This window comes from Elephas maximus, chromosome 17 (assembly GCF_024166365.1).
Source record: "Elephas maximus indicus isolate mEleMax1 chromosome 17, mEleMax1 primary haplotype, whole genome shotgun sequence".
Taxonomy (NCBI): domain Eukaryota; kingdom Metazoa; phylum Chordata; class Mammalia; order Proboscidea; family Elephantidae; genus Elephas; species Elephas maximus.
Genome location: NC_064835.1, coordinates 10,281,763 through 10,491,315, shown reverse-complemented (window position 1 = coordinate 10,491,315; position 209,553 = coordinate 10,281,763). Strand labels below are relative to the sequence as shown.

At 45.1% G+C, this 209,553-nt stretch overlaps 3 protein-coding genes, 1 long non-coding RNA gene and 1 pseudogene across 4 annotated transcripts; 2 read left to right on the top strand and 3 right to left on the bottom strand.

Annotated features, from left to right (window-relative positions):
- Nucleotides 1-10,923, bottom strand: part of LOC126060824 (60S ribosomal protein L5-like) — an 11,371-nt pseudogene extending 448 nt beyond the window's left edge.
- A 48,097-nt stretch (nt 10,924-59,020) lies between these two features.
- On the bottom strand, nt 59,021-61,916 carry LOC126060589 (uncharacterized). The gene is made up of 2 exons (XR_007513629.1): nt 61,658-61,916; nt 59,021-59,170 (listed from the first exon to the last, which is right to left on the bottom strand). It is a non-coding gene; the product is annotated as an uncharacterized LOC126060589 (long non-coding RNA).
- Nucleotides 61,917-64,084: 2,168 nt separating this feature from the next.
- Nucleotides 64,085-87,829, top strand: SMIM35 (small integral membrane protein 35). Its single transcript, XM_049857351.1, has 5 exons — nt 64,085-64,088; nt 64,251-64,367; nt 65,322-65,355; nt 66,095-66,228; nt 87,771-87,829. The coding sequence occupies exons 1-4, from the start codon at nt 64,085-64,087 to the stop codon at nt 66,192-66,194; spliced, it is 255 nt and encodes an 84-aa protein (XP_049713308.1). The 3' UTR covers nt 66,195-66,228; nt 87,771-87,829.
- IL10RA (interleukin 10 receptor subunit alpha) lies at nt 82,292-96,363 on the bottom strand. The gene is made up of 7 exons (XM_049856858.1): nt 96,199-96,363; nt 93,202-93,322; nt 92,391-92,575; nt 91,118-91,287; nt 90,332-90,482; nt 88,576-88,694; nt 82,292-85,029 (listed from the first exon to the last, which is right to left on the bottom strand). The coding sequence occupies exons 1-7, from the start codon at nt 96,263-96,265 to the stop codon at nt 84,094-84,096; spliced, it is 1,749 nt and encodes a 582-aa protein (XP_049712815.1). The 5' UTR covers nt 96,266-96,363; the 3' UTR covers nt 82,292-84,093.
- Nucleotides 96,341-207,011, top strand: TMPRSS13 (transmembrane serine protease 13; the record flags this gene model as incomplete). The annotated part of the gene is made up of 14 exons (XM_049857350.1): nt 96,341-96,416; nt 104,877-104,926; nt 171,648-171,897; nt 173,155-173,259; nt 184,936-185,058; nt 186,074-186,203; nt 188,217-188,309; nt 189,320-189,363; nt 191,231-191,393; nt 192,688-192,860; nt 202,605-202,703; nt 204,272-204,414; nt 204,555-204,707; nt 205,558-207,011. Coding segments are annotated over 14 exons (1,629 nt in total), but the record flags the coding sequence as incomplete, so codon positions are not given.
- Nucleotides 207,012-209,553: the final 2,542 nt, after the last annotated feature.

Sequence of the window (209,553 nt, the reverse complement as noted above, 5' to 3'; positions counted from 1 at the left end):
TTCTGGCAAGGCCTGCAACGAACTAGCTGGCGAAGGCACCAGGTTGCCCGTCAATGCTTTCCACATTGTGTTCATCTCTGGTTATCTCTACTTGGCCTTTGCAGGTCTTGTCCTACCAAAGCTACTGAGAGGCCTGTGGGCCTGCAGCAGGCCAGTGCAATATACCGCAGCATAATTTCTCAGGCCAACTTTCACACCACACTTGGGAGTTTGCGAGCATAAGCTGCGCAGACTATCGTATTGCCTTCAATAAGGGCGTAAGCAGTCTGGCAGATGACATCTCTGTTGGTTACACGAACTATCGTTCTGTGTTTGGGTGTGCTGTACTTATTTTTATCCTGGATTACCAAGCTTTCCCGAGGATAGTAATCAGTTTTACCCTCTTGTCTTCTTAGTTTAGTTTATTGTGTTTTAAGTGAAAGTTTACAGTTCGAGTTAGTTTCTCATATAAAAATTTATACACTCGCTGTTATGTGACCCTAGTTGCTCTCCCTATAATGTGACAGCACACTCCTCCTTTCTACCCTGGATTTCCCGTGTCCACTCAACCAGCTCCTGTCTCTTTTTGCCTTCTTATCTCACCTCCAGACAGTGGCTGCCAAATTAGTCTCCTGTATCTACTTGAGCTGAGAAGCGCTGTCTTCACAATATCATTTTATCTCTTACAGTCCAGTCTAATCTCTGTCTGAAGAGTTGGCTTCTGGAATGGTTTCAGTTCTGGGCTAACAGAGAGTCTGGGGAACATGTCTTCTGGGGTCTCCGCAGTCTCAGTCAGACCATTAAGTCTGGTCTTTCTACTGGAATTTGAGTTCTGCACCCCACTTTTCTCCTGCTTCACTAGGAACTCTCTGTTGTGTTCCCTGTCAGGGCGGTCATTGGTGGTAGCTGGGCACCATCTAGTTTTTCTGGTCTCAGGCTGATGGAGTCTCTGGTTGATGTGGCCCTTTCTGTCTCTTGGGCTAATATTTTCCTTGCCTCTTTAGTGTTCTTCATTCTTCTTTGCTCCAGGTGGCTTGGGACCAATTGATACATCTTAGATGGCTGCTTGCTAACTTTTAAGATCCCAAATGCCACTCACCAAAGTGGGATGCAGAACATTTTCTTAATAAACTTTGTTATGCCAGTTTACCTAGAAGTCCCCTGAAACCATGGTACCCAGGCCCCCGCCACTGCTACTCTGTCACTTGAAGTGTTTGGTTTTATTCAGGAGACTTCTTAGCTTTTGGTTTAGTTCGGTTGTGCTGACTTCCCCTGTATTGTGTGTTGTCCTTCCCTTCACCTAAGATAATTCTTGTCTATTAGTTGGAAACCCTGGTGGCGTAGTGGTTAAGTGCTGCGGCTGCTAGCCAAAAGGCCGGCAGTTCAAATGCACCAGGCGCTCCTTGGAAACTCTATGGGGTAGTTCTACCCTGTCCTATAGGTTCGCTATGAGTTGGACCCGACTCGATGGCAATGGGTTTGGTTTTTTGGTTTATTATCTAGTTAGTGAATACCCCTCTCCCTCTCTCCCTCCCCTCGAAACCATAAAAGAATGTTTTCTTCTGTGTTTAAACCTTTTCTTGAGTTCTTATAATAGTGGTCTCATATAATGTTTGTCCTTTTGTGACTAACTGATTTCACTCACCATAATGCTTTCCATATTCATTCATGTTATGAGATGTTTCACGGATTCATCTTTGTTCTTTATTGTTGTATAGTATTCCATTGTGTGAATATACCATAATTTTTTAATCCATTCGTCTGTTGATGGGCACCTAGGTTGTTGCCACCTTTTTGCTATTATGAACACTGCTGCAATGAACATGGGTGTGCATTTATCTATTCATGTGAGGGCTCTTATTTCTCTAGAATATATTCCAAGGAGTGGGGATTGCTGGTTCGTATGGCAGTTCTATTTCTAGTTTTTTAAGGAAGTGCCAAATTGACTTCCAAAGTGGTTGTACCATTTCACATTCCCACTAGCAGTGTATAAGTGCTCCAGTCTCTCCACAACCTCTCCAACATTTATTATTTTATGTTTTTTGCATTAATGCTAGCCTTGTTGGGGTGAGATTTTATCTCACTGTAGTTTTGATTTGCATTTCTCTAATGGTTAATTGTGAGCATTTCGTCATGTTAGCTGCCTGAATGCCTTCTTTCGTGAAGTGTCGTTCATATCCTTTCACCATTTTTTAATTGGGTTATTTGTCTTTTTGTTGCTGAGGTTTTGCAATATCTGGTAGCTTTTAGACATTAGATGCTGATCGGATTTGTCGTAGCCAAAATTTTTTTTCCCAGTCTGTAGGTTGTCTTTTGGTGAGCATAAGTGTTTGATTTTTAGGAGCTCCCAGTCGTCTAGTTTCTTTTCTGGTGTTTTTGCATTGTTAGTAATGTTTTGTATCCTGTTTATGCCACATATTTGGGCTCCTAGCATTGTCCCTATTTTTTCTTCCATGATCTTTAATGTTTTAGATTTTATATTTAGGACTTCGATCCATTTTGAGTTAGTTTTTGTACATGGTGTGAGGTATGGGTCTTGTTTCATTTTTTTGCAGATGGATACCCAGTTATGCCAGCACCATTTGTTAAAGAGACTTTTTCCCAATGAACGGACTTCAGGCTTTTGTCAAATATCAGCTGCTCATAGGTGGATGACTTTATGTCTGGGTTCTCAATTCTGTTCTATTGGTCTATGTATCTGTTGTTGTACCAGTACCAGGCTGTTTTGACTACCTTGGTGGTATAATACGTTCTAAAATCAGGTAGTGTGAGGCCTCCCACTTTCTTCTTGAGTAATGCTTTACTTATCCAGGGCCTCTTCCCTTTCCATATGAAGTTGGTAATTTGTTTCTCCATCTCATTAAAAAATGCCATTGGAATTTGGATAGGGGTTGCATTGTGTCTGCAGGTCGCTTTGGGTAGAATAGACATTTTCACAATTTTGAGTCTTCCTATCCATGAGCAAGGTATGGTTTTCCACTTACGTAGGTCTCTTTTGGATTTTTGCAGTTGTTGGTGTCGTTGTTAGGTGCCGTCAAGTCGGTTCCGACTCATAGCGACACTATGTACAACAGAATGAAACACTGCCTGGTCCTAAGCCATCCTCGCAATTGTTGCTATGCTTGAGCTCATTGTTGCAGCCACTGTGTCAATCCACCTTGTTGAGGGTCTTCCTCTTTTCCGCTGACCCTGTACTCTGCCAAGCATGATGTCCTTCTCCGGGGACTGATCCCTCCTGACAACATGTCCAAAGTATGTAAGACGCAGTCTCGCCATCTTTGCTTCTAAGGAGCATTCTGGTTGTACTTCTTCCAAGACGGGTTTGTTCATTCTTTTGGCAGTCCATGGTATATTCAATATTCTTCACCAACACCACAGTTCAAAGGCATCAATTCTTCTTCAGTCTTCCTTATTCGTTGTCCAGCTTTCACACGCATATCATGCGATTTAAAATACCATGGCTTGGGTCAGGCACACCTTAGTCTTCAAGGTGACATCTTTGCTCTTCAACAGTTTGAAGAGGTCCTTTGCAGCAGATTTACCCAATGCAATGCGTCTTTTGATTTCTTGACTGCTGCTTCCATGGCTGTTGATTGTGGATCCAAGTAAAATGAAATCCTTGACAACTTCAATCTTTTTTCTGTTTATCATGATGTTGCTCACTGGTCCAGTTGTAAGGATTTTTGTTTTCTTTATGTTGAGGTGCAATCCATACTGAAGGCTGTGGTCTCTGACCTTCATTAGTAAGTGCTTCAAGTCCTCTTCACTTTCAGCAAGCAAGGTTGTGTCATCTGCATAACGCAGATTGTTAACGAGTCTTCCTCCAATCCTGATGCCACATTCTTCTTCATATAGTCCAGCTTCTCGGATTATTTGCTCAGCATACAGATTGAATAGGTTATGGTGAAAGAGTACAACCCTGATGCACACCTTTCCTGACTTTCCTGACTTTAAACCCTTGTTCTGTCCAAACAACTGCCTCTTGATCTATGTAAAGGTTCCTCATGAGCACAATTAAGTGTTCTGGAATTCCCATTCTTTGCAATGTTTTCCATAATTTGTTACGATCCACACAGTCAAATGCCTTTGCATAGTCAATAAAACACAGGTAAACATCCTTCTGGTATTCTCTGCTTTCAGCCAGGATTCTTTTGACATCAGCAATGATATCCCTGGTTCCACATCCTCTTCTGAAACCGCCCTGAATTTCTGGCAGTTCCCTGTCAATATACTGCTGCAGCCATTTTTGAATGATCTTCAGCAAAATTTTGCTTGCGTATGATATCAATGATATTGTCCTATAATTTCCACATTCGGTTGGATCCCCTTTCTTGGGAATAGGAATAAATATGGATCTCTTCCAGTCAGTTGACCAGAAAGCTGTCTTCCAAATTTCTTGGCATAGACGAGTGAGTACCTCCTGTGCTGCATCTGTCTGTTGAAACATCTCAATTGATATTCCATCATTTCCTGGAGGCTTGTTTTTCGCCAATGCCTTCAAAGCAGCTTGGACTTCTTCCTTCAGTACCATCGTTTCCTGATCATCTGCCACCTCTTGAAATGGTTGAACATAGACTAATGCTTTTTGGTATAATGACTCTGTGTATTCCTTCCATCTTCTTTTGATACTTCCTGCTTTGTTTAATATTTTCCCCATAGAATCCTTCACTATTGCAACTCGAGGCTTGAATTTTTTCTTCAGTTCTTTCAGCTTGAGAAACGCCGAGCGTGTTCTTCCCTTTTGGTTTTCCATCTCCAGCTCTTTGTACATGTCATTATAATACTTTGTCTTCTCAAGACGCCCTTTGAAATCTTCTGTTCAGTTTTTTACTTCTCAATTCTTCCTTTTGCTTTAGCTGCTCGACATTCGAGAGCAAGTTTCAGAGTCTCCTCTGACATCCACCTTGGTCTTTTCTTTCTTTTCAGTGACCTCTTGCTTTCTTCATGGATGATGTCCTTGATGTCATTCCACAACTCGTCTGGTCTTCAGTCACTAGTGTTCAATGCGTCAAATCTTTTCTTGAAATGGTCTCTAAATTCAGGTGGGATGTGCTCAAGGTCATATTTTGGCTTTCGTGGACTTGCTCTGATTTTCTTCAGTTTCAGCTTGAACTTGCATATGAGAAATTGATGGTCTGTTCCACAGTCGGCTGGTAATTTTCTTTCACGGTGTCTTGTAATTTTCTTTGTATAAGTGTTTTACAACTCTGGTTAGATTTATTCTGAAGTGTTTTATCTTCTTGGGGGCTATTGTAAATGGTATTGATTTGGTGATTTCCCCTTCGAAGTTCTCTTTATTGTTATAGACAAATCCAACTGATTTTTGTACGTTTGTCTTATATTCTGATACTCTGCTGAAATATTCTATTAGTTCCAGTGGTTTTCTTATGGGTTCTTCAGGGTTTTCTCTGTATAAGATCATATCAACTGCAAATAGAGATACTTTTACTTCTTCCTTACCAATCTGGATGCTCTTTATTTCTTTTTCTAGCCTAATTGCTCTGGCTAGTACCTCCAGCACAATGTTGAATAAGAGTGGTGATAACGGGCATCCTTGTCTGGCTCCCATTCTCAAGGGGAATGCTTTCAGACTCTCTCCCTTTAGGATGATGTTGGCCCTTGGCTTTGTATAAATGTCCTTTGTTATGATGAGGAATTTCCCTTCTATTCCTATTTTGCTGAGAGTTTTTATCATGAATGGGTGTTGAACTTTGTCAATTCCTTTTCTGTGGCTATTGATAAGATCATGTGTTCTTGTCTTGTTTTATTTATGTGATTATTTTTCTAATGTTGAACCACCCTGCGTACCTGGTATGAAACCCACCTGGTCGTGGTGAATTATTTTTTTGATATGCTGTTGAATTCTATCGGCTAGAATTTTGTTGAGGATTTTTGTGTCTATGTTCGTGAACGGTATTGGTCTGTAATTTTCTTTTTTTGTGGTGTCTTTACCTGGTTTTGGTATCAGGGTTATGCTGGGCTTCATAAAATGAGTTTGGGAGTATTCCATCCTTTTCTATGCTCTGAAATACCTTTAGTAATAGTGGTATTAACTCTTCTCTGAAAGTTTGGTAGAATTCTCCATTGAAGCCACCAGTGCCAGGGCTCTTTTGTGTTGGGAGTTTTTTAAATTACCTTTTCAATCTCTTCTTTTGTTACAGATTTATTTAGTTGTTCTGCCTCTGTTTGTATTAGTTTAGGTAGGTAGCATGTTTCTAGAAATTCGTCCATTTCCTCTAGGTTTTCAAATTTGTTAGAGTATAGTTTTTCATAGTATTCTGTTATGATTCTTTTAATTTCAGTTGGATCTGTTGTGATATTGGCCATCTCATTTCTTATTTGAGTTATTTGCTTCCTCTCTTGTTGTTCTTTTTTCAGTTTGGCCAAAGGTTTGTCAATTTTGTTGATGTTTTCAAAGAACCAGGTTTTGGTCTTGTTAACTCAGTTGTTTTTCTACTTTCTATTTCATTTAATTCAGCTCTAATTTTTATTATTTGCCTTCTTCTGGTGCCCGAGGACTTCTTTTGCTGCTTTCTTTCTATTTGTTTGAGTAGTAGGGTTAATGTTTTGATTTTGGCCCTTTCTTCCTTTTGGATGTGTGCATTTATTGCTATTAATTGACCTCTGAGCACTGCTTTTGCTGTGTCCCAAAGGTTCTGCTAGAATGTGTTTTCATTCTCATTTGATTCTGTGAATTTTATTCCATCCTTAATTTCTTCTATAACCCAGTAGTTTTTGAGCAAGGTGTTGTTCACTTTCCATGTGTTTGATTTTTTTCCATTTTTTGATTTCTACTTTTATGGCTTTATTGTCAGACAAGATACTTCGTGATATTTTGATGCATTGGATTCTGTTAAGGCTTGGTTTAAGGCCTAATATGTGATCTCTTCTGGAGAATGTTCCATGTGCATTGGAAAAGAAAGCATAGTTGGCTGCTGTTGGGTGGAGTGCTCTGTACATGTCTATGAGATCAGATTGGTTGCTTGTGGCATTTAGATTGTGCATGTCTTCTTTCTGGATGTTCTGTCCTTCACCGTAACTGGTGTGTTGAAGTCTCTTGTTATCATTGCGGAGCTGTCTCTCTTTTCAATGCTGTTAGAGTTTGTTTTATGTATTTTGGAGCCCTGTCATTGCGTATGTAAATATTAACTATGGTTATGTCCTCCTGGTTTATTGACCCTTTAATCATTATATAGTGTCCTTCCTTATCCTTTGTGGTGGATTTTACTTTAAAATCGATTTTGTCAGAGATTAATATTGCCATTCCTGCTCTTTTTTTGATTATTGTTTGCTTGATATATATATATATATATATATATTCCATCCTTTGAGTTTTAGTTTTTTTTGTGTCTTTAAGGTGTATCTCTTGTAGCCAGTATATAGAGGGATCGTGTTTTTTATCCATTCTGCCACTCTCTGTCTCTTTATTGGTGCGTTTAATCCACTTACATTGAGCGTAATTATCGATAGGTATGTGTTTAGTTTTTGGTTTATGTGTTTCGTGCCGTCATTTTGATGTCTTTTTTTGTGTGTTGTTGACAGTTTCTTTGTTCCACTTAATTTTCTGTGCTGAGTCATTTTTCTTTATGTATTTTCTTTTCATCTTTTTCATTGTTGTTGATTTTGTATTTGCTGAGTCTTTATGTTTTTCTTGTACTTATTTTGATGTGTAGGATTGTTAGTTTCCTTTGTGGTTACCTCAATATTTACCACTATTTTCTAAGTTTAAACCAATCTTTTATTTCTTTATATCATCTTGATTTCCTCTTCATATGAAAGATCTATGACTGCATATTTTAGTCCCTCTTTTTTGTATTAATGTTGTCATCTTTTACATGTCGATGTCTGTATTTCCCTATTTTCAGTGCTTTAGCTTTGATTTATTTTTGTTACTTCCCTGTCTGGGTTTATATCCGGTTGCTTTGTCCTATGTTCTAGTCTTGGGTTGTTATCGGATGTTATTGACTTTGTAACTGGAGGACTCCCTTTAGTATTTCTTGTAATTTTGGTTTGGGTTTTGCAAATTCCACAAACTTCTGTTTATCTGGAAATGCCCTAATTTCACCATTATATTTGAGAGGTAGTTTTCCTGGATATATAATTCTTGGCTGGCAATTTTTTTCCTTCAAGACTTTACATATGGCAGCCCATTGCCTTCTTGCCTGCATGGTTTCTGGCGAATAGTCAGAGTTTAGTCTTATTGACTCTCCTTTGGAGATGACTTTTTGTTTATCCCTAGCTAGTCTTAAAATTCTCTATCTTTGGTTTTGGCGAGTTTGCTTATAGTATGTCTTGGTGACTTTCTTTTGGCATCTACCTTGTGTCGGGTTTGATGAGCATCTTGGATAGCTATCTTTCATCTTTTATGATATCAGGTAAGTTTTCTGCCAGGAAATGTTCAACAATTCTCTCTGTATTTTCTGTTATTCCCCCTGCCCCCATTCTGGTACTCCAGTCACTCATAGGTTATTTCTCTTGATACAGTCCCACATAATTCTTGGATTTCTTCATTTCAAAAATTCTTTTATCTGATTTTTCCTCAAATATGTTGGTGCCAAGCACTTTATCTTCAGTCTCACTAATTCTGACTTCAATTTCCTCAATTCTTCTCCTATGACTTTCTATTGAGTTTTCTAATTCTGAAATTTTATTGTTAATCTCCTGGATTTCTGTTTGCAGTCTCTCTATGGATTCTTAAGCCTGTTAAATTTGTTGTTGTGCTCTTCTATAATCTTCTTAAGTTCCTCTATTGCTTTGTCTGTGCATTCTTTGGCTTGTTCTGCATTTTGCCTGATCTTCCTGATCTCTTGAAGAGTTCTGTATATTAATCTTTTGTATTCTACCTTCAGTAATTCTGGGAAATTCTCTTCATCCAGAAGATTTCTTGATTCTTTGTTTTGGGAGCTTGCTGAAGCCATCATGGTCTGCCTCTTTATGTGATTTGATATTGACTGTTGTCTCCAAATCATCGTTAAGTTATTATATTTATTTTCTTTATGTTCGCTTACTGTGTCCTAGCTTCTTTTCTTGTTTTGATATGCCCAAATAGGCTGCTTCCGAGAGCTACTTTGATTATTGGTCACTTTGAAGCTGTACGACCTGCAATGGGTGGTTAGATTTGTTACTAGGTACATGAGCCCAGGAGTCCATTTACTTTTCTTATATGGATTCAGCTCAGGTGTCCAGATAGTTGGTCACCAAGTGTGTGGTGCAGGCTCTTACCTACCGTCCTAAACAGGCAGGGGTGATTGGAGTAGGCATGAGTATCTGGCTGAGTAGGGGGTCATATGCTGAGCAAGGTAGGGGGCTGACAGCTACCCCTGAGTGTCTGGGAGGAAAGTGTGTCCCTGTTCCCTAGAGTGTGTAGGTGGGTGGGTTTTGCAGCTGGACTATAGACACCCAGTGTCATTGGCTGTAAGGTCTGGGAGGCACCACTTAATCTTGGACTCCTGTTGCAGATGGACAGGTGGTATCAGTACAGCCATCAGTCTTCAAGTACCTGATGTGGGTAGATAAGCACCCTGCTTAATGGGCAGAACAGTGTCATACATTGGAAACCTGCCACTCCACCATATAGCCGATACAGTGAAGTTAGGCTTCAGGTATATACCCTGTTGTACTGTGCTAATGAGGGCCTACACTGTTGAAATGGGCCCACATAGGCCTATGCAGGGGTAAAAGGCATTTGTCTTAGTCATCTAATGCTGCTATAACAGAAATACCACAAGTGGATGGCTTTAACAAAGAGAAGTTTATTCTCTCACAGTTGAGTAGGCTACAGGTCCAAATTCAGGGTATCAGCTCCAGGGAAAGGCTTTCTTTCTCTGTCAGCTCTGGAGGAAGGTCCTTGTGATGCATCAGTCCTCCTCTGGGCTGGGAGCATCTCAGCACAGGAACCTCAGGACCAAAGGATGTGCTGTGCTTCTGGCACTGCTTTTTTGGTGGTACGAGGTCCCCATGTCTCTCTGTTTGCATCTCTCTTTTATATCTCAAAAGAGATTGGCTTAAGACACTATCTAATCTTGTATACCTCATCAGTATAACTGCCACTAATCCATCTTATTACACCATAGTGATAGGATTTACAATACATAGGAAAATCATATCAGAAGATAAAATGGTAGACAATCATAGTCATACAAGGGAACCGTGACCTAGCCACGTTGACAGATATTTTGAGGGGACACAATTCAATCCATGACAGCACTCAAAGTCCATGGGCCCATTATGCCTGTGCCTAGGCAAAGGAGCTGTACCTGCCCTGAGTTCCCAGCTTAGGGTTGCTGGCAGATTATTTTTTCCTGTTTGTTAATTTGTTCTCTCTCCCAGGCCAGGAGGATGGCTCAGGGTGCCTGATGAGCCCTACTTCTGGCCCAGGGAAAGGGTCAATCGGCAATCTCCGAAGCCAGCCCAGGACCCAGTGTAGCGCAGGGAAGGAGCAGGGAGAGAGGTTCTTCCCAAACAGGGTGTTTTTTGATCTGTGTGATAGGTTAGATGCATGTACTTATCTTTTGCCTATTGAGGACTGCTTCTTGCTGGTTTTAGGGGGTGGAGTGGACTCTCTGCCACTTGGTCTATCCTGATGTGAAAAATTTGTCCTGAACACCACTGCTTGTCAGCTGGTCTGGCCTGCAGAGTGTCAGTTCTGTACAGGTCAGGTCTGGCAACTCCTTGCTGCTTCTGAACCATCTCTCCATCCCACTGCCACTTGGTCCCGCTCCTCAACGTTGCCTTTGATGTTCAGGGCTCCCAGATTGTCATATACATTGAATTCAGTTGTTTTTTCACGTCTTTGCTGTAAGAGGGACTACAGGAAGCATCTGACTACTCTGCCATCTTGGCCCTGCCTCCCTGTTCTTCTCATCTTCTTCTAAATCGCACTTGGTAGCTCTTGAAGTAGGCCTTGTTTTTGACACCTCTAACAAACCCCATCCTGCAGAACAGGGACTGACATCCGTGGCTTGCCACAGACCTGCAGGTCCAGGGTCCAGCAGCTTTACCGGGGCGGGGAGGGGGTGCATTTCAACATTTTTTAACAGTTCAGCAGCGGTAATTACTTTCACCATGTTGTTTGATCATCACCACCATCTGTTTCCAAAATTTTCCATCACCCTTAACAGAAGCTCAGTGTCCCCTAAGCAATGAGTCCCTTTTTTCCTCTTTCCTCCTGCCCCTGGTAACATCTAATAAACTTTGGTCTGTGTGCTTTTGCCTATTCTAGATATTTCATATAAGTGAGATAATACAATATTTGTCCTTTTATGACTGACTTATTTCACTTAGCATGGTGTTTTCAAGGCTCATCCATGTGGTATGGTACAGACATGCTGTGGAATACTACTCAGCTATAAAAGGAGCCGCTTTTCTTTTTCATGGAACAAAATTGTAAGCCTATCTGGCATGTGGCCAAGGACCTCCCAATTCGAAGGGAGAGACTGAGTCATAGTACATCTGAATCTTGGTGATATGTGAGGCAGAGGCTCACTATAACCATCACACCCTGAGCATGGTGAATGGTGGTGTAACTTGCACACCAGCAGCCAGGCCATGGGCTGCAGAAGTGGGAACCCCCTGAGCAGTGAGAGTTGGATTTGTGAAGTCAGCTCATAATGGGTGGCGATGCACTGTCTCGAAGTCTCAGGGACAGAGGCTTAACTCTGGCTTAGTCAGCAACACTCACGCATCTAGAAAAAGGACGTGTCAGCAAAGGGGATCCCAGGTTGCTGAGGAAACAGGCTTCATAAATCAAAACCAGCATCCAGCAACCCAGGGCAGAGGACAGGACCGGGAGTGAGGACACTGGCAGGCTTCTGTGTACTGGAGAGGTAGCACCCGTGGAGGCTCAGCGATATTTTGTGGGGCTTTCCTGGAGCTCAGAGAGAATATTCCCCCACACCCTCCCACTTCCCTTGATCTGATGCTGTGCTTATCTGGTAACTAATTACTGATTTGATGTGCCTTGAACGTCAATGCCAGGAAGACAATAACCTGAGATGGGGACCTGCTGTGTACGTAAAATCAATACATCAACATACTATTAACAGGAAGTGCCCCTTACTGAGTCAGCACTTGCCACATGCCAGGCTCTGCTGAGTGCTTTATGTGCATATATCATTAAATCCTCCCAACAACCTCGTGAGTTGGCATTATTTTCTCCATTTGACAGGTAAGAAAACCCGCCCAGACCTGTTAAAAGCAAAACCTGAGGTTGAATCCTCGTCTCTTAACCAGCTCTGTCTGGGAGGGGAAGCAGTGAAGGGTGACACCTGGAGTGAGCCCAGGCCCATCTACAGCCAGGGTCCTTCCTCTCAGGACCTCCTAGGAGTGCGGGTACCATGTGTCTGTCAACTAGACTGTGGTGCAAGCAGTTCAGACTCTGGACCAGATGCTGGTCCAGCTGACTCAGCAGAAGTAGGAGCTCTGCTGGCCGGGAAGCCTCTCCATCAGCATCCCCCAAACCTACCATGAGGGCTCTGAGACTAGAGGACACAGGGCTGGAGGAGCGCACACAGGGACAGAGGACAGCATGTGCTTTCTCTATCCCTTACTCTTGGCTCAATAAGGGAAAATTAAAGGGAAGGCCAGGATGAGTGTGGGCTGGGGCCCTGGTATGGATTGAATTGTTTCCCCTAAAATGATTCCCAGTGTTGTGTGGTTATCCACCATTTTGCGATCTGAAGTGATTATCCTGTGTGTTGTAAATCCTAACCTCTACGACGTTAATGATGCAGAATTAGAGGCAGTGTTAATAAGGCAGGACTCAATCTACAGGATTAGGTTGTATCTCGAGTCAACCTCTTTTGTGATATTAAAAAAAGAATCGAGCAGAGAGGAGAGGAGCCTCATACCACCAAGAAAGAAGAGCAGGAGTAGAATGCATCCTTTGGACCTGGGGTCCCTGCGTTGAGAAGTTCCTAGACCAGGGGAAGATAGATGACAAAGATCTTCCCCCCAGAGACAATGGACAGAAAACCTTCCCCTGGAGCTAGCACCCTGAATTTGGACTTGTAGCCTCCTAAACGGTGACAGGATAACTTTCTCTTCATTAAAGCCATCCACTTGTAGTATTTCTGTTACAGCAGCACTGGATAACTAAGACAGGCCCCAAAAGATGAGGGCAGTCAAGCAGGAGGAAGCTGATACGAGGACTCGTGTCTGTCCTCAGGGCTGGCTGAAGAGAGATTTAGAAGCCAGATTGGAACCAAAATTCCAGGGGATCTGGAGCTTTCAGGGAGCTTGGAGGAAAGTAGGGGGAATGGAAATTGCTAACAGTGCAGAGAAGAGGGACACCCTGGCTCCCAGGTCTGGGGAAGGGGCTCCAGACAGCCAGTAAAAACACCAAACCAAACCAGTTGCTGCTGAGTTGGTTCTGACTCACGGAGACCTCAGTTATGACAGTGTAGAACTGTACTTCATAGGATTTTCAGTGCCTGATTTTTCAGAAGTAATTCTTTCTTCTAAGGCACCTCTAGGTGGACTCAAACCACCAATTTTTCAGTTAACAGTGAGCACATTAACTGTTTACACCACTCAGGGACTCCCAGATGGCCAGTAGTAACTGCTTCCTCCCCACTTGGGACGAAAAGGCATAGAGGATCCTAAACTTACGAGGGAAAGGAGGCCAACAGTTATCTCCCAGAAGATCAAGGCAGCCAGCTCTGGGTTTCCACCACGAATACTTCTCAGGGCTGCCTGCCCCTGGCCCTGCCTCCACTGCAGCCAGTAAGTATCTGTCGTTGGTGTTGGTAGGTACTGCCAAGTCAGTTCCAACTCATAGTGACTCTATGTACCATCCTCACAATCATTGCTGTCCTGTGCCATCCTCAGGGTCATTGCTATGTTTGAGCCCATTGTTGCATCCACTGTGTCAATCCTTCTCACTGAGGGTCTTTCTCCTTTTCTCTGGCCCTTACTTCCCTTTGCCATTGAATCAATTCTGAGTCATAGTGACCCTATAGGACAGGGTAGAACTGCCTCATAGTGTTTCCAAGGAGCAGCTGGTGGATCCAAACTGCTGACCTTTTGGTTAGCAGCTGAGCTCTTAACCACCGTGGCTCCAGGGCTCCACCCTTTACCTAGGAAAGCAAATTGATTATAACCATGCGTGAAACAAAATAGAACTGCAGCAAAACCCTGACTCATGCCTTCCCAAGCCAAACCTAGCCTAACCTGTTGCCGTCGAGTCAATTCCAACTCACAGTGGCCCTATAGGACGGAGTAGAACTGCCCCATAGCGTTTCCTTCCCAAGCCAGGAGATCCCATTTCGGTATTTTCCAGCTCTTTCATAGCACCGAGAGTTAATTGCAAGGGTCTCTGCACATACTACTACTAAGTGAACTGCAGGGAGGTGGAGAAGGCATCACACTTAGGGCAGGGAAAGGGGGCTAGAACTCCTGTTTTTGGAGGAAAACCTCAGCGTCCTTCCCCATTCTGAGACACCAGGCAGGACAGCCCTGGGGAGAGGCACGAAAGTGGCTGTGGTTTGAGAGACCCTGAGCGTGGGAACTGGGTTGGTGGATACAGGCCTAGGCTTGGGCACAGCACTGGCTCCCTCCTTAGGGCCCCACCCAGCCCCATGCCCAGGCTTTCCTCCTCCTTGTCCTATAAGGTGGGTCTGTAAGTTTGTCTGCCGAGGCAGGGCAGCCTCCACTGGCTCCCAACAGGCTCTCAAGCTTGAGGCAAGGAGATGAAATGGTAATCAATTTCTTCTAGACCTTCTCTGACTGCAGGTTCTTGTCTTGCTTCTGCACAAGTATCCTCCTTCCATTTTTCCTGATACACTTGGGTAGGACCCAAGGTTCTATACAAGTTTTTCCAGCAGGGTTTGAGAACCTCACCCCATTTCCCCAGATCTTGGGGTTCCCAATAGCACTCCAAGGTTTCAGTCTGGGACCAGAGTTAGGCAGAGCGTGGGGAGACCAGGCAGCTTTCCCAGGGGATCACATCCATCCGGAGGGTCTGCCATGACTGAGTGGTCCTGATGGGCCCAACTGCACCCGAGGCCCATTCTTTGGTCTGTCTTTGCAATGGAGCAGTCATTTCATGTTTTTGTGTTTTTAACAATGGCAGCGAATGCTTGGGTGGCACTTTCACATGATTCCTCATTTAAGCCTTAAGACAGTCTTTGAGGCGGGTCTGTAAGGCTGCTCGGTGTTGCAAATGAGAGAGGTAACCCCTAGGTAAAGGGCAGAGTCAAGATTCAAACAGGTCTACAGACTCCAGGTTTGGTGCTTTCCTGGCACTCCAGTACACGTTAGAAATGAGCAATACTGCCCTTCTCAAGGCACCCTGGTGGCACAGTGGTTAAGAGCTATGGCTTCCAATCAAAAGGTTGGCAGTTCAAATCTACCAGCTGCTCCTTAGAAACCCTACAGGGCAGTTCTACTCTGTCCTATAGGGTTGCTACAAGTCAACATCAACTCAATGGCAATGGGTTTGGTTTTTTGGTCTGGTTCTTCCCCAGGTAAGACTCACCCTTATGCGTACATGTCTGCTGCTCTGCAGGTTACAAGGCTTTCTCCCATCCTTTATCTCATCTAATCAATTCTTAGAGTCTGTTTCTCATGACGTTTATTTGTGATGAAGTTCCATACCCCTCTCAGTTCATAATACCTTTATGGCTTGGTTGGAGTCTTGTAGATGTTTTAATCCCCTACCCTGGCTCCTGCAGATACTGATGCTGGACTTAATGAGTATTTACAAGTGCCTGGTGGCTTAGGCTGAGGCCGTACCCAGGGACACCAGCCCGGGAAAAATACAAGTGTGGAGGAGCCGGGAAGCCCCACCTTCCAGCTAAGAGCTGGCCTGGTGAGAGAAGACGGGAGCCTGGGTGGGACAGAGACCTCACTCCACTTATGCCAGGGACTCTACTAACATTTTCTCTTATATTTGTAACTTGCTCCACTCTATTTTTGAACTTTCTCCTGCTTCCCTATTAAAAAACCAAAAACCAATTACTGTGGACTTGACCCTGACTCATGGTGACCCCATGTGTGTCAGAGTAGAACTGTACTCCATAGGGTTTTCATGGCTGTGACTTTTTGGAAGTAGGTCACCAGGTCTTCCTTCCCAGCACCTCTGGGTGGACTCAAATCGCCAACCTTTCAGCTAGCACCTAACCATGTGTGCCACCCAGGGACTGAGTTGGGCTAGGAGGAGAGAAATCTCAATGGAAGGAGGCAGGCCCAGTAAGAAGGGACAGGTAGCCCACCTTGGGGACAGCAGAGGAAGCCCAGTCCAAAGCCTGCTCAGGAAGGGGGCTGCCGGCCGACTTCCTCTGCTTCAGGGAACTGCTCTACTGGCTTCCAATGCTGGCCCCCAGGGTGTGGCTGCCCAACTTGTCCTAATTAGGTAGGACCAACTCCCAGATAGGTCTTAGGGTCAATAGGGGTTTAATACCCTGCCTGTGGCTACCTTATGCCTGTGACCAGATCTCAGACTATAGGCTTGGATTAACTGAAGATAAATGCAATTATTTATTTTCAAGCTGTTCAAGTTTAGTTCCACAAAAATTGCATCATAAAGCAGATATTTTGCAGGATTACTTAGAAAAGGCAAATAGGAGTGACTTTGGCCTGAATCACATTTGACTCACATTCAATAGGTTGACCCCTTTCAATGCACCATTGGTTTCAACACGTTACATCCAGGCAAACGGGTTTCTCTTCATGTAGGCTATGCCTTTAACATGTAAGTGCTTCATGTCCCTGTGTCGGGAGCAGACACCAGACAGGCATGAAGACTTAGCTCTGTACCTGACATCTTTGCTATTGTCACTCTTGTTAATCATGATCCAGACGGCAACCCCTCAGACCGATGGAGGGAAGGAGAGGGGAGGGTGGTACCAAGCAGATGAGTGTAATATGTGTTGCGTGTATGACTGTCCATGTGTGAGACTGTGTGTGTGTATGTATACTGGGGAGGAGGGGCAGGGTGGAAAGAATCAAGATTCCCTGTAACTGGGGGCCGGGGAGTGATCTGGGGTCAGTTCCCTCAACGGGTGATCCATCTGGGCCATAGCTGTTCTCCACAGAGAGACAGGGTGGCCCCAGGCCCTTGGGTCTGCTGCTCTTTATAGTTCAAGGTGTGGAGGCCTGGAACCTGACTGGTCCTGTTGCCTGTGGCTGAGACTTCCTAAGGAGGGGTACTAGAATAACATCTCACTCATGTGGAGCGGGTGTACTCTCTGGTCGACCCACACTGGCCTCTGTCCCCAGGGGCCTTGGTCTGCTCTGGATGGATCAAAGTTAGCCAGAGTCTTGGATAGTCTTCCGAGGCCTCTCATCCCTGTTGTCCAAGTTGAACTGCTAAACACAGGCAAAGTCCTGCACGCCTCTTTCTTTTCCCCGATCTTCTGTCCACACTGCTCTGAGCTTCTCATTTCCTCCCTTCTCCCCACTAGAGTATCCATCCCAGGGAAACAAAACATCTCTACATCTTCAACATTTCTCTGAAAAGGCCCTTCATCTTCTTTCCTAAACCCAGCCCTGGTGCACCCTTGGTTCCTTTTCCTCCACAGCCAGAAGCTGTTTAGTCTTCCATAGCCCACAAAGAAGAGGTATGCAGCGGGCGCGGTGGGCTTGTTGCTGTTAGCTGCCACTGAGTCAACTCCGACTCAGGGTGACCCCATGTGCTACACAACAAAATGTTGCCCAGTCCTGGGCCATCTCCACGATCGTGGGTATGCTTGAGTACACTGCTGCCCCACTGTGTCTTCTGAGTGCCTTCCAACCTGGGGCGGGGGTCGTAGTCCAGCATTATATTGAACAATATTCTGTGTGATCTGTAGGATTTCCATTGGTTAATTTTCAGAAGGAGATCACCAGGCCTTTCTTCCTATCCTGTCTCAGTATGGAACTCCACTCAAACCTGTCCCCCAAGGGTGGCTTGCTGGAATTTGAAATACCAGTGACATAGCTTCCAGCACCATAGCAACATGCAAGCCACCACAGTACAACAAACTGACACCTTGAGGGAGGAGGGGCTGGTATTCTTCCGGCTTGCTACTGTCACTGCCTAAACCTCCAAATTTACACAAAACGAAACTTTTGGGCTTGGCCTTCTGGCTGTACCATCCTTGAAACCCCTGCTCTTGGTGTCACTGCTGTCATTATCCCCTTTCCATGAAGATTTTGGCACCTGGTCCCTAATCATCCTCTCCTGTCCAAAGCCAGCCACCCTCCTAGGGTGGCTTTAGTGGGTGATGACTTAATCAACAGCTTCACCTCCATCTAGGCACCGCCCCACCCACCCCTGTGGTTACGCCCTGGCTTATGTCCTCTCGGCTTTGCCTCACTTACAAATCTCAATCTCCAGTTTGCTGTTCTCTGCTCGTGTGCCCTCGCCCTTCTGGTCTTTCTATTTCCTCACTGGCCTTACACCTGCTGTTCAGCCTCATAAAAATGTCTGCCTTCTGACCTCTTCAATTTCTCTTGATTCTTCAGCCCCTTCCTGGCTTTGTTTTCATCCCTCTCCAGCCCAGCCTGAGGGCCAATCCCTTCAACACACTGCTCTCTTGCACTCCTGCATCCTTGGCCTTCTGCCACATCTGGCCAGCAAAACTCCAACCCTGGAGCAAGTCAACCATGCACCTACTCCACCTCTGCACCGGGGATGCTGAAAAACCCCTCAGCCATGCAGATATGACCACAGCAAGGTCACTGTCTCCAACCCCCAGTGAGCTCTCCCCGCCCCAGCAGTCTCTCGTACTGCCTACAGAGGTTCTGTCCATTATTCAGGGCTCTCCTCACGCTCCCCGTCATGCCCCCCAGTATTGTCAACAAAGATCCTGACCTCCTACAGCACAGAGAAAATAGAAATCTTGAAATGGGAGTGCCCTTAGTGAATTACCTCGCCTTCCTCTCCCACCCGTGCAAACACGTTGATGTCCAAACCTTCCCTAATTTCTCTTTAGTTTCAATGGAGGATTTGTTCTTCATGTCATCAAAGACTTCTGAATTCCACTCTCTCCCTTCTTCTTAAGAAAGGGCCTATCAGTTATCAGCTTCTTCTGTGTCTTCAACATCTCACTTTCTACAGCATGTTGTTGTTAGATGCCATGACTCATGGAAGCCTATATACAATAGAGGGAGACATTGCCTGGTCCTGCTCCATCCTCATGATCGCCAGCATGTTCAAGGCCATTGTTGTGATTACCATGCCAGTCCATCTCACCGAGGGTTTCCCATGCCCTCACTGGCCCTCTTCTTCACCAAGCATGATGTTCTCCTCCAGCAATTGATCCCTTCTGATGACATGTCTGAAGCAAGCGAGTCGAATAATGTTCTGTTGTGATCCATAAGGTTTTCATTGGCTAATTTTTTTTTATTGCACCTTAGATGAAGGTTTACAGAGCAAACAAGTTTCTCATTAAACAGTTAATACACATATTGTTTTGTGACACTTGTTGCCAGCCCCACGACATGTCTATCCTCTCCCCTTCTCAACCTTGTGTTCCCCATTACCAGCTTTTCTGTCTCCTCCTGCCTCCTCGTCTTTGCCCCTGGGTTGGTGTGCCCATTTAGTCTCGTTTTGTTTTATGTGCCTGTCTGATCTTTGGCTGAAGTGTGAACCTCAGGAAGGACTTCTTTACTGAGCTATGAGGGTGTCCGGGGACCTTACTTCCAGGGTTTCTCTAGTCTCTGTTAGACCAGTAAATCTGGTCTTTTTTTTTTTTGTGAGTTAGAATTTTGTTCTACACTTTTCTCCAGCTCTGTTAGGGACCCTCTATTGTGATTCCTGTTAGGGTAGTTGATAGTGGTCGCCGGGCACTGTCTACTTGTGCTGGACTACATCTGGTGGAAGCGGTGGTAGTTGTGGTCCATTAGCCATTTGGACTAATCTTTCCCTTGTGTCTTTGGTTTTCTTCTTTCTCCCTTGCTCCAGATGGGGTAAGACCAGTATAGTATCTTAGACGGTCGTTCACAAGCTTTTAAGGCCCCAGACGCTACTTACCAAGGTAGAAAGTAGAACATTTTCTTTATAAACTATGTTATATCATTGGCTAATTTTGGAAAGTAGATTGCCAGGCCTTTCTTCCTAGACTGTCTTAGTCTGGAAGCTCCACTGAAACCTGTCCACCATGGGTGACCCTGCAAGTATGTGAATTACTGGTGATATAGCTTCCAGCATGGTAGCAACCTGCAAGCCACCATGTAATGACAAACAGCCAAACAGGTGGTGGCTACAGCGAGTAGGTATGTCCAGGTTTCCTTCTTTCAAACATATCACCCTTGACCCTACACCTTGCTCTAGCTTTACTGCCAGATTTCTTTCCTTCTATTTACTTCTCAGCTTGCAGAGAGAGTGGTCAACCCTTCCCACTTCTATTTCTTATGGAAATGTGTGACCTTTCTATTTTGCTACATTCTCTACTGCCCCTCCCCCCACCTTCCATCCCCATTCACTAGAACCCATGGTGGTCTAGGCCCTGTCTCTTCATTCCACCCGAGCTGCTTTGGACCCCACAAGCAGTGTTCCCTGATATTACTTGACTTATCCGAAGAGTTTGACTGTGCTAACTAGCTCTTCTTGAACCTGTCTCCTACCATGATAGCCCCCTTTCTTTTGGCTGGGTCTCCTCCTTCAATCTACCTTAAGTGTCAGCGTCCCATAGGGTTCTCTCTGGAGACTCCTCTTTGTCTTGCTTCTATTATCTCCATGGTGATCTCTTCCACTTCCAAGGTGGCACCTAGCCCCCGTGTGCTGATCTTTTCCACCGAGAACTCTTCTGCACTCTAACTCTATGTCTGCATTACTCAGTGGACAACTCTTCTGTGTCCGGCACCTACCTCAAATCAAACAGGGCAAAATGGAACTGCCTTCTTCTGTATCACCATTTTGGCTGGTGGAACTGCCATCCACCCTGTTGCCTACATTGACACCCTGGGAGTCATTTTGGCTCCTCTCACTTTCTAACTCACCACATACGATTGATTAATCACCAAATTCTGCTGAGTCTCCATCCTCAATATCTTTCAGATCTGCTTCTCCCCAGTGCCCCTGCCCTAGCTCAGACTCTCAGTGTCTCTTCTGGTCTGCTTACCCTAGTCTTGCTCCTTGCCAGTGCATCCCCCACGCCGTGGCTAAAATAACTCTTTGAAATAGCAGCAAGTCCCTCCACAACCTGCCCTTGGCCACTACTCACACTCAAAGTCACCCAGCGTTCAGTGCCCCTCCATCTCTCTGCCTTCATCTTAGAGGACCTTCTTCCTTCACTATCCTCCTCTGCTTGACAACTGACTACTTAAAACTTGTTGCTGTTGAGTCGATTCCGACTCATAGCTACCCTATAGGACAGAGCAGAACTGTTCTATAGGGTTTCCAAGGAGTGTCTGGTGGATTTGAACAGCTGGCTTTTTTTTTTTTTAAATTTTTATTGTGCTTTAAGTGAAAGTTTACAAATCAAGTCAGTCTCTCATACAGAAATTTATATACACCTTGCTATGTACTCCTAGTTGCTCTTCCCCTAATGAGACAGCACACTCCTTCTCTCCACCCTCTGTTTCTGTGTCCATCCAGCCAGCTTCTGTACCCCTCTGCCTTCTCATCTCCCCTCCAGACAGGAGCTGCCCACATAGTCTCATGTGTCTACTTGAGCCATGAAGCTCACTCCTTATCAGTATCATTTTCTATCCTATAGTCCAGTCCAACCCCTGTCTGAAGAGTTGGCTTTGGGAATGGTTCCTGTCTTGGGCTAACAGAAGGCCTGGGGACCATGACCTCCGGGGTCCTTCTAGTCTCAGTCAGACCATTAAGTCTGGTCTTTTTTCTAGAATTTGGGGTCTGCATCCCACTGCTCTCCTGCTCCCTTAGGGGTTCTCTGTTGTATTCCCTGTCAGGGCAGTAATCAGTTATAGCCGGGCACCATCTAGTTCTTCTGTCTCAGGCTGATATAGTCCCTGGTTTATGTGGCCCTTTCTGCCTCTTGGGCTCATAATCACCTTTTGTCTTTGGTGTTCTTCATTCTCCTTTGCTTCAGGTGGGTTGAGACCAATTGATGCACCTTAGATGGCTGCTTGCTAGCATTTAAGACCCCAGACGCCACTTTCCAAAATGGGATGCAGAAAGTTTTCTTATTAAATTTTATTATGCCAGTTAAACTAGATGTCCCCTGAAACCGTGGTCCCCAAGCTCCTGCCCCTGCTATGCTGGCCTTTGAAGCATTTGGTTTATTCAGGAATCTTCTTTGCTTTTGGTTTAGTCCCGTTGTGCTGACCTCTCCTGTATTGTGTGTTGTCTTTCCCTTCACTTAAAATAGTTCTTGTCTATTATCTAATTAATGAGTACCCCTCTCCCTCCCTCCCCACTCTCATACCATTAAAGAATATTTTCTTCTCTGTTTAAACTGTTTCTTGAGTTCTTATAATAGTGGTCTCATATTGCAACTAATTTCACTCAGCATAATGTCTTCCAGATTTCTCCATGTTATGAAATGTTTCACGTATTCATCATTGTTCTTTATTGATGTGTAGTATTCCATTATGTGATTATACCATAATTTATTTATCCATTCATCTGTTGATGGGCACCTTGGTTGCTTGCATCTTTTTGCTATTGTAAACAGTGCTGCAATGACCATATATCTGTTTGTGTAAAGGGTCTTATTTCTCTAGGATATATTCCAAGGAGTGGGATTGCTGGATTGTGTGGTAGTTCTATTTCTAGCTTTTTAAGGAAGTGCCAAATCGATTTCCAAAGTGGTTTTACCATTTTACATTCCTACCAGAACTGCTGACTTTTTGGTTAGCAGCCAAGCTGTTAACCACCGCACCGTCAGGGCTCCAGCTGACTACTTACTTATCCTTCACAACTCAATGCAGATATCCCCTATCCGGCAATCTTCCTTGACACCACCTCCCATTCTGGGTTACATGCCGGCTCCAGCGCTTTCAGAGCCCCTGCTAACCTCTCATAGCACGTAGTGCCCACCATTATACCAGCAAACCAGTTGTGGACTCAGTTCTGATTCATGGTGACCCCTGTGTGTCAGAGGAGAACTGTGCTCCCTAGGGCTGTTTTGTGTTTTGTGGTAAAAATATATACAACAAAACATTTGCCAATTCAACAATTTTTTCTTGTATGATTCAGTGACACTGATTATGTTCATCGTGCTGTATAACCATGACCACTATCCTTTTCCCAATTATTCCACCACCATTAACAGACACTCGGTACCCCCTAAACAACGACCCCCCAGCCCCCCTTCCTCCCACCCCTGGTAACAGCGAATAAAGTTTGGTCTCTGTACATTTGCCTGTTTCATTTAAGTGGGATCATACAACATTTGTCCTTTTATGACTGACTTATTTCACTCAGCATCATGTTTTCGAGGTTCATCCATGTTGTAGCATGCATCAGGTCTTCATTTCTCTTCGTGGCTGAGCAGTACGCCACTGCATGTACACACCGCGTTTTGTTCATGCCTTCACCTGTTGATGGACATTTAGGCTGTTTCCACCTTTTGACTATCGTGAATAGTGCTGCCACGAACACTGGTGTACAGGTTTGCTCCATAGGGTTTTCAATGGCTGATTTTTTGGAAGCAGATCATCAAATCTTTCTTCTGAGGCACCTCTGAGTGGACTCAAACCTTCAACCTTTAGGTTAGCAGCTGAGCACTTAACTGTTTGCACCACCCAAGAACCCCACCCAACACAGTAATAATGTCTTAACTCCTCTGCCTCCCTGTCTAGAGCTCTGGGGCCGTGTCTCTAATTTCTATATCAGTAGAAATAAAAGATACAGTGCTTGTCAAATCAGTGGTACACAATCATTGATTAAATAAGCAATCAAGGAGAACTTCCTAGAAGAGGCAATTATCAGGTGGTATTTTATTTTGTAGGCGGAAACCCTGGTGGCGTAGTGGTTAAGTGCTACGGCTGCTAACCAAAGGGTCGGCAGTTCAAATCCTCCAGGCACTCCTTGGAAACTCTGTGGGGCAGTTCTACTCTGTCCTATAGGGTTACTATGAGTCGGAATCCACTCGACAGCACTGGGTTTGGTTTTATTTTGTAGGCAGACAGTAAAAAGCTGTGACAGAGCTGTATAGAGCTGGGTTCTCTGACTCAGATTCCTTCAGGATCTGACAAGAAACGAGTTTCTGTTACTGAGTTTCTGTAATGGTGAAATAATTTGGAAAAGGGTAGTGGTGACGGTTGCACAAGATGATGAATGTAGTCAGTGTCACTGAGTTAGACATGTAAAACTGTTGAATTGGCAAGTGTTTTGTTATGTATATACTTTACCACAAAAACCAAAATGACCCTATGGAGCACAGTTCCAGCAGAGGGAATGTATCCCATTCAAATATGAACACAACATTGCATGGGCCAAAGACCTTTTTTGCTGTCCCTGATTCAAGGCTTGGGAGGAGATGTGGCAAGGCTGGGAGGTGTGATCAGAGTGAGTAAGGCTATTGGAAGAGAGTAGGTAGGGGTCCTTACAAAAGCAGGAAGTATGGTGTGACTTCGCTATGACGAGTCTCTGAAGGACTGGGTCTCTGTAGCTCAACCCGACCCTGGCACAAATTCCAGGGAGAGTCTTAGAGTCCCTAGGATTTGAGGCTGCCACTCAGAGGGTTCTAGACTGGCCTTGGCCAGAGGCCAGGATGTCATATCAGAGAAACAGGAAGCAGGGACAGAGTCCCTTTTCTTTTCTGAGACCTCTTAGGCAGGTGTGGGGACCACTATCACTGTTGGGGGAACAGGGTCCAGGGCAGGGGTCCTTGGGACAATGGGTGTGATGAGCCCTCATAGCCCCTTTCAGGCCAAGGAATTACAGAAACTGTGGGGCTTGGGCCTCCAAGTGAAAACAAAAAAAACCCAAGCCCATTGCCACTGAGTCGATTCCAACTCATAGAGACCCTATAGGACACAGTAGAACTGCCCCATGGGGCTTCCAAGACTGTAATCTTTACAGAAACAGATTGCCACGTCTTTATCCCACAGGATGGCTGGTGGGTTCAAGCTGCCTTTTGGTTAGCAAGTGAGCGCTCAACCACTGCACCACCAGGGCTCCCTCCAAGTGAGTAAAGCCCTGGTAAACCCATTGGTTGGGGTCAGGGGGCTATGCAGGACGTCCAAGGATTGTTCTTGGGGAAGGGCCAGGTGACTATCTGGCCATTAGGGGGCACACAAGCTCCAGGAATGGTTTCTCAGGCACCTGCTTCTAGGAGCAACTGAAGAGGGTAACCAGGAACAAAGAAAGCAGGAGGGACAGCAGGACTGAAATCTGACCTTTTAAATCGCTGCTATTGTCCCTAGTGCTATGGTCGTTAATTCATTCATTCAAGAAATATTTGCCCAGCACCTATTAGGGGCTCGCCCTGAGCTACTGGGCTCTGGGGATACAGATCAGATAAGCCCCTCTGGACCCTGAAGGATTACATGGCTGAGCAAGAAGACAGACCCCTAACGCTGCAGCTCCCATCTGGGTTATTTGGACTGTGACAGAGAGAAGTGTTGACTGTGGTGGGGGCACCCTGAAGGGAGAGTTTATCCTGCCCAAGACTTGGGGAAGGCTTCCCACTACTGTCAGCAGTATTTGATGTGGGTCTTGAAGGGTGAGTAGGAGTGCAACAGGCTGAAAAGTTAGGGAAAAAGCAGTCCAGACAGGGAACGTCATGTGCCAAGGCATGAAGGCACAAACCTCCTGGCCTGTTTGAGGTTGGCCAGACAGGAGGACGGCTGGGCAGCGGTCATGGCAGACAAGGCTGGATGGTGCAGGGCTCTAGTCTTGGGAGAGATGGGAACTGGAAGCCAGAGCAGATCCAGTTTTGGGGGGTCTGGGGCTCATACGGTTTTGGAGGCTTTCATAAAACAAGAACGCAAAATTATGAATGTAAAATTAGGTACAGAGCATTGGCAGGGTCCGTGCAAGGCAGAGGCCTGAAGCTGCAGCTTATTAGCCTCATGGTAAACCCTCTTCTGCGTGAGAGACACTTCTTGCACACCTCCTCCACTTCACTTCAGGCCCTGGCCTGCCCACAGCAGCTCCCAGCTGAGAGCCCACCGTTGTTCTGAGCAGCAAACCGCTTCTCCCTGTGGCTCCTTTCTCTCACCTTTCTCTGGGCTTCTGGAACCTCCAGCAGCTGTGGAGGGCTGTACTCAGGGAACCTGAATCTGGGGTCTCTTCTGGAGGAAGGAAGGCAGGCGGCAGAGTTGCACGGCTGGGGGTGGGGAGTTGGGGTCTATGCAAATGTTGCCATTGTTAGTTACCAGTCAAGTCAGCTGCCAGTTGAATCAGCCCCTAACTCACAGCCACCCTATGCACAACAGAACGAAGTACTGCCAGGTTCTGTGCCATCCCCGTGATCGGTTGTGGATCTGACCTTTGTGATCCATAGGGTTTTCACTGTGTGATTTTCAAAAGTAGATCTCCAGGCCTTTCTTTCTAGTCTCTCTTAGTCTGGAAGCTCCCCTGAAACCTGTTCAGCATCAGAGCAACATGCAAGCCTCCACTGACAGACTGGTGACTAGGCCTGGAATCAAACCCGGGTCTTCTGCATAGAAGTTGAGAATTCTACCACTGAACCGCCACTGCCCCCATGCAAATAGTGTCCCCGAGTTGTTTAGGAAGGTGCCTTTGACTCTGACGGCGACTCCTGTTAGCGCTTTAAATAGCCTGCAGGTGTCGGGTGTTTTCCCAGTTACAACCACATTCACGACCCTTGTTTCACTGTCACCACATCCCAGCGAAGCTGGCAACACCGTTCCCTCTGCAGAAGGATCGTTATTGGCACACCTGGCAAAGTTAGGACTTGAGCCACTGCCCACTTCACACCTGGGCTCTCTCTGCTCCCCTTGCTGCTGCTTGTTAACAATCCGTCCAGCAGTAGCTTCAGCTCTGCTCACAAAAAGAAACAAAAAAAGACCTGTTGCTGTGGAGTTGGTTCTGACTCATAGCAACCCTGTAGGACACAGTAGAACTGCCCTGTAGAGTTTCCAAGGAGCGGCTTGTGGATTTGAACTGCTGACTTTTTGGTTAGCAGCCCAGCTCTTAACCACTGCACCACCAGGGCTCCAGCTCAGTTCAGATATACCTAAAACAGGAGCCCATTTAAACCCAAGACAGCTCTGCCTGGACACCTGCACAGGGAAACAACTCACCCTAGGGTGAAACCACAGAGGGCGCATGGGCTGTGGTGTTCTTGCCTTCCTGCAGTGTGTTTGGATGGTACAGGTAGGGCGGGGCTGACAGCCTTAGTAACCCTGTCTGTCTGTCTGCGTGTGGTGAGAGAGCGTTCACCTTTACTCCCTGGCTGGCTAGGGAGCTCTCACCTGGGTAAAATCCTGACTGAAGGCCATCACCTGTGCAATGGACCTCTGAGATTCAGCACAGATTCGCAAAATCTTCTGAGTGGTCCAAAGCCTGTGTTCAGTTTGGGGTCTCAGCCAGGGTAGGGGAGGAAAGGGGTGGCTGCTAATTCCAGCAGCCTTTAGTCAAATAAGCCATTACTGAGCACCCTGCTGTGTTAGACATTGTGCTAGCCCCAGGAGGAGAGAGCAGAGTCAGGCATGGCCTGGTCCTCACAGCTCACTCCAGCTTCTATGGAAGCCTCCTGTGTGCCATGGATGGGGCACAGCCTGTGGGAGACAGAGAGGATGAGTGGGCGTGTTCCAGTCCACAGAAGCTCATGAGCTGTTTCAGGATGTCAGCCTTCTCTATGAGTCAAGAGAGACAGTAAAAGACAGGCAAATGTACACAGACCAAAGTTCATTAGTGGTAACTGGGAGTGGGCAGGAGGGAGGGAAAAGGAGGACTCACTGCTTAGGGGACGCTGAGCTTTGTTAAGCGTGGTGGAAAATTTTGGAAATGGATAATAGTGGTGGTTAAGCAACATGATAAATGTAATCAATGTCACTGAATTGTACATGTAAAAACATTGAAATGGCAAATGTTTGTTACGTATGTATTTACTGTGCACGGACACACAAAGGCATAGCATGGTCTATACAAGATTGGGCAGGATAGTTTCTCTGCTGTTTCTGCCACCACCTAGAATGAAAGGCAATGTCTTTGACCACTTTGAGTCTTTCTTGGCTCCGAACTCGGGCAAAGCTGACCCTGCCTCAGCCTCCCTCACGGGTCCCCACAAAGGTCTGTCGCACCATCTTTCTCTCTCCTGCTTCATAAAATCCTTCTCTCTCCTGCTTCTGACAAGAATCAGAAACGGGAGAAGCAGATGAGTGAAAGCATACTCCCTGCCCCCAGAGGAGATCATCTGCTGGGATGAGAGGAAGCAGACGTGGTGGGAATGAATTGGGGTGGTCGATGGGGCCATGTCCTCAAAGGGGTGCACAGAAATTTGGGAGCCTCTGCCCTGGAGTTCGAAGCACATCAAGGTGACTGGGTGGCAGGAGGGAGAGAGAAGACTCACCCAAGATTCAGGTGTTTCTAGCTGGCCTCAAGGCCTCTGGACTTGCATCCATACAAAGCAGCCCTGGCCTACCCTAGTTCTGCAAAGCACATGAATGAGCCGGTGCTTGTGGTAAGGAAGCAAAGGGCAGGCCCAGAGGATGGCTGGGTGAAAAGGAGGCTCTGAGGCAGGAGGATCCCTGGGGGTGCTCCAAATGAGTATCTGCCACTGTGTGCGTGACAGCTGTTTCCGTTCCCCACCCCCGTCCCGAGGTCTGGCAGAGATCAACAAGAAGAGCCGAAGAGTGAAAGCCACCATGTCTTTGTACTTCCCCAGCAGCTGCAGGAGCCTGGTGGTTGCTGTGGGTGTCTGGGGGCTGGCGTCTAGAGTTCACTTGGGCTGTGCATGGTGGGTGGCCCAGCTTTCTGGCCCCTAAGCAGAAGCCTGGCAGAGGTCTTGGCTTTGGCTCCCCTGTCTGGTACCCCCTCCTTGCAGGTCTTAGTGCTTGCATGCCTGTAGGACTAGCCCTGTGCCCAGGACACTGCCTCTGGGAAGGAATAACAGCAACTAACGTTTGAGGTGCTTTATGATCCCTCTTCCATTAGCTCACGTGAGCCTTACAACAGTGCCATGAGGCACACATCACTCACTGTGGTAGTAGTCAGCTGCTGTCAAGTTGCTCCCTGACTCGTGATGACCCCAGGCAAAATGGAATGAAATGCTGTCTGGTCCTGCACCATCCCTATAATGGGCTGGGGATTGGAGTGTTGTGATCCATACGGTTTCCATTGGCTGATTTTCAGAAGAAGATCTCCAGGCCTTTTTTCCTAGTCTGTCAGTCTGAAAGCTCCACTAAACCTATTCAGCATCATAGCAGCACGCGAGCCCCCGCTGGTAGACGGGTGGTGGCTGTGCTTGAGGTGCGTCAGCCTGGACTCAAACCTGGGTCTCCCACATGGAAGGAGAGAGTTCTACCACTGAACCACCACTACCCCCTATAGTGCTCTCTAGCCTCTTCATTTTACAGAAGAGGAAATTGAAGCTCAGGGTACTGATGAGTACTTGCCCAAGATTATATAGCCACCTGCAGTAGGGCTGGTCTGCAGCACATGTGCTCCTGACCTCAAGGCCCGTGCTCACTCCTTCCTCTGAGTAGCCCTTGCAAAGCCTCCCTATAGCGACGCCTCCCTAGTAGCCAGGCCCCATGATAACATAGGGTGGTTTGATCTCAACGGTGCAGGTCCTCTAGTCGACTGCCAAACCCTCCTCCCCCTCAGCATCTTGTAGGGGAGGGACCGTTTAAATAGAGGAAATATTGACAGCAATCAAGGTAGGCTGAGTTAGTAATAGAGACTAACAGTGGCCAAGCTTTTTTGATGATGTCTTCCTTATGGGTTGAATTATATCCTCTCCCCCAAAGATATATTCAAGTCTTAACCCCCCGTACCTATGAATGTGACTTTATTTGGAAGTAGGGTCTTCGCAGATGTGATCAAGATAAGAAGAAGTCATGCTGGTATGGGGTGGGCTCTGAATCCAATGTCATTGGTGTCCTTATAAGAGGAAACACAGACACAAACACGACAGAGGCAGAGATTGGAGTGATGTGCCAACAAGCCAAGGAATGCTGGGGATTTCTGGCCACACCGTAAGCTAAGAGAAGGGCATGGAGCAGATTCTCCTCTAGAGCCTTCAGAGAGTGTATGGCCCTGCCTTGATTTCGGACTTCTAGCTTCCAGAATTGTGAGACAATAAATTTCTGTTGGTTTAAGCTACCCGGTTTGCGATAATTTGTTACAATAGCACTAGGAAACCAATATAGCCTTTTATCAGTAAAACATTTTGAGTGCACTGATATTTATGAATTTATAAATTATATTTGAATTTATACTCTAGTATATATGTCCACTGTAAAGCACACACAAAAACATATGTTATAAATGATGAGAATGGACCAAACATGGCAGGATTACAGCTTCCTTTCAAATTACTCCTAGGTGGGTCTGGGAGTTCCCAGATGATATCTTGGGTGCACTGTTTGAACCAGCCCTCTTGGCTGTCCCTGGCAGAAGCCATCCCTCTTCCCTAGTTCAGTGTGGCATTGTCTCCTCTTGCTGCTATCACCAAGATCATGGTCACCTTGTGGGGCCTGCTCCAGGGCTCTCACCCCTCGGATGCCTGATGTCTAGAGCCTGCTGTCAGCTTCAGGGAGTCATCCCTATTGCCACTAAAGCTCATGCCTGCAATGTCCCACAGAAATTTAGTGAAATAGCACCTTTAGTTAAAATAAAGTTTTGGTTGCAAAAGTAGTATATTACGATTATTGGCATAACTGTTTTAGTTTTGACTTGCTTTTATGTGCATCTTTTCAGCCTGGGCCGTGGGCATGAGGTTGTGATGTGTGGAAGAAAATACCAGGCGCAGGCCCCTCCACCCCCATCCTGACCCGAGTCCTGTCACACGTTCCTTTCTTTAGGGCGTGCTGTCTCCCAGAAGGATTCTCTGTATCCTCTGGGATGGCCTGCTGTTCGGCTGTTAACTCATGTATTTAACCCAGAGTGGTGTTTCTCCCGCCACTTTATGACTTTAGCCACATCCCCAAACCACCTGTACCATTATTTACTTAATATTTTTCTTTAGTCTGACTCACTTTTGAAAATTAAATACCTGCTTTAACCTTGTCCTAAGCCGTAAAATCCATGAAATCTGGATTTGATGTGCTAATTATATTTCCTCTTAAACATGTTCAAAGAAATGCATAATTATGAAATCCAAAAGTGGCCCTCAGGTACCATGGATATTACCTCCTGTGTTACTTACTAGTGGATGCACCCATACCCCAGAGAGCACCGATGTGGTGGCATGGGGAGGGAGCCCTTTTCATTGGAGCCAGGAAGGCCACCTTCTAAGAGACCATAGTTAAGCCACTTGAAACACCAGAGGATTTCTGCAGCACCCTTCCCAAAATATACACCCATTAGCAAACCTTGGGCACTAAAACTGGTGTCCTGGGTGGGGTGGAGAGTCACAGTGATCCCCAGCCTACAGCAGCCGTTTTCTTGGGTTGCTGTAAAGGGGGCTTTGCCTTGATTCTCTGGAGTAGGGGTAGGGGGAACCACACCTGAGTTCACAGTCCCATTTTGGCAGTTGAAATACTATGTTTGCTTCTCCTGTCCGTGGCGGTCAGACTCTTTCAACAGAAGCAGTGCCTTCTCCATCTCTCCCAACCCTTGGTCTCTGGGGTCCTACAAGATGACTGTGGCTGGCTCTGTCTCACCACTTATACCTCCTCCTGGGTAACGTCTTGGCTGAACTGGGACACCACCAAGCCTCTGATTGGGAAGAGCCAGGGGAGGATAATCCCATTTAGGGTGTCATTTATCAGGAAGAACCTAGAATGCCAACTCAGCAGCCCTGGGGCCAGGGGTGTCTTTGTATATTGCCTCTCTCTTTCTCTGTTGTCAGACACCCATTTGGTCATTTCTTGCAAGATGCCCACGTTAGAAGTAAGGGCTACTTCTCAGCAGTCAGTTTACTTCTAAGTAATTAGAAGGGAGGCTTATTGCTAATTTTCTTAATGACTTTGTCTTGCTTAAGGAAAACTAAATGTTCTTGAGATTGGCATCTATACCGAGAAATTAAAAATGTTTATTTATCTTCAAGTCTTTTACTCAAAACAATAATTTCCAAACCTCAAAATATTTATGTCTAAACTTAAGTATATTCACTGTAATTCTCACCTTCCTCCTCTCCACAGTGACATAAACAGAACTCTTTTATTCAGGAAACTCCCTATATGGACTCTCGTATAGTCTTTGGTGACCTACCCCTCTATCCTTCAGACCCAGATGGTGTCCGTAAAGTACACGTTCCTGGGCTCCACCTCGGGAGAGTTGACTGAGTAGGTCTGGGGTGGGTCCTAGGTAGCTCCATTCTTTGAAAGATGCTCAGAGGACTATGAAGTATTTGGTAATACCTGCTCTGTACCTGCCCTGACTTGCCAGATTCAAGCTTGGGCCCTTGATACACAGGGATGTATTGAGGCCCAGGGCTGAGTAGGCAGTGAACTACATGATGTTAAGATTGCATTTCTGGCAGGTCCAGGTACCAGGCACGAGGATCTATAGTTTCTTGAGACCCCTCTTGGTTCTTTATAATAGAACCCTGTCATCAACTTAAACAGCAATGCTTATCTTCCTGTGTGCTTGGAAAGAAACCACATAATCTACAAGTGGTATCAGGCCGTTTTGGTATCACTAAAAGAGAAAGGGGTCCAGCACTGGCCTTGTTTTATGTCAGGACAATTTGTGATCGGTCAGGAGTCTGTTTCTGCCCAGCCTCATACCTGCATTAGGGCTCAAAGGCAGACTTCTGAACATCAGCAGGTGGAGATCCTGGGGGCTCAAGGGGCTTGGTGCCTAACTGGTTTCTGTCTTGGGAATCAAAGGCACTGATAAGTCAATGAAAAGCTGCCAACATTCTTATTCTGTTCTAGAATATTTCACTATAAGTGAGGAAAGTATCTTATTGAGCATCTACTATGTGCCAGGTACCATGCTGCTTTTCTGTTCACACATGTATCTCACCTCATCGTCACAATAACCATGTGAAGTTAATATTTTTATCTCCATTTCAACATAGGAGAGGATTAAAACTCAGTCTTGCCAAAAGTAACAGTATCTCACCCTCCAGATGGCCTGAGTTCAAGTCCCTTTCCATGATCTCACGCCCCTGGGTGAATATTCCAGTGGCTAAGACTTTTTAAGACTTAAGAAGATCTGCCTGAAATCTGCTGTCTTCTGGTCACTCATGACACTGAACTGAAAGACTCAGGTCTGTCCTTTACCAAGGGGAAACTGAGGTTAAAATTTGAAGGGCAAACTAGTATGTCTAGCTTTGAAAAGGAGGTACTTGTTCTTTTATTATATTACACAATTGGTTAGTTTTCTTCCGTAATATAAAAAAAAAAATTTTTTTCGGTAATATATGTACGTTGTATTACATAAATATTCCTGTTGGAAAAGAGTAAAATTAAATGAAATTGCAGATACCTGTTTTTGACTTACAAAAATGGCAATTTTACATGGTTCAGCCTAATACTAAAGCAAAATCTGGAAGTGTCTCTTTCCTCTTACCCCTACCCCAAACCAAAAAAACCCAAACCCATTTCCACTGATTCGACCCTATAGGACAGAATAGAACCGCCCCATAGGGTTTCCAAGGAGTGGGTAGTGGGTTTGAACTGCTGACCTTTTGGTGGATTTGAACTGCTGACCTTTTGGTGGATTTGAACTGCTGACCTTTTGGTGGATTTGAACTGCTGACATTTTGGTTAGCAGCTGAGCTCTTAACCGGTGTGCCACCGGGCTCCGCCCCTACCCCACTCCCACACGATTTGGTGTGTATCATTCCAGTGCCCTTTCTGTGTGTGTGTGTGTGCATGCCATAAATACAATCACATTTTATCTATTCTTCTTCAACTTGGATTGATCTTTAAAAATCAGAATTGACTACATTCTGAATTTGGCTTATACTTGAGGAGTTAATGGAAGTAAAAAAAAAAAAATTCAGGGCCTGCAGTTCAGAATGTGTTTAGTTTTGGTGGAAAAAAGACCCCCTGAAATTTCCAGCATCTGATCAAATGAGTACTAGAAGGAGGGGTTCTGGTTTCCACCTGGGGAGAAGTAGTGGTACCCTAAAACCACATGTATAGAGGAAGGAGAGGGGCCAGATCTATCAGAACTCACTGGAGATTGAAACATTCGGGTTCTCTTGCCAAAGCTGGCCTTAAGCAATGTCTTCTCCATATCTACCTTTACCATGGGTCCTCATAGTGCTTCCCACTAGGCTTTATTGTACTCAAGTTTTGAATTTGTACACCGAATCGCTTGTTAGAGTTTCCCTCTAAGTGGTCAGACTAGGATTTTTTTTTTAAAGGATTTTATTTTTATTTTCTTAAGAATAAACATTTGAATGGTAGCTAGAGGGGCACCTGTAGAGAAAGTATGATCTAGGTGGGTGGGCTGACCATTTGCTTCAAGTCAGTTCATCCAAATGGCTTAGTAAACACTGTGTTGCATAAGGGTACTGCCTGCATTTTCCTAGTCCTGGCAGATTTCCTAATGTCTAAAATTCTTTTCCTAGACCCTGAGTAGATGGGACCCTACCTATAAGAATCTTGATACATTCACCTTTTGCACAGGCTTTTAATGTTATGTGTCTGCAGGAAGCCTAGTTAATAGAAAACGCATTTCAGTGCATTTCTTCAAGTTTAAGAATTTAGGGACCTTGTGGGTCCGGATGCAAGAGGGGATAATTTAGACAGAGACAAATACAGGCTGGCTGCTTTATTCTTAAGCAAGCTTAAAGAAGCTGTTACAGAGCTCCTGGATGAAGGCAACAAAATCTTGTTTTGGCCTGATCCAGTTTCCTAATTACCTGGGTAGAAGCCTTAATGCCTTTAGCCCTCCCACCAAAGCTACCTGTTCAGATGTCTGGATGTTTGGATTACTTACGCCATGTATTCCAGAGATACTAATTACCCAAGGTCAGGTCACATTTTCTCTTGCCTCCCAACTGATCTCCCTGCCTCTATTTTTGCTCTACTCTAGTTTATTCTGGAAACCCTGGTGGCGTAGTGGTTAAGTGCTACGGCTGCTAACCAAAAGGTCTGCAGTTCGAATCCACCAGGTGCTCCTTGGAAACTCTGTGGGGCAGTTCTACTCTGTCCTATATGGTTGCTATGAGTCGGAATTGACTCGACAGCAATGGGTTTGGTTTTTGTTTTTTTCTAGTTTATTCTACATGTGGCATCCAGATTTTTAGCAAGAGCAAGTTTGGCAATGCCATTTCACTGCTTAAATGCTTGAGTGGGTTTCCCATTGTTCTTATGATGAAGCCCAAAGTCCTTAACATGGAATACGAGGCCTTGTCTATCTCTTGGGTCTCTCCTCATGCCTCCCTCTCTGTTTCCCACTCCCCATTCCATACGTCCCTCACACCACCATAGGCTCTAGTCTCATGGTAGCCTTTCAAATTTTAATGTGCACGACTCATGCATTCTCCTACTTTGGACCCTTTGCACATGCTATTCTCTTTGCCTTAAATGCTGTTTTTAACTTCTTTTCTGATTCTTATCATCTTTCAGGTCTTGCTTAAATATCACCTCCTCAGGGAAGCCTTCCCTCATCTCCCTGACTAGTTCAGGTCCGTCTGTTCTAATGGCACCCTGGCAGCCTGTACTTCCTCAAAGAACATGTTTTTGGTCAACTGATTATGAGGGTGATTATATGCTTAACATAGAACATGCGGGCCATGAAGGCAGGGCTCTTGTCTGCCTTGACTGCTCTATGCCCAGTGCCTAGGAGAGGGCCCAACACCTAGTAGGAATTCCATTAATTTTGTTGGGTGTGGGAATGAATACTTCCTGGGCACAGAATGCCAGAATTGGGAGGGATGATGGTGGTGGGGTGTTCCTGGGCTCTGCTTAGAGTTTATGTGGAACCAGAGGAAAAGTCATGTAAGTTTCAGAAGGAAGTCCTTACCATTTATATTCACAGCTATAACCCAGTCATGCTGACTGGCAGCCCAATGGACACATCATCCCAGGCAAGTTTCACTTACGGCTCCATTCTTGGGCTCATGTTGTGAGGATGCGGTTGGCTCCTTTTTCCACTTGTCTTTCTTGTGATAGAGATCCTGGTGCATATAAAAAGTAACCATGTCCCTCTTACTTTTTCTCTTAACATTGTGGTCTCTGGGCTGGTTTTTAACGCATAATTGGAATTGTGAGATTGGGAATTTAGATTGAGACAGTGGTGAATCAAAAACTTAATCAATAACAGTACTTATTGAGTGCTTTCTTTTTGGTAATGTATATTATCTCAAATAAACCTACAATAACTCCATGTGGTGAGTGATTTTATTATTTCCGTTTTACATATGGTCTCTTTTGGAGAGACTAAGTACCTTGCTCAAGGACACATTGTAAGTAAGTGGTAAAGCTGAGACTTCAACTCAACATCTGTCTGGAGCCAGCCCCAAACTCTTAACCCCTATCCTATTTTGCCAACGGACCCTAGAATTCCGTAAGTGATCTCTTGGTGTCTGAAGGTCTTTTGAAACCTTGTCTAAACTTTCATTTGAAATGCCTTTTGAAACTTTCACCTTAAAGTACCATGAAAGAGGGAGGCTTCTCTTTTCATCTCTTATCAGGAGATCATTGACAAACCCAAATTGGTTTCAACCATTCCATGTTTGAGTAAATGTCTGTCTTGCTCTAACCTTTCTTAATTTTACAAGGACATTATCAGGAAGCGAAAACAATAACAACAACAGAAAAGCCCCTTGAGGATACAAATGAATTAGCACATTAAAAAAAATATGTATATATACCTATATATTTATGGAAGAGAACACTATAAGCTTATTATCTCCACAATCTTTAAGTCTGGCAAATGCCTGTCAAAGGACTGAGAACCAAAGAGGAGGGTAGATTTTAGAATATATTCCACATGGTGAAGTTTTAGTGAAAGAAATGGTGGAGGCACAGATCTAAATCGATAAATCAGAGGCTTCTATCTTCTGCAGCATACTCTTGAGATAACTTCCTTGATGTTTGTATGTTCTAGACTCCTTGCTAATTGGTAGTCAAGACCAGTGCCTCATATAGATCTTTAAATTAAAAAAAAAAAAACAACAGGTAAAGACTTTCTGCCACCACAATTTTTCAAAACCTGACTTAATCGATGAGCTCTGATTCTTATTAACATTTCACCCTAATTATCAACAAAAAATGAATTACCATGTTTCTCTGTAATAACGCACACCCAGTGATTAAGCATTCGGCTGTTAACCAAAAGGTCAACAGTTCAAATCCATCAGCTGCTCCTTGGAAACCCTATGGGGCAATTCTACTCTGTCCTGTAGGGTCGCTACGAGTTGGAATTGACTTGATGGCAACAGGTCTGGTTTGGTTTTGTACGTTTGTTTGCCAAACACTCTTTCTGCCCTCCCCACCCCTCCCCCCCGTATTTTCATAAGTGTGCTATGCTAATTTTTTTTACAGAAATGTGAAAAAAAAAATTGGCATGGCAGCACTGATGAAAATACCACTCCCTCCTCGCTGGCAAAGAAAAGTAAAAGGCTATGTTATTTGCATAAAAATATGGTAGTTCTTTTTTGTGTGTGTGTATTCATGCAAATGTTTATTTATTATTTTTGAATTTAGAAATAAAAGAAAAAATGGCACATAATTTCATTTTCCAGAAACCTTGTGGCTTTTTTTTTTTTTTTTAAATTAAAGTAATACATATAGCTGGTAAAAAATATTCAAACTAAAATAAAAAAATAAAAGCACTTTCCCACCACCACTCAGTCTGTCTCCCAGGTTACCACATTAAAAAAAAAAAAAAATACATTAGAAAAATACTGTGTGTCCGTACTTCTTCTAAAAAGTGTAAAAACAAGACATTATACTATATCCTCTTAAACTCTATCTTTTCATTTATAATGTTGCTGTTGTTTTTAGGTGCCATCGAATAGGTTCCAATTCATAGGGGCCCAATGTACAACAGAACAAAGCACCCAATGTGATATGTCAATTGATCTCTTGACTACTTCTTCTGTGGTCATTGATTGTGGATCCAAGTAAAATGAAATCCTTGACAACTTCAATCTTTATTCCATTTATCATGGTGTTGGTTATTGGTCCAGTTGTAAGGATTTTTGTTTTCTTTGTGTTGAGATGTAATCCATACTGAAGGCTGTGGTCTTTGATCTTTATCAGTGTTTCAAGTCCTCTTTGCTTTTGGTAAGCAAGGTTGTGTCATCTGCATATCGAAGGTTGTTAATGAGTATTCCTCCAATCCTGACGCCCCATTCTTGTCTGTATAGTCCAGCTTCTTGGTTAGTTGCTCAGCAAAAAGATTGAATAAGTATGGTGAAAGGATGCACCCCTGAAGTATCCCCTTGTTCTTTTCAAACAACTGCCTCTTGGTCCATGTACTGGTTCTGTATGAGCACAATTAAGTGTTCTGGAATTCCCATTCTTCACAATGTTATCCATAATCTGTTATTATTCACACAGTTGAATGCCTTTGCATAGTCAATAAAACACAGGTAAACATCTTTCTGGTATTCTCTGCTCTCAGCCAGGATCCATCTGACATAAGCAATGATATCCCTGGTTCCATGTCCTCTTCTGAATCTAGCTTGAATTTCTGGCAGTTCCCTGTTGATGTAGTGCTGTATCCATTTTTGGATTATCCGTAGCAAAATTTTACTTGCATGTGATATTAATGATGCTTTTAATAATGTCTGCATTCTGTCGGATAACCTTTCTTTGGAATAGGCTCAAATATGGATCTCTTCTCGTTGGTTGGCCAGGTAGTTATCTTCCAAATTACTTGGCATAGACTAGTGAGCACTTCCAGTGCTGCATCCATTTGTTGAAACATCTCAATTGCTATTCTGTCATTTCCTGGAGCCTTGTGTTTTTACCAATGCCTTCAGTGCAACTTGGACTTCTTCATTCAGTACCATCAATTCTTGATCATATACTGTCTCCTAAAATTGTTAAATTAGACCAAAATTTTTTTTTTTTTTTTTTTTGTATAGTGACTCTGTGTATTCCTTCCATCTTCTTTTGATGGTTCCTGTGTCATTCAGTATTTTGCTCATAGAATCCTTCATTATTGTAACTCAAGCCTTGAATTTTTTCTTTAGTTCTTTCAGCTTGAGAAATGCTGAGGGTGTTCTTCCCTTTTGGTTTTCTAACTCCAGGTCTTTGCACATTTCATTATAATATTTTACTTTGTCTTCTCAAGCTATTCTTTGAAATTTTCCATTCAGCTCTTTTACTTCATCATTTCTTCCTTTTGCTTTAGCTACTTGTCATTCAAGAGCAAGTTCCAGAGTCTCTTCTGATATGTGGTTGGTCTTTTCTTTCTTTTTTTGTCTTTTTAATGACCTTTAGGTTTCTTCACATATGATATCCTTGATGTCATCCCACAACTTGTCTGGTCTTTGATCATTAGTGTTCAATGTTTCAAATCTATTATTGAGAAGGTCTCTAAATTCAGGTGGGATATACTCAAGGTTGTACTTTGGCTCTTATGGACTTGTATTAATTTTCTTCAGCTTCAGCTTGAACTCGTGTATGAGAAATTGCTGGTCTGTTCTACTGTTGGCCACTGGCCTTCTTCTGATTGATGATGTTGAGCTTCTCTATTGTCTCTTTCCACACATGTAGTCGATTTGATTCAGTGCATTCCATCTGGCAAGGTCCCAATGTATAGTCGTTGTTTATGTTGTTGAGAAAAGGTATTTGCAATGAATCATTGGTCTTGCAAAATTCTATTATGCAATCTCCAGTGTGGTTGCTATCACCAAGGCCATATTTTCCAACTATGGATCCTTCTTGTTTCCTGCTTTCACTTTCCAATGCATCTTGATTGCCATGTTTGATCACTTTCAGACTGCAGAAGTTGGTAAAAATCTTCAATTTCTTCATCTTCAATTGGGGGTTGGTACATAAATTTGAATGATAGTTGTATTAATTGGTCTTTCTTGTAGGTGGATGGATATTATCCTATCACTGACACCATTTTACTTACTTCAGGATAGATTTGGAAGTGTTCTTTTTGACTGTCAATTTCATCTGTCAGTTTGTCATACTGTGGTGGCTTGCGTGTTGCTGTGATGCTGGAAGCTATGCCATGGGTATTTCAAATACCAACAGGGTCATCCATTGTGGACAGATTTCAGCAGAGCTTCCAGACTAAGACAGACTGGGAAGAAGAACCTGTCAATCTACTTCTGAAAAAATCAACCATTGAAAGTCTTACGGATAGCAGCAGAACATCGTCATTTATATGATACCTTGAATATTTTGTAAACCACTAAATATAGACCAGCTGCTTTTGAAAATTATTTTTCATCTTGAAATGATTACAAACTTACAGAAAAGTTGGAACTATGTACAATTTTTTCCCCTGAATTATTTGAGAATAGGTTACTGTCCTGATACCTGCAAGCATATTTTCTATAACCAAAGACATTTTCCTACATAACCACAATACAATGATCAAAATCAGAAAATGAATATTAATACATTGCTGCCACCTAATTCTCAGATTATCCAAATTTTTCTTATTGCCCCAATGATGTTTTTATAGCAAAGGGATTCCCTTCAGAATCACGGGCTGCATTTAGCTGTTGTGTCTCTTCACTCTGCCTCAGTCTAGAACAGTCCTCACTCTGTACTTGACCTTCATCATCTTTACACTTGAAGAGTATAGGCCAGTTATTTTGTGAAAGGTCTCCCAGTTTGGGTTCGTAAGATGTCCGTCTCGATTAGACTCAGTTTGCGCATCTTTGGCAGTGAAGTCACAGAGCCAGGCTGTGTTCTCACTGCATCCTATCAGGGGAATTATCATTTCAATTTGTTCCGTTACTGAAGATGTTCATTTCGATCACTTGATAAAGATGTTTTCCAGCCTTACCTCGGTAACGCTACTCTTTTTCTTCTGTATAGTTTATAAGTGTTTTGTAAGGAGGTACTTTGAAACTATGTAAATACTCCATTATTCACTACACTTTTAACCAATCGATCAATCTTCAATCAATATCTGTGTGGACTTATGGTTTATATTTTATTCAATGGCTTGTTATTGTCATTTTTTATTTTGATGCTTTAATTATTTTTTGGGCCAGTAGAAGTTAGCTCTGGAGTCCTCTTGACATGTCCCTATTATTCTTTATTCCCTTTCTTTTTTTTTTTGGCACAAGGAGAAGCTTCATGTTCATTTTGTATTTCCCCTGCCCAGCCCTGAAATCAGCCATTTCTCCAAGGAGCCCTGGTTTCTTTGGATGGAAAATAGTATTAAGAAGCCAAGATCATGGTGGTAGGTTTGCTCACTGGTATTGGCTGGACTGCTGCTTCCAAGCCCTCTTAAAAACAAACAAACCAATTGCCATCAAGTCAGTTCTCACTCATAGCAATCCTATGGGACAGAGTAGAACTGCCCATGGAGTTTGCAAGGAGCAGCTGGCGGATTTGAACTGCCAACCTTTTGGTTAGTAGTGAAGCTCTTAGTGGACCAAAAAAACCCAAACCCACTGCTGTCTAGTCGAATCCAACTATAGTGACCCTGTAGGGTTTCCAGACTGTAAATCTCTACAGGAGCAGACTGCCACATCTTTCTCCTGCAGAGCCTCTGGCAATTTTGAACCACTGACCTTCAGTTAGCAGTCAATTCCTTTAACCACTGCTCCACCAGGGATCCTTTCTTAGTGGACAGAGCTACATATACACACATACATATTTATGTATATAGAAAACCTGAGTTCATACTAATAACTCCAATTTCAATCTAATACCACACGGGTTATTTTAGGTTTCTCCTTTTTTGTGTTCATGATTTCTTTTTTTAACAATGAGAAATCTGGCTTCCATTATTCTTAATATACTTACTTATTTGTAAATGGTTAACATGTTCAGCTGCTAACCAAAAGGTTGGAGGTTCAAGTCTACCCAGAGGCACTTCAGGAGAAAGGCCTGGCAATCTATTTCCAAGAAGTCAGCCATTGAAAACCCTACAGAGCAGTTCTACTCTGACACATATGAGACACCATGAGTTGGAACTGACTCTATGGCAACTGGAATTAGAGGGCAATGGTGGCTCAGGGGGAGAAGTTGTGCCTTCCATGGGAGACCTGGGTTTGATTCCTGGCCAATGCACCTCATATGCGGCCACCACCTGTTTGTCAGCGGAGTCTTGTGTGTTGTTATCATGCTGAACGGGTTCCAGTGGACCTTCAGACTAAGGTGGACTAGGAAGAAAGACCTGGCAGCCTACTTCTGAAAATCAGCCAGTGAAGACCCTATGGATCACAATGGGCTGGTGATGGTGTTTCTGAGGTGGAGGATAGAAGAGGGATAAGACTGGTTCTGGAAATTTGGAAAAACTGCAAACTAGATTCAACTACTTCTAGGAGAAACTGCTTGGGTGAAACAGAAGAACTGCTCGGTGATGCTGACAGTGACAGGAAACCCAAAGTAGACAACAGGAAGCAGGCAGGAAGGAGTAAGTCTCTTCTTTATCCTCCAGCCTTGTGGCCTCCCTCTGTTGCCTCCTGTTGGTGAACCTCCCCCATCCCGCAAATTAGAAAAGTGGTCTGCAGAGTCCCAGCTGCAGCATCACAAAGCCAAAGACAAAGAGTGGGCTTGAAGTTGAGAAACAATAATTTAATAACTATAACTTATCAATAACTTAATAAGCACCTTAACTAGGATATGTCTAGGTATATTGACTACTCGGAATCAAATTTTCCTAGAACCTGGCACACACTTAATCTGCAGATTCTGTTTTCCCCTCATTTTGGGGGAAATTTCAAATTAAACCTTTGAAAACCTGTTTTATTTAATTTTTTGGCTATTCTTCCTCAGGGTTACCAATTTTCCTTGTGTTATATTTGTCTTTCATAACTATTAACCTTTTCTCTAATTGCTTTAATTACTCTTGTTTTTCTTTCCCATCCTGTGCTTATCTCAAACTTTTCCCCTATGTCTGTAATTTAGTTTTTAATATTGTCTATTTTATTTTATTCCTTGCTATTTCTATTTATTCTATTCTACTTCTATTCCGTCATTCCTTAATCATCTAGTGCTGCTGTAACAGAAATACCACAAGTGGATGGCTTCAACAAACAAGTTTATTCTCTCACAGTCTAGCAGGCTAGATGTCCAAATTCAGGGCGTCATCACGTCATCTCCAGGGGAAGTCTTCCTTTCTCTGTTGGTCCTACAGGAAGATCCTTGTCATCAATCTTCCCTTAGTCTAGGAACTTCTCTGTGCAGGAAACTCAGGTCCAAAGCACACGCTCAGCTCCCCGGGTTGGTGGTATGAGTTTCCCATCTCCCTGTTTGCCTCCATTTCCTTTTATCTCTTGTAAGATAAAAAGTGACGCAGGCCACACCCCAGGGAAACTCTTTGTACATTGGATCAAGGATGTGACCTGAGCAAGGGTGTTACATTCCACCCTAATCCTCTTTAACATAATCTAATCTTGCCTCATTAACCACAGGCAGAGATTAGGATTTACAACACATAGGAAAATTACGTCAATCACAAAATGGAGGACAACTACACAAAACTGGGAATCATGGCCTCACCAAGTTGACACATATTTTTGGGGGACATGATTCAGTCTGTGACAATTCCATTTCAATTTGTTTCTTTACTCTTTCTTTTCCTGTAAACTTTCCTTGTTCTGCTTGATATATTTTTTTTCCATCCTTTGAATTTGAGTTCGTTTGTGTCTTTGTGTCTAAGGAGAGTGTCTGTTGTAGACTGCGCGTAGACAGATCATGTGTTTTAGTCCTTTCTGCCACTCTTCGGTCTCTTTACTGGTACATTTAGAACATTTACGTTCAGTGTCATTATCGACAGGTATGAGTTTACTGCTGTCACTTTGATGTGTTTTATGTGTGTGTATGACGTTGACAGTTTCTCTGTTCCACTTAATTTTCTGTGCTGAGTTCTTTTTCTTTACGTATTTTATTTTCATCTTTCTCATTATTGTTAATTTTGTGTTTGCTGAGTCTTTATTTTCTTTTGATGGGTAGGTTTGTTAGCTTCCTTTGTGGTTACCTTGAAATTTACCTTTATTTTTCTAAGTTTAAACCAGTCTTTTATTTCTTGATATTGCCTCCACTTCTTCATATGGAAGTTCTATGAGTACACTGTTTAGTCCTTCTTTTCTGTTTTGACATTGGGATCATTTACATATGGATGTCTCCAGTTTCCTATTTTCAGTCTTTTGCCTTTGATTTGTTTTTCCAGCTTCCCTATCTGGGTTGATAACCGGTTGATCTGTCCTGTGTTCTAGTCTTGGATTGTTGTCTGAAATTGCTGGTTCTCTACTTGGAGGGCTCCCTTCAACATTTCCTGTAACTTTGGTTTGGAAATTCCCTTAACTTCTGTTTATCTGGAAATGACCTAATTTTGCCATCGTATTTGAGAGACAGTTTCACTGGATATATAATTCTTGGCTGGAATTTTTTTTCCTTCAATGCTTTGTATATGTCATTCCATTGCCTTCTTGCCTGCGTGGTTTCTGCTGACTAGTCAGAGATAAGTCTTACTGGTTTTTCTTTGTAGGTGACTTTTCATTTACCTCTAGCCAATGTCAAGATTCTATCTCTGTTTTGGGCAAGTTTGATTATGATATGTCTTGGTGACTTTCTTTTGGGATCTACCCTATATGGGGTTCATTGAGCTTCTTGAATAGATATCTTCTCATCTTTCATGATATCAGGGAATTTTTCTGCCAGCAAATCCTCAACAATTCTCTCTGTGTTTTCGGTTATTCCTCTCTGTTCTGGTACTCCAGTTACTCACAGGTTTTTCCTCTTGGTAGTATCCCACAAAATTCTCAGCTTTCCTTCATTTTTTACAATTTTTTTTTCTGATTTTTCCTCAAATAAATTGGCATCAAAGGATTTATCTTCAGCCTCACTAATCCCGACTTCCATTTCCTCAATTCTGCTCCTGTGACCTTCTATTGAGTTGTCTCATTCTGAAATTTTATTGTTAATCTTTTGGATTTCTAGTTGCTGGCTCTGTGTGGATTCTATCAGCCTGCTAATCTTGTCATTTTGTTCTTCTATTGTTTTCCTGAATTCTTCTCTTGCTTTGTCTGTGTGTTCCTTGGATTGGTCTGAGTTTTGCCTGATCTCCTTCCGGATCTCTTGAAGAGCTCTGTATATTAGTCCTTTGAATTCTATCTCAGGTAGTTCCATTACTTTACCTTCTTCTGGAAAGTTTCCTGATTCTTTATTTTGGTCACTTGGTAGAGCCATCTTGACCTGCTTCTTTATGTGATTTGAAATAGACTGTTATCTCCGAGGCATCAATAAGTTATTACATTTATTTATTGTATGCTTGTTTACTGTGACCTAGCTTTTCCTTTTTATATGGCCACGTAGCCTGGGCATGTGAGCTGCTTTGGTTATTGGCATCTTTGAAGCTCCCATCTCCTGTCTCCAAATGGTCACAGGAGCTACTAGATATGTGAGCTCAGGAGCCTGTTCACTTCTCTTGTGTGGGTACAGCACAGGTATCAGGGTCATCAGTCACTGAGTGTGTGGTGCAGACTCTCATGTACAGTCCTAGATGGGCAGGGCTGCATAAGGGTGTTCAGAGCAGGTGCAAGTATCTGGCTGCTGTAGGGGACTCTGTGTGGAGCAAGGCAGGGGGCTGATGGCTGCCCCTGGGTGCCTGGGTGGAGGGCATGTCCCTGTACCCCAGAGTGGTGGCTGGAGGGACTGGGAGGCACCACTTGTTTTCAGACCCCTGATGTGGGAGGAATGGGTGGTACTGCCAGCCCTCAGGCCCCTGGTGTGGGTGGGTGAGGACCCTGTTTAAGGGTCAGAGCAGTGTCAAATGTCACAAATCTGTAGCTCCCCCTTGGCTGCTGCAGTTGAAAAGGGGCTTCAGGTGTATGCCCTGCTGCTTTATGCTAATGAAGGCATGCAGTTTTGAATTGGCCTGCACAGGTATAGGCAGGGGTGAAGGGCACTGCAAGTCTGTGGACCCGTTATACCAGTGGCTGAGCAAAGGGAAAAGTCCTCCCAACTGGTCCTGAGTTCTCAGCTTAGGGGCTGTGATGTTTGTTAAAGCCCTGAGACAGGTATGGTTGCTGCGAGTCCTAAATTCCTGGCTTAGGGGGCATGGCAGTTGTTGAATACTACCGGACAGGTGTCAGAGCAGAGCATGGTGGGGGGTGGGTGAGGGGAAGGAAGCACTTCTCCACTGCAAAACTCTGGGAAGGAGCGGGGTTATTTTGTCCCTGCATGTGGTAGGTTAGAAGCTTGCACTTAACTTTCGCAGGTCTGATGGTCGCTCCTACTTGGTTCTGCTTAGTTTGCTGCTTGGCTGCACCCAATGTGATGGGGCTTGCCTTTGGACGTTGCACTTGCCTCAGCCCTTGTGCACTGTGCAGCCTCAGCTAGCAGAGTGCTGGCAATCTCACAATCTGTACTTCTTCACTGCAATTGTCTCTCCTTCTACCTGCTGCTCAGTCCGATTCTTCAGCTTTGTCTTTGATAATTAGGGTTCCTAGGTTGTCATGTATAATCGATTCACTTGTTGTTTTTGGGTCTTTGTCCTAAGAGGTACGACAGGAAGCGTCTGCCTATTTTATCATCTTGGCCCCACATCCTCAAACTTTCCTTGTGTTAATGCATGTTTTTTATTAAGTAGTTCTAGACAGTAAGGCGATTTTAAGGAATTTTCTCCTATTCTTTGAGTAATGCTTTATTCTAGGCTGGGATGTTTGTCCCTTCTTTATATTCTGCTGTATCTATTCACTTATGCTACATTTTGCTTGTGTGGTTGCTATACCATTTATTGAGGTGGCTCAGTCCAGACATTCTATTTGTTCTGATAAGTTGTGAGTGGTGACTGACTGTATCATCCTGCATCTCGATTCAATTTTTTTAAAAGGGAAGTTACTATCACACACAAACTGTATACCCACTAACAACTCCTCCTCAATTCCCTCTTCTCTCTCCTTCTCCAGCCAACCACCTTACCTCTTTACTTTGTCCTCAGACTCTTCTTTTGCTCTTCTGCCTTCTCCTGTAAGTAAACTTTATGCCAATCTTCTTCTTCTTTACAGACTTAAGATTTGGGTTTGCTAGGGCAATATTTTACATAAGGACAAGTGCAGGGTTTGGTTTGTGCTTTTTTTTTTTTTTTCTTTAAGGGGTTTTAATGGAATTAGGATGGTATTTTGGCCAGACTCGGGGATACTGATATCTGACTGTAGACTTCACAAGATCTCTGAGAGCATATATAAAGACACAGGGGGCAAATGTGAAGGAAAAATAAAATCACATTATATCGTAGGGCATGTCCCATATCCCCACAAACCTGTCTTATAAACTTGGCTGGAGCAATAACTAAGGCTGAAGAATTTCAGGGCAGTTTTTCTCTTTTTTAGCCCAGACCCAAATCCTAAATCTCACCACCCCCTGTTCTGCAGGGGTGGGGGCTGTTGTAATGATAGTGTCTGAGCATACATGAGAGAAGAGTATGGTGTCTGGGCTGGTTCCCTTACTGTTCCAGTCATACAGAAGGAGGAAGCCGAATAGAAGGGCCATGACTATAACCATTTAACAGACATTGACCCTGCCCACTAGTAAACTTGGCCCAATCAGCATGTCTCAGGAGAAGTGGTGAAGCAGGGAGGAGATGGGGATATAAAAGGGTTGTCTTGATTGACTATCTTCTCCTAGAGCCCTATGATCCCTTGGGGGATCAGGAATAATAAAATGTTGCAGTTTTATTGACTCTTCACTAGCCATTGATTATGTGACTGCTGATTTATACATAAAATCTGCATTTTCATGGCAAGAGCAAGGGTTGGGAGAAATGGCTCCCTCTAGGCCAAAAGACTGTGAGTGGTAGAACACAGAACTCCATTTTATATTAACCTTGTTTTTAACAATCATCTTAATGATTTGAAATTGCTTTTGAAAAGTATAAATGTATCTCTATGTTGTAGATACTGAGAGTATAAGCCTTTTACAAGCTGATAGCAATGGGCTTATTGAATTAGGAGTAACTTCAGTAATCAGTTGATATTATCATCTAACTAATGACATAAAGAAGCTTCATATAAACTGTTCTAAAAGTAATATAGTTTTGGCAGATACATTCTAAAATTTATTTTATTTATGTCTAATAATTTTACAGAGCAGGTCACTTTAAGCAACAAAAGATAGTGGAAAGGGCATGGGCTTTGGAGCCAGAGATAACTGGATTCTTACTGAGGCTCTGGCATACACAGTTCTGTGAATTCAGGCCGTCATTTAACTTCTATGCGCTCCAGTTCCCTTAACTGTAAAATGGTGGCAATAATATCGAACCCTAAAAAAGTAAAACTAACTTAAGCAAAAGAAAAAAAGGGTGGTGGTGGATTATTTTTTTAAATTTTTTATCGTGCTTTAAATGAAAGTGTACAAATCAAGTCAGTCTCTCTTTTTTTTTTTTTTTTGCTATGTAGTCCTAGTTGCTCTCCTCCTAATGAGACAGCACACTCCTTCTTTCCACTCTCTATTTTCATGTCCATTTGGCCAGCTTCTGAGCCCCTCTGCCCTCTCATTTTCCCTCCAAGCAGGAGCTGCCCACATAGTCTCATGTGTCTACTTGAGCCAAGAAACTCACTCTTCACCAGTATCATTTTCTATCCCATAGTCCAGTCTAACCCCTGTCTGAAGAGTTGGCTTTGGGGATGGTTCCTGTCTTGGGCTAACAGAAGGTCTGGGGACCATGACCTCCAGGGTCCTTCTAGTCTCAGTCAGACCATCAAGTCTGGTCTTTTTATGAGAATTTGAGGTCTGCATCCCACTGTTCTCCTGCTCCTTCGGGGGTTCTCTGTTGTGTTCCCTGTCAGAGCAGTCATCAGTTGTAGCTGGGCACCATCTAGTTCTTCTGGTCTCAGGCTGATGTGGTCTATGATATATGTGGCCCTTTCTGTCTCTTGGGGTCATAATTATCTTGTGTCTTTGGTGTTCTTCATTCTCCTTTGCTTCAGGTGGGTTGAAACCAATTGATGTGTCTTAGATAGCGTTTAAGACCCCAGACGCCACTTGCGAAAGTGAGATGCAAAAGGTTTTCTTAATAGATTTTATTATGCCAATTGACCTAGATGTCCCCTGAAAACCATGGTCCCAAAACCCCTGCCCCTGCTATGCTGGCCTTTGAAGCATTCAGTTTATTCAGGAAACTTCTTTGCTTTTGGTTTAGTCCAGTTGTGCTGACCTCTCCTGTATTGTGTGTTGTCTTTCCTTTCACCTAAAATAGTTCTTGTCTACTATCTAATTGGCTAGTACCCCTCTCCCTCCCTCCCTCCTCACTCTCATAACCATCAAAGAATATTTTCTTCTCTGTTTAAACCATGTCTTGAGTTCTTATAGTAGTGGTCTCATACAGTATTTGTCCTTTCGCAACTGACTAATTTCACTCAGCATAATGCCTTCCAGATTCCTCCATGTTATGAAATGTTTCACGGATTCATTATTGTTCTTTATCGATGCACAGTATTCCATTGTGTGAATATACCATAATTTATTTATCCATTCATCCATTGATGGGCACCTTGGTTGCTTCCATCTTTTTGCTACTGTAAACAGGGCTGCAGTGAACGTGGGTGTGCATATACCTGTTCTTGTAAAGGGTCTTATTTCTCTAGGATATATTCCAAGGAGTGGGATTGCTGGATTGTATGGTAGTTCTATTTCCAGCTTTTTAAGGAAGCACCAAATTGATTTCCAAAGTAGTTGTAACATTTTACATTCCCACCCCACCACCACCAACATTCCCACCAGCAGTGTATAAATGTTCCAGTCTCTCCACAACCTCCCCAACATTTATTATTTTGTGTTTTTTGGATTAATGCCATCCTTGTTGGATTTTGTTGGCGTGAGCTGGAATTTCATTGTAGTTTTGATTTGCATTTCTCTAATGGCTAATGATCATGAGCATTTCCTCATGTATCTGTTAGTTACCTGAATGTCTTCTTTAGTGAAGTGCCTGTTAATATCTTTTGCCCATTTTTTAATTGGGTTATTTGTCTTTTTGTAGTTGAGTTTTTGCATTATCATGTATATTTTAGAGATCAGGCACTAATCGGAAATGTCATAGCTAAAAACTTTTTCCCAGTCTGTAGGTAACCTTTTCACTCTTTTGGTGAAGTCTTTGGATGAGCATAGGTGTTTGATTTTTAGGAGCTCCCAGTTATCTAGTTTCTCTTCTGGTGTTTACGCATTGTTAGTAATGTTTCGTATACTCTTTATGCCATGTATTAGGACTCCTAGCATTGTCCCTATTTTTTCTTCCATGATCTTTATCATTTAGATTTTATAGTGGTGGTAGATTTTTTGACTCACATATCTGGCAACCTATTTGAAAAACCTGAGAGAACTTTCACCTATAGCTTCATCATTGGGACCAATGTTGTTTTTATTGACCCTTCATTAGCCTTGAATTTTGTGGAGAGAAAATAGCTATTATTAAGTTTACCAGTTTACCATAACTTCTTGATTACTTAGACTTATATTAAACCAGCATTTTATTGGAATGTAACAGAGCTGGCGGGGTATTATATCCTTGTATAAAATCCCGGGAAAGGATTCTCTGTTTATGGGTTCATCTGATGTTCACATTATTTTGGCCAATAATTAGAGTAAATAAGTTCATCAAGCAAATAATTTACCCTAGTAGAATCACCAGGACTGATTTTGCTAAAACCAGATATTCCAGTGGGAGCCTCATGATAACACATGCTTGGGATGCTTTCAAAACAAAAATCATCTTTAATTATTCCTATTTTAGAGATGGAGCTCTGGCAGTGCAGTGGTCAAGAGCTATGGCTGCAAACCAAAAGGTCAGCAGTTTAGCTCTACCAGCCACTCCTTGGAAACCCTATGGGGCAGTTCTACTCTGTCCTATAGGGTTGCTATGAGTCGGAACTGATTCGATGGCACCTAACAATAACAACAATGTACTAGAGATATTCTAGAACTGTTTCTGAGACAAACTCTGTCTGTGCCAGAAGATTCAATGTTGGTTCATCTTAGCACAGGCACTGTTGAGAAACAAAATTTTTCTTAAGAAACGTACATACACATACACTCACACTCATCTGCTATTTTATTTCTAAAGTATTCGGCTTTACTCTCTGTCTCAGTTATCTAGTGCTGCTATAACAAAAATACCACAAAGTGGGTGGCTTTAGCAAACAGAAATTTATTTCTTCAAAGTTTATGAGGCTAGAAGTCCAAATTCAGGGCATTGGCTCTAAGGGAAGGCTTTTTCTGTATGTCAGTTCTGGGGGCAGGTCTTTGTCTCCCTTCAGCTTCTGTTCCTTGGCTCCTTGGTGATCTTCACGTGGCATGGCATCTATCCTTCCCTATCTCTGCTTGCTTCTCTGTGCTTAATCTACTTATTTTATATCTCAAACATGATTGGCTTAAACACACACCCTGTACTAATATGGTCTCATTAACATAACAAGGAAAACCCTATTCCCAAATGAGACTACATTCACAACTATATCAAAACCAAACCAAACCTGTTGGTCTATTCCAATTCATAACGACCCTATAGGGCAGAGTAGAACTGCCCCATAGGGTTTCCCAGGAGCAGTTGGTGTATTGAAACTGCTGACCTTTTGGTTTGCAGCCACAGCTCTTAACAACTGCACCACGAGGGCTCCTCCACAAGAATAGGGGTTAGGATTTATAACACATATTTTTTTGGCTCATAATTCAATCCATAACACCCTCTACAAGCAATGCAGAAAGCATAGACCCAAGGCACTTACCAGAGACCATAATCTTGAACTGCGTTTTTTACAACTTATACCCTAGCTGAAGAGTGATTCCTACGGAAGGCTGGTTCAAAGGAAGTGTAGTCCTTCACTTCCTAAGGACAGCCTAGGCTTTCCTTGATGTAATAAGGAAGAAAATAAATTACTATATTGACCATGGGCACCAGAATTCCTCATAGGGATGGAAATGGATTGTTTGAACAAATAGCTAGACAGGTTCTTCAAGTTTGGAAAATTTTTTGTTATTATTTCCTCAAATATTTTTTCTGTCCCTTCCTCCTTTTCTTCCTTGAGGACTCCAATTGCACATAGAATAGGCTGCCCAAAGTTGTTGTACAGATCACTGATGTTCTTTTCATTTGTTTTATTATTCTTTTTTTTTTCCATTTTGTCTAGCTTCTATTGCTATGTCTTCAAGTACACTACCGTTTTTCTTCTGTAATGTCTAATCTGCTGTTAATCCCATCCAATGTTTTTTTTTAATCTCAGACATTGTAGTTTTTATCTCTAGAAATATGATTTGGGTGTTTTTATATCTTCAATACCTTTTTGAACATATGAAATACAGTTACAATACTATTTTAATGTCATTGTTTGCTAATTCTAACATTATTGTCAGTTCTGGAGTAGATAGATTAGTTTCAATTGTCTAATCATTCTCTTCATTATGAATCACGTTTCCCTGCATTTTTGTGTGTTTGGTAATCTTTGATTGGATGCCAGGCATTGTGAATTTTATCTTGTTGAATGGTGGATATTTTTGTACTCCTACAAATAGTCTGGGAAGCAGTTAAGTTGCTTGGAAACAGTTTGATTCCTTCCAGTCTTGATTTTATGATTTGTTAGGTGAATCCAGAGTGATGCTCAGCCTAGGGCTAATTATTCCCCATTACTGAGGCAAGACCTTCCTGAGTTTTCTACCCAATATCCTATGAATCAAGAGTTTTTCCAGTCTGGCTTATTGGAACAGGTACTATTCTCAGCCCTGTGTAAATGCTGGGTACTGTTCCCCCTGAATCTTTCAGATAATTCTCTCTGGCCTCACGTAGTTTCTTTATACAAGTGCTTTGATCTGTACTCTGCTGAATGCTTGAGAAGACCCTTTGCATATCTCCGGGGTTCTCGCTATGTGCAACTATCACCTCTGTCCTGCCAACTCTAGCTGCCTTGGTCTCCCCTGCCTGTCTTTTACACATAATTTTTGACATACTGTGTTTTCAATATTATTCAGTTCTAAATATTTTCTAAATTCTCTTATCATGTCTTCTTTTATCCATGGGGTATTTAAAAATGAGTTGCTTCATTTTCAAATATTTTGAAAATTTCCAGATATCTTTTTGTTTTGATTTCTAATATAATTCCGTGGTTATGGAACCTACTCTGTATGATTTCAATCTTTTTAAAGTATATTAAAACATGTTTTATGGACTTGTATGTAGTCTATTTTAATGAATGCTCTATGCGTACTTGAAAAGAATTTGTATCCAGCAGATATTGGGTGTAGGGTTCTATAATTGCTTTCCGGGTCAAGGTGGCTGATAGTGTTGTTCATGTCTTCTATATCCTTACTGATTTCCCACCTTCTTGATTACTGTGAGAAAAGTTGACTTCCCTAGTGATAACTGTGGACTTGTTTAGTTTTCCGTTCAGTTCCCTATTTTTCCTTCTTGTATTCTGAAGTTGTGCAATTAGATGCATACACATTTAAGATTGTTATGTCCTCTTAATGAATTGGCACTTTTATTATTATGAAATGTTCTTGGTTGTCCTTGGTAATATGTCTTCTGAAACCTACTTCATCTGATATACATAAAGCCAGTACAGACTTCTTAGAATTAGCTTTTACAAGTCACATCTTTATTTATCCTTTTACTTTTAACTTACGTGTGGCCATTGTAAGTTAAAGACACATTTGTAAATCCCAAAACAATCAATAAAAAAGGAAAGAGGTATAGCAAATAATCCGAAATGAAATAATATGATGGAATATTTTTACAGAGAATTGAGAATATAAAAAAGAATTAAATAGAAATTTTAGAAACGAGAAACACAATAACTGAAATTAAGGAAACAACCCAAAGGATGGTCTTAATAGCAGATTAGAAACAGCTGAAGAAAGAATTAGTCAGCTAGAAGATAGGCCAGAAAAAAATACCCGAGACTGAAGCCCAGAGTGATGAGAGGATGAAAAATGTAAAAACAATTTTATTGTTAGTGCTGAAGTTTTAAACTGAATTTTCAGCAGGATTCACAATAATTTCAGATGTTTTAACTTCTACAGAATGAACTTCCAACAGCTTTACACTGACTTCATGAATTGGATGAAAAAATTGAGCCATTAGTGAAGTTAATTTAACGGTTACTCTCTACTTCTCCTATAAAGGGCATCTGCCATACACTGTAACTGACTTCTGTCTTAATAAAGAGTAAAGAGACAGCCAAACACTTCACCCCATGTGTTTAGAAATTAAAAAGAACTGCCAAATAACTCATAGGTTAAAGAGGAAATCTTAGTGAAAATTACAAAACATTTAGATCCAACAAAGGTAAAAATGTTACATATCAAACCTTACAAAATGAAGCTAAAATAATACTTAGAGGTAAATTTAGAGCATTAAATACATATCTATTAAAGTGCATTATACTGGAAATCCTAACCAATACAATAAGACAAAATAAATGAATAAATTTAGACATTTAAGAAAAAGGAAAGTAAAAGACCACTTGTTTTTATTTGCAGACAATATGATGTTCTACATTTCTAAGAGAGACCACAGATAAATTATTATAATAAAAAAATATTTCAGCAATGTCAATAGATTTAAAATCCATGCCCATAAACAAGCTCCCAGTCACAATAGCAGCAACACTATATGGTAGTATATTAGTTTCCTAGGGCTCCTGTAATAAAGTACCACAAATTGGGTGGCCTATAAGAACAGAAATTATTGTCTTACAGTTCTGGAGGCCATGAGTCTGAAATCAAGGTATCATCTGTGTTGATTCCTTCTGAGGGCTCTGACGGATAAATCTGTTCCATACTTCCCTCCTAGCTTCTGGTGATGACCAGTGATCCTTGGCATTCCTTGGATTGTAGAGTATTCCAATCCATGCCTCTGTCTTCACGTGGCTGTCTTCCCTTTGTGTCTGTGTCTGTGTCCCTTCTCTGTTATAAAGACACCACTCATTGGATTAGGATCTACCCTATTGTAGTATGTATCTTAGTATGAGTAATAATCATCTTAGTGTGAGTAGCAAAGACCATAGCTAGCAAATTACTTAATACAGCCCTACTAGCTATGGTCTTTGTTACTCACACTAAGATGATTGGGTGGGACTATGCAAATAAGGTTCTTGTGGCCCACCAAAAGGATTGGGCAGCCTAATAATGCAAATAAGGTACATGGAACCCTTGCAGGGGTGGAACTATACAAATAAGGTGTATGGATCCCTAATGAGGGGACTGATCAGTTTTGCCTCTCCACTAGGCTTGTTGTTGTTGTCGTTATGTGCCATCGAGTAGGTTCTGACTCATAGCAACCTTATGTACAACAGAACAAAACACTGCCTGGCCCTGCACCATCCTCACGATCATTGCTATGTTTGAGCTCATTGTTGCAGCCACTGTGTCAATCCACCTTGTTGGGGGTCTTCCTCTTTTATGCTGACCCTCTACTTTACTAAGCGTGATGTCCTTCACCAGGGACTGATCCCTCTTGATAACATGTCCAAAGTAGAGGAGACGAAATCTTGCCATCTTTGCTTCCAAGGAGCATTCTGGCTGTATTCCTTCCATGACAGGCTTGTTCATTCTTCTGGCAGTCCATGGTATACTCAATATTCTTTGCCAACACCATAATTCAAAGCCATCAGTTCTTCAGTCTTCTTTATTCATCGTCTAGCTTTCACATGCATATGAGGTGATTGAAAATATCATGGCTTGGGTCAAGCCCACCTTAGTCCTCAAAGTGACATCTTTGCTTTTTAACACTTTAAAGAGGTCTTTTGCAGCAGATTTGCCCAATGCAACATGTCATTTGATTTCTCGACTACTGTTTCCGTGGACTTTAATTGTGGCTCCAAGTAAAATGAAATCCTTGACAACTTCAATGTTTTCTCTATTATGAGGTTGCTTATTGGTCGAGTTGTGAGAATTTTTGTTTTCTTTATGTTGAGGTGTAATCCATACTGAAGGCTGTAGTCTTTGATTTTCATCAGCAAGTGTTTCAAGTCTTCTTCACTTTCACTAAGCGAGGTTGTGTCATCTGCATGCCACATGTTGCTAATGAGTCTTCCTCCAATTCTGATGCCACATTTTTCTTCATATAGTCCAGTTTCTGGATTATTTGCTCAGCATATAGATTGAATAAATATGGTGAAAGAATACAACCCTGATACACACCTTTCCTGATTTTAAATCACACAGTATCCCCTTGTTCTGTTTGAACAACTGCCTCTTGGTCTATGCACAGGTTCCACATGAGTACAATTAAGTGTTCTGGAATTCCCGTTCTTTGCAATGTTATCCATAATTTGTTATGATCCACATAGTCGGATGCCTTTGCATAGTCAATAAAACATAGTTAAGCATCTTTCTGGTATTCTCTGCTTTCAGCCAAGATTCACCTGGCATCAGCAAAGATATTCCTCATTGCACATCCTATTCTAATCTGGCTTGACTTTCTGGTAGTTCTCTGTCGATGTACTGCTGCAAGTGTTTTTGAATTATCTTCAACAAATTTTTACTTGCACATGACATTAACAATATTGTTTGATAATTTCCGCATTCTACTGGTTCACCTTTCTTTGGAATGGGCACAAATATGGATCTCTTCCATTTGGTTGACCAGGTAGTTGTTTTTTCAAATTTCTTGGCATAGATGAGTGAGCACCTCCAGCGCTGCATCGGTTCCTTAAAACATCTCAATTGGTATTCTGTCAATTCCTGAAGCTTTGTTTTTTGCCAATGCCTTCAGTGCAGCTTGGAATTCTTCCTTCAGCACCATTGGTTCTTGATCATATCTACCTCCTGAAATGGTTGAATGTTGACCAGTTCTTCTTGGTACAGTGATTCTGTGTATTCCTTCCATCTTCTTATGATGCGTCATTCAATATTTTGCCCATAGAATCCTTCAATATTGCAACTCGAGGCTTGAATTTTTTCTTTAGTTCTTTGAGCTTGAGAAATGCTGAGCATGTTCTTCCGTTTTGGTTTTCTATCTCCAGGTCTTTGCACACTTCATTATAATACTTTGCCTTCTCAAGCCACCCTTTGAAATCTTCTGTTCAGCTCTTTTACTTCATCATGTCTTCCTTTTGCTTTAGCTACTCAACAATCAAGAGCAAGTTTCAGGGTCTCTTCTGACATCCATTTTGCTCCTTTTTTCTTTCCTGTCTTTTTAATGACCTCTTGCCTTCTTCACGTATTATGTCTTTGATGTCATTCCACAACTCATCTGGTCTTCGGTCATTAGTGTCCAATGCATCAAATCTATTCTTGAGATGGTCTCTAAATTCAGGTGGGATATATTGAGGGTTGCGCTTTAGCTCCTGTGGACTTGTTTTAATTTTCTTCAGCTTCAACTGAATTCGCATATGAACAACAATGGTCTGTTCCATAATCAGCCCCTGGCCTTGTTCTCACTGATCATATTGAGTTTTTCCATCCTCTCCACAGATGTAGTGGACTTGATTCCTGTTTTTTCCATCCCATGAGGTCCACCTGTATAGTTGCTGTTTATGTTGTTAAAAAAAGGTATTTGTAATGAATAAGTCATTGGTCTTGCAAAATTCTATCATGCTTTCCCCAGCATTGTTTCTATCACCAAGGCCGTATTTTCCAACCACCAATATTTTATTTACAACTTTCGCGTTCCAATCACCAGTAACTATCAACGCACCTTGATTGCATGTTTGATCAATTTCAGACTGTGGGAAGTTGGTAAAAATCTTCAATATCCTCTTCTTTGGCATTGGTGATCGATACGTAAATTTGAATAATAGTCTTTTAACTGGTCTTCTTTGTAGGCATATGGATTATTATTCTATCACTGACAGGGTATCCACCACGTGTCTGTCAGTTATAGTGTACTGTGGCGGCTTGTGTGTTGCTGTGATGCCAGAAGCTATGCCACCAGTATTTCAAATACTAGCAGGGTCACCTATGGTGGACAGGTTCCAGCAGAGCTTCCAGACTAAGACAGACTAGGAAGAAGGACTTAGTGGTCTAGTTCTGAAAAAAAAAAAAAAAAAAAAAAATTGGCCAGTGAAAATCTACTGGGGTTAAAGGGAGCCAATCCCAGAAATGAAGAAGAAGACCTCACTACCACCGAGAAGAAGACAGGAGTGCAGCATGTCCTTTGGACTCAGGGTCCCTGCACTGAGAACCTTCTAGATTCAGGAGACAGAGAGAGCTGTAACACTGGAGATCTAGAGAATCGGTGGCAAGCACAGCAGAGTCCAACAGCAGCAGAACCACGAGACCGCCACAAGCGCAAGGTGGCTACGGTGGACATATTGACTCATAGAGTGAGAAAGCTGTGCCCCTTTGGGCAGGATGCTTGCTGGTGGAGTGGGGTGCCTCCAGGCACTTGGCAGAGGTAGGCTCGCTGATCCACTGAGTGGAGTGACAGAACTGAGTGCCTTTGGGCCCATAGCTTACTGGAGGAGTGGAGTGCCTCCAGGCACTTATTCGCAGAGTTAAAGAGGTTTGTAACATTTGTCCAAGCAGGGCAGAGGTCAGGCTGAAGGCTGAAGGCCAAGACAGGAGGCCTATCCTGAGGGGTATGGGAGGAGCCTGGACTCAGAGAGTGGAGAGTTGCTGAGAGAGCTGTCCTGCACTGAAGAAGAGAGACTTTGCCTACATGCTGCTTGATCCTGATCCCAACTTGTAACCTGATACTTCCCTAACATGAGTATGGTTTGTGAGTCTGTGTGGCCATTGCAATGAATTATCAAACCCAGAAGAGAAGTAGAGTGTGCTGTGGGAGTGATGGCTGGTGTCAGAATTGTTAGAAAATGTTGGAAGGTAGAGGTATGTTTGACCTCCACCTCCTAGGAATCAGCTCTGGGCTGATGCTGATGGTGATTCTCCCCCTCTCCCTCTGAAGTTAGAGGCAGCCCGATGTCTCTGCCATGCCATTTTTACACCTACCTTTTTTATATATTTTATAGTATATGCAAACATGAATTCCAGGTAGAATAAAGACCTAACTGCAAAAAACAAAATGTTAAAATTTTAGAAGAAAATTAAGGAGTGTGTAAGTAGCGGTGGATTTCTTAGATAAGATTTAAATTTTTTTTTTATTGTGGTGAAATATACATAACAAAACATTTGCCATTTCAGCCATTTTAAAGTGTACAATTCAGTGACATTAATTACATTCACGATGTTGTACAGCCATCACCAGTATCTGCTTCCAAGTAAATAAGACCTAAAAAAAATCACAAATATGTATAAATTTAACTAAAGTAAAAGAAAAAAATCTGCTAAAAAAAGACACCATAAACAAAGTTAAAAGACAAGCCACAGCCAAAAACTCCAGGAGGCCATACATATGCAGATCTCCGGAACTCTCTCTCTGGTGGTTTGTCTCCTAAATTCCAGTTGTCATGGCCTTCCCAAATTCCAAATTTTGTCTCCTCAACTTAGACTGCTGGGTTCTCTTTGGGATCTCACTTCCTGTACTGTGACTTGGAAACTCACTCTAGGCCGTAAACTGGGCAATCACGGAGCACACTGTATTTTAATTTCCTTCTCTCAGGGCCCACTGACCTATACCACCTAGTTTCCATTGTTCGACATATTTTGTCTGGTTTTCTAATTGTCTAAGGTGGGAGAATAAATCTGGTCAGGAAGTGGAAGTAGTCCTAGTATCATCTTTATAAAGCTTGAAAACATGCAAAAACAATGTCATATATATGTTCACACACACCCCCGCATATAATACAGCTTAAAAAAATCTACATAGGGAAGATAAATACCAATTTTTGGAGAGTAGTTATTTAGAAGGAGAGATTGGGAAAGGCTCCTTTGAAATTGAAATACTTTATAAGCAAAAGGGGTAGAACTTTAGAATTCTTTGAATATTCGTTGTAGGCACATGGATGTTCATGTTTTCTATGCACTTTTTGTATGCATGACATACTTTATAGCAAAATTTAGAAGTATAAAAAAGAAGAATACATAAACGATATTAGTTAAAGGAGCACCTTAGAAAGAAAGAGTTAAAGTAGAGTAATTAAATGTTTTATAAGACTCCTAAGCCAGGAGGCACCGTTGGGAGTGGGGAGGTGGGGACAAAACAGTAGACAAAAGAGAGATGCAGCTCCTTCCCTTGCTGGCCGCATCTCAGGAAGGCCTGGGGTTTCCCTGTTGCTGCTTCCCTCCTGGTACTTTCTGTTCCTGTGCAGACTTTTCTTTGATGCAACCCTTCAACCCTCCAGTGCTCACAAACACCACGAAAACAATTACCATCCACACCTGGGTCACTTACTGCCCTAACTCTTGAATACTTGAACCCTTGGGTCACTGTTCCCCTCCTCTGTCATCCACATAGAGCCCCCTCCTCTGACCTTGGCCTTTCAGCTCCTTGCACTACATTCCTCCAATGACCAGCTCTTGCTTGGATAATTGGAGTAAGCTCCTGACTGGTCCCCCTTCTTCATCCTCATCCCCCATTCTGTCTATTCCTAACACAGCAGCCAGTGTGATCCTTTAAAAACATGAGATAATATCACTTCTCTGCTCAAAATCCTCTAGTGACTCCTTGTGTCACTCAGAGGGAAAACCAAACCCCGTTCATTGACTTTCAAAGTACCATGTGATTTGGCTTCCTGTTACCTTTTGGCCCCCATCTCCTACTGCAGTGCCCCCACTGCTCATCATACAGGCTCCTCGTGCTCCTGGAACCTTCTAGGCATGGTCCTGTCTCAGCTATACCTGCTGCTTCCTCTGCCTAGAACCTTTGTAATCTAGGTATCTACATGGCTTGTTCTTTTTCTCACTTCTTTTCAGTCTTTGCTCCTCAGTTGTCACGTTCTTCATGAAGCCTTCCTGGCCACTTTATTTAAAACTGTACTCCCTACCCCTACAGTGCTTTCTATCCCATTCTCTGCTTTAGTTTTCTCCCTAGCATGTATCACCTTCTAATATACTATGTAATTTATTTCTCTGGTTTGTTTATTGCCTATCTCCCTCCACTGGAACATTATCTCCATGAGGACAGCAATTTTTATCTGTTTTCTTTATTGTTGTGTCACAAGTGCCTAGAACAGAGCCTGGCATAGAGAAGGTGCAGTTAAGTACTTGTGAATGAGTGGAAGCTGCTTGGGCTAGCATGAGACTATTCCATAGTTCTCCATCCCCAACCCCAGTCTCTTTGGCTACAGTGGTAACGGCTACCCCAAGGCACCTTTCAGCTTCCATGCCCACTATCTCCATGCTCCTCTCTGCCACCCTCTAAGTTGTTCTTGTGTTCTGGGCTCTGAGGACAATAGCTCACTTCTGTGCTGGACTCCAGGATTGAAGTCAGCCACAAGCCTCTCTTTCCAGAGCCTAGGACTAGGTCATCCCCTTCTTCGTTTTATCTGGATGGATAGCTGAAGAGTCCTTGGGTGGTGCAAACAGTTAATGTGCTCAGTTGCTAACCAAAAAAGTTGGAGGTTCAAGTTCACCATGAAATGTCTCAAAAGAGAGTCCTGGTGATCTACTCCCCAAAACTCAGTCACTGAAAACCCTGTGGCGTATAGTTCTCCCATGAAGTGGAGTCGACTTAACGGCAACTGGTTTACAGCCAAAGAAGATCCCAGGCAGTTAAATGATATTACTGATTGTATTGTTCAGGTAGGCTAAAGTGGTTTGCCAAACAGACCCAAGCTTATCATGGATAAAACACAGTAGACGCTTCCTTCTTGCTCACCTACAGTTCAAGCCGACGTTCACGTCTGTGGTGGCTCTCCTCCACATGGTGATTCAAGGACCCAGTCTGACAGCAGCTTTGCCATCTTCAGCATGTGGCTTCCAAAGTCACTCTGGTCATCATCATTCCAGCTGGCACCTAGGTATAAAGGGGGCTGAGGAGAATGGATTCAGGTGAACAATCATCGTCTTCATGCTCATGGTCAGAGAAGTAGCAGGCACAAATCTCAGCCCACAGACTCATGTTTGTAAGATGTTTCACTTAGTTCCTTCTACAACCTAATTTCTACTTTCAGTCTCAATCTGTCAGGGTGGCAGAATCTTAATTTTTGCTGATTTGGAGATCTAGGTTCCCCTTTTTTCCAGGGGCATTATGGAGTGGAGAATGGTGCATGGTCCCTGGTGCCATCTGCACACACTGGCATTCATGGCAATGGTCACCATCCAGACTGGCCTTTGAGGATCAGCCATGCAGGTGTTGCAGAGGGTTCCTAGTTCCCATCTGTATGGCTTCTCCAGGTCTGTGACTTGCCTGCCTCTCTTGGGGACACAGAAATCATTGGGTTGCTCCCATGCCACAACAGGGCACAGCATCTCTTCAAGGCAGTCTAAGGCACCATCTTCCAAGGAGCTCCATACTCTGATTCTTATCTTATACAACTATTCTTCTTGGGGCTCATTCTAGCTCTCCAATCCTACAGCTCTGTCTGGGAATTCTATTGACTCACCTGAGCTCAACTTTGGAGCAGAGTCCTTCTCTCTGGGACCCACTGACATCTTCATAAGCAGTGCTTTTCCTTCATTTCTCTTCTCTGTCTTCCTTCTCTGCCCCAGGCAGGAGGTTTTTTCCCCTAGTATGGAGAGAATAAGTCTCGCTCATCTCTAATCCACGATTCTTGTCCTTTTCTCTAAGGGCATAGGCTTTTGAAGCTCACAACTGTGAAGAACCAAACCAAACCTGTTGTTGTTGAGTCGATTCCAATTCATAGCAACCCTATAGGACCTAGTAGAACTGCCCCATAGGGTTTCCAAGGCTGTAAATCATTATGGAAGCAGACTGCCACATCTTTCTTCTGGGGAGTGGCTGGTAAGTTCAAACCACTAGGTTTTCTGTTAGCAGCCGAGCACTTAACCACTGTGCCACCAGGGCTCCTTCAACTGGGAAGAGACACCTCTGTTCTCTGCATTTGGCTATTGTAGTTTTGTCCCTTAATCTGGCTACCTTAAGGGGAAGATGGGCCAAGGGGTATAGGTGAGTGAAAGGCTTGGATGAGAGAATTGTGAAATAGTTTGAAAACTTAATCCCACCATTTAATAATAATAATGGCAACAACAACAGTAATGATCATGTAATTAACATCCATCGAGCACTTAATGTGTGTCAGGTCCTCTCCTGAAAGCTCTACATATGTCATCTTCATTAATCATCACAACAACTCTATGGGTAGTTACTATTAATCACATACCCCATAAGAGCATATGGAAGTTTGGTGAGGTAAAGGAACGTGCCCAGGTCTCACATTTTGCTAGTGATGGACAAACCGAAAGTTGTGCCCTAACCACTGCACTCTCCCGGCCTTTTGGCAGCACTCCTGGAGCCTCAAGACAGTAGGCCATGTAGACAGGGAGTCATTTCATTCTTCCATACTCCCTGGCATCTCACTGGCAAAGGTGGGTTGTCTCCATGGTGCTCCCACCTTCAGCCTCTTACTTAGAATCTGATGTTCCCTTTCTGCTTCCGGCCCAGTTCATCTCCCTGTAGAGTTTCTCTCTCTCTCTCTTTTTTTTTGTTTGGCTTTACAAATGAAATACAAATTTAGCTAACAGTTCATACCACAAACAGGGAAAACTGATAAATATAAGCAGCAAACAGCACCCAGCGGTTAACACCCTGACACTAGGCACATGGAGACTTTGTGGGGAGGGTACTAGAATGCTCAGGCCTCTGCTCCCTGGGGCTCCCCAAGCCACAGTTCCTGACCACCAGGCTTCAGCTGAGTCTAGACCATCTGGGCTCATCCCCAAACAGGCAACAAATAGAATGCCTTGTTGCCTTTTCCAATAAGTAGAATGCCAGTGGCTTCAGGATGGCCTCCCAGTCCCACACTGTCTCTATTATCAGAGGACTGTTACTTTGGATTGGAGTACTTGGGTCATGCAAATGGTTAATGCACTAGGCTGCCAGCCAAAATGTTGGAAGTTTGAGTTCATCCAGAGGTGCCTCAGAAGGCCTGGTGATCTACTTCTGAAAAACCAGCCATTGAAAACCCTATGGAGCACGGCTTTACTCTGACACACATGGGGTCACCATGAGTCAAAGTCGGCTTGACTGCAACTGGTTGGTGGGTTGGATTACTTTGAATTAATAAACTCCAAATACTGAATGAGCTAACACTAAAAATCAGGTATCAGACATTCAGATCTTAGGATGGGTAAGCTGAATTAGCTAGCTCAGTTCAGGACTCCTAGGAAACAGCCATTTTGATCAGCAGTGGGGAGGAAGGGGAGGAAATTTGGACCATTGTGCAGATCAGTAGGTATAGGGTATTGTGGGGAGTCTGGGAAGCCTGGTAAAGGATGCCATGTCTCTGCAGGTGAGGACTCCATCAGCACCTTGGGCCTGATCCTTGTGGTAGGGCTGTCACTGCTGCTCGTGTCCATCCTCGGCTACAGCCTGGCCAAGTGGTACCAGCGCGGGTACTGCTGGGAGGGTGAGTGAACATTGGCTGTGTTGCCAGCATCACTGCCCAGCCCCTCCACTCGCAGAGCAGTTAACAGGGCTGGGTGGGGCTGTAAACTCTCCAGCATGGCTGGATGCAAAAATATTTCCTGTGGTGGTTGCAGTGGTTGAAGACTTCAGTGGGTGGGTGAGCACTTGAGGTGGGGTAGTGGGGCCTTTAGCAAGGAAGGAGGCTCCTCCTACCTCAGCAAAGAGCTAGCTTCCTCTTCCCCAAGCCCACAAAAGTCCATTCCAGAGGATGTTGTGGGCCCAAGGCCAAGGAAAATGGGTAGACTGCCCCAGCCCCAGGTGGCCCCTGCTCTGGCTTCTTACGTGTCTGTTCTCCTGCCTGTGGGGCTTGGGCTCCAGCTTCCCTTGGTATTCCCAGCTCTGGGCACATCTGCCCCTATCAAAGAACCCTGGGTGAGCTGGGGGAGGGGGCTGCTGCAATGCTGAGAGGTAGAGAACACTTCCTGGACCTTCAACAAATCCCATGAATAATTGCTGAACACCTACTATGTGCCATACACTTTTGCCTAATATGATTTTCATTGAACTTCGACCCAAGGCAGAAGTTATCATAGCCTCCTTTTTTACAGTGAAGGACATGGGGCTTAAAGTCACAGGGCTGATAAGTGGGGGAGCCAGGATTCAAACCTAGGACTACCTCCTTTACAGAATAATTAGGGCCCTTAATGGGAGTGCTCCCTAGGGGTGTGGTCTGCCCCAAGAAAACTGGTGACTGTCTGGGAAGGTGAGGTGCACCCATGGGTGTGGGGCAGGAAGCAGACACCAAAGGGACTTGGGAGTCTCCACAGCATCTTAAAGCTCAGCCTCATCACCGAGCTCGTCCAAGACAGGTGTGAGGTAGCCCAGATGTTCCCAGAGGCAGGTGGGCAGCTCTCTGTGGAGGCGCTGACTTTCTCTCTTTTGATTGTCTTCCTAGGGCCTAATTTTGTCTTCAACTTGTACCAGATCCGGTGAGTAGATCCAGGGAAGATCTGGATGAGGGTTGGGGGGAGGGTTAGGTATAACTGAGAAAGAACCAAAGACTGAGCTAGAAGTTACCACTTCCCTGCCTTATCTCCTCCCTGTGTCCCTAAGCAAACGAGAGTAAAGGAAGGAGACAGAAAGTCCATCTAGAAAAGTCCTGTGAATAAAAACTAGAACATGGACATGATCAGGAAAGACCCTCAGGCAGGGAACATTCATTCATTCACTCATCCATCCATTCATTCATCAGTCATTTATTCAGTACAGATATATTGTAGCAGATGCTATGGTATTAGTTTTGGGGGCTACAAAGCACAACCTCTGTCTTCAAGCATTTCCACCGTCTATGGTGGAGATGGGTCTGAATACAGTGTTCTTATGGTGGAGATGGGTCTGAATACAGTTAATGTAATCTCAGGCACAATTGGGGGGGGGTCAGAAGAGAGGAGCAGGTGAGGAAAATCAGGGATTCAGGGAGTGAGCAGCATTAGAGAATCAGAAAGTCCTCTTGGGGTAGCTCATCTTGTCTACTCAGCCATGGGGCAGGGCTGCTCCTCCTCTGGCCCTGAGATGGGATAATCCCTGTTCTGGGAGATCAGTGAGTCAGTGACCTGGAGATTCCCCCACTGACAGAGAGTTCTTCCCATGCTCTAGTCTAGGGAGATGGGGTCCCAGGGAGAGGCTAGGCTCGCAGCCCCAAAAGCTTGACTTAATGATCCTTCTCAGGAACCTGAAGGAACTGGAGATGGGTCCACCCTTCACCATCAGTGGCCACATCAGCAGCCCAGATGGAGGCTACATGAAGTTCTCAGACAGTCTAGTCTGATGGGGGAGCAGCAGGCTTCTGAAACTTCAGAGAGGTGAGTGAGAAGGTTGGAGAGCTTCCTGAGTGAGTCTGATGTCCAAACAAGGCGCTAAGTGGGTCCAGGCACCCAAGCCTAGCACTGACACCTGCTCAGAACCCAGGGAGATTATTCAGTGCAGTCCTGCCTTCTGGGACATGGGTGCTATGGGAGATGGTCTCAGGGTCATGCTGCCTCCTTTTAGCACTCGGACTGTTCCTTTCCCACCTGTTCACCCAATCCATGCCCCTCTTTTCTTTTCAGGGAGGTTCTATTTCTACTTTGACTGAAGTGTCTAGAACAGAACTTTCAGATGGCTACTCCCCCCGCCCCACCCCCGCCCAAGAAGCATCACTCTAGAGCTTCAGTTTCTGAACTCTCTAAGCCCAGGAGCCTTCCCTGCTTCATGACTGGCAAATGCTTTGGTCACCCTCCCCTCCTCCCCCTTTAAGACCTCCCTTCTCCACATCGCAGTTGCTTCTCCCTGTTCAGGTATTTTCTCCCTCTAACAGTCCCTAATGGCCCTCCCAGTATCTCTCTCATTTCCTCCCTACAAAACACCATACTCAACTTCTCTGTGTTTCTCTGCCCCTTCCCTGTTGCTCAGGAGAAGTCTATACAGATGAGATGGCTTAGAGGAATCCTTTCTAAGCCTCATTCTCTTTTTCACCCTCCCTTTTCTTTTTCTGCAGGGGGAGGCTCCTAGCTCAGCACCTGACCCTCCTGGACCACCCTGGGTGCCCTCAACTACTCCTAGTCTTTGAAGCCTAGCACAGTTCCTTATTGTGGAGAATAAGGGGTCTTCTCTGGATGCACCATCAGCGTGAAGCATGAGTCCTGGGGGCATAGCCAGGCCTCTGGGGACTGGGGAAGAGGGCAGCAGAGACTTTCTCACAGAAACAAAACAGAAGACCACTCCCTGGGGAGGAAGGACTGGTTCCCAGGAGGCACCTGAGCCACAGGAGGAGCTCCAGGTATCCTGGAGAGCAAAGCCCTGCCCAGCTCAGCTCAGTGTTAGGCAGGGCCTGGAGACTCCAGAAGGGAGCTCTTCATGGGTCCCCCAGTCACTTCCACTTGCAGGGCTGACACCAGGGGCCGGGAAACCAGTAATATCTTCAATAAGGCAAAGTCATGTGTAAACAGAGGTATTCCAGACCTGGTTTTCAACCTTCCTACCAGGAGCCAGCTTCCCTCTGTGAGCTGAAGACTGAACTTGGTCCTACTCTGTCCTGTCCATTTTTGTGATTGGCTCTGGTACTTTCACCTCCTAACACACCCCTGTCTCCCACCTGGGCCTGTTTTCCTTGCTGCTGATCAGCCTCAGTGCCTTCCAAACATGGGCAGCTCCCAATTTTGATGGGCAGTGGTAAGAACAATCTAGAAATAGGTTCTTGTTCTCTAGGCTTCTGTAATGCGGTGGGAGTGGGGGGAACTCTATCTCACAATGCTCTGCATTTCCTGTGTATAGCTGCTCTGTGATGGGGAAGGTGGACTAGGCATGGTAGGAAAGGAAACCAGGGTAGGCTGACAAACCCAGAATGCACAAGGGAAAGCAAGAATCTTTAGTGGACAGCAGAAAGATTTGTCTCGTGAGTCATCACTTCTTCCTCCAGCCCATGCCCTACTGGACAAGAGGTGGTGCCACACTGGAGTGCCAGCTTGTAGAGGTTGTTGTTAGGTGCCGTCCAGTTGGTTCCAACTACAGAGTGAAACACTGCCTGGTCCTGCACCATCCTCACAATCGTTGCTATGTTTGAGCCCCTTGTTGCAGCCACTGTGTCAGTCCATCTTATTGAGGATCTTCTTCTCTTTCGTTGATCTTTTACCAAGCATGGTGTCCTTCTCTAGGGACTTGCCCCTCCTGATAAAATGTCCAAAGTATGTGAGATGAAATCTCGCCATCTTTGCTTCTAAGGAGCATTCTAGCTGTACTTCTTCCAAGACAGATTTGTTCTTTCTTCTGGTAGCCCAAGGTATATTCAATATTCTTCACCAACACCATAATTCAAAGTCATCAATTCTTCTTTAGTCTTCCTTAGTAGGCATTTAATGCAGAGTTGTTCAATCCAGAGAAATGGGCTTCCTGGGTGTCTTGTTTATCTAGTGCTGCTATAATAGAAATACCACAAGTGGATGACTTTAACCAACAGAAATTAATTTTCTCACAGTTTAGGAGGATAAGAGTTCGAAATCAGGGACTCTACGGCAAGACTTTTTCTCTCTGTCGGCTCTGGGGGAAGGTCCTTGTCTCTTCAGCTTGTTTCCTGGTTCCTTGGAGATTTCCATGTGGCTTGGCATCAATCTTCCCCCACCTCTGCTTGCTACCTTGCTTGTTTAATCTCTTTTATATCTCAAAAGAGATTGACTCAAGATACATGCTACTGTAATCCCGTTGCATTAACATAACAAAGACAACCCGTTCCCAAATAGGATTATAACCACAGGCATAGAGGCTAGGATTTACAACACATATTTTTTTTGGGGGGGGGGGCACAATTCAATTCATAACATTCTACGCTTTGGCCCCCCAAAATTCATGTCCTTGCCATATGCAAACACATTCACTCTATCACATCACCCCAAAAGTCTTAAATCAACTCCAAGTTCAAAATTTCATCCTCTGAATCCTCTAAATCAAATATGGGTGAGACTTCAGGCTCATTCCATCCTAGGGAAAACTTTCTCTTCATCTGTGAACATGTGACATCTAGAATACAAGTTATCTACTTCTAGAGTGCAATAGTAGGATAGGCACAAGGTAGACATTTCCATTATAAATGGGAGAAATTAGAGGGAAAGAAGGGATAACAGGCACCAAGCAAGGCCCAAACCCAACAGAAAAAATTACATTAGCTTTCAAGGCTTGAAAATAATCCTCTCTTCTCTGAGACCATCTGGGCAATGGCCCTGCCCTACTGACTCTGGGTGTTGGCCACATCCTCTGGATTCTGGGAGGAGGTCCTTTGGCCCTGGGCTTCAGCTTCATCTTCCAAGCCCTCTGGGATGGCAACTGTGCTCCCTCATCTTTAGGCAGCCCCATTCTCCTAGTCCATCTCAATGGCGACCCCACCCCCTCAGCCACAGTACGCCCCATCTTCTGCCCGTTGGGCATGGCAGCCCCACCCCCTCAGCTTTGGGCCATGGCCCAATCCCCTGGCACATCTTAAAGGCAGCCCCACACTCTGGAACCAAGTTGGTGAAGATGAAGATCCAATTCTTTGAAACCTAGGAGGCCGTGGGCCACCCTTTGAGATTCAGGAGACTGTGCCCCCTTCTTTTGAAATCGAGAAGGCCCTGCCTGCTTCCCGTGTTCCTTCCAACAGTTCTGATGATCTCTGAGCTGCTCAGGGATGGTCTTTTTTTTTTTTTTTTTCTTGAAGGACAGCAGATGTAGCTCCTTTACCCTGTTTTCTGCCTGTTGAATTCAAAGAAGCAGACAGTCTTTTCTTTCGTTCTTTCTATGTCCCCTTCAGTCTAAGCTGATGGGTTTTCTGCTGTGGTAGTTGGTTATATTATCCATCAGTCACAGGCTTCATCTCTTTAACAAAAGATTGTGTAGCCACGTGCTTGGTGAACGTTTTAGGACATGTGTCCTTAGTTTGTACAACAGAATTTTCCAAATCTTTAAGTACTATTTTTCTTTAGCACAGTTCATTTTTAAGTCTATTTCTTTTCTTTCACATTTTACTATAAAAGGCAATAAGAAGCCATACAGCCCCTTTAAGATCTTGCTTAGAAATCTCATCAGCCAGATACCCACGTTTATCACTTACAAATTCTACCTTCCACCAAACATTTGAACATAATTCAGACATTCTCTTTGCCACAGCGTAAAAAGCATTACCTTCTCCATGTTCTAATCCCATGTTCATCATTTTCTTTTAAAGCCTCACCAGATGCACGTTTAACGTCCACATTTCTAGCAACATTCTGTTGCTGGCGCCATATGTATTGTCTTAGACCACAGAGAATTTTCCTGTAGCTCTCCTCACTTCCTTCTGAATTCTACCAAGAGTCTCTTCAAGGCAATCCAGGCTTTTACTATTAGGCACCTTACAACTCTTCCAGCCTCTACCCGTTACCCAATTCCAAAACCACTTCCACATTTTTGGTATCTGTCAGAGCAGCACCCCACTCTTCCGGTACCAAATTTCTGTCTTAGTTATCTAGGGCTGCTAACAGAAATACCACGAGTGAATGACTTTAACCAAAGGAAATTAATTTTCTCACAGTTTAGGAGGATAGAAGTCCAATTTTTTTTTTTTTTAGAGGAAGGCTTTCTATTTCTGTCAGCTCTGGGGGAAGGTCCTTGTCTCTTTGTTTCCTGGTTCCTTGGAGATCTCCATATGGCTTCTCGTAAATCGTCCCCCAACTCTTCTTGCTAGCTTGCTTGTTTAATCTCTTTTATATCTCAAAAGAGATTGACTCAAGACATACCCTACTCTAATCCTGTCACATTGACATCAAAGACAGCCCATTCCCAAATGGAATTATAACCACAGGCATAGAGGCTAGGATTTACAACACATATTTTTGGGGGACACAAATCAATCCACAATACTGGGGTAGCTGCGGACTGATTAGTGCATGAGAAGGGAGCCCTGGAACTGCTGAAACTTGCAGTTAGACCTACCAGCCCCGGCTCTGACAGTTTCCCAGCAATGAGGCCAGCAGATGCAGGAGTCCAGGACAGTAACAGGGGAGAAAAGTTACATTACGTGCCTTCCTATCCTGCCTTTCTCGAAGCCTGATTTCTTTCTTGCTTTGAGTTCTATAGAGGGAGATTATAGAGGGAGAAGAGGGGTCTTATTCATTCCTTTCCAAGGCCTTCCACCCAGGTCTGGGGGCTATCCTCCCAGCATTGCCAGGCCCCAACTTAATAACCAAGTCTCTGGATCAGGTCTTCAACTAGGCCCCAACTTTGCCACCCCTGGGTAGATGTGGGTGGGGAAGAGCTCGAAGTGGCTTTGGATCCACTCCCTTCCTGAAGGTCTCTTGAGAGCTGTGTTGATTTTGGCTCCCTTCTTCCTTGGATTTAAATTCTGAGGGCTAGTTCCCTTTCTTGACCCAGAGGCCTCAGTAAAACTTTCTCGTACTCCCTGCTTGGATCCTGGCCTGCAGTCCACATAGAGCTGCTCAAGGTCTGTGGAAGTGCCCAGGACTCAGGGGCCTTGGAAAAACTTGAAAGGAGGATGGAGGCCCCAGGCCCAGGTGGTCTTGGCCCCAGGTGACGGGACATGGGCAGCTGCTGAGGGTTGAAAAAACAAACAAACAAACAGACAGACAGACAGACAGACAGACAAACAAACAAACCCATTGCTGTCCAGGTGATTCCAACTCATAGTGACCCTATGGGATAGAGTAGAACTGCCCCACAGGGTTTCCAAGGCTGTAAATCTTTACGGAAGCAGGCTGCCACATCTTTTTCCTGAGGTGCAGCTGGTGGGTTGAAACCACAGATCTTTAACCATTGTGCCACCAGAGCTCCTTTAAGGTCTGGGAGAATGGAGGGTATTTCCCATCCTTGGAAGCGGAACTGAGACTGGACTACTTCCTCTTTTACGGCCCTCTGACGTGCTCCCTGTCCTCTCTGCCCTCCCCTCCTTTTCCTTACTTCCGCAGTCCCACTGGCTAGCAAGCCTTCTTCATCCTCCATCCCAGGACCCACCCTAGGACTCTACATGTTTCTGGTGAGGGCTCTACAGTGGAAGATTCCAGTTCAGAAAAAATAGGGGAGGAGATGCCTAGAAACCCTGCTATAGGTCTGGTTGGGCTGGTTGCTTGTAGAGGAACCAAGACCCATGGTCGTGCCAGGGGCTCTCCAGCTCCTCCTTCCCCTCCTTTTAGCCATACTTCATTTTGCTGGCTCCAGGAGCCAGGAGGCAGCCATGAGAGCCAGGTGTTCTGTGGGCTGGGCACTCCCCAGCTGTCTGTTACCCTTGTTCCTCCTCAGTGCCTTTACCTGGAATACACTCTTCTCTCCCCTCTGCCCAGCCACATCTAGTCTTCCATGGTGTGGCTGAAATCCCATTTTTCCTGTGACTTTCCTCAGGACTCAAGACTTGATCTCACCCATTTTGCTCTTAATTGTGGATGGCCATGTTTTCTCTAACCAGGCCATGCTGTTTGCGGGCAGAGTTCTGTCCCATAGGTCTTTAACCAGACCAAACCAAACCCCTAGCCATCCAATCAATTCCAACAAATAGTGACTCTATAGGACAGAGAACTGCCCCATAGGGTTTTCAAGGAGTGGCTGGTGGATTTGAACCGCTGACCTTTTGGATAGCAGCCTAGCTCTTAACCATTAACACTGGAGCACTCATGAGGTGCTCAGTAAAGCTCACTGAGTAGAGAAGAAGCACTCGGTGTGGCCCCGGAAGCCCGCCTTGTCCCGAGAAGGAGTAGGAAATGCTCATATTTTATAGAGGGCAATGCACTTTTATGTCCCTTACTGTGTTTGAGCCTCGTGGCAACCTTGTGACACAGGGATTATTACTGACCTCATTTTACGTAAGGGGAGAATGAGGCTCAGAGAGATGGCATGCTTTGCCTAAGGCTGCACAGCCAGCCACTGGCTGCACTGTAGCCTGGACAGTCTGTAGCCTTATGGTGCAGCCTGACCTTAGGGCTCAGGGGAAGTGAGAGCTGAACGCTGTAGAGTCTGGTCCTGTCCTGCCCTGCTCTGATGTGTGACCATGTGCTAGTCATACCTCTTTTCTGGGCATCTATTTCAGCATCTAGAAACTGAGGGATTGGACAATTTTTCCAAGGCTCCTCCTTGCTCTTACCTATAGAAGAACAAAGACTTTGTCTCTTTTTAAAAATATCTCTGTATTCTCAGTACTTAGCATATGGTCCGGCACATAGTAGGTACTCAGTAAACAAAAGATGCAAGTAAAAGTGTAGTCCTAACTTCCTAATTTAGGAGGTGGCAGTTGAAAGGTGACTGCTGAAGTTCCTTTAGACCCTGCTGGTCTCGGATTCTAAGTATTACTCAGCCTTTCTTTGATCCTGGATATATCTCACCAGCATCCAAGACCTTCTTTACCTGGGAGGTAAAACACTAATGTTTGCTGAGCACATATTTATGCAGGGAAGGGGCACTATGTCCAGTCACATTTAATCCTCACACTTCACAGATGAGGGAACAGAGGCTCAGAGCCCAGTGAAATGAATGGCTCAGGCCAGGCAAGACTTTCCTTATAATCATTGTCATTCACTTCTAGCCTCTGCTTGGGCTGGCAGCCTCCCTGAGCTCCCTGGCTCCCAAAGAAGCAGGCTCTCCCCTCCGGTCTCAAATTTTTTTCCTGAGTTCCCTGGAGCAGTGAGAAGGGCTTCTCAGGAGCCCAGGCTTCCCCAGACCCTCCCCTCAGCTCTGAGCTTCTCACTGACGCACTCCTCATTCTTTTATTTTTACACTCTCTTTGACCTCCAAGGAGTCCCTGGGTGGTGCAAACAGTTAATGAGCTTACTGCTAGCCAAAGGGTTGATGGTTCAAGCCCACCCAGAGGCACCTTGGAAGAAAGCCCTGGTGTTCCGCTTCTGAAAAACCAGCCATTGAAAAGCCTACGATGCACAGTTCTACTCTGACACACATGGGGTCACCATGTGTTGGAATTGACTTGACGGCAATTGGTTGACCTCCAAACCATCAAATTCTGCCCATACTTCATGCATCTGAACCCTCACTTCTCCAGGGAGCCTTCTTCATGACCTAGGGATCTTGCTGTCTTCCGACCTTTAATTACAAATATCCTCTGGTCACCCCAACTTAACTCTTGATTATTTCCTTGTATTCATTCTTTCATCCATTCAGCTTCTACAATGTGCCAGGAAGTTTGCTAGGCACAGTGGGGGAATCCAGCATCTTTTGGGTTGAAATCCTGCTTTCTTATTTGATGAGTACTTCTTACACAAAGAATTCCAGTTTTGTACCCCCTCCGTGTCCGAGAACTGCTCAGGAAAATATGCTGAGTCATTAGCCAACCTCTTCAGGGCATCCTGGGCTTCGCTTCACCACTGGTATGACCTCAAGTTCTCTGAAAATCAAAACTTTGGATTCCTTCTCACATGCCCAACCATTCCCAACCATGTGAGCATCCTCATATACAGTTCTGAATACAGAGCACACACAGAAGGGGACCTATTCTACTCTAAGGGATGATCTAACCCCTGAAGAGGCAGAGCAGGTGAGGAAGGGCTACTTCCTGATGTAGGTTCTCTTCAACTCTTAAATTCTGTCTTAGTTTCTTATGCTACTATAACAGAAATACCACAAGTGGGTGGCTTTAACGGACAGAAATTTATTTTCTCACAGTTTAGGAGGCTTGAAGTCTAACCTCAGGGCCCTGGCTCTAGGGCAAGGCCTCCTATGTCTGATCTGGAGGAAAATCTTTGTCTCAGATTCTTTAGCTTTCTCCTTGGAGTTCCCTGGAGATCTCCACATGGCATCTATCTTTCCGCCATTCATGCTTGCTTGCTTCTGTAACTAAGCTGCTCTTTTATATCTCAAAATTGATTGGTTTAAGACACACCCTACACTGATATGGCTCATTAATATAACAAAGAGAACCCTATTCCCAAATGGGATTACATCCACAGGTTTAGGGGTTAAGATTTACAACACATATTTTTGGGGGACACTATTGAATGCATGTCAAAGGCCCTGCTCTACGCCAGTGGCAACAGAGGGGGTCAGGTGATGGGAGCCAGATAGCCAGAGTCTATGGTATCCCCTTCTCTGTCACAGGGGCCTGGGAACCTCAAAGTGGGAGTAGGTGTGAATATCATTAATATATCTTTTAAACTGCTTAGTGAGCAAAACCCATCTTAAGTGGTGGTGTTTGAGCAGATCTGGTACAAAACAGGAAGCCAGTGGCCTGGTGAATTCTCACACTTGGGGACCAGAAGTGAAAATGTTCTGCCTGCCCAGAGTACAACAGGCCAGCAAAACAACAGCTGGGGCGGCACTGGAGGCCACAGTCTTGGTGGTCTCCGTGTCTCTTGGATTTTTACCTGTAGAACCATGGGGTTATCTCCCCTCCTCAAAACCTAGAATGAGGTTTTTCACATACAAACAGGAGTCGCTGGGAGAGAGATGGGTGAAAAATGTAAGAAGCCTCATCTTGGTTCTAGTCCTAGTTTCTCCCCTTGTTAGCTGTTGGGCTCAGGCTCTTTGCCTTTGGTCTCGAAGGCTCTGAGGCCCCTTCTAGCTGTGAGGCTATTTCAGAGTATGAGTAAGGAAGGGCCTGTTCATGGTAGTGCTCAATGAATGTTTGTTGAAGGAGTGAATGACTTCACCGTTGAGTGTTTTCACGGTCCTTCACCTTCGTCTCCTGACCACATCCCCTTACTTTTTTAGGCTTTTGGCTTGGTCTGCAGCTCTGGGTGCATACTAAGTGTTGTAGAATGAGGATAGCAGGGAAGGGAATAATCACGGTATAATCTGACTAAACTAAGAAGATGACAAACCTGAAAATGAAATTTAAAATCAAATTCATGTACAGCCTGCTTTCTTTTAGGCTCAGTCTAATGTCTCTCAAGTGTATATTCAGTCTTAGGCTACCATCACCACCATTGTCATCTCATGTTTGGACGTTACACTTCTGCAATGTTTTTCACATGTTTTCCTTGTGAGGAAATCCACTTATTCACGTATTCATTTATTCATCAAATATTTATTGAGCACCTATTACTATGTATTAGGCATCGGTTGGTTGCTTAGGATATGGAGATGAATCAAAAGCAGCCCCTGTTCTCAAAGAGCTCACAGTGAAATGACTACTGAATGCAGCACATTCAGTGATAGCAATATGCCTAGGGCATTATGGGAGAAGTCAGGCTGAGGATTATTCTCTCCATTTGACAGATAGGAAGACTGAGGCCTAAAGTTGACCCAAAAAACTTGTGTCAAGAGAACAGGCAGTGACTAAGTTGGGTTAGCCGAAACCCAGATCTCCTGAGGGCCAGTCAAGTCCAGCATTCTTTCAATTTCCTGGGTCTGTTGCCTCTTGCTGTTTGATCTTGGGGTATTTCTAGAACGACAACCTTTTGGTTGACTGAACGGACTGTCAGATACTCTTTCAGTGTGAGAGTCCTTTCCACATTCCATTGCATCATACCTCGCGGTGCTTGTTCTACTACATCTGCTGTCTCTCTGCCTTGAGTTTGAATTGTGGACTCAGATCTTAAAAGGCCTGCAACAGAACCCAATTTCTGAGTCTCCCAACTTCCACTTACCACAATTAATAAATCACGTATTTCACTCCTCTCTCTCCACTCAGTTCAGTTCAACAAAACTTCATTGAGCATCCACTAGGTACCTGGAACTGTGCTAGACACAGAGGTTACAAAGGGGACAAAGGGGACTATGTCATGCTTACTCCTTTCATTCTTGTGGAAGAGACAGTCCTGGTCACTGAAATGCTATACAGTGATAGGTTCCAAATTAGATGCAAACACAGCATCTGAGTGGTGCAGAGAGACTTCATGTAGGAGGGGCCACTTGAGCTGCCTTGAAGGAGCAACGTGGGAGAAGAGCATTTGGGACAAGGAAGCAGCATGCACAGTGGCCCAGAGGCAAGGGACAGCATGGCATGTTTGTGAAGGGCAGGTGGCCCTGAGGAAAGTTGTGGGGATGCGAATGGGGAGAAATGGGACTGGAAAGGTAGGCAAGGGCAAGATCATGAAGAAACTTCTGATTTAAGCTAAGGCTTTGAACATTGTCTTACAGGCAATGCGGAACCATTAAAGACCAAAAACACAAACACTTTGCCCAACCCGTTGGTTGTTTCCTATTCATAGTGACCCTATAGGACAGAGTAGAACTGCCCCAGAGGGTTACCAAGGAGCAGCTGATGAATTTGAACTGCGAACCTTTTGGTTAGCAGCTGAGCTCTTAACCATGGTTCCACCAGGGATCCAGGGAACTATTAGGCAGTGGAATAAAATGTTTAAATTTGCATTTTAGCATACTTAACTCAGTTAGCAGGAGGGAGGATTATTTGGAGTGGGGGGAGGCTGGAGGCAGAGACTGACCAGGAGGTTGCGGCAAATGGTCCCGATGAGAGATAATGAGGACCCAAACCAGGCAGTAATGGAGGAAACAGGAGGGGATATTTAGGAGGGTTATTAAAGACATGGAACTGGTAGGCCTTGGTCGCCTATTTCATTCGAGGAAAGGTGAAGGGGAGGGAGGATCTACTGTGATTTCTGAGTTTGATGACTGTGTGGATGTGAGTAGCATTAACCAGGAAGGGCAACATTAGAGAAAATCCAAGCTGATTGTGAAGGGATAGAGGGGATGAGGTGCAGGGCAGGAAATTTCCAGAACCTTTGCCTTTTCTTCTCCAAGGAGCCCTCCCTGGAACCCCAGACTGGGCCAAATGCTCCTCTGACACGCCCCATAGACCCCTGTGCACATCTCCGTCATGATGCAAAGAGCAGATGGAATGGAGACGGGGAGGATATCTGAGATAGGGCGAACACTCAAATTTGAGCAGACACTCGAATAAAACAAGGAAGGAATTCAGGAGAAGACCTGAGAAGAGTAAGTGAAAACGACCTGAGGTGGAAATTAGCTTGGTGGGCTCAAGAAGCAGCAAGAGGTGTGGCTGAAGCAGAGTGGGCAAGGAGGAGAGTGGACATGTGTTCGGGAAGCAGAGATACCAACTCCTTTGGATTTTAAGTCTCACCAAGAGTAGATTGTAGGGCTTTCATCAGGAGAGTAATATGACCTGAGCTGTATTTCGTAAAGACCACACTGTCTACTGCATGGCAATTAGACTAAGGAAGGAAGAGTGGAAGCAGAGGGACAGTAAGAGACTCTAACTACTATTGGTCCAGGTGAGAGATGAGGATGGATTTGACCTGGTTGATAGTGGTGGGGATGGTGACAAGTGGTTGAAGTGACCATATACCATATTTTACACAAATAATGTATACCTTCTATGTTTGTTTGCTAACCACACCCTCATCCGCCAGATGTTTTTGTAAGTGCTGCTATGCCATTTTTTTTTTTTTTACACTTTGCTGTAAAAAAAATTTAGCTTTCAAAAATACCTCGTGGGTAGAAAGAACAGTTGGCAAACAAAGGTAGAATGCATGTGTTATTTGCATAAAAATATGGTGTTTGGAAGGAAGAGCTGATAGGACCTGCCTGATGGATTAGATGTAGGGAGAAGAGGAATCTTAGGGCTCTTAAGTTTGGGGCCTGAACCACTGGGTGAATGGTGGTGCCATTTACTCAGGTGGGGCCAACTGGAGGAGGAACAGGTGTGAGAAATTCAGAGCTCTGTTTTAGACCAACTGCTTTTGAGATGCATGTTAGATAAATGTTGCTGTTGAGTAGGCAGCTGAGTAGAATTGAGGGGAGGGGCCTGGTTGGACATTTGGGAGCCCTCAGCATCTAGACAGCACTTAAAGGCTTGGGCTAGGTGTCATCACCTAGCGGGCAGTGGGGAGAGAAGGGTGGATGTTAGTGGAATATGTACCAAATCATCCAGTTATTCTGTAAAGGAGAGACTCTCAAACTTGAATGTGCATTGGAATCACCTGCAACAGAACAGATGCTGGGAACTTCCCTCAGAGATTCTGGGCCGCAGTGAGAAACTTAGGGAGACAAGCGCCCCCAGGTGATTCTCATGCAGGTGATAAACAGATGCTACTTTGAGACGTTCTGCCCTAGGGGATAGGTAGATGGGTGTGCGGGGAAGTGAAGGGTATTGCCAGGGCTAGGGTGACCAGGCAGCAGGATTCTGAAAACAATTTCTGCTCTCTCCAGGGCCATCATGAGGCCTTAACCTGTATCAGCCCCTCCTGCCCTGTGAAGGTGGGGGTGGGGGTGGTGGTGGATCCAGGTGTGGCACCCACACCCAGGTCTCTGCTGATCATGCTGCAGAAAGAAGCTGGTTCACCCATCTGCTACTCCCTCCTCCCCCTACCCATGCCCACTACAGATCCTGTCAGCTCTGCTTTGTGGGTGATTTATTCAAAGAGAGCCCTCAGCTGCACTCTTGGTGATGGTCTCCCATTGTCTAAGGGACATGAAGTTGGTCAGAGTGAGCACAAGGCTTTCACTTCCAAATCCCCAGCCCTCGTGCAGTGCCAGGCCTGCCTCGCCAGCTGCTGAAGGGATTTTCTTTTGGGTGGCTCGTCACATCTAAGCCAGAACTCACCGTCCCTGCATGTCTGTGTCTCCCTCCAAGTCCACACTTCACTTTTCTCATCATCCAGGTTTGAGTATGATTAGCACCTCTGATCTCTCCTTTGTTTACTACAGCCTGCCTGTCACCTAATCTTGCCAATTCTTCTTTCAAAATGTCTCTGGAATCTGTCCTTTCCTCTCCATTCCCACTGCCCCTGTGCAGGTTCAAGCCCTTATGGTCACTTGAATGGACTATTGTATAAGCCTCCTACCCAGTTTCTCTGCCTCCTGCCTCATCCCTTGTGTGGAATACTACTTTTTTTCATGGCACTTACCACTATTTGTAATACTGTATTCGCTTGGTTTTCTCTCATAACTAGATGGCATGCTCCATGAGGCTGTGACTTTGTTCACCACCCTGAACCCACAGCTAAGCACTACGGCGGGCACACAGTAGGTGCTCAATAATATGTCTATTGAGTAAATTAAGTACTGACTACAATTAAAGCCTCTAACCAGTTCTTCCCACTTATCCCCTCTGATTCTTGGCTCATGCTTTGGCTAGGATCATCTTTTTTTGAACACTAATTTCATCCTATTCCACCCGTCCTCGTTGGAGGGTTTTTACCACCCTTTCAAATGTTTATGGGAACTAGTTGAAGTTAAGAGCAAGCCAATAGTGAGTAAAGGTGCTGTGGGTCATTAATAAAAATACATTGAATTTAAAATTGTGGGTTTGCTTCAAAAGAAACACCCAAACCCATGAGCGCTAGAGGAAACATGAGTCAAACCTCCCAGTATTTAGTGTCCTCTGGGTTGGGGCTTGATAAAATCAGCCCTCACTTCTTGAACCCGCCTCATACAGTTACCAGTATGCAAGCCCACAGCTCTCACGTGCAGGGCTCAGAGAACTTACACCCGGCAGTAGTGTGGTGTGGGTGAGAGAGGGCTCTGGGGTGTGACCCAAACTTGCTTAGGGATTGGGTGTATTCTATAATAGCGTGTTCATCGAGAGAGACTGAGAGACAGAGACTGAGAGATACGGGGACAGAGAGAAAGAGTGGGGGAGGGAAATGGAGAGATATTTGGGGAGGGCAAGGCTATTCGACACAGTGGTTAAGTAATATGGCTGCTAACCAAAAGGTCAGCAGTTCAAATCCACCAGCCACTCCTTAGAAACCCTACTCTGTCCTCTAGGGTCGCTATGCGTCGGAATCAACTCAACAGCAATGGGTTTATTTACAAACTTGGGAAAACACAGTTCAATAGAATTTCCTCTTCAACGCTGGCCCAGTTCCCCTCTCTCCTTACTAAGAGGAAGTTCCGTTAGCTCATAGAAACGTCAAATCACACATTCCTCAGCCTGGAAAAGCCGTCGAAGGAGGTTGCTCAGTTTAAGAACCTTCAGGGTCTTCTGCTGGGAACTTTAATCTAAATTCCCTAGAAGTCTGAAAGTGTCTCCTCTATCATCCCTGCTACCCCCAGCTGTTTGAAAGAACTCTCTCAGTTCCTCTGTAACCCTGGCTTTGGCGGGAGGTTAGCTTAAAGGCACAGGCAGGCCATCACATACTCCTACTGATTTTCTAGAATTGGAACTGGCTGGGCCTTCACCCAGGGCCCAGGGCCTCTGACTATCTGCCTGTCAAGTTGCGTCTCACACCGTGTCTTTTCCAACTAACTGGGCTCTAGCTCCTTTAAGGTAATTCCTCTTCTCCTGTGGATCTTTGTATTTACTCTTTGGTCAGCCTTCATCCAGTCCTGCCTCCAGGGCCCTTTCCTTGGGGCAGGAGCCATTTCCAACACCTCATTTCTAGGAGAAAGTGACCCACCCTAATCCTATTACCGATCTTGACAAAGGAGGCCTACCGGGCAAGAGTCTGAACGGGTTTGAAATGGTGTGATATTAGTCAAGTTCTGTGAAGGTGATAGGATCAGCACTTCCCCAGAATTGGGGGTTTTCTTAGAATGAAAGGGGGAGATGGGTAGTTGAAGACAATTCAGGGAAAAGGAGATGAGGTATCCCCAGTCCTTCCTCTGGGATCCAGGCTGGGACAAAGAGTAAAGCTGGGGGGTAGTGTAGGTCACCAGCCTGGGCTTGCTCCACCATCTGGGCTGAGCTTGGTGAGAGATTCAAAGCCAGTGTGGGTTTTCACGGAGGTGCCTTTAGAACTTATCAGAACCACCCCTTGGAAATACTTCTGGGTCTAGAGGAGGAGGGGGCAGGGCTCCAGGGAGGTCTTCCCTGGAAGAAGGGGCTCATAAGTTCTCCTTTCCAAGCTGTCAGGGTTTACGTTCAAGATGTTGTGCTGTGCTTTCCGTTTCCTTTTCGGTCTTCTGAGAGAACCCCTCTACGTACTTTTTATCTCTTTCATTTTCACCGTTTCCAAGAACAATGGCCCATTCCCCTTTACAGCCTTAACAGCTCTTTACAGCTATTAGGTATGGAACGGAAACCCTGGTGGCACAGTGGTTAAGAGTCTGGCTACTAACCAAAAGGTCAGCAGTTCGAATCCACCAGCTGCTCCTTGGAAACCCTAGGGGCCAGTTCTACTCTGTCCTTCAGGGTCACTATGAGTCGGAATCGACTTAATGACAATGGATTTGGGCTGGTTTATATACGGACGCCTACGTGCCAGGCACTGTGATACACCCTTTTTATATGTGGTCTCACTTAAACTCACAACGTCCCCATGAGGTGTTACTATTCCCATTTTACAGATGGGGAAACTGAAACTTTGAGAGGTCAAGTAATTTGCCCAAGGTCACAGACAATAAATGTTTGCACGCGAGGACTTGGACCTGGGTTTGTCTGAGTTCTCAGGTCTTGTTTCTTTGAAGCTGATATCCCACATCCTAGTCACTGTCATTCTCAATTATCAACAACCGAGTCCTCCTCCAGGGACTGTGTCATCAGAAATCTGGTTGGCGTCACATGACTCCTGTGGTCCTGACACTTTATTGGGGGGTGAAAACATACATCACTCACTCACAGAGCTTTGTGTTCGAGGCATAGTCGCGCCCATTTTCTCAACGGGGGCTCACATTCCTACGAGTTAGACAAGTCAGGCACAGTTTTCCAGTTTTACAGACGAGGAAACTGAGGCTCAAAGAGGAGAAATGGCTTGCCCAAGGTCACACAGCTATAAACAGTGGAGTCAGAACTAGAACTTTGCTCCTGAAGTCCCCAGAATTCTCCCACTGTACTATGCTGCCTCTTCAATAAATAAACAACGAAAAATAAATAAATAAACCTTTCAAGGGTACCCTGAGGAATCTTCCCTCTAGGATTTCGGGGGTAGTTCAGTTATCAGACTGGTACTTTAGAGCTTCATGGCAAAGTGGATGGAGCCGTGGCTGGTTTCCCTGGGCTGGAATGTCTGTCCTCAGGATGTGACAGAGAAATGCAGGACCACTCCGGGCCTGTCACCCCTCCTGGATTCCTGGCTTCTGGACTGTGAACTGGGTTTGTTTCAAGACATTCCAAGTTATGGGCCCCTGGTGACCAGTGGCTCTCCTGGCATGATATATGGGCTTCTGCTCATCTGCTAGCCCTCAGCATGAGAAAGAGGCTGGCTCTGTGCAGACACGGTCATGGAGCCCACTTCCTCCCAGCCCAGGGTCAGGCAGGGTTGGGAATATCACCCAGAGGCCAGCTTGGCTAACACCCAGCATGGCAGGGGGCCTGGAGACTGTGTCCTTACTTCACAGATGAGGAAACTGAGGCCCTCTGAGGAGCAATGGCTGGCCCAAGGTCATCCTGCTGAGTGCCCAGAGCAGGGCTCCCAGCCCAGAGCCCTGTCCTCTGGGTCTGTAGCTGGACAACAACAGCAAACACAAGGAGCAGGTCCCAGCCCTGATCTTCTGGGGCAGGCGTCAGTTGGTACCCAAGCCCAGAGGCTGCCTGAGGGACTGAGTTTTGACTGATGCAAACAACCATGGCTCCTCTGGCACTGTTCGCAAGACGGTGGGGCAGGAGGGTGGAGATGTGAGTGGCCTGGCCACTGCAAGTGCCCTGGGAGGTATCTGGAGACAGATACCAGGGACACCCCAGCAGAGGGACCGGTTTTGAACCAGAAGCCCCATTCTGGATCTCAGCTCACGTCATCCCCCTGTGGCTCCATCAGGATGTGCAGATGGACTGACTGACCCGGGCAGACACAACTTAAGATCTTGCAGTAAAAACTTCCTTGCCTTCTCTGAGTGGCCATCCCAGACTCAAACCCGGGATCTGCTGCCTCCTGTTTCCCTCTAGCAATGACTCTTGCACTAAGGTCTCGAAGCCTTCATCCTTCCACCCTTTCAGTCTGCTGGCGGCCCTGACACATGGCCGGCCCAAGGGGGACACCTGGGTTCAAGCTGATTTCAGCCTGGCGGCCTCACTACAACTCCAGAAAACCCTGTGGTTCCCTTGGCAAACAATCCTTTCCAAGGCAGGAAAGTGTCCCAAGGGGAAAGGAGATCTTGCCCTGACCTCAGTTCTGCCAGACTCTTCAAGGGCCCATTCAGTAGAACAGGCCAACATCACCCATGCCCCGTACTAGTTCAGCGAGATCACCTCCTTCTGCCTCTGGTCACCATGGCCAGCCTGGTGGGGCCTGGCTAGGGTTTGCAGAAAAGTGCCCAGCTTGGCTTTGTTTCACCTCTGATTTCCTGGGGATGTCTCCTCCTCCCCTGAGGACAATCCTTGTCCAGTATCAGCCAGGGGAGGAGCACGGATGGCTAAAATTCAGTGCATCCCCTTAGCCTGGGTCCTCATCTGTGTGCAGGCTGGAGATCAGTGGCAGGGCCACAAGGTCTGTGTCAAAGCTGCTCAGGAGACTATGTGGGGCTGCCACACAGTCCAGAGGGGCAAGATCCGGGGCAAAGCTCCAGTCAGGGATTCCCAGGTCGCTACAACTGGTCAGGCCCAGGACTGGCCATTCCTCAGCTGGTTGGTTCCATTGTCCAGCCGGGGCCCCTGAGGGCAGGACAGTCATTCCTGGAGGGTCCTGTCTCATATAGCCCTTGGCCAGGTCTGGAGGGGGCCAGCCCGCCTCGGTATCCAGGCACATCTGGAATTTGGGGCTAAGGCCATCTGTTGAGGAGGACTCCACCTCCAGGCAGCCAGCCTTGGCTGTCTTCTCTTCTGTACATCTTGTCTGCTTCAGGTAGCCCTGGAATGCCACTGCAGCTGGGTCTTCTTCCCCAGGCAGCTCAGGCCGCAGGGGGCTGACCTCGCCCAAGGCTGAGCTGCCCTGTGGGCCCCCAGGCTGCCCCGCAGAGTTCTGGACTAGGCCAATGCCACTGTCGTCCTGGTCCTGGCCATTGCTCCCCACCTGCAGCTCCCAACCAGGCCTTGTGCCGGGGATCAGGCTGGGCTCCTGCAAGCAGATTCCGCTATCTGTGCTGTTGCTGCTACCTCCGCTGCAGCTGTTTTCCAGCGCTGGGGGCTCCCCCTGCCCTGTGGTCCCACCGGCCTGGGGGTGGGGTTCAGGGAGGAAGAATTGGGGCTCTTCAGCCTGCAGGGATGGCTTGGCACTGCCAAAGCCACTGTCGGTGCTGCCATGCAGTTCCGAATTCCTTAGTTCTGGGGATACCTTCAGGACGGTCTCCTCATCAAGATGGTGGATGGTGTCTGGGGCCTCGGGGCAGGCAAGCTGGCTGATGAGGCTGAGGGGGCTGGGCTTCTTGAAGACCTGGGGAGGAAGAACAGAGTGAGAGAGGCTGTAGGCACCTGTCGGCAGCCAGCCCAGTGCTGCTAGCGAGGCCATGGTCCGGAGCTGCTTCAACAGAGAGGGGTGGCAGAGGCCGGGTTACATGGAGACTTGTTCTTTTTGTTCTGTTCTAGAATCAATTTTTCCTTCTAATTCAATTCTTAAGTTTGGCTCAGGCCAGATGACATAAAAAACCTGTATTCTTGGAGCCCAGATGGACTAACAGGCAGAATGAGAGGCTGCTGGGAATGGGGGAACATCACAGGTGGACCACCAGCATTGCTTTTTAAACCTGAGAGCAGGCTGGGTCCTTCTAGAAGTGTGTTTCAAACTTTTTTCACTACGGCCCAAAGTAAGAGATAAGTTTTACATAATAACCCACACGTATATAAAACTGAAACCAGTTTCTCAAAATAATACTTTTGTGCCCTGATATTTTCCATTCTGCTCTGCTCTCCTCTATGCCATCCTATTTCATCCATTTCATGTTCAAAATGCTGGATGGGAGACATGTCCATTTCCATCAATTTCCCCATTCCCTGAGTGGTGACCGGCAGTCTGACAAGCACAGGGTGGCTGACAGTGTGAGGCAGTGGACCAAGCACAGCACTAGGACCGGTTCCCACTAATTGCTGAGTGTCCCTGGGTAACCCTGCTGTCCCTCACTTCTCTGCCCCAGTCACACTGGTGTTCTTTCTCCATCTGGGACAGCGCTGTCTCAGGACCTTTGTACATGCTATTGCTTCTGCTTAGAATACTCTTCTCTCAGCTCTGTGCATGGTGGTGTCCTCCTTGTGATTCAGGTCTCAGCTGACATGTCACCTCTTCAGAGAGAGGCTTCCTGACCACCTGACTAAAGCGGCGCTTCAGCCACTCTCGTCGCATTAACCTAGTTTACCTCTTCATAGCGCTTAGTTCCTGGAACAATTTTTTTACTTGCTTTTGTCCCCCTACCCCACTCCAAAACACACACAAATACTCACTCCCCGCCCCCAACAGAATATAAGCTCCTCGAGGGGAGGAGCTGTAGTCTTGCTCCCTACTCTGTCCCCACAGCCTGAACAGAAGCAGCATACAGTAGGCACTTAGGAAGTTTGTTGACTGACTTACTGTTGCACATGTGCTCTTACTCCACCGGTATGTGATGACTCAAATGCAACTTTTATTGGGTCCCTTTTAATTTCACACAGCTTGGTGAGTAAGGATGTGTGCTCCGGAGCTAGACAACATGGGTTCAAATCCAGGCTCTGCCTCTGAGCTGTGTCACTTTGTCCAAATTACCTATCCTCTCTGTGCTTCAGTTCCTCATCTTTAAAATGAAAATGACAGTCCTTGCCTCCTGGCATTGTGGTTAATGCATGGGAAGTGTTAAAACAGTGCTGGTACATAGAAGATACTCCATAAATATTTGCTGAATTGCATTTGCCCTCCAAGAACTCTACAAGGGAAGTGTTATTATTTCTATTTCCTAGAGGAGAAAACTGGCACTCAGAGAAGTTAAATGACTGGCCCAAAGTCACAGAGCAGCAAAGAACAAACCTGGAGTCTGTACTGAACCGTCCTGATTTGAAATCCCCTGCTTACCTAATAATACTTAACTGTGCTGGGTTGTGGTAAGGTCAGATCAAACCAGCTAATGAGTGAGAACGAGGTAATGAAAAGTGCTTTATACGCTATGAGTTATTCATAAAGTTAGTAGTGACTAGGATCATTAGATGAAGGCAATTGGTTGTATTTATCCCCAAAAAGCAGTTGCCATTGAGTTGATTCTGACTCCTGGAGATCCCGAATGTGTTAGACTAGAACTGTGCTCCCTAGGGTTTTCAGTGGCTGTGTTCTTTCGGAAGTAGATCGCCAGGCCTTTCTTCCAAGGTGCCTCTGGGTGGGCTTGAGGTTAGCAGCCAAGCGCATTAACTGTTTGCACCACCCAAGGACTCAGTATTTATCCTAGAGGAGAAAAAAGCCTCAAGGACAACTCAATTCTATGATCCAAGTATACACAGGGAACAACAACAAAAAATCGAGTTGTTTGACATTTTCTGGGGCGTTCTTGCATCTATGCCTATTTCACTGTGCTTTGCATTAAAGTTAACAGTTTCCACATCGGCTGCCCCACCAGGCTGTCATCAAGCCCCTGGGGACCAAGAGCCATGCTAGCTGGCTTCTTCCCTAGCAAAGCTTTGCATGCAGTAAGTGCTCAGCAATTGCTGCCTCATTTACTCACTCTCTTTCTAGATGCCTTTCTGACCCCCGACTAAGCATCTCCCCACCCCATGTTCCAGGACCACTCTTCCTCCAGCCCCTCTGCTTCCTAGTTATCACGCTCCAGCCTCGCATCCCTGAGGGCAGGCTCCGTGGTGCAGACCTCTCTAAACCACCACCGCCCCCAGCTCCAGGCCCTGTCTGTAACCTATGCTTAGGCTGGCCAATGAACACATGCTTGTGGAAATGAATCTCCCCAGGGCCCAGAGAAAGGACAATGAGTACACACTTCAGCTGGACACAAGGAAGAACTTTATAATCCCCTAAAGTTGTAGGGACTGCCTGCCCCGGTCTCCTCACCATACCTCTCTACCCAGAGCCTACTGGAGCTGGGAGCCTGGTTCCTTTTTCCCTGGACAAAGACCCTAATTAGGCCAGGCAGTCCCACCCTTGCCTCAACTTTCTGGTGTTCTTATTCTAAATAATTTCAGAATTTGTGTGTCTCTCCTTATTTTTCCTAGACATCCTAGGATCTCTCTGGAGGTTCCCCTCCCAGCTGTGAGCTTCCCCGGGTCCCCTGCCTCCCTCTGACCAAGCTGGGTCCTTCCATCACATATTAGTAACGCCAGCTGGAAGGGGCTGTGGCTGGCAACCTTTGATTTGGCCTGACCCTGAGCCAGAGACAGGCAGAGGTTTGGAAAATGCTGCTCAATTCTTGCAAGGTGAGTTTGGGAGGCTGGCTGACCACAGCACAGCGTGGGGGGACTCCAGGAAGGACACAAGGCCCCTGCCCTTCTGATTCCCTCCTCCCAGGAATCATCTTTCCTCTCTGCTCTGGCCCACTCCACTCCGACAGCAGCCCAAGGGCCCCTACCTCCAGCCCTCTGTTCTCCTTCACCTCTCTGGGGCACTCCTCACCCATCCAGCCCTGACTCTTTCTGGTTGTGTGACCCTATGCATGTAACAATCTCTCTGTGCTTCAGTTTCCTCACTCATGAGGATAATAATTGTGCCTACCTCATAGGCACTAAGGTACAAGGGCTAATCCACGGCCCACTATTAATAAACAATAACAAAATGAAGCATGGGGGTCTGTGATTACTCAGTCCATGTCTTATCTAGAAGGTGACGTTCTCAGGATTGAGATTTGTGTTCACGCCAAGCCTCTGTCACCACGGTGCTTGACGGAAGTACCTCAGGATGCCAGTGCTGAGAGTGGAGGAGAGCTGAGGGGATGAACTGTCTGGGCACCACCCTCCCTGCCCCCCCATGCCAGGAGCTCGGGTGTGGCTGGGAAGGATGAGCAGTGGCCCCTGTGACACTCACCAGGACTGAGGGCAGCTTCCCCCGGCGCCGCATGTACAGCTGGAGGATCAGGCAGGCCAGGACTACGCAGAGCAGAAACGCAAAGGTGATGCAGGTGCTGAGGATGGTTGGGGTGAAATCTGCAGGCACAGAGAAATTTGCTGTTGGCCTGGCGCTGTGGGACACGAGGGGTGGTCCCCATGGGTCCCTCAGCCACTCTTAAGAACCACCCAGTGAGTGGCCCCATGAACCCCACCGGCTACCACCAGGCCACAGGTCTAGATGTGTCTGGGTTCTCGGGAATCCTTGCCTGGCCTTCCAAACCCTGCCCCAAGGGATTCCCTCATCAGACATGGTGACTCTGCTTTCAGCCCTCTGCATACGACAGCAACCGGAACAATGACAGATAGCACAGCAGATAAGAACAGAGGCTTTGGAGGCAGCCAGACCTAGGTTCAAATCCCAGCCTCACCGCTTACTGGCTGTGGGACTGTGGGCAAATTACTTAACCTCTCTGAGCCTCAGTTTCCTCATCTATAAAATGGGAAGAAAAACAGTACCTACATCATAAGATGGTTGTGAGGTACTACAGTACATAGCACTTACCAAGTACCAAGCGCTTTATTTATTTCATTTGGTCCTTACAACAACCTTTGAGGTAACTACTATCATTGTTGGAAACCCTGGTGGCATAGTGGTTAACAGCGACAGCTGCTAACCAAAAGGTCAGCAGTTCGAATTCACCAGGTGCTTCTTGGAAACTCTATGGGGCAGTTCTACCCTGTCCTATAGGGTCGCAATGAGTTGGAATCGACTTGACGGCAATGGGTTTGGTTTTTTGGGTTTGCTATCATTGTCTCCATTTTTACAGATTAGGATCCTGATGCACAGAGAGGTTAAGTAACCTGCCCAAGGTCATACACCTCCTAAGTGGGATTTGAACCTAAACCTTTCCACAAGACTATTTCTCATATCAATGATATGTGAATACCAATATACAAGAGAATGTATAAAAAGCTCTTTCAGGCTGCCTGCCACACAGAACTGCCTCACTCTGTGGTGAGGTGTAAATGGCAATGAGTTTCAAATGCCTTCATAAACTGAAATCTGGAGAAATGCAAGGAGTTCCTTTCATCTTTGCTGACCTCGGCCCATACAGCACTCAGCATTCTCAGAGTGCTTGCTGTTGGATCTGTCCCGCACTTGACATATGCTGTGTTGAGGTGCTAGTTAGGGCTTCCTCTGTGCGCACCTTTCCCCAGCAGATGGTAAGACCCTCACGGGCAGGACTGTGGCCTCGAAATCCCTATCTCCTGTGCTCTCCCCTCGCTGCCCCAGCACCTGGCCGAGAGGCCGACGCGGTGTTTGTGGCAAGGAGTCAGCTCAGCTCTGCTCCCTCTGCCACGAGGAGACCCTCTACCCTGGGCTCTGAGGCACAACGGCAAAGGAATGCAACAAACAGGAACTACCACAGCTGCCCGGGGGCCGCTTGGGGGCTTCCTGGGAAGGGCAGCTGCGCTCAGGAGGAAGCACCGCGGAATCAGGAGACCTGTGCTGCTGCCACATCCTAGCTGTGAAATCCTAGAAGCTGCTTACACACTGAGCTTCAGTTCCCCATCTCTGAAACGCAGGGTTGTGTGAGGGTGAAGAGATAGATGCGGAGTGCCTAGCACCACACCTGGCCCCAGCAGCCCTGGGCAGACGCTTTCCGAATTGCCTGAGGTCCTTCCTACCTCCCCTCCTCCCGGACCCCGACAGCAGCTCTGACGGGACTTACACTGCCTGGTGATGGTGATGCAGACCTCCTTGGACCATACCCCCTTGTTAGTGCGAGAGCTGATGGACGGTTTCACCCGGACGCAGAACTCTCCTAGCTCTCCGGAGGTTGGGAGGCTGAAGTTTTCATGCTTTACCTTCTTGTTTGTGAACTGAAATACAAACAACAACTGCAATAAGCAAAATCCCCTTATTTCACAGCACCACAGAAGTGGAGAGCTGGAGCCAGAGCCTTTAGAGACGATCTCAGCCCACCCCCCAGCAGCCTCAGTCGTCTTTTTCTTTAAGGTCGCGAACGCTGCGATTATCAATGCAGCCCGTGAGCTCTGTAATTATTGTAATTTATTTTATATTAGAAGAAAAAAGGGAGTGTATTACAGAAGCTGGGGCCTTTCCAAAATGGGCTGGAATCGACTGTGGTGGAGAGGAAAAGAAGATGGAATTTGCAGACACACAGCCCTGGGTTCAAATGCCAGATCTTGCTCTTACAGGGTTTCCTCAAGCAAGTTACACCGCCTGTCTGGGCCTCATTTCCTCGTCCACAAAATGGAATAAGATATCTACCTGCAAGGGGACCACAAATAATAGCTACAAAATGTCTCCTGTGGTGCCCGACGCCTAGCAGGCCCTCTGTGAACAGTGATGCCTTCCCACCACCTCCCAGAACAGGTTTGAAGGCTGGGGGCATTTCTACTCCCTCCCTCCCCGACACCCCCTGGGACCTCTCTGGACTCTGCCAGCAAAGTCCCCCAGCCCGGGTGACAGGGAAGCCCGGGGAGAGCCATACCGTGTAGTTTTCTGGCATCTTGTGAACAGTGATCTCATACTCGCGGAAGTTTTTGAAGATGCGTTCGTACATGTCACCTGCGGGGGCCATTGGGGGCCTGGGGGGCTCGATTGTCCCAAAGATGGAGTCGTCACGTATCTCCAGCTTCACACTGCCAACCGTGAGAGTCACTGAATGGGAGGAAGACCATAAAGCCTGCAGCCTGGGGAGGGCCTTGGCACCCATCTGCCCATGCCTTTGCCTGCAGGATCAAGCTTTGTCCACCCTAAAACCTAGGCCAGAGGTTTCCCAAGCCAGCTGTATATAAAGGTTTTCTGGGGAGCATGTTAAAAATACAGATGCCCCAGGTCCATTCAGGACACGGCGAATTTGAATTTCTGAGGCTGGGTCATGGAGACATGCTTTACACACACTCCCCAGGTGATGATTATGCGGCCCGCTGGGCACTGGCCTTAGGACAAGCATTTGGGAGCCAATGACTTCCTAAACTTTCGGCTCTGACTCCGCCTCCTTCAGAGTAGGTTCGCCACACACACTGAGCGTAAAACCAAAACCAAACCTGTTGTCGAATCGATTCCGACTCATGGTGATCCCATGTGTTACAGAGTAGAACTGCTCCATGGGGTTTTCTTGGCTGTAGCCTTTATAGAAGCAGATTGCCAGGCCTTTCTTCCGTGGTACCAGTGGGTAGGTTCAAACCACCAACCTTTAAGTTTGCATCATCCAGGGACCTTCACATAGAGCATACTCAATCCCAATTTGAGGAATGGAAGAATCCCATTAAGTCTGGGGCTTATCCCTTTGTCTTACCTCCTCAGAGAGATGCCCCACTTTTCTTTAGTAGCACTTCCCCTGAAATGCCTCATACCCTGATGCTTGGAGTTCATCCCGACAGGAAGGGGCACCTGATCCAAATTCTGCCTGCTGCTTCTTGCTCTTTGCTGAGTGCTTATGGATTCGCTTCCTCTCTCAGAACCCTACAAGCCCACAGGCCTGGCCCTCGTGACTCAGCTGCCCCAACTCACCCCGAGACCTTTCTTCCATAGGATAAACAACTCTAGTTCCTTTTTAAACCTCTAATGACTTTCATCTAAACTTTCTCCAAAGGACTGTTCTCTCCAGTCTTGACTTGAGCCTGTTGGACAACTAGGTCCCCAGCCAGGAAGCCTGGCTGACATGGGGAATTATGGAAACACAGAGAAAAACTTCAGACTAGAACTTCTGGCTGGAAAGGGCTCCAAATGCCATGTTCTAGAAAGGGGAGAAAAAGTACCTTCGTCCACAGAGAAACGGGTGCTGGAGGTAGTCCAGTTGGAGTGCCGGCTCCCATCCACTGCTCGGACTTTGGCTCGGTAACCGTTGTTGTGGTACAGGTCTAGGGTCACTGCAGTGAGGTCACAGGACTGTGCCAGGGTCTGGTTACAGGTGGGGATGGCCTTCCAGGGCTCTATTCCGTAGCTGGAGAGGGATGAGAGTGGGCATAAAGAGAGGAACTTGTGCTCAAACCTAATCCTTTTAGAGGGAAGCAAGAGCTGCAGGGAGAGACCCCCATGATGGGGAACACTGGTACAGGCCTCGGCTGGTTCCCCTCCTCTTCCCCTAGTTCAGGGTATATGCTTGCCAGGAGGTCTCCCTTGGCTCTGGGGCCCTGATTCAATTTCTCTGTGGCCCAGGGACTGTTAGATTGGATTATGACTAGCTCAAGGCCCAGCTCCTCCTCCAGGAAGACTTGCCACCCCTGGCAACACAGCCTGATTTCTCTTTTCTCCAAACCACACTGGCAGTTGTTACAGCTTCCTTATTTTCCAGCTCTACTGTGGATGCTTTTCCCGTCTTTCACTAAGATGAAAAAGCCTTGAGGGCAAAGATAACACCTTGGCCTCCTCATCCTAGAGCTCCCAGCATACTACTGGGCACATATGAGGGCTCAATTAGTGCTTGTTAACTGATGGAAATGTGCTAGGGTCCCTCGTGGTCTCACTTCACCAGGAAGACATGTAAGTTCCCTGTGCCAGAGGAGCAGAGGGGATGAATCCCCTACTCCCTCCCCACTCCCTCTTTCCTCTGCCCTCCCTTTTCCTCACCCCAGGAGCTCCACTTCGTAGTAGGTGCTTTGGGACTGATTCAGGATGGGCGTCCAGTGAAGGATGTGGTGGAAAAATTCTGCTTCAAACCACACAGATGGAGGGCTGGGCAGCTCTGTCCCTGGGAAGAAGAGTATCATTACCAGGGCTCACAGAGCCCGGCATGTCTCAGCCACCCCCCAGGGATGAGGATGATGGTGATGATGGTAAGGATTATAAAAGCTGCCATATATTGCAAGCGGCCATCTAAGATGCATCAATTGTCTCAACCCACCTGGAGCAAAGGGGAATGAAGAACACCAAGGACACAAGGTAATTACGAGCCCAGGAGACAGAAAGGGCCACAAAAACCAGAGACTACATCAGCCTGAGACTGGAAGAACTAGATGGTGTCCGGCTATAACCGATGACTGCCCTGACAGGGACCACAACAGAGAACCCCTGAGGGAGCAGGAGAGCAGTGGGATGCAGACCCCAAATTCTAGTAAAAAGACCAGACTTAATGGTCTGACTGAGACTAGAAGGCCCCAGTGGTCATGGTCCCCAGACCTTCTGTTAGCCCAAGACAGGAACCATTCCCAAAGCCAACTCTTCAGACAGGAATGGGACTGGACAATGGGATAGAAAAAGGTGCTGGTGAGGAATGAGCTTCTTGGATCAAGGAGACACTTGAGACTATGTTGGCGTCTCCTGTCTCGAGGGGAGATGAAAGGGCAGAGGAGGCAGCAGCTGGCCGAATGGACACAAAAAGAGAGAGTGGAGGGAAGGAATGTGCTGTCTCATAAGGGGGAGAGCAGTTAGGAGTAAATAGCAAGGTGTATATAAATTTCTGTATGAGAGACTGACTTGATTTGTAAACTTTCACTTAAAGCACAATAAAATTTTTTTTTAAAGTGCCCCCCCGCAAAAAAAGCCCTGCCACATATGGAGACTTTACTATGAGCTGATCACTGTGCTGGGTCCTCTTGTGGAGTTATCGCCACGGCCCTATGAGGCAGACATTCACCCCCAATTTTACTCAAGAACAAATGGAGGCTCAAAGAGGTTAAGTGATGCGCCCAAGGCCAAGCTATCTAGTAAGGGGTGGAGTGGGAACTCGAATCCACATGTATCCAATGCCAAAGCTAGCACTGCATTGTTAAATCATCGACCTGGGCTGTCTGTGATCAGAAGCAGAAATGGCAGCTGAGAAGAGCTGAGCCTGGGCCAATGGATCCCAGGGAGAAGGCAGAGGCTGAGGACTCAGGCACGTCAGCAATGAGGTCTCAGATGACCTACTCCTTGGCTTTGCCCAATCCCTGTCCCTGCTCCAGCCCCATCCCCAGGCCTGATCCCCACCCTGGCCCCAGCCCTGGCTCCAACCCCAGACCACCTTTCCGTTCTTTGGAACACATCCTGTTTGTAAACAACCCTGTTTCTCTTCATGGCTTGCCTGGGCTCGCCCAAGCTAAGTGCTTATCCCATTCCCTTCCTCTGAGAAAAGGTTTCCCTCTTTTTGTCTAGCCAGAAGCCCAGCCTCAGGCTGGGTGAGGACAGACAGACTCAACCAGCTCTGGTTTTGAACTGGGCTGAGGCCACTTCCACAAAGAAATGTTTCCAAGGTCCCAAATACCGACCCCTATCTCCACCCTCCTGTCCTCTCCACCCTCCTGTCCCCTTAACACACCATTCGCCTCAGAATACCAACTTCAAGAGCCTCAAACCGTCCCTTGTCATTGTGGCTTTGGACAAATGACAACCTCACTTTACCTGGTCCCTCATTTGTGAGAGTGTAGCCAATATACCTCCCTTTAGAATCTTGCCTATTCAAGGCAGTGAGGTATGTGGAAGACCAATCGAAACCCAGTGAGCTCCCCTTCGCTCCTCCATCCTTTCATAACTCTCAATCTGGCAGCAACACTGCTCCTGTTTCCCTTGTTCTCTTAACTTCTCTCGATCTCTGTAATAATGCTTCTTTTTTTTCCTGACTTTGTCATTAGAAAATGCTTCTGTCCGTGTCTCTCGCTTTCTTTCTTATGTCTTTGATCCTCAAGTCTGTGTCTCGATTTCAAAACATTAAATGGAAAGTGAAAAATGCAGCCCATCTTTGTGGTGTTGGGTCTACACATCACCAGCTCACCCAGCTCTCCATCATATGAATGGCTGCGTGTTTTACTTTGTACTTTGGCGTCATGTAGAAGCAGTTTCCTTCTCTGTTCTCCCTGCCTCTGCTCTGGGTCCCTCTAACTCTGGCCCTTGACCCTCTCTGCCTCTCCAGGGTTTTACTCTTCTTAGTGGCAGAAACTTCCCCCGGAGGGCCGGCTGGGTTGGGAGCCTGAGCTGCAGGGCTGGGGTAAGGGAGGAGGGAGGCAGGCAGCAGGGGGAGTGAGTTGGGGGCTAAGATGGAGTAGGGATGATCAGATGGGAATGATCGGTGGGACTGGGGGAAAAGGCAGGAACGGGAGCGGTGTGTGAGCTGGGACAGAGGCAGAAACAGGTGAATTGGGTGGGTGAGAAAAGGTAGAGTCAGATGAAGATGGAAGCCATCCCAAGGAGCGACAAGTGATCCCATGATTTGAACTAAAGCAAGAAAAAAGCCAGGGCCGAAATGTAAGGCTTCTCAGAAGAGGGCTGGACGAGAACTTGGAGTGGGAGGCTTTTCTCTTCTCCATCTACTCCCCGCACCCTCCCACCCCCCCACCCCCCACCCCCCCCCACCCCCCACCCCCACCCCCGGTGCCAAATCAGTCTCAGCCCCTTCCAAGTCAACAATAGGCGAGTCAGGGCAGCGGCCACTTGAGATGTAGGTTTGCAGAAAAGAAGGAGACCCACCAGGAAGGGAGGAGGTAATGGACGCCGCTGTCCCTAGGGGGCCAGCCAGACGGGCTTCCCTCTGGGACGCAGAACTTTAATGCAGGGGTGACCGGCAAGGGGTGGCCAGGACCGGCGTCCGATGTGGCCAACGACCCGCGGGGACGGCGCGGAGAGGGCAGGGCAGCCCGGGGTCCCGATCCTTACCTTGCGCGTCCGATCCGAGGCGCAGGCTGAGGAGCGCCGCCAGCGGCACTAGAAGGCGCGGCAGCATGTTTGGCGCGCACCATCGTCCGGGGCCGGAGCCGGTCCGCGCGCCGCCAGCGCCTGCTCGGTAGGCTGAACCCTCTGCCGGCAGCACCTCCGGGCCCGCGGGCAGACGTCGCGGGGCGTGGCCTGGAGACGCCCCGCCCCAGGGGCCGACGGTGCGTAAACGCAGGCCTGCCGCGGGGTGGGCGCGGGGCTCGCGGCGGCCCTGGCTGCCGCTTCGCCTGCCCCGGGGGTTCCTAACGCAGTCGGGTTAAAGCGGTCCTGGCCGCCTGGCGGTTATTTTCGTGTGGGTGGGGGGGCTTGGCGAGGGACAGCCCGCCCTTTGGGGTGCGGAAGCGGGGCTGAAGGTGTCAGGACTGATTTTACCCGGCAAGTGGGGGTTACAGCTGGGGTTGCTGCTGTGGCCGCGGCCGCTCGGGGTCGAGGGTGGAGGTTTTCCCAGCGCTCCTCAAAAGCCCCGGGAGCCGAGAGGGACGTGTGCGACGGCAAGTATGTGAGCCTTGGTGGTACCCCAGCATCTCCGTGTAGGAGTCTGCGCTCAACCCGCAGTAAAGTAGACGGTTTCCTACCTGGCTGAATATTTTTGGAGTGAGATCTCACTTTTAAAGCTGTTTTTCCTTTGGGTTAATATACATTGTTGAGGACTGGGGAACACTAGAGCCCAAGGCAGTCACTGAACCTCTTGTGTGACCTGGCTCATCAGAGACTTCGACAAGGAGAAGAGCATGCAAGACGAACTTTGTCTCGCTTTTTGCTGGAGGACACTGTGTGTGTGTTGTGTGTGTGCGTGTGCGTGTGCGCATTTACACCCATATGAATTTGCAGTGCGAGTGGACTTGTCTAGGCAAGGGTTAGATTTGGTGATGCACGGGTGCCTGTAAGTCTGTCTGCAAGGTGCATATAATATGTGCTTGAGATTGTGTTTGTGCCAAAGTGCAAAGTCCCTGGAGTCCTGCCCTTATCCTCAGCAGGCAGGGGGATTAAAGAAGGAGGGTCAGGGTGTTTCCAGTCCTGGGCTGGGGTCACCTGGCTCTCCCTACTCCTGGGAAGTTTCCCTGGCAGTAATCAGAGCCCACCCACACTGAAGGCTGTATCCCCTGTAGCTTTTGAGAAGGGAATGTGTGTGTGTGTGTGTGTCTGTGACATTAGCACTGTCTGCTTGGTGTGGGAGTTAGTAAGACATTAGTCGTGTGGCTTGTGGAGATATGAACTCTCTGTATTTTCAGGGCAGAAGTTTCTCTGCCCAGTGCCTGGACTGAGAATGTGCCGAGTTGGTGAGGGTGAGAACTGGGAGTTGCCATTCTGTGTCTGATGGTCTACACTGAGACTAGAAAAACCTCCCTCTTTGATGACAGTCACTGGAGGCCAGTGGTGCCGCAGCTATATGGTTGGTGGAGAAGGGCATCCACAAACCCAACACCCACAAGCTGAGAGGGGGAATCCCAGGTTTTTTTTTAATATGTAAGGATATGTTTTGCACTCTTTGTTGCTCAACTGAGAGATTAAAATTGGTGATTTCCTCCGGAGTACCCAGATAAGACCCAAAGGGCGTGGCCACCTTCTGAAATGACTCTTTAGTTCCCACTGACCTTTCTAGGAAGACTCCACTCTGATGTTTCTTTCTGCACTTGTCCTTTAGTTTTTGGTTGAGTTATAAGAGTTTAAAAGTCTTATCCCATTACCATTTTGAAGGAAGATCGACATTCTTCATTCAGTCATTTGACAAAAATTCACACTCATTATGGGCCGAGGACTGTGGTGGTTCGGTGGTAGGCTTCTTACCTTTCATGTAGAGACCTGGTTCCATTCCCAGCTAGTCCACCTCATGTGCAGCCACCACCCGGCTGTCACTGTTGGCTTGTGCGTTGCTATGGTGCTGAACAGGTTTCAGCAGAGTTTCTCGACTAAAACAGACTAGCAAGAAAGTCACGGCAATCTACTTCTGAAAATCAGCCAGTGAAAACCCTATAGATCACAATGGTCTGATACTGTCGTACGTGGCGTCACCACGAATGGCAGCTAACAACAACATTATGGGCCAGACACTGGGGATAAAATGGTAATCAAAACAAGGTCTCTTCCCCCAGGAAACTCACAATCTAACTAGAGACAGAAAGTGAACAGAGATTTTAATATGCTGTGGTAAGTGCTCCAGTAAGGGAGGTACAGCCTGCCGTGGGGCACAGGGCATAGGCAATGGAACACACTTGGGGTGGTGGGTAGGGAACGGTTCCTGGAAGAGGTGACATCTAAGCTGAGACTTGAGGGCTGAGGAGGAGGTAGCTAGGTGGAGTAGGTAAAGAGGGTGTCCCAGAGAAGGAGGCGTATGCTTGGAGACGAGGGAAAATGGCATCCATGAAGACCCCTCTAAAATAGAGGATTTGCATCCCCATTTTACAGATGAGAAAATCACCATGGCTGACACAGGTTAATACCTTGCACAGGGCAGAGCCAGCTATTCCAATGTCTTCTGCTGCCCCATAGAAAATGCCTAGGATAGGAGTTATATCAGGCATTTGAGTACCATCTTTTTTATTTTTTAAAAACATTCTCAGTGTTCTGAAAAGTCCACCCTAAGGTTCGGTGATTTCTGTAATTCACACCAGCACTGGGACAAATAAGGAGCCTCGGTGGCTAAGCATTCAATTGCTAACCAAAAGGTTGTTGGTTTGAACCCACCGGCCATTCCATGGAGAAAGACGGGGCAACCTACTTCCGTAAAAATTACAGCCTTGGAAACCCTACGGGCCAGTTTTACTCTGTCCTCTTGGGTCACTATCAGTAAGAATTGACTTGACAGCAATGGGTGTGGTTTATTGGTTTATGGGGTTTATTGGGGCAGATGATAGAAGGTAATTATAATGTAGTAAAACCTGAGAAAGCCAGAACCTGTGTAAAGTGGAAACCTGTCAGAAAAGGAAAACTCAAAATATTTTCTAGTAAGAAGAGTGATAGAAAAGTGCTAAGACTGTACCCTATCAAGTGCAGAAAACTTGCAAGACCTGGAAAAATAAAGCAGTCCCGACAAGAAACTGGCTCTCCCAGGTGTCACCATGGTATCTTGTTTAAAGATGGTAGTATCTCTGTTTAAACTGTTCACTGAGCTCTTCCTACATGTCAGGCATTATGCTAAATACTTTCCATGTTGTGGCGGAGACTGACTAGATGTTGAGTGCTCCTGTTTTTTCTCCCTGGGCTCACTGTAAGGGACAACCGTGATCCTCCGTTACAGTTAGGTAGAACCATGTGTCGGGGTTTTGACCAATGCCAAGTTGAATTGATGGGTGCCACTTCCAGGCCTGGCCTCTAACTCTGTCTTTGCTATTCTACCAGCCAGATGGAGAGGTCCTTGGAGAACACCCAAGGGGATGGAAGGAGCTCTCCTTGGAGGAGAGCTGTGCAGGACTGGCACACCATCTGCATCAGCCTGTAACTTGAGTGGGGAATGAGCCCTTGTTCTATCCAAAAAACCTGTTGCCGTCGAGTAGATTCAGACTCATAGCGACCCTATAGGACAGATGAGAATTGCCCCATAGCATTTCCAAGGAGTGGCTGTTAGATTTGAACTGCCAGCCGAGCTCTTAACCACTGCGCCACCAGGGTTCCTTGATGTGTCTAGCCACTGAGAACCGGGAGCTTTTGTTGTAGCAGCTAGTGTTAACTCCCCTAATTAATATACAAACGTTGTCTCACTTAATTCTTGTAACTGCTCAGTGAGATTGCATCATTATCAGTGTTTTACAGATGGGGCAGTAATGTCACTCGCCCAATTACCCAGCCAGTAAGTGACACAGTTATGATTTCAGCCCAGCTCTGTTAGATTTCAGAGCCTATGCTTTTCCTACTATGTTAGCAATGCCCTTCCCAATCTTGGAAGACTTCTTGGAAGAGACAAATGTCAAGTGAGTTGAGAAGGCATGGAGGAGATGGGGAGGAACAGCTTGGGGCCAAAAGAATGCTGTGGGTAGAGGGATATAGTGAGCCTCAACAAACTGTGGCATAATGCAGCAGGGCCTGTGGGCAGAACTGAGCAGACACCTCGCTCCTGTGGCCACAGGGGGGGATTTTTGTATTTTTTTTCTTTACAAATCAAGTCAGTCTTTCATACAAAAATTTATATACACTTTGCTATATACTCCTAGTTACTCTCCCCCTGGTGAGACAGCACCTTCCTTCCCTCCACTCTCTCTTTTCATGTCTATTCGGCCAGCTTCTGACCCCCTCTGCCTTCTCATCTTTCCGCCAGACAGGAGCTGCCCACATAGTCTCATGTGTCTACTTGATCCAGGAAGCTCACTCTTCACCAGCATCTTTTTCTATCCCATAGTCCAGTCCAATCTCTCTCTGAAGAGTTGGTTTCGGGAATGGTTCCTGTCTTGGGCTAACAGAAGGTCTGGGGACCACAACCTCTGGGGTCCCTCTAGTCTCAGTCAGACCATTAAGTCTGGTCTTTTTATGAGAATTTGGGGTCTGCATCCCACTGCTCTCCTGCTCCCTCAGGAGTTCTCTGTTGGTTCCCTGTCAGGACAGTCATTTGTTATAGCCAGGCACCATCTAGTTCTTCCAGTCTCAGGCTAAAGTAGTCTCTGGTTTATGTGGCCCTTTCTGTCTCTTGGGCTCATAATTACCTTGTGTCTTTGGTGTCTTTCATTCCACTTTGCTCCAGGTAGGTTGAGACCAGTTGATGCATCTTAGATGGCTGCTTGCTAGCATTTAAGACCACATGGGGGGATTTTTAAGGTGAATTTTTTTTTTATTGTACTTTAGATGAAGGTTTACAGAACAAACTAGTTTCTCATTAAACAGTACACATATCGTTGTATGACATTGGTTAACAACCCCACAACCTGTCAATACTTTCCCTTCTCAAACTTGGGTCCTGTATTACCAGCTTTCCCGTTCCCTCCTGCCTTCTAGTCCTTGCTCCTGGGCTGGTGCGCCCCTTTAGTCTTGTTTTGTATTACGGGCTTATCCAATCTTTGGCTGAAGGGTGAACCTCAGGAGTGACTTCATTACTGAGCTGAAAGGGTGTCTCAGGGTTTCTCCAGTCTCCATCAGGCCAGAAAGTCTGGTCTTTCTTTCTGAGTTAGAGTTTTGTTCTACATTTTTCTCCAGCTCTGTCCAGGGCCCTCTCTTGTGATCCCTGTCAGAGCAGTCAGTGGCAGTAGCTGGGCACTATCTAGTTGTACCGGACTCAGCCTGGTAGAGGCCGTGGTAGCTGTGGTCCATTAGTCCTTTGGGCAAATCTTTCCCTTTTATCTTTAATTTCCTTCATTCTTCTTTGCTCCTGAAGGGATGAGACCACTAGAGTATCCTAGATGGCTGCTCACAGGCTTTTAATACCCCAGACACTACTCACCAAAGTAGAGTGTAGAACATTTTCTTTATAAACTGTGTTATGCCAGTTGAGCTAGATGTTCCCTGAGACCATGAAAAAAAAAATTAAAAAAAAATTTTTTTTTTTATTTCTTGGTCTGCAGGATGGTGCCTCTAAATGGGGCAGCACTTGTAGGGGATAGGGTGGGGGAGACAAGAGAGGGTAGGAAGTCAATCCTCCAGTGTGGTAACAGACACAACTTGCAGTTTCTGTCTCTGGACTGGAGATTAGGGAAGTTCCCAGGCCTTGTGACCACTGTGTCAGAGCTATACACAAAACGGAGAGAGCCCCAGAGGGAACCAACTCCGTGAAGGAGACAGAGGAGGAAACTGTGTGGGGAAACTTGGCAGTCGTTGGGTGGAGAAAAGTTGTGAAGTCTCAGTGAGCTGCCTGCCCCAGCCCAGCCCTACCCCTGGGACAGCCTTGGCTTTGTCTACAGAACCCGGTTAATGTCCACTTCCCTTCACCCTGTGCCTGACTCCCACCTGGCTGAGTACAAGAGCTCAGAAGGGACAAGATCCCTTTCTGATCTTCTCTCTACTCTGACTAGATGATGGCTCAGGGTTGAATCGGGGAGTTTCTGCGTGGGCAACAGGCATCCTTGAAGGGTTTTGTGCGGAAGAAGGACACAGTAGATTTGTATTCTACGTAGAAAAGGAAACCCAGAACACTGAGGTGACTAACTAGCCAGGATGACTCAGCTAGTTAGTGGCAGAATTAAAACCCTGGTCTTCCGATTGTAGTTCAGCTGTCTTTGCTTGACACTTTACAACAGCTAAGTTTGTGCAAAGAGCTGTGAAGACTGCCCATCAACCTAGAGGGAAGGGGAGGAAGGACTGATCCCTCACCTGAGGGATCTGCCCTGCTAATTCCCTGAACCCAAATCTGTAGAGTTAGGGCTAAGAGCAAACTTACTTCTGTAATTTGCCTGGGACACTGTTCTTGGACCTTGCCCAAGGTCAGAAAGCTGGTGGGAGGAGCCCATGGACCTTGGAAACAGGAAGCCTAGTCCTAGTCCAGAGTCCTTGGGTTGTACAAATGGTTAACATGCTTGGCTGCTAACCGAAAGGTTGGCAGGTTGAGTCCATCCACAGGAGCCTCAGAAGAATGGCCTGGCAATCTATTTCCAAAAAAAATCAGCCAATGAAAAGCCTATGAAGTGCAGTTCTACTCTAACACACCTGGGGTTGCTGTGAATTGGAGTTAACTAGATGGCAACTGGTATTGGAAAGTTCTAGGCCTACCTGGGCCACTACCAGCTGTGAGCACTCGGGCCAGTTCCTTTACCTCTATTAGCCACTGGCAAGATGGAATAATTATAACCTTCCTGGGCCGTTGTAAAGCCAGATACAAAAGTCTTCTGACAACTCGTAAAAACTTCCCAAAGGAGAGGGAATGTGGTTAGTAGGAATATTTAGCAGAAAGTGCCTCATATGACTAGAGGGAGCCTGCCCCTTTCTCCCATTGCCTGGATTCTGCTGGCGTCTCTACAGGCTGTGTGTTGTGCTGAGCCCCACCTCCGTTCCTGGACGACTGGGGCCTTTAACTGGACTTGGTACCCTGCCCCCCACCAAGATAACTCTTAAAAAAATCATCTCGTCAGGAAGCGAAAGGACCTAGCCCATCGTCTTTCCTTTGTGAACTTGGGAAGCAGGTTGTCTTAACCAAGATAAAATAAGATGCAGAAGATTGACAGAAATATCAGGTGTCATTTCAAGAAACAACTCTGTCTTCCTTCTGTAATCTAGATGGTCTTGACTTCTCCCATTTTTAAGGGTGTAATTTCCCTTAGTTCTAATACAACAGTGGTCTGTTATTGCACAGATGCGGGAAGTTCATTTAGCTCTTAAGTTTCCATTCCCAGATATCATCTGGGGTTCCCCAAGTAGGCCACACAATGGCCCCCATAGCCATCCTGTTGGCTTCACAGGGCACCTTCTGATATCTCAAGATGGCTGCCCCCGGGCTGTGGCTGCTTACCTCAGGTGTGGCCACAGGACCATCACCGGGCCCACAACATTTTAAAATGCTGTTGCAGGCTTGCGAAAAACAGAAGTACCAAAGAGAATAATACAGTAACCACCAAAAGTACATGCAAAGAAAACCTCTTGGGAGGGTGGGGGACATGGAGGCAATTCAAAATAACGAGAATTCCATAAGTATATAAGCCCAGTCTTATGATCCTTTTTTTAATTTTTAATTTGCCCTTTACTTGGTCATCTTTTTCCCCTCAAATACTATCGTTTTTCTTTGACTTTCCCCTCTCAGACCTCAAAGTCTATAAAGTATAAGATATAAACCAGCTCTTGCATTGCATACTTGCCGTTAGCTGCTGCTGAGTACGCTGGGACTCGTGGCGACCTTATGTGTAACAACAAACCACGCCAGGCCCTGTGCCGTCTTCATGGTTGTTGACACGGCTGAGTCCATCTCTGTGGCCATTGCGTCAGTCCATCTCATTGAGGGATTCCCTTATTTTTGTGACCCTTTATTTTATCAAACATGATATCCGTGAGCTGAGTTCTTGCCATCCTTGCTTCTAAGGGGCATTTTGCATACTTAGAACTGTACCATTGAAGAATATAAAGCTATCACCAATAAATCCCATCAAATCTTGGATAATTCAATAATAACAAAATATCAGGGCACAGAAAGAGCAAAACTCTCTTCTTCTTGTTACACATAGGTTTCAAATATTCATTCTCAAGAAAAACACGGAATCATTTTGGCTTTCTGCTACATTCGCATGTTGTTACCTTCATTAAAATACTCCACGGTAACCATGTTTGGTTCTACTATTGTCAAGTTGGGTTAAAACCTCAAAACCAGCCATCCAGGCAAAACAGGTAATCAGAAAGCTGATCTCTTCCTGTGGCCCCCAACAGAGCAGTTCCATTCTGTAGACCCTCCTGAAGCTTCTGGCAGGCAGTCTTGGTGTAGAGGAGAGACTAGCTATCCTCCCACCTTTGGAAATCTTCAGGCCTCTCCTTCCCCAGCCCACAGCCCATCTCCTTTTGTGCCTCAGCATGATTCACAGTGGGAAGATCCTTGTTCTTCAACAGTGAGAAGATCTGTGTCCTTCAAGGCAAGTTGTAGTCCCATCTCGAAGGTGTAGCCTGGCTCCAATGGCTGCTTTAACCTTAACTAACAGCGTGGGTGGGACAGCAGCCATGTGGCCCAGATGGTGGTATGTGAGGCCCAATCCGTAGCCTTACATGGTTGTTCCTCCCTTTTCTAGGCTTCTGGTCTTCTGGGAGCAATACCTGGACAAAGAACAATGACTTTCAGGTATGTGGCAGCCTCAATTCAGACTCAGGGAAGGCCATTTCCTTATCTTTGCAGAGGTGTGGTTCTGCTCAGGGGATATGCAATTGACATTGTGAAACAAAACTCCTAACACCTCATCTGAGGCATCTGCACCTGACCCACCACTGAAGCCCAGGACTTTGCCCAAAACAGTGGGGTGGTACTTACTTCATGCTGTTATGACTAAGAAGGTTCACCCAGGACACAGGGAGGCTCCCACCTAAAGACAAATTCTAATTACTATTTTGTCATGAGGAAATTGCAGAATTCGTTTTAGAGATTCAAGCATTTAAAGATCTATGCTCTACCATACCTCTGGAAGCATCCAAACTGCTAGACAGGGAGCTCTAGACAGGGGTTCAAGGGTTAGATCTGTCACTTGCCTTCTTTGACTTTGGGCAAATCACAAATATTCCCCGTATCTCAGATCTTAGCTGTAAAATGAGTATGGTACCTCTTCTTCCCATCTATTAAGAGCTGTTGAAAGGATGAACTGAAGGCAACATTTGTTAAGTACCCATGGCTAGGCGCTGTGGGAGACAAAAATTAATCAGAAACTGGCCTTATTAGGCCCACGTAACTGCAAGGGATTTAGACCCATAATAAAGAACTCTGATATGATGCAAGGAAGATCAGCTTAGAAATTCACTATTTTATAAACTGGAAGGTATTATGCACATATAGGATATTAGTACTATTGTTGTTATTATCCCTATGGATTTGGTCTCCTTTCTGTTTACTGCCAGGCTCAAACTTGACTAGCTCACAACTGGAAACATTTTCTCCCCGCCCCCACCGCTCCAGGAAATCTCGCTGCCCTATTAACCCTTGCACGAAGAGGTCAACTCATCCATCCTCTGCTTCTGTTCTAGCACTTTCTCCAGGGTATACTGGAAGTACAGTATTTCCTCTTTTTGAGAGTTAGTGACAAAATACATGAAATGGTTTCTGGAGGTCAGCGGAGGGTGGTAAACAGTGAGTGTGCACATGTGCTCCGTGCGTGGGTGCGTGGAGAGGGACGTGGACGAGGGAAGCTCTACAATCCGAGGGTGGAGTTGAACTTCTTATAATTTATAAGAAAACGGAACTCAGAGAGGAAGTACTCACTTGGTTAATGGCAGGTTCACACCTCACCCCCAGATTAGTTCTGTGGCCATCTGACCTTTTGGGACATAAGAACAAGCCAGCCAATGCTCTTCACACCTTCTGCTTCCAAACTCTTTATCACAAAACAACGCTTGGGTGACTTTGATTGGGGAGGGAGGTGTCTTGATGGCCCGTTTGGTAGCCAGCAGCCAACCCTTTTTCTGCCTCTGCTAGCCTTCCCTTCTCTCCGACACCGCCCCCCTTCTCAGGACACTAAAAGAACCCACAAGGAAAGTGGCTAGGACTCATGAGAAGAAAATTAGCATTTCTTTTGCAGATTTTTAGGATTCTTGTGTAGGACGAGGCCATTTTTGCACTTCTTAAAACTGGTAAAACTTTAGTCTGGTAAATAAATGTTCAAAAACACATAAAAATTCTTTGATTAAGTAACAAATGTTGAGAAATATATAATTCTTAACAACACTTTGGTGCACAGTATAAAGTTCAAAATAGGTGACTCATGCTTTATGTTATAAACTATGGAAATTCTAAGCCTATTTTCTAGTAAATAAATGCTCTGCGGTTCATGAATTCATGTAAGTGGTTACCTCTTGTGTGCACATTTATAAATGAACAGAAGGGTTTTCACGTGATGGCCAGTTGCTTGCCCACCATTTGTCCCAGCAGCTGCTCCCTGTCCAACCACATAATGAGCTACTTCTTCTGACTCTTGGTCCCTTTTTCTGTTATACCACATTCTTGAGCTCATTCTTGAGTTCTAGAGCTTGAATGAACTTTATTAATTTCTCCTCTCCCTTTTATTTTCCCCTCCAGGCCAACTCTGGTCAACACATATTAAAGCTTAAGTCAGTTCACAGCTTTTCCAAGGCCCCAGTTTGATGGAAAAGTCCATGATTGCCACACCTTCCTCATGGTCCTTCTTCTTCTTGGGTCAACAGCTCAAATCTGCGAACGTTCATGGAGTGCTCACTATCGTTGAGTATCAGGAACACTGCAAAGCACCGGGCCCATGTACACACAAGGGGTTTAGACCCGTAATAAATAACTCTGATATGATGCAAGGAAGACCAGCTTAGATATTCACTATTTTATAAACTCGAAGGTATTATGCACATATAGGATATTAGTACTATTGTTGTTATTATCCCTATGGATTTGGTCTCCTTTCTATTTACTGCCAGGCTCAAACTTGACCAGACAAATGGAAAAGATACGATGTTTGCATTGGAGAGTGTTCAGTCGGAAATACATGAGGAGGAGAAATCTAACATTTAGTATTGTGCTGGGTAATTTGCTACTCTTACTTCATTTGACCCCAAGAGGTAGGTATTCTCTTCCCATTTTACAGAAGAAGAGAATGAGTCTCAGAGAAGTTATATGGTTTTCCCAAGGTCACTCAGAATATAGTAAAGCTCGTCTTAAAGTTTAGATTTTTCTGACTCTATTACACCAAATTCCTTTCCCTTCTCTGTCCCCACCCACAGTAGCCACAGACAAAAGGAAGCAAATGGGATAAATCCAGATGTAGACCAAGTGGGAGGATGCCAGGCAAAAAACAAGCCATTGGGCCTGCTGGCAGGTGATTGATTGCTGCTCCTTTCCCTTGTGAGAGACCCTGAGCCCACGGAAGCCAGGGGTGCAGCCCACGATGATCCTGAGGTGCCAGACCTCTTGGTACTATGGATATGAAAATGAGTGAACACCATAAGGTGACCTGACAGGGTTTGCATTTGACCCCAAGGACCTGCAGAAGATGTGACTGGAATGATGGCTTATGAAGCAAAGGCTTTGTCACCTGCTTCTAGCTGTTCCCACCTGATGACTCTCACCCCAGCACCCACATGTTCCCCAGAGAAAGCCCCTCTGAAAATGTTTATTCTTCAGCAAATAGTTATTGATTGCCTACTACGTACCAAGCTTTGTTCTAGGCAGACAAAGCAGACAAAAAAACCCTGCTTCATGGAGTGTTCATTCTCCAGTGGGAGGAGACAGGCACTAAATAATAAATAAACAAGATAAATATGTAGTATATCAGATGTAAGTGCTATATAGGAAATAAAGCAAGGAAGGGGTATAGAAAATGTGGGGGGGTGGTGGTCGGGGCAGGCCTCGTTGAGTAGGTGACATTTGAACAGGGACCTGAATAAGGGAGAAATGAGTCATGTGGGTACCCGGAGGAAGAGAATTCTGGGCAGAGGAAACAGCAGGTGCAAAGGCCCTAAGATGGGAGTATACCTGGTATGATTGGGAACTTCAAGGCCAGTGTGGGGCTAGAATTGCATGTGTGAGGCTCACTTCACTTTAGGTTGACTCCTTTATAAGGCTTATGGCCAGTGGCTGCCAGCCAGCCAGACAGACAGAGAGCTCTCAGTCCCTCCCACTTTCCCTGGAGAGTCTTCTGTTCATTGGTGAAGGGATTGGGGGAGGAATGGACACGGAAGCTCTTCTCCCTGCAGCTTTGGCTCTGCCTCCAGCAAGTGAGTAGAATACACTTCCCTCTACACACTCATGCTCTAGCCCTTTTTACCCTTACTCTCTCTTCTCTTCTTGTTTCTCCTTTCTTTTTTTCCTTTTTAGATTCTTTGCCCCCACAAATCTGAAGTGTCTGGGCATGAGAGGAGAGTTGGGGGTTAAGGTGACAAGGAATGGTCAAGCTTGGGAGGAGGGGCTTAGTTTCCTAGGGCTGTTGAAACAAATTACCACAAACTTGGTAGCTAAAAAAGTGGAAATTTGTTCTGTCACAGTTGGAGGCTAAAAACCCAAAATCAGTATCACTAAGCCTAAATCAAGGCGTTAGTAGGGCCGCACTTCCTCTGGAAGCTCCAGGAGAGAATCCATTCCTGTCTCTTCCAGCTTCTGGTGGCTGTTGGCATTCCTTAGCTTGTGGCTGCCTCACTCCAATCTCTGCCTCTTCCATCTTCACAACACCTTCCCTTGTGTGTATGTGTTGAATCTCCCTCTGCCACCTCCTTTTATGGAAACAAGTGATTGCATTTATGGTTCACCCTGATAACCCAGGATCACCTCTCCATCTCAAGATCCTGAACTTATCACACCTGCAAAGGCTGTTTCCACATAAGGTAACATTCACAAGTTCCATGGATTAGGGCGTGGATATCTTTTGGGGGCCATTTTTCAGCCTGCCCCAGGGGGTGATCAAGCTTCAATATTAATCTCCACATTCATCCAATCATTCATTTATTCAGCACATTTTTAGTGGGTGTTTTACTCAATACCACTGTGCAGGACACTGGGCATACACTGTGAACAAAGCAGGCAGAGACCCTGCCCTCCTGGAGCTTACAGTCTAGAAAGGGAGATGGATATTATTCAGATACGAAAAATTACAACTCTGGTGAGTGCTGTGACAGTCTGTACTTGGGACTTAACCTGGTGAAAAAGGCCTGAAGAGGTGCTGCTGGAGTCGACACCTGGAGGATGAGTTGGGGTAGCCAGGCAAAGAGGAGACGGAAGAGTGTTTCAGGCAGAGGGAGAAGATGGTTGAATGCAGGAAATGCAGGGATAGGGGAGGTGCTCAGGGGTGATGGGCTGGGGTCTCAGAGGCCTCGTGGGAAGCAATTTGATGTATTCCCCTTCCCATTTACCCCAATCTTTGCCCTGCTCTGTTCCCAGGGTCTCTCTCTCCTTACTGCTCATTCAGGCCCCATCCTTCAGCTTCCTGGCCAGTGTGGGTATGTGGTTTAGCAAGGAAACCCCCTGGCTCAGTGTTAAACCTTTAAACTTTGGTCAACAAAAATTTCTTAAGCATCTACTGCGTGGCGGACATTGTGTTGGGAGTGACAGGGATAGGATAAGAAAACGACGTTCTTGTTCTTGAGGCAAGAGGCGATATGTGGGGTAGAAAGCACAAGGGCTAAAGTGCTGAGCAGTCAGGCAAGCTGGGTTTGAATTCACTTCTGCTCCTTATTGACTGTGTGATCTTGGGAAAATGACTTCACCTCTTTGTGCCTCAGTCCCTTACCAGGAGCATCTTCCTCCAGTCAAGAAACCTTTAATTTGGACCCACTATTTTTTTTTTATGTGCTAGGTGCAAGCAACCTTCAGAGATATATCTGACTGCGAGGAAACTAAGTTTGGTTGTTTTCTCTCCTGGGACACCAGCTCCAGCTCAGCTACCTGGGCTCCTGAGGCACATGCCACCAGGGTGGGGTGCCTGCATGCGGGACCCACACCAGGCAGGGTGCTCCAGGAGATGGCAATTCGAGAGAGGAGAGGCATGTCCTGGGAGTGTGGGTCCGTCTGGACTTCCTTTTACCTTCTCTTCCCTTCTTCCACAGAATGTTCAACATCATCTACAGGAAAATTTCCTTGATTAATGCTAACCATTATAATCATCCTGGATGGCTCCCAACTTCAGGGAATACTGTTTTGATCAACATTTTCATCTATATCTTTATATTTATTGTCCACCACTATTAAGTTAGCACTATTAAGTACCTCTATTACATTTTTTTTTCTTCCCTATAATGGGAGTAGTTCCAGTCTTTTCCATTGAATCATTCCATGTAAAAAGCCCAAGGTGGAGTCAGATAACATGCCAATGTACCATACTTTGTTTAGGAAATCACTTTACCTCTCGGAGTCTCAATTCCCTCTTTGGTAAAGTGATGATGTAAATAAATGCCTGCCCTTCCGTCCTCCTAGGGCTTTGTTAAATTCAGATGCGATTCTGTCTCTAAACCCTGTTTTCACCCCATTTGGTGTCCAGCACGAGGCCTAGGGGTGATGGTGGGAATGGGAAAAACCTTGGGTATTCAATAGTTGAACCCTCTAAAACTGGCTGAGCCTTACCTTCAATGATACCCATAATTCCTTCTCTAGGCACTGTTATGGGGGTGGGTGGATTAACCGTCCAGAGCTTGTTTGTCTTGTTTGGTTTGATTTTCCAACCATAGTGGCTTTTAAGTCTCTAGCTCCCCTCTTGCCCTCTCATCTTTAAACATCTGGGTGGGGGATTTTGCTCAGAGTGTGAAACAGGCTTCTAGATCTCTCAGGTCTTCATCAGTGTTAGGTGTGGTTTCTGCCCTTTGGTGGTGAGTGGAGCCGTTAGGCTGTGGCCTGTCATGCTCTGAGGCTCTGTGGTGGGCAGGGTCTGTCCCCGAGAGTTTAGCCATACGTGGGAAATCATGGCATTGGATTCTGGAGTGGGCTTTGGGGTAAGCTGAGGAGAGCATCCCAGTTATTATACAACCTGGCCCAACAGAGAAGGGAGGACAGGTAATCTCAGAGATAGGCTGAGAAATGTGTGAATAAGAGGATTCAGAGCTGGCTAATCTAGCAGCCTGTCATGGGTTGAATTGTGTCCCCCCAAAATATGTGTCAACTTGGTTAGGTCATGATTCCTAGTATTGTATGATTGTCTACCATTTTGTCATCTGATGTGATTTCCCTATGTGTTGTAAATCCTATCACTATGATGTAATGAGATGGATTAGTGGCAGTCACACTGATGAGATCTACAAGATTAGATAGTGTCTTAAGCCGATCTCTTCTGAGATGTAAAAGAGAGAAGGGAACAGAGAGATATAGGGACCTCATACACCGAGAATGAAGAGCAGGAGTCCATGGCCTTTGGACTGAGAACCTCCTCAACTAGGGGAAGATTGATAACAAGGACCTTCCTCTAGAGCCAAGAAGAGGAAGACTTCCCTTGGAGCCGATGCCCTGAATTTGGACTTATAGCCTACTAGACTGAGAGAATGAATTTCTCTTTGTTGAAACCATCCACTTGTGGTATTTCTGTTATAGCAGCACTAGATAACCAAGACACAGCCCAAAATCCAGGTGCACAAAGAATGAAAGGAAACTTACTCCAATTTTTAGGGTATAGTGTGTAAGGCACACATAAGTGTACAATGGATTCACAAATAGTGTTAACTTTCTGAGTCTTAATTTCTTTATCCACAAAATGAAGATAATAGTTTTCACTGCATAGGGTTATTACAAGAATTAAATGAAATAAGATACATGAAAAGATGTTTAGCACAGTGAATAACATACAGTTAAGTGTCCAACGAACGTTAGATATGAAGAGATTATGCCAGGTAAGGATGGAATAGCTTGTATCAGAATAACCTGGGTGATAACCCGGAATAAAAGATTAAAAACCTCAACCAGAAGAAGATAAAAATCTCCATATAGAAGAATTTCAAATAATTTATGTAGATTCTCTGTTCTCAATGAGAGTTTTACGTAATGTCCCACTCAAGTGTGGGCCAACTGGAAGGTGGTTCTTTCAAAGAGTAAAGTCTGGAAAGGGGGAAAGAAGTTACTTTCTTACCTCCTTTCAAGTAACATGGCACCTCCAGATTCTGCCTGCTTTCGGTTGCTCTGTAGTGTTTTAAAAATAGTTGGGTTTGCTTATCAGTTTGTTTTTGCAAATGATATAACTTTTTTTTTTTTAATGATTTCAAACTTTTAAGAGAGTTGGAAAATAATACAAACATCTCCTGTATGCACTTTACGCAGATACATCAATTGTTAACACATTTCCATGATTGCTTTCTTAGATATATAAATAGATAAATAGGATATGTGAATATATATATATATGTATTTGTTGTTGTTGTTAGGTGTCATCCAGTCAGTTCCACCTCATAGCGACCCTGTGTACAACAGAATGAAATGCTGCCCAGTCCTGTGCCATCCTCACAATCATTGCTGTTTGAGCCCATTATGGCAGCCACTGTGTCAGTCCATCTCCTTGAGGGTCTTCCTCTTTTTCACTGAGCCTCTACCAAGCATGATGTCCTTCTCCAGGGACTGGTTCCTCCTGATAACATGTCCAAAGCATGTGAGATGAAGTTTCACCATCCTTGCTTCTGAGGAGTATTTTGGGGATACTTCTTCCAAGACAAATTTGTTTCTTCTTCTGGCAGTCCATGGTATATTCAATATTCTTTCCAACACCGTAATTCAAAGCCATCAATTCTTCTTCAGTCTTCCTTATTCATTGTTCGGCTTTCACATGCAGACGATGCAATTGAAAATACCATGGCTTGGGTCAGGCACACCTTAGTCCTCAAACTGACATTTTTGCTTTTTGTTAAACAAATCTTTCGCAGCAGATTTGTTCAATGCAATAGGTTATTTGATTTCTCCACTGCCGCTTTCATGCACTTTGATTATGGATCCAAGTAAAATGAAACTCTTGACAACTTCAATCTTTTCTCCATTTATCATGATGTTGCTTATTGGTCCAGTTGTAAGGATTTTTGTTTTCTTTACGTTTTGGTGTAATCAATCCAAACTGAAGGCTGTACTCTTCGATCTTCATCGGTAAGTGCTTCATGTTCTCTTCGCTTTCAGCAAGCGAGGTTGTCATCTGCATAACGCACGTTGTTAATGAGCCTTCCTCCAATCCTGATACCACGTTCTTTTTCAAATAGTCCAGCTTCTCGGATTATTTGCTAAGCACACAGATTGAATAAGTATGGTGAAAGGATATGACCCTGATGCACACCTTTCCTGACTTTAAACCACTCAGCATCCCTTTGTTGTTTGAATGACTGACTGCCTCTTGGTCTATGTACAGGTTCCCAGCACAATTAAGTGTTCTAGAATTTCCATTCTTCGCAATGTTATCCATAATTTGTTATGATCCACACAGTTGAATGCCTTTGCATAGTCAATAAAACACAGTAAACATCTTTCTGGTATTTCCTGCTTTCAACCAAGACCCATCTGACATCAGCAATGATGTCCCTCATTCCATATCCGCTTCTAATTCTGCCTTGAATTTCTGGCAATTTCCTGTTGATGTACTGCTGCAACCATTTTTAAATTTAGTAAAATTTTACTTGTGTGTGATATTAATATTTTTGGATAATTTCCACATACTATTGGATCACCTTTCTTTGGAATGGGCACATATATGGACCTCTTCCAGTTGGTTGGCAAGACGAGTGAGCGCTTTCAGGGATGTAGTCATTTGTTGAAACATCTCAATTGGCATTCTGTCAATTCCCGTGGCCTTATTTTTCACCATTGCCTTCAGTGCAGTTTAGACTTCCTTCAGTACCATCGGTTCTTGATCATATGCTACCTCCTGAAATGGTTGAATGTCAACTAGTTCCTTCTGGTACAATGACTCTGTATATTCCTTCCATCTTCTTTTGATGCTTCTTGCAAATTTAGGTATTTTGCCCATAGACTCCTTCAATATTGAAACTCTAGGCTTGAATTTTTTTCCTTTGGTTTTTTCTTTATGCATGTGTGTATATATAAAATAATGGACTTTATTTTTTAAAACACTTCTAGAGTACACAGAAATTGAGAGCATAGACTAGTGAGTTCCCACATATCCCCACACCCAGTGTCCTTTACTATGAACATCTTACTTTAGTATACTACATTTGTTATAATTAATGAACCAATACTGATACCCCACACGTGTCTGTCAGTTTGTTGTAGTGTGGGGGCTTGCGTGTTGCTGTGATGCTGGAAGCTATGCCACCGGTATTCAGACACCAGCAGGGTCACCCATGGAGGACAGGTTTTAGCTGAGCTTCCAGACTAAGACAGACTAGGAAGAACGACCCGGCAGTCTACTTCTGAAAAGCATTAGCCAGTGAAAACCTTATGAATAGCAGCGGAACATTGTCTGATATAGTGCTGGAAGATGAGCCCCCCAGGTTGGAAGGCACTCAAAAGATGACTGGGGAAGAGCTGCCTCCTCAAAGTAGAGTCGACCTTAAGGACGTGGATGGAGTAAAGCTTTCGGGACCTTTATTTGTTGATGTGGCATGACTCGAAATGAGAAGAAACAGCTGCAAACATCCATTAATAATCAGAACCTGGAATGTACAAAGTATGAATCCAGGAAAATTGGAAATCGTCAAAAGTGAAATGGAATGCATAAACGTCGATACCCTAGGCATTAGTGAGCTGAAATGGACTGGTATTGGTCATTTTGAATCAGACAATCATATACTCTACTATGCTGGGAATGACAACTCGAAGAGAAATGGTGTTTCATTCATCGTCAAAAAGAACGTTTCAAGATCTATCCTGAAGTACAACACTGTCAGTGATAGGATATCCATATGGCTACAAGGAAGACCAGTTAATATGACTATTATTTAAATTTACTCACCAACCACTAGGGCCAAGGATAAAGAAATAGAAGCTTTTTGTCAGCTGCTGCAGTCTGAAATTGATTGAACATGCAATCAAGATGCATTGATAATCACTGGCAATTGGAATGTGAAAGTTGGAAACATAGAAGAAGGATCACTAGTTGGAAAATATGGCCTTGGTGATAGAAACAATGCCAGAGACAGAATGATAGAATTTTGCAAGACCAACGACTTCTTCATTGCAAATACCTTCTTTCACCAACATAAACGGCGACTATACACATGGACCTCACCAGATGGAACATGCAGAAATCAAATTGACTACATCTGTGGAAAGAGACAATGGAAAAGCTCAATATCATCAGTCAGAACAAGGCCAGGGGCAGACTGTGGAACAGACCATCAACTGCTCATATGCAAGTTCAAGCTGAAACTGAAGAAAATCAGAGCAAGTCCATGAGAGCCAAAATATGACCTTGAGTAAATCCCACCTGAATTTAGAGACCATCTGAAGAATAGATTTGACGCATTGAACACTAGTGACCGAAGACCAGACAAGTTGTGGAATGACATCAAGAACATCATCCATGAAGAAAGCAAGAGGTCACTGAAAAGAAAGAAAAGACCAAGATGGATGTCAGAGGAGACTCTGAAACTTGCTCTTGAGTGTCAAGCAGCTAAAGCAAAAGGAAGAATTGATGAAGTAAAAGAACTGAACAGAAGATTTCAAAGGGCGTCTCGAGAAGACAAAGTAAAGTATTATAATGACATGTGCAAAGACCTGGAGATGGAACAACAAAAGGGAAGAACATGCTCGGCATTTCTCAAGCTGAAAGAACTGAAGAAAAAATTCAAGCCTCGAGTTGCAATAGTGAAGGATTCCATGGGGAAAATATTAAACGATGCAGGAAGCATCAAAAGAAGATGGAAGGAATACACAGAGTCATTATACCAAAAGGAATTAGTTGATATTCAACCATTTCAAGAGGTGGCATATGATCAGGAACCAGTGGTACTGAAGGAAGAAGTCCAGGCTGCTCTAAAGGCATTGGCAAAAAATAAGGCTCCAGGAATTGATGGAATATCAATTGAGATGTTTCAACAAACAGATGCAGTGCTGGAGGTGCTCACTGATCTATGCCAAGAAATATGGAAGACAGCTTCCTGGCCAACTGACTGGAACAGATCCATATTTATGTCTATTCCCAAGAAAGGGGATCCAAGTGAATGTGGAAATTATAGGACAATATCATTAATATCATACGCAAGCAAAATTTTGCTGAAGATCATTCAAAAATGGCTACAGCAGTGTATCAACAGGGAACAGCCAGAAATTCAGGTCGATTTCAGAAGAGGACGTGGAACCAGGGATGTCATTGCAGATGTCAGATGGACCCTGGCTGAAAGCAGAGAATACCAGAAAGATGTTTACCTGTGTTTTATTGACAATGCAAAGGCATTCGACTTTGTGGATCATAACAAATTATGGATAACATTGCGAAGAATGGTAATTCCAGAACACTTAATTGTGCTCATGAGGAACCTTTACATAGATAGAGAGGCAGTTGTTTGGACAGAACAAGGGGATACTGTTTGGTTTAAAGTCAGGAAAAGTGTGCGTTACGGTTGTATTCTTTCACCATGTCTATTTAATCTGTATGCTGAACGAATAACCCGAGAAGCTGGACTACATGAAGAAGAATGTGGCATCAGGATTGGAGGAAGACTCATTAACAACCTGCGTTATGCGATTACACAGCCTTGCTTGCTGAAAGTGAAGAGGACTTGAAGCACTTACTAATGAAGATCAAAGACCACAGCCTTCAGTATGGACTGCACCTCAACATAAAGGAAACAAAAATCCTCACAACTGGACCAGTGAGTAACATCATGATAAACGGAGAAAAGATTGAAGTTGTCAAGTATTTCATTTTACTAGGATCCATAATCAACAGCCATGGAAGCAGCAGTCAAGAAATCAAAAGATGCATTGCGTTGGGTAAATCTGCTGCAAAGGACCTCTTTAAAGTGTTGAAGAGCAAAGATGTCACCTTGAAGACTAAGGTGCGCCTGACCCAAGCCATGGTATTTTCAATCGCATCATATGCATGTGAAAGCTGGACAATGAATAAGGAAGACTGAAGAAGAATTGATGCCTTCGAATTGTGGGGGGGCGAAGAATATTGAATATACCATGGACTGCCAAAAAAAGGAACAAATCTGTCTTGGATAAGTGCGGCTAGAATGCTCCTTAGAAGCAAGGGTGGCGAGACTGCGTCTTACGTACTTTGGACATGTTGTCAGGGGGGATCAGGGGGTAGAGTACAGGGTCAGCAGAAAAGAGGAAGACCCTCAAGGAGGTGGATTGACACAGTGGCTGCAACAATGAGCTCAAGCATAACAATGATTTTGAGGATGGTGCAGGACCGGGCAGTGTTTTGTTCTGTTGTGCATAGGGTTGCTATGAGTTGGAACCGACTCTGGGGCACCTAACAAGAACAACAATACTGATACATTACCATTATTATATCCATACTTTATTTAGATTTTGCTTAATGTCCTTTTTCTCTTCCAGGATACCACATTACATTTAGTTGTCAAGTCTCCTTAGGCTCCTCGGACTGTGACAGTCTCAGTACTTCCTTGTTTTTGATGACCTTGATAGTTTTGAGGAGTAATAGTCAAATATTTTGTAGACTGTCTCTACACTGGAATTTGTTTGGTGTTTTCATCATTGTTAGACTGGGGTCATGGATTTGGGGGAAGAATATCACAGAGGTAAAGTGCTGTTTTCATTGCATTATATCAAGAGTTGGTACTATCAACATGATTTATTATTGTTGATCTTGATCACCTGACTGAGGTAGTTTGTCAGGTTTCTCCACTGTCAAGCTACTCTTCTTTCCCTCTTTCCATACTCTACTCTTTGGAAGGACCACTTTCCAGTGGGCCCACACTTGAGTGGGGCATTATGGTCCACTCTCACTGGGGACAGAGAATATACATACATTATTTAGAATTCTTCTATATGGAGATTTTTATCTTCTTCTAGTTGAGGATTTTTATCCTTTATTCAGAGTTGTCACCCAAAAAGTTATTCTGATACAAGCTATTCCATCATTACCTGACTGGTATTGGAACCAACTCAACAGTACCTAACAACAACAACTTGATTTATTGAGTCCTCTATTATTTTTTTTTTTTTATCATTATGAAACTACTTTCTCTATCCCTGAAAAGATTATTTGCTCTGAAATCTATTTTGTTTGATATTAAAATAGCTATTCAGTTTTCTCTGGGCTAGTGTTAACCTGTTGCCATTGACTCAGAGATGGGCCACTCAATAAGCAGGTTACACACAGCCTTACTTGTGCTTACTTACTAATCTGTACTGCGTAATTTCACCTGTTTTTTTTTTTTTTTTTTTTAACACATCCTTGATGTGGTGAAACCCATGTGAAATTGTGCACTACAGATTAGTAAGTAAACACAAGTAAGCCCATGTGTTCCTTGCCTACTGTAAACCCTTGCGTACCTTGCTTACTGGTTAATCAACCCCTGTGTTGACTTGATTCCAAATCATAATGACTAACGTCAGCATGATGTATTCTCTTGCCCTTTCACTCTTAAATTTATCTTTATACTCAAAGTACATTTCTTGGTGGTAGCATATAGTTGGGTCTTGCTTTTCTTTCTTTCTTTCTTTCTTTTTTTAATCTAATCTTACAATCTCTGCCTTCTAATTGGGTGTTTAGATCATTTACATTTAGTGTGATTTTTGATGTGGTTAGATTTGTTTATCCTTTTGCTATTTGTTTTCTCTTCCATCTTTTCTGTGTTTCCTTTTCCTGCTTTCTTTTGGATTGAGTATTTTTAAATTTCTCTCTCTTTTTTTTTTTTTTACTTACTAGCTGTAACACTCTGTCTTGTTATTTAAGTGGCTGCTTTTGGGTTTATGATATATGTCTTTAATCTATCACAATCTACCTTTAAGTGATATTATACTACTTCACATATAGTATATGAATTTCACAATAATGCATTTCACTTTTCCCCTCCAAGCTTTATGCTACTTTTTGCCATGCATTTTACTTATATTCTAAACTTCACAATACATTTTTTAAAATGGAGGCAAAGTTATACCTCCTCTAACTTCTCAAGGGGGAGAAGAGAGAATCAAGATCAGCATCAGACCAAGGCTGATTCCTATACAGTGGAAGTCAGATATACCTCCTCTCTCCAATCTTTTTACTGGTTCTGACACCAGCCTTCCCTCCCACAGCGCTCTCTACTCTCTGCTGGGTTTGATAATTCGTTGCAATGGTCACACAGAACTCAGAGACCACACTCACAGTTATGGGGTTTATTATGGAACTAACAGGCTACAATTCAAGATTAGGATCAACTTGGAAATAAAAGGAACAACTCAGAATACCATCCTTTGATCAGGACAGCTTCTTCTTGGCTGCGCCCATAGGTAGGCCTCTCCTCACAGTCTTTGGCCCTCAGCCCTCAGCCCTCATTCTGGCCTTGGCTTTGCTTGGGAGAGTGTTACAAAGCTCTTTAACTCTGCTGATAAGTATCTGGAGGCATCCCACTGTACCAGAAAGCCTCATGCCCAAAGGCCTTCAGCTGTCTTGGTCCATGGGTCAGGAAGCTTACCATGTGCTCTCATGCCAGTTTCCTGGTTCTGCTGCTGCCCTTTCTCTGTTGCTTTGCCACCTTTACTGTTGTCGTTGTTGTAAATATATATATCCCACAACTTTTTCATTGTCTCATGCCTTCTCTGATGTTATAGCTCTCTCTGTCTCCTGGGTCTAGGAGGCTCTCAGTAAAGGGACTCTAGGTTCAGCAGATGCACTCCACTCCTGGCTCTTCTTGGTGGTAGTGATTGGCTCTCTTTTTAAGCCTAGCAGGATGGCAAAACTGACCAATCCACAAGCATCTCATTTGTATTATTAGCAGACTGTCCAATCTCCTTGGTGGGCCAGAGCACCTTATTTGCATAGTCCCACCCAATCATTTTGTGGGAGTCACAAGACCATGAATAACTACAAGGGCCATATTCAATAATTCACTGCACTGCAACATTGTAATTATTATTTTTTAAACTTATTTTATTTTGTTGTTGTTGAGACTATACACAGCAGAACTTACATCAATTCAACAATTTTTACATGTACAATTCAGTGACATTGATTACATTCTTTGAGTTGTCCAACCATTCTCACCTTCCTTTTATGAGTTGTTCCTCCTCCACTAACATATACTCACTGCCTCCTAAGTTTCCTATCTAATCTTGTGAGTTACAGTTGTCAATCTGATTCCATATAAATAGATCATAGAAGAGCATAATGCTCAAGGCAGACATTCTTTACTAGTTAAGCTAAACTGTTGTTTGGTTTCAAGTAGACTTCAGAGGATATTTTTGTCTTAAGGTTTAAAGATTATCTCAGGGCAATAGTTACATGGGTTCACTCAGCCTCCCTGTTGCCAGGAAGGCAGGACTCCATGAGAATTTGATACACTGTTCTGAAAATTTCCCCTTTTAATCAGGATTCTACTATAAAATCTTTTTTTTTTTTTTAATTTGTGCTTTAGATGAAAGTTTACAGAACAAAATAGTTTCTCATCAAACAGTTAGTACACACATTGGTTAACAACTTCGTGACATCTCAACACTCTCCCTTCTCAACCCTGGGTTCCCTATTAACAGCTTTCCTGTTCCCTCCTGCCTTCCAGTCACTGCCCCCGGACTGATGTGCCCCCTTAGTCTTGTTTTGTTCCATGGGCCTGTTCAGTCTTTGGCTGAAGGGTGAGCCTCAGGAGTAACCTCATTACGGAGCTGAAAGGGTGTCTGGGGGCTGTATTTTCAGGGTTTCTCCTGTCTCTGTCAGGCCAGAAAGTCTGGTCTTTCTTTTGGAGTTAGAATTTGTTCTACATTTTTCTCCAGCTCTGTTTGGGACACTGTATTGTGATACCTGTCCGAGCAGTCAGTGGTGGTAGCCAGGCACCACCTAGTTTCACTGAACGCAGTCTGGTGGAGGCCGTGGTAGATGTGGTCCATTAGTCCTTTGAACTAATCTTTCCCTTGTATCTTTAGTTTTCTTAATTTTTCCTTGCTCCTGAAGGGGTGAGACCAGTGGAGTATCCTAGACAACACAGGCGTTTAAGACCCCAGACGCTACTCACCAAAGTAGAATGTAGAACATATTCTTTATAAACTATATGATGCCAATTGAGCTAGATGTTACCGGGGGCGGTGGTCCTCACAGCCCTCAGCCCAGCAATTTGGTCCCTCAGGGGGTTTGGAGGTGTCTGTGGAGCTACTGTGACCTTGTCTTCTATAGATTGCGCTGGCTTCCCCAGTACTGTGTACAGTCTTACCATTAACCAAAGTTTCCACTTATCCTATTGTCTATTAAGTGTTTTTCCATCCCCACCCCTCTCCTCCCTCATAACCATAAAAGATTGTTTCTTTTTGTACATAAACCTTTTCATGAGTTTTTACGGTAGTGGTCTCATACAATATTTGTCCTTTTGTGATTGATTTACTTCACTCAGCATAACGCCTTCCAGATTCATCCATGTTATGAGATGCTTCACAGATTCATTGTTGTTCTTTATTGTTGCATAATATTCCACTGTGTGTGTGTACCATAGTTTGTTTATCCATTCATCTGTTGATGGGCATACAGGTTGTTTCCATCTTTTTGCTGTTGTGAACAATACTGCAATGAACATGGGTGTGCATGTGTCTATTCGTGTGACAACTCTTATTTCTCTAGGATATATTCCTAGGTGTGAGATTACTAGATCATATGGTATTTCTATTTCTAGCTTTTTAATGAAGTGCCATATCGTTTTCCAAAATGGTTGTATCTACTATAGAATCTTTGATCAAAAACTTTGGTAGTGGTAGCCAGGCACCATTCAGTTCTTCTGGTCTCATAGCAAAAGAGGCAATTGTTCACAGAGGCAGTTAGCCACACATTCTATTTCCTCCTCCTATTCTTGACTCTCCTTTTTCCTGTTTCTCCAGGAAAATAGAGACTAATTGTACATTGGATGGTCACTTGCAAGCTTTTAAAACCTGGGCACTACCAGTGAACTAGGAGGTAGAGCAGAAGCACCGAACACAGTATTAGGCCAATTAGCTGAACTGTCCCATGAAACTGCAGCTGCGGCAGAGGATTCCCTGCTCTGCTGCCGTTTCCCCCCCCCCCCCCACAGCCCGCCAAGCTAAGGTTTCTAACTGTAGTTTGGCCTGACTGCACCACGGCCCTAACCGCAGTTTGAATTTGGTGCCAGAATCTCACATGTGTGCAAACCAGGATCCTGGCACATGCTCAGGACCTGATGAACCATGGCCCTGAACTTGACACTGGGCTTGAACATTGCCAGAGAGGAAGATGTTCTCTGGCACACAGCTGTATCTGAGCCCATTTGTAAAGTGAAAATTCCCTTCCTTTGCAAATGGCTCAGCACCTGGATCTCCAAATATGGACATGGGAGGGATTGGGGTGTTGCATTTTGGGAGCCAATCCCGTTCCTTGGGGCCTGGAGGGCATAAAAGCTCCAAGCTCCCCTGGGGCAGGGAGCTAGTGGTCTTTTGGCAAATAGCCCTACGTTGCTCCTTGTTTGCACAAACAATAAATTTCCACTTTCTGTTTCCCTTGCAACTGGTGGTGTGGCGTCTGCCTAATTTCAATTGGCTAAGAGGACAGGACAAGAAACTGTGTTCAGTTACAAAACCATTATCCTAAACCTTGAAACCCAGGAGCCAAATCCCATGAGATATTTGGTTGTACATAAGCAGCCTCAGCAGCTTCTCCTTTTTATTATTGTTGTTGTTGTGAATATATGTATCACACAACTTTTTCCAATTCAATGTTTTGCAGGTGTACAACTTATTGAGAGTAATTACATTAATCAACTGTGCAACTCAACCCTGAATCAATGCAATTTTTCCATCTCTGTAAACTGAAAGTCACTACTCCATAGGCAATAACCTCTTATTCCCCCTCTCTCTCACCTCCTGGTAACAATTAATAAACTTTATTTTGTATACCTTTGCCTGTCCTTGTGTTTTTATATAAGTGAGGTCATACAATATTTGTCCTTTTGTCATTGACTTATTTCACTCAGCATAATGTCTTCAAGCTCCATCCCTGTTGTAATAGTCAATTATCTTCTAAAGATATTTAAATAATTAAAAAAAATATATTTATCCATATAGTTACTAACATTTCCAGTTCTCTTTAGTTCATTGTGCAGATTTCCATCTGGGATCATTTTCCCTCTGCCTGAAAGATTTCCTTTAATATTTTTTGCAGTGGGTTTTTGTGTGTGTGTGTGTGTGATAAATTCTTTCAGCTTTTGTATATATGAAAGTATCTTTAGTTCACCTTTATTGTTGAAATATATTTTTGTTGGGTATAGAATTCTAGATTGACATTTTTTTTTTTCCTTTTCAGTACTTTAAAAGTATTGCTCCACTGTCTTCTTGCTTGCATTGTTTCTGATGAGAAATCTGACATCATGTCCTTATCTTTAATCCTTCCTTTATAGGAAACATGTCCTTCTCTGGATGCTTTTTAACATTAGTTTTGAGCAACCAGTTTATGATATATCTTGGTTTGGTTTTCTATATATTTCTTTTGTGTGTGTGTGGTTTTTTTTTTTTTTTTTGGATCTGTGGGTTTATAATTTTCAGTAAGTTTAGAGAGTTTCTGGCCATTATGTCTTGAAATGGTTTTCTGTTACCTTCCCTTTCTCTTCTTTAGGGAGTCCAGTTGCCCATGTTTTAGGCTGTTTGAAGTTGACCAATAATTCACTGATGCTGTTTTCCTTTTTTGCCTTTTTTGGGTAGCTTCCATTGCTATGCCTTCAAATTCACTAATCTTTTCTTCTGCAGTTTCTAATATGCTGTCAATCCCATTCAGTGCGTGTATGTTTTTTTCTTTGTTTGTCTCTGACATTGTAGTTTTCATCTCCACAAGTTAGAATTTGGTCTTCTTTTCATATTTCTATTTCTCTACTTGTCGAACTGGAATACAGTTATAGTAACTATTTTAAAGTCCTTCTCTTATAATTCCAACATCTGTGTCAATTCTGGGTTAGTTTTAATTGATTGATTATTTTCCTTATTATGTTTTCCTATTTCTTTGCATTCCTGGTAAACTTTGGTTGTATGCTAGACATTGTGAATTTTTTATCTTGTTGGGTGATAGCTGTTTTTGTATTCACATAATTATTCTTGAGTTATGTTTTGGGATGCAGTTAAGTTACTTGGAAACAGTTTGATCCTTTTGGCCCTTGCTTTTGTGGTTTGTTTGGTGAATTTGTTAGTATTTAGTCTAGGACTAATTATTTCCTTCTACTGAGGCAAGATCATCCTGAGTACTATACCCAGAGCCCTGTGAATTACGAGTTTTTCCAGTCTACATAGTGGGAACAGGCACTATTCCTGGTTCTGTGTCAGTGAGAGGTACAGTTCCCTCTAATCCTTTCAGATGACGCTTTTCCTGGCCTTAGATGCTGTTTTCATATGGACACACTTATGAGTACTCTGCTAAATACTTGAAAGGGACCCTTTTTAGATCTCTGGGGCTCTCTCCTTTCTGGTATTCTGAGTATGAACTTCAGCTGCCCAGGCTCTACTTCAGGTCCCCGTCCCTGTGCTACAGGCTGGAAACTCTCTCAAGGCAGTATGTTGGGACAACTGTATGACTCACCTTGTTTGTTTTCCATTTCTCAAGGTCAAAGTCTTTTCTTGTCTGATTTCAAGGTCTTGAAAATTGTTGTTTCATGTATTTTGCCCACTTTCGGAGATGGGGTTGTTTCAGGTGAGTGGGTAAACACAGTCCCTGTTAGTACTTGTCTTAGGTTGGGTTCTCTAGAGAAGCAAAGCCAGTAAAGTGTATAAATATATATACAGAGAGATATTTATATCAAGGAAATGGCTCGAGTGGTTGTAGAGGCTGGAAGGTCCCAAGTCCATGGATCAGGATAGAGGCTTCTCCTAATTCACATAGCTGCAGCGTTGCTGAACCCAGGATCGGCAGACTGGAGAACAAGGCTCTTGCTCACAGGCTGTGCAGATTGATGAATCCCAAGATTGGCAGGCAAGACTGCAGGTAAGCTGCTAGCTCAAGTCCCAAGGACTGGAGGTCAGACTAACAGGAGCCAGCTGTAGGATCCAAAATGAGAAAAAGCCTCCAAACCTTGCCAGAATGTTTACTTATATTCTGATGCAGGCCCCATGCCCCAGGCAAATCTCTTTCAAGAGATTGGCTACTCGTAGCAGATCCCATCATAGAAGCTATCACCTATTAAGTCTCAACAGGGAAATGATCACACATTATACCACTGCCAAAACACTGAGAATCATGGCCCAGACAGTTGACACACAATCTTAACCACCAAAATACTTTAAAGAGATCTTTTGCAGCAGATTTGCCCAACACAGTATGTCATTTGATTTCTTGACTGCTGCTTGCATGAGCGTAGATTTTGAATCCAAGGAAAATTAAATCCTGGACAACTTCAATCTTTTCTCCTTTTATCGTGATGTTACTTATTGGTCCAGTTATGAGGATTTTTGTTTTCTTTATATTGAGATATAATTCATACTGAAGGCTGTAGTCTTTGATCTTCATCAGTAAGTGATTCAAGTCCTCTTCACTTTCAGCAAGCAAAGTTTTGTCATCTGCATATCACAGGTTGTTAATGAGTGTTACTCCAATCCTGATGCCCTGTTCTTCCTCATATAGTCCAGATTCTCAGATTATTTTCTCAGCATAGATTGAATAAGTGTGGTGAAATGACATACTCCTGACACACACCTTCCCTGATTTTAAACCACGCAGTATCCCCTTGTTCTGTTCAAATGGCTGCCTCTTGGTCTATGTACAGATTGCTCATGAGAACAATTAAGTGTTCTCAAATTCCCATTCTTCACAATGTTATCCAGAATTTGTTATGACCAATACAGTGAAATGCCTTTGCTTAGTCAACAAAACACCAGTAAACATCCTTCTTGTATTCCCTGCTTTCAGCCAAAATTCACCTGACATCAGCACTGATATCCCTCATACCACATCCTCTTCTGAATCTGGCTTGAATTTCTGGTAGTTCCTTGTCGAAGTACTGTTTCAACTGTGTTTTAATTATCTTCAGCAAAGGTTTACTTGGTGTGTGATATTAATGATATTTTTTTGATAATTTCTGCATTCTGATGGATCAGATTTCTTTGGAATGGGCACAAATATGGATCTATTTTAGTCAGTTGACCAGGTATCTGTCTTCCAAATTTCTTGGCATAGATGAGTGGGCACTTTCAGTATTGCATCCGTTTGTGGAAACGTATAAATTGGTATTCCATCAGTTCCTAGAGCTTTGCATTTCACCAATGCCTTCAGTGCAGCGTGAACTTCTTCCTTCAGTACCAATGGTTCTTGATCATATGCTACCGCTTGATATGGTTGAATGTCGATAAATTCTTTTTGGTACAGTGACTCTGTGGATTGCTTCCATCTTCTTTTGTTGGTTCCCATGTTGTTCAATATTTTGCCCATAGAATTCTTCAATATTGCAACTTGAGGCTTGAATTTTTTTTTCAGTTCTTTCAGCTTGAGAAAAGCCAAGTGTATTCTTCCCTTTTGGTTTTCTAACTCCAGGTCTTTGGAATTTCATTATAATACTTTACTTTGTCTTCTCGAGCAGCCCTTTCAAATCTTCCATTCAGCTCTTTTACTTAGTCATTTCTTCCATTCGCCTTAAGCTACTCTAAATTCAAGAGCAAGTTTCAGAGTCTCTTCTGACATCCATTTTGCTCTTTTCTTTCTTTCCTGTCTTTTTAATGACCTTTTGCTTTCTTCATGTATGATGGCCTTGATGTCATCCCACAACTCATCTGATCTTTGGTCATTAGTGTTCAATGCATCAAATCTAATCTTGAGACTGTCTCTAAATTCAGGTGGGATATACTTAAGGTCGTATTTTGGGTCTCATGGACTTGTTTTAATTTTGTTTAGCTTCAACTTGAACTTGCGTGTGAGCAATTGATGGTCTGTTCCACAGTAGGCCCCTGGCCTTGTTTTGACTGATGATAGTGAGCTTCTCCATCATCTCTTTCCACAGATGTAGTCGATTTGATTCCTGTGTATTCCATCTGGTGAGATCCATGTGTATAGTCACTGTTTATGTTGTTGAAAAAAGGTATTTCCAATGACTGGACTGTTGGTCTAGCAACATTCTATCATTCTGTCCCCCACATCATTTCTATCACCAAGACTAAAATTTTCAGCTACTGATCCTTCTTCTTTGTTTCCAACTTTCATATTCCAATCACCGGTAATTATCAGTGCATCTTGATGTCACATTTGATCAGTTTCAGAATGCAAGAGTTGATAAAAATCTTCAATTTCTTCATCTTTGGCATTAGTGGTTGGTATATAAATTTGAATAATAATCATATCAACTGGTTTATGGGTATTATCCTATCACTGACAGCATTTTACTTCAGCATAGCTCTTACAATGTTCTTTTGGACAATGAATGCTAAACCATTCCTCCTGAATTTGTCATTCCCAGCGTAGTAGACCATAGGATTCCTCTACTATATTCGTAATTACTTTTTACAACAGGAAAATATGAGTACTAAAAAAAATACTTGGTCACAAAAGTATTCATTGAGTGCCACCTGTGTGCTGTCCATTTCAAAGTGGTAGAGTAGTAACACCAATATTTACCACACACCTTCTTGGAACTGAGTAATTTACCTGTATTAAGTCACTTAATTTTTACAGCATCGTAGAGCTGCACTGTCTCACATGGTAGCTACTACCCACATGTGATTATGGAGCAGTTGAAATCTGGCTAGTCTGAACTGAGATGTGCTGTAGGCATAAAGGAAACCCTGGTGGCATAGTGGCTAAGTGCTACAGCTGCTAACCAAAAGGTCGGCAGTTTGAATCTACCAGGAGCTCCTTGGAAATTCTGTGGGGCAGCTCTACTCTGTCCTATAGGGTCGCTATTAGTCAGAATTGACTTGATGGTAACAGGTTTGGTTTTAGGGTTTTTTTTTAAAGGTATAAAATACATGCTGATTTTGAAGATTTATTTCTTAGTTACCTAGTGTTTCTGTAACAAAAAATACCAAAAGTGGGTGGCTTTAAGGACCAGAAATTTATTTTTTCACAATTCAGGAGGCTAGAAGTTTACATTCAGGGGATCAGCTCTTGGGGGAGGTCCTTTTTCATCTCTTTCAACTTCTAGAAGGTGTCGGCATCCTTGGTTATCCTGGGCTTGTAAATGTATCTCTATCTGTTGTCACATAGCATCTGCTATGTGTATGTCTCTATGTCTAGTCTGCTCTTTTTATAAGACACCTCTCAAAAGTGCTTAGGTTTAGGATACACCCTACTCTGGAATGGCCTCATTAGCATAACAGAAGAAAATTATTCTTAAACGGGGTCCTATTCACAGGTACAAGGGTCAGGACTTCAACACATATTTTTGGGGGACACAATTCAATCCACGACAACTTAGTATTAGAAAAACAAACGTAAAATAGCCCATTGATTTTTTACTTGATTATTTGTTGAAATTACAGTATTTTGGATATCTTAGGCTAAATAAAATTTTAAAAAATTAATTTCACCTGTTTCTTTTTCCTCTTTATCATATGAGTACTAAAATTTTTAAAAATTACATATGCAGTTTATATTTGTGGCTCATATTATATTTCTATTGGACAGTGCTGGCCTAGAAGGTTGCTGTTGCTCTTAGGTGCCATCAAATTGGTTCTGACTCATGGTGACCCTATGTACAACTGAAAGAAACACTGCCCAGTCTTGCGCCATCCTCACAATCATTGCTATATTTGATCTCATTGTTGCAGCCACCATGTCAATCCATCTTATTAAAGGCCTTCCTCTTTTTTGTTGACTCTCTATTTTACTAAGCAGGATGTCCTAAAAGGTAGGTGTTGCCATCTGCTCATTTTTCAGATGAAGAAACTGAGGGGCTAAGTAACCTGCCAGAGTCATAGAGCAGTAAGTGATGAGGGCAGGGTTGACAGCCAAGCCTACTGACTCTACCTCATCACCTGCTTCCCTTTCTGTCCTCCTAAATCCTCTAATCCGCATTAGTCAGACCAGTGTTATGTGCTCAAGACAAGCAGTGAGCATGGACCTCGACATGGACTCTCTGACTCAAATGTTTGTTATTAGGTTTTGTTTTCTTGTTGTTGTTAGCTGTCATTGAGTCAGCTCATGGTGACCCCATGCACAATGGAATGAAATACTGCCCAGCCCTGCACCATCCCCGTGATCGGTTGCAGATCAGACCACTGTGATCCACAGGGTTTTCACTGGTTGATTTTCAGAAGTAGATCACCAGGCCTTTCTTCCTAGTCCGTCTTAGCCAGGAAGCTGTGCTGAAATCTGTTCAGCATCATAGAAACATGCAAGCCAGACTTGCAAGACAGACAGGTGGTGGTGACTGCCCATGGGGTGCACTGGGTGGGAATCAAAGCCAAATCTTCTGCATGAAAGGGGAGAATTCTACCACTAAACCCCCATAAACACATGTTTGGAAACATATTATGTAGAAGGCATGGTATAAGGTACAACTACTCTTGCTAGGCCCTGTTCAAGTGACTATGATGATGATGACAGCTAGCATTTACTGAGTGCTCACCATTTTCCAGGCATCGTGCTAGGCACTCTATGTGCTGTCTTAGTCATCTAGTGCTGCTATAACAGAAATACCACAAGTGGATGGCTTTAACAAAGAGAAGTTTATTCTCTGATGGTCCAGTAGGCTAGAAGTCCAAATTCAGGGCACAGGCTCCAGGGGAAAGCTTTCTCTCTCTGTCAACTCTGGAGGAAGGTCCTTGTCATCAGTCTTCCCTTGGTTTGGGAACATCTCAATGCAGGAACCAAAGGACACACTCTGCTTCTGGCACTGCTTCCTTGGTGGTATGAGGTCCCCTCATTTCTCTGCTGGGTTGTCTCTCTTATATCTCAAGAGCAATTGGCTTAAATTGGCTTAAGACACTATCTAATCTTGTAGATCTCATCCATATAACTGCCACTAATCTATCTCATCACATCATAATCCATCTCATTACATCATAGTGATAGGATTTACAGCACATAGGGAAATCACATCAGATGACAAATGGTAGACAATCATACAATACTGGGAATCATGACCTAGCCAAGTTGAGAGATATTTTGGGGGGACACAATTCAACCCATGACATAAGCACTACCTCATTTAACCCTCACACCAATCGCATGAGATTATTATTCTTAGTACTAATTTACTGATGAGGGAACCGAGACTAGGAGAAGAGAAATCCTTTGCTCTGGGTTATACATACAGCCAGTATGTGGCACAGCCAGGGCTCAAACCCAGCTTTGCCTGAGTTGAGAGTTTGTCCTGTTAAGCCTCCCTTGCCAAACCTAGTCTTAGTGGCGAAAGGCAATGTACATAGTCAGGTCACCATTACACAGTGTGGAAGGTGACAGGTGACCTAGTATGAGGCCAGAATAGAGTGGACTAGGTCCACAAGGGAAATGAGAGAGAATTTGGAGAACTAAACGAATCACACATCCTGGTCAAATCATGAGACGGAGTGACTTCAGGCTAGGAAAAGACTCAGCCACAACCTGAGGAATGTGCTAACAGGAGAAAGAATGTGTCGGCGAGAGGGGAGGCTGGGCAGAGTGGGACATATGTCTCCTGGGACTGAGAAGTGGAGCTTGAAGATCGCCTGTGTTTGACTTAATAGATTGACAAGCCTATTAACTTTGCTCACCTTCCTGTGTGGATTCCCTCCAAACCGGACAACAAGTTGGCTTCCTGGTGATTTGCATCTGGGGAGAAAATTCTGGACAGTGTGATCCTCGTGTTTCTTGTGGAAATTGAGTGAGCCGTAGTTTTAGAGAGTTTACTGGTCTCACCTGCTTGGTATTCGGCCTCGTTCCTGGACTCTTCCCTTTTGGCTTTATCCCTGTATATCTCAGACTACCTCCGGGTCTGGATCTTTCTAGAGCGGCTGCTTCTGTTCTCCAGGTGCCACCGCAGTGGCCCCAGACAAGTGACGCTACAAGCAGTGCCCAGCTGCAGGGCTCCCTGCCCGGTGCTCTTCCTGCCCCCACCTGCTGGCAGGAAATCGGATAGCATGGGCCTTTGACTTGATTCGAGGGGTTACTTTCTGCTTTTTTCCTCTGGCTTTTGAAGGTATAATAAATGTACTAAGGTAGTCTATAAAGGTATAATAAATAATGGAGATCATTTTTATTTGTTTTATTTTGGGGAGTATCTGCTTTAAAAAAAAAAAAAAAAGTCAGCCTCTTCCTACTTTTTTCGTTTGATGTGAATCAAGTCTTCATTATCTTCTAGAGAATTCCCAAAATCGAGATTTTGGACTTGACAAGCCTTAGTTTCCTCATCTGTAAAGTAGGAATATGTGCAAAGATGAGATGAGATATTGAAAGAAAAGTGCTTGTAAGTGCTCAATGAGTATTGGGGATCATAACCTACAAATCCGCCAAGACCTTCCTGTTCCTTGAGATGTAGGTAAGGTGGACTTGAGCCCCATGTCCCAGGCCTGCAGTGGTCTGAAGCCGTCCCCAAGCGGAATTTCCAGGACCATGTGTGACCTCACAGGCGCCTTTGCCTCTGGGCTTCTGTTTTCAAACATGTGTTTTCTGTTCCGTGCCATGGGTGACAATCTCAGTTCTTCCCTTAATTTCCACCAAAACCAAAACAGAAACAAAGCTTAAAAATAAGCCCTTCCCTTCCGCCCTTCCCCCCCCACCGCCCGCATAAAACATCCACGAGTATGATCAACTTTACTGAAAATGAAGTACTGAGATGAAGGGCCATACTGTACCCCTCGGTGCCCATACACCTGAACTTTCCCAGTGATATTCTTGTGTTTTACCGTCACATCCGTTACCTTACTGTGGGGGTCCCTTGTTGACGCTTCACCCCAAAAGTGAGGAGCCATCTCTCTGGCTCCTTCTCCCCTCTCTCCCTTCCTCGTTGTTCTCTCTTTTCCCTCCCTCTCTGTCTCCTTCTTAACCATTCAGGTGTCTGCTCAAATGTCACCTTCTCACACAAGTCATCTCTACCACATTTTATAGAGGTGCCTCCTTTCTTTCCCGCCAGTCACTCTCTATTACTTTATTTCATGTTATTTTCCCTATAACACTTATGGCTAACTGAAATCGTGTATGTATTTGTTTGCCCAATTATTGATTGCCCATCTTCCCCCACTAGAAGATAACCTTCACAGGAGCAGAGCTCTTGTCTGTCTGCAAGCTTTTGCACACCCACCTTCATAGCACTGAACAGGGGTGTCTAACTTTCAGCTTTAAGCTATTTGTCAGTGTAACTCCCCTCTACATGATCCCTCTTTTCTGAGTTTAGACCTTCAGCAAAGTGGGATACATGCCGTCTTGGTTATCTAGTGCTGCTATAACAGAAACACCACAAGTGGATGGCTTTAACAAAGAGAAATTTATTCTCTCACAGTCTAGGAGGCTAGAAGGCCTAATTTACGGTGCTAGCTCCAGGGGAAGGCCTTCTCTCTCTGTCGGCTCTGGAGGAAAGGCCTTGTCATCAATCTTCCCCTGGTCTAGGAGCTTGTCTGCTCAAGAACCTCGGGTTCAAAGGACTCGCTCTGCTCCTGGCACTGCTTTCTTGGTGGTGTGAGGTCCCCATGTCTCTCTGCCCATTTCTCTCTTTTATATCTCAAAAGAGATTGACTTAAGACACAACTTAATCTTATAGATTGAGTCCTGCCTCATTAACATAACTGCTACTAATCCCACCTCATTAACATCGTAGAGATAGGATTTGCAACACAAAGAAAATCACATCAGAAGACAAAATGGTGGGCAGTCACACAATACTGGGAATCACGGCCTCGCTAAATTGATACATATTTTGGGAGGACATGATTCAGTCCATAACACATGCACAGCCTTTGGTTGGTGGCGTTTTGGGGGAATGAAGAAAGTGGAGGGTTGGCCAGTGGGGTACATGGTGCAGAAAAGGGACGGCATGAACTGGATGCAAAACCAGGAGCAATGAGTAAGGCTCTAAAAAAAAAACCTAGCGGAAGAAATAAGGCAGATCTCGATGTAACTCTGGGAAACCTTAGCCCCCTCCAGAATTCTTGGAGCTTTGGGGCATGATCCTCATTCCCCCATACTTGGGCTGGGAAGCACAAGGTAACCCCAGACAGCTGGATGCCTTAGGGACACCTAAGAAGCTGATATATGGGTGACATTTTTCCTTAAGAGGACACCCAGGGTCAACGTCACAGGGGGATACAGGCATGGGGGAGGGGGCTTGGAAGACAGTTGATACCACTATTTGGGGCAGCTGGAAACTTGGGGTCCTGGTTTCCCTTGAATTCCAGCCTGGAGGATTCTGGGGCTGGCCAACCTGGGGAAGGAGGTGGAGTGAGCCTGAGCAGGAGGTAGAGAGCCTTTTCCAGGGGGGTCAGCAGATGGCGCCCTAATCCAAGTACTGCAAGGCCAGGCGAGCAAAGAGGGAGTTTGTTCTCCAGGAAATGACTCACCAGGGATGACTTCACCAGTTGGGTGTTCTTCACTAGGTTTGGTGGGGTGAGAACCAGGAGGACTGTATCACCTCATTGTAACTGTTCGCAGCATGATTAATGGGTGCAGTTGGGGGTGGTCTTCTTGACTCATTCATTCATTCACCAACATCCTAATGAATGCCTACAAGGTGCACAACATTGTACCTGATCCTACAGCGACAATGAGAACATTCCCTCAGAGGGACTCTGCTCTGTTCCGCTATGAGTTTGGGCCGTGACGTGGGAGGGTGGGAGTGAGGACTGAAGACTGATATCAGAGCACGGAAGATGGGGGATGCGAATGACACAATGGAGAACACTCCAGTCCAGCCCAAGGTTTTATCTCATACTCTCTCCCTCTTCGGAAATTGGGCAATAGTTATCAGCTATACCATATTGCTGGCATTTATTACAAACTCCCGTATAGTCTGATAAGTTATATTTTATCTACCCTGTGAGCTGAATGATAAACTTCTCTAGGTCAGGAATTACGTCTTACTCATCACTATTATCTCCCCACTTCCCACTCCAACCCCTGCTTCCGCAGTACCCAGCACAGTCCCTGGAATGTAGAGGTGTTCTAAAAGATCTGGCAAGGATGACGAATCCGTGGGCCCTCTGCAATGAGGCCCTAGGAATGTGACCGAAGCCCTGCCTGCAATCCTGAATGTCACAGATACTAATAAAGATGTCAGAGGTCACCGAGTCAGGGAGCTGCAGGGGACTGGACCTGAGGTGAGGGTAGTCAGCGGCTCTGTTTTCAGAAGCAGGGATGTCTCAGGAAGCAGGTGGCGAGGGGAGGCCTCATGGTGAGGTCACACTGTCACCACCCTCATTGTCACTGCACCTGATATTTCAGATGAATATCAACTACATCTTTCCTAACAGTGGGGCCCTGCTAGGCAAGACTGACACTCATCTCCTAGTGGTTTGAAATCTGGTGATATATGGATACAAAAAAAAAAAAAAAAAAACTACAAGCCAGTGTTATTCCCTGGACACAAGAATGGGTAACCATGTTTATTATTCATTCATGCTTGCTTTCATTTGTTTGCTGAGCACCTGCTATGTGCCAGGTACTGTGCTAAGTACTGAGATGCAAAAATGAGCTGATACAGATTGGTCTCCTGTTCTCACTGAGTTCAAAGTCTGGACAGACGTCAATCAAATTAACTATCATATTATGATCAGTGCTACAGAGGAGAGTGCCTGATGATGTGAAGACACATAATAGGAAGACTTAACCAGGACAGAAGCCCCGCCCTGGCCCCACATAGGCAGGAAGCCAGTATGGAAACATGTCTGAGCCAAGCCAGACATGGCCCTGACTGAGATCCCCTGCTTCCACAGTGACTTCTCTCTCCTGGCTGAATGCTTCGTAATTGGGCTTTTTGATGTCAGGCCCTGAGGGGCAGCTATAAACAAAAGGTCTATCACATTATGGGTTTAATGAACTAGCAAGATACCCACTCTGCCATCCAGGATTCACTATGAAATGTTCCATTATTTTAAGTGGAACCAGCTACTGGAAGTAAGGAGATGTGCATTGTAGTTAGGATGATGGACTAATCTCTGTTTCCCCAGGATGTTCCCAGTATTGGCATTGAAGTCCCATGTTCCAGGACTGTTCTGGTTTTAAAACTGGAAGTCTCACATGTCAGGAACCCCGTCAGTCCCGAGCAACCAGGATGGTGGGTCACCCTAGTTCTAGTGTCTACTCAACTCTACTTCTCGTCTTCCTCCTCTGCAAGATGAAGAAGTTAGACTAGACCAAGAGTTCTCAGACTTGGCCATGTTAGGATTACCAAGGATGTTCTTAAAGAATGCCAGTGCCCAGGCCTCACCTCCAAAGATTTGATTTGGAGTGAGGCCCAGGTATCAGTGAGTTTTAAGAGCTCCCTAGGTGATGCTAATACAAGGCCAGGACTGAAAATCACTGTCCTAGATAATCTGAGGAGCCCTGGTGGTACAGTGGTTGTCATGGATTGAATTATGTCCCCTCTAAAATGAGTGTATTAACTTGCTTAGGCCATGTGTGCTTGTCCTCCATTTTGTGATTTTCCTATGTGTTATAAATCATGATCTTTGCCTGTGGTTAAAAGGATTAGGGTGGGATGCAACACTCTTGCTCAGGTCACCTCCCTGATCCAATGTAAAGGGAGTTTCCCTGGGGTGTGGCCTATACCACATTTTATCTCTCGAGAGATAAAAAGGAAGGAGAAGTGAACAGAGAGGAGGACATCATATGACCAAGACAGCAGTGCATGTCATTTTGACCTGAGGTTCCTGTGCCAAGATGCTCCCAGACCAAGGGAAGATTGAGGACAAGGACCTTCCTCCTGGGCCAACAGAGAGAAAAAGCCTTCCCAGGAGCTGACGCCTTGAATTCGGACTTCCAGCCTATGAGACTCTGAGAAAATAAACTTCTCTCTGCTAAAGGTATCCACTTGTGGTATTTCTGTTACAGCAGCGCTAGATGACTAACACAGTGGTTAAAGCCTTGGCTACTAGCCAAAGTGTTGGCAGTTCGAATCCACAAGCCACTCCTCAGAAACGCTATGGGGCAGTTCTACTCTGTCCTACGGGGTCGCTATGAGTCAGAATTAACTCGAAGGTAACAGGTTTAGATAATCTGAAGTCCTTTCTAGTGCTCCGATTCTCTTCTGTGGTAAGTTAGTTACATAAATAGTTAACTAAATTAATTCATACCCAAGCTCCAAATGCTGGTCTGTGTTGTCATCGTTATTGTTGATGGCCACAGTGTCCATTTCTTTTCTCTCTCCCTCTTTTTCTTCATTGCTATTCTCTTGGTCTTCCTACCTCTGACTTTCAGGGCTTCTAATCCTGATTCCACTCAGCTTTGCCCAACAGGTTTGGCTCAGTCAGTGATGTCCCTCCTTCTGTCCTGCCTCTGTTCTGGGCAGGGGCGGATTAACCAATAAGCCAGGTACTCATGAGCTTAATTGTTTTTACTTACTAATCTGTAGTGCACAATTTCACATGGCTTTCACCACATCTTTGATGTGTTAAAAAAGAAAAAACAGATGAAAATGTGTACTACAGATTAGTAAGTAAGCACAGGTAAGGCCCTGCGTCACTTGCTTATTGGATAATCTGTCCCTGGTCCTGGGCTTCCCTTCTCAGCATCCCTGGTCTCTCTCCAGAGAAGCTGAAAGGGACGGAGGCAGGTGCTGTCTTAGGCACCCCTCCCTTCCCCACTTCTCGGTGGGCACTGTTTCCAGTGTGTGCCTCCTCCCAGGTGAGTCTTAGTCAGAACACAGCCCAGGGGCCACATGGCTGCCTGAAGGCCTCAAGTTCATTACTATTTTGGGGTCAGAGGCTGGTACATAGCTCTGTGCTTCACACACTTACTTTGAAGGCTGGTACAGTCAATGCCAGCACCCTCCTCTACCTCAGACCCTGGATACAGCTTCTAAAGCACCTCAGTGCTGATGGCTAAGGGGCTGAGTATGTGGAAAAAACCCCATTCCACATTGCAAGTGCTTGCAGGGCTATCCCCAACCAAGGCCTCTGGCCTGACCAACCCAGGCCTCCTTTACATGGTCATCTTGAAAAGGGCTCTATCGTTTTCTCTCCTCCACTCAGATGCCCAAGCATAACATTTCAGAGTGATCTTAACTCCAGTTCCTATATGCAATCTTTTGGCAAGTTCCCTCTGCTTCTAAAACATATCCATTCTCTCTGTGTCTACTGCTGTCAGCCTGGTTCAAGCCCCCATCATCTCTCTCCTAGAAAATGACAAAAACCACCCACTGCCATCGAGTCAATCCCAACTCATAGCAACCCCATAGAGTTCCTGAGGCTGTAAATCTACAGAGACAGACTGTCATATCTTTCTCCCATGGAGCTGCTTGTGGTTTCGAACCACTGACCTTTCAGTTAGTGGTCGATTGCTTTATCCACTGTACCACCAGGCTCCCTGGATAAAGACAAGAGCCTCCAACTGGTCTCCCTCTCCTCTCTGATTCATTCCTAAGAGTGATCTTTTAAAAACATAAACCAGATCACACCATCAATGTAATTCACCATGTCAACATACCAAAAAAGAAAAAGCATACGGTTACCCCCAGAGGTGTAGAAAAAGCAGTTGACATAATTTAACTTCCATTTATTATTTAAAAACTCTTGGCAAACTAAAAATAGAAGGGAGTTTTCTCAACTTGATAATCAGCATCTGTGGAAAATCTACAGCTAACCTTTTACTTAAAGATGAAGGATTAAATACTTGCCCCCAAAGCCCAGGGACAAGACAAAGGTATCTGCTCATACCATGTTTATTCAGCATTGTACTGGAAGCCCAATCAGAACAATAGAGCAAGAAAAATAAATAAGAGGCACACATCTTGGGAAAGGAAAAAGTAAAACTGCCTTTATTCACAAACAATATGATGGTTTACACAAAAAAATACTAAGGGATCTACAAAAAATTAATAAATGATTTTAGCAAAGTCACAGGAATCAGAGTCAATATACAAAAATCAATTGTATTTTTATATACTAGCAATGAACAATTGGAAATAAAAAAAAATTTTTTTTTAATTGGAAATAGACATTTAAAAAATGCCATTTACAATACCGTCAACAAACAAAATTCTTAGGGATAAACTTAACAAAGATGTGTTTCCTGTACATGGAAAACTACAGAACGCTGCTCAGAGAAATTAAAGAAAGCCTAAAGAAATGAAGAGGCATGAATCAGAAAACTTGATATTGTCAAGATGTCATTTCTCCCCAAATTGATCTACAGATTCAATGCAATATTAATTGAATCCCAGCAAGATTTTGTGCAGAAACTGACAAGCTGATTCTAAGATTTATGTGAAAATGCAAAGGACCTAGATGAGCAAAAACAATTTTAAGAAATCAGGAGACTTACACTACCTGATTTCAAACTTAATATAAAACTATAATAAAGACAGTGTGATTTTGGCATAAGGATAGAGATATAGATCAATGGAACAGGATAGAGAATACAGAAAGAGACCCACATATATACGGTGAATTTATTTTTGACAAAGGTGCCAAGATAATTGAATGGGGAAAAGACAGTTGTTTCAACAATTAGTGCTGGAACAGCTGGATATCCACAATCCAAAATTTGACCTTACCTCACACTACATACAAACATTAACTTGAAATGGATCATAGATCTAAATGTAAAAGTGAAAACTATAAAAATTCCAGAGGAAAACAGGAGCAAATTCCCTTGGCTTAGGTAAAGATTTTTAGCCAAGTCATAAAAAACACAAACAATAAAAGAAACAAATTGATAAATTTGATTTTGTAAAAAATAAAAATTTCTGCTCTTTAAAAGACACTGTTGGAATCCCGGCGGCCATGCTCCCCAGACCTTCTGTTGGCACAGGACAGGAACCATCCCCGAAGACAACTCATCAGACATGAAAGGGACTGGTCAGCGGGAGGGAGAGAGACGCTGATGAAGAGTGAGCTAATTATATCAGGTGGACACTTGAGATTGTGTTGGCAATTCTTGTCTGGAGAGGGGATGGGAGGATAGAGAGCGAGCGAAGCCGGCAAAATTGTCAAGAAAGGAGAGACTGAAAGGGCTGACTCAAGAGGGGGAGAGCAAGTGGGAGTAGGGAGTGAGATGTATGTAAACTTATATGTGACAGACTGATTGGATTTGTAAACATTCACTTGAAGCTTAATAAAAGTTATAAAAAAAAAAAAACATGACAGTATGCTTCCATGCAAATGAAATAATGAGAAAAATATTCTGTTGAATAAACTCTTGAAAAATTCAAAAATAAATAAATAAATAAATAAATAAATAAATGTTCACCCTTGTGTTCTTAAAAAAAAAAAAGACACTGTTAAGAAAATGAAAAGCCAAGTCATAAGTTGGGAGGAAATATTTCCAAAGCATATATCTACAATGTATAAAATGTATTCAGAATATATAAAGAGCTCTTACAGCTCAACAATAGAAATAATCCAATTTTCTTAAAAAGGCCAAAAAGTTTGAACAAACACTTCACCAAAGAAGATAAAAGAATGTCCAGTGAGCACATTAAGATATATTTAACACCCTAAGATATCAGGGACATGCAATTTGAAACTACATGGAAATATCACTACACTCCCTCTAAAAAAAAAATGACAACACTAAGTGTTGGTGAGAATGTAGAGCAACTGGAACTCTCAAACATTCCTGGTGGGGATGCAAAATGGCACAACCACTCTGGAAAACAGCTTAGTAGTTTCGTATACAGTTAAAACATAAACATAAACTTGGCCCATCAATTCCACTCCTACATATTTATCCAAGAAAATGAAAACACATATCCAAAGATGTACATGAATATTTACAGAGACTTTATTCGTAATAGCCCCGAACTGGAAATAACCCAAATGTCAATCAGTTGGTCAAAGGATAAACAAATTGTGGTATATCTATACAACTGAGCAATAAGAAAGGAACGAACTATGGCTATATGCAATATCTCAAAAGTTTATGCCAAGTAAAAGAAGCCAGACACCAAAGGATTATATATTTGTTATTTCATTTCTATGACATTCTGCAAAAGGAACAAAAAATAAATTAGTGGTTGTCAGGGACTGGGGGTGTGGAGAGAGGATTGACTGAGTAAAAGCATGAGAGAGCTTTCTGGGGAGATGAAAATATTGTACATTTTGATTGAGGTCGTAGCTACACAGTTATAAACATTTATCAAAGCTCATTGAACTGCACACTTTAAAAAGCTTGTTGTATATAAATTTTACTTCAATAAATCTGATTTTAAAAAATCAATAAAGGAAGCCAGTCACAAAAGACCACATACTAAATGATTCCATTTATATGAAATGTCCAAGACAGAAAAACCCGTAGAGACAGACAGTAGATCAGCAGTTGCCTACGGCTGGAGGAAGGAAGTTGAGGGGACTTGGGGAATGTCCACTAATCGGCATGAAGTTTCTTTTTGGGGTGATGTAAATGTTTTAAAACTGACCGTGGGGATGGTTGCACAGCTGTGTGAATAAAGTAAAATCCACTGAATTCCACATTTTAAATGGGTGGATTTTACAGTATGTGCATTATATCAAAATAAAGCTGTTAAAAATTTTGTGCAATGAATGAATGAATCCATCCCTTCTGATTGCTTCCTGGTTCTTTGGGAAGACAAATCAGGCAGGACGTGTCCTGTGAGTTGGCCGCTGGGCCCGTGTGTCTCGGCTAGAGTCTCTGCCCCATTCTGGAAATGTACGCTTGATGGCAGCCAACTGCACATTCATCATCCTTCTCTGGGACTCCAGCCAGACCTCACGGGGAGGGTGTCTTGGAGGGCCAGACAAAGCCTAGGCTCAGGAGGGGCTTCTGGCCATTTTCTCCCAGCTCGTCGAAGCTATGGCAAAGCATTCTCTTAGTCATCTGAGACACTGTAACCCCACCCAAGGTAATTACCCCTCCTTTGCCCCTCTGTTTGTGTCATCTGCCCATGTGGGTAATTAAACTGAACCTGGGGCTGATGACTTGACTGTATTTCGTCACACCAGGCCTGGCCCAGTGCAGGGAAGCAAACCTCACACTGGGAGAACTGGCTCTTCCAGGCACATAGGTGGGTGGAAAGTCAGTGCACCCAGTGCTAAGATGAGAGGGGTGGCACAGGAGGGCTCTCTGGCCTTCTTCACCCCAAAACTGAAACCTAGAGCAGGTGGGGCCTTGGTGGTTCCAGCTGGGACTAAGGATGGGCTGGCTGGTTAGCTTTGTGGTTAGCCTCGAGGCTTTGAACTCGGTATTGCAGGGCTTGAGGTCTGGTACTGAACCAAACATGACTTGAGCAGTCTTCAGGCCCCAGAAGGAAAGGCTCAGCACAGGAAGGGGGTCTTTGGAATCCTGACCTCTTGAAGTCTCTGCCACAAGGGGTCAGAGGACTGCTTTGGAATCAGGAGTTTAAGTGAATGTTCAGAAAAGAAGATCTCTGAAGTTCCTTCCAGAGTCCCTGGTGGTGCAAACGGTTAACATGCTTGGCTGCTAACCAAAAGGTTGGAGGTTCAAGTCCAACTAGAAGCTCTTCGGAAAAAAAAGTCTGGCAATCTACTTCAGAAAAATCAGCCGTTGGAATCTCTGTGGGACACAGCTCTACTCTGACACACAAGGGGTCGCCATGAGTCAGAATCAGCTTAACTGGTGGTAGAAGTTCCTTCCAGTTCCAATATTATGTGACTTTGATTGATAACACTCATTGAGCATTTGCTCTGTGCTGCTGGCTTCACATGTACCATCTCCCTTCATACTCACATAACCCTGTGAGGTAAATTCTATTCTCACACCTCGGTTACAGATGAGGAAACTGAATCCCAGAAAAGCAAAGCCAATTATTTGCTCAGTGTCACAAACCTTCCGTGTAGTGGAGCCTGTCTGAATCAGAGAACAAGCTCTTAACCAACCACTGCCCCTGTTGCTTCTTAATTCTGTAATTCTAGAACTCCAGGCCCTCTTTCTGGGTACTTTGAAGAACATGCATCTGACATAAGAATTATCACATGAAGATAGAACCATGATTCATTCAACGGGATATTTTGTAGGAAGCCAAAGTAATTTTTCTTTGTGATGGGGAGATCAGTAGAAGTAATTTAGTTATTGAGCAACTCCTGCTTGGCACATACTAGAGATTCAATAAAGGTTTGTCAACTGACTAAATGATTACTTAGATTTGTGCTAGACATTGTGAGGGGATGCATTATGGATTGAATCGCATCCTCCCAAAATGTGTGTCAAGTTGGCTGGGCCCTGATTCCCAATATTGTGTGATTGTCCACCATTTTGTCATTTGGTGCGATTTTCCTACATGTTGTAAATCCTACCTCTATGATGTTAATGAGGCAGGATTAGAGGCAGTTGTGTTAATGAGGCAGGACTCAATCTATACGATTAGGTCGTGTCTTAAGTCAGTCCCTTTTGAGATATAAAAGAGAGAAGCGAGCAGAGAGACAGGGACCTCATTACCACCAAGCAAGAAGAGCCAGGAGCGTGCATACTTTGGACCTGGGCTCCCTGCAATGAAAAGCTTCTAGACCAGGGGAACATTGATGACAAGGACCTTCGCCCAGAGCCAACAGAGAGAGAAAGCCTTCCCCTGGAGCTGGCACCCTGAATTCGGACTTCTAGCCTCCTAAACTGTGAGAGAATAAATTGCTGTTTGTTAAAGCCATCCGCTTGTGGTATTTCTGTTATAGCAGCACTAGATAACCAAGACAGGAAGCAAAAGAACTATATCAATCAATTAGTGAGTATTTATTGAGTGCATATTATGGGCAAAGTATTGGCCAGTATTTGTAGGTCTCAGCTGCTAACCAAAGATGGGCAGTTCAAGTCTACCCAGAAGCACGTCAGAAGAAAGACCTGGCAATCTACTTCCAAAAAATCATCCATTGAAAACACCATGGAACGCAGTCCTACCCTGACACATGAGGGGTCACCGTGAGTTGGAACTGACTTGACAGCAACTGGCCTAAATATGTTGGAAAGGCCTAACATTCAAGGCTATCGGAACAATGAGGATTGAGAGAAAAGTTGCATAATAGCACATATTACCATTTATTGCGTGTTATTGCGTTTAATCCTTACAACCCCATGGAATAGATACTATTAGCCTCCCCGTTTTACAGATGAAGAAACTGAGATTCAGATCGTAAACTTGTAAGTAACAGAACCAGCAGAATTCCACCCTGGGCTTTTTGTTTGTTTGTTTTGCTTTGTTTTGTTTTATTTTACCACAGTCCAGCCTACATTCCTAACCACCGTGTTACATTACCTCATAGATAAGGAACTAGCTTAGAGCAGAAAACCAGCCACAGAGAAAATTGGAAACTTCTCTATACTAAGAATTATCAGGTAACGCTACCCGAGAATCTCTGCCTGGGCAGACCTTATTTAAAGCTTCATGAACTCTCTGGAGGACAGAATGACCAGTAATATTTCCTTTTTTTTTTTTTTTTTAATAGAAGGGCTTACAGTAGCATTAAAAGCAGTTTCAGAAGTCAAAAGACTTGGATTCAAACCCCAGTTCCAAGCACCTACTAGCTATGTGGTTTTGAGCAAAGTACTTATCCTTTTGCGCCTGTTACCGCCTCATCTTTAAAATGGGCATAAAAATAGAATCGATTCATAGGGTTGGTGTGGCAATTAAATAAGGCACTACACATAAAGAGGTAAGAGGTTTCAATAAATGTTAGCTATTGTCTTTCTGGTAACAAAGTGGCCTGAGTGGTACCTGGAACATGTTAGGCACACAGTAAATATTTTTGTATAGAACATATAAAAATCAAGCAGCGTTTCTGGGGTCTGAGTGAGTGAGTAGGCTTTGATTTGGCAAAATGGAAGGGAACATACCTCAGCGAAAGGATCCACTCATTAGCCACAGAGTGATGGACCATGAACCATCTATTTTGACTCAAGAAAGGGGCCTAGATGTTTGTCTTAGCCATTAGTGCTGCTTAACAGATATACCACAAGTGGATGGCTTTAATAAAGAAAAATTTATTCCTTCACAATCTAGGAGGCTAGAAGTCCGAATTCAGGGTGCCAGCTCCAGGGGAAGGCTTTCTCTCTCTGTTGGCTCTGGGGGAAGGTCTTTGTCATCAGTCTTCTCCTGGTCTAGGAGTTTCCTAATGCAAGGACCCTGGGTCCAAAGGACCTGCTTTGTTCCTGGCACTGCTTTTTTGGTGGTCTGAGGTTCCCATCTTTCTGCTGGCTTCTCTCTTTTATATCTGAAAAGAGATTGATTTAAAACACAACCTAATCTTGTAGATTGAGTCCTGCCCATTAACATAACTGCCAATAATCCCACTTCATTAATATCATAGAGGCGGGATTTACAACGCATAGGAAAATCACATCAGGTGACAAAAAGGCAGACAATCACACAATACTAGGAATCATGGCCTATCCAAGCTAACACACATTTTCTGGGGGACACAATTCAATCCATAACAAAGTTATTGCAGGTAGTTTTGGATGCAGTCCACTGGTGTGGCTTAAAGGGCAGATGCAGCCCAAAAGGCCAGTGGAATCTGGATGTTTCAGTGAGGGTGTTGGAAATCAACTGGAAACCTTTTCCTTCCCTGGTGTAATGCTCCTCATTCAGTGCTCCTGTGATTAAGAGGACTCACAGGGATGCAGCTCCATCAGGGATGTTTAAAAACATCAGGACCCCTGGGAAAACTAAGGCTAAGAATGGCAGCAATGTAAATCTATAAAACATCAAAGGCAGAACTGAATCTTGATATGTTACAAGAGGGTATACCATGGAGCGCAAAAGCATTGAGTGAAAACAAAGCATAGGAAGACCTGTTTGCACAGAGTTTTAAACTTAGAACAACAATATCCAATGTCCTTAAACTGTTTCTGTTTCCCACGATATCAAAAGCCATCTCATGACATCATTTGATCTCTAAGGGGCAGGCAGAAGAGCCATTATCTTTGCTGGATCACAGCTAAGAGAACTGAAGTGAAGTGGTTGGCCAAGATTCTACTTCTGGGAAGTAGCCGAGCCAGGGCTGAGCCTAGGTCATGACGTGTTGTCCCTAAGAAGTGCTATCGGTTGGGAATAGAAACGGCTTCAAGGGAAGCATACGTATCTGCATGAATTTCATATCGATCAGAGCTGCGAAGGGACTCTGAGCCTGTTTGGAATGTGCCACTGATGTTGTGAAATGCACTGTTTTGGAGCCACTTCAGCTGCAGCCAGGCTCAGCCAAGCCACGGGCCCTGTGCCTTGGAGGAAATTGTTAAGGCTCTCTGGCCTTAGAGAGATTACTTGTCCGGTTAACCTTGTAGGGTTGTCCTAAGGGCCAGGTGAGATAAATGAAGAGAAAGTGCTTTGCAAATTCGATATTCGAGATCTTAATACCACGCTGAGGATATCATTAAGTGTCCCTTGGTACCTCTGCTTGAGCCCCTCATGGTCCAGTTTGCCTGTGGGTCTGAGTCAGTGCGTAGAAACGTCACTACCCCTACTGGGTAGACCAGTAGGAGTCTGATTGAGTCAGGCCAAAGGATGCTGGCTGCGGAAGCTCCTTCAGAGAACTAGAGCAGCAATGTAACGAGTCGGGTGAAGAAACGACCTCAGAGTTCATTCATCTTCTCCACAGAAAAAAAAATTGTATTCTTTGAGATTAATTTGTTCCTAACTGAGAAGTCTTTTGAGTGCTGAAGAAGCAGAAAATCTCATGGTTGCTTTCCAAACTCTGAATAACCTACAAAAGAAATGTGCTAAGTTGTCTGCATGCTCAAATATCTAAGTTTCTCACGTTAACCAGATTTAAAGTCTATGTAGCTTTGTATATATTTTTTTATAGATTCGTATTTTGAAAGCAAAAAACTCAAAACACATAATATTTCCTTTTCACTGAGCAGACAATATAAGTGTCTGTGTTTTGGTGACAGTTGGCAAAACACAGCATGATTAATCTGGGGACCTGCAGCAGGTTCACCTTCAGCGACTTTACACTTCTCCACTCTGATAAAAACACATCTGAAGCAGTGGGAAAAAATGAACTAGAAAAGGAATTGCATCAAAATAAAGCATTTGTTTCGAAATATTCTGAGCTATAAAGAACATAGAGAAAGGCTCTAACAAGAATGTACAAATTAAAAAAATTTAAATTTATTATTAGCCAAATAATATCCTGACATTAAAGAAAAATTCAAATATAATTGCCCATTATACCCATCACTTAAGAACACAGATATGGAATCAGAATACATGGCTTTGAGAACTAGTTCCATCCACCTTATAGGTGTTGACACTGAGAAATCTACCTTGAGTTTTTGCTTCCTTGTCACCAAATAGGGAGAATAACAATAACTGCAAGCAATTGTTAAAATGAAATAATATAGTGCAAGTGCTTTGCAAATGTGAGTTGTTATTTCCTGGTGTTCTTTTTTATTTTTATCCATGCCTATATATATTGTTTCTCCTCGTAATTTTTCTTTATAGCATGTTGTGCCCACTTTTGCATTCTCTCTGGTTTATGCCCACCCTTCTGTTCCTGTCTTTCTGGGCAATGCTCTGGGGCATTTTCTTCTTTCTCAAACTGGGACTGTTTCCCCATCTCAGATTGTTTGTTCACAGCTCTTTTGTCAGGGGCTCCAGGCCTCCTGATTATCAACTCTCTTCTCTTACACCAGACCTCTCTACTGAGAAACCTTTATTCTCGCCAGAGCTGAAAGCGGCCTCACTCCTCAGAGATGGGAAAGATGAGCCCCAGGGGGCCACCTGGGAAGAAATTATGCTGTTAAGAGTAACGGAGCTGCAATAGGAGCCTGTTCCAAATGGTAACCCAGGGCTTTCTCCGCCAAACTACCAGCTAAGAATCTTTCTCCTTGGGTTTTGGATTCAAAACACTTATCTTCATACTCCCCACACCTGTTTAAAGCACTCTTTGTTGTGGAAACCAAGCTTTAAAAATAAAAATTACATCATAATTGCTATTATTTATTGGTGAGCATTGTGTACCAGGTCCTGTGCTTATACAGGTGATTCCATTGAATGAACATAAATATTCTCCGTGAGAAGAACCATTATCCTCATTTTACGGATGAGAGAACTGAGGTTCAGAGATGGTAAGTAACTTGCCCAAAGACACAGAGGTCATAAGTGGAAGAACTACGATTCCAAGACGGTTTGAATGCAAAGTCCATTCTAAAAATCACTCAACACTCGCTGCTCTGAATGTTCCCCCCAGGTCTGTCCAGCTCTCCCCGACAGCTCTAGAATGCCAGGCTTGCCTTACTGTCTGTCTTTTTGGAAGCTTCTGGAATCTCACCTCCTTCAGAAAGCCCTCTCAAAAGGATCACAGGGAGTTCAAGACATTTCTGTCTGAATATGGGATTCTCGTGGCCACAGTAACAAGTTACTAGTTCATCTTTTTTTTTTTATAATATTTTATTGCATTTTTGGTGAAATTTTATACATCAAGTTAATTCCCATTAAACAATTTCCACACAAATTGTTCAGTGACGTTAGTTACATTTATCACAATGTAATTTAACTGCGTTCTGTCTTTCCGTTTCCAGTACTGCAGTTTCTCTTCTTCCTTATCTTTGCTTTTGAGAAACTGTAGATCTTTTGGTCTCATACTTATGGTTTTTAAATAGGGCATCGATCTTATGGGTGATACCCTTTATTTTGTGTGCCACTCTGCTATTTTGCTAAAAGGAGATCTCCAGGGATAGGCTCGGTTCTAGGTTTAAAGAGTGTCTCTGGGTGATAGTCTCAGGGGTCCTCTGCTCTCTGCTGTTCCAGTTCTTCTGGCTTTTTGTTTGTTTGTTTTTAAAAACTTTACTTCTTGCTGTGGTTAGTTGCCATTCAGTGGATTCATAGTGACCCCATCTGTGTCAGAGGAGAACTGCTCTATAGGGTTTTCCAGGCGTGACTTTTTGGAAGATTACCAGGCCTTTCTTCTGAGGTGCCATTGTCTAGGTTTGAACTGCCAATGTTTTGCTAGTAGTGAAGCACTTGACCGTTTGCACTACCCAGGAATTCCTCACTCTTAGTGACCCTATGAATATCTGAATACGTGTCTAAGCAGAATCACGTTTGCCTCTACTGGGCTTAAGCACTCTGTCAGCATCACTGTCTGTCTGCAGCTGCTTCATTTTTATTTTTCTAATTGTTACATAAATGAACCCAAAGACTAGAGGTGTTTCAAATAGTGGAGCTTCTACTGGTCTTTCAATTCCTTCAGTCTTCTGAAGGCGGACTTCACTGTGAGTACGGAGGTGGTATTGCAGAGCCAGGCACCTCCAGCTTCTGTTTTCACTCAGGAACCACAGTGTCAGATCGCCACAGCTCACCTCTTCGTTTTGGTTTTGTCACAAAAGGGGCACGTGTACTTGGCAGGTTGGGCGATTTAAATTTTCTTCACTATTTTCCTGAGGGAGGTGTCGTAGTGGGTTCCATATGTACTGAAGATCCTGACCTTTTTATCTATCTACTGTGCTTTAAGTGAAAGTTTACAAATCAAGTCAGTCTCTCATACAAAAACTTATACACATCTTGCAATGTACCCTTAGCTGCTCTCCCTCTAATGAGACAGCACACTCCTTCTCTCCACCGTGTATTCCCCGTGACCATTCAACCAGCTCCTGTCCCCTTCTGCCTTCTCATCTCCCCTCCAGACAGGAGCTGTCCACACAGTCTCACGTGTCTACTTGAGCCAAGAAGCTCACTCCTCACCAGTATCATTTTCTATATTATAGTCCTGTCCAACCCCTGTCTGAAGAGTTGGCTTCAGGAATGGTTCCAGTCTTGGACTAACAAAGGGTCCAGGGACCATGGCCTCCAGGGCCCCTCCAGTCTCAGTCAGACCGTTAAGTCTGGTCTTTTTATGAGAATTTGAGATCTGCATCCCACTGTTCTCCTGCTCCATCGGGGATTCTCTGTTGTGTTCCCTGAGATCCTGACCTTCTTGATGTGTTTAGCCATGTCGCCTCAAACTAGCTCTAAGCTCAAAGCATCGTTGCTTCATTTCTGTGGAAAATTAGCAATAGCCAATGCGCAGTTCCAGTGAACAACTGTTTGGTTTTATCTGAAGAGTCAGGAGGAGCCCATGTAAATATGGCTGTGGGTACTCCGTAGTTCTGGACCCACACCCAGGACGGCCATAGTGCCCATGGGCTTTGTTTTAGAGATGAGGTGAGGGAATTTGAAACCACCTCATATCAGAAGCAGATGAAGGAACTGGGTGTGCTCAGTTGGGAAACATGCAGACCCAAGGGGGTCAGCAAACTTCTGCCTTCAAGCATGCGAAGGGCTATCATGGGGAAGTGGGCTCCATGTTCCCAGCGTGTCCCCACGGAGAGGAACTAGGTACTACAGAGAAATGCATCTGGGGAATCACCAGGAAGAGCAGCTGTGTCAAATCCTTCTTTGGAAATAGGTGGCACCGAAACAAGTCAAAACTGTCCCTAGATGTGGTGGTGGTGTTTTCCACTCCATGGAGCCATCTGGGAACAGGCTGGGCAACCAACAGGCAGGAGTGTCACAGAGAGGCTCGTCTGCTCTGGCATGGGAGTTCCTGGAGGCAGGGCCAGCCTTCTCCATTGTCCTTTGTCCACTGTCCACTCTCTGGAGGTTGTTCAAGGGGCTGGGGACCGGCCTGTGCTGAGGGTGCCATTGTGGGTTATTCATGGATTTTTGATGGTGCAATGAGAACAATCAGGACTATGAAGAAAAAAGCAATGCCTTGTCCCTTCCCTGCCACCTATTGGTCCTGAACAAGACACAAAGAGGCAAAAAAACACCATGTCTCAGGGAAATACTGTGGCTCCTGGGTTTAAGATTCCAGACCCTCTGAGGCACAGACCTGCTGTGGGGTCATCAGGGTCTTTTGACCAGCCTCACATTTCCCACTCATTCCTATTTTCTGGCTTTCCCTCCTGGGTTCCCTCTCCCCAGCCCCTCCCCACTACTCAGCTGAGGGGCCTAATGCTGATGGAAGCAGGGAGCCTCAGAGCGCTCCACCAGCAGGGTCCCCTGTAAGCCTTGGTTGCAGTTGGCAGAGAGGCCAGGTGGAGACCAGGGAATCCTTTTAGGCTTTTGGGCCATTTTCTCTTGACTTGAAAAAAGAAGTTCCTTCTCCCTACCCCACCTCCTGTTAACAATATCCAGAGCACCTATTGTGAGGCATGAGGCAGTAGCCCTCCTGGTCTGGGTTCCCGGATCACCATTAAGTCTTAAGGAGGTTTATAAGAGATTCTAGAAAAGGGAAAACTAACTTCTAGTGACAGAATGCAGATCAGTGGTTGCCTGGGTCTGGGTCTGGGTGGGGAATTAACTGCAAGGTAGCTGGAGGAAACTTTTCCAAGCCAAGAGAATCTTTGATATGTTGATAGTCATGGTGATTACACAGGGGTGTGTGTGTGTGTGTGTGTGTGTGTGTGTGTGTGTGTGTGTGTGAGAATTCACTTAACTGTATACTTATTATTGGTGCATTGTTGATCTAAAAAAAAAAAAATCTGAGGATAGACTGGTAGCAAATGCCTGCGACTTAGGCAAGCCCTGGTGTGCCTAATTCTTAGGACCCCATTCGGCCACGACAAAGAATATGTAGACTGTGCAGATTCATAGAAGAATCAAAATGAAATCATGCTTCATGCAAAAAAAGGGAAGAACTCAAGGTGGGGTTCATAGTGAAGCTGACAATTGTCCAGGACTCAGGTCTGCTCTGATGTCAGAAAGAACCTATGATGAGAGGAGCCACCTCCTGGGGGGAGAGGACTCTCTCGCTGTTGGCTGGACCATTGGTTTCTCTTTCCTTGCAAGGCTGGAAGGTGGTGGCATGCAGAAAACGGAAGAAGTAATCAAGAGGGAAAATGGGGTCTGCTAATCCATCCTAATCCAAGTGGAAAATGGATCCTGTCTTTATTTAAAATTTCAAAATTTTGTTCATCATGGACTTTCCGCATTAATTTTTATTTTGAAAAATCTTGCATTAAAATGTTTTTTATCTTGATTACTGAGATTTTTGGCACCCTCTTAAATTGTGGGCCCTTGGTGAGTGCCTCACTGGCCTTACCCTCGTGCCAGCCCTGTGGAAAAAGCAGGAAGAAAGAACCAGTCATTTAGTCCAGACAGCTTAGACAGCAGCGAAAAGCTTTCGTCAGGCCGCGGGAGCCACAGCCCAGAGCGATCCAGAATGGCCTGGGAAGAAATATAGATGGAGTGAGGTAGAAGAGACCTGAGGAGTGCTGGGCTTGGGGTCAGAGAGGAGAGTACAGGCTCTGGGGAGGGGTAAGATGTCCTGGGCCCAAGGGGTCTCTTCTGGTAGCTTGTTTTCTTATAGGTGGCTAGGTGTCTCCTCTCTGCCCTGCCTGGCCTAGAAGTTTGTGGTCTGTGTCCCCACTCTCAGGCTTGGCTGGAAGCACATCTGCTGTGCTCTGGCTGATAAATAAGCTCAGAAGTGGGGCACAAAGGAAGAGCCCTCAGGGTTTTTGAGGATGGAGTTGAGGAGGTAATTCAGGAGCGAAGGCAATGAAGGAGTATTGCAAAAAGAGGGGTGCCAACTGAGGTGAAACAGCACTGAGGGGAAGTTAATGAGGGAATGGAATGAGCCAGGAGCTCTGTTTCCCTGACTGTAGTTGGGCAGTGGCAGCTGGAGCTGCTGGAGCCTGGAAGTTGGTCTCAAAACTATGGCCAGATTTCTAGTACTCTCTCTCTTTTGGTTTCTGTCTTGGGTGGCTGCCTTGAGGCATGTGCTTGTTTACATGGCTGTCATATTTTTTATGTAAAACTTCCCCCACCAGAGATGGAAATGACCTCGTTGTTGTTGCTAGCTGCTGTCAAGTCGGTTCTGACTCATAGTGACCCTACGTACAACAGAACAAAACACTGCCCCGTCTTGTGTCGTCCTTGCAATCATTGCTATATTTGAGCCCATTTGTTGCAGCCTCTATGGCAGTTCATTTCCTTGAGGGTCTTCCTCTTTTTCGCTGACCTTACCAAGCGTGATTTACTTCTCCAAGGACTGGTCCCTCCTGATAACATGTCCAAAGTATGCCATTCTCACTTCCAAGGAGCACCCTGGTTGCACTTCTTCCAAGACAGACCTGTTTGTTCTTCTGGCAGTCCATGGTATATTCAGTATTCTTTGCCGACACCATAATTCAAATGTATCAATTCTTCTTCGGTCTTCCTCATTCACTGTCCAGCTTTCCCATGCACGTGAGGCGATAGAAAATAGCATGGCTTGGGTTGGGTGCCCCTTAGCCCTCAAAGTGACATCTTTGCTTTTCAATACTTTAAAGAGGTCTTTCGCAGAATATTTGCCCAATGCAATACATAGATTGATCTCTTGACTGCTGTTTCCATAACCTTTGATTGTGGGTCCAAGTAAAATTAAATCCTTGACAACTCAGAATTTTCTCTATCACAATGTTGCTTATTCCTACAGTTGTGAGGATTTTTGTTTTCTTTATGTCGAGGTGTAATCTATAATAAAGGCTGTAGTCTTTGATCCTCATCAGTAAGTACTTCAGGTCCTCTTCGCTTTCAGCAAGCAAGGTTGTGTCATCTGCGTATTGCAGGTTGTTAATAAGTCTTCCTTCAATTCTGATGCCCTGTTCTTCTCCATAGAGCTCAGCTTCTTTGATTATTTGCTCAGCATACAGACTGAATAAGTATGGTGAAAGGATATAACTCTGTCGCACATCTTTCCTGATTTTAAACCATGTCAGTATCCCCTTGTTCCGTTCAAACAACTGCCTCTTGGTCAATGTACAGGTTCCTCATGAGTGCAATTAAGTGTTCTGGAATTCCCATTCTTCACAATGTTATCCACAGTTCGTTATGATCCACACAGTCGAATGCCTTTCCATAGTCAATAAAAAATAGGTAAACATCTTTCTGGTATTCTCTGCTTTCAGCCAAGATCCATCTGGCATCAGCAATGATATCCCTTGTTTCATGTCCTCTTCTAAATCTGGCTTGAATTTCTAGCAGTTTCCTGTCAATATGCTGCTACAACCAATTTTGAATGATCTTCAACAAAAGTTTACTTGTGTGTGGTATTAATGGTACTGTTTGGTAATTTCCGAATTCTGTTGGATCACCTTTCTTTGAAATGGGCACAAATAAGGATCTCTTCAAATCAGTTGGCCAGGTAGCTGTCTTTGAAAATTCTTGGCATAGATGAGTGAGTATTTTTAGGGCTGCATCCTTTGTTGAAACATCTCAGTTGATATCCTGGCAATTTCTGGGACCTTGCTTTTCACCAATGCCTCAGTGCAGCTTGGACTTTTTCCTACAAAACCATCAGTTCTTGATCATATGCTACCTCCTAAAATGGTTGAATGTTGACCACTTTTATTTTGGTACAGTGACTGTATTCCTTCCATCTTCTTTTGATACTTCCTGCGTCATTCAATATTTTGCCCATAGAATCCTTTAATATTGCAACTCAGGGCTTGAATTTTTTCTTCAGTTCTTTCAGCTTGAGAAAAGCCATGCACGTTCTTCCGTTTTGGTTTTCTAACTCCAGGTCTTTGCACATTTCATTACAGTACTTTACTTTTTCTTCTTGAGCTGCCCTTTGAAATCTCCTGTTCAGCTCTTTTACTTCATCATTCCTTCCATTCACTTTAGCTACTCTACATCCAAGAGGGAGTTTCGGAGTCTCTTCTGTCATCCATTTTAGTCTTTTTTTTCTTTCCTATCTTTTTAATGACCTTTTGCTTTCTTCATATGTGATGGCCTTGATGTCATCCCACAACTTGCCTCATCGTTGGTAATTAGTGTTCAGTGCGTCAAATCTATTATTGAGATTTTCTCTAAATTCAGGTGGGATATACTCAAGGCCATACTTTGGCTCTCATAGACTTGTTTTAATTTTCTTCAGGTTCAACTTGAACTTGCGTATGAGCAATTGATGATCTCTTCTGCAGTTGACTCCTGGCCTTCTTCTGACTGATGACATTGAGCTTCTCCATCATCTCTTTCCACAGATATAGTCAATTTGATTCCCGTTATTCCATCTGGCAAAGTTCATGTGTACAGTTGTCATTTATGTTGTTGACAGAAGGTATTTCCAATGAATAGGTCATCAGTCTTGCAAAATTCTATCATGTGATCTCCAGTGTCATTTCTGTTTTTTTTTTTTAATTTGTTATTGTACTTCAGATGAAGGTTTACAGAACAAACTAGTTTTTCTTAAACAGTCAGTATATGCATTGTTCTATGACATCGGTTAACAACACCAGGACATGTCAACACTCACCCTTCTCAACCTTGGGTTCCCTATTATCCAGTGCCATTTCTATCATCAAGGCCATACTTTCCAATTTCTAATCCTTCTTTGTTTCCAACTTTCACATTCCTATCACCAGTATTGTCAATGCCTCTTGACTGCATGTCTGCTCAATTTTAGACTGCAAAACTTGGTAAAATGTTTCAATTTCTTCATCTTTGGCATTAGTGGTTGGTGCATAAATTTGAATAATAGTCATACTAACTGGTCTTCCTTGTAGGCATATGGATATTATCCTATCACTGACAGCATTGTATTTCACACAGATTTTGAAATGCTGTTTTTGACAATGACTGTGAAGCCGTTCCTCTTACATTTGTCATTCCCAGGATAGTAGACCACATGATTAACTGATTCAAAATCGCCAACACCAGTCCATTTCAGCTCACAAACCCGTAGGAGGAGCCCTGGAGATGCAGTGGTTAAAGCGCTTGGCTGCTAACCAAAAGGCTGGTGGTTCGAACTCACCAGTTGCTCTGAGGGAGAAAGATGTGGCAGTCTGCTTCCCTAATGATTTACAGCCTTGGGCACAGGGATGGATTACCCAATAAGCAATGTACAAATGGACTTAATTGTGTTTACTTACTAATCTGCAGTGAACAATTTCACCTGGTTTTCACCACATCTGAAGCACATTAGTAAGTATGCACAGTTAACCCTGTGTAATCTTCTTTATACCCTGGTTACTGTAAACCGGTACATACTGCACTTTCTGGTTACTCTGCCCCCGGCCCTGGGAACCCCTATGAGGCAGTTCTACACTGTCCTATAGGGTTGCTACGAGTTGGAACTGACTTGATGACAATGGGTTTGGTTAATTTATTGAATGCATAGGATGTCTATCTTCAAGCATTCCACTTCATTTTTGACAATTTCCAATTTTCCTAGATTTATACTTCGTACATTCCGTATTCTGATTATTAATGGATGTGTGTAGCTGTTTCTTCTCATTTTGAGTCGTGCCACATCAGCACACGAAGGTCCTGAAAGCTTTAGTTCATTCCCGTATTAAGGTTGACCCTACTTTGAGGAGATGGCTCTTCCCCAGTTGTGTTTTGAGTGCCTTCCAAACCAAGTGGCTCATCTTCCGGGACTATATCAGACAATGTTTCACTGCTATTCATAAGGTTTTCACTGGCCAATCTTTTTAGAAGTAGATCATCAAGTCCTTCTTCCTAGTCCGTCTTAGTCTGGAAGCTTTGCTGAATCCTGCCCACCATGGGTGACCCTGCTGGTATTTGAAATGCCGGGGGCATAGCTTCCGGTATCACAGCAACACACAGGCTACCACAGCATGACAAACTGACAGACAAGTGGTGGCCATGCTTCTGACTTACCCTGAAGCCCCAAGCCTGAGCTCTTTCCAGAGGTCGGTGGGACCTTCAGGAAAAGAGGCTTAGGGTGACTGTCTGAGGCCTGGGGCTTGCCTGGGGGGTGGAGTAGGGGTCCTCAGGTCTGGCTTACAGATGCCAAGGTCTTGTAGCCTTGCAGCTCCCTGGTGACCAAGGTGGGAGTGCCTCCCTAGGAGAGAGAGAGGAGGAGCTGAGGCCACAGTGCCAGCAGCTCACAGGATTGGGTGCCTAAACAGAGAGGGCTTCTGCCGGGTGGTCCAGTCAAAGGGGCTGGAAGGGGACGCAGCCTGAGGCTGAGCCAGAGAAGTAGCACCTGAAACCAATCCAAGATTAGAGAACCCCCGGGTCCCTGCCTGGCCCTCCAAGAGTTCTCCATCCTTCTGTCTCTGGATTAGATTTCCCTCAAGATACCCTAAACCAGAGTGAACAGTTTCTACTCTAAGCCAGGAGTTTCCATTTTCTTGCCCATAAATAGGGAGAGTGGCGGTCATTTCCTTTAAGGCTTTACTCAAACATCACCTCAGTGTGGTGACCACCTCATTTCAAATTATAACTCTGCCTCCTCAGCCTTCTGGATCCCTTGTCCTCCTTTATTTTCTCTATAGCACTTCTCACCTTCTAATAAACTATCTAATTTATTTATTTATTCTTTTGTCTGCTCCCACCCCCACAATGCTAGTGCCAGAGGGCAGGAATCTTTACCTATTTTGTTCACTGTGAGCAGTGCCAGGCACGTAAGAGGCACTCAATAAATGTTTATTGAATGAATGGGGGAAGGATGGATGAATAGGATTGTTGTAAGGATTGAATGCTTTACTGCATGCAAAACATTTAGTAGGATACCTGCTGTTGTGTGCTGTCGAGTCGTATTATTATTATTGTTGTTTGTTATGACTTTGGACACATTCCATAGCCTCTCTGGGTCTCAGTTTCCCCATCTGTAAAATGAGAAGATTGGACCACTGGATGATCTCTGAGCTTCCTTCAAATGCTAAAAATTCTGCAGTTCTAAGATCTCAGTGCCCAAAAATGCTCAGAGTCAGGAAGATTCTTTGCAAAACTCACCTAAGACTACTTTTGTAGTGAACAGTAGCAGCTCTGCTAAGCCTGGAGGTGCTAAGCTCTCAATTTTTTACTGTGGTAAATACATATGTAACAAAATGCTAGACATTTCAACATTCTTCACATGTATGATTTTGTGACATTAATTATGATTATCGTGTTGTTCAACCATCACTATTATCCATTTCCAAATTGTTCCACCACCCTTAACAGGAGCACCCTTTTCACAGTAACTCCTCTTTCTTTTGATTTCTGAGGATCAGAATGGGGCACCGGTCTGGGACCATGGGTCAGTCCAATAGATCTTGGACCGGTCTCCATTCAGATATTTATGTGTTTTATTTTAATTGACTTTTCTGAGTTGTTTCACAGCGTTTTATTACTTTCAATAGAGGCTGTCCATTATGGCGTAGTTAAAGGCCATTTGATTTTAGTTTCTTTGTTAAGAGTTTTCATAGAAATAAACAGAGTTAAGGAAAACAGAAAATTGCCAGAGCATATGCCCTGATTTGGGGTTTGGACACATCCTTGGAGATGAAGGTCCTGCCCTGGGTGGGGCTCTGGCCCCTGGCCTTGGACATCCCTGAGGAGGACGCCGTCGTATCCGGAGGGCTTGGGAGCATCTGTTTTCAGGGGCTTAGGTTGACAGAGCTAAGACCATCCTCACATGGCTTCGGCCATTTCTGTCAGAACCCACCTCTGAAAGAGGAAGTCTGAACCCTTGAATCCCTGGCTTCCCCACAGCAGCCTGTGCAGGGGCAGTTTCAAGAGTAAAGGTAGCTAGCTTCACACTCCAGGTATCACTTTGGGGTGGAGGGACAGGTCCGGCTAGTTCTGCTGTGTTGTTTATTCTTGGGATTACCTCACACATCCCAACTGGCTTCCCCGCCCCACTCGGTGGGGGCTGGCCCTTAGCTGGTCAACCCCCTTTTCTCCACATGCCCAGAGAGCCAGGGACCAACATGGATCTTCCTGTGGACATTAGCTAAGCCTGGAAGCCTCGTCCCTCGGGAGACCATGGAAAGGGACAGCTGCCGGGTGAGTCTAGCCACTGGCCTAGGCCCAGAACCTCCCAGTGCTGAGAAAGCCGGGGTGACACTGGGAGATAGGTGGGGCACAGCTGCCTGTGTGCCTCAGGCTTTGGGGGAAGTTGAATGTGCCTTTTCTAGTCTGGAGTAACTTGGGGTCAGATCTCTTGGCCTCCTTTTATCATGGTTCCTAGAAGGATCCTCTGGGAGGAAAAGCTGGTAGAATTTGGGGTCTGGCCAGTAAGTATCCCAGGGCTGTGGCTGAATCCTGGGTCCCTGCTTAGCTCTGTGGCCCCTGAGCCCTCTGGCCAGAAGAATCTATACTGTTAGATCAAGTTTGCTGGTAAAAGGAGACTCAGGGAATCTTAGCATTCTAAATGGCTTCAAGGTCCTCTTGTCTAACCCCCTCGCCAGACTCCTAAACCAACCCAGAAAAAATGTGACTCTCTATGTACATTTTAGATTTTAAGAGATTTTTCAACTTCCCTTAGTCATTCATTTTCAGGCTTAATAACTTTCATGCTTGGGAAGTGCTTCCTTATGTCTCACCACAACTCCTTCTGTTATAACTCAGGTTCATTTCTTCTGCTGCTGCTCTTGGTGACTGTCCTCTGTGGAAAGCCATTCATAACCATGTGAACATGACGGGTTCCAAAGATTTTGTTCGACTGTGTCTCAGCTTTCTTTTCTTCAGGGAAATTTTTCTTGTGCTCTAAGTTCTCCTTAGGTCTTGTATTCTGCTCCTCTGCAAACTCTTTTGTTCTTTACTGATGTGGTAGAATCTGGGACTCTAGGAAGCATGGGCCACCTCTGGGTTTGAGAAGGATCGGCTTATCCTGTGCTCTGCCTTGTAGTTGGCACGTGGTCCATTCTGACCCTCAGGCGTGTTTCTGTAACCTTTACCACCACCTCTCTCCATTCTTTCAGCCCCCTCTTGGCTTTTCTTTCCCAGGCTTCCTCCCCTGCCCTTTGCTTTGGTCTCCTTGGTTCATGTTCCCATCTCACCAAGGACATTTGGCCCTAGCCTCTGGGGCTCACTGGAGCCTCTGGTGAGCAGTAAGGGTGATGCATTGTGCGCAATGGAGTTTTGTGTGAAGCATGGGAAAGGTGAACCACAGTCCCAGGAATGGGGCATGCTCCTTGGTAACTTGCTGGGGTCCCAAATTTGTTGTCGTTAGGTGCTGTCGAGTCAGTTCCGACTCATAGTGACCCTATGCACAACAGAACGAAACACTGCCCGGTCCCGTACCATCCTTACAATTGTCATGCCTGAGCCTGTTCTTGCAACCATTGTGTCATTCCATCTAGTTGAGGGTCTTTTTCTTTTTCGCTGATCTTCTGCTTTACAAGCGTGATGTCCTTCTCCAGGGACTGGTCTTTCCTGATAACATGTCCACAGTATATGTGAGATGAAGTCTCACCATTCTCAATTCTCAGGAGAATTCTGGCTGTACTTTTTCCAAGACAGATTTGTCTGTTCTTCTGTCAGTTCATGGTATATTCAATATTCTTCACCAACAGCATAATTCAAAGGTGTCAATTCTTCTCTTGTTTCCTTATTCATTGTCCAGCTTTCACATGCGTATGGGGCGATTGAAAACACCATGGCTTGGGCTAGGCAAACCTTAATTCTCAAAGTGACATCTTTGCTTTTCAACACTTTAAAGAGGTTTTTTTGCAGCAGATTTGCCCAATACGATAAGTCATTTGATTTCTTGACTGCTGCTTCCATGGGCTTTGATGTGGATCCAAGTAAAATGAAATCCTTGACAAACTCGATCTTTTTTCTATTTATCATGATGTTGCTTATTGGTCCAGTTGTAAGGATTTTTGTCTTCTTTACGTTGAGGTGTAATCCATGCTGAAGGCTGTGGTCTGATCTTCATCAGCAAGTGCTTCAAGTCCTCTTCACTTTCAGCAAGCAAAGTTGTGTTACCCCCCTACCCCAGCATTTAAAAAAACCCAAATACACTGCCATCCAGTCATAGCGACCCTATAGGACAGAGTAGAACTGCCCCACAGAGTTTCCAAGGAGTGCCTGGTGGGTTTGAACTGCTGACCTTTTGGTTAGCAGCCATAGCTCTTAACTGCTATGCCTCCAGGTCTTCCCCCTCGCCCCCAGCATTAGGGGTCCTAAATTTAATGGTCCCAAAGGGTACGAAGGGTCTGAACTACCTGGAGGGTGGCCGAGCCCAAGTTGGAGGTAGATGGTGGGGCCACTCCTTGGGGCAGGGTGACAGGGGAGATATTGGCTTAAGAAGCTCATCTCTCCAGAGCCAGGGACAAGGAAGGTCACTGGAGGCTCAGGATGGAGAACAGGCTTTTCATTATTGATGGAATTTGGGGTCTCCCAATTAATTTATGAATTAAATGCCAAATGGTACAGTAGGTGCCATGCACAGTCTGGAAGGCAGACTGTCCCAACTCACCTTGAAATAAAAAAAACTGAATCACCACATCCTTTAAAGTTCTTAGTTTATCCCCTTGTTTAAGATGAAATCTCCAAGATTACGAGCCCGAGGTGAGGGTAGGGAGAGCTACAACTGGGGCCCTTAATCTTATATGCAGCAGGTTCCTTAAGATTGATTAAATCTTAAGGATGAGAGTGGACTGGGAAAAACTGGTCATCTAAGTCCACACTTTCTTCCTGAAGGCTCTATTGCAGAGAGATGCATTGTCTTTTTACGTTGTCTAAAGTGGTGAGCAAGATGGTGGCCAATGGGCTTAAACCCAATGAGTCCCCTGTGGCAGCTGGCTGTGTCTTCAAGGGAACGTTGGCAACGGGGTTTCTCTGCATTCAAAAGAGAAGCTGCATGGTGTGGTGGAAAGAGAGCTGAACAAGTTCCAGGTTAGCTGTGACTTTGGGCCAATCACTTACCTCGAGGAGTCTTAGCAGAGTATCTTTCACACAGTAACTCTCTTTTAGAATAGCAGCTGGCAGAGATAGACAGATAGATAGACAGACAGACAGATACAGTTATAGTTACAGATATATTCACAGTGCTATGATTTATTGTTATTATCATCATCACCATCATCATCAGCACCATCATCATTGTCATCATCATCTGTAGTCTAGTCCTGGCTCCTCTAAAAATTTGGACAAATATCTTCTCTCCTGCCTCAGTTCTCCTACTTTCCAAAGAAGAGCGTTGGACAAAGTGCTCCTTGAGGCCCCTCTCTGGTTCCCCGAGAGTCTCTGAAATTACACATAGTGGGATTATAGGTGTGCCACACTGGATACATGGATTTGTTCTTGAAAATTAGTGTGTATTTTGTGTTTTTTTTTCTTTCAAAATGAGTCACATTTTTAATGTTTAAAGAAGTGCAGTATTTATTAAAGAAAGACTGAAGTAGACCCAAGGAAAAATCAACAACCATTTGTAGAGTAGATTTCCTTATATTGGGTCTTCTTAAAGTTAAACAAGTTCTAAATCGGGCCAAGGCCATGGGAGGAATGGCCCAGAGGCCTTGGAGCTGGCCCAGGGGGAGGCATTTCCTCAGAGGGAGCTGGGCAGGTTCCCAAGATGGCAGAGCAGTGAGCTCAGGTCACTGTGTCCTCTCTGTGCCCCAAAGTGCAGCACCCCAGGATCCTTGGCACCTGCCCTTTGCCCTCACCTGAGACCTCTGGGCTTGACGTGTCATTGGGGCTAGCACATCCCAACCTGCCTTTCCTGAGTTGTCCCCTGTGACTTGACAAATGTGAGCTCAAATGTGTGGGAGTGTGTATATGGAGTTCCAGGCTAGGGTGCTGGGTGGGAAGACCAACTAATAATGTCACAAGAGCCACTTAGCTTAAGTGCCATGCTTTGGCAAAACAGCTTCCTCTTGGTATAGCACCATGGGGTGGACTGTGGCTGGCCAGGTGGGCAGGATGCAGGTGAGGGAGGCATAAGGGAAGCCACCACAGGGAACTCAAGGGCTTTCTCAACAAAGCAGAGGCCTCATCAGCACCGGGAGGAAGCCAGCTCCTCTGGTAGGAAAGCAACAGCCTAGACTGCCCAGTGAGCCCCCATGGTGTGCCAGCCCTGAACTGTGTCATCACCCTAGCACTGGGCAGAGAGGGAAGGCAGAGACAGGGGAAAAACTGAGGAAGCAAGTTCAAGGGCAATTAAATGTTATTTTCTGGGCGATAATGGGCACTCAATGTTTTTAAAGCTAATTGAAGAATAAATGAATGCAGGACGTGAAGGGGCCCCAAGGGACCTGCCCTCAGGCTGCAAAGAAGTTGCTGCTGCTGGAGGACATTCTTTAGGTGTAGCCTGAGCGCTTTTTATAGGGTCCTTCTCACTGCTTACCTGGGGCTCTAAATGACCCCCAGTGCATAGTTCCCGGAGTTTAGGCTACTTCCTGTGGCTGAAAAATTGTCACTATGCAAAGCCCAGGCCTCAGTTGATGGCAACAGCCACACAATCACTGAGATGGAAGCAACCCATGAGCCGTGATGACATCACCTGGAATAAAGAGGGGTCCCCTTTTCTCCCCCAGGTCCCTGACTGGACCCCCAGGAGAGGCTAGGGGCAGGGCATACTCAAGGGCTGTTAAATCTCCCGTCTCCCACCAGATAAGGGCCCGAGGGGCAACAGAGAGCCATAAAAATGCCCCATTCACACTGGGGTAGAGTGGGGGAATCCACCCCTCGAAGCTATGTTACCGAGAGCACTGGGCTGGGAGCACGGGGCCTTGGGGTTTGCTCCCTGTTCTACTATAAGATGTACCTGAGTGACCCTGGGCAAAGCACACAAACGTTTTGGGCCTCCACTTCCTTGTCTGTAAAACGGGAATAGTAATCCTTATTGGTCCCATCTGGTGAAGTGCTTGGAAAGAGCCCCAGAGCCAGAGGCTCTTCCTCTCAGCTCTCTCTCTGGCCCATTTCTCACTGCCCTTTCTGTGATGCCTGCGTTGCCTGCCTTCCAGCCATGCTGCCTCCTGCCCCAGCTCGTCTGCAGGGGGCTGGACAAGCTTCAAATGGGGTCTCCTAGGAGCTTCAGAGGCAGACTGAGGTGGCAGCAGTGACAGCTGGGGTGGCATGGTGAGGGCTCACTGGTATGTTATCTCGGGGAATGACCCAGAGACCAAGGGTGGGTGGGAGAAGAAGCAGGGCCAAGAAAGAATGCTTGGCAAGACGAGGCTCAGGAAATGCCCTGAGTCACCCATGCTTCCCTGGCTCTGCCCTACTCACCTGCCCCAGGCAGGCTGAGGAGCCTCTGGTCTGCAAACAGGTTACTGAGAGGCTGGGCCCTGGCCCAGGAGTTGGTCATCTGAGTTGCATTCCTGGGTCTTCTGCTTACTGGCAAAGCCCAGGAGTTGGAAGGCCTGTGTTCTGATCCTGGCTCTGCCCCTTGGGCAAGAAGTCTCCTCCCTTCCGCCTTCCCCACTTCAGGTACAAGGACCAAACTCAACTGCTCAGGCGGAAGCCAGAGCCTGAGCAATTGCCCTCCAAGAACTGAGGAAAGGAAAAGAGTTAGTGCTGTAGCAGGTTAGACATCAGCAAGAACTTCCAACAGGCTATGGTAGCAGGCTGTGTAACGGGCAAATAATGGCTGTGGAATCTTCTATTCTGGTGGTCCCTGAAAATGGGACCTCTCCTTAGCCTTCTGTGATGGTTTGGGTTAGGGCAGAGTCAGGGAGATGGAGTTGATAGTTTACTCTGGATAGGGCTTTCCTCTGGTCTTGGAGCTGCCCTTCCACCCTGGTGTCCCTGCTGGGCCTCAGAGTCCCTCACATGGGCAGTTCTCGTTCAGGTCTTAGGGTTCCAGGACTCTCTCCTCTTTCCCTGGTCTGAGGGCGGGCCACTCTGTACCTGCCTCCCACCGGCTCGGACTACTGTGGTGTCTGCTGTCTAAAGACCAGAACTGTACAATCCCTGGACATAGGGTCTCCAGCCCTCTTCTGGACGCAGCCCTATAACCTCCACCCTCAGCTTCCCCTCCACGCTCACTCCTCACACTTTTCGACACTAGGAAGACTTTATGTTGGGCTACTGAGGCTCAGACTCAACATTTTAAAAGGTCTGGCTGGGGGCTATTTTTCCCTCCTTTTACTGGTTCCCTGGGGACTGAGACCAGGGCACGACCACACTGTGCACATCTTTAGTGTCACCTTCCCCCAGATTCAGAGAAGAGGGGCCCAGGAAGGCCTCCTGCCTGGACCCTAAAGCTTACCCCCAGAGACCCTGTCCCCGTTTCCTGCCACCTGATGCTGTGGGTGGGCACGTTGAGACCTGCCTGCTGGCTGAAGCAAACCCCTGGGGAGGGATGAGGAAGAGCTCAGAAGGTCTCTACACCTCTGTCCCTTGCCCACCACCAGCGCTGTCTTGGCTCCGACTGCCTCCCACCGCTGCACTGCTCCGGTCTCACGACCCCACCTCTCAAGTCTTCCTGCCCATTTCCTTTGAGCCTCCGCCTGCCTAGGGTGCCTCTCAGACCTCTTCAGCCCGGCCCCTCTGTGTCTGTCCTTCACAGTGGGGCAACAGGGCAGGATCACAGATCCCATCCAGGTGGAGACAGCCTGAGCCCTTGACGGGGAATTAGAAGGCTTGCGTTAGAGTCTCTACAAGACCACCAAGAGGTTTATGTGGTTTTAGGCCTGCTGCTTAGTCCCTCTGAGCCCGTTTCCTCATGTGTAATAATTCCTGACCAGCTTCCTGACCAGCAGAATCAGATGAAATAATGGGTTTAAAAGCTCTTTGAGAATCATAAGCCCTGGAGAACTGAAAGAAGTTACTGGGGACATTCAGGACACTGTTGGCCTGATTAGAATCCAAGCTCTATCACTTACTTATATGTGAATTTGAATTTGGGCATGGTACTTAACCACCTTCAGCCTCAGTTTCAGTATCTATAAAATGGGATTGACAATACCACCTGCAAAGAGCTGTGAAGAGGTTGAAACGGGATCAAGTAGAGTGCCTGGTGTTGTTAGCTGCAATTGAGTCAGCCCCTGACTCATGGCGACCCCATGCACGATGGAACAAAATGCTTCCCAGTCCTGCACTATCCCCATGGTTGATTGTGGATCAGGCTGTTCTGATCCATAGGGTTTTCACTGGCCGATTTTTTGGAAGTAGATCACCACACTTTTCTTCTTAATCTGTCTTAGTCTGGAAGCTCCACTGAAAACCATTCAGCAACATAACAACATGCAAGCCTCCACGGACAGACAGGTGGCGGCTGGGAATTGAACCCGGGTTTCCTGCATGGAGAGTGAGAATTCTATCACTGAACAACCACTGCCCCCTCCCCCCAGCAGGGTGCCTAGTGGCCTATCTGCTATGGTTTGACACACACCTATCGACCAAGCTCTCTCATGTATGTTCCCCATTTATTTGGGGGAAGGAGCTAAAGTTAGCCACATTTTACACATGTAGAAGCAGACCGAGGTGGTAAGTTACTTGCCCAAGGTAACCCAGTTAGGAATGCGTCCAGCCGCATTCGAACACAGGCCTTTCTATTTCAAGCCCAGCACTCTTTACAGAAAATCATGATCACACAGCTAAAGTGAACCAAGTCTTTGCTGTGTGCCAGCAGGCACCTGACCTGTATATCTACCCAAGGATGCTATGAAGCAGGGTCATCAGCTCTACCTAATAAGAGGTTAAGCGCTTGATCAGGGGCACACAGCTGGTTTAGAGGCAGAGCTGGATTTGAAGCGAGGTCTCTCTAACTCTAAGTACTGGATGGTGGTGCCCTGCTGCTGCAGCCCATGAGACTCCCCAGCCCTGGCAGGCCACCGGCCCAGCACGTGGCTCACACTGAAAAGTACCGCAAGCCCAAGATCCCTGAAGGAACTCACTGGCCCCACCCCAGGCTTCAAGCCTGCCAGGCCCCGGGTCCCAGTGCTTAGTCCAGGTCACAAATGCAAGATGAGTGTCCTGTACACGTTTCAGGGAGAAGGCTGCACCAGGGGCCTCTTGCTTCTGACTTCAGAAGGGCGGGGGACTCAGACACAGACCACTTGGAGTTGTATCTTGATGCGATTCTGGGCAATCTGAGCTTTGAACCTCGACTTGCTTGTCTGTAAAATGGGCTGGTAAAAATATCAATCCAAGGATGTAGTAAGGAGCGCATGAGGCGGCAGCTGTGATGGTTTTTATTGAAAACTCTGAAGTGCCGTTAACGTAAGTGAGCTACTAGCATTTTATTGGGCTCAATTATGGCAGTTCTCCCTGAAGTTGGCGAAGACATACAATGAGAGCATAACGGGGAGGGAGACCTGGCAGACCAGTCGAGGTGCCACTACGCCAGGGGCCCAGCAGCTGCCAAGGCTCAGGCCACCACTGGTGGGATGTACAGGGCCTTTCAGGGCCTGGGCTTGTCCCTTCATTGAAGGACCTTAGGCTGGCCTTTGTCCAGCACCCTTTTTTTTCTCCGTGAAATGAATTTGTGCCATCTTTCAGCCCCATCAGTCATGCCCCATGGCTGTTAAATCTCAGCTTGGTTGTGATCTGTGTAAGGGAGGAGGGGGAGAGGAAGCAGGGAGAGGAGTGAAGGAAAGCCCATTTCCTGAGCAACTGCTGGGTGCCAGGCCCTGGCAAGAGCCTTCCTATTTTACCTCACTTAATCCTCAGATTATTAGTCCCCTTTTGCAGATTAAGAATAAGACTCAGGAAGGCTAAGGGGCTTACCCAAGGTCGCACAACTACTAAATGAAAGACCCGGAGTTGGGATCCAGGACTGTTTGACTCTGAAGCCAGTGCTGTTAACTGGTACATTCTCTAATCCTGTTCCACTTTAAGCTTCCAGGGGCTCATTTGTCTTCATTTTATGGACGTCTGGTCTCTAGCCAGAGCCCCTGGGTAGTGCAAATAGTCAACATGCTTGGCTGTTAACCGGAAGATTGAAGGTTTGAGTCCACCCACAGATGCCTCAGAAGAAAAGTCTGGTGACCTACTTCCGGAAAATCAGCCACAGAAAACCCTATGAGGCACACTTTTACTCTGACACACACAGGGTGGCCATGAGGCAGGGTTGACTCAACAGCGACTGTTTCATTTTGTTCGTCATCTCTAGCCAGGAGGGATGGAGGGAAGCCTGCTGGGAAACCCTGCTCTGGTTTAGCTGGATCAGCAGAAGCAGCAGCTGCCCTTCAGGTCCCTAAACACACGTGTGTGTCCCTGCTCAGCCAGCTGGGGCACCAGAGCTCCTGCGCACTTACCCACATCTGTTAGTTAACCTGGCGCAGCCTCTCCGGGCTCCTGCCTCTGGCAAGCCAAGTGTGGTCAGGGATCCAGGGTTTCTCCTTAACTTCATGCCCCCCAGAAGATCATCCAACCCATTGCTGTCGAGTGGATTCCAACTCATAGCGACCCTATAGGACAGAGTACAACTGCCCTATAGAGTTTCCAAGGAACGCCTGGTGGATTTGAACTGCCAAGCTTTTGGTTAGCAGCTTTAGCACTTAACTACTACGCCGCCGGGGTTTCGCATAGCCCTCCAAAAATGATGACGTAACCAAACCAATTCCCAGGGGAGCAGGGAATAAAAAACAAAAACAAAAAGTCCTACTTGAAGGAATTGTGGTGCTCAGTTGAGCCAGATGTTCTAATGGGGAGGGCCTTCTATTAATTGGTTGGCTTGGTGTTTTTTTTTTTTTTTTTTTGGTGTAATGTGAAATGTTTTTAAGCACGGTGGGAGGTGAGCAATGAAAACAGAGGTGCCTGGAGGTCCGGAGCCTTCTGTCTCCTTCACACAGCCCTGCAGGGACCCCCCCATCCCCTAGCACCTCTGTACCCCAGTCCCTAAGGCTTGCTTTCTCTGCCATTTATGCAGCTTCCCAGTGAGACCTGCCCTCCTGAGCAGCCAATCAGTCTCCAGCAGATACTGTAACGAGGGTCATATGCAGCCCACGGGCCAGGTAGTTCCCAGTACCCTCCCTGCTCTGGGGATTCTAGGAGGGCACTTAGGAGGCACAGACTGTGTGAGGGAGGTCAGAGGGGTGGGGCGAGAGCAAGGTGAGACGACGCCCAGTGCAATGACAGGGACCGGGGGTGCTGTAGACCAGGGCTGGGCAGAAAGTAGAGAACACCCAAGCACTCCATGCTGCCCCTGACCTCACCGGCTCCCTCTCCCAGATTTAAAGCACCCCAGAGGTGGTGCAGTAGTGAAGCTATTGGCTGCTAACCCAAAGTCAGCGTTCAAATCCCCCAGCTGCTCCCTGGAAACCCTATGGGGCAGTTCTGCTCTGTCCTATACAGTCGCTATGAGTTGGAATCAACTTGATGGCAATGGGTTCGGGTTTTTGTCTTAAAGGCCCCAAGTTCTCCAGGGAAAGCAATGGGACTGGTAGTCATTGGTAGGCTATTGTGGCCAGCCACTCCATTAACTTATGCTTCCTTCTCAGGGAGTCGACAAAGCCTAGGAGTTAAGAGCATGGACACTGGAGGCTGACTTCATGGGTTCGAATCCTGCCTCTGCTACTTTCTAGCTGTGACAACTTGACTGAATTATCTAACCTCTCTGCCTCTGTTTCCCCTGTCCAAAGTGGAGATAATAATCATTTCTACCTCAGGAGTTGTTTCACGAATTAAGTGAGTAAACACAGATAAAGCATTTAGAGCATGTTAGGCCCCTTAAAACTGTAAATTCAAGTGCCAACTCATTCCAAATGAATATATCACTCAACCTACAGCTGGGCAAGCTTAAAGCTCTTGTCCCAGAGTGGTGGAGTTGTACCCTAGCCTACCTTCTGCTCTTGTATCTTGTTCCTCCAGCTTCTCTGATGTGTGTGTCTGTGTGTGCATGTATGTGTGCACGTGTGCATGTGGGCGGGAAGGGGGAGAGAATACGCTGGCATTACTGAGGGCAGCAGGGCCCAAGCAAGGCAGGTGAGGGCTTTCCTTTTTTTAAAAATATTTCTGTCACATTGTCAGTTTTTATTTTTATGTGTATAGTGAAAATGATACTGTATTTTTCAAATATACATACATTCTTTTTAAAAAGCCAGCTGTATTCAGATATAATTCATATACTGTATAATTCAACGGTTTCCAGTACAGTCAGAGTTGTGCGGCCAATGCGAAGGCTTTTCTTAAGCAGTGCTTTTCAGGTTTTTGACAACAGCTCATATTAAGAGTGGTGTTTTTAATCTGCATTCTAACACACAAATTAATAGAGGAGGGATATGATGTGAAAATGAAGAGGGCTGAAGGGGTGGTTACTTCCTGGATATGAGGGTCAGAGAGAGAGTGCGGCCCTCAGCCCTTCTTTTTTTTTTATTTATTGTGCTTTAAGTGAAAGTTTACAAATCAAGTCATTCTCTCATACAAAAACTTATACACACCTTGCTATGTGCTCCTAGCTGCTCTTCCCCTAATGAGACAGCACACTCCTCCTCTCCACCCTGAATTCCCCGTGACCATTCAACCAGCTTCTCTTCCCCTCTACCTTCTCATCTCGCCTCCAGACAGGAGCTGCCCACATAGCCTCATGTGTCTACTTGAGCTAAGAAGCTCACTCCTCACCAGTATCATTTTCTGTGTTATAGTCCAGTCCAATCCGTCTGAAGAGTTGACTTCAGGAATGGTTCCAGCCTTGACCTAACAAAGGATCCAGGGACCATGACCTCCGGGGCCCCTCCAGTCTCGGTCAGACCATTAAGCCTGGTCTTTTTACTAGAATTTGAGATCTGCATCCCAGTGTTCTCCTGCTCCATCAGGGATTTTCTATTGTGTTCCCTGTCAGGGCAGTCATCGGTGGTAGCCAGGCACCATCTAGTTCTTCCAGCCTCAGGCTGATATAGTTTCTGGTTTATGTGGCCCTTTCTGTCTCCTGGGTTCATCTTTACTTTATGTCTTTGGTGTTCTCCATTCTCCTTTGTTCCAGATGGGTTGAGACCAATTGATGCATCTTAGATGGTCGCTTGCTAGCATTTAAGACCCCTGACGTCACTCACCAAAGTAGGATGCAGAATGTTTTCTTAATACCTTTTTTTTTTTATGCCAATTGACCTAGATGTCCCCTGAAACCGTGGTCCCCAAACTCCTGTCCCTGCTACTCTGGCCTTTGAAACATTCAGTTGTGTCCGGGAAACTTCTTTGCGTTTGGTTTAGTCCAGTTGTCCTGACCTCTCCTGTATTGTGTGTTGCTTTTCCCTTCACCTAAAACAGTTCTTGTCTACTATCTAATTAGTGAATACCCTTCCTCCCCAGCCTCGTAACCATCAAAGAATATTTTTTTCTGTGTTTAAACTTTTTGTTGAGTTCTTATAATAGTGGCCTCATACAATATTTGTCCTTTTGCAACTGACTAATTTCACTCAGCATAATGCCTTCCAGATTCCTCTATATTATGACATGTTTCACGGATTCATTGTTGCTCTTAATCATTGCATAGTATTCCATTATATGACTATACCATAATTTATTTATCCATTCATCCGTTGATGGGCACTTTGGTTGCTTCTATCTTTTTGCTATTGTAAACAGTGCTGCAATGAACATGGTATGCATATATGTTTGTGTGAAGGCTCTTATTTCTCTAGGATATATTCCAAGGAGTAGAATTGCTAGATTGTATGGTAGTTCTATTTTTAGCTTTTTAAGGAAGTGCCAAATCGGTTTCCAAAGTGGTTATACCATTTTACATTCCCACCAGCAGTGTATAAGTGTTCCAGTCTCTCCACAACCTCTCCAACATTTATTGTGTTTTTTGGATTAATGCCTGCCTTGTTGGGGTGAGATGGTATCTCATTGTAGTTTTGATTTGCATTTCTCTAATGGCTAATGATTGTGAGCATTTCCTCCTGTATGTTCGCCGCCTGAATGTCTGCTTTAGTGAAGTGCCTGTTCATATCCTTTGCCCATTTTTCAATTGGATTATTCATCTTTTTGTTGTTGAGTTTTTGCAGTATCATGTAGAGTTTAGAGATCAGCTGCTGTTTGGAATTGTCGTAGCCAAAAACCTTCCCAGTCTGTAGGTAATCTTTTTGCTCTTTTGGTGAAGTCTTTGGATGAGGATAGGCGTTTGATTTTTAGGAGCTCCCAGTTATCTAGCTTCTCTTCCACAGCCCTTCTTTGACCCTCCCTATAGGGCCGCTAGGAGTCGCAACCAACTCAACAGCATATAAAAACAACAGAGAAGCAAGGTTGGTGAGACCGTTTCGATTACTTTGGACATGTTTTCAGGAGGAGTCAGTCCTTGGAGGAGGACATTTTGCTTGGAAAAGTAAAGGGTCAGCAAAAAAAGGGGAAGACCCTCAAGAAGATGGGTTGACACAGTGGCTGCAACAATGGGCTCAAGCATAACAATTGCGAGGATGGCGCAGGACCGGGCAGTGTTTCATTCTGTTGTACGTAGGGTCGCTATGAGTCGGAACTAACTTGACAGCACCTAACAAAAACAACAACCGAGAAGTGTATTTGAAGCAGGCGCCCCCAGCTCCAGGCAGATGGCCTTTTGCCCTCTGAGACTGCTGCCCCCTCTGTGGGTCCTTGTGAGTGGGAAACTTTAGGGCTGCTGGGGAGCAGCAAGCTTTCTTGACTTTCACCCTATCCTTGGACACTTCTTCTTGTCCAGGTGGCTTTGCTCACCCCTAGCCGCTTGCCCCAGAGCATTTATCTGCTAGCTCAGTAGGGCTGACAGTTGAGCTGGGTTGGCAGGGGAGCCACCTAAGAGATGCCCTTCACTTTGCTTTCAGAATGCTTCCCCAGCAAGGACGACTTCAGCTCGGGTGTCCCCGGCCCGGGTGTCCCCAGCCAGGGTGTCCCCAGCCCGGACATCACCTTCCAGGTCATCGTCTGGCAGGTCATCATCTGGCAGATCGGCCTCCATGACAGTCTCTCCAACCAGAGTGTATCTTGTTAGAGCAACACCAGTGGAGGCAGTACCTGCCCGGGCGTCTCCTGCCAGGTCACCGCCAGCCACCAGGGTCACCGTGGAGAGCTCAGGTAAAGGCGATACTGCAGGGAGGGCAAGAGGAACACGAACAGTCCATGGGCAAGGAGGATATCTTGGAGTTGGCATGCTCTGCCCCTCATACCATCTGGATAATGATGTGCAGGGATCTAGGGATGGGCAGTGAGGAGCCTGAGGAGATGGGAGCAGGAAGGGACCCTTACATGAAAATCTAAGACGGTAGAAGTTTGGCGGCAGAGGGGGTTCAGGCCAAGAAATAGGGACTGGCAAAGCAGTGTGTAACTTTGTAGGCTGCATCCAAAGTTCTGATTTCAAGGGCAAGAACTCCTGGTTAGAGACCTGGGTCCTTTCCTTGGGCTTCCCTGTGAGTCTCCCTGGGAAGCTGGAGCAAGGTCATGATCAGAGGGTCCATCTGTGGGTGGAGGAGGAAAGGGAGAGATCCTGATCACTTCTGTGTGATTCAGCTACTATGAAGATGCCAAATGGGCCTCAAGGCATGGTTCCGCCCTTAATGAGGCAATATTTCTGCCCATCCTAATTCTGCCCTCTTCCAATCCCAGGCATCTAAAGACCCCTCCATCACCACAATTCAAACAAGCTTAGGGCTTGGATATTATCTGGCTTTGGAGGAGCATGCCAGGTTTGGGGTCCCCCTCCACAGCCATCCTTGTGACCATTTTTGCTCTCTCACGTGGGGCTTTGGGAACAGACACTCCTGCGTTGAAATTCCTGCTCTGCCACTCACTAGCCTGATAACTTCAGACAAGTTAATTTAACTTCCACAAACCTCAGTTTCCCCGTCTATAAAATGGGAGTCATAATGCCCAGCTCACAAGGTTGATGTGAACATCTAAGAAGATAGCACATGCAGAGGCCTGGCTGGCCCATAGTAGCAGCTCAATAAAAGGGAGCTGTTGGTAGCAAGAGGTGCTTGAGTGGCACAAAGGATTTGCGCTTGCCTCCTAACCTAAAGCCTGGTGGTTCAAACCCACCCAGGGGTACTGAAGAAGAAAAGGTCTGACGATTTGCTTCTGTTAAGAGTACAGTCAAAAAAACCACTATGGAGCAGTTCTATCCTGTAACACGTTACCATAAGTAGGCATCCAGTTGATGGCAAAGGGTTTGGGTTTTTTTTTTTTTTTTTGGTTGGAAGCATGCGGGCAGTGGTGCCATATTATGCGATGGAGAGGTCCTCATGGGGCCCGCATGGGCTAGCCCTGTTTCCTTTTCCTGCCTCCTCCACGCCAAGCTCCTCCCCACCAGCCTCACTTTCCCCTTTGTATATCCAGGTCTCGGCTTGCCCAAGTTCACCTGGCAGGAGGGCCTGAAGCGGCTGCCGCTCATCGGGTGCATCCTCCTCCTCATCGCCCTTGTGGTGTCACTCTTCCTGCTCTGTGAGTGTGACAGAGGGGGGCACAGCGGGTTCTGGGCTCTCCCTGGCTGGGGGGCAGGCAACACTCACCCAGCTACCGTATCCTCAGACAGACACCCCTGCAGGTGACCTTGAGCCAGGCGTCTCTAGACACCTTAGAGGTGGCAGAGTTAAGAGTGTGGGAAGTCAGAAACCTAGGTTTGGCTCCCATCTGTGTTACTTACTGTGCTACTTACTTGGGCAAGTTATTTAGCCACGCTGAGCTCAGGGTCTGCATCTATATAAAAAAAAAAGGAGTAAATTAACTCATTCATTCAATAAGATCTCACACTCACTTCCCAGGGTTAAAAGGGATAAATTAAATAATGTGCATGCCTGGTACAAAATCCCACTCTAAAAAGGCTAGTTATTTTAAAACACACACACATTAGAAATACTGATAGGAAAAAATTCTGTCAGGAATACTCTGTGCATGGGATAAAGTGTTCACGGACACCCTTAATGCCCTCCACCTCCATCTGTGGAAAATATTCCCAGGACCCATCCCAGGGGTCTCTGCCTGGGAGTCCATGATGAGTCAGCGCAGTGGGAAATCTTAGGAGGGAACAGAAGGGAAACGTATATCTCACTGCCCTGTCCTTGGTGAGGTTACATTCTCCTGGGGCACAGAGCTGGAAATAATTAAGGCCACATGGATATAAGTGTGACAGTCAGGAAGAGATGAAATGGCATGGGCGGTGGTTAAAGGTGGTATCTTGTGACAGCCGTGGGGCCAGATGAGGACCTGGAAGACAGAAGAGCAGTTAAGACCTGGTATGGGCATCTGAAGGGGATGAGCAGGTAAGCAAGGTGGGCCTGAAGGAGAGGGAAGGGACCTGCTTAACCAGAGAGGAGGATATGCACTTGGGAGCATGGGGTTCTCCCTTTGGTTGAGTACGGCTGGCCCATGTTGTAGAGAGGTTTACATGCCAGGCTGAGGGGCGAGAAGTCTAATAAGGAGAGAGCACGGCGAGGTGCAGAGCAGGGTAGCATACTGAAAGCTGCGGCTTGCAGGGCTGTTTGAGGAAGGGGATTGTGCAGGAGGAGTTGTGTGCTGGTGAAGGGTATGGTTTTCGTACCAGACAGACCTGCCATAGCATCTGGCTCTGCCACTCACCGGCTGTGTGACTCTGTCAAGTTAATTCACTTCCCAAGCTTCAGTTTCTCCACCTGCCTCATGAGGTTGCTGTAGTGTCACTGTCAGACGGACCCTCCTGCCTGGACTCGCTGCCCTGCTCGGCATCCCTTCTCCTCCACAGGGCACCGTGCTCCAGGGGAACCCTCAGGCAGTGCACTGACCAGACAAAAGGTGAGATTGGCCCTGGGCAGGAGGAGGAGCACCTCCTTTAGTGTGATGGGAAGGAAAGTGTAAATGGGTGCAGAATAGGTCCACCTCTAGGGTGGCTTAAAGGTAGACTCTTCTGTTTACAGGTGTTATTCCTTTTGGTAGTGGCCTTCAAGTTGACCCCAAACTCATAACGACCTCGTGCACAACCCCATAATCAGTTGTGGATCAGACCATTGTGACCCATAGGGCTTCATTGGCTGATTTTTGGAAGTAGATCTCCAGCCCTTTCTTCCTAGTCCATCTTAGTCTGGAAGCTCTGCCAAAACCTGTTCAGCATCATAACAACACACAAGCCTCCACTGGCAGACGGTGGTGGCTGCACATGAAGTGTATTGGCTGGGAGTCAAACCTGAGTCTCCTGCATGGAAGCGGAGAATTCTACCATCTAACCATGTGAAAAGAAGCCCTAGTGCTGCAGTGGGTTATGTCATCGGCTGCTAACCAAAAGGTCGGTGTTTCAAAGCCACCAGCCTCTCAGTGGGAAAAAGATGTGGCAGTCTGCTTCCGTAAAGATTTACAGGCAGAGGTGGGGGCAAGATGGCGGAATAGCCAGATGCTTCTGGCAAGCCCTCTTACCACAAAGATCCCCAAAATCAAGTGAAACGATTATATTTATGACAAGCTAGGAGCCCTGGACATCAAAGGCAAAGTCAGAAAACAGACTGAGCAGCAGGGAGAGAAAGAGATGGTTCAGAAGCCAAGAGGAGTTGCCAGACCTGAATCTCTGGGATCCCTCAGGCACCATTCCCAGGAGCGGCAGCAGCCGGCTAGTGGTAGTGTTCAGCCGCAGTTTCCTCAGGGAGAAGCAGCCAGCTGCACAGCCTAGTCATACCTCTGGAACCACAGAATAACGGCACTCTCAGCAAAAGCTAAATATTTGCATATATTTTACCTTGCCCCCGGCCTCCAATCCAGCTTCAGTGGCTGTTCATTTCCCTGGGCCTTAGATAGGCCCATTTGAGTGCCCTGAGCCGTGCTCCCAGACTTGGAGAAGGAATAAATTCATAACAGGGGATAAGATAATCTGCCAGCTCTACTAACCTGGGGAGCTCAGGACAGAAGTGGCTCCTGTCCAGGCACAAACAGTCCATGGACTTTGAATGCCTTTTCCCCCTGCATGGAACTGTGTGGGCCTATTTCAGGAGAATAGGCCCTTGCTGGCAAACTGCATCTGTTTAAGCTGTACAGTGGAGAGGTGGGTGTTTGATACCTGATCTGGCTTTGCCTACTAAACAGGATCCTCACCTACCCACATCAGAGGCCTAAGGACTGGTGGCTCCACTTAGGTCACCCAGCCACCCACGACAGGGATCCAATGATAACTGGTACCTCCCAGTCATTACAATCAAAAGCGTTGGGTGCCCGTGGTCTGTCTGCAGAACCCACCCACCTATATGCTGTAGAGAACAGGGACACGCTTTCCTTAGAGACACTCAGGTGACGGTTCTCAGCCCCCTGCCCTGGTCAGAGTGTGACCCCCTACTGCACCAGATACTGGTACCAACAGCAAACACACCTGACCCTCTAAGACTGTAGGACAGAGCCTGTACCAAATACTTGATGGCCAGCTACCTAGACACCTGAGCTGAATCCACACAAGAAAAGTGAATGGACTCATAAGCTCAAATACCCGATAACAGCTCTAGCCATCTGGTGACAGGACATCAGAGCTCCAAAGGTGAAAATAATCAAGCTAGCTCCCTCAAGCAACACATTTGGGCATATAAAAACAAAACAAAGCAAGAAACTAGGATACAGTAAGCAAACATGAAATAAACTAATACAATATCTTGTAGATGGCTCAGAGACAACAGTCAGTCTCAAGCCACACAAAGAAGAAGACCATGATCGCTTCAACAAGCTCTTAAAACAGAGAATCAAAGGGTCTTCTAGATGAAGGTGACTTCCTGGAATTACTGGAAGCAGAATTCAAAAGATTAATATACAGAATTCTTCAAGACATCAGGAAGGAGATCAGGCAATATGCAGAACAAGCATAGGAACACACAAATAAAACAGCTGAGGAAATTAAAATGGCTATTCAAGAACATAATGAAAAGTTTAATAAGGTGCAAGAATCCATACAGAGATAATGATCAGAAATTCGGAAGATTAACAATAAAATTACAGAATTAGATAACTCAATAGAAAGTCAGAGGAGCAGAATTGAGCAAGTGGAAGGCAGAATTGGTGGCCTAGAAGATAAAGCACTTGGCAACAATATATTTGAAGAAAAATTATATAAAAGAATTAAAAAAAAAAAATGAAGAAACCTAAAGTATCATGTGGGACTCTATCAAGAGAAATAACCTATGAGTGACTGGAGTACCAGAACAGGGAGGGATAGCAGAAAATACAGAGAGAATTGTTGAAGATTTGTTGGCAGAAAATTTCCCTGATATCATGAAAGATGAGAAAATATCCATCCAAGATGCTCATCAAACTCCACGTAAGATAGATTTTAAAAGAAAGTTACTAAGACATATTATAATCAAACTTGCCAAAACCAAAGATAAAGAGAGAATTTTAAGAGCAGCTAGGGATAAATGAAAAGTCACCTACAAAGGAGAGCCATTAAGGATAAACTCAGACTACTTGGCAGAAACCATGCAGGCAGGAAGGCAATGGGATGACTTACATGAAGCCCTGAAGGAAAAAATTGCTAGCCAAGAATAATATACCCGGCAAAACTGTCTCTCAAATATGAAGTTGAAATTAGGACATTTCCAGATAAACAGAAGTTTAGGGAATTTGTAAAAAACCAAACCAAAACTACAAGAAATACTAAAGGGAGTTCTTTGGTTAAAAAATCAATAATACCAGGTATCAACCCAAGACTAGAACACTGGACAGAGCAATCAGATGTCAACTCCGATAGGGAAATCACAAAAATAAACCAAAATAAAAAAACACTCAAAACAGGGAAACAGCGATGTCATTATGTAAAAGAAGACAACATTAAAATAATAAAGAGGGACTAAGAAACGTAGTCATAGATCTTTCATATGGAGAGGAATACAAGGTAATACAAAGATATAAAAGTTAGGTTTAAACTTTGAAAAATAGAGGTAAATATCAAGGTAACCACAAAGGAGACTAACTATCCTACTCATCAAAATAAAATATAGGAAGAAAAAGGACTCAGCAGAAACAAAATCAACAACAATGAAGAAGAGGAAAAGACAGTATATAAAGATAAACTACTCAGCACAAAAAATTAAGTGGGAAATAAATCTGCCAACAACACACACAAAAAAGACTTCAAAATGACAGCACTAAACTCATACCTATACATAATTATGCTGAATGTTAATGGTCTAAATGCACTGATAAAGAGACAGAGAGTGGCAGAATGGACAAAAAAAAACATGATCCGTCTATATACTGCCTACAAGAAACACATCTTAGACTTAGAGACACAAACGAGCTAAAGCTCAAAGAATGGAAAAAAATATATCAAGCAAACAACAATAAAAAAAAAATCAGGAGTGGCAATATTAATTTCTGACAAAATAGACTTTAAAGTTAAATCTACCACAAAGGATAAGGAAGGACACTATATAATGATTAAAGGAACAATACACCCAGAGGATATAACCATATTAAATATTTATGCACCCAATGACAAGGCTGCAAGATACATAAAACAAACTCTATCAGCACTGAAAAGTGAGATAGACAGCTCCACAATAATAGTAGGAGACTTCAACACACCACTTTCAGTGAAGGACAGGACATCCAGAAAGAAGCTCAATAAAGACACGGAAGATCCAAATGTCGCAATAAACCAACTCAACCTTATAGACGTATACGGAACACTCCACCCAACAGCAGCCAAGTATACTTTCTTTTCTAGTGCACATGGAACATTCTCTAGAATAGACCACATATTAGGTCATAAAGCAAGCCTTAGCAGAGTCCAAAACATTGAAATGTTACAAAGCATCTTCTCTGACCATAAGGCTAAAAAAGTAGAAATCAATAACAGAAAAAGCTGGGAAAAGAAATCAAGCAAAGGAAACTGAACAATACCCTGCTCAAAAAAGGCTGGGTTATAGAAGGTGTTAAGGATGGAATAAAGAAATTCATAGAATCCAATGAGGATGAAAACACTGCCTATCAGAACCTTTGGGACACAGCAAAAGCAGTGCTCACAGGTCAATTTACATCAATAAATGCACACATACAAAAGGAAGAAAGGGCCAAAATCAAAGAATTACCCCTACAACTTGAACAAATAGAAAGAGAGCAACAAAAGAAACCTTCAGGCACTAGAAGAAAGGAAATAATAAAAATTATAGCAGAACTAAATGAAATAGAAAACAGAAGAACAATTAAAAGAGTTAACAAGACCAAAAGCTGGTTCATTGAAAAAATTAACAAAATTGATAAACCATTGGCCAAATTGACAAAAGAAAAACAGGAGAGGAAGCAAATAACCCAAATAAGAAATGAGATGGGCAATATTACAACTGACCCAACTGAAATTAAAAGAATCATATCACATTACTATGAAAAATTGTACTCTAACAAATTTGAAAACCTAGAAGAAATGGATGAATTCCTAGGAACATGCTACCTACCTAAACTAACACAAACAGAGGCAGAACAACTAAATAGACCCATAACAAAAGAAGAGATTGAAAAGGTAATCAAAAAACCCTCAACAACAAAAAAAAACCCTGGCCTGGACAGCTTTACTGCAGATTTCTACCAAACTTTCAGAGAAGAATTAACACCGCTACTACTAAAGGTATTTCAGAGCATAGAAAAGGATGGAATACTCCCAAACTCATTCTATGAAGCCAGCATATCCCTGATACGAAAACCAGGTAAAGATACCACAAAAAAAGAAAATTACAGACTTATATCCCTCATGAACTTGGATGCAAAAATCTTCAACAAAATTCTAGCCAATAGAATTCAACAACATATCAAAAAAATGTGGAAACCCTGGTGGCGTAGTGGTTAAGAGCTACAGCTGCTAACCAAAAGGTCAGCAGTTCGAATCCACCAGGCACTCCTTGGAAGCTCTATGGGGCAGTTCTACTCTGCCCTATAGGGTTGCTATGAGTCAGAATTGACTTGACGGCAATGGGTTTGGGTTTTATTTGGTATCAAAAAAATAATTCACCATGACCAAGTGGGATTCGTACCAGGTATGCAGGGATGGTTCAACATTAGAAAAACAATTAATGTAATCAATCATATGAATAAAAGACAAGAACCATATGATTTTATCAATTGACACAGAAAAGGCATTTGACAAAGTTCAACACCCATTCATAACAACAACAAAAAAAAACTTCCAGCAAAATAAGAATAGAAGGAAAATTTCTCAACATAATAAAAGGCATTTATACAAAGCCAACAGTCAACATCATCCTAAATGGAAAGAGCCTGAAAGCATTCCCCTTGAGATTGGGAACCGGACAAGGATGCCCTTTATCACTACTCTTATTCAACATTGTGCTGGAGGTCCCAGTCAGAGCAATTAGGCTAGATTAAGAAATAAAGGGCATCCAGATTTATAAGGAAGAAGTAAAAATATCTCTTTTTGCAGATGACATGATCTTATACACAGGAAACCCTAAAGAATCCTTAAGAAAACTACTGAAACTAATAGAAGAGTTCAGCAGAGGATCAGGATATAAGATAAACATACAAAAAATCAGTTGGATTCGTCTGCGCCAACAAAAAGAACATTGAAGAGGAAATCACCAAATCAATACCATTCACAGCAGCCCCCAAGAAGATAAGATACCTAGGAATAAATCTTACCTGAGACATAAAAGACTTGTACAAAGAAATCTACAAGACACTACTGCAAGAAACCAAAAGAGACCTACATAAGTGGAAAAATACACCTTGCTCATGGATAGGAAGACTTAACATTGTGAAAATGTCTATTCTATCAAAAGCGATCTATAGATACAATGCAATTCTGATCCAAATTCCAACAACATTTTTTAATGAGATAGAGAAACAAATCACCAACTTCATATGGAAGGGAAAGAGGCCCCCGGGTGAGTAAAGCATTACTGAAAAAGGAGAAGAAAGTGGGAGGCCTCACTCTACATGATTTTAGAACCCATTATACTGCCGCAGTAGTCAAAGCAGCCTGGTGCTGGTACAACAACAGATACATAGACCAATGGAACAGAATTGAGAATCCAGACATAAATGCATCCATATATGAGCAGCTGATATTTGACAAAGGCCCAAAGTCAGTTAAATGGGGAAAAGACAGTCTCTTTAACAAACGGTGCTGGCATAACCGGATATCCATCTGCAAAAAAATGAAACAAGACCCATACCTCACACCATGCACAAAAACTAACTCAAAATGGATCAAAGACCTAAATATAAAATCTAAAACAATAAAGGTCATAGAAGAAAAAATAGGGACAATGCTAGGAAACATTACTAACAATGCAGAAGAGAAACTAGATAACTGGGAGCTCCCAAAAATCAAACACCTATGCTCATCCAAAGACTTCACCAAAAGAGTAAAAAGATTACCTACAGGCTGGGAAAAAGTTTTTAGCTATGACGTTTCTGATTGGCACTTGATCTCTAAAATCTACATGATAGTGCAAAAACTCAACTACAAAAAGACAAATAACCCAATTAAAAAATGGGCAAAAGATATGAACAGACACTTCACTAAAGAAGACATTCAGGTGGCGAACAGATACACGAGGAAATGCTCGCGATCATTAGCCATTAGAGAAATGCAAATCAAAACCACAATGAGATTCCATCTCACTCCAACAAGGCTAGCATTAATTCAAAAAACACAAAATAATAAATGTTGGAGAGGCTGTGGAGAGACTGGAACACTTACACACTGCTGGTGGAAATGTAAAATGCTACAACCAATTTGGAAATCGATTTGGCACTTCCTTAAAAGGCTAGAAATAGAACTACCATATGATCCAGCAATCCCACTCCTCGGAATATATCCTAGAGAAATAAGAGCCTTTACAAGAACAGATATATGCACACCTATGTTTATTGTAGCACTGTTTACAATAGCAAAAAGGGAGAAGCAACAAAGGTGCCCATCAACGGATGAATGGATATATAAATTATGCTATATTCACACAGTGGAATACTATGCATCGATGAAGAACAATGACGAATCCATGAAACATTTCATAACATGGAGGAATCTGGAAGGCATCATGCTGAGTGAAATTAGTCAGTTGCAAAAGGACAAATATTGTATAAGACCGCTATTATAAGAACTGGAGAAATAGTTTAAACAGAGAAGAAAATATCTTTTGACAGTTACGAGAAGAGGGAGGGAGGGATGAAGGGAGAGGGGTCTTCACTAATTAAATAGTAGATAAGAACTATTTTAGCTGAAGGGAAAGAACACACAACACAGGAGAGGCCAGCACAATTGGATTAAACTAAAAGCAAAGAAGTTTCCTGAATACACTGAATGCTTCGAAGGCCAGTGTAGTAGGGGTGGGGGTTTGGGAACCATGGTTTCGGGGGATATCTAAGTCAATTGGCATAATAAAATCTATGGCATAATAATAAGATAACATTCTGCCTCCCACTTTGGAGAGTGGCGTCTGGAGTCTTAAACGCTAGCAAGCGGCCATCTAAGTTGCATCAATTGGTCTCTACCCACCTGGTACAAAGGAGAATGAAAAACACCAAAGACACAAGGTAATTATGAGCCCAAGAGACAGAAAGGGCCACATAAACCAGAGACTACATCAGCCTGAGACCAGAAGAACTAGATGGTGCCCAGCTACAACCGATGACTGCTCTGATAGGGAACACAAGAGAGAACACCTGAGGGAGCAGGAGAGCAGTGGGATGCAGACCTCAAGTTCTCCTAAAAAGACCAGACTTAATGGTCTGACTGAGGCTAGAAGGACCCCAGACCTTCTGTTAGCCCAGGACAGGAACCATTCCCAAGCCAACTCTTCAGACAGGGATTGGTCTGGACAATGGGATAGAAAATGATGCTGGTGAGGAGTGAGCTTCTTGAATCAAGTAGACATAAGGGACTATGTTGGCATCTCCTGTCTGGAGGGGAGATGGGAGGGCGGAGGGGGTCAGAAACTGGCAGAGTGGACTAGAAAACAGAGAGTAGAGGGAATGAGTATACTGTCCCATTAGGGGGAAAGCAGTTAGGAGTATATATCAAGGTGTGTATAAATTTTTGAATGAGAGGCTGACTTGATTTGTAAGCTTTCACTTAAAGCACACACACACAAAAAAAGGTTTACTTCCTTGGAAACCCTATGCGCAGTTCTACTCTGTCCTATAGGATCGTCACAAGTCAGAATCGACTTGATGGCAATGGGTTTGGTTTTGGAACCATATGAAATAAGAGCCATATGAAATAACCTGTAGAGGGCTGTGTTCATTGCAGAGGCTCAGAGGCTTCAGCATGGTTTCCCAAGTCCCTGAGAGTTCCATCTGGCAGATCTTTAGCCCTCCCAGGACCTTTACCCCTTTCAGGACCAGGGAGGTGGTTTGACTTCTGCAGGTCACAGAGCATGCGGTGGGGTTAGGACTGGAGCTCGGGCCTCCCTACTTTCTGTCCAGTGGTCTCCCTGGACATTTGGGTTTGTAAGCATTCTGAGACGGCACTGTTGAGGGTTCCCCTGGAGACTCAGTGCCCTGGGTGTGGGGGGGAGAGGATGGGAAAATCCAAAATATCAGTAGGAATTTGTATTTGGGTTTGGAAGGCTTGGGATCCCCTAACACTGACTCTTTGAATACCCCACTGAGCGAATATGCTTGAGGGATTTTTTTCCGATCAGTAATTTTCATGTTTTTTGTTTCATAACTAGCATTTTTAGAGTGTGATTTTTTTTTTTTTTTTTTTTTTTGGCCAGGCATTATGTCATTATCTCATTTATTCCTCATGAACCAGTTGTTGCAGACTGAATAAAAATAGTGTCCCTCAAAAATGTGTGTCAACTTGGGTGGCCATGATTCCCAATATTGTGTGATTGCCCACCATTTTGTCATGTGATGTGATTATCCTACAGGTTGTAAATCCTACCTCTATGATGTTAATGAGGCAGGATTAGAGGCAGTTACGTTAATGAGGCAGGACTTAATCTACAGCATTAGGTTGTATTTTGAGTCAACCACTTTTGAAATATAAAAGAGAGAAATGAACAGAGAGGAGGGGGACCTCCTACCGCCAAGAAAGCAGGGTCTAGAGCAAGCACATCCTTTGGACCCAGGGTCTCTGCACTGAGAAGCTCCTAGACCAGGGAAATATTGATGACAAGGGCCTTGCCCCAGAGCCAACAGAGAAAGAAAGCCTTCCCCTGGAGCTGGGGTCCTGAATTCAGACTGTGAGACAATAGATTTATATTTGTTAAAGCCATCCATGTGTGGTATTTCTGTTATAGCAGCACTAGACGACCAAGACACCAGTGAAGTTATTATGAGATCTGGGGGAAATCTAGGGACTCTCAAACCTTTACTTAGTGTAGCTGAGAGCAGGAGAAGTGGGGGGTCTTGGCTGAAGAATCAGTTGAGGACAAGAGGCAGGGTGAGGAGTTAGAACTGGGGCTGGTTAAGCATGCTTAGCCATACAAGGGGAGGTTTCACCAGTCTGTAGGGGTGACAGAGACTCTAGTTTAGAAAGAGAGTGATGTTAGAGAAAGAAGTCATGAAGCTGATTTGCAATTATGGTTTGTAAAGCTGTTTTCTTTTAGACACAACTTGGGAATCAACCACCTAGAGTTGGTCATTGAATGGGAAGATATTTAAAGGCATAAAGACAAGTAATGGAGCAAGTACTGAATACAGGCGGCATCTTGTTTAAGGGAGAGGGAGAAAGAAGAATAGGAGCTTTGAAACTAAAAGAATGGTAGTATTCAAGACCACGGGACTGACAGTGGCTGCGTGTATGTGACTGTGAAGATAGAAATCCCTTTGCTGGAGCACAGAGAAGAGGGATGCCAGAGGGATTCTGAGAAGCGGCCTCTGGGTTACTGGAGGAGGTGGTTTCTCTGACTACCACCGAGGCTACCATGTAGGGCAAGGGAGCTCCCAGTGTAGTACACACCTCCAGACACATCTCTCTCTCTCTTTCTCTCTGGATGGCTGGCTGCTCGAGTCTGCCTGGTGCAGGAGCTTTCTGGAGCATTCCGGAGCATTCCTGAGCAGCCTCTTTCTCCATACAGATGGGGGACGAGAGCCCCAGAGCCCAAGAGGGATTGCAGGTCGGTGTCTCAGAACCCCCAGGGTCTTGGGCTACTTAGTGTCTTGTCTCTCTGGGACTGGCATTCACCCCAGCTGTCTGCTTCTTTTTTTTTCCAGTCTACTTCTGGCGGGGCCCTATAGGGATCAAGTACAAGGAGCCAGTCGAGAGCTGCCCCAAGCATGCAGTTCGCTGTGATGGGGTGGTGGACTGCAAGCTCAAGAGTGATGAGCTGGGTTGTGGTAAGGAGGCTAAGCATGGGTGTATGTGTGTACATGTGTGTGTGCACGTGTGTGTGTGCATGTGTGGGTGCATGTCCATGTGCAAGTCTGTGAGTATGTCCTCTGGTGACTGCAAACTGTGGTGAAAACTGTGTATCAGCCTCAAATAGGAGGCAACGGACAGGGAGTTCAGAGGACTGGTTCCTAGTCATAGTACAGGGTTTGAAACCTGGCTTTGAGCGCTGTGTGACTTGGGCAATTCACTTGTCTTCTCTGGACTTCAGTTTCCTAATTTGTCAAATGAGTGGACTGGACAAGATTAGTGGTTCTCAAATAAAATTTGACAACTCCCTAATATCAGATTGATCAAAGCAGAGCAGCTCTGGCCAGAAGAAAGTATGGGGCAGGGGGCCCCATCCATGTGCCTTTCCTTGTTACCTACAAGGTGACCTCTGACTTCTCACCTCTATGGTTTCATGAAGGTCAGTCTGTAAACTACTGGCCTCGATGATCACCACAATGACCCCAGAGACTTCTTTGGACGCTGGTCATCAGTGGTTTCTGTGTGCACTTGTCTGTGTAGCCCTCGTGTGCGTGCTGATCCACGTGTATGCACCTTTTGTGCCCATTCCACCTACATGGGTGGGCCCTGTGTGTTCACATGTGTGCAGCCCATGACTGTGACCCTCTGTGTCTGAGCTTGTGAGCAAACAGACTGCAAGCCTTGTCTTCCCTGGCCACTCTCTCGTTTGGCCATGTCACTGCCCTCTCAGGATGCTGGCTCCTGGCGGTGCTCCCCCTCCTTCCAGCAATGATTCCCGGCTCCCGTCAGATGACATACTCTCTGCCCTGCCCCAGCCCCTTGCCTTGGCTCTGCCTTTCCTGAGGGTCCTGGGCTTCCGATCACTGGCTGACCATTACTCCCTGGTGCCTGCCTCAGGACTGGAGCTTCTTGGAGCCTTGCTCAGTTCACTCCCCAGGAGCATGAACCTTCCTGGGTACTGAGGACCTCCTCTGCCCTTCTCTTGGCCTGCAGTGAGGTTTGACTGGGACAAGTCTCTGCTTAAAGTCTACTCTGGAACCTCCCATAAGTGGCTTCCTGTCTGCAGTGACAGCTGGAACGACACCTACTCAGAGAAGACCTGCCAGCAGCTGGGCTTTGAGAGGTAAATCTGCCCCCGGGGCCCCAGCTTCATGCATGTCTCAGGCTCTTTGCAAGAACCTCCTATTAAAAGAGCCCTTAAGGACCAGGGCTGAGGTCACTAGCTCAGGAGTCTCTTGAGTTATCCAAAGGTACAGTGGCCCTGGCACTAATTAGTCTCGGGTAAGCTGTTTCCACGAGGCCAGTGTAAGTATTTGTAGAGGAGGAGATGTAATAACATCAGTTCTTTGTATTAAAGCACCCTCATGTCCATTATCCCATTTAATGTCCTCGGTGGCCCTGTAAGGCGGGCAGGCCAATGGGCAGGCCTCCTTACATTAGGGGACTAGAAGCTCAGGTGGTACAAAGATCTTCGATGGGATTTGGACTGTAGCAGTTGTGACTTGAGCAGTAGAACTGCTTAAACAGGGAAAGAGATGGGGCAGGTCTGGCCAGGAAAAGCCATAAGAGTCCTTGGCTCAATAATTTTTAAACAAACAACAACAACAACAAACAGCTGGTGGGTGGAAACCCAGGTGGCACAATGCTACGGCTGGTGGCTAACAGTGCTATGGCTGCTAACCAAAAGATTGGCAGTTCGAATCTACCAGGTACTCCTTGGAAACCCTGTAGGGCAGTTTTACTCTGTCCTATAGGGTCACTATAAGTTGGAATCAACTCGACGGCAAAGGGTTTGGTGGTGGGGTGGGAGGTAGCATGAACAATGACCTTCCCATTGAAGGAGTCTCTAATTTACAGGCCAGCTATCCATCTCCAACCTCCCTTCTTGGTCTGTGGATTTGGGGTTTCACCAATGTATGTGGGGTTGAAGGGAGAAGGGGCTAGGATATTATTCAGAGCCATATCTGTAGAAGAAGCACCTGGAAAACTAGGGGTTGGGAGTTAGGACTTAGAGCCAGTTCTCCTCAACTTCAGAGCTGCAGTCTATAAAACAAGGATCAGGAGGGTCTGGTTGGAAGACGACAGACATCTGAGGTCCTATCTTACGTCTTTTATCAACGATGTCTGTGACCTTATGCAAGTCTGAACCTCCTTTGAACTTCAGTAGATGGCATCATTTATTCAAAGGACATTCATTAAGCTTTTATTATGTGCCAGGTACTATGTGGCACCCAGACACAAAGGCATAAGACAAGATCCCTGCCCTTGAAGGACCTCTAGTATAGTGTCCATGAGAGATACTTAAACCAATGTGATATGTAATGATAAGGATATGTGCAAAGGGTGCCTAACTGTACTTGGAGGAGAGAGCAGAGCCTGGAGGAAACAGTACTCTGGGTAGAGGAACAACATGTGCAGAACATGGTGTCATTCATAGGCATACCATGTTCTTGAAATGGACATAAGTTCCGTGAAGATAGTGGTCCAGGGTCATCCACATCAGAATCACCTGGGTAGCTAGTTCAAATGCTAACCCATTGAATCAAAGTCCCTGGGATCAGAACTGGACACCTGCTTAGCAAACACCACTAGGTGATTCTTATGCACACTGAGGTCTGACATCCAATAGGCTAGCCCAAAGTTTCTCAAACTTAAACAGGCAAACTGACAACCTGGGAGGGGTCTTTAAAATGCAGATTCTGGTTCAGTAGGTTGGGGTGATGCTGATGCTGCTCCTCCACAGACCACAGCTTGAATAGAAAAGGGCTAGATGAGCGCTTCTCATACTTGAGTGTGTGTCAGAAACCCATGGAGAACCTGTTAAAGCAGATTGCTGGGCCCCACCCTGAGTCTCAGATTCAGGAGGTCTGGGGTGGGGCCTGAGAATTTGCATTTCTAACAACTTCCAGATAATGCTGACACTGCTGGTTGGGGGAACACACTTTGGGGACTACCGGGCTGGTTCCTAGGGCTGGGGTAGGTGGGGCAGTGGTAGAATATGTGGGTGGGGCCTTGACTTCCATTCAGACTGTTATGGCCCAGTTCCCTCAGCAGGGGCGGTGGCGACTCTAATGCGGACTGGGGGTGGACTCTGTCTCAAGGCTGCTCATTCTCCTTCCCCTCTCCTCCCTTGCAGTGCCTACTGGACAGCCGAGGTGGCCCACAGGGACTTTGCTAGCAGTTTCTCAGTATCCAAATACAACTCCACCATCCAGGAAAGTCTCCACAGGTACGGTGGGGGCAGGCCAGGCTGACTGTTCTGAGGGTTCCCTTTTTGAGCAGGGGCAGACGAGGAGTGCAGAGGGGGTGGGCTTTGAGTCTAGAAGCCCCTCTCCCTTGGCCTTTCTGGGACTCAGCCTCCAGGCGTCCATCATGAATGTTCAGGGACACCTCAGAAATAGTCCTCATTCACCCCACCACCCACTCATATGAAAGTTCTTATTTGAGGCTTGGTGCAGAGAGGGCCGCAAAATCAGGGGTGCCCCCGAGTTTACCTGGTTGCTGAGGACAACTAATAAAACTTGCGGCCACCAGTCAGCCAGGTGTTTGGACTGAAAGCCACTGAAGGGAGTGGGCTGGGGTGGGAAGGGAGAGCATCACTGGCCTTAGGAATGGGGTGGGGGTGCAGCAGCAGGGGGAGGGCCAGACGTGAGTGGTCAGGGCCAGGAGGCCCACCTGGGACACATCGTTGTCTTCCTGGGCCTTGTCATCCTCTGTGGTCTTTGGCATGCAGCCCCCTGACAGGGAGGGTGGAAGGACACTCCACCAGCTAGCATTGTTTACCTTGGGGAGGGGAGAGGCGAAACAGGCTCTGAGAGAAAAAGGGATGCTGAGGGCAGGAAGCGAACTAGCTGCATCCTGGATGCCTGCTCTGTGCAGGTGGGCTTGTACGTTACATTCCTGGCCGAGCAGTGAGGAGCTGTGTCAGAGGGGCAGTGGTCCACCTGTTTAGTTGTGGAAAGATACCGGGCTAACGAAGTCATGGGGTCAAAGGACACGAATCTGGCCAATGTGTGCAGTCTACCACAAGAAAACAGGGGGATTTGCACTCAGCCATCCCCATTCCCAGGGAAAGCACTTGCAGGGCCTATTCCACTGGGTGGGAGAAGATCAGAATCTCCATCTTCTTGTGCAAAAGGTAGCTTCCTTGGAAATGGGGTGGGACCTCAGCAGGAGACAGGTTTCCTGGAGGAGATAGCTTATATATCTCTTTTCCCACCTTTGTGTCTCCTCCTGCAGGTCTGAATGCCCGTCGCAGCGTTATGTCTCTCTCCAGTGTTCCCGTAAGGAGAGGCTCTTCTTCTTGGACTGTGGCTTGTGTCGGGTAGCAGTCAGGGGGAAGAAGGGTGGTGCCCCTCTGGGAGAAATGGCTGGTCCTGGAGGTCCAAGCCAGGAAGAGGTGCTTAGCCAGCAGGCCTGTTTCAAAGCCTGGGCCTCTGGAAGGCACTGGGGCAGTTCCTAGACAGCACTGCCCTTCCCCGACTGACTGCTAGGAGCTCAGCCCAGCAACCTCACTCTTTCAGGCAAGCCATTTGAGTCTCCTGGATTTTAGACAGAGGGCAGAGAACTGGGAGAGTAGGTTCTGGGCCAGCTTAAAGCTCCTGTATCAGTAAACATGGAACTAAATTGAGATCGAGATCTAGAGCCAACATTTACTGAGTACGAACTACATGCATGGCACTGTGCTCGTCTCTCTACAAATACGGTGGCATTTAATTCCTACACTAATCCTATGAGACAGGTGCCATTCCAAAACCAAAAAACCAAACCCATTGCCATCAAGAACTGCCCCATAGGGTTTCCAAGGAGCAGCTGGTGGATTCAAACTGTGACTTTTTGGTTAGCAGCTGAGCTATTAACCACTGCGCCACCAGATCTCTAAACCAAAACCAAACCTGTTGCCGTTGAGTCGATTCTGACACATAGCGACCCAGTAGGACAGAGTAGAAATGCCCCATAGTGTTTCCAAGGCTGTAACCTTTACGGAAGCAGACTGCCACATCTTCGTCCTGCAGAGCGGCGGGGGGTTCAAACCACCAACCTTTCCGTTAGCAGCTGAGCGCTTAACCACTGTACCACCAGAGCTCCTTCCAAGCACCATTACTTCCCAGTTATAGGTACGGGGTTTTTTATAGGTACGGGGACTGAAATGTTCAACTTGCTTAAGGTCAGACAGCTAGTAGGTGAGGAGCTGGGATTCGACCCTGGGTCTGTCGATGGTTCCGCAATTGCTGCATTCTCAGCGATGGTGGTGGGAGGCACCCCTCTGAGCAGGCCGGACACTGTGCCGTGGATGGACTACCCACTCACTCAGACCATTGCCGCCTCCTCACTCTCTCCTGAACAGGACACGTGTTTGAACACACTCCGAAGGCTGTCTTCCTTGTCCATGATGGTGGAGGATGTCTTGCTCTAGAATGTGGTGGGAATTGTTCCCTTGGGATGGAGTGTTTCTAACAGCTCTAACTAGTCCATCGGGGAACCATGTGGGCACAAACCCAACCCATGCATCATGGGAAGTGTATTTATTCTATGTTTGGAAATACATGATGTCTTAGATGATAGCAATCCCTATCATAACGCTTGTCAATTCAAGGTTCGTGTTAGAATTGGCCGACTTTCCTGAGCACCTGACAGCAGCCCTGGAATCCCCCAGTGTAACTTCAATACCTGGCACTGTCCCTGGTGGCACAGTGTTTAAGAGCTCGGCTGCTAACAAGAAGGCTGGCAGTTCGAATTCACCAGTTGCTCCTTGGAAACCCTGTGGAGCAGTCCTACTCTGTCCTACAGGATCACTATGAGCCTGAATCAACTCGACTGCACAAGTTTGTTTTTTTTTTTTTGTGCCCAAGGCACCAGGCACTCAGTAAACATGCGTTGAATTGATGAAAGAATGGATGAGTGGGGGGAAAAAAGAACCTGCCTGGGATCAAAGTTCCCAGTGGATGATCCTGGAAAACTAAGCCACAATGTGGCAGGTCCACTTTGGCAGGAAACAGCAGGGCTTCCATCAGATTAGGTGAGCACCACAGCATCCGAGGGGGGGTGCTTTTTGGGACTGGGCTGCCAATCCTGTCAGGATCTGGGGGAGCATGGCTGGGATGCTAGAGAAGTGGGGTTCAGGGTTTGTTTCTTCTGCTTCCTCTGCAGACTGCGGACTGAGGGCCATGACTGGGCGGATCGTGGGTGGGGTGCTGGCCTCAGACAGAAAGTGGCCTTGGCAAGTCAGTCTCCACTACGGCACCACCCACATTTGTGGGGGCACTCTGATCGACGCCCAATGGGTACTCACTGCTGCCCACTGCTTTTTTGTGTAAGTGCCTGAGGGGGTGGGTGACTTGCTGCTGACCAGGGATCGCGGTCACCAGGCAGGGCTGAGAGCAGACTGACTTCCCCTTCTCCAGAGAAGGAACTTTGTGTGTAACCCGACCCCCACTGACCAGTGGTGTGACTTGAATGGTCACTCAAGGATCATGATTTGTAGTTGGTATTTGATCCTGGGAATGTGAGTTGGGAGTACGTGTTCTGAGCAGGCCCAAGGATGAGAAAATACTGGGAGAGCGGCCAATGACTAGTGATGAGTCCCTGGGCGGTACAGCTGGTTAACGTGCTTGGCTGCTAACCAAAAGGTTGGTTTGAGTCCGCGCAGAGGTGCCTCAGAAGAAAGGCCTAGCAATCTAATTCTGAAAATCCAGGCATTGAAAACCTTATGGAGCACTGTGCTACTCTGACACACATGGTATCACCATGAGTCAGAATCAATTTGACTTGGGAGCCTACCCCTGAAAAATGCTGTTCCTGCATCCTGCAACTGAAACTTGTAAGAAAGAAGCCCGAGAAATCAGGACCGCTGTCCCAGAAACTGAGGGACAGGGGTTGCCAGCAGGATAGTGGAATGAGCTTCTGACAGTCGCCAACCAGGCTCATCCTGGTGGTGATCTGCAGCCCAGGCAGGTGGGCAGGAAGGGGCTCTGGACCAAGCCTCAGGGGCTCGGGCTTCCCCAGTAATGAGTTTTCAGCAGGTCACTTTGCCCTTTCTAAATCTCGGTCTCTGCTTCGGATAGTACTACTGACATCTGCCCTGCCTGCCTTCTTGGATCCTTGGTGGGGTGCAGAGGAGGTTCAGCAGTTCCCATCAATTCTGACTCAGGACGATGATGTGTGTCAGAGTAGAACCGTGCTCCGCGCGATTTTCAATGACTCATTTTTTGGAGGTAAATCATCAGACCTTTCTTCTGAGGTGCCTCCAGATGATCTTAAACCTCCAGCCTTTCGGTTTGTAGCCAAGTGTGGTCACCGTTTTCCTCACTCAGGGATGCAGAGGAGAAAGTGGGGGTAAATGCCGCATAGAAGTCTTACTCGCTCCCTTGCTCCCTTTATTATTATAAAGTGACGGCAGCCAGTTTGGATTTTTTGGGGAGGAGGGGTGGTGGTGTTGGGCAATTGTTTTGGACCCTGGGCCCAAGAAAGAAGGCTCCTCCAGAGGTCACTTTGTCCCTCCCTCTGCCTCCAGCTGGTGCTCTGCTGGCTGCTTTCTGTGTAGCAGATGGTGCCAGTGAGCTTTGCCAGCTCAGTAACTGGACCATGGTAGTCTGTGGTTTTTGCAGCACCCGGCAGAAGATGCTGGATGGCTGGAAAGTGTACGCAGGCACCAACAACCTGCAGCAGCTGCCCGAGGCAGCCTCCATCTCCCAGATCATCATCAACGGCAACTACACCGACGAGCAAGACGACTACGACATCGCCCTCATGCGGCTCTCCAAGCCCCTGACCCTGTCTGGTGAGTGGATCCGTGCCTGCCACGCCCCACCCAGCTCCCTCGGAAGCCCTCTGGGCCCCAGCCCTTGTAATTGGCAGCATCTGTCGGCCTGTCTGGGTGTCCCAGAGCTTCAGAATGGCAGAAGTCAAAGACGCTTAAAGATCATTTAAGCCAACATTTCTATTTTACCACTGGGGAAACTGAGGCCCAGGAATTGAAAATATGTTTGCCCCAAATGACATGTCACACATTGCAAGTTGGTGGCAGAGCCAGAGCTTGGATGCTGATCTTGTTGTTGTTGTTGTGTGCCCTCAAGTCGATTCTGACTCATAGTGACCTTATGGGCCAGGGTAGAGCTGCCCCATATGGTTTCTAAGAAGTGACTGGTGGATTCGAACTGCTGACCTTTTAGTTAGTAGCCTGAGCTCTTAACCACTTTGCCACCAGGGCTCCAGATACCGGTCTTAGTTAATGTAAATAGATTAAATTGTTTCACTGGTATTTGCTGACCACTTAACAGGGGCCAAACAGTGGCAGGCATTTTACCTATGAGGAAACAGAGGTTTAGGGAGAGAGAATTACCCAAGCTTGGGATTGGATCCAGGTCGATCTGACTCCCAAGCAGAGTTCCTCCCATCTGGCTTTTCAGCTGGCAAGTTGCTTACCTGCATTTGAGAACAAGACGAGCACACATGCAACTAGTTGCCCCGAGGTGGGGGCTAACAACTAAATGAGGCTCTGTAAGTGGTATGGAAACCCTGGTGTCATAGTGGTTAAGAGCTATGGCTGCTAACCAAAAGGTCAGCAGTTTGGGTCCACCAGGTTCTCCTTGGAAACCCTATGAGTCAGTTATACTCTGTCCTATAGGGTGGCTATGAGTCAGAATCGACTTGATAGCAATGGGTTTGGTTTGGTTTTGGTAAGTGGTACAGAAGTTCTGAGGAGGAGACCACCTTGGACTGGGGATGTCAAAAAAGACTTTACTCATTCACTCAGTCATTTGTTCACATATCAAGTACTTAAGTACTTCTACTATATGGCAGGCCCAGCAGATGCAATGGCAAACAGGACAAAACAGAGACACACATAAAGACAGACATGTATGGTAAAGGCCAGTGATGCTGTGTCGGGGGAAGCCCAGAAGAGCCATGGTGACAGGATGGGAAACCTAATCAGTCTTGGCAGGCTAGGGGAGGCTTCCCTGAGGAAGGATAGGTAAGCTGGGTCCTGAAAGAACTGATGGAGCCAGGAGAAGGCGAGTTGGGAGGGATCCTGAAGAACGGGTCGGGGGTCTTCCAGCATAAGCAAAGTTATACAAGAAAGAAAGGCAGGAGAAGTGCTTCCCTCGGAGGACAGGGATTTCCAGAAGCCTTGGTGGACTCTCTGGTTAGCCCAGCTGTTCTCATACTGTGAGTCTGCGAGCTCCTGTTTTCTGGCATATTAACTATGGAGGCAGTATCAGGAGTTAGGGCAATTAGAGCATCGGATTGGTATGAAAAGGAGGAATGGGGCGGAGCTTCGCCCACCAGACGCAAGCCTGCAGTCATCTCTAGGTGCTCCGCACTTCCCTCGTCCTCCTCCCGCCCTGTCCCTGGAGCCTGGGACTGTGAGGGGTCCCCACTGCCCCCCAGCTCTGCCACTCATGCACATATACCATAGGAGGCAATCTGCCTTCTCAACCCGTTGAAACCCATTTAGCTAAACATCCAAATTTCACCTCCCGCTCTCCTCAATGTTATATGGAATTCCAAAACAAATGAGTTTCTAAAACCAAATGAAAGCTATTGTAAAGTTGCATGTCCTTTTCAGACTATGCCAGTCCCTCTTCAGACTCTGGTAGGCCCCTGGGAAGTGAGCACGCCTAGTCTGAGAATCACCGCTCAGATTTTCTAGGAAAGACCTGATTTATGGGGTCTCGTGGTCAGACCATGTGCCCTAATTTTTGGTTTAGAAATCAGGGCAGATTTTTCTTAAACTCATTGGACAGGTAGAGCAGCTCGAATTCACAGTGTTCTCAGAAAATGTGTGAAAACTCGCTGATAAATTTAATTCCCCCATTAAAATGAGGAACATAGTGGAATACATAACTGTGTTACACATTTTTAGGGTCCCTGGGTGGCATGCAAATGGTTAAGCACTCAACTACTAGCCAAAAGTTTGGCAGTTCAAACCCACCCAGAGACACCTCAGAAGACAGGCCTGTCAATCTGCTTCTGAAAGCCCACAGCTTTAAAAACCCTGTGGAGCAGTTCTACTCCGCACACATGGAGCCCGCATGAGTCGGAATCAACTCAACAACATCTAACGACATATTTTCAAGACTCTACCTCTCAAGGATTGGTGTAGAATATTTTAAGAAATCATGTTTTGCATTTTTGGTTAATAACTGATCCTATCACTTCATTTATATTTGTTTACTCTCTAACAGACGAAGCATGGTAGGCACCAAAACTAGTTGTTGTAGGTGCTGTTAGTTGGTTTTGACTCGTAGAGACCTTATGTATAATAGAACGAAACATTGCCTGATTCTGCACCATCCTCGCAGTCATTGCTATTTTTGAGCCCATTGTTGCAGCCTCTGTGTCAATCCATCTCATTGAGGGTTTCTCTTTTTTGCTGACACTCTACTTTACCAAGCATAATGTCCTTCTCCAGGAATTGGTCCCTCCTGATAATATGTCCAGAGTAAGTGAGACAAAGTCTCACTATCCTCGCTTCCAAGGAGCATTCTGGCTATACTTCCTCCAAGACATATTTGTTCATTCTTCTGGCAGGCCGTGGTATATTCAATACTCTTCACCAACACTATAATTCAAATGAGTCAATTCTTCTTTGGTCTTCCTTTTTCATTGTCCAGTTTTTGCATGCATATGAGGCAATTGAAAATACCACAGCTTGGATCAGGCACACCTTAGTTATCAAAGTGACATCTTTGCTTTTTAACACTTTAACGAGGTCTTTTGCAGCAGATTTTCCTGATGTGATATGTCAGTCGATTTCTTGACTGCTGCTTCCATGGCCAGGTGCTCCTTGGAAACTCTGTGGGGCAGTTCTACTCTGTCCTATAGGGTCGCTATGAGTCAGAATCGACTCGACGGCAGTGGGTTTGGTTTGGTTTCCCTTCCATGGACGTTAATTGTGGATCCAAGTAAGATGAAATTCTTGACAACTTCAATCTTTTCTCCATTTATCATGATGTTGGTTATTGGTCCAGTTGTGAAGATTTTTGTTTTCTTTATGTTGAGGTGTAATCCATACTAAAGGCTGTAGTCTATGATCTGCATCAGTAAATACTTCAAGCCTTCTTCGATTTCAGCAAGCAATGTTGTGTCATCTGCGTATCATAGGTTGTTAGGCTTCTCTGATCCAAAGCTTAAAGCCCAACTTATGGGAGAAGGATTTAACATCCATTCATTTGGTAAACGTTTATCAAGTAGTTAATAGGTATCAGGCACTGTTCTAGGTTTGCAATGCTGCAGTGAACATAACAGACAATTGAGAACACTGCAGACGTCCTATCCATCAACTCATTTTTTCATTCCTCAAATTCGAGTTTGGTGGCTGAATGCCCCAGTCCATCTAGAGATACCAGTACTTAGAGGGCGCTTACAAAGTGATACACAACAGCACCTCCTAAATTTTTTATACCTTTTTTCTTTTGTACTTTAGATGAAGGTTTACAGAATCCATTTCTCATCAGTTAGTACACACTTTGTTCTATGACATTGGTTAACAACCTCATGACATGTAAACACCTTTCCCTTCTCAACCCTGGGTTCCCTATTTCCAGCTTTCCTGTTCCCTCCTGCCTTCCAGTCCCTGCCCCAGGGCTGGTGCACCCCTTTAGTCTTGTTTTGTTCCATGGGTCTGTTTGATCTTTGGCTGAAGGGTGAACCTCAGGGGTGACCTCATTGCTGAGCTGAAAGGGTGTCTGGGGGCCATACTCTCAGGGTTTTTCCAGTCTCTGTCAGGCCAGCAAGCCTGGTCTTTCTTTTTGAGTTAGAATTTTGTTCTACATTTTTCTCCACCTCTATATGAGACCCTATTGTGATCCCTGTCAGAGCAGTCAGTGGTGGTAGCCAGGCACCATCTCATTGTTCTGGACGCAGTCTGGTAGAGGCTGTGGTAGGTGTGATCCATTAGTTCTTTGGACTAATCTTTCCCTCGTATACTCTAGTTTTCTTCATTACTTCTTGTTCCCGAAGGGGTGAGACCAGTGGAGTATCCTAGATGGCTGCTCACAGGCTTTTAAGACCCCAGACTCTACTCACCAAAGTAGAATGTAGAACATATTCTTTATAAACTGTATTAAGCCAGTTGAGCTAGATATTCCCTAAGATCATGGTCCTCACAGCCCTCAGCCCAGCAATTCAGTCCCTCGGGGAGTTTGGATGTGTTTATGGAGCTTCCATGACCTTGCCTTGGACAAGTTACGCTGGCTTCCCCAGTATTGTGTACTGTCTTACCCTTCACCAAAGTTACCACTTATCTCTTGTCTCTTTAGTGTTTTTCCATTCCCACTCCTCCCCTCCCTCGTAACCATCAAAGATTGTTTCTTTTTGTGTGTAAACCTTTTCATGAGTTTTTACAGTAGTGGTCTCATACAATATTTCTCCTTTTGTGATTGACTTAATCTCACTCAGCGTAACGCCCTCCAGATTCATCCATGTTATGAGATGCTTCACTGATTCATCGTTGCTCTTTATTGTTGCGTAATACTCCATCGTGTGTATGTACCACAGTTTGTTTATCCATTCTTCTGTTGATGGGCATCTAGGTTGTTTCCATCTTTTCGCTATTGTCAGCAATGCTGCAGTGAACATGGGTGTGCATATGTCTATTCGTGTGACAACTCTTATTTCTCCAGGATATATTCCAAGGAGTGGGATTGCTGGATCATATGGTAATTCTATTTCTAGCTTTCTAAGGAAGTGTCATATCATTTTCCAAAATCGTTGTATCATTTTGCATTCCTACCAGTAGTGCATAAGAGTTCTGATCTCCCCACAGTGTCTTCAACATTTGTTATTTCCTGTTTTTTTGATTTGTGTCAGTAATGCCAGGGTGAGATGGTATCCCCTTGTGGTTTGGATTTGCAATTTTTAATGACTAGTGATCACAAGCATTTCCTCATGTGTCTGTTGGCCACTTGAATGTCTTCTTTTGTGAAGTGTCTGTTCATATCCTTTGCCCTTTTTTAAATTGCATATTTGTCTTTTTGTTGTAGAGGTGTTGGATTTTCTTGGAGATTTTAGAGATTAGACCTTTGTCTGATTTGTAATAGCTAAAAAATTTTCCCAGTGTGTAGGCTCTCTTTTTACTATTTTGGTGAAGTCTTTTGCTGAGCATAAGTGTTTAATTTTTAGAAGATCCCAGTTATCTAGCTTATCCTCTGGAACTCGTGTGTTGTTGGTTGTAGTTTGCATCCTGTTAATGCTGTGTATTAGGGTCTCTAGCATTGATCCTATTTTTTCTTATATGAACTTTGTAGTTTTTGGCTTTATATTTAGGTCTTTTGAGTTAGTTTTTGTATATAGTGTGAGGTATGGGTCCTGTTTCATTTTTTTCGCAGATGGACCTCCAGTTTTGCCCGCACCATTTGTTAAAAAGACTGTCTTTTCCCCGTTTGATAGACTTTGGGCTCTTGTTGAAGATCAGGTGACCATAACCAAAAAAAAAAAAAAAACCAAACCCACTGCCATTGAGTTGATTCCAACTCATAGCGACCCTATAGGACAGAGTAGAACTGCCCCCATAGAGTTTCCAGGGAGCACCTGGTGGATTCAAACTGCCGACCTTTTGGTTAACCACTACGCCACGAGGGTTTCCCAGGTGACCACAGGTGGGTGGATTTACATCTGGGTTCTCAATTCTGTTCCATTGTACCTGTCTTTGTACCAGTACCAGGCTGTTTTCACTACTGTAGCTGTATAGCAGGTTCTGAGATCAGGTAGTGCAAGTCCTCCTACTTTATTCTTTATCCAGGGTTTCTTTCCTTTCCATATAAACTTAATGATAAGTTTTTCCATCTCTTTAAAGAATGTTATTGGTATTTGGATGGGTATTGCATTGTATTTGTAAATCACTTTAGGTAGAATTCTCATTTTCACAATGTTGAGCCTACCTATCCGTGAGCAAGGTATGTTTTCCCATTTATGAAGATTTCTTTTGGTTTCTTGAAGTAGTCTTTGTATAGGTCTTTTACACCCCTGGTTAGATTTATTCCCAAGTTTTTTGTTTTGTTTTAGGGGCTATTATAAATGGTATTGTTTTCCTGATTTCCTTTTCATTATTCTCTTTATTGGTGTATAGGAATCCAACTGATTTTTGTATGTTCATCTTGTATCCTGCTGCTCTGCTGAATCTTTCTGTTAGTTCCAGTAGTTTTCTCACGGAGTCTTTTGGGTTTTCTGTGTATAGTATCATATCAACCACAAATAGGGATAGTTTAACTTCTTCATTACTAATTTGGATGCCCTTTATTTCTGTTTCTTGCATGATTGCTCTAGCTAGAACTTCCAACACAATGTTAAATAGGAGTGATGATAAAGGGCATCCTGGTCTTTTTCCTGTTCTTAAGGGGAGTGTTTTCAGCCTCTCTCCATTAAGAATGATGTTGGTATAGATTCCTTTTATTATGTTGATGAATTTCCCTTCTATACCTATTTTATTAAGAGTTCTTATCAGGAATGGTTGTTGGGCTTTGTCGAATGCCTTTTCTGCATCGATTGAGATGATCATGTGATTCTTTTCTTTCCTTTTATTTATGTGGTGGATTACGTGGATTGATTCTCTAATGTTAAGCCATCCTTGCATACCTGGTATGAATCCTACTTGGTCATGGTGTATTACTTTTTTTGATATGTTGCTGAATTTTGTTGAGGATTTTTGCATCTATATTCATGAGAGATATTGGTCTGTACCTCCTAAGTATTTTTGCCTGATTTTGGACAAAGGCCCAAAGACCATTAAATGGGGGGAAAGACAGTCTTTTTAACAACTGGTGCTGGCAAAACTGAATGTCTATCTGTAAGAAAATGAAACAGAGCCCATATCTCAACCATACACAAAAACTAACTCAAAATGGATCAGATACCTAACTATAAAACACAAAACTATAAAGACCATAGAAAAAAACAATAGGGTCAATGCTAGAGACCTTAATACATGGCATAAACAGGATACAAACCATAACTAACAATACACAAACACCAGAAGATAAGCTAGATAACTGGGATCTTCTAAAAATTAAATACTTATGCTCATCGAAAGACTTCACCAAAAGAGTAGAAAGAGAACCCACAGAGTGGGAAAAAAAATTTTGCTATGACAAATCTGACAAATGTCTAATCTCTAAAATCTACAAGAAAATCCAACACTCTACAACAAAAAGACAAATAATCCAGTTAAAAAATGGGCAAATGATATGAACAGACCCTTCACCAAAGAAGACATTGAGGCAGCTAACAGACACATGAGGAAATGCTGGAGATCACTAGCCATTAGAAAAATGTAAACCAAAACTACAATGAGATACCATCTTATCCCAACATTACTGGTACACACACACACACACACACACACACACAAAAGAAACAGAAAATAACAAATATTGGAGAGGCTGTGGGAAGATTGGAACTCTTATGCACCGCCAGTGGGAATGCAAAATGGTACAACCATTTTGGATAATGATACCGAGCTTCCTTAAAAAGCTAGAAATAGAAATACCATATGATCCAGCTACCCCACTCCTAGGAATATGGCTTAGAAAGATAAGTACCATCACACAAACAGACATATGCATGCCCGCATTCATTGTGGCATTATTCACAATACAAAAAGGTGGAAACAATCTAAGTGCCCATCAACAGATGAATGGATAAACGAATTATGGTACAGACACACAATGGAATACTATGCAACAAAAAAGAGCAATGATGAATCTGCGAAACATCTCACAACATGGATGAATCTGGAGGGCATTACGCTGAGTGAAGTAAGTCAATCACAAAAGGACAAATACTGTATAAGACCATTATTATAAAAACTCGTGTAAAGGTTTACATACAGAAAAACAATCTTTGATGGTTATGAGGGAGGGGAGGGGTGGGGATGGAAAAGCACTTAATAGACAATAGATAAGCAGTAACTTTGGTGAAGGATAAGACAGTACACAATACTGGGAAAGCCAGCACAACTTGACGAAGGCAAGGCCATGGAAGCTTCATAGACACATCCAAACTCCCTGAGGGAACAAATTACTGGGCTGAGGACTGGGGACCATGGTCTTGGGGGTATCTAGCTCAATTGATATACAAAAAAAAAACAAATCAGTAGCTACTGAGTTAATTATGACTCAGAGCGACCCTGTAGGACTGAGCAGAACTGCCCCATAGACTTTCCAAGGAGGGCCTGGTGGATTCGAACTGCTGACCTTTTGGTTAGCAGCTGTAGCACCTAACCACTATGCCACCAGGGTTTCCTAAATTGGCATAGCATAGTTTATAAAGAAAATGTTCTGCATCCTACTTTGGGGAGTAGCATCTGGGGTCTTTAAAGCTTGTGAGCAGCCGTCTAAGATACTCCACTGGTCTCACCCCATCTGGAGCAAGGCAGAATGAAGAAAACCAAAGACACAAGGGAAAGATTCATCCAAAGGACTAATGGACCATAACTACCACAGCCTCCACCAGACTGAGTCCAGCAAAACTGGATGGTCCCCAGCTACCACCACTGACTGCTCTGATAGGGATCACAATAGAGGGTCCCATACAGACCCGGAGAAAAATGTAGAACAAAATTCTAACTCACAATAAAAGACAAGGCTTACTGGTTTGACGGAGACTTGGAGAAACCCCGAGAGTATGGCTCCCAGACATCCTTTTAACTCAGTACTGAAGTCACTCCTGAGGCTCATCCTTCAGGCAAAGATTAGAAGGGCCTATAAACAAAATGAGATTAAATGGGCACATGAGCCTAGTGGCAAGGACGAGAAGGCAGGAGGGGATAGGAAAGCTGGTAATTGGGAACCCAAGGTTGAGAAGGGGAGAGAGTTGACACATTGTGGGGTCAGCAACCAATGTCACAAGACAATATGTGTATTAGTTGTTTAATGAGAAACTAACTTGCTCTGTAAACCTTCATCTAAAGCACAATTTAAAAAAAAGTTTCACTGCCCTAAAAATATAAATAATAAATAAATATTTTTGAGTGTGGGAGCAAGTTAGCAGCTGCCCAGTAGCCCACATGTCTAGGGATGTGCTTTTCCTGCTCGGATAAGTTGTCTCATGCTGGAATGAGTGAACATTTGGAGAGAGAGCCAAGGCCCTGGCCAACCAGCAGGTGTCCTTCCCAGACCAGTTTGGACACATTGCTGAGACACCGTGGCGTAACACCTGGGACTTAGCCTGCTGCTCCTTGCTCTGATAGGACGGCATGCTAAAGGCTCAGCCAGGAAAGCCACTCTTGGAGGGGAGAGACTCAATCGCCAGAATCAGCTTAGCCCAGGGGAGCTTCTAAGGCATATGGATCTGCCCACATGGCAACCATTGAAAAGAGAATGGCTTTGGGTCCTCTGGGATCACACTGAAGACTGGAGGGGACAAGACAAAGTGATGTCATTTCTTGCCTGGCCCGTTCCAAGGTCCTGGAGGATTCAGAACCACTCTGGGGGCAAGTAGGACATTGGTACTCCTGCATCTCCACCCTTCGCCCACCAAAACTCCAACCTTCCTCCTTAACTGATGTCTTGAGGTCTTGTTGCAGCTCACATCCACCCTGCCTGCCTCCCCATGCACGGACAGACCTTTAGTCTCAATGAGACCTGCTGGATCACAGGCTTTGGCAAGACCAAGGAGACAGATGGTGAGAGGCAGAGATCCTAGAATGTGTGTGTGTGTGCGCATATGTATGTGTGTACATGTGTGTATGTGCAAAGAGTGCATGGGTGATGTGTTGGGGTATGTAGATGAGGGCTTGGGGATACAAGCTTTTGGGCCTGGGTGTGTATGTGTATATACATACTCCCATGTATATAGGAAGGCAGTTAGTGTGACAGTGCCGCCTAGCCACCACCACCAGGAAGACACCTGTAGTTGAACAAGTTGGGTTTATTGCTCATTGCTGTGAGGGAGAACACACGCTGTGGAGAACCATGGGCATCTCAATAAGAGGGCGTTAGAAAGGATTTATAGGATTTGAGTGGTTTGGGGTTCAAAGGAGTAGGTCTTTTTTCTAGATTGGATGCAGAAGTAATTCTGATTGGGCAACTTAATAATGTCAACAAGGAGAAAAGAATAGATTGAGGCTAAAACGAATTGGTAAAGAAGCAGCAGTCACTCATGTTGGCCGAGAAAGGAGGGTTATTTGACACTTTTGTGGTTTGCACAGTGATCTTGGTTTGCCTGTGCTTAAACAAGAATATGAAGTGGTCTGGTTTTTTCTTCTTGTTTTTGTTTTTTGCCTCACTTCATCATGGTCACAGAGTGGCCTTGTTGGATATCTGAGTTCTGTGAGATTATCGTATTTTCTTCCAGTAACGCACCCAGGCAAATAACTCGCCCACACATATAACACCAGGAAATTGGCATAACGTGCAATAGCAGTTGTGCGGTTGGCAAAAAACGTATAACACGTGCATTATTTGCATAAAAATACATTATTTATGTTCAGCAGGGGAACACCATGGCCTGGATGGTCTGGCTGCAGGCTGTTAGAATCAGTCCAGCTCTGGGTGTCAGGACTGGTTTGCTCAGGTTCAGTGTGATGGAGTGATCACTGCCCTGGGAGGGGACCTTGTTCTGTTCTTGGCTCTGATAACGACTGCTATCTGACTACGGCAAGTCATTTCTTCAACCTAAATGTCCTCATCTGTAAGTAGGTTAATAACAGCTGCCCTTATTAGGACACATTTAAAAAAAAAAAAGCTCGTTATGAAGTCTATTCCAACTCGTAGTGATCCTATAGGATAGAGTAGAACTGTCCCAGAGGGTTTGCAAGGTGGATTTAAACTGCCGCCCTTTTGGTTAGCAGCCTAGCTCTTAATGCGTGCCATTGGGTCTCCATAGCTACCCAAAGCAAGTGAACCGATACATCTGATGCTGCTTTGAACATAGAGAAGCATTGGGCAAAATGTGAGGTAGCCTGATAGGCTTGTGAGTTTATCTGCGAGTGTGTGGTGAAAATACAGAGTGTATGCATCTGTTTCTTGTGTAGTGCATTTGTGTTTGGTGTGTGGATGTGTGTGCCCGTATGTCCTGGGCATTCAACACAGAGGACCCCACTTGGGCCAGAGACCAGGCACAGGAATGGTGCCCTCCAATCCCAGGAGGCCGTGAGTCTAGGTCCTGGGGTGAGCAGCTAGAAAGCCATGAAGCAGCCTGGAGTCTCACTCCCTTCATATTCTTTCTTTCCTTCATTTCTCTTTCCTGCAGACAAGACATCCCCTTTCCTCCGGGAGGTACAGGTCAACCTCATCGACTTCAAAAAGTGCAATGACTACTTGGTCTATGACAGCTACCTTACTCCTAGGATGATGTGTGCTGGGGACCTTCAGGGAGGCAGAGACTCCTGCCAGGTAGACCCTTTCTGGGTGGGGCAAGGGTCCCAGGACCTGGGGAGTGCAGTGTTAGGACTGGAGTGAGAATCAGGTGCCCCGCCATTTCCTGCACAAGGGCCACACCTCCCACCCTGCTGATGTTCTCATTCTCCCCACAGGGAGACAGCGGGGGGCCTCTTGTCTGTGAGCAGAACAACCGTTGGTACTTGACAGGAGTCACCAGCTGGGGCACAGGCTGTGGCCAGAGAAACAAACCTGGTGTGTACACCAAAGTGACAGAAGTCCTTCCCTGGATTTACAGCAAAATGGAGGTGAGAGGCCTGAGTGGGGCACTCTGCATGGAGCAGGCTGGGAACTCCCAAAGTTAGGGTGTCCAGAAGACGGCTGACGGGAGGCTTTCCCAGGACCTTAGGCAGAGGTACTTTCATCCCCTCACATTTGAGGTGTTCAGAAGGGACAGAAGACCAGGAGAGAAAAGAAGTCAAATGCAGGACCTGTTGCCGATCCCAGCTACGTTTGCTTCTTTCCTTTCTCGAGTACAGAGCTCTGAGGGTTGAAGAAAGGGTGGCCTAGGCCCAGGCGCCAGCCCTAATAGCACTCTCCTCTCCTCATTGATGCCAAGCTGTGAGTTCACACAGGCCACTGAGAGGGAGTGTGGTAGGAGGCCTCCCCCTTCTTGGCAGGAAGCTGGTCTAGTGGGTAACCAGCATCAGGTGATGGGCATCTATCCCTCACTCTCTGCTGACCTAGTTCAGCCCAAGCTTTCCCCAGGCCTGCTGTCTTTTAGCTGTAAAACAACGATGCCCAGCTTTTCCCTTCCCTGCCAGGGGCAAGAGCAGAATAGCGGAGAGGTCAGGTGGGAAAGCAGAAGGTTCAGTGTGGTGGGTCTCTCAGAACTTGCTTCTGACTTTTCCCCCTTGCTGCCCCTCTTTTCTGAGTACCAGTTACCGTCGAGTTGACTTCAACTCATGGCAACCTCGTGTGTGTCAGAGTAGAACTGTGCTCTACCTCCAACCTTTTGGTTAGCAGCTGAGTGTGTTAACCGTTTGCACCACCTAGGGACTTTCCCCAGTGATAGCTGGGCTGAATTTTAGGCTTCGGCATCTGCATTCTCCTCCCACTTGGCCTACCCTGGCCCTATCTCCCTGTTCTCTTTCTCAGAGTGAAGTACGCTTCCGGAAATCCTAAGGAGCTGTCCTGCTCCGCCTCACAGCACTGGCTGCTGGGAAGACTCTGGCTGAAGTGACTGGGCCATTTACAACATCACCTGGGATAAAGGCCACCAGGCACCTCATTACAGGCACCTCCACTGTCTGCCGCCTCTGTGAATGTGTGTGTGTGTGAATATGTGTGTGGGTATGTGTTGCTGCTCTCCCAACTTCTTCGGAAACCAGGGGACGTGTCATCTCTTCCTGAAATCTCAATCCCAGGCTTGAAACCGTCTGGAGATATCAGTTTGGGCACTGTGAAGGCTCCAACATGCGATGACAGTCCACAGTGGCGTGAAAGAGGTGGAGCCCAGGGAAGGGCCTGGAAAATGACATCAGGAATTCTTGTCCCTCTGACCCTGACCTGAAGACTACCTCAGGATGGCCAGACAAACCTGCAGCTCAGGTGACATCACTGCTGTCCTGCGGCCAATTAGCAGGTTTTGTTGGAGTACCAGATTCCTGATGCCTGGACTGTCCTTAGCAGAAAGATATTTGCATTGGTGTCACAAGTTGCATGCTCAGACCTCGTGCTGGTGCCATGGATGCCAACAGCTGGGCTGTGGCTGTGGTCATCCAGGCTGATGATTGTTAATTGGGCTAACTGGACTTGTTTGGCCACAAGTTGTTAGGACATATTTTATTTTATTTTTATATTTAAAAAATGGAAATAGGTGTATTTTTAAAGATTCTCCCTAAAGTCCAGGAGACTTGAAAGCTAGCATCAATCACCCCAAGAACTCCAGGGAACTCACAGGAATTGTACTGTGCTAAAGTCTTGTGGAATGTTCTGGGCCCTGGGCTGGAAGGGACTGGATGAAGGGACTGAACAAAGTTCTCAAGCTGGACATCTTTCAAGCCAATTCGGCTTCTGGAGCCCTTTGAGATATTCAGGGAATATCTGAATATTTGGGCTGGCAGGCAAGTCCCACACAAAGAGAGCCATACACCGTAAACACTGTTGCTGCCTCCATGGGCTGGAACCAGGGGGTGAAGAAATGGATGCTACTCCTGCTTGGGCCCAACGCACCCCGTGAAAATCCAGGTGGACAGGCGTCTCTCATACTCAGGAGCTGTTCTGGCTCCTGGGACCTTGGAGTTTCTTCTCAGCTTTCTCCATCTGTCAATTTCTCCAGTGTTCCTGAAGCATAGCACTGACATGGAAGCTGCTGTGGAGAAGAATCTAACACTGCCCCCAAGCCCTCCAAACAGCCCTTCCTCCTCCTACAAGCCCTCAGTGCTTGGGCTTCTCACCAGTTGAAGCCTGGGCCTTCCCAGCCTTTTCTCGGAGGCACTGGTTTGCCCCCAGTCTCCTCGCCTTCTTTAGGCCTGTCTGGGCTCCTTGTGGTGCTATGATTCCTGCAGGCAGAGCCCAAGGGAATCCATCCCAGCCCATCCACCAGGTACCCTGGTTACAGGCAGCTGCTAGGGGGTGGGTGGTGGGGGGCAGGGGGAGGAACTGCCTCTGAAGAGCAGGTTGGAGTTGGCTAGAGTGGCTGGGCAGAGCCTGATAGGGATGGTTACATTGGTTACAGGTGGGGAGGTAACGTTCATGTCCACAGTAGACCTCCAGCAATGGTCTTCAACAATAAAATTTGCGTGACCTGAAGAATTTGTCTTTGGATGTTTTACTGGCACCCATGTAGAAAATTGAGATTGCCCACCTAGGTGCTCAGACAGCCTCAATTTTGATTCTTAGTTTGGGTTCTGCTCACTTAATCATTTCTCTATCTCTCTGTCCCTCTCTCTCATCCATCCATCCATCCATCCATCCATCCATCCATCCATCCATCCATCCATCCATCCATCCATCCATCCATCCATCCATCCATCCATCCATCCATCCATCCATCCATCCATCCATCCATCCATCCATCCATCCACCCACCCATCCACCCATCCACCCATCCACCCATCCACTCACCCACCATAACAGTGCCTACTCTGTGCCAGGCACTTGTGCCAGTCCTTGGGCTGGGGGTAGAGGGCTGGGGGAGTTGGGGGGAGGGGAGGAATGTACAAACAGCATGATGTTGTCCTTAAGGAACTCATGGTCTAAAGTAGGAACAGGAAAGTAAGCAGGCAGTACTGACACAGTATGATGGAAGCTATGGTTGAGTGTGGACACGGTACTTGAAACACAGATGAGAAGCCACTAGCCACATCAGTCTATAGAGGTCAGGGAAGGCTTCAAGAAGGCTTCAAGTGTGAGGTGTGAAATGAGTCTTAAAGAGTAAGTGAATATTCACAAGGCAGACAAAGAGCAGAGAGAAGGGCCCTCTAGTGCCTGTCTTTTTCTCTCCTTCATCTTTCTCCATCTCTGCCTCTGCTAACTCAGCAAGAGGCATGTTTATAAGGAAGCCCCAATGCTTACTCAACTATTTCCATTGTTTGTGTTACCAGAATAAGGTTCTGGCCTCTCACTGGTCAAGAATGAACAGGTAAGGCATGCGAAATTTTCCACACAAACAAAATTTTATTGAAGAGGCTTGCAAGCGGAGATGAGGAGGGCCTAGAGTGCTTAACCCGTCTCACAGAACAAAAGACCAGCCCGAGTTTTTAAAAGTTCTTGAGCGGAAAAAGATTCATGTTTATTCACAGGCACAGGCGGGGTTATGTTAACTACGGTGCGTGTGCAGCAGCTTTCCAAGATGGCTCCTGTCCTGGAGGCCTCTGGGATTCGTAGCAGGACTTATTATGGGGTGTTGCGCCTGTACAGTCTCCCAGCTGCTGCTACAGCCCCTCACTGGCCCTGGTGGAAGGTCACACAGCGGTCACAGGTGGATGTTCTGCGCATGTCCCTGGGGCTGGTTTTCTCCAGCTGCTTCTGAAAGACAACTTTAAAGAAATTTGTGGGCTATTTTCTGATACCCTGCCCCATGGTACTGGGGAATGGAATGGCTTTGCTTCTGCACCCTGGCCCATTTCTTGTCGCTTTGTTTGCAGATTTGAGGGCCCTCTGTTCCCTGTCTCAGTCCGTCCACTGGTCTTTTCTGAAGAATGTGCCTCTACTTGCCCTGCACTTACTTTTCCTACGTTTACTATATTAGCCTCAGCCGTTGTCGTCCCACTGGTGGACGCCCAGTGAGCCCTGCCCTTGCTTCCAACATAGTCACGCCTCTAGCCACAAGCACAGAATGCTCCAGGTTTGTCCTTGTATGTCTAGCTTTTGGACACCTCAATTTCATTGTTTTAGTTTGTCATATCAATGCCAGAGGAAGTCTTTCCTCACTTCCACTTTTGCTCCACCTGCACAAGGTTTGAGGGGAAGGGCGGGTGCCATGCTTACTATATTAATAGTTGGGGTAACACTATCTACTAAAATAAGCAAACCCCACATCCCAGTGGCTTAAGCCAGGAGAAGTTTATTTCTCATTCACATAAACATCCAACGAGGGTGCTCTGATGCATAAGAAGCTTTCTTCAGCATGATTTTTCAGGGACTCAGGTTTTTCCATCTTGTAATTTTGTCATTCCCATTGGCATCTGCCTCCAGCCAGGGAAAAGAGGAAAGAAAACATGAAGAAGGCACCAACCTGTTGCCGTGTAGTCAGTTCTGACTCATAGTGACCCAATAGGACAGAGTAGAACTGCCCCATAGGGTTTCCAAGGAGTGACTGGTAGATTCGAACTGCCAACCTGTTGGTTTGCAGCCCATCTCTTAACCAGTGCACCACCAGGGCTCCAAAGAAGGCATACCCACTTCTTAAGCGTTCTGGGCCCGAGTGATACATGACATTTCTACTCACATTTTGTAGGTGGTACCACCTAGATGAAGTGGGGATGGGAAAGGTAGCCCTTGGCTGATTCTCATGACAACTATGACCTGCAAGGGAGAGAACTCATTTTGGAGGACCACCAGCCATCTCTGCCCACCAGAGGAATCTGCTCAAATCCCTGTAAGTCAGGCCTTGTGGCTGAGAGTTAGGACTTAGGCCATTTCTGTCCT

What these genes read in the sequence shown, in the direction of transcription:
- IL10RA (XM_049856858.1), bottom strand. Translation starts at nt 96,265, where the DNA reads ATGCTGCCGCGCCTTCTAGTGCCGCTGGCGGCGCTCCTCAGCCTGCGC. An exon ending in CCTCGGATCGGACGCGCAAG is followed by an intron (nt 93,323 to 96,198) that starts GTAAGGATCGGG and finishes TCTTCTTCCCAG; the next exon opens with GGACAGAGCTGCCCAGCCCT. An exon ending in GGAAGCTGCCCTCAGTCCTG is followed by an intron (nt 85,030 to 88,575) that starts GTGAGTGTCACA and finishes CTTCCTCCCCAG; the next exon opens with GTCTTCAAGAAGCCCAGCCC.
- SMIM35 (XM_049857351.1), top strand. An exon ending in GCGCGGGTACTGCTGGGAGG is followed by an intron (nt 64,368 to 65,321) that starts GTGAGTGAACAT and finishes TTGTCTTCCTAG; the next exon opens with GGCCTAATTTTGTCTTCAAC. An exon ending in TTCAACTTGTACCAGATCCG is followed by an intron (nt 65,356 to 66,094) that starts GTGAGTAGATCC and finishes GATCCTTCTCAG; the next exon opens with GAACCTGAAGGAACTGGAGA.